The 288,358-nt window shown below is 41.8% G+C and overlaps 1 long non-coding RNA gene across 1 annotated transcript; it reads left to right on the top strand.

Moving 5' to 3' along the window:
• The first annotated feature begins 51,697 nt into the window (after window positions 1–51,697).
• On the top strand, window positions 51,698–187,369 carry LOC109282886 (uncharacterized). The gene is made up of 4 exons (XR_002089923.2): window positions 51,698–51,748; window positions 143,378–143,539; window positions 183,947–184,021; window positions 184,296–187,369. It is a non-coding gene; the product is annotated as an uncharacterized LOC109282886 (long non-coding RNA).
• Window positions 187,370–288,358: the final 100,989 nt, after the last annotated feature.

Here is a 288,358-nt window from a genome sequence, read left to right as displayed (position 1 = left end):
CCCCATCATACCAAATGCCTGCATGCACCACCTTCAGCAGGACAGTGGTGTCCTCCATGTATGAGGCAGGCAGGGAGTACTTGAGGGAGGACCTGTGCAAGGTAGGTCCACAGGAGGCCTTACACTTCACCTTGGACATCTGGAGCAGCTGGTGTGGAGATCATGCCTGCCAGTGTTCCAAGCAAGAGGGTGTTCTGCATTGTTGGTGATGTAATGACACCCCACCACGCCTCCTTGGCTCCTGGTTTGGTGGAGCAGCTGGTGTTCTTGAAAGTAAACCTTCCACTGTTGGGGTATCCCAATGTCCAGGTGCAGACGGAGTTAGTGACAACCTCCTCACTCTGTCTGCAACTATTTCCTTTTTCTGTTTTTTTTTAAACCATTTAATGCCTCTCTTTCAGAGCTGGAGGAAGCATTCACTGCATCACCAGCCAGCAGGGGAAGAACATGTCCCTGCTGAGCTCTCATGCCAGGACAAACTTAGAGGTATGAGTTGGGGCTATGGGGAAGGAGGAGGCCTCAGGTCTGGGGCATGACCACTAAAATTGCACTCTACCAGGGAAAAGAGACCTGGTGGAACTGCCAGTGTTGTGGCAACCCCAGGATATGACAGGACCAAGGATCTCTCTGGTGAAAGGTGGGTAGGAGGCAACATAACCTTCAGCTGCCACATGCATGCACACATTCCTGGATGAGGAAATCCCAGACCCATCACATCTTTGACAGGCCTGAGGCTTGCTGATTTCAGTGGAGCTGTGAGGCTCCAGGTGAGCTCAGTTTAGCTGCCTAGGATGCCAGCTTTTGGGTTGAAAAACCCTTCATCAGTCTGAGGGAGCACCTGCATTTTGCATGTGTGTGCTGTTCCTGCATAGAAGGAATAGTAAAGAAGCCAGAGGCTGGCTTAGTATACAATGCAGGCAAGAAAGCCAGTCAGTGAAAATGGAAATGGAGGCATCAGGGGGTGAGGGACAGGCAGAGGGAGGCAGGGGGGAAGGGTGATGTTACAGCACAGGTGAAAATGGAGAGGTACCTGGGGAGTCAGATGTCTGGCAGGTTGTAGTGTGTTAGAAACCACTTTCCACAGATGAGCTTATGAACTGCTTTTCATCAACCTCCTAGAAACTCATGGACTCAATATAGACATTGGAATTCTGACAAAAACTGTCTGCACATCATAAAAACTGTCTATGCACATCATAGCAAATTCTTCATAATTACAGAGCATATATTACTATGTGAATTGCCTCAGAAAACAAAAGGTACTTAGGTTATATATATTTGTTGTTTTTATTCACGTAATTACATTGGTGCTATACATTGCTTACAGCAGGCCTCCTGTAGAAAAATCAGTGAAATACTAGGAAAATGAGCATTTGGTATATGCAGCATTTGACTTTCAAATATATAGCTTCAATTATGTTTTCAAGTCCTGTATTTGGATGCTCAGATGTGAACCTGAGTGCCCAATTAAGCATCCAAATTGGAAAATGTTTGGGAGGAGGTGAAGTCCATAGCAGCCGTGAGAGTCCTGGAAAGGGGGAGTTTCTAGCTACTTCTCCACAGTAGTCCTCCTGACAGTGAAGGAAACAAGAAATTGTTTTTTAGATATATAGGGAGTAAAAGGAAGGACCAGGGAGGAATAGGACCCCTGCTAAATGGGCAGAAACAATTGGTGACAGACAGGGGGGACAAGGCTGAACTCTTTAACGAGTTCTTTGCCTCAGTGTTCCTAAGCGAGGGACACAACAAGTCTCTCACTGGGGTTGTACAGAGGCAGTAGCAAGGCGCCAGACTTCCATGCGTAGATCCTGAGATGGTGCAGAGTCACTTGGAAGAACTGGATGCCTTTAAGTCGGCAGGCCCGGATGAGCTTCATCCGAGGGTGCTGAAGGCACTGGCCGACATCATTGCAGAGCCACTGGCGGGAATATTCGAACGCTCGTGACGCACGGGCCAAGTCCCAGAGGACTGGAAAAGGGCTAACGTGGTCCACATTTTCAAAAAGGGGAGGAAGGAGGACCTGGGCAACTATAGGCCAGTCAGTCTCACCTCAATCCTTGGTAAAGTCTTTGAAAAAATTATCAAGGCTCACATTTGTGAGAGCCCAGCAGGGCAAATTATGCTGAGGGGAAACCAGCACGGGTTTGTGGCGGGCAGATCGTGCCTGACCAATCTAGTCTCTTTCTATGACCAGGTTATGAAATGCCTGGACACAGGAGGAGGGGTGGATGTCGTATACTTAGAATTCAGGAAGGCCTTCGATACGGTATCCCACCCCATACTGGTGAACAAGTTAAGAGGCTGTGACGTGGATGACTACACAGTCCAGTGGGTGGTGAATTGGCTAGAGGGCCGCACCCAGAGAGTCGTGGTGGATGGGTCGGTCTCGACCTGGAAGGGTGTGGGCAGTGGGGTCCTGCAGGGCTTGGTCCTTGGACCGATACTCTTTAATGTCTTCATCAGTGACTTGGATGAGGGAGTCAAATGTACTCTGTCCAAGTTTGCAAATGACACAAAGCTATGGGGAGAAGTGGACACGCCGGAGGGCAGGGAACAGCTGCAGGCAGACCTGGACAGGTTGGACAAGTGGGCAGAAAACAACAGGGTGCATTTCAACAAGGAGAAATGCAAAGTGCTGCACCTAGGGAGGAAAAATGTCCAGCACACCTACAGCCTAGGGAATGACCTGCTGGGTGGCACAGAGGTGGAAAGGGATCTTGGAGTCCTAGTGGACTCCAAGATGAACATGAGTCGGCAGTGTGACGAAGCCATCAAAAAAGCCAATGGCACTTTATTGTGCATCAGCAGATGCATGACGAATAGGTCCAGGGAGGTGATACTTCCCCTCTATAGGGCGCTGGTCAGACCGCAGTTGGAGTACTGCGTGCAATTCTGGGCGCCACACTTCAAGAAGAATGCGTATAACCTGGAGAGGGTCCAGAGAAGGGCCACTCGTATGGTCAAGGGCCTGCAGACCAAGCCCTACGAGGAGAGACTAGAGAAACTGGACCTTTTCAGCCTCTGCAAGAGAAGGTTGAGAGGCGACCTTGTGGCTGTCTTTAAGTTCATCACGGGGGCACAGAAGGGAATTGGTGAGTATTTATTCACCAAGGCACCCCCAGGGGTTACAAGAAACAATGGCCACAAGCTAGCAGAGAGCAGATTTAGACTGGACATTAGGAAGAACTTCTTCACTGTTCGAGTGGCCAAGGTCTGGAACGGGCTCCCAAGGGAGGTGGTGCTCTCCCCTACCCTGGGGGTCTTCAAGAGGAGGTTGGATATGCATCTAGGCTGGGGTCATCTAGACCCAGCACTCTTTCCTGCTTATGCAGGGGGTCGGACTCGATGATCTATTGAGGTCCCTTCTGACCCTAACATCTATGAATCTATGAATCTATGAAAACAATCCCCTGACAATTTTGTAAACCATTGATTTATGACAGTTCCAGGAGGCATTGTATACCATATTTCAATTCAACTGAGATCAGAAACCAGCAAAACAACTGCTCTGTATAATGATGAGCTCTTGCAATTCTTCAAACTTATTTTTTTCTCTTCATTTTCAAAGTAAAAGGGAAAGGACTGGAGTACAAATTCCATATAACCAGGGACCCTGATTTTCTCTGATGAAAAAAATCCCCAATTTTCAGATTTAAAAAAATAACCCAATGACTTTTCCATGCTTAAAATGAAAAAACCCACTAATATTTATACAGACTAATAATTTTTTCATGGTTAAAATGAAACACCACACACACACACACACACACACACATAATATATATATATATTCACCACTAATTGTCACTAGTTAGTGCATTTTAATCACGGAAAAATGTGCATTTCCTCCCATTTCTAAGGTGTTACCTACTAGGCCTGTGCAAAATTTCACCGCCCATTTTGTTTCAATACTGTTTTAAGCCATTTCGACCTCGAAACAGCAGAAGTCAAAATGGAACAGGCAGGCTTAAAACAGGGTAAAAACAAAACGGAGAAGGTGAAAATGTTTTAAAACATTTCAAACGTTTTAAGTTTCAACTGGGAAGCTGCGTTTACCTTCAATGTCTTGGCTTCCCTGCAGGGAAAGAGAAAGTAAAGTAAGGGGAGGGGGGAAGGTGCGGGGGAAGGAGCACTCTCATTAGTGACATGTGTAGCTGGCCTGTTACTGTCACCCTTCTCTGAGGTCCCTTCCAACCCCAGTGCTCTGGGGGAGGGACAGAAAAACTGCACAAAAGGTAGCATTTTGTGAACTGCCCTTGCTTTCTGCCTTGAGTGACTTACTGAGCTGTCTGTTCTAGCAGCTCACCTTCAGACCACTATGGCTAGCAGCACTGATTTTCTACAGGATTCCCTGCTGGCTACCCTAGCAAGAGGGATTTTAGAATACCTCTTTCTTGTAGGTGCTTTTATTTTATTATTATATTCATTGATTTATTTTTTTGAATTTTATACTTATATTGGATAGAGTTACTGTAGAATTTACTCTATATAGGAATTTACTATATATATTTGTTTTTATATATTCATTCTTTGCACCACACCAACACTATTAAATATATGTACACAGACAGATATATTTCTATCATGTTCATAAGTCTCTTCGCTGCACCAGACCTACAGTTTTAAGTTTATATAGGAATGCAAATACATTTATATATTTCTTGAAAAGGAAGACATGAAACACATTATGAAGCATGGTGGAAGGCAGGTAGCCACACTGGTCAGCTTTCAGGGAGGGGTGGAGGAAGGGGTAGAGGGAGAGCTGTAAGCTCCCCTCCCCACCAAACTGAAACTCAGCCTCTTTCCTCCAGCTAAAAGGGATGAGGCTGCTACAAGCAGCAAGGAGACAAAAGCAGTGCCACTGCCACTGCCTGTGCATCCCCTCCATGAACAGCAGCCATAACGCCCCCCCCCCAACCACACCATGACAACAACCACACCCAGCAGCACCAGCACCAGCACAGCAGCCTACTCCACCCGTATGTTACTTCCCATGCTGAGCCTTCTAGTGCCAGAAGAAGAGCTGGCACTGGATCTGGATCTCAGTGCCCTAGCAAGGTAAATTCTGTGGAAGGAGAGGGAATCAGCTGAGTTTGTGCTTGACACCCCTCAAGTTTCCCTTTGAGCCAGGTCTCCTTCCCCAGAAGGCACTTTGGAGGAGATTGATGTAGAGGTGGAGGCAAACAGCTCATCTGAGTCTGCTCCTCCTCTTGCCGTGCCTCTGTCTGCTGAGGAGGGGAAAAGTGAAGCAGCATTCACAGATGCACCTGCACCCCAGAAGCAAGTGGGTAGTGTGGTCTGGAATCATTTTGAGCTGGCAGATGATTCCACGTATGAAATCTGCCTGCACTGCTAAGAGAGAACCAGCTTGGACAGGGGAATGAAACATATGAGCACCACAGGGATGCTTATGCAACTCCACAGGCACCACCCTCTTCCCCTTGCTCCTCCTCAGCCTGGCACCAGTGGGAGCATGACCAAAAGGAAGGTCCCCACTCGTTCCAAAGCCTCCATCCCCTCAAAGCAGAGGCAGGCCACTCTGGAGCAGTTGGGAGAAGGCAGACAGAAAGGGAGGCACATTCCAAAGGTGAGCAAGCTCAGCAAGATAATTGGGGATATGTTAGCTATCATTCTCCCTAGTTGAGTGGCCAGTGTTCAGGCAGTTCATGGCTCTCGTGGTCCCATCATATCAAGTGCCCGCACATACCACCTTCAGTAGGATGGTAGTGCCACCCCTGTATGAAGCATGCATGGAGTACTTGAGGGAGGAGCTGCACAAGGCAAGTCTGCAAGTGGCCTTACACTTCATCTCAGACATCTAGAGCAGCCAGGTTGAAGATCATGCCTACCTCTCCCTCACAGGGCACTGCTGTGACCAGTCAGGCAATCAGTGGGCTCTCCTTCAAGCTGAGGTGATGGATGAGACCCACACAGCAGCAGAGATCATGGGGGCCATGAATCACTTGGTGCAGGGTTGGCTTGTTGGGCAGGGCAAGCTCACCCACAGGTTCATGGTCACCGACAATGGGGCCAATATGGTCAAGGCAGTCCATGATGCCAACTTGGTTGGCATCTGCTGTGTGGCACACAAGTTGCACCTTGTTGTCAGGGGCGCCTTGAAGGGGGACAGGGCTCCTGGTGATGGTACTGCCACTACCAGCAAGCTAATTTCAAAATGCAGGAAGGTGGCCAGCTATTTCCACCAGAGCATCAAGGTGACCAAGATGCCACGGGATAGACAAAAAGTGCTGAACATCTCGCAGGGCAAAATTATGCAGGATGTGGAGACTCAGTGGAACTCTACATATCTGATGATCTAGAGACTGGTGGAGCAACAGAAGGCCATCCATGAGGTGGCCTTGCTCAGGGAGATCAGGATCAGTGGCCCCTTGAACAGAGATGAGTGGGATAGTATCTCCCAGATCTTGGTGGTCCTCAATCCCTTCCTTGAGGCCACTGAGAGCCTCAGCACTGCTGATGCCTTGCTTAGCCAGGTGATCCCCATAGTAAGGGCACTTCAGAGCCAAATGGAGAGCTTCCAGAGGATCAATGTTCCTGGCTGGGGCAGGCTGTTGTCACCAGATGTGCAGTCACTGGTGAGGTGGCTGAAGGAGGGCATCAGGAAATGGCTTGATCCCTTGTGGTCCAGTAGAGTCCATGTGCTGGCTACCATGTGTGACCTAAGGGTGAAAGGCACTGTATGTGGCAGCCAAACACTGAGTCAGTGGTTGGAGGTGCTGGTAAAGAAAGTCAGGGAGGCAGAATGGCAGACGCGGGGGAACATGGAACAGGGGGATCCACTGTCTCATGCCAACATGCCATCCATGAGCCAGTCTTGTTCTCCACCACAGGCACTGTCAATATGATCTAAGGGCATGGCTTATATGGTGGAGTCCAAAGCCATCAGACCCCAGCATCAGGAAGGTAGCGCTCACACCTTGGTGGCTGCCTATCTTGCCGAGGATGTGAAGATGCTACTTGGCTACCCCTTGGCCTACTGGGAAAGCCAGTCAGGTGTGACCAGATCTTGCCTTAGTTGCCCGGGAGCACCTGTCCTGTCCAGCAACCAGTGTGCTGAGCAAGAGGGTGTTCAGCATCGCTGGGGATGTAGTGACATCCTACTGCATCTGCTTGGATGCTGGTTTGGTGGAGCAGCTGGTGTTCCTGAAGATGAACTTCCCACTGCTGGTGTTCCTCAAGCTCCAGGTGAAGATGGATTGAATGCCACCACTCCTCACTCCATCCACACCTATTTCCTTGTTTCATTTTTTAAAAAACCAGATAATGCCCTGCTCTCAGCTGGAGGAAGCACTAACTGCATCACCAGCCAGCAGGGGAAAAACAAGTCCCTGCTGAACTCATTCCCTTGCCAGGATGAACTTAGAGGTATGGGATGGAGCTATAGGGAAGGAGGAGGCCTCAAGTCCTGGGCATGACCACTAAAACTGCACCCTGCTAGGGTAGGGAGGCCTGGTGGGACTGCTGGTGGTGCAGCAGCCCCACAAATGCCAGGACCAATGATCCCCTGGTGAAAGGCAGGTAGGAGTTGCCATACCCTCCAGCTAACACATGCACACACATAGTCCTGGCTGGGGAAAGCCCAGACCTATCATGTCTTTGACAGGCCTTACACTTGCTGGTTGTAGTGCAGTTGTGAGGCTTCCGGTATGCTCGGCTTAGCTGCCTGGGATGCCAGCTTTCAGGTTGAAAAAACACTTGTCAGGCTGAGAAAGTACCTGCAGTTGGTGTTTCTTCTGGTCCTGCATGGAAGGAATAGTAAAGTAGCCAGAGGCCAGCCTGGCATGCAATGCAGGCAAGAAAGCCAGTTAGTGAAAATGGAAATAGAGGCATCAAGGGGTGAGGGACAGGCTGGAGTGGGGGGCAGGGGGCGGAAAGGGGGATGTAGCAGTGCAGGTAAAATGCCTCTGTACCTGGGGAGTCAGATGTCTGGAAGGTTGCAGTGTGTCAGAATTCCACTGTCTAATCTATATTGAGTCCATGAGTTTCTATATCTAGGAGACTGATGAAGTGAAGCTCATAGGCCTGGCTGTGAAAAGTGGTTTGTAATTTGTTCTCTCTCAGGATCAGGCTTGAGAGACTGGAGGCATAGTGATTTTTTTGGTGAGGAATGTGCCCCCACAGGTAGTTGGGTATTGTTGTCTTTGATAGATTCTGGTGTGCAGTTTGTGGGGATACTGGAGATAGTTGGCAGGTTTTGTGTTTTGAGCTGTAGGAAGTTGGCTTCAGTTCGGGTGATGAGGTTAGGTGCTTGTTTGAATGAACAAACCACTTTTCAGATCTGGGCCTATGAACTGCTCTTCATCAGCCTCCTAGGTAGTAGGTACAGAAACTCATGGACTCAATATACACAGTGGAGTTCTGGCACACTGCAACCTGCTGGACATCTGACTCCCCAGGTACCTCTCTACTTTTACCTGTGCTGCAACATCCCCCTTCCCCCCACCCAACCCAAGCCTGTCCCTCACCCCCTGATGCCTCTATTTCCATTTTCACCGATGGCTTTCTTGCCTGCATTGCATGCCAGGCCAGCCTCTGGCGTCTTTACTATTCCTTCCATCCAGGACCAACTGCAGGTACTTCCTCAGCCTGACAAAGGGGTTTTCAACCTGAAAGCTTCCTAAGATATAGTTCTCTAACTTTTCTGGGTTTTTTTTTCATAATAAACATATAAACATAAAAAGACAAGATAAGCCATCACACACACCATGAGTAACATATATCCATTCCAACACAACATCCTTATTTCTTGCTGTCAATTCCTATATAACAAGAAAGGCTCTGTGACAGTTCCATTTGGCTACCTTAGGTGCTGCTGGTGCTTCTGGTGCTATTGCTGCTGAGTCGCCTACTTTATTTTCACCTGCCATCATTTACAGTGGTGAACTGAGCCAAAGCTGTAGGACAGGGTGCCTCACTGGGGCACTCTGCCATGCTGTGCAGAGGCCCCAGTGCCAGGAAGTGTGCACTTGGACACAAATACACACACACTCACACACACACATAGAGTTTGGCTACCTTAGATGCTGCTGGTGCTATTGGTGTTGAGTCACCTACGTTATTTTCACCTGCCATTGTTTACAGTGGTGGACTGAGTTGAGGCAGTAGAGGGGGAGGAGGCCTTACAGGGGCACACTGCCATGTTGTGCAGAGGCCCCAGCACCAGGAATGGCACACCTGAACACACATACAGTGTCACCCACCCACGTAATGAGTTTTGTCTGTCAACAGCCAGAGATGCAGGGCCCCAGAACCCAAAGTCCCCCTGCACCTATCTCATTGAGAGCTGGCAGGCATTATGGCCACAGCAGGGGCTAGCAGGCCTGAAGCTTTCACCCTGCTGTGTCTTAACACAAACAGTGTCACCCATGTCACACGTTTTGATTGTCTGCCAATTGAGTTGCAGTTTCCCCAAACCCCTGCACCTATCTCCTTGAAACTTGGCAGGCTTGACTCAGCAGGGGCTAGCAAGCCTGCAGTTTTGACTCTGCTGTGCTTTAACGCATACATGACACAAGTTTTGGTTTTAATATTTTGGGGTTCAGTTTCTCTGCACTCCTTGCACCTATCTCCTTGAAACTCAGGAAATGTCATGACCTCAGAAAGGGCTACTATTCTTGCAAGTTTCATTGAAATCAGGCTCAAAATAACAAAGTTATAGCCTGTTTGGCCTTCCCCATTATATCCTATGGGCAAAATGTTGAAACAGGCTTGAAACATGAAACTGTTTTGACGGAACGATACGGAACAGCCGTTTTGACTGCCCAATGACTAGGGAGATGACAATCCAATTGCTCATGGATCCTGTTACTCATTAGCCAGAGCAAGCTGGGAGTAAACACAAGCACACATTGCTCGCAACAGCTTTATTCAAAATGAAGATAGCTTCAGGAGAGCTCCCTCACAGACACACAGCCTGTGAAACCAGGAAGCAGCCTTGAACAATAGTTCTTTTCATATTTTATACACCTTGGTTCATGCTCATTAACATTTACTCCACCTTCACTCTTCCTTGGTTCCACCCATATCTCCTATCTCAAGCTCCGGCTCTGTTTACTATTTACTTCATTAGCATGGAATGTCCTATGCATTTCATTCATTTTCCATTTTGCACAGCCCTATTACCTATACCATAATATGTCCTCATTATCTAGAAGTCTGGGTAAATAGATCGGCCTAATAATTATTCTGAAAGTCAATAAACTATGTCAGTTAAGTAAGCAGGGGAAGGATTTCTACAGTTGAGGGTCTGTTACAGGAAACATCCCTTTAATAGCTAAATGGCTTTCCTTTCTCATCCATAGGTTAATCCCCACCTCAATTTCCTCCCAAGTATAAAATGATGTTGGCCACTATTGAGTCATATTCCTTGAAGTCCCCTTGTGTTAGTGTCCTTCTACTGCTAGCATCCAAAATAGCCCTAATCTTCTGAACTTCTGGGTATGATTTAAAGCATTGCATTTTAAGATTTGGAAATTTGATTTTATAGGTTGGTTATTTAGTGTTATTGTTATGGGCAGCTAAGATTTTTTTTGTGTTAATTATATCATGGGTTACAAAAGATACAGCTTGTGCACTGAATCTGCTCCACAGAGTCCCATCATCCAGCCTCTAGTACTGCACCTGTGTCTGGAGTTGATCCACAGGCCTCCTGAGGCAGATGCCAGACTTGGGACCCAGACCACATGTGATCTGAGGGGGTGGAAGGGGGTCCCCATGTACCATGGGTCCTGGACTGGCCCCACACAGATTTCACATCAGGTTCAGTCCTGGACCAGCCTAGGCAGTCAGTGCATGCAGCACAGCTCCTAGAATGGCCAGAGTGGGTGTCATGTATGCTGGATATGGTGTGTGAAAGGGGAAATCTGTGGGCCTGATCCAGCCCATAGGGCTGGCCGCACATTATTCATCTGGCCTGTGGCCCAACACTGCAGCATTCATATGGCCCACAGGCCAGATGAGTTTCATATGCCTGAATTATACATTTTAGTGTTATCTCAGAATCACTTCTCTTCCAGGCCTTTACAATTGAACATTTTGTAGCCACTACATTTGTGATAAATTTCCTGTGACCATGTATATGTTGCAGACTTCTCAGAAAAGTTCCATAAGGTGTCATCTGATACTCCAAACTTGTTCTAAACTAATTTAATTCTGGGACATATATACCACATGTGGTAGAATCCTCCCAGTTGACCTTATTACCTCCAACATTTGCCAATACCATAGAGCCACTTAATTTAAATTGGGTGAGATACCATTGATACAGGATTTTAAAATATCTATTTTTTATTACCATACAGGTGGATGTGAAGGACCATTGTTCTAGATGGTCTCCCTTTCTTCTGCACTAATTTTTGATCCAGTGTCTACCTTGCCATAAACAGTGGCTCTTCCTCTATATGACCATGTAAAGAAACATAGTCCTTGGGGGCAGGAGTTCTTGCTACAGGTAAGAAGCAATATGTAGGCAGCCTGACTGGAGGGCTTGAACACCCACTGCTACTGATGAGGATGGAACTACAAAAGAGGATTAAACATTCTGATAGCGGAGTAAATTGGGGAGAGGATGTGCTTAGGGAAAAGCTTGTGGGTTTATTTTTTTTTTCTTACAGGAAACATCCCTTTACTAACTAAATGGCTTTCCTTTCTCAACCATAGTTTCATCTCCACCTGAATGTCCTCCCAAGTATAAAATCATGTTGGCCACTGTTGAGTCATCCTCCCAAGCCCTCCTTCCAAGGTCTGAGTAAAGACCGCATGTGGTGGGGGGCTTATTGTTTGTTTTTTGTTGGGTGTTTTTTGTGTTTGACACATTGGCTTGCTCTGTGGGGGCAAGGATGTTTCTTGCAAAATAAATTTGCTGATAACCCTTGATAACCCTCAATAAGGAAGCTGGGTAGGTGACCCACATACAGGTTATTTAAAATTGCTTTATTTAAGGCAGACAATAGTATGTATGTTACACAGGTGTGACACACAATTTATCAAATTCTATCAGATCTCTATTAACATTTACCTTTCTTTGGGAGTGTGTTGAAATGTGTCTAAATTGCAGGTGCTGGCAAACAGTGATTTTAATGTCATATGCAGTACTTTGTATTTTTGTCAAGAGATCTAAATATATTTTCTTTGAATAATTGTCCAAAATGTATGATGCCAGTATATTCCCAGATATTAAAACTTCCTAATATATTAAAATTAAATTCAACATTATAATATAGAGATACTAATGATGATAGGTATGAGCTTAAGTTCTTATATGTGATATAGTAATTAGTGGCTTAGTTTCTAGTTGCCAGCTGGTATCAAGTGAAGTACCCCAGGGTCAGTTTTGGGGCCAGTTTTGTTCAATATCTTCATCAAAGACCTGGAAGATGGGCTGGAGTTCATCCTCAGCAAGTTTGCAGATGACACCAACCTGGGGGGAATAGTATACAGCAAAAACTTTGTTATCGAGCACCCATGGGGCATGGGGGTTGCCGGATAACAAAATATGCCGGTTAATTGAAAGGCTCAAACAGGTGCCTTTGCCTGTATGGGCTGCCACTTCTCCCACCATGTCTGGGGCATTGCTACCCCTCCTGACATATCGCCGACCCTCCCATCACATTGCTGACCCTCCTGTGGGCCCCAAGGGACAGGTAGGCAGGCCCCATGCAGCCTGCTATGTACCTGGCTGTTGGGGCTTAGCAGTGCAGGCTGCTTTGCCCCAGGCTGTGGGGACTCAGTGAAACCATAAGTGCCATGGTGGGCACTTCTGGTCTTGCTTTTACCTTATAAGCCTGCATGCCGGTTAATAGATCATGCCAGCTTGTAAGGTACTGGTTAAGGCAGCTTTTACTGTATATACTGGAGGGTACTAGTATTCAGATAGACCTTGAAAAATTGGAAGATTTGATCAAAAGAAATATTATGAGGTTCAATAAGGACAATTGAAAAATCCTGCATGTAGGACAAAACAATCTTAGGCACCAGTACAGGATGGGGAACAACTGGTTAATAACCCAAAGTCTTGGGTTTGATGATCTAGCTGGGGATAATCCTTCTTTGAGCAGGGGGCTGGACTAGATGACCTCTTGAGGTCCCTTCTAACCCTAATTTTGTATGATTCATTATCCTAGGTTTTCATTGTTGTTTTCATAATGCAGCGCTCTCAAACACATTGGGCTCTGTGGTGCTGCAGGTGCCAAAGGGTCCAGCCAGTGCACTATAGGGAGTACATGTCCCATGCCAACCCCATGTGTATAGTGATCCCTAGGACTGGCAAGTGCCACATATGGTGTGAGGGGTTGAACTGGCCATGAACACTGCATGAAACATAGGGGGCTGATACAGGGCATACTGCATGTAGTGTCCTGCTAAACCAACCTTGCATGCTGGCTCCAGCATGCCTCATTATGGACTAGCTCCAATGGAGTGCCACCTGTAATATGTGCACTAGACCAACCCCCTGTGCTGTATGTAGAGTGCACATCACTAGGCCCAGCACATATTCCACATGCAGTACACAATGCTGGGGCCAGTCCATGGTGTCAGTCCAGAGACTGTCAGGCTGGATCATACTTTGAATACCTTCAATAGACATTTAGATGTTTATCTTGCTGGGATCCTACGACCCCTGCTGACTTCCTGCCCCTGGGTCAGAGGGCGTGACTCGATGATCTTCGGAGGTCCCTTTGATCCCTAATGTCTATGAAATCTAAATGGTTTCATGGGCTGAATCAAGTCCACAGACCATATATTTGAGACCCCTGTCATAAAGGAATCATTATATACAAAGTTTGACCTGAAATATTTCTTTAGCTATGGTAAGGTACTAAGATGGACTGTTCAACATTACAGTTACCCAGTGCTTGCTGTGAATTAGTGTTATCCACTTCATCAAATTTCTAATTTGGTTGGATTGTTACTAATATTTAATGTTTGGAAACATCAGTCACAGTCACCCCTTTGCTGAGATCTTTGCATGATGGTATTTTTATATCTGGGTTTTTTATTTCTCCAAATAAATGTATCTATCATAGTCTGCCACTTATCTAACAGATTTGTTGTGACTATAATAGCTTAGCACATTTAAGATACTTTTCTACCCTGTCTTAAAAGTGGTTATGCACAGACAAAAACTGTTTTGTTTTTTCTTTGTGTTTGCAGAGAAAACTTCTCTCAGAACGTAGTGTTTCTAGCTGTTTATCTCTGAGTAATAGAACTATAGTGATTCCACATAATCTAGCTTGCTTCTGATAACAAAATAATACTCCTATTATTGATGTTCCAAGGTGGCCTTTTTTATAAGTTTTTTTTTTTTTATTATTTTGTTTCAGTAATCACTGAAATGCTCTCTTTTGTAGCATTCATACTTTTAATTCTAGCATCTATCATTGTTCTATCACTGCAACTTCCAATGTGCATCTGAAATAAATCTTTAGATCATATAGTCCTGACTCATTCATATCAGCAATCATCAACAGAAAGGTATAGTACGGATACAAACCTGAAAGACATCAGCTTTGAGCAAGAATACATATATTTGTAAGAACATCATTTTTCTGTTCGTAGATTACAAAATGTATAAGGGAATTAGTAAAGTCCAGTTTATTACAAATTGATACTTAGCTGAGTGCTCTCACAGAGTTCAAGAACAACTTTTGTCTAGACAGTGGTGTAAATCAACCATTCTAATATATAAAAGCCTTTGTCTGTCTGTCCATCCATAATGCTCTGGGTCAACTGCACACGTGCCACTGAGAGGGCACACACTGATCAACTGCAAGGGCCTGGAGCATTACAAACAGAGGGGTCAAGGGAGCAAGGGAGCCGCCATGCTGTCACCTCCTCAACAACAGCTGGCATGGAGGAGGAGGCAATGGGGGAGAGGGGAGCGAGAAGGGGAAGCAGGGTTTTCACTGGCAGTGCCCCCCAACCTACCACCACCACAACCCTCCTCTGCTGCCACTGCCCAGCCCCAACAACAGCCAGCAGAGAGGGGGAGGTGGTGGGGAGGGAGGGAGAAGGGGGGACAGATTGGGGGGGGGGGTGTTGCCTGCTGCTGGGTGGCAGTGGCCACCGCCACATGCAAGCTACTTTCCCTGCCCCATCCTTGGGAGCAAGTGGCAGTGCAGGGTGGAGCAGCAGGGGGTGGGGAGGTGCATGGGGCCAGATGCAGGGGGTGGAGGGGTGCATGGGGCCAGAGGCAGGGGGTGGGGGGAATGCAGGGCATGGGGAGCACACAGGGCTGGATGCGAGGGGGTGGAGGGTAGGCAAGGCCAGAGCCAGAGCGGTGGCACTGTGGGTTCCCCTCCTGCCCCCCCACCCCCACCCCATCATCCATGACAGGCAATTTGCTAGTTTGTTAATAATGGCCTATATAGATCTTTCAGACCTACTCTCAGTCTTTCCAGTGTTTAAGCTTGTAGAGTTTTGAAGCTTTTTCTAATGAGACTTATTTTGGTCCCTGGGCTTCTACAATAATTTGTCACCTTTTTTTTTAATCTTAATTATAATATGTATTTTGCCACTACTTTCATACCTCCATATCTAAAAGTTTATAAAAAAAAAATTCTGATTTTTCAAATGAACTAAGCATCAGATTTTATCCATTTCTGAGTATCAAGGGACTTACTTAAGTGATAGAATATGGAATTGGATTCATAACTGAAAATTCTCACCATAATTTTTAATTTTTGCTGAGAATGGGCATCTTTTAGTTGCTTGCTTTCACTATAATGTGCTTCTTTTCTCATTTTATGCCCATGATACAGTAGAAAGGCACATTTTAATTACCTTATTATATAGGCATTTCCAATCTGTCTACCCTATTTAGATTTTCCCATTACCCATCTCTGGAATTTGAATGTTTACAAACCTGCAGTGACATTAACTCTGCTTGTGTACTACATGATTCCCTTTTTTTTCCTCTACTTTATGTTCAAGTTGTATATAGAAATGGGATGCATCCATTACCAATACAGATGCATAACTTTTCTGAATATAAATTCTTTAGAAAGCTTATTTTATGAAATCTGTATTTCCAATCTTCCAATACTGCTGATACTCAAATAGAACTTTTTTTTTTTTCTTTTTTTACTACAAAATCAGAGGCAGCACAAGGGAGAGCTTGAAATGGATCAGAACCATGAATATAAAGCATCTTCCTCAGCAATATATACACCATACGGAAAACTGGTATTTTAACAAGGTTAAATAAAAAACTCTCAGAAGAAATTTGCAGCAACACGGGAGGAAAGAGGAGTGCAAACTGTACTGAGGTTTCTTTCTTAATATAATTATTGAATCAAACCTGTATTAAATAAAATTGGAATGAAAATATGAATTATATTACATGAAAGGCAAAGCATTCAGAGGAACATTCATGGAAGAAAACAATATTCATTGGATAAAAGTGAAGATAGGGACATAACCATTCTAATGGTCCTTACCATCCCAGTGGGCATGACTAGATGCAAAAGTGTCAGAATGAGAAGTCTTTTGGATTTTTTAAAGTTTGCAATGGTTCACTTCGGCTGCCAGTTCTCTAAGGCATTCAGAGTATGTTATAGGTGGAATTTAAAAGCTGGATCAGGAACTGGCAAGGAGTTCATTTGGTGGCGTCAAAGCCATAGAATATTGGTTCTGGACTAATTTTATTTTACAGTAAAGCAACCCTCAATTTAAACATACTTGTGTGTTATAGATACATGTAGTTAACTGTACTTGTGGGCAGGAGCTAGTCTTCTCAGAATTGGGACACTAAAGTCTATGGTGTGTTTCTTGGGGAAGTCTTAATAGGGCTAAGAAGGAGTTAATCATGGAGTCTCAAACCAGGTTGAAATAATGAAAACACCCTTTGCTCAACTGTCTGAACTGTTGTTGGATATTTATAAAACAAGTTAAGCTAATAAAGTTGCAGTATAATTAAACTATATCCTCTAGATGTTGTCTTTCTTCCAACATGTCTATGACAATCCAGCTATTGAAGAGTAGAGGACTGCTGAATCTGCATTTGCATTATTCCCTCTGAGGCATTCTTAAGTCAATGACCTGCTATAGTGCTAGTGGACATTTTGCTGAAAGTGGCATTATTCAAATGAAACATTTTACCAAGGCTTGCTGCCAATAAAGATCGTATGTGCATTTTTGTAAAAATCATGCTGTGTCCTTATTATCCTAGCTGCATTTCAAAGTTTAGTTCTTGCATTATGTCTACTTAAATTGCTCTAGTATTGTAGGTTTCCTTGTAAACATAAATCTTCAATCCCCATCCATAGGGAAAAAACCATAACGCTGAGCTGATAACACTCCGTATTTATCAACTGAAATGTATTTTCTTTTTTGTCAGTTTGCAGTTCGTTTGCAGCCAAGATTCCATTTGCTAAACACAGTCTTGTAGTGACTTCAGTGGGTATTTTGACTAAGCCCTTGTCTATATTACAAAGTTCTGCCAACAGAGCTATGACAGCCGAAGAAAGAAAATAATCACACACCACAGCAAACATAATTTGATGGCAAAAAACTCTGGTGTGGATGAAGCTTTTCCAGAACACATCAGCTTTTCTCAGAAGATTGTCTCTCATATAGAGAAGCTGGGGTAGCTCTGGTAGCAGAAAAACTCTTCTGCCAGCAATTGCTACAACCACCATAGATTCCAGTTACCGTATCCTTGCAGGCATAGCAGAAGTGGCATCAGCTCTAGTAGTACAGGCAAAGCCTTAGTAAGATCTCATGGGGAATATAGCCACAGCTGTCACAGTTATTCAGAGGGGAAGTATTCCTGGGTAATTAGATAATAATGAATTACTATTTTCTTGTAATTAATATAACAAACACGAGGTTTTAGAATACATCTAAGGGTTCATACATTCACATGTTAAGTGTTGTAGAACCCCTCTCCGAAGAGGCTTCTTTATTTGAGCTGGCTCAGGCCATTTTCTCTTAGTTCTAGTAGGCTGCATCATAACCTAAAACTGTCAGGGTTCTAATCACTATAATTTCTTTAGAGACTATTTATATTTTTTTTTCCCCCAAATACAATTTAAGTCTTTCAATACTTTTAGTTGGTGCAGAAGATTTAGATGCCTGGAATACATTACACTTAAGACATTGTTAACTTGTTAATCCCATTTTAAATAGTAACCTGGCTACATGCTCAGACTATTAATGGAGCAATAAAACAGGAAATAAGCCACAAAATTATCCCACAAAATATATGGAATACTTTTTGGCTTGTTTTCATCATGCCTCAGATTGAAAATGTGGCAGGGTGGAATACACTAGGGTCTCCAGATGTCCCCAGTGAAGACCCCAGCAGCTGATCAAATGATTGTTAGCTAGCTCTGGGACCACACTGGGCCTCCGACTGCCCCTATATGGTCCCTGCCTTCTCACAATCAAATGATTTTTAGCCAGCCCTAGGGAAAACACCAAGGCTCCAAGCAGCCCCAATTATTTAAATGAAGTTTAAGCAATTTTTAGGAGCAAGGAGAAGAAGATAAGGCCTAGCCCCTCCCAAGGAAGTTCCTGACTTACTGAGCAACTTACTGAAATAAGCTCCCTCTTGCTTGCTTTCCATCCAGACCCATGAATATTGCACTTTTGCCTCATGGCTCAGCAGCATCAGAAGAGATGGAGGGTTTCATAAGCCTAATTTCACCAATAACTTGGCAATGAGGACACTTTCCTAGGAAAGTAGGTTCAAACTCCCTTTGGCTTTAACTGGTTGGCTGCTGACCAAAAGTGCTCTCCATTTCTGCTAAGATTTATATAGGATACTTAGAAGACTGAGACTCTCAGGAAATATTAAAACAGCAATTTATTTGTCTAAATCACATTGTAAAAAATTGGGCCTGGTTTCTTGGTCCATAAGTAAAAAAGAGAATGGATGCTCCAGAAACAATTATGTGACAGCTGAACTAGGTATTTTTGAAGCTTAGCAGCCACTCACCCACCCCACACCCATGTCCATCTTCGCTGGCCTATTTCCTTTCTCCACAGGTGACTGGGAAGTAGGCAGGACCTTGGTGCAGGGATAAGAATAATTTGCAGCAGTGTTAAACCAGAATCAAAATAGCAAATAAACACGGGAAGTTACAAAATAATAATTTCTCTCAGAGGAAACATGATTTCTATGTGCCATTCTAGGAACACAACCTCATAGCTATGAGTCTTTTACAGGTTTAAAAGCAGAAGTAAAGTATTTCTTATTTGGAATAGAATATGTAAAGCTAAATTGAGGCTCTACTCTCATTCAGTATAGTGGTAGGGTCTAATTTTCCAGACAGTAAAGTGAGGAATAACTAGGTGACACTTACTTGCCTCCACTACCCTGATACAGTCCTAGGCTAGGAAGAGACTTTTAAAAAGTCTGAGCCTGAATTGGTTCAATCTTTGCAGGTTAGTCTAACCTTGTTAGGCCCCAGCTCAAGTGTGGGATCGTGCCCGGTATGCAAAGGCCAATAAAGATACCAGGGGTGAAAGTACAAAGAAGGTTTATTGCTATCAATAAAAGGTGCGAGCGGAATAATTTCACATAACAAGCACACCAGATTACTATATCTAAGCATCTTTTATACAGGAGTTTTCAAGTTTTCACCAGCGTGCTTGTTTGCTGATTGGATGTAAGGAGTGATGCAAGGAGTTCTTTACTGAGCATGTCTCTATACCTGTGTTTTAGCCATGTATCTCATTTACATACATGTGTGTTTCATTAGCATACTTCTTCCCCACCTAGGGGCATGATTTTTAGTATTTTAATGAGCCCTTTAACCCAGTACTCTGCTTCTGCTTTTGTTTTCAAGCCCCCTTTATCTAAGACTGTCTCCTCCTTATCATTGCAGATGGGCGTTCGTCACATAACATTCTCTTCTGCTTCGTCTTTGGGTAGTGCTTTCTAGGTCACTCCTTACAACCTGGCTAAGCTAAATCAGTTTTGTAACCAGACAGACATCCCAGAAATGCAGGCACATGCCTGCAGTGGTTCAGGGTAGAGACCAGGGGAGGAGAAGTGCAGCTCTCCTTTCCCTTGTGCAGAGCTGAGGTGAGGTGGGTATGGCCAGGCCCAGGCAAGACACTGTGATGAGAGAGGGAGGACCCCCCCCCCCCCCGCCATCCCCAACAACCCAGCAGGGAATGTTTATGACCTCAAAACTCACTGTTTATCACCCCATTAAGAAAACAGAGGGACATTACCAGCTATCTGGTTTTTTTGCCTTTGTCCTGTGCATCACAGCTCAGAGGTAGCCAGCATGTAGTCTGCTAGCTAATGCTGAGAGGTTTCTGGGAGGGACAGGGAATGCCTGCTTAGCAGAGAGTTGGTGGGGGCAGAGCAGAAGCCAGGCAGATGCCTGCAGAGACTGCCAAAGCTGCTGCCAGGGAGCAGAGGGAAGGGGCCTGCCCTGCTGTGGAGCAGAGAGCCCCACGCAGCCCAGGGAGCATTCTGGGATATGGGGGGAGTCTGGTTTAATTTAAGCCAGAAAGAGTTCTGGGACAGACAGTGCATAAACCATTTTGAGCCACATCACTTAAACATGATACTATGTTCAACCAGGTTTATCTCAAACCAGTTTCAGCCACTCAAACTGGCTTATATGCACTGAACATATGTTCTGTTACAAGTTTAAACCAGTTTCTGATCACATAAACTGGTTTGTGTGTAATGTCTGTCCCTAATCCTATTGTTCAATGTGATATAATTGGCTAAACTACAGTTCCATCCTCTCCTGACTTACTGCTCTATTTTTTTTCCCCTCCCGGATTTGTTTGTTTCTTCTTTGGAATGGCAGGTAAGCTGAATCTTCTCTCCTCTCATGATCAGATCATATTTAATATTCAGGACTCCCCTACAAATCCTTGTAGGGGAAGGGTTAATGACTTCACTTACCATCTACATAGCCATATTAAGTTAAGAGTCTACATGATTTAGAAATCTGAGGCCAATTGTATTTCAGTGAGACTTAGGTTTCTGAATCCCTGAGTCACTTATAAAAATGATACATTAAGTTACATTCTGGTCCCTCAAGATAAGAATGCCAATCTAGTACATATTTATCAAGTTCAGTTTTAAGCAAACAAACCAGCACAACAGGAATAGACTGAACTGATTTGCTCTTATTCAGCGTATTAAATATCAGTGCTTGTAGCTGTGGCTTCAATACCAGTTGTATACTAAAACAGTAGTATATCTTAAATTTCTTGAGAACTAGGAACACACTAAGAAAACTTTGCATCATTATCATATATATTACAGTCTGTAATGATAAGTTGACATAAAAATAGTTTGGCAGTTTTATCAGTACAATTATGAATACTGATTAATAAAAAATACAAAAAAGTAAAGAACGTGTCAATACAGCAACGCAGGAAGGATACAATGTTAAAACATCTATTTCTCAAGATCAGTGTTTGAAAAGGTAAGTCACTCCAGAAAGAGTGCACAGCTCTGCAAAAAAACCTGAAGGCAACATTTGAATTCCAAATACCTCATTTATTAAGTGGCCCATAGAAGTAGAAGATGAAAATGTACCTTACTCACCACTGTGATGCTCCATTCTTACATTGGTATATACACACTGCTCAGCTCTTCCTGTTTGTCCTTCAGCATCTTACCCCTCTCAATGCTCTGGAGGAAGTAGCCTGCCAACTTCCTGCATTTCAAAATGAGCTTGCTGCTGGTGCGGGCACCATCACGGGCAGCCCTGTCCCCCTCAAAGGTGCTCTTGACAATGAGGTGGAACATGTGTGCCGCACAGCAGATGCCAACAAAATTAGGATCATGGACTACCTTGACCATATTGGCCCCATTGTTGGTGAACATGAACCCACGGGTGAGTTCACCCTGCCCAACAAGCCACCCCTGCACCAAGCGGTTCATGACTCCCATGATCTCAGTTGCTGTGTGGGACTCATTGATCACCTTGGCTTGAAGGAGAGCTGACTGACAGCCTGAATGGTTGCACCAGTGCCCTGTGAGGGAGAGGTAGGCATGATCTCCATCCCAGTTGCTCCAGATGTCTGATGTGAAGTGCAAGGCTACCTGAAGCCCTACCTTCCACAGCTTCTCCCTCAAGTACTCCCTTCATGCCTCATACAGGGAAGGCACCACAGTCCTGCTAAAAGGTGGTGCACACAGGTACTTGGTATGACGGGGCAACAAGCGCTACAAGCCACCTGAACCCTGGATGCAAAACAAAGGAGAAGGGCTGATCATCCATAGCAATCAATTCCCCAATGCTCTGGGTGACCTTGCTCTCCTTTGGAATGTGCCTCCTCTATGTCCATCTTTCCCCCACTGTTCCAGGGTGGCCTGCCTCTGCTTTGCAGGGACAGGGGGTTTGGAGTGAGGAGACTTTTTGGGGGGCATGCTCCCACTGGTGCCAGGCTGAGGAGGGACAAGGGAGTGCTGCCTCCTGAGATGCAGCAGTATTGCCATGGTGGCAAAGTGTTTCACTTCCTTGCCCCAGCTGATCTGCCTTTGGCAGTGCTGGCAGGTAGCATACCTGGAATCATAGATTCATAGATGTTAGGGTCAGAAGGGACCTCAATAGATCATCGAGTCCGACCCCCTGCATAAGCAGGAAGAGTGCTGGGTCTAAATGACCCCAGCTAGATACTCATCTAACCTCCTCTTGAAGACCCCCGGGGTAGGGGAGAGCACCACCTCCCTTGGGAGCCCGTTCCAGACCTTAGCCACTCGAACTGTGAAGAAGTTCTTCTTAATGTCCAATCTAAATCTGCTCTCTGCTAGCTTGTGGCCATTGTATCTTGTAACCCCCGGGGGCGCCTTGGTGAATAAATACTCACCAATTCCCTCCTGTGCCCCCGTGATGAACTTATAGGCAGCCACAAGGTCGCCTCTCAACCTTCTCTTGCGGAGGCTGAAAAGGTCCAGTTTCTCTAGTCTCTCCTCGTAGGGCTTGGTCTGCAGGCCCTTGACCATACGAGTGGCCCTTCTCTGGACCCTCTCCAGGTTATACGCATCATTCTTGAAGTGTGGCGCCCAGAATTGCACGCAGTACTCCAACTGCGGTCTGACCAGCGCCCGATAGAGGGGAAGTATCACATCCTTGGACCTATTTCTAATGCATCTGGTGATGCACGATAAAGTGCCATTGGCTTTTTTGATGGCTTCGTCACACTGCAGACTCATGTTCAATTTGGAGTCCACTAGAACTCCAAGATCCCTTTCCACCTCTGTGCCACCCAGCAGGTCATTCCGTAGGCTGTAGGTGTGCTGGACATTTTTCCTCCCTAGGTGCAGCACTTTGCATTTCTCCTTGTTGAACTGCATTCTGTTGTTTTCTGCCCACTTGTCCAACCTGTCCAGGTCTGCTTGCAGCTGTTCCCTGCCCTCCAGCATATCAACATCTCCCCATAGCTTTGTGTCATCTGCAAACTTGGACAGAGTACATTTGACTCCCTCGTCCAAGTCACTGATGAAGACATTAAAGAGTATCAGTCCAAGGACCGAGTCCTGCGGGACCCCACTGCCCACACCCTTCCAGGTCGAAACAGACCCATCTACCACGACTCTCTGGGTGCGACCCTCCAGCCAATTCGCCACCCACCGGACTGTGTAGTCATCCAAGTCGCAGCCTCTTACCTTGTTCACCAGTATGGGGTGGGATACCATATCGAAGGCCTTCCTGAATTCTAAGTATACGACATCCACCCCTCCTCCTGTGTCCAGGCGTTTCGTAACCTGGTCATAAAAAGAGACTAGATTGGTCAGGCACGATCTGCCTGCCACGAACCCGTGCTGGTTTCCCCTCAGCATAATTTGTCCTGCCGGGCTCTCACAAATGTGAGCCTTGATAATTTTTTCAAAGACTTTACCAAGGATGGAGGTGAGACTGACTGGCCTATAGTTGCCCGGGTCCTCCTTCCTCCCCTTTTTGAAAATGGGGACCACGTTGGCCCTTTTCCAGTCCTCCGGGACTTGGCCCGTGCGCAGTGAGGGTTTGAATATTCCCGCCAGTGGCTCTGCAATGATGTCGGCCAGTGCCTTCAGCACCCTCGGATGGAGCTGATCCAGGCCTGCCAACTTAAAGGCATCCAGTTCATCCAAGTGACTCTGCACCATCTCAGGGTCTACGCATGGAAGTCTGGCGCCTTGCTGCTGCCTCTCTACAACCCCAGTGAGAGAGTTGTCGTGTCCCTCGCTTAGAAACACTAAGGCAAAGAACTCATTGAGGAGTTCAGCCTTGTCCCCTCTGTCCTTCACCAATTGTTTCTGCCCATTTAGCAGGGGTCCTATTCCTCCCTGGGTCTTCCTTTTACTCCCTATATATCTAAAAAACAATTTTTTGTTGTCTTTTACTTGGGTTGCCATCCTCAGCTCCATGGTAGCTTTGGCCCATCTAACTGCCTCCCTACAAGCACAAGCAGAGGAGGTATATTCATCTTTGGTGATCTCTCCCTGTTTCCACTTTTTATGTGCTCCCCTTTTGGCCCTTAGGCTGCCCTGGATTTCTGCGGTCAGACAGGGAAGCCTCCTGGCCCCTTTCCCTCTTTTGCCTAGCTCGGGGATTGTCTTGCTTTGTGCCCGAAGGATCGTTTCCTTTAGGCACAGCCACCCTTCTTGGGCTCCCATCCCTTCAAAACTCCTACTCTGCAGTGCGTCCTTGACTAATCGCCTGAGTTCACTGAGATCAGCTTTCCTAAAGTCTAGCACTTTCACCCTACTAGTTACCTTACCCACTCGACGTCTTATGGTGAATTCTATTATTAGGTGATCACTGTCCCCCAGATGGCTACCGATCTGGAGGTCCCCTACCATGTCATCCCCCGTTGCCAATACCAGATCCAGTATGGCATTCCCCCTAGTGGGACCGTGTACCTCCTGTGTCAGGTGGAGGTCCTGTACACAGGTTAGAAACCTGCGTGAGCGGTGGGACTTTGCTGTCTGTGACTCTCAGCAGATGTCCGGGTAGTTTAGGTCCCCCATGACTACTGCCTCTTTAGCTTTTATGGTCTCCAAGAGTTGCCTCAGGAGCCCTGAATCTCTTTCTTCCCCTTGATGTGGGGGTCTGTAGCAGACCCCTACCACCAAATCCCTTTCTCCTTGCCCCCCATGTAGCCTAACCCACAATCCTTCTTGTTCCTCATCCTTGGATTCTGTCTTGATGAGGGTTGATGTATATTGCTCACTGACATAGAGCGCAACCCCTCCCCCTTTCTTCCCCAACCTGTCCTTTCTGTACAATCTATAGCCCTCAATATGTACTGCACAGTCATGGGATGAATCCCACCAGGTCTCTGTTAGCCCCACTAAGTCATAGGTGTTTAGTGCAAGCAGGAGCGCTAGTTCATCCTGCTTGTTTCCCATGCTCCTAGCATTAGTATATAGGTACTTAAGCCCTGCGACTGGTGCCTTTGCTGCCCCCCCGCTCCGAGTCCCAAGGGGCCCATTGTTTCTTACCTTCTCGTTTCTTACCTGTGCCATAGTGCTGGCCTCCCCATGGCTTTCAGGTTCCCAATGCTCTCTTTCTTCAGGCTGGGCTGTCCTTGTGGGTGCCACATTGTTTTGTGGTCCACAGCTTCCCCCGCCCTCATCTTCCCCTCCCCCCGACAAGCCTAGTTTAAAGCCCGCCAGAGGAGATCCGCCAACCTAGAAGAAAACACACGCTTACCTTTGGGGGACAGGTGAAGCCCATCCCAGCTGAGCATGTCCCTCATTGTAATGTGCGGGTCGTTGTCCAGGAAGCTGAAGCCTGCCTTGAGACACCACTGCCAAAGCCTCCAGTTGGTTTCTTGGATGCAGTTCTCATGCCGTCTTCTGTGTCCATTCACTGGTAGGATGGAAGAGAATACCACCTGTGCACCGAACTCCTTCAGTCATCTGCCAACTCAAAATGATCCCACATTACACTACCCACCCACTTCTGAGTTGAGGGTAGGGATCCTGCCTTATCCCCCTCCTCACCAGACAGAGGCACATCAAGAGGAGGAGCTGAGTACCCTGCCCCCACAACATCCTCCAAAGTGCCTTCTAGAGAAGGAGACCTGCCTCTAGGGGAACTTTGAGGGGTGTGCAGCACAAAATCAGATACCCCCTCCTTCCCCATAATTTCCTTTGCTGTGGCCCTCATCTCCTCTGCTTACAGATCCAGTTCCTCCTCTGGCACTGGAAGGCTCATGCTGGGAAATGAAATTGTGGGGGAGGAGAATGTCATGCTGCTACTGGTTAGTGGTGTTAATGGTGGTCCAGGTGTAGGAACTACTACCACCTCCTTGCTCTCACTAGCAGCAGAAGACTCATCACTGCCAGGAAAGAGAGTGTGTTTATGTTTGGGGGGGAGGGAACTTGCAGCTCTCCCTCTGCCCCCTCTCTCTCCCCTGCCAGAACATCTGGCATCTGCCTTTCCAGCACACTTCATAACATTTAGTGTGCTACAAAGTGTGTGTGTGTGTGTGTGTGTAATATGTTGCACTTTCCTGCACAGTGATGACACACCGTGTCAGGGAAAACACAGATTTCTTTTTTGTGGGGGGATTAAAACAGACTAACAAGAACAAATAAGAGGATTTTTGTGAACATACAGATTTTGAATGGTCATTTTTTTGTAAAAAGGTAGCATGGTATAGTAGTTAAAGAAAGAAACTAGGAGCAAGGATACCTAGCATTGCACATTATTTTTCTTTATAACTACTTTTTGCCTCAGTTTTCTCACCTGTAAAAAAAAGTTAATAATCCCCACCTCTTCATTCAAAAGCATCCAAATTCAGTGAATAGTGCTGAATAGTTTGAATGAATATGTAAACAATATTATTTATTAATTATTAATTCTGGAGGTGAATTCCAAATCTAGTGCTGTCAGCAAGTGCACATTGCATAGTGTGAAGTCCAGGGATCCTGATTTTCTCTGATTAAAAAAAATCCCCAATTTTTGGATTAAAAAAAGTAACCTAAATCCACATTTTTCTGTGATTAAAATGAAACACTACTAATCTATCTATCTATCTATAGTGTTCATTTTAATCATTGAAAAAATATGGATTTTAGGTTATTTTTAATAAAAAAATTGGGGATTCTTTTTTTTTTTTAAATCAGAGAAAACCAGGATCCCTGGTGATGTCACAAGCTCATCAGTCCAGGTAACTGTTTATATGAAAAAAGAAAGGAAGAAAATGAATAAGAAAAGAGCAGCACCATTCATTCCTATATTTTATTTTTTTCACAGGCAAAATCTAGCTATAAAAAGAGTAGATATGCATTTTCTATATATCTATATTTAGATTAACTATAACTGATATATTATTTGCACTGAGCTAGGATTTTTTTTACCTGCATCATTTTAAGAATATTGAAGAATTTGATATTGATGTACAAAATCATTCTGGTATGAAACAGACATTTTGATATAGTTTATGGCTATTGTGAGTTAACAGATCACTATTTATTACTGATATATAATAAAAAAAATTATATATTTGCTTTTATAAGCAAGTCAGAGTGAAATGTGATTCTAAATACATTTTGATTTTAATTATATCTTCCATTGTTCTACTGCTGAGAACACGCACAACACAGGGGAAAACAAATCAATCCTTGCTTTTTGTTTGTGTGTTGTCTACATAGGTTTAGAGCCAATCTGTATTGGGATGCCTGAAGTTCTTTTCTGAATCTCAAGGTAATCTCATCTCTAATGTTTTAATACAGTAGCTGTTTAATCTTCTCAATGGATAGGAAATAATATCCTTATTCTTTACTTTTCTTAATAAAAGTTCTATGCTTAAGAATTTCAATTACATGAAACATTAAGCTCATCCCACTAAAATAATAAAAAAGAAAGCACCCTAACATTTGGAGCACACACTTTTATAATATCAATTAAAATTTTAAAATAATTTCTCTTTAAATGATGAATCACAGTTGCTTCCAGAATTACTTGTTAAAGCTGATTATAGAGTATGTTGCACAGGAGAGCATTTACTTTTATACACTAATGAACTCAAATGTTAAAAATAGAAATATTTATAATAATGCTGCTAAATAGAAACAAATAAGTCCCCTGTTTCATTTGCACTGTAGAATTTATATTATGCTTAGAAGTTAACTGGTTACAGTTGTGCATGGCTTTGCTGTTGTTAAGGTGATAAATAATGTCTTTGGGTAAATTAGACTTATTTCTCAGGAAGGAAAGAGAGTAGTCTATCAGGGAAAATAACAACACAGGCCAGAATAACATAAAATGGTTTCTGCACCAGCTCTTGGAAAAAACATCCCCAAATCGGTACAGATTCAGCTTTACCTACAGTGACTGCAGTGGAAACAATAGTCCAGATAATGGGCCAGATGAAACCAGAATTGTAAGTAGAATATTTCTATCCTTATTCACAGACTATTTGGAACAGCAATACTTATGCATTCTTAGTTATGTCTGTTGTGTTGAGCTCCACAGTGTATGGGCCAGATCTTCAGCTGGCCAACAGTCAGTAAAAATCTGCATAACTCCACTGATACATTTGAAACTATGATGATTTAGATCAGATGGAAATGTGAGTCATGTGTCTGTGCACAAAGTGTGTCCATTTCAAAGCATATTGTCTGAGTTTGATTTAACTCATGTATCTTATATATATGTTATACACACACACACACACACACACACACACACACACACACAGGATTTTGCAAGATCATTGAGTCTAGACCACCTACGCTAGGCAGGAAAGTCAGATGACCCCAGTGAGGTGACCATCCAGTCTCCTCTTGAAGATTTCCAGGGTAGATTTCCAGGTAGTTGATTAGCTAAATAGCATTTATATTCTTTATCTCCTGTACATCTACTAGTGTTATAGTAACAATAATCATGATCTTTTTTCCCTCGTGTTCTTTTGGGAGTCCAACAAAGAGAATAAGCACTTGCTTTATCACTTGCAGTTGTTTTAAACTAAGCAAAATGTTTTGTACATAACTGGCTAGAACCTTTCAGAAATTTCCAGAGGTATTATGCAAAGCCAACCTTTTGTTTTGTTTCTTTTTTCTGATGTGTAATTTTTATATCATGTTTTCATAATTAGTTGTCCAATTTGTGACTCATTTAAGACCTCATTAAAGATCCTTCAATGAGGTGCACACCAGGGGAACTCTCATTGACTTTTGCTCAGGTATTGTGGTCTGCCTGTATGAATCTAATTGCAGAATGCTATTGCAAGCTGAAGCAAAGTCTATAGGAGTCACTGGGAATCATTCCTATTGGGTGAGGTTCAATGTGTACAACTTAAAAATACCTCTCCAGAACTTAACCCAAAGAGAAAAGGGTATAAAGTGGCTTCCATACCCCAATATCTGCCCAAGCTATTCAATCTGCCTAAATTCCCCTGCATGCCTCCAGTAAGATCTCATCCCCAATTTAAATCAAAGTTAAATTGTTATCTTATGAAAACTACCATAAAAACATAAGAGAATACATATCTCTTAGAAAGAAATCTATGCATTTTGGAAATTATCTTTTTTTTTTTTTTTAAACAAATTCTTAAGTGTCTTGGGTAATTGCTATAAATAATATTTATGCTGCAGTGTGTTAGTGGTCTTTATATACATAGTTAGGGTTATCTTTATAATAAGGCAAGGTCTGTTCCTTTGTTTTAATCCCTGGCCTTGTTCAGACATTCAGTTTCTCCTAGGAGAGTTGCTGCTGTTCCAGAAGAAACTACAAGTGTGGTTCAGGTTTTTTTTTTCTCCCAGAGTAAAAATGGCTGCTCCAAGAGAAAAAAAAATACCCTGGGAACAACCAGGGAATAAGTCACTGCCAGGAAAGTTTCTTCTGGGAGAGTGAATGTCTGCACAAGCTGTCACTTCTCTCAAAAGGGAAACAGAGGCCTCCAGCATTCCTCACTCCTCTCCCCCTGCTACCCTCACCTCCACTCACTCCCCCACCCCCGCCCCTGCCCCTGCCACAAAGAGACTGTGTCACTCACTGGAATCTGCTGTCCTGATAGGGAGTAGAATATGCTACCTTCACAACTGCCACAAAGAAACACAGGATAACCATGGGCAATATGGGTCAATGAAGAAGAGATACCCTGCCATCTGTTGCCAGGCAGACTAAGGGAGCATTCAGAGTACTCTGAGATGTGTGCACAGGCCTCCCTAGTTCTACAGTATCAGCCCTCTACTCTACAGGGCCTCAGCATTTAAATGTCTGTACACACAGGTCTGGGTAATTTTTTCTACTAGAAGTATAAACCTGGTAGAATTCTCCTTGATTATTTAAACGTGTACACAGCCACTAAATATGTAATACGTGGTCTCTCAATAATTTCTTTGCCTTTTGAATTAAAAAAAAAAAAAGTCAATTAAGTACACCAAACCACCCCGATAATTAGATTTCTGAGACAGTTAAGAGGCTGCACTGAGGGTGAATCAGGAGAACTGATCCCTGGACATAAGTTAACATTATTGAAATTTGGAGCTGAATATCAAGTGGAAAGCCTTATCTCTTTAGTTGTTATAATTAGACAGTGATAAGTAAACATTACAAGAATTTGAGATAGTGGAAAAAACAATTACAATCATGTTGTTAATGCACTTATTAAACCAGAATATCAACATGTTTGTTGATGTATTTCAGAGTAATCTTGTAAAGACTGTCTTTTCCTTCTCTATCCCTTATTTCACCAGCAACATTGTATTTACCCAAATGCAAGATGACTTCAAATTTAAGACCATCCCCCAATAATTAGTTTCTATTAATGCAAAATGTTATAATTTTCCATGTATACAAACTAATTACTGGAATGGCCTCTTAAGTCATTCCTCTCCCCCCTCCCCCACTGTGACATGGAAAGAAGTAGTGAGAAGGAGGCTAGGGGCCAGGCCCCCACCCCTTGCCCCTTTGTGCCTGCCCCTCTGCCACCTGACCCCTCCTGCCACTTCCCTGCATGATCTGATACTTGTCCCTTGCCCCTGCATGCCTTCTCCCTGGCATTTCCCCCACCCCTTAACCCTTTGCTCCTCTATATGTATGACTGATTCCATTTCCTTTTCTCCCCAGTGCTTGCTCCCAGGTGACTCACCCTCCTGCTCTTTCTCCCCTCATGTCTGTGCTTGCCCCCCTGCAACTGTCTCTCCTTTTCTTGACCATCTGCCTATCCCCTGACACTCCTCCCAGCACCTGCACCCCCAGACTCTGGCTCTAACTCCAGTTCTGCAGATGTCAGTGGCAGCAGTTCCAGCCCTGGCCCTAGAGGATATTCCAGAAATTGAGTAATGGAAAGCCTTGTGGGTAAGTGGAGAGAGGGTTGGGGTTTTGGTTTTTTTTTGGGGGGGGGGAGGTGGAGGGTTGTTTTGTGTTGTTGCTTTTTTTTTTTTTTCTCCTTGCCAAAGGACCAGGAAGGGATAAGGATTTAAGTTAGTGTTTGTTTTGTTTGTGAGGGCTTGGAGATGTAGCATTTCAGTTTTGGGGTTTTTTTTTTGGTGGGGGAGGAAGAGAGAGAGAGAGAGAGACCCCAGCAAGATAAGCATCCAACCGTTTCTTGAATAAGTCCAAAGTAGGTGCCTGCACCACATCTGCAGGGAGTCTATTGAAGGTCTTGGGGGCATGGACAGTAAAGAATTTTTTTTTCTTATGTCCAGCCTAAAATGGTTTTGTAGGAGTTTATTATCTTCAGTCCTTGTTTTTTCCTTGGGGTGCTCTGGTCAACAGATGTTCCCCCAAATCCTGATGCATACCCCTTGTGTACTAATAGGCAGCTACCAGGTCCCCCCTGAGCCTGTGCTTTTCCAGACTGAAAAATTCCATGGCTTTCAGGCTCTCTTCATAGGGCCTATTCTCCTGTCCTCTGATTATGCATGTGGCTCTCCTCTGGACTCTCTCAAGCTTCTCAACATCCTTCTTGAATTGCGGAGCCCAGAATTGGATGCAATACTCTAGCTGCAGCCTCACCAAGGCCGAGTACAGTGGGAGGATGACATCCTGAGATTTACTTGAGAAGCATCTATAGATGCAAGCCAGGGTTTTGTTTGCTTTACCACCTTTGACATCGCATTGGTGACTCATGTTCATCTTGTGGTCAATCATGACCCCCAAGTCTCTTTCAGCAGTGGTGCTAGCAAGTGTAGCACTGCCAAGCCTATAAGTATGCTGTGTTTGTTTGTTTTTTTCCCCAAAGTGGAATACCTTGAATTTATCAGTATTGAACATCATCATGTTTGTGTCTGCCCATTTACTAAGCTTATTCAAGTCAGCCTGGATCACTAGCCTTTCCTCAGGTGTGGATGCTATGCCCCAAAGTTTAGTGTCATTGGCAAACTTAGCCAGTGCACTTATGACACCAATGTCCACATCACTGATAAAGATGTTGAAGAGAACCTGTCCAAGGACAGAGCCTTGGGGGATGCCACTGCTTACAGAGTGCCATAATGACTCTCTGCCATCGACCACTATTCTCTGGGGCCGACCTCAGAGCCAGTTTCCCAGCCATTGGACTATGGTGTAGCCGAGGCTACAGTTGGCCAATTTTTCCATGAGGAGGTCATGGGACACCAGATAAGAGGCTTTTTTAAAGTTCAGGTGTATGACACCAATTGTATGACATCAATCTCTTATCCTTTGTCCAGGTGATATGTCACCTGGTTATAGAACGAGATGAAATTGGTCAAGCAAGACCAAGCCATGACAAACCCGTGCTGGCTATCCCTTAGGATGTTGCCTCAGCTGGCTTATTCAGAAGTGTCTTCCTGATAATTTTCTTGAGAATCTTACCAGGGATTGAGGTCAAGCTGATTGGCTTGTAATTCCTGGGATCTACTTTCTACCCATTTTTGAAGATGGGTATCACATTGGCCTTCTTCCAATCTTCAGGTATTTCACCTGAGCACCACGAGTTTTAAAAATTTTTTGCCAATGGTTGGGCTATGACACCTGCCAGCTCCTTGAGTTCCCTAGGGTGTAATCTGTCGGGATTTAACCCTGTTGAGGCTGGAAGGCCAGTAAGGGGGCCCAGAGCCCAGTCACACTGCTGCAAAAAAGCCAAGGATGAAATAAGTGGTCCTAAGGCTGAAGGTATCAGCTAGAGTAAGTAGGCCTGGACCAAGACAGTTAGACTGGACAAGTAGGTCTAGACAAGTACCAAAAGTAGAGCCAAGTGTCCCAAAGGAAAATGCTACTCCAAGGCTGACGGTGCTCCCTGTATAATTGGTTGTTCCATCAAGATGTGGTAGGCAAGATACTGGGAAGCAGTTCAAAAAAACTGGAGTGAAGGCAAGCCAGAGAGCCATAGGGTGGTTCTATCATTCAGAATGGCTAGTCCTGCTAATTCCCAAGACATTAACAAGTTGAAGTAATGTGATAAGAGAAACAGGAAACAATAATAGAAAAACATGAAAATGATATTTAGAAAGAATTATAGAGGGGAGAAAAATAAAATTAGTACTACATACTTATTTTTAAAGATATTTGTATCTAATATTCATCAGAACCTAATGGGGAATTGGTAAACCCAATGAATGAAGGGTAGTAGTTGACCAGGATGAGAAGAACTGTAATAAGAAATCACCCCAGAACTAGCAGGAGAAAACTTTGGGATGTCAGAGGATGGAGTATCTTTAGTGACATTGGAACATTATGTAAAAGAATTATATTGAAGAACATGAGAAAGTTAAGGTAGAGGGAGATACTAACTTTCATGCATTTGTTCATTTATTGCTAGGGACTGGGGAATGAAATTTCATTGCTTAATGCATCTGGGGGCAGATTGTACCATCATTAGTCACAGTAATTCAATTGATTTAAATCAAACCCCTGTATAATAAGGTACTACTAACTGTGAATAAGAACTGTGCAATTTAACATACAAACAAATGTGTCTTCATCAAAAGAACATTTTGAGACGCATTGAAATTGTTGTTAATAAGTACTTTGATAGATATCTAAAGACAATTACTTTATGAAATGTACTATTACAGTGACAAGTTAATTCAAAGGATTTGACAGTTTATTGCAGCATGGATCCTCATTTTTATTATCCAAACTACTGTGGATAGAAACTAGCATAATCATGAGATTTCCAGATTATTTTATAAGAGTTCCAGCACTATAATGTTTAGATTGGAAATAACATGTGAGCAACCTTAGAGGGCAGCATCTCTCCAAGGAAAATAATCTTTTAAATAATAATTCTTAATAAAAAACAATCTGTTTATCCTTGTGAGTTTGTGCATGCATATGCACACACACATTTACTGTATGTTATATAGTATTATATTAACATTATTGTTTTTTAATTCTATTTTATTTGTTCTTTATTTCTTCAGTGTCTTAAACTGTTATAAACAGTGCATTAAGTGTGGTTTGTTTGTTTGTTTGTTTGTTTATTAATACTTCAAGATGGTTAATTTCAAGTAATAGATCTTCTAGACTATCTAGTCACCAGCTGTTTAAAAAAATAATCATCAATCATACTTAAGCATTACATTATGGGTTGTTTTTTTTTTTTAATTTGGAAATCTCTTTTGAAGTAATCAAACTATAAACAATAGAAAAGAATGCTTCCCCCTCCCCCCCTATTAACCTATAACTATTGTTAACTGCTTTCAAGTTTTTCATTTTGTCTAAAGGGAAGCCAGGAGGCTGATAAATAGTAGTGTAACTAAGGCAGGGAAAATAAGACAGTAGACCTGAATGTCAACTTTAGGGGTGAAGGGCTATGGAAAAATATCAGCTGCCACTGCAACTATGCAACCATGCTAGTGACAGCTGGAAGTTGCTGCTACCTCTTTGCATTTCAGCTTCCCTAGGAGTCCAACTGCCTTGTTATACCTGTAGTGACAAATCCAGAATTACTGGAACAGATCTATAAATAGGCAAAATTCCATTTAAAAACAATGAAATGTTGAACAAACAGAATTAGGACTAGAGAGATCAGCCTCACATACCTTTCCAAATGCACCATTATGTGATGGTGTCAGCTCTAAATATACAATTATAGTGGTCAGGAACCCAAGGGTGTTGGGTTTTTCAGGGTCGGGGAAGAGGGGTTTTAATTAAAGTGGCTCTGAGAGCCACTGTAATTAAAGCACCTGCAACATCATGTGTATTCAGCATCCCATGCTTCAAAATGGTTGTGGGGGTGCTTTAACTAAAGCTCATTTAACAATTTTTAGTTAAGCATCACTGCTGACATTTTGAATCGTGGGGACACTGACTAAATGTGATGCGGAGGCTGCTGGAGTGTACTAATTAGCATGCTCCAGAAGACTTGATTAATCAAGTCTGTTCCAATATATGCTAATTAGCATGCACCACAGCAGACATCCCACAGATGTAGAAGTGCCCAAACTCTCCTGATTTCAGGGCAAATGCCTTGTGCTCTCGACTTGAGGCTAAAATACTGCTTCACCTTCTTCCCCCTCAGCATTAACACTCAGGTAGTCACTTACCTACCCATGTGGTGTGTAGTTCAATCCACCCATATATGCTTATGTATATACAGTGCAGAGATAGGTAAATATAATGTAAATTTCTAAAAGGTCATTTAAAAGGCTACAAAAATGCCATTTGGGTGCAAAAAGTGAAACAGAATTCCACCCTGATGGCAAATTTATTTCTCATTTATGTTCCTAAGTGGCACAAAGCCAAATAAGTCTAATTCTTGGCATTACGCAGAGATTAGATTTTCTTCCACCTTCATGATTATGCTCATTCTGTATTTCTTTCCAGAGCATGCTCAAAGTTTCTACTATGACCACACAGACACCAGAGTGAAATTGCCTACATATATATGTAGTAGCATTGCAGTTCCCATGTTAGTCATAACAAAACCACACTGGGGGAAGAGGTCCAAAAATTACACTTATGCATCTATATAACTGACACTTAGGCCATGTCCAGATGTGTGTGGACATTTGGTGCCCCAGGGGCAACTAGCAGTGGTGCACCTTGTGCCACTGCTAATTTTCCCTGGGAAACCCCCATGCTACCTGCAAGCAGGTGCACGGCAAATTACCCTGGTGGGGTATGGGAGGCTGAGGTCAGTACTTGGCTGGCCTCTGCAGGCTTATCTGGGGTACTGGAGGCTTCCTCAGGAGTAAAAAAACAAATAAACAAACCCTCCATGCTGCTTCCTTGCAGCACAGAGGACAATGGAATGTGTGGTACGTGGCATCACATACTGCAGTCACACTCATCTGGACATGACCTTAGGTGCATAAAAATGAAATAGGACTTTCACATCTCCGTTTCTTAGATTTATTTATATGAACATACCCAATGCTGTTGCAGGTTTGTCAGTTAGAATACAGCTGTTACAATAAAGTTAAACTGTTTAGAATAAAGCAGCTCTTCAGTCTAAATATGGAATAATATAAATAATAAACATATTATATTCCAGGTTAATTTTTAAGTGAAAAAGAAATAATGAATGTAGGTATGATATTCAAATTTAATTATTTTATATTTATCTGGTTTTATTCTTAATTTCTTTTCTCAAATTTTGGTAAATCCAGCAGTTTTTCCTTCACTGAAGTTTCCATAGAAAATCAAAAGAGAAGCTGTCTTGTATAACCAAAGTCTTGACAATACTTTCCTTATTAATTATATTGACCTCATTATATAAACAGTATAATGAACACAGTAACTGGCCTTATATGTCATATAGCATATATAGTATAGTGCTTTAATTCCAAAGCAATTGTCCTTCATTGAGTAATATCTAAATCAAGTCACATAGTACCTAAATTCAGTGCACTTCACAGAATATTCCCCCCCCCCCATCAGTAAAATCTTTTATAGCTCCATAAGTTGCATATCTTAATCCTAGCCAGAGGCCCAAATCATTTTGATGCTTCCATAAAGTTTAGCCTTTGTTAATAATTTTTCCAATATTTACATTTCAAGGAAAACGACTTTAAAACAATATTTGGAGTCTAACCAATGTACAGAGTAATACATTAATTTAACAAATGTTCTATGTAGTCAAAACTATCAAAACTTTCTCCTCTTGTAAAAATGTAAAGGAATATTAAAACAGATGTTGGGAGCTTTATGTATTTTGTGTAATATTTCCATATTCAGTATTTCATTGGGTGGGAGTATTTATATTGTGGGAGGAAGGAACAGAGGTGTTTTGAGCATGTAAAGGTTATGTTGAGAATATGCTGGGAATGTGCATGTATGTATTAATAGAGGAGGAGCCCTTGCTCTTTTCCCAAGTCATTTCAAGTATAGAAGTCTTGATTTCTGAGAAGTTACCAAAGTTTCTGACTCTTTGAAGAATATGGGTGTGTACAGATGTTACACTTAGATTGACCCAACTAGGTTTAGGTCAACCGAATTGCTGAACTGCATGTGTGTTCTGGGTAGTTTAGACCAGACTAACTTGTGCCTGATCTAACTCAAATGTATACCAGTGCAGCTCCAGCCACACAACACTCCCATAGATACCATTCCCCCATTGACGTGCTAGCCTCCACTTCAGACACACAAGATACCCACTAGATCAGTTAACACCCTGCCACCCAGGGACTTGCTAGCACCCTCCATCTACCCCTATTTACTTGGATCATATTCCTGACATGGCTTCTGATACCCATGAACACTTGCATACCAGGACCTGGTCTAAGATTACATGGCTTAAATGTGAACCATGTGACTGTAGATTGGGACACAGGATTGTGTATACACATTGCAGAGCAGTCCTGGGGCTGGTAAAGTGCAGCCTTTTGACCCAGCCCCAGAGGTTTGCATTTCTTACCCTAAATACCCAAACCCTGACTTGTCTAATATTAGCCTTCTGACCCCACCACCCCTGGATGGACAACCCCTATCCTGCAAAGCCAACAACCTCCCCATAGATCCACTAGCTTCCCCTGATCCTGTAAAACCCCTCTTAGACCCACCAACCTGCCCCCCCCACACAGACTTTCTAGTTCCCGTTGTCATGATACAGACTCCCTAGGGATGGCCATGAAGTTCCTAGGGCATCGTGACTGTGCCAGCTCCACCCAGTGGATGCCTACTAATCTGATCTGCCACATCTTGCTGGTATAAATAATGAATCAGGAGGCTGCCCTCTAGCTGCTGTTTGGTCACAGTCCTGACAGACTCCTCTAAACCTTGAGGGTTGTTGGACCCCTTACTGGATCCACACTCAAGAGGTGCCTTATGATACCTCCAAGCTTTATGGACTAGATGCATGGCTCTGAAACCTCCCATTTACCACATCCCATGCCTCGCAGGTAGCAATTAAATGTTGCCCCTTACTTTGAGAGCTGTATTTTGTTCAGCCTCTTGTCGCTGCGCCCTCACTGGCGCTGGGCTCTCCGCAGCCCTGTCACTGTGCCTTCTCTGGTGCCGGGCTCTCCACACTGTAATGTGCCCCAATGAGGCCTCCTCCTCCCCAGTACCCTCAGCCTGGTCCACCAGTTTAAATAACAACAGAAAACAAAAGCCCCTGGGCTACAACACACCAATAACATAGGGGACATACTTTATCCCTTTTAAGAAGGCCAGCTTCTCTCTCAGTTTAATGGGCCTCCTCCCCACCAGCACTTATGAGCTCCTATAACCCCTTACTCCTACCAGCATCAGAACAGGCAGTCAAGCATTGCCAAGTAGCTTCCACTATGACAGCTCCTTTCCCCGTGGCTACTGGCAGAGAACTAACTCCCTAGTCCCAGCCCTGGGGTTTATGTGCCCAGGGCCCTGCCTTCGTCCAGTCAGCTGACTGGATGCAAGTGCAGGCTAATTCCTTCATTAGCTTGCTGCCACAGTAACCTGCACCTGTGGGGTTTCTGCCTTGCTCCTGGGGCCCTCTCTCTAAGCAGTTTCTGCCCTTAAAGGAGCAGGCACATTAGTGCCCTGCAACACCCACCAAAACCTGCACAGACCCATTAGCCCAGCCAATCCACTCATCTCCCCCACATAGACCTGATTCTTCCCATTCCACCCCCATCATAACTTACTTAAATCAAGCTCCCAGAACCAGCAAAAGTCTGTAAAATTGGTAGTCTCATCACTATGGTGCAATAGTGTCTCGTGTAGATACACCTGGTCAGAATGTTAGGCAAACGAGAGAGTATATGGACTGCATATTTACTTCTTTCTGTATTTTACACAAACACCTTATTACTTCTGGTTACAATATCTGATTGAGATTATTATGTTGTCATTGAAATTATTATTCTTATCATATGTTATTTAATTAATCACACTTGCCTTTCATTTATTTTGTCTAGCAAAAAGCCTTTAAGTAAGAATATCAATATTATCTAGAAACTGAATTCTTCTATTTGGAAAGTTATGAAGTTGAGTTGTTGTCCCCCACACTTCATCATTACAATAGTGTGTGTGTGTGTGTGTGTGTGTGTGTGTGCACTCCAAACAGAAGAACCCAGTTTCTTGATAATATTGATATTCTTATTTAAAGACTTTTTGCTAGACAAAATAAATGAAAGGCAGTTGTGATTAAGTATATATATATATATATATATATATATATATATATATATATTATCATCTGTTCTCTGGTATATTCAACTGTCCACAGTTAGCAACAAGTATTACAAGTTTAAATACTAAATAAGTTCATCTGTTTGCTGACTCTGGCATTTATAGCGCTGCCTTCAGCTAAACAAAAATGCACATAATAAACTTGTTAGGTGAAATATAATTTTATAAAACCCTTATCTTTTTTAAAGTTGCAGCAACCTCAACCTTGGCAGCTTCCCCATATTGTACTGAAACATTATAAAAAGTAGATAAAACCTTTAGGTTGTCAAAACATCACTTCCAGTGATTTGTAGACTCAAGCTTGGCTGAAAAGTTTACGTTTGTGTTACAGGATCTGCCATCATAATATTGAGATACAGCAGAGGTAACCTTCAAGTATATCTTAGCAGGATCTTTTATAACTGTCCAAAGAGGAATTTCTAATATGGATGGATAGAGTCCATTGTACAAGATATAATTTCAGTTGGAAAAAAGGTACATCAAAATGACCTCTTACTTATGTCCTTTATTCTTGCAGGCACAAACAATTTATTTCCTGTCATGTTGCTACTAAATTGTGTTCCTTATCTTGAATTGCTTATCTTGTCATTAACTTTGGAGGAGACTAATATATCGGGACATTAATATTCCAATGCTTATTTTCACTAAGTTTCACTAAGTTTGATCAGGGCCTGAGAAATAGCTAACCAAAGAGAGCCAACACTGTTCAGTAATTGTGAAAAATGCTCCTGAATTCCAAGTCCTTCTGAGGAAAGGTTTTGCATAATAGCATCTACCGTATGTGATGGTCAGGATTTCTCTGAAATAGCTTTGCCCAGCCAATGTATAATCAACTGAATATGCTTAAGGTATCTTAAGAAATCACTGTGGGGGTAATAAATTCATAGGCAAGTGCCAAAAGGACCACTCACATGGCTGGAAAGCTGACAATAAAGCACACAAAGTGAATCAGAATTCTGTCCTTGGTGTTTGCACTAAGGCTTCTGCACAATCGAACTCCTGTCTAAGTTTGTTGTCCCTGGATGGTACTGAAATGCAACCTGAGACCCCAGGACAATATGCATCCTGCTCACAACTGGTAGTGCAGTCCCTGGGATCACTGCCAAACACTACTCTCTCTCAAGGAAGTGCCAAAATCACTATGGTTCACAATCAGGCTCATTTCATTCTTGCTTTCTTCCAGCACTCTTTATAAATTTTACATTAGTGTGATATTGGTTGAAAAATGGATATAAACCTGAAAGAAGAAACAGTAAGCTATAATCTCCACCCCTCACCAGCCTCCAATAGAAGTGTTATAACCACTAGACTACCAAGGCATACTACCAAGACTGTTTCTTATCAATTCTCCTTCTATCCCATTGACTTTTGTATGTCCACTGGCACATCTTCAACCAGAGATTGTGCAGAGTGCCTGCTCTCTAGATTAGTCATTAGATCAGCCTCTTGAGAGTGGGATTTGTGGGTTCATAGGGTGCTGACAAATGTGTAGGTCCCTGCTCTAACTCATGGTGCTTTGCATAAAGCACCATGAGTTAGAGTGACCTCCCACCCCAACAGATTTTCATTTGTTGGGTCAGGGGCAAGGATTGAACCTGCCTGCCTGTCCCATGATTGGGGCTGGGCTGATTCAGTCCCTTCCTCCCATCTCATCTCTGGTGCTATCTGCAGAACTGTAGGGGGGGGGGGAGGAAGGAGGGGAGGGGAGGGAAGGGGAGCTGAAGGCTGGGGTTTTCTTCACCTGCACTGAAGGAGAAAAAGTAGAGGGTGGGGGGGAGGCAGAAGGGTTCCAATCCACATGCCTCCCTCCAGATCAGGCCAGGCAAACCCCAGCCCACAGCTACCCCTCTCCCTTCCCCTTCAACTGCATTCATGCAGACTGAACCAGCAGTGGTGATGGGCTGCATCAGCCAAGCCTTGATCAACAGATTGACCCTAGGGAACACAAGTTCCCTAAGTTGTTCCACTTTGCAGTTCCTTCATCTGATCCCTCATTAAATGAGGGTTACTTTGTCACACAATTGGCCACTTTTAAAGCACTCCACAGCCATGCACATTGTTAAACCCTGACTCCATGTGGCACCTAACAAATAGGGAGATGACAATCCATATGCCCAGAATCCAGTTGTTCAGGGAGCAAACACCCATACACATTGCTCACAACAGCTTTATTCAGAATGGAGACAGCTTTGGACTAGCTCTCAAAGAAATGGGGAGCCGCATTGAACATTAGTTCTTTCCACATTTATATACCTTGGTTCATGCTCATTAACATTTACTCCACCTTTGTCCCTCCTTTCCCTGTCCCTCCTTTCCCTGTTCCACCCATATTCCCTCCTATCTTAAGCTCCACCTCTGTTTACAGTGTACTTCATTAGCATGGAATTGCCTATGCATTTAACTTATTTGCATATCTTTTTGGTATGAGTGCATGCATAAGACCGTGAAACCAGCTTCTTTTGGTCACTTGTAGTTTCTTGCTGATTTTTTCACCATCTTCAAGGTCTTGCTTCTGTTTTATCTCTTGAGGATAGCTGGTAGTCTGCATCCTGTTCTCCTTACACAATGAATCATATGTCCTACATGCTACCACATTGTTAGGACACTGCTTGCCTAAGCATCTTGAAACGTTACTTTTAATATATCATTCTGCCTTGTGGTTAGCAGCTTTGCTGAGCTACAGATTACAGCCTTGTATTCAGCTGCAAATCAAATACTTTGCAAGATCCAAATACAGTCACCCTAACACACGTGTCACAGCATGCCTATAGAGTGCTTTCAGGAGACCAATCATGAAACAACTTCTTTCTGTGCCCATAGCCTCTCATTGTGGGGGAGATTTAGTACCAAGGTCTCCCCTTCCTGGGAAAGTACTCTTGATCATAGATTCTTGTGAAAGAGGAGTGGTTAAGAAGGACACCATTAAACAAATGAAATAAGGCATTTTTTAAACATGTATCTTCAAAAATGTATTCCACAATAATCCTGAAAAATGATGGATAGTGGGTGTAAATGGAGACATCTAATGGATAGTTTGAGTCAGTCACATAAGCTGTTTACAGCCATTCAGGAAGGTTAGGGAAGGTTAGATCATGTCAAAAATAGCCACCCAATCTAAAGTAAGCCTGGATAGGGAAAGCTAGCAAAGGTTGTTGTGGGGATCAAGGCTGGGGAAGCAGGCTCTGAGGGGAAATTATGGGTTTTATGGAGGATTTGGTGGGGCAGGAGTTATCTTTGGGGAGGATTGAGGGATTGGGGAGCATGGAAGGTCTATGGGAGGATCAGGGGGGCAGGTTCTGTGGGGTGATTTCTGGGTTACAGTAGGGTTTTGGTGGGATCACGCTGGCTTGTGGGATCCATGGGAGGGCTTGGGGAATGACAGGACTCTTTCCCTCATGCCCTGGTACCAGGGGCTATTTTTAGCCCTCCACCCCTAAACAAACAAATCCCCCTACCAAACTTATCCCATCCTCCAGCCTGCTTCTCCCTCCACCCTGCCTTACTTCCTTGGCTCCTGGCATGAAAAAAAGCTGATAAAACTGCACTGGGAGAAGCTTGCAGGATGGGGGATTTGGTGGGCAATGGCATTTGTCCACCTGGGAGCAGAGCCATGGGTTGAGGGGCTAAAAATAGCCCAGTGCCAGTGGGGCGGGGCGGGTGGTTAGGAAGCATAGTCCCAGGGCTTAGGCCAACACCTGGGATTTCCTAGCCCTGGGGCTGTGGTGGGAACTCTACAGAAGTTAATTTAGATAGGTCTTTTTGGACCTGAGCTAAGTTAGACTACCTCAGAGGTACACTTAGCTTAGATTTTTAAACAGATCTAACTCTCCTGAACTTTTGCATAGTTTGCACATAAATAGTGTAAGGTCTGCACCTGGGCAAACTAAGATCATGTGGCCATTTTAAAACAATCTAACCTCCCCCTGACTTCTTCAAATGTCTGTATACAGCCTTAATCTCTTGAAAGGATGGGAATTCAATTCCTATTTTCTACCTCTAAGCATTTCCAGGTTTTCTGACTTGTCTTTTGGGAACTCTTAAGGCTTCCCATTCTCTACATAAAGAATCTTTCTAAGTAAACTCAAATCACTCTTTGGCATATATGAAACCTCTGTAGGTGCTTAACTTTATCATTTTGAATAAGACTATTTTAGGAGAGGCAATGTATAACACAAGTTGCATACTGAGAACATTTGAAAGCTGGACAAGTTTATGGGAAGTATCCTTTTGCTTATGCATTTTGAAACAGAGAAAATGTGCAGGAATGGTGCTGGATACATCTGTTGTTACCCCTTGGAATTGCAGGATTCCAAGAATAATCAATCAGTGAGTCCTATTAAACAATTTGCAGGTTAGCAATTTGAAAAAGAAAGCAAAGTTGTTAACTCCCACATCCAGCTGCTCTGACTTTATCATTGCTGCAGATGTCATAAAAGGATTGCATTCTCCAGCATGGACCAATTTTCCTGTCACATGGAAATAAATAATGTACTTTAAAATGTTGCATTTCAAAGTACAGTACTGCAAGCCTAATTTTGAGCAACTCTGCAAAATTGAGATCAAATTAATACTCTTAAATATACATCCATTTTGGAATAAATGCTGTTGAGAAGTCAAGCCAGACTTTCTTCCTAGCTTGGAATACAAATAGAGACCTGTGAATGGGAAATGAATCTATTATTTTATTATTCATGAGGAATAGTAAATTATTCTAATAGCAGAATAGTATTCTAATAGTACTCTAACAATTTCTTATTCAAGTAAGCCATAAAATAAATAATCTATAATCAAAATTTTATACTATTCTTTACTGAAGTATAAAATGACTAAAGTCAAAGAGCAGGCATTTTTTACACAGAAAAAAAGATGTAACTATTTCCATGCCATTTACTTGTATTAGAAATTAAAAAATCCAAAAAAGGTAAGGAGCAGTTTTGCATGTAGGATATGGATATAGTAAAGTGATGGGCTCTCTATCTTTCAGCATTTCCTTTATCATCCACCTGATACTGAGGGCAAGAAAGACTCCTTTTAGACAGGGGTAATAGACTGGAAAACATAGTTATTTTCAGTTATAGATGTATTTATCCTCTGTCTAGTTGGATAAGTTTTCTCCCATTTGATGGTGATGTATTCCTGAACACATACATTGCCTGCAGTAAAAACGGAGAAATTAGTGATGATTTTCAAGTAGGTCACAAAGGAAGCGTTAGGGAACTATGAAAAATTACATTTATTCTGTGTGAGAGGAGGGAATTATATTTCAATGACAAGGATAGCTGGCAGGTAGGTGAAACTAAGTAATGTGAGATTACCTTTATCCCTCTTAAAATATATTCAGAGTACAGGCTGACACCTCCCAATGTATGAACATTTTAATGTCATATAGGCACTAAGCACAATCCTGTCATGTGTGTACAGTACTTCCTTTTTTGTTCTTCCGTCTGCATTGCCAAGTTACAAGAAGCATAGCCTCTTGCTATGCTACTCCATTCCACACCAGAGATGATACTTTCCTAGAGTGATACAGTATAAAATGGACTTTTATGGAAATGAATAAAGCCAATTGACTTTAGGATGATCTTGTGACTTCATATCAAACACTACCAATACACAAATGGCTAGCACTTCCTCTAGGAAAATATATAGAAGACGACCCTTCTGCAATCATTCTATTGCATTCCCCAGCATATAGGATGGATATATTGAAGCCCCAAATCATTCCATGCACATCAGCAATGAAGAGGAACAGTTACATGGGGCTTCTTCCCTGCTTCTGATTGCTATCTGTAATACTAATAGTAAGTTCATGAGACTAGTGGGCCCTTACTGTGGGAGGGGACAACTGAGTTAATGATATCTTACACTAATGTCTCTAAACATCACATGTGTAAACAAATACATAATTAAGAATAAATATTTAACCTTCTCAGCAGGCAGAGGTAAAACAGGTGTTTTCATTGTCTAGTTCCATTTTTCCTTCCCTGAATTAACAAGTATGGAAGGCTGGGAAGCTGAAATAAAAGACATCATTAACTGAGCCTATTGTTTTATTTAAGTACTCTAAAAGCTTGAGTGATCTTTCAGGTTTAACCATTGATTTAGTCAAAGTGCTAAAAGATCTCTTGATTTCTGGTATTTAGCTTTCTCTACACAGGACAAAAGTCTCATGGATGGTAGGCAAAACAAAACTGTCATTTTCTGCCTCGTGAATAACTCTGACAGTTTTAATTGATCTTAAATTCATCAGAATCACATGGCTGAGCAGCCATATGGACAACTTACAGGTGATAAAATCAGGGTGGAAATATTACAAATAATACAGCAACATGGACTATAACAACAGATATGCCACTAACACTGGTCTTTTTTTTTTTCCTGTGGATTAATTATTTTGTTGCCCCTTTAAAAGATAGTTCTGTCATGTTTGTCCAAATCAACTTATTTATAACTTAAGCCCTCTTTCAGCCCCAAATAAGTTGACATATATAATGTATAATATATACATGAAAATAGATGAACTTACAAACCCATCAACTTATTTATATAACTGCAGCCCTCTTTCAGTTTCAAATAAGTTGAGATATATATAGATATAGATATACACACACACGCATACATCTATCTATCTATCTATCTATCTATCTATCTATCTATCTATCTATCTATCTATCTAAATCTAAATCTAAATTGAATCAGAGGACCCTTTAATCTCTCTGAATCTATTTGGAGAGATTTCAACAGATTTAAGGATTTGGATGTAGATACAGCTTTAAATATGTTTTCTACATACTCCTAGGTAGCAGGGGCTCTGGACACTGTGGTACTGGGGCAGATGCAGTGTCCCACACAAGCATGAGGGACTCCCCAGTGCACTCGGCAGCAGACACAGAAGTGGACCAAAAGCACTTCCAGTACACTTCCTGGTCCAGCGGGGAATGCATGGGCCCCCCATGCCTCCTGGCTCAGTGACTGAGTCTGGGGGTACACCCGGGGTCCCCCTGTGGCTGATCGCCAAGCTGGAGGTCATGGGGGGGGGGGCAGTGCACTCCCTGGAAGACCCAGAAATGGACTAGAAGCACTTCCGGTCCACTTCCAGGTTCACTGCTGAGCATGCTGGAGAGCCCCCCATGATCCTGTGGGATATTCCATGTGCCCCAGTACCACAGCGATCAGGAACCATGCCTGCTACCTCAGGGTATGTAGAAAAACACCTTTAAAGCTGTGCCTGTCTGAATCACTGATTCACCAAATCAGCATCAAATCTTCAAATTCTGATTCAGTCGAATTGAATCAGGGACAGTGATCTGAATCAACGGATCATATCACTGTCCCTGATTCAGGCTGAATCCGAATTGAATAGGGCCCATTTTGCACAGCCCTAATATATATATCAACTTACTTGAAGCTGAAAGAGGGCTGAAGCTATATATATATATATATATATACACACACACACATACACACACACACACATATACATATCTATCGATCTATCTATATATTTATAGATAGATATACAGATCTTTTTGTAAAAATAGCCCATATATATGGGTTTTTATCTATATCCCCCCCCCCACACACACATGCATACATATAACGTTTTACAAAAAAATGTTGACAGCCACGTTGATAAACTTAAGCATATATTCATTTTTATAATAATACAATTAACATCCAGAAATGTAATAACCAGACTAAATTGTTCACAATGCCATAAAGCCTAGTTTCTACTGCAGATTTTTAAATTGGTATTTTTATCAGGGGAGTAGAAATGCTACTCTCCTTTTCAAAAGCCTTCCTAATACCTTTCAGGGAAAGAAAATGGTGGTATATAAAGATTTTAGTAAGACAGTCCTTTTAGGGTTCATGGTTACAGTAAATTTTCCAAAGAACAATTCATCTACTGCCTCTGCTGGTACCTTGTTTCTTTGCTCAAGCATGTACTACCTGGAACTCCAATACATCTACTTCCATCAGGTGCTGCAAAAGAAACAATTGATTTTCTATGTGAACCATCTCTCTCAGAACACCTAGCAAATTATCATTCAGACAATTTCACTCTTCTGGATCAATATTCTGTGAATTACATTCCTCTCAGACAAACAAACAAGCCAAGGAAAAAAGCCTAAGATTCAGGGGTCTTTCATAGGTTCGTATCTGTTCTTTAGAACATACTAAATTCAGTTTATTGGCCAAATATAGATTAATATATAAGGCCCATAGCCTAAGAAGCAGAGTACAATATAGCAAAAATATCGTACAGAAAATTAGTACAATAAAGATGTTACAAGTTATGATTTGTGTTACAAGAAAATAAAGTTGTAACTCACATCTATTCATCGAGCTATATATTCAGCATTCCTCCTCTCTCCCACACCCTGGAAAAAAATCCATGTGTTCTCAATATTGACTAGCCTTTAAAAAGTTATGGACTGGCTTTCCCATTTTGTGTAAATCTGCATAATGTCTAGCCAGAATCCCACAAGGGAAGATTTTCTTCTGCAAGCAACTTGCTGGAAAGACAGCAGGAAGATATGGGGAAAAGGTGAATCTCATTTTCCATATATATGTCTTCACACCTGCTAACAATTTTTGCCAGCCATATCATGATGTTGGGGAAGAAAGCATGGGACACTCTTCAAATGGAAGTAGTAATTTGCTCCTTTTTGGCACAACTGTTGTGTTCTGCCAGGCACTTGTCCTGAGTAATTAAAGATTGCATTGCAGTGCATATAGGAAAGGAGCAAAGTAAAAAAAAAAGTATGGATTACTTCATCTCTATTCTTATTACCTCATTATTTCTTTTTTTTACACATTAATTCACTAAATTCAGAAGCACATTGGGATTTATGTGGGAAATACCTTTGTGCAGGGATGATATCGGGGTGGTGGTAGGGGTGAAGGAATAGAATTCCTCTCCTTTGGCCAGGGTACACTTTAGTCTGTATTACAGCTATATTGAGCTGCTATTTCTACTCAATAAATGGAATAAGAGTTAATGCTGCTTTATATCCTGTGACACAGAGGTTTTTTTGCTTTATTTTGTTTTCAAGCCTATCGTTATCAATTGCTATATTGCAAGAAAGCTCTGAAAAAACCTGCCATGTTATCTAGAGGAAGTAGGAGTTCCCGATATGCCTTCTATTCTGCCCACATACAGAGAACAAAGTCTCACTGTGTAGTTGAACTGGTGCAGTGGGTCTTGTAAACAACATCAGTATCACATTATCTACTAATTAGTTTAATTGTTCAAAGTCAAGGTTTAAATAAGTATAGGTACTATCTCATTTCTTTCACTGTAGCATGATACATTTGTCACATTGTCAGATATTAGTAATGTTGGCCTTTAGCCCACTTGTGTGATCCTTCCTATAATTGCTCCATAACACTCAGCTGTAGTACCTTTCTCTCATTCCCTTCCAAGATGGAATACAGAGTGCTACATATATCTATCACATGAAAGACATTTGCTGCAAGACAAACCATGGCCACTTTGGCTTTGTGGGCATGAAGTATTTTGCGGCACAATCCCATCTGTAGCTAAATTTACTTACTTTGGCTACTCTCCCTGATTGGCTTGGTTGCATGTTAGCAACTGGTAGATGCTGATATTTGCTAAATGGTCTTCTAGCTGGTACTACTTATAACTTGGATAATCTCCTTATTTCTCCTATGCTGTCCTTAGTATTATTGCAACCATAGGTCCAGACGTGACTAAAAAAAAATAGAGACCCCCCCCCCACCCCAAACCCTAAACCCTATACTTTTCCTCACTGAAGTTATTACTACTCTATCCCAGTACAGGCCTCTATGCCAATTCACATCTGTCATTCAACAGATTAATTTTAGTCTTCTGCTATGGAGCAATTGAAACTGCAAACTGTATGTTGGAGTGACATTATACACTACGATTGATCACGTTAAGAGAACTTAAACCTTGAATGATCATACATTAAGACTCATTAACAAGTGCCAAGTGCCCTTTAGGCATCTTTCAGTTATGCCACTTTAGGCCAGGAGATAAGACCACTAATATGTAGTCTTCCAGTATCTCAGGAGGCACTTCCACCAGGTGGGATAGCTTTCATGCAGGATTTTATGGCACTGGACTGACAGCTGGAAACAGCCATGGAACAGTTAGGTAGAGATGGAGTGATTGGGAAGGAAGGGAAAAGAGGTGCAGGTGGTAGGAGAACCAGAGGAAGAGGTCGGGGGGGGGGGAAGGGGAGGAAGGATGGTGGGAAAAGAGGGAAGGGGGAAGTGGGTTGGTGGAGAGCTGCCATCCACCTTCAAATCACCCCCTCCAGCCCCAGTTCATTGCCCTGCCATTTCAATAGCTTCCTCTGCCCCACATCAGCTCCTTCACCGTATGTTCACTGCTCTGCTTCCCCAGTCAACCCAAGCACGGTGGAGGTGCCGGTGGGGGAGTTTCCCTCCCTGGCTGCTACTGGGCTTCCTGCAGACCATGCCACCACTGTGAGCAGGACAATTTCAGGAGTGGAGGGGCAATCCAGAAAGCATAGGGAGTTCCTTCCCCTCCTTCTCCTCCTTCTCCCTGGCCTATACTGTAGTTAAAGAGTTAGTGAACAGGCCAGACATGAAGCAGACTTGCAACACCTATCCACAGTACTGCTTACAAGCCCTCTAGCAGAAGGTCTGAGTAATGCACATTAGAGAAGTTATTAAACCTGAATGTGTGACTCAGTGATCACTAGGGCTTTCTTACACCTTACTCTGATATCCATACAAATGCTAATTGGCTTAGTGTTGTTTGGCTTAATAGAGGAGTCACACATTAAGGAAAAAACCTGCTCTGACTGCCTTTCACCTGCACAGCTGTGAGTTGCCACTAAGAGACTGGTGAGCAAGGGCAGAACTGGGAACTAGAGGAAGGACAGGTTCACTGCCCCTGCTGGGCAGAGTGAGTGTTGCAGCCCCTGAGTGCCTGGCAACTATGGTGCCTCCCACCACTGCTCAGACCCACTTTGATCTTGGCTCTACTTCCACTGGGAGCAGAGTGAGGCAGTCCAACTAGAGGGAAGGGGGAACTGCCTCCCTGCCACTGCTCTCAAGGCAGGGAGGGACACCATCTTCCTGCTGTCACTCTAACTAGCTCTGCTTCTGAGAGCAGAGCTGGTTCAAGTTGCTGTGGGGTGGTGGGGATCCCTGTTTTAACAGGATCAATCAGTTCCCACTAGGTACAGAGCTGGTCCCAGTGCAGGTGTTGCAGCGTCAGACAACCTGGGCCTACAGTATTCATTCTGCTGGATGTGCCACAGGGGGTGAGGCCCTGTATCTGGCCCTGCTGTGCTCCAGTGTCCTTGGCCACCCTGACTCAGGAGGGCCCACTGCCTCCTGGGATGCTGGAGGACTTCAATTTGAGAAGAAAAGCTGTGAAGAGTGGCCACAAGTTAATGGAACAGGAGCAAAATTAGGTGGATTAGAGATAATCCTGCTGGGGACTGGTGCAACATAAAAACAAATAATGTGCTTTAAGCAAACTATAGATGTTAATGTACAACCAGTCCAGGGTTATGAGCTCCAGAAGCCACCTAAAGTAACTGTTTAACAAGACCCTAGCACTAGTTAACCTTAACATAGACTAACATTCATACAACTCTAACAAGTAATCCAACCCTTGTATACTTATATCTCCATTTACTGCTATCCTGAAACTTGCATGTATAGCATGTCCCACAGATGGTGTCTGGAAAACAGTAATTTATTTTATTTTAAGCTTGAACAAAATCCTTTTAAGACATAAGCCAGAAATTTTCCTATTGTTGTGAAAAAAGCGTTAATATGTCTACATGCATCTATTTGAATATTGTTATAAAAGCTGAAATTTGGAAATGGAATGATTACATGACTAGGAAGCCAGGTTTTTTTAAGGCATTTAGAAGGTAGGTGCTTTTGAAAATTACACTATATGTTTGGGTGGCTAATTCATATTCCAGCCACCTGAATATATTTTCACTCTTTCCCATGGGCTCTAATTTTCATGCACACTTTCAATAACTTGCACTACATCCTAGGTAGATTGGAAGATGTAGGTATGCCCTGAGAACTGAGCTGGGGAATGAATCTTGATTTTCATAATTTTGATCTTGATTGTCTATTGTTCTGGTTGGGAATCAAGCTGAAGCAGCTATTTTTTGACGTGTTTTATGTTCTCTTGTATACCAGCTGTGCTGTAAAATATTAACTGGAAGAAAGCATTCCATAACAGCCTTCCCATAAGGAGGTTGTCACCCCAGAAATGGCTGCTGTCCTCCTCTAACGTAGGTAACTTGACTATGGAAGAAATGAAACACCTTATTTACATGTACTTTCTGCATAGACATAAAACTGGGGTTGTGAATGATACCTTTCTATTCTTTGCGCTGTTTGTATTGAGCTGCAAACAATAGGGAAGTCAATGACAGTGACAGAAATGTTTTGAACAAATGCAGGAATTCTATGACTGTACTTATGACTTGTTTGCATAATAGTGTCTTACAAAAAAGTAGTTGCTTGTTTGGTGGTTTGTTTTTGTTTGTTTGGGTTTATTTTTTGGGGCGGGGGGTGTCTTCTAAAAGCCCAAATATCAAGCTTTATCAAGCAACAGAGCTAGATGTACACTACATTCCCGATTTTCACTTATTTTTTTCATTATAAATATCTAGACTTTTCACAAAAATAGGAAACAGGTTAATTTAGCTTCTGTTCTCTTTTCCTTCTCCATCTCTTACTGGAAAAAAAAGAAAACAAAATGAGGCTCAGCCCAAAGAGAAGAAATACACAGTCTTTCTTTAAGGTGACCTTAAGTTGTTCCTCAGCCTTTGGTAGCATGTTCCACAGTATGATCAGGCTGAACTTGCATCTCCTAAAATTTGCTCATGTTTTACCATTTTTTTTTTCTTTTGAAAACTTTGCAGACCTCTTCAGAACTTTCTATATATCTACAGTGCCTTTTAGGTTTCTAAACAAAAGGTACATATGGTTGAAGTAGCAGCTTATGGCACCTCCTGTGTCAGCACTTTGTTGTCATTATATCTTAATTATTCTAAGATATAATATTATTTTTCATTGTATAAATGCTATAGCACAGTTTCCTTTCTCTTGTAATTTTATCTCCAGGATTATTCATACTTTGAAAAGGAGCATTTAAAATTTTCTCCATTGTGAATATCTAATTTGTTTCTCTATGTTATGCCTTCAATTCATGTGATCTTCCTCATTCCTACCTAAAAGGTTTTCAAATGTAATCAATTTAATCACAGCAAAAAACAGCATGATCTGGTTTTTGGTGGGAATTTTATTCATCTTATTATTTTTTAACAAGGTCTTACAGCTGGGGTATTATACACCAAATAAAAGAGAGGAAATTTTGGAATAATTCAAACCGTGAATTCTGATCTCTATTCTTATATCACCTCAGGCATTTTGTTACTATTACAACATACTCAGGAGTAAATCTTTTACATTTGTAGAAGGATTGTGGGTTAGGCTACATGGGGGGCAAGGAGAAAGGGATTTGGTGGTAGGGGTCTGCTACAGACCTCCACACCAAGGGGAAGAAATAGATGCGGGGCTCCTGAGGCAACTCTTGGAGACCATAAAAGCTAAAGAGGCGGTAGTCATGGGGGACCTAAACTACCCGGACATCTGCTGGGAGACGCAGACAGCAAGGTCCCATCGCTCACGCAGGTTTCTAACCTGTATACAGGACCTCCACCTGACACAGGAGGTGCATGGTCCCACTAGGGGGAATGCCATACTGGATCTGGTATTGGCAACAGGAGATGACATGATAGGGGACCTCCAGATCGGTAGCCATTTGGGAGACAGTGATCACCTAATAATAGAATTCAACATAAGACGGCGAGTGGGTAAGGTAACTAGTAGGGTGAAAGTGCTAGACTTTAGGAAAGCTGATCTCAATGCACTCAGGCAATTAGTCAAGGAAGCACTGCAGAGTAGGAGTTTTGAAGGGATGGGAGCCCAAGAAGGGTGGCTGTGCCTAAAGGAAACGATCCTTCGGGCACAAAGCAAGATGATCCCCGAGCGAGGCAAAAGAGGGAAAGGGGCCAGGAGGCTTCCATGGCTGACCAGAGAAATCCAGGGCAGCCTAAGGGCCAAAAGGGGAGCACATAAAAAGTGGAAACAGGGTGAGATCACTAAAGATGAATATACCTCCTCTGCTCGTGCTTGTAGGGAGGCAGTTAGATGGGCCAAAGCTACCATGGAGCTGAGGATGGCAACCCAAGTAAAAGACAACAAGAAATTGTTTTTTAGATATATTGGGAGTAAAAGAAAGGCCCAGGGAGGAATAGGACCACTGCTAAATGGGCAGAAACAATTGGTGACAGATAGGGGGGACAAGGCTGAACTCCTCAACGAGTTCTTTGCCTCAGTGTTCCTAAGCGAGGGGCACAACAAGTCTCTCACTGGGGTTGTAGAGAGGCAGTAGCAAGGCGCCAGACTTCCATGCGTAGATCCTGAGGTGGTGCAGAGTCATTTGGAAGAACTGGATGCCTTTAAGTCGGCAGGCCCGGATGAGCTCCATCCGAGAGTGCTGAAGGCACTGGCCGACATCATTGCAGAGCCACTGGCGGGAATATTCGAACGCTCGTGGCGCACGGGCCAAGTCCCGGAGTACTGGAAAAGGGCTAATGTGGTCCCCATTTTCAAAAAGGGGAGGAAGGAGGACCCGGGCAACTATAGGCCAGTCAGTCTCACCTCCATCCTTGGTAAAGTCTTTGAAAAAATTATCAAGGCTCACATTTGTGAGAGCCCAGCAGGGCAAATTATGCTGAGGGGAAACCAGCACGGGTTTGTGGCGGGCAGATCATGCCTGACCAATCTAGTCTCTTTCTATGACCAGGTTATGAAACGCCTGGACACAGGAGGAGGGGTGGATGTCATATACTTAGACTTCAGGAAGGTCTTCGATACGGTATCCCACCCCATACTGGTGAACAAGCTAAGAGGCTGTGATGTGGATGACTGCACAGTCCGGTGGGTGGCGAATTGGCTAGAGGGCCACACCCAAAGAGTCGTGGTGGATGGGTCGGTCTCAACCTGGAAGGGTGTGGGCAATGGGGTCCCGCAGGGCTCGGTCCTTGGACCGATACTCTTTAATGTCTTCATCAGCGACTTGGACGAGGGAGTCAAATGTACTCTGTCCAAGTTTGCAGATGACACAAAGCTATGGAGAGAAGTGGACACGCCGGAGGGCAGGGAACAGCTGCAGGCAGACCTGGATAGGTTGGACAAGTGGGCAGAAAACAACAGGATGCAGTTCAACAAGGAGAAATGCAAAGTGCTGCACCTAGGGAGGAAAAATGTCCAGCACACTTACAGCCTAGGGAATGACCTGCTGGGTGGCACAGAGGTGGAAAGGGATCTTGGAGTCCTAGTGGACTCCAAGATGAACATTAGCCGGCAGTGTGACGAAGCCATCAGAAAAGCCAATGGCACTTTATCGTGCATCAGCAGATGCATGATGAATAGGTCCAGGGAGGTGATACTTCCCCTCTATCGGGCGCTGGTCAGACTGCAGTTGGAGTACTGCGTGCAATTCTGGGCGCCACACTTCAAGAAGGATGCGAATAACCTGGAGAGGGTCCAGAGAAGGGCAACTCGTATGGTCAAGGGCCTGCAGACCAAGCCCTACGAGGAGAGACTAGAGAAACTGGACCTTTTCAGCCTCCGCAAGAGAAGGTTGAGAGGTGACCTTGTGGCTGCCTTTAAGTTCATCACGGGGGCACAGAAGGGAATTGGTGAGTATTTATTCACCAAGGCGCCCCCGGGGGTTACAAGAAACAATGGCCACAAGCTAGCAGAGAGCAGATTTAGATTGGACATTAGGAAGAACTTCTTCACAGTTCGAGTGGCCAAGGTCTGGAACAGGCTCCCAAGGGAGGTGGTGCTCTCCCCTACCCTGGGGGTCTTCAAGAGGAGGTTAGATGAGTATCTAGCTGGGGTCATCTAGACCCAGCACTCTTTCCTGCTTATGCAGGGGGTCGGACTTGATGATCTATTGAGGTCCCTTCCGACCCTAACATCTATGAATCTATGAAACTATGCATTTCTTGAAATTATTTTTATGCATTCACTGCTTTGCATTAATTGTAACACTTATGGTTTGGATGTTTCAGCCTACAACATTTTTGTTTTCCTCTGAGGTTGGTTGTTAACTAGAACCAACACATCAGCTGCACATACTGAAAACTTCAGACAATCCAGCAGGTAGATAAGATTCCATGCTGGGAGAAATGGTTCTTTTACTTACAGATTATGGAACTCTTTAGGATATTTGGTGTGAAAGATTCCGTTGGTATGGCACTCATTATTATCGTTTGTATTATAGAACAACTATTTAATATTGCATATTAAATTATTTTGCATTGTACAGTGTAATCCCCTTTTTACAAAATAATGATGGCATTCAAAAACATTCACAATGTATTCATATAGTGATTTCTGATATTTCAATTATTTCCTGCTTAATAGTGGGGTATTGTTAAACAGTATTGATTACTTTTTCTATCTCCCGTTTTCACCCCTCTTGAGATAAAATTACTCAGTTTGAAAAGAACTAGTGTATGAGTATAAAACATCCTTCTTTTCCCCTAGTCTTGTGAATAAAATATTACTGGTAAAATTATTAATTGCATGAAACATAAAATTTAGTCCTGAAGTAGATAACTAAGTACTTTTATGCTCCTATATTTATTTAAAGGTGTTCACTGAGGTTGTCCTCAGCGAACTCAAGGTGTGTGGTGAGGGTTCATCAGGGATCCTTGAGGCAGCCAAAGGTGCACTCCACCAGGGATGGGTCTGTCCTAGGCACCTGTTAAAGTGGGCCTGGTGGGAGTTGAGGTGACTGCTGTAAGGCCACATGAGCTGGGCAGGAGCAGGTAGGCAGGGTCCCTGATGAGGAGGGGTGGGACCACCATGGCACCCAGCTACAGGTCCAGCACTCCCGGCATGAAGGGCCCACTCTCCACCAGGCCCAGCAGGCTGGAATTTTGGAAAATGTGGGCACTGCCTGTCCAGCCAGCACTCATGAGCATGAAGGCACTGCAATGGTCCATGACAGCTTGGAGCACCAAGGAGTGAAAGCCCCTCTGGCTGTAATAGAAGCAGTATCCATGAGGCAAGCAGGTGATGGGGATGTGGATCCCATCCTAGGCCCTAATGCATTGGGGGAATCCCAGGGCACAGAACCTCACCACCATCACTAAGGGGTCATGCACACAGAGCAAGGTGTCCCCTATCATGTTCTGGTGGGTGCCACACAGCTCCAGGGCAGCCTCCCCAGTAGTGGCTTTGCCCATACCAAACAGGTGGCTGATGTACCACAAGCTGGCAGGTGTGGCCAACATGAGTAGGATAAGGGCCAGCCGGGTTTCTGCGGGGAGGGGTGGCTGCATGATGATGTCCTGCTGCTCCAGGTGGGGCCAGAGCTGCCCCAGGAGGTCCCAGAAGGTGGTCTGGGTCATGCAGAAGGCCTCTAGCCACTGCCCATCATCCCAGGTGTGCTAGACAACCTGCTGCTGGTACAGCAGGCCCAGAGGCAGTGGGGCTGGAGACCCAGGAGGGCAACGGTCTCTCCAGTGGTGGCATCCTGGAGCCCATTGTTAGTGTCCCTGCCAGGGTGTGGAGAGGTGGACAGAGTCAAGCCAGCAGGTGCACTGTGGCAGCCCTGGGATGGCATGTGGTGTGTGGGCATGTGGTTTCTGCATGTGGGGAAGCTGAAAGGGGCAAGGCAGCCATGGGCCAGGCAATGACTGGTGCGGCAGGTCAGCAGGCCCATTGTGGTGGCCAGCAGGAGTGCAGGGCACTGGTTATTGCTCCAGGGGCAGGGGCAGGAGGTAGAGGCAACAAGGTGAACATTGCTACATGCTGTCCCTACACTGCAAACACAGCTCTCGGCCATGGAAATGGCTGGCCAAAGGGCAGTGAGTGGGGCTGGCTTTTGAAGAGGGCTGCCAGCTGTTGGCAGCTGGAGCTGGAGCCTGGAGCTCCCACAATTGGTGGGCCCTGGGAAGTGTCAGCAGAATGGCAGCAAATCTGCTCTTGCTTCCCTTCACATGTAGATGCCTGCCTGGCACCATTTCCTCATGATTAATTTACTCAGGAGTAAATTGGTGCTGCAGCAAATGCACATGTAGATGTACCAACAGATTCACATTTCTGGTTTACTGCATTTTATTCTCTAGTTCAGATGGAACAGCCTTCCATCATTGACTAAAAAACATTTTGTCTCTATGCTCCTTAGGAGATTGTTGGAGCCAGATAATTATAGCAGTTCATGAATGTAGCTGATCCAAAATCTCCCTCCAGACAAGAATGTCAAAAATGGGAATTATATTAGGCTGACTGAAATGCTTGACTCACTGGCTCCTAGCCATGTTCTCTCAGTGCAAGGGTCTTTTATGGTCTAATCATATCTTGATAGAATTAGCAAACTTAGGTTGGAGGCTGGAAAGGAGATGTTTTGTAGGTCTTTTTAACACTGATTGGCTCTTATAGAAAGAGTTGGTGCTATTCTTCAAGCCCATAAAATATTCCTGGCAACAAGAATTGATGTTTCATGAAAGAAGAATTCTCACAGAGAGTTTTCATAATATCAAAATGACTCCCAAACTATGATAGCTCTATAGACAGTTTGTTGTGCAGCAACAACATAATGTGAGTCCAATGAAACTGAAAGTACAAATTCCATTTGATTACTCCAGGAAAACCTCAAATGTCTATTGTCACAAACTTGTTCATGAGGGACCCAGTCCCAAATTTCTCTCTAATACACTGCCACTCACCCCAGGGAACAGATTAAAGTTGACCTGACATAGCTCTCTGTTCCAGCACCATTTCTTCCTATAAGAGCTAATCAGTGTTGAGACTTACAAAGCATCTCCTTTCCAGCCTCCAACTGAAGTTTTTCTTTCTTTATATTGAATTCAGCAGCTACAGTGAGATATTTCTGCTAGCCCCATTTGACCCCCACTTTTGGAGTTATGAAGAAAGAAATTGTAGGTCCCCATCTCCAGAGAGATGTTCAGCCAGGAATATCACCTGCCCAGAAGTCACTCCTTCCACAGGCAACCTCCCCTCAGCCTGCCTTACCCAGACTGTTTGGCTCAGCCCTTCTCTTGTACCTGAGAGGCTTAAAGTATGTTTTTAAGGCAAGATTAAGTACCTTTCAAAGCAGGTTTAAGTAAACCTAATTTTGGAGATTATCCATGCATTCCATACAGTGAGCCTCCCAGACTTTGTCTTGGGGTATATCCATGGCATCTATATTATATTCCTTGGACCTTAGGCAACAGAATATGCTTCCAAGTAACCGCTGGACATAAAAGTTCCCCAATACTGCCTGCAACTGGGGGTATTTATATTAGATACTTACTGCGCATTAGCCTAGTAACACTGTGCAGTAACACATCACAGCACAAACCATGCTAATAGTCTACTGTGCAGTGTTATTAAGCTAATACACAGTAAGTGTCACTAAATAACCATGTGCTGGTGTTACTGTGCAGTAACTCTAAGTAGTACACATTTAGTTAGTACTTTATTAAACAAGTACTAAACTAAATGTGCAGTATCTAAGATGCATTAATGAACATGCAGACATGCCCACTGAGTAATGACCTGTACATCCATAGATTATTCACAGTGTTTCATTCCACTCTACTGATAGCCAGTGGTATTATCTTAATTTCAAATTACCTACTTTATGACTGCCAAAAAGCTTGAAACGTCCATGTTGACTTGACAAACATTTCTGGTCACCGTGAAGCTTTATCCCCACCATCAGGCAGTATTTATAGCATTAGAATCCAAAAAGTACATAAAATACATGAAAAATAAAAATTATTCTGAGGAAGGAAACTTTGATCATTTGGAATCTCCTTAAGGTTATCCCACTTTGAGATGCATGAGAAAAAAACCAGTTATGAACACTTCTGCAATTCCGCTGATACTCTGCTCCTGGGGAGGTGGGAAATATGTCTCTTACTGCTTATCAATAGAACTTGTCATGTCAGGCAGTAGAGCTGAACATTAGACCATGACTACATAACATATTCACATACTTCCAGCACTTCAGTGCCTCATTTCTGTTTTTGTGCATGCTGTGAGAAAACAGCACAGCATGCTTCTTGGCAGTATGCTCAGGAGCCCTGTGGAAGCAGTGTTAAAAAACTGTGAACTGTATTCCTCAGGCTTTGGATATGTTCACTGTACATCTTATGCTACTGACATGTCTTCCTCTCAAACCAGCTATACAATGGTAATAGTAGAATCTTTTTTCTGTCTCTACTGAGCAAAAAATAATTAATATAATTACAGATAAAAGAAGTTGGTTTGTGAAAAGTCTTCTAGATAAGGCCCTTTATGGCCGGATCCAGACATCCAGACATGTGTGGCTTGTGGCACTGCAAGCCTCTTTGCAGAGCTACAAACTATACATGTTGCATGTTAAACAATGCACAGCACTGCTAATTTGCAGTGCTGGGGCAAAATTTACTACCGGGATTTCCTGGTAGCAAACCTCCTCCCTGCCCCCGAAAAAAAATGGCACAAAGCATACCAAAGCGCCATGTGCCAGGAAAAATGCACCCAAGGCTGCCTGCTCCCATATCTCCAAGTGCAGTGAAGCCCTGGTACTGAGGCATATGGCACCCAGCCACCCACTCCCCAGCTAGCTGAGGCACAGTTGGCCGTGAAATGGGGGCTCTATGTGGTTCAGCACAGGGGCTCTTCAATGTAACCCTCCTCCTGAGGCATTCAGAGACAGGGACTCAACCACCCCAGGCCTGCTTCCTCCCCCATCTTGATCCCCCAGACAGCTGGGGAGTTGCTGGCTGGGGGGCAGGGTGCACCACTGTAGGAGCTCCACAGTGCATTGAGATGGGAGTCCATCCCCCCCTCATCTCCACGTGCTGCTTCCTGGCTTACTAAGGCACAGGATGCCTCAGTGCGGGGTCTTCTTGCTGGCTAGCCCTAGCACTGAGGAACCCTGTGCCCTAGCCAGCTTCCCCCCACCAACCCCCCAGCAGAACATGGAGCAGTGAGAGAATGTGTTCTGCTGCAAACTGCACGAGCAACAACTATTTGTGCTGCTGCAAGCACACACATCTTCTCATGTAGACACAACCTAAGTGTACACTTGAAACACCCTGAACTCAAAAGATTATTTGTTAATGAGTTTTGTTGTTTGCTATGTTTTCTTTTGTATGAAGTCTTGCCATTTTCTCTCTCTCAGGAGAAAGCATGAAGTTATCCTATAATCAGGAATATTTTTCTCAACATATTCTGAGCATTAGGATTGCTCTGTTTTATATGTCATTATCATAGACACTGCACATAACAGTAATAGAGAGAATTGGTATGTTTTTTTCCTAATAGCTGTAACATACTGCAACTTAGAAATTAATTTTCTGCAAATCAAGGAAACTCAAGGCAAATGAAATAATGAATGGTTTCTGAATGTTAATAACATCATAAAAGTATTATCTCTATGGGTGTGAGTGCAAAGAATTGTCACTGTATCAGAAGCTCATCTATAAACATGACTGAGCTAGTAATGATACTGAAATAAAGGCAGAGTGACTTAGATCGAGAAATTGATACATTAAAGTGTGTTTGTTTGTTTGTTTAAGTACAATACATATTTTCTTGAAATCTGAAAACAAATAAAACCATGGCAGTAAACACAAAAATAGGAAGTTAACAGTCATGAAAAAGAAATGGCAAATTAACATTTTGCATATTTATGAGCCATAAATGAGCAGCCCTTTGAAGTAGTGAAAAACAGTTTAAAAGCTAAGAGAAGTATGTCAGGGACACCAAAGAAATGTTCCATTAAATCAATACTAATCCAATGAGATCGGTTATTCCAAGAAAAAAGAAAGCTATGTTTATACTGTGATAAAGAAAAGAAAAAAAAAGGTGACCAAACGCCAAGCATGAGAGCAAGTTGTGCTCGTGGCGTGGGGGAAGTAGTGGGTGCAGCCTGATAGCCACGAGATCGGCGGTCCCAGGCTGATTGGCAGGGGGCAGGCGGATGCAGCCCATTTAAAAGGAAAAGCGCGCGCACCAAAAAGCAGGGACCCACGCCATATCGGAGAAGCCTGATCACCCTCACTGGAGGTCCTGCGTCCACGAAATCCCTTCCCCCCGGACGCCCCCATCACGACCGAATTAGAGCTCTCGAGTTAACAGAGAGTTTATTCTTGAAACTGCTGTAAAGGAAACCCACCTATACGAAAGTGTGAGTAAAGCATTTGTTTGTTATGCTGCCTCCTTGGTGTTTTCTGTCAATGGGAAGAAAGATAAGAGAGAGAAAAACAAGATCCCGTAACCCTTCCGTCCCCGGCCTGTTCGTGCAGTACTTTTCTGGGTCCAACTACCCACCATCAGGTTGGTCATGGCATCACGAACAGGATCCTCGGGGCAAAAGGGGAACAAAGGAGACATTGACGAGCTAGTCAGGTATTGCCCGTGGGGGAACCATCATCGGCCCCCGACCACGGACACTGATACTTTATGGGCCCACGTGGCGTACCATCAAGCTGGGCAAGATGGGAAGATAGGGGGCTATGTCTCCATCCACCCGACCGAGGGCAGCGGGGAGCCGCTTAAAGAATGGGTCGTGTCTGGCCTCAGCCCCACAGCCCTAGGATGCCTCCTTTCCAGCCCCGTGGTTCTTTACCACCCGCCCAATACAAAACCAAAGGCGTTACCTAGCCGTGTGAAGCCTACAGGCACAGACGACCGCACTCTTGCGGAAGAGTACGCCAGGTGCATCCAGTACCTAAAGGAGGGGAGCAGCTGCGAAACCACCCCCCCCCCCGATAAATTCAGATGCCCCAACCTCAATCCCGGGGGTGCCGAAAATGAAATCCTAACAGCACTCCGTGAGAGTCTTGAGACCGATGGGCGGGACGCCACAGGGTGGACAGGGCAAAAGTGGAATAAGGGAAAGATGATTAATATCCTGTTTCGCTCGGTGACCACCCTACTATGACACGCGGCGAACCAAGCCAGCATGATAGATACGCTGACTAGAACGGCCGCGCAGCAGAGTGCCGCACAGCCCGAGACACCGCTTAAAGATGGCGCCACAGGGGAAGAAGAGGGAGTGGCCAAAAAGTTCCGGGCGGGAAACCCCAACGCTAGCGAAACCCCGTCGGCCCCGCCCGAGGAACTGCCCCCGTTTAACACCCTGCCGCAGCTATATTCCGCCCTTCCCACTGACATAGGCGCACTCATTCTGCATGCAAACCCCGTAGCCTTAGTGAAAACTGTCGTCGATGGCGCAGAAGCCCGCACCCTCACTACTTTCCACACGCGCACTAGAGGGGAACTCCAAGAGTTGGCAAAAGACACCCAATTAAATCCAGGTGAAACACTGGTGATATGGTTGGGACGATTAATATTAGAACACGGGTCAGATTAGTAGACCCTGAGGAGTCTACTACCCTAATGCGCCAACCCGCATGGAGTGGAGGAGCGTGTAGCGACACGACTCAAATACTACACAACCGGGTTTGGCCAATCCCTCTGTGTGCTGCCATGGTCCCAGCACTGCTAAACCGAACTCACGTTTGGCATGCGGATCCACCCGATGACTCATCGCCCGCACAGCTCCTGTATGCAATAGCAGGAGCCAGTTACTTAACCTGGGACGGCGGACGGTATCCACTGACCCTGACTCCACACCAGGCAAACAGTATTTGGCCGCATCGCTGGTGTCACGATCCTGGCAAGGTCCCTGTGTCTGCATCAGCAGTAGAGGCCTGCGTTGAAATTTACGGAGATACAAATACACCCATGTTCCGCTTGTTATTACACCCACTGGTAGGGGGGGCGTTAGGGAATGTCCTAAGTAGCCTGGGAAAGCTTACCACAGTGCGAAAAACAGAACCCAAGCTCACCCCACCAGCGGCAGTACAGGTGGTGGGAGCATGGAAAGCACCGCCTAGAAAACCCCGAACTGATCGATTGCCGCGCGGATGACCACCGGATCGCACACCTGATGAACGCACCATGTTTGGCTTTCTGCTAAGCAAAAGCGGCCTGACAAAGAATCAGCTTCGTGGGTTAGATGAGAGGCAAAGAACACTGGCGCTGAACTTAGGCTTTAAGTCTAGTGGGCAGGAGCTGGACAGAGAAAAAAACAAGTAGCGGCCGTCGACGTGGGCAGCGATGGCCGACCCCGCAATGACGAATGCCTGCACGCAACTTATAGTGTGAGCGCAACTGCAAATTCTACTCCTACCCCTATACGCTTTTTGCTAGATACGGGGGCCTAAGTAAACGTGTTGAAACCTGAAATGCCCCATGTCAAGACATCCAAAGTCATCTTTGTACAAGGGCTAAATGCCACGACATCTGCGCCCGTAGTCAAGTTTTGGATCAACAAAAGGGCCCTGTATGGAGTCTTAGGGGGCATAAACATCTTGGGCATCCCTGCAATAAAAGCATTGGCCTTAAAAAACGCCATATACCTAGCACTCCCGTTGACTGTGGCACCAGGCGAAAAACACCAGCCAATGCTAGCAAACCCTACACCCTGGCGGTATCAGCCAATCCCAATGCACACTGACCTGCAGCCCCAGATCCGAAACCTCTTGGCTGACCTGTGCAAGCGAGGGTGCATTCAGCCCGAAAAATCCTCCATCTACCTTTTGGCTGGATGGGGCATCCCCAATCTGGGAAAACCAACAAAAGCTTGTCTAGTGGTGGACTACCGACAAGCGAATCATCGCTGTAACCCACTCCAAATGCCCACCTCACAAACTGTCACAGACATCCTCGATGGCATAACTGAGATGCAGAGGGGCAGAGAGTGGTTGCCACCACACTAGACTTAAAGGACATGTTTAAGGATCCCGCATGGGATCCTTAATATGTGCATAGGTGGACAGGTGTTTTCCTGAAAGGTTTGTCCACAAGGTTACCGCAATGCACCAGCACTAGCAGCCACAGCGATGAATGGGATGATCGACAGCTTTGTTCGTCCCCGTCCAAAGACCGCAGATGTTCGCATCTGGACCTATGTCGACGACATTGTCATCATGGGGCACAATCGTGCCACGGTCTGCACCACCACTGCGGACCTAAAGGACCACCTGAGCAATCAAGGATGAACGGTAAACCCGGCCAAGTCCATGAGCGAGCCATCCTCGGACATTAAGTTTTTGGGGACACGATTCACAGGACAATGGCGATCGGGGACAGCGCACAATGCTGCTCCTGAGTTGTCCTCACTTTGGCCGACCACACAGGCAGACTTTCAAGGTCTGCTAGGCCAGCTAAATTGGTTCTGCAATTTCATAACGCCATCACATTTAAAAGTTATCCAATGGTTGCAACACCAAATTTGCAAGAAAACACGATGCAGAGTCCCATGGAGTGAGCGTGACCAAGCCGCGCTGGAAAACGTCATGACAGAGGTTAAAGAGATGCGTCTGACCGCACCCCCTGCCGGCAATCTTCTGACAGTTCACGTGGGCTACACCATGGAGCATGTCTGGTTTACAGCCAGTGATGCCAAAACAGGGAACCTCGTGTACACTGGTCACCGCACACTCAAAAGCCACCAACATTGGTATGGTTGTCTAGGGAAAGCCATGCTCGTGGCTCAACTAGGAGAACACCTCACGACGAGCCCAGGTGTACTCGATGCACCCGGCAGCACACACTGGGATTACTTAACCCCAGCAAAATCCACCCGGAGTATCAGGACATGGCAAAAACTTGGAGCTCCCTAGTCCTTCGTCACCAGTATTACTGGTTGGCGTGGCAAGTCGTTGATGGAGGAATGATTCCGTCCACCGAAGAAGATGATCCCACTGTACTACGATTGTATGGGACCACATCCCCGGCGTGGATAGCTTCAGATGGTGCATCCCATGATGGCGGAGGATATGGATATTATTGTGACCCCTGTCACGACTACGAGCTCCAAACATCCTATCCAGGAGAGTTGGTCCAAGCATCTGAACTACGAGGCTTTCAACTAGCTCTTGAACACACCTACTGTCACTACGATGGGACGCTTCTGGTACCCGTCATAGCCGTAGACTCAGAATACATATACAGAATTGTCACTGGAATGGCACAAGTTACGGAACACACACCCCTTTGGGACGATGTCAAGGTCACTTTACTACGTTTCTCTGTTCGCCCCTTAATCAAGTACACGCACTCTCACCGACCTGACACGGACCCCGTACATGCTGTCATAAATCAGCTACTGGCACACTGAGGACCCGTGAACCAAAAGGACATACCTTAGTTACACACCATTGACATCATAGACACTGACCCCTTCCTCATTTGGCTCCACGAGCATTGGGGACGCCTTGAAGCAAAAAGGGCGCAAGCTCACTGGAAGAAGCAAAGCGATGAAGGACCGAGCGTAGAACAATGGAAAAGAATAATCCAAGCCTGTTCTGCCTGTGCATGAGAAAAACTGGTGCACCACAAGTACCAAAAGGGCGCCTATCACCCGGCACACTTTGCTCCAGGTAAGGTTTGGCAAGTGGACCTGCTTGGGCCACTCCCAGGAGCAAAGCTACCAAACTAGGGGCTAGTAATCGTAGACCTGGGAACCCATCAAATCCTCATCCTCCCCACGAGGAAGACCACCGCTCCCGTAATTCAAGGATGCCTACAGCTTGCTTTCGCCCATTGGCAAGTGCCCCACATCATACTCATCCTCATCATACTCATCCTCGATGGAGGACCACCTTTTAACTCCAAAGGCTTAGAGCGGTTCGGGATAGAGCATAATGTTCAGTGGCATCACCATCTATCCTATCATCAGCAGTCCAATGGCGTCGTGGAGCGCCAGATAGGACTATACAAGGAACAGTTAAGGTTAAAGGAAAATGGATCATTCAAGAACTGGAGCAAGTACAATAATGATGTACTAATTGCCATGAATGCCACTAAAACTTTGTGGGATGAACGTACCCCGGTGCCACGTCCGCCTTGGAAGCCATGTTACTCATCCCAAGAAACAGTGTGGCTAGCCATTCCCACAGCTACCAGCAAGCGCCCAACTCCAGCTCCCGGTGTTGTACTTAAACCTGGCGAGTACCCGAATACCTATTTTGTCTCTCTTGAAGCAGTCTCACCCGCACGCACCGTCTTGGCCCACCATAATTGGCTAAGTCGACGTAGATCAGTTTAGTATACATTACTAACGAACCCCAAGTTTTGTTTTCCAGCCGAAAACAGTATGAAGTTGCCGATGCAAGCATGAGTGAACCCATTGGCGACGACCCCGGCAAAAAACTGCCGTGCTGCATTTAGACAGACGCAGTTGGATTCAGTACTGACTGACTATTTGACTTATTTACAAGTCTTGAGTGAAATTATCCTTATTACAGGGGTTTAGGTTGTAGCCGTGTTGGTCTAAGGATATAGGCAGACAAGGTTCCTTAGGTGAATTTGATATCTTCAAATTCACCCAAGGAACCTTGTCTGTCTATTATCCTTATTATGTATTTGTATTAGATGTTGCATTTTGTATGTTTCAATTTTGTATATACCCACTTACTCGCTATGTTTGAGCCTGGCATTTGGTCAAGGGGGCATGTGATAAAGAAAAGAAAAAAAAAAGGTGAACAAACGCCAAGCATGAGAGCAAGTTGTGCTCATGGCGTGGGGGAAGTAGTGTGTGCGGCCTGATAGCCACGAGATCGGCGGTCCCGGGCTGATTGGCAGGGGGCGGGCGGATGCAGCCCATTTAAAAGGAAAAGCATGTGCGCCAAAAAGCAGGGACCTACGCCATATCGGAGAGGCCTGATCACCCTCACTGGAGGTCCTGCGTCCACGAAATCCCTTCCCCCCGGACGCCCCCATCACGACCGAATTAGAGCTCTCGAGTTAACAGAGAGTTTATTCTTGAAACTGCTGTAAAGGAAACCACCTATACGAAAGTGTGAGTAAAGCATTTATTTGTTATACTGCCTCCTTGGTGTTTTCTGTCAACGGGAAGAAAGATAAGAGAGGGAAAAACAAGATCCCGTAACCCTTCTGTCCCCGGCCTGTTCGCGCAGTACTTTTCTGGGTCCAACCACCCACCGTCAGGTTGGTCATATACAACACTAGATTAAACATGTCAGCCACGTCCACATTAGCATGGATGGTTATTTCCCCCGGGACAAGAAACAGCAGCGTACCTTGTGCCACTGCTACTTGACCTAGGGGAACACCTATGCCATGCACCCTCTGGCATGTAATAGGTTACCCTAGGTGGGATGCTGAGGCCAGCAACTGTGCTGGCCCCAGCAGCCTTACTTTGAGTTCAGGGGCCTTGGAGATCTGAAGCTATGGTGATTCTGCTGCTCAGAGCCTGGCTGGCAGCTGGAGTGTGGCTCCAGCCAGCAAAGCTCTGCTTTTGGGTGGTGTGCTGCCCCTGCATGTGCCACCCTGCAATTTTTTTCTGACCCCAGGATCTCCTGGGGTGAAAAAAAATAAAAACCCAGGGCTGTTACCTTGTGGCACAGAGAACATCTAAATGTGCAGTATATGACACCACAGGTGAGTCTGCGGCACCACATACTGCACAGCCACGCTCATCTGGACATGCCCCTAGAAATTAAAAATCACATGCACACACATACACACACACACACAGACTGGAGAGATATATCTAATGGCATATGTTAAGCAGTATTATAAATAATATCACAGAGTAATAGCAGATAAGATTGCACTGCAGTAATATGCACAATGCTGCTGAATTAATTAGAGAAGTCAAATACATTTTTTTTTATTTGTTAGGAAGAGAAACAAACATTAACTTTGTGTTTGAAGAAAATTTCTTGAATCCCACAGTTAATGGCAAAAGCTCAATTTATTCTGAACATTAACATATATTAAGTTTATATTCATTGCCTGTTGTTATTATTTCAATAAACAATAACATAAATATCAGATGCTTTGTTTAAAATGCTAGAATGTTTTAATCACATTCACTAAGTTTCTTTATGTAGCTTATCAAAAAACATGCCTAATGGGAGCACAAAGATCAGGTATTTATACAAAAGTTGGCCCAGTTTTCATTCATGTGGTTAATCAGATGGTTAAAACTAAACTTGTATGTACACAAAGAGGCACATGAATGCCCATTTACAAATAAATCCATGTAGTTTTGAACATCTGGCCTTAGGATAGGTTAAATCATAATCTAACTGATAAAACTTAGTGAAATGTGTTAAATTTTGTCCATATTGACATTAAGTGATTTCTCAATTAAGTTGCAATATTGTTTAAAGTACCTTCTCCCCTGCCCTGAAGACATACACCCCAATCTAGACAAAGCCTAAATCACAGCCTAGAACATTTTAAGATGGGACAGGAAGTCTGTTTGTAATTGAAAGCATCTCCAAGGCTACAGTAAGGATAGCTAAAATGCCTTCATATGTATAAACATTAATCTTAATGAGTATTACGTGAGCTTTCTAATCCTGTTAAGCTAACTTGATTGAGTCAACATAATTGAAAAGCAAACCCATGTTGCCAATCAAGATGCCCTTGCAGTCCAGGTGATTGTCAATAAAATTAATTCTGGCAGGGTGTAGATAGCTAGATCACATGCACAAGGTCAAACTCACTAGTAATAAACTCACCTGCTGTGAATATACCAACCCTCTGATAACATGTAGATTCATTCCTGAGCTGGCAAGGAAACAACTAATCACTTTTCCCTTGGATAGACCACAGCTCTGTGTGTGTGTGTGTGTGTGTGTGTGTGTGTGTGTGTGTGTGTGTGTGTATTAGGGGTGCACCAATACATCAGTCCAATATTGGATCGGTACTGATATGAAGAAAATTGTCTATATCATATATCAGCACTATGGGTCCGATAACTTGGCTGATACAGTAAAAGCTCCATTACCTGGGACCTTACAAGCCAGCATGTTCTATAAACCAGCATGCTGGCTTGTAAGGTAGGCTCGTAAGGTAAAGCAAAACTAGAAGTGCCCACCATGCCCGGATGCCCCAGATGTGGCGGCCCAAACAGGCAAAGACACCTGTTTGGGCCTCTCAATTAACCACCACATTTTGTTATCCAGTAACCCCCATTCCCCATGGGTGCTGGATAACAAAGCTTTTACTGTAAATGCCTCTGCTCTGTGCAGCCATAGCACAGCATGGAGCAGAGCTCGCAGCATGGAGAGCTTTCTCCAGCTGATAAGTCAGAAGGTGTGCGGGGAGGGAAAGGGTGTGTGGGGGGGGGCAGATCAATGCCCCCCACGGTGAGCGAGGAGGCAGGGGCAGGTGCTACCCAGCCAAGGTGGGGAAAGCATGGGATGGAGCCATGGTTTGTGTTGGGGATGGCTCCCATTTCTGCTTGCACCCTGGAAGGGTGAGGCGGGGGCCTGGATCTGCATGGCACAGGGTGGGCTGCAGGTGTGAGGTGGAGCTGGAGCTGGAGCCGGAGCCGGAGCCAGTGCTGTACAGGGCTCTTCTCACTGGGGGCTGGGCTCAGAGCAGGCTCTGGTGGTGCTGGGAGGAGACTGCAGCCACCCCAGATTTTGCCACAGCTCTACTCCCAGGCCCACATTGACACCCAGCACAGGCCCAGATGAATGCCTCTCCTCCACCCAAGTGCCAGGAAAAGCAAGGGCTGCGTTGGGTGTCAGGCAGTGGCATGGGACTGGAAGCGGAGCAATTGCAAAATTTGGGGTGGCTGCTGCCTCCTCCCAATACCACTGGAGCCCGCTCCAAGCCCAACCCCTGGTGAGAAAAGCCCCATGCAGTGCCAGCTCCAGCTCCAGCTCCACCCCACAGCTGTAGCCCTCCCCTCACTATGCAGATCCAGGGGCACATGCTTCCCTTGCCCTCCCAGGGTGCAAGCAGTGGCAGGAGTCACCTCTTCCATGAGTTATGCCTCCATCTCAGCTGGACACCACCTACCCCTTCCCCCTCCCTCACCACAAGGCATTAGTATCCCCCCCATGGCCCTTCCCTCCCCCCTACCCTTCCACCAAAAGGGACTTAGCAGCTGATGGCAGTTATATCAGATATCAGGTAGGTATCAGTCAAAATGCCTCCTTAAATATCGGTTATCAGTATCAGCCTCCAAAATCTCTATCAGTGCACCCCTAATATGTAGAAAAAGGTTCCTTGGGTGAATTTGATATCTTTTATTAGACCAACCCAAATGGTTGGAGAATAGTTATTAAGCTATTTTTCGGGTTCAAAAACCCTTCGTCAGGCTAAGGAAGCTTCAGCAGTTGGTGTGTGCTCTTCCTGGATTCAATGAAATATGTATGTAGGTATGTATGTATATGTATATGTATGTATATGTATACATATTTTTTTTCAGAGGCAGTCAAGAGAAGAGGTAGTTACAAATAATTCCCATTTCCTATCCTCTGCATCATTATTTCTATTTTCTTTTGTTTCTTCTTCTTTTCTTCTCCCCTAGAGAGTATGAGGAGAGAATGTTTAGAAAGGTGGATAACCAATTGCTCTTTTTTTCCTATTTGAGTCTCAATATACAGAAAGTGCTGTAAAGGAATGGACTTTAGATTGTAAGTAGTGTGGTTGAGAATGGGACAAAAATGCCTATGTAGAGCAAAAGCTCTGTTAACCGGCATCCGTGGTGAATGAGGGGTGCCGGATAAGCAAATATGCTGATTACCTGAAAGGCCTGAACAGGCGTGTTTTCCTGTTCAGGCCACTGCCCCTCCTGCTGCATCCGGTGCACTGCCCTCCCCGCCCTCCCCCCCTGGCATCAGTGTGCCAGGGGACAGGGAGGGGGCTCCCGCACAGGCTGCTTTGCCCTGGGCTGTGGGGACACAGCAGTGCAGGCTGCTTTGTTTCGAGGGGGTGAGATCTTGAAGAAACCAGAAGTGCCATGGTGGGCACTTCCAGTTTTGCTTTTGCCACATCATCTGGCATGCTGGTTAATGGAGCATGCCAGTTTCTAAGGTGCCGGATAATACGACTTTTACTGTAGTATTTTTTTCTATAGCCTGTACAATACTTTGAAAAGACTAAGCTCAGAAAGTCGGGAATGGTCCTGCTTTGAGCAGGGGGTTGGACTAGATGACCTCATGAGGTCCCTTCCAACCCTAATTTTCTATGATTCTATGGAAGTTCATCCTTTTCCCTTTCTAGATTTAGCTGAGGTAAATGCTTCACTTTCCTTTTGAGGCAGAAGGGTCATTTATTTTTCCCTTAACTTCCTTCAAGTGTTTTGGGTTGCCCTATGTTGTAATACACTGACAATGCAATTAGCATACTGTAGGTTAGGTTGATGTCTCTGGGAACAAGTCTTGTTCACAAGACAGAAAAGAAGTTTGGATATGTACTACAGATTCTCTGGAAAAGTATTTTAGTGTTACTTTGGGTTTAGCATTCGGACCAGATAGACTACCCTCCTTTATAAATAGACAAAGTTCAACTCTTACAATCTAGGTAAAGCTACACACTGGGATTCGAGCCTTTTCTGTCACCAGCAACTAGATAAAGCTTTCATAAGACTTGCTATTTTTTAGTTCTTGACATCTAAGAAGAAGTTAAGAAGAAATCATTGCAAACTTAAAGTTACTGATTTATTACATTGTTAGTGAGTCTGTTTTGTTTTTTTCCCCTGATTTAACATGTGTTTTCTCTTCTTAATAAGGAAACAAAGTCCTTTGTCAGAATATTTTAATATTTGCTGAGTCTATATTTCTTAGTTTCTTATTCAGATATTGGTTATTTTATGTTGCTAGGAGCTTAGCACTCATGAAAAGCTCTACATAAAAATATATAATATCAGCTTCTTTGTATAAATGCAATATTTCCCTAGTGACAAAAGTACAAACCTATGACATTGGAAATAAATAATAGCTTAAACCAACATTAAACATACTGCTACTATATAGAAGCACTACAATCATGGCAATATGCCAGAGCAAAAAAGAATAAGAGCTTGAACAAACTGTTCTTAGTAGGTCTGCAGTGAAAAGAAGAACTGTAAATATATACCACAGTAGAAGAAACCATCTTTTTTTTTCTCAACATAGTATAGTACCACTAAGTCACATATTAAAAATAAAACTAATTCCAAGAAGCATAAAGAAAGCTGGAAGACTGAATAAAGATAAAATAAAATAAAATGGATGCTGGTGCTATCACAAAATATGGCACTAATAAATACAAGTGGAAGAAATAAAAACAAAAGAGAGAACAGAAACAGGTATATCTGGAATAAACCAAAACCATAAATAAATTAATGACTGAACGTAATGCTAATCTTTATGCCACTAATGATAGATGTTTCCTTTGGATAGATTAGTCTAATTAGATCTTCCTTTAAGATGCATTTTTATGACTTTATTGCCCCATGTGAATAGACTAGAAGAACTCAAACTAGTACTTGGATGGTCTGCATAAGTCAATGTTTGAGGATTTTAGAGATTTGCGAAATTTAGGCAGGGTCCTGGAACCAGTGGGAGCATACTTGACATTCCACCACTTCAGGAGTTTCAGAATAATACTCTTTTGCTTTGTTTTCTCTGCATGCCTGTATGAGTTAGAGCCATGCCTCTATCTCTTCCTTAGGAAGAAAGCCAGGAGTGTTTGATAGCCCTCCCCTCCTCCCCCCTCCCCTGTCATGCCTTTTGGTGCAGAAAGCTCACACCTCTTCAATACCAACTGTGGACTGGGTGACCATAAATATTTCTTAGCTCCCAGAGGGGTGTAATGTACTTTCCCTGCAAAGTCAGGGGGGAAATGATAGTATAACTTACCTACAACCAGCAGCAACATTGAACAAGCCCTTGTAATGACTGATAAAGTACCTCAGATAAAACAAGAGTTCTACAGTATTTGGTGAGTAACATGAGAGCATAACACTAGTTCAATTTCTTTAATATACATTTTTGTTGTTACTTCAGAACTCCTGTACAGGCTAGTGTCATTTTACTCTGGGTCAAATGTTAACAAGATCACCCTCTTTCTTTTCATAAAAGACATGGTCATGTGGCTATTTTTGGTGAACATTTTTTTTCTGTTAGACCCTTTAAAGAATGTCTCTGGTGTAATAAGAAAGTACTTTCCTCAAAGTTCAGGTCAGCAGATAAGGTAGAAAAGAGAATGGAGCTTAATGAAAACTAGTTTAAATTGTGAGGTTTATCAAAATCTTATTTTATCTCTTAGAGGTTTGTAAATATGTTTCTTTTAGATTTGTTTTAGACACCTTTCTCTGGGGAGAAGCAAGTTTTACATAGCCTTTGGAATTAGACTGTGTTAAAAAAAAGATTGGAAAATGAAGAAAGCTGAATCATAGGAGATAGGGTTAAGAAGGGATTACCTAGCACTCATAATAGCCCATAGCTAAAAGTGAATTAAATAAATAAGGGTTATGAAGTTGCCATAAATTTAAAATATGGCAGTTGGGACTGTTGAGGTCAGAATACAGACAATATATGCATAACAAAAAAATAAGTTTCACATCGTTTCCATATTTAATTGGGAAGCAGAGAAGCTATTCTTGCAACCAGAACATGAAGCCATGCACTACTTAGAGATAACCACTATTTTTCATGCTCTTTCACTGAAGGAAATGCATTAAGATCACCCTGCTGAGCTTGCAGTCTTTGAGACCATATTAGGTTGGTGAGTTTGCTTTGCAGGCAGGTTTTCCAAAATTCATCCATCTCTAAGATTAATATGGCCTTCCATAGCCTTTACCATGTACTAAGAACCTGTAGTTCTAGTCAGGTATTACTTTTCTGTTTTTGTATTAAAGTCTTAAACTGATCAGTCTTTCTAATAACCCCTAGGTAGGATTACCAAGATGTGTCATGTATTTATTGACTGCTTATGTGCAAGGACTTTTTTTATGCAGAACAAATGGTAGTTCTTTAGCAAACACCTGATTCTAAGTGGGGAAAAAATCTTTTTCGGTCATAAGTAAATATTGTGACATACTTGGAAAATATCATAAACTTTCTTTCCAGTAAAAATGTTTTTGTTTTCTCTTTTTAAACTATACATCAGATACTAAAAGACTGTTAACTGATGCAATCAATAAACAGCTCTTGATTGGTGCCTTAAGTTCATCTTACTAAAAACTAATTAAAAGTAATGCTAATAAAATTCAAATTGTGCAAGCCTGTGAGTGCAAAATGCTGTCTAAGAGAATAGTTATAAATAGGTAGCCTAGTCTCCTTATGCTTTTATTATATAAAAGGTTTCTGGGATATAATAAAAACTAGACAGAAAATCAGCTTATTCATGCTCCAAAGAAATTTAACTTTTTTTCTAATGAAGAACATAAGGTTTAAATTATGCTTTGAGCTGTATAAATACAGAAGATGAGGATGAGGGAATGTAAAGGAAACCAATACTCATATTATATTTGGTCCACAAGTTTTCAAACACAGTGACTCAAATATTCTGGCCTGACATGCTAGAATCCTTATAATAGGTAGAAAGAGCTAAATTAGTGGAAGGCTGTAATTCCTTTCCTCTCCATACCAGGTTTAAGAACTGTGTTAAGTTAGTGGGAAGTGCATTCTGCACTTCCCACTGTACAAAGGCATGGCAAATGTCTCTGCTTCCTGACATGTTCCTATGGAAAGTGGTGCTGGTCTCTAACATAAGGATGGTTGTAGAGCATTTGCTTCTTATACATAATACATTCTCACATGTTAAAACTATTTCTTTCATTTGTATGGTATAATATAATTTGGTTAGAGCATGATGCAAATAATGCCAAGGTCGAAGGTTGGATCGACAGGTTGGACTAGATGATCCCCTGAGGTCCCTTCCAGCCCTGTATACTGGATTAGCGAATCTCCGTGTCTGGAAGGTTGCATATATTGTCCTGGTCTTAATTAACTAAAGAAAGATGTATGTTCTAGTAATCATATACCACTGGGGAAGGGGGAGTTATACAGATAGTGTTGGCCTCCCCAAAATCCAAGAGGTGACATATATGAATAGCCAGAGAAGAAACTGAACTTAAGCCCACCTTGAGAATAGCAGTATGGTTTTGTCTAGTTTTCCAGGGTACAGAGGAAACTGGAGTCCCTCAGTCTGAGTAGAAGCATCTGAGTCATGCAAGATGGAAGGAGAAAGGGCAGGGACTCTGGGAAAGGGGTCCTCTTTCTATCTATTGAAGCTGACTACAGACTGCATCTTTGGATTTAAAGTATGTGATAAGAATTTGTTACTGTTGTAATATTTTCTTTTGTTTGGTAGTTATCTTTTTTTGTATCTTAATACATGATTAATTCTTTATGTTTGTTTTTATTTTGTTATAATAAATCTTTTTCATTATCTTTTAACTCACTGTTAGTATTAACTGTGACTTTAAAGCATTTGACAATATACACAGACCTTCTCTTTGGAGAAGTGGATCCATCTTTTCTGAGCTCATGACCAGATAGGTGTGTGATTCTCCTAGTTTGCAAAATCCCCTCTAATAAGAGTTAACAATGCATGTGTAAAACTGGTAAGGCTGAGGTACCAAAGGCCAAGGACTTGGCCTGGCCCCTGGCACATCTCAGGTAGTTCTCAATGGTCAAGCAGTAGATAGCAGAAAGGGGCTCAAAACTGTAATTTTTAAGGTCTATTTTTTCCCTCATTTTCACAGCTAGAATGTGAGCAAAGCCAATAAAGTGAAAGCAATATCAGAAAGTAACCTTTCCCTTACCTGTATATGGTATTAATGTCCTGATAGTGGTTATGTCAAGCATGCTGTGGAATTTTGAAGGGCAGATCTGTAACTTGAAGAAATGTGGCCACTTCTAAGTGACTGTGCGAATTAGCCCATTGGAAACATCATGTGGATAAGAAACATGTCTTCTGGTTTAGGGGCATTTTTGTTCACAGCTGTGCAGGAAATTTGAAGAGTTTGCTCTGGTGCACTGTAAATTTATGGTGCAAACATGGCCATATTCAGAACTGCTAGTTAGCCCACACAAATCATGGTGTGTCACTACCCCACTGTGGGCATGTTTACAAATGTGCTTTAATGAACATTATCTGATTTTAATGTGCATTAAAGTGTCATTAAAATGTGCTGTTTAGTTAATGAACATTAAAATAGGCTAATGCACATTAAGCATCGCTTTAAAACCATGCTGTTTAGTTAATGCTTATTAACACAGGCTAATGTGCATTTTCCTAGGACCTCGCAATGGAGGTGCTAGATTTAATGTGCATTAACTAAAGTGCATTAATGTATGTGTAGATGTGCACTGTTTCTAGTTTAGGATTCGGCATACCTAGAGCAAAGCAGCATGACTGAGGGTGGTAACTCTGCTGGTAAGTATGAGTTTATAAACATGCCATAGGCAGACAAGGTTCTTTCGGTGAATCTGATATTAATCTGATATCTACTTTTAAACCCAAAAGCTTGCTTGATTTTTTCCCCCAACTATTTAAGTAGGTCTAATAAAAGATATCAGGTTCACCCAAAGAACCTTGTCTGCCTATGTCCTTAGACCAACATGGCTATAACCTGCATGCCTGTAAACATGCCATATTGTCTTAAAGGCAGCAAGGCATGTCATACCCATGGATAACATTCTATTCTCAGAGCTAATGAAAAAAATGGTGTGAAATTAGCCCTTCAGTTCCAAGGTATAACCCTGATATAAATCAGTACCACTTACTTCAGTCTCTCAGACCCATTATCATAACACTAAACATCAAAAGCAACCTTTTTTAGATGTAAGCAACTCCTCAATAGGTTCAAGGGACCCCTCAGAAAATGCCTGCTTTTTGTTTTAACTCTTTTTTACTAAAAAAACAAAATACATAATAATAGAGTAATTCTTCTGTTGCAAAGGACTCAAAAAGATCACAATAGATCAGAGTATTTGTAACACTGTGGATTCCTATTTGAAAGCTCTCAATTTATCCTGTGAATCATGATTGCACACATAACAGTGCTAACAGTCTCTGTGGTACCCCAAAATACCCTTAAGGCACACCAGGGTGCTGTGGTACCCTGTTTGAAAGTGACTGATCAAAAAATTCATATAGGAAGCAAAATCAAATTTAACAACTGAAGAACAATAATTCTACTAAAAAGATAAAAATATTGGATCATACATAAAGCATGGACTCCCAGCTTTGTAATACACAGGGGTCAGGTGATCAGTTATAATGCTTCTGTTGGTGAGATACTTGCGGATCTGATAAACTCTAGCCATTCTATCATCCTCATAGTATATTAGTTCCAGTATTTCATCCAATCAGTTTTTACTAGAAATGTTACTCTTTAAAAGTATTAGTTGAAGGTGCTAGATAGGTCATAATTAACAGCTGAAATAATCTCATCAATTTGACAACTAATATAATAAGTGTTTTGATTTTACACACACACACACACACACACAGAGTAGTTAATACAAATTAGGAAGGAGGGAAGAAGGGAAGATCACCAGGTAGTGTAAGGAACTTACAGCACTCTGCACTGTACAAAAATGAATTAAACTGAGGAGCTATATGTTGTATGCATTTATTTGACACTATCTTGTGCTTTGGCTGAAGTGAATTATTCAGTACTGTAGACACTAATTATAAAACAGATAACCACACAATATCAATGAAAATTGCATTGTATAAACCAATTTCAAATGATAAAAAAAAAATGAAAGGCTCTACCAAACAGATTAATCTCATAAAGATTGTGAACGGACCAGGAGAGAGGAAATAAGTGCATATTTGGAAGAAAGAGATGAATAAAGTCTTAAGAGGGGAAAAATGTTAATTGCTTGTAGGAGAATAAATCACTAGGTTTGCAAAAGCTATAATTTCCACTGTCTAAGAATCCAGTAGTGGATTTTGGCAAATGGACACCAAAAGTTCTAGATTTGATGCATTCAGAGTGCATCTACATGAGATGCCCCACTGCACATTAGACTAATCTAACACATAGTAAAGTGTTACCATCTACATGTGCATGTCAATTACTACACATTAAATTAGTCTAATGCACTGTTTGGTAGCACCAATACATACAATTGCTAGAAAATGACACATTTACTAATACATTGAAATGCACATATAGACCCTGACTGAGAGCAAATTGCTCCCAGTCAGCCCAGGCAGAAGGGGACCACTGCTGCCTGACTAAGCCCCAATCTCCATGTGGCAGGAAGAACTGTCCCTGCTCTGGGGGCAGGTGCCTCCCAGCCATGCGGAGGTAGCAAATTAACTGTGCTGTTGATACTGTGCAGTAGTGCATGTGTAGATGCCATCCAGGAGCAAATTTGCTTCCTCCTGCCTGCAAATTTGCTCCTGGTCAGCCCCCCCCCCACACCAGGGGGGCACCCAGGGCTATAGGGCTTAGATCTTCTTCAGCCCTGGGCCTGGGGTGGCACTTTGTCTGCCCCTTAAAATGCTGTGGTGACTCCAGGACCCTGGGCCACCTGCAGCCAGCTGCTGGCCACTGAGTCCCACCCCAGTGGCCCTGGGCCAGCCACAGCAGCCTGCTTGGACCCCAGAGCTTGCCTGTGGCACAATCACACCACCTGCCTGCCTGTCCTGTGCCATGATCCTGTGCTGGATGCTACAGGTACCTCCCCAGGCCTGGCAGCACTCGGACTGTCACATGCAACCTCTGAAGGATGTCAAGGGAGCCATGCTTGCATTGTTCCTGACACCACACACCACCTCCTGGGGTTGAAACTGGTCCCAGGAGGAGACTGCAGACCTCATGGAACTGTGGGGTGAGACCGAAGTCCTTAGTGAGTTTGCTTGTAGCAGGTGCTCCAATGCCTATGTCTAAGGGCCTGTTATGCTATGTGCAGGAATGCAGGCGTGACTGGTTGGCGTGCAAGTTCTACAGAAAGTTCAAGGCCTTACAATCACAGTGGGTCAGTATCACTTACCACAACCACCAACCACAACTGTCATTCCCTTTATATGGCAGCTAGATTAGGTCCTCATGCCCTGGGACCCTGGCTGGAGCTGCACCATGGGTGGCCTTGCCAAGCCTCTGCTACAGTTTGGCAGTGGTGCCAATGTGTCCATGGGGGAGGGCCATTAGAGGCAACAGGGGTCCATCCCACTATGGGCCCTGCCCTCAACATGGTCTAGCAGCTCTGGCATCTCAGGCCAACACCTGCCCTGCCAGCTCTGGATGTGCAGGCTCACCCAGGAGACTGGCACCACCTACCCTCACCAGCTCCCATTCCTCCCTGTAGGGGCCCTGTGACAGGGAACCCTAACCCTGTCACAAGGATGAAGGTGTGCCCCTAAGGCCAGAACCTTCTGGGCACAGAGGGCTGGTGAGGAAGGGGTTAACTGTTGACCGGGGACTGCTAGTCAGCTGACCAGAAGAGGCAGGACTATAAAAACCCTGGGTTGAATGGCAGTAAGGAGGTCAGCAGCCGAAGGGGAAGCAGTGTCCCTGAGAGCTCCAGGAAGGAGTTTGGGGAGCGGTCAAGGGCAGGAAGGCGGAAGCTACCAAAGCCCCTGTGAGATGATGACTGCATCCATAACTGGGGCTGTAGCCGGCAGTGTGGAGCTGAGACTCAAAGAGAGTTCCTGTAAGCTGACCTGCTGCATTGATTGAGCATGTGCAGTTATTATTATTATTATGTTTTTGGAGATTATTGAACACACTGGAAGTTTGGGTGAGGCTATTAGGGGATGGAGGAGGCCTCAATTTTGGGGACCCACTCCAGAGTGGGAGCCCCAGCACCACTGAGGGTACAGCTTTTGGGGGGGACACAGCCCCAGCACCAGTGAGGCGCAGAGGGAGACAGGGCTGCAGAGAGCCCAAGTGCCAGTAAGGGCGTAGTTTTGGGATGATCTTAAAAAGGCCAGGGAGGCCTGGTGCACGTGGGGTTGCAGGTATATATTTTTTCTATTATTTTGGACTGGTGAGGTCACACCCTCATTTTGAACTTGCGGCCCCCTGCTTGTAGGGCCAGCACCCGTACCTCTGGGCCAGGGAGTGCCATGCTCCAGATGGGAGCAGAAAAGAGGGCCACAAGCCTCCAGGCACTGGAAGGAAAAGATAGAGCCTCGGAATCGAACCCTGTTTAGTGGGTTTGGATGGGGAGGCCTAGCTAGAGAAAAAGGGGTGAGACCATCCTAGGAGAGACCCCAACATACCCAATATAATAGGCAGTCTCCTGCTCGCATAATAATTTCCATCAAGGTATGGCAGGAGAGATTAGGGTGGGACAGAAGAATTCCAAGAGGGCTCCAAGGGCACCCCCACTTAAGGCCCAGATGACCAGGAAGATGGCACTGGGGAGGGTGACTTGTTACAGACCCCCTTCCCAGACAGCAAGGCACCATACCTCTGCACCCCAGGACATCACCAGGAGCTGCACATTATCACCAACTGCTGTTAAAAGTTACCTTAAGTCTCAATGAAAACCAAAGGAACCAAGAGAGAGAAATATTTTCAATTCTTTTAATGTTAAAAAAAAACAACCTGTTATGCCATTTAGCTGTTTGTAGAACTAGCTTACTGAAATAGTACAAACTTCCAATAAAGTATACGTGTATATCACCAATAAAGGTCTAAGTGATTTTGCTCAGGAATTTAGAACTGGGAGAAAAAGAATTTCACTATTTTTCTTTGTTTTCATTTTTGTTTTTTTAGTAGACGCACTTCACAGTCCCTAAAGTTCTAGAAGTCACAGACTAAGGATTTTTCTACATGGCAGGAGATCCTTCACAGTGAATATTTCTGGCATGCAGTTGACTAGATTCAGTAGTAGTCCCATTTTTACACAGCTGAACTTTATCTGAAGTACATCAGCTTTGTGACGAGCTGTCCTGTGTATTGCTGTTTGGTCCTATGCATGTGGATTAGCAAGAGAAAGCTAGCCAGATGTCTAGCTTCCACATCCAGAGATCAATTTTTTTAAATTTCCCCTTCTGCCACCCAGCTTCCTCTTTTTGGCTATCTGGAAACATTTTTAAAATGCTAACGGGATATTTTGAGTGTGCCACATGCCAATGTTCATAATTGAAAATATTCAGTAGCTTGTGCAGATGTAATTGATGGGATGTCAAGATGTACCTGTTCATCATCCAAACAATCAAAACCATCACAACATTTTTCTGCAATGGTTATCCCACTTGCCTGTAAGTGGGTGGCTTAGCCTACTGACTTCTGCAGGTGGGTTTTGCTCTCTGAGGAGCTCTTCAGCCAGTCCTTCCAAAAAAAAAAATGTACTTTTTACACAAACAAACAGCCAAAACAAAATCCTGCTGTCCTGTTCCAGACACTGGGAGGAAAACCTTTTTGGCTTAGCATAGCAGTCTGCCCTGTGTCTGTTTCTGCCTCAGACAGCAGCAAGTGTCCATTTCTACCTCTCCCTTAAGGTTTTAATCTCTGAGTGGGACACTCAGCCGAGCCAAAGCAGAAACCATAGTTGGGGTGGATGCAGGCTGCCCTCTGCCCGCTCTGGGCTCCCTGCCCTGATGGCCTACCCCATGGTCCTCTGCATCTCAGCAGGTGGGACCTGATGCCAGCACGTGAGAAGGCTTGGTGCTGCTACCAGGACCTCTATGCCAGCTGCACCACCATAGTGAGGCAACCCCTGCCCACCTGGCATCAGCAGCAGTTCAGAGTTGTTTCCACACCCCGCACTGCTACCAGGTAGGCAGGGGGCACCTCATCATGACAGTGTGGCTGACTGCAGTGGGGATCCTGCAAGTGGCACTGAGCCTCTCCACCTTGCACTACCATGAAGGCCACTGGAGGAAGGGCAGCAGGGCAGGGAGCCCCAAGCCTGCAGTAGGCAATCTACATCTTCCCCTGCCCAGCACACAAATATGGCCCCCTAGGCTTCCCTCCCTGGGAGTGTGTGCAGCAGTGAGGAGTCAGCCCCTCATTACCCTCTGGTTAAGCTTCCTGTGGCTCTGTCTCACTCCCCAGCTAGGCCCCATGGCTGTACATTCCTGACCAGCCCTGGGCCCCACGCACCACCCTAGCTGGGCAGTGACCCCAGCCCTTGCCCTGCTTTCCCATTCCCTGCCCTCTATTCCCTCTCCCTTTTTCCCTCCCTCACCATGGGGCCCTCAATCTGCCCCGACTCTCCCCATAGACTTACCTGGATGGAGATGGGGAAGCCTGGCTGCTATGTGTATGTGTGCACATGCACATGCACGTGCCACTCCCTGCCTCCAATCTCCCTTCTCTCACTCCCCCCAGCCCCAAGCAGCCCCTTGCAAGGGGAAACCCACCATTTCCCATGCTTTTCTCCTAAAAGGGAAAAATCCATGTTTTTCCATGGTGAATGATCTCTGACTAACAAACTGTAGGTGGCAACCTTTATTTATTTATTTTTAACAGGATGTCACATGGGCCAAAGCAGTGTGCTGATTGGGCCACATGCAGCCCATGGCCCACAGGTTGAAAACCACTGGGATAGAGTATCAAAATGAACATCTTATCTTCAGGAATTGTGTTTGGTTTAGCAGCACAACTGGCAAAGGATTTCATTCGTGTATTTTTGTCATAGCTTGCATGTGGCAACCTTGTCCATAGAGTCATTTTCAGTTTCAGGTTCTTATCTTCACCATTGCTTTATCTGTAATGGCCTGCAATTTTTGAGTTCCAAATCCTGTCCAGTTCCTCATGAGTGGACAGGTGTCTCAAGTACTGCTGGAAATCTGTTATTTGTCCTTTGGGGGGGTTTTTGTAGTCTATATTTATACCCTGTATTTTTATGTAACACTCTGTGGACTCTTCCTGTCTGTCCCTTCTGCGATGGACACACAAATACTCTATTTGATGTCTGCATTCTAGGTCTTCCTGATTTTTTTGTGTTTCCCTTAAAAGGCAAAAAGATCGAGGTTCTCAGCTTGACTACAGTTGAATACATGACAAAGCAGCATGGTGTATGTCTAGAATAAAATACATGAGTACAAGAAATATACAAGTAGAAAAGGATTAAATCAGATTGCATGGCAGCATTTAGATAAAGAAGTGAGACTCAGTCATAATGACCCCAGAGCAGGATTAACAGACTGCTAGCCTTGGTGAGATTCAAAGCAGCATGGAAGCACAGCTGGAGTTATCAAAATAGTATGCAGTACAGACACAACTATACAAATATTAATGTGCAGTAAATTACTGTAAGGAAAAACTACTGCTGCATCTAAAAAACCCCACCAAAAAACAAAAAATCAAAAAGAAAAAACCAAACCCAAAATGCAGTATATCATTAGTTACCACAAATGGGCTTTTTAGCAATCAGCATTTTTCATATGAAGCTACTTAGTTAAGTATAACGTAACATCACCTCTTTTCCCCAAGGATACTCTTTGTTCACAGCACAAATCTCTTTGTACTAGTCTATATGGAAAGTTCCCTAAATAGTAAACCTAAGCATGTATGTAAACATATGCAATTGCGTTAATTTCAGTTTTTTCTAGTGCTTTATAGTCATTCAACTCTAACAGATGTTTAAGCGTGTTGTTGTATCGGAACAAAGTTTGTATTATGAAGATGCTGAATCATTTGTATTCAAGTCTGATGGCCAGTATATTTACATGGAGAAATGACATTAAATTCATCAAGTAATAAGCAGGGATTCTGATATTGTCTGATTTTTAAAAAATCCCCAAATTTTGGATTTAAAAAAGTAACCCTAAATCCACAGTATTTCCTTTTAGAGTGTATTTCCTTACCTTACTAATGAGACTGCCATGGCTAAAGTTAACATATATCATATCCCCTGTTCTCTGCCCTGAGAGCTTGTCTTGGGTTGTTTTTGTATTGACTTATAGTTGAGTCTTGTGATTTGTAGTGACGATTAGAGAAGATGCCTTGGTTACATTATTACTTTTGATCTCAGGGGACTGGTCACAAGTCATGAGGCCCTTTCCAGTCCATTGTACACAAAGCTACTAACTTAAATGATTCTGAAAGGAATCTTCCATAAGGATCATTTAAGATTGTTGCCAATATTATCAGGTACCTTCTACTCTTGGACATTTGTTGGATTCCATATTGCTTATCGTGGGACAAAAATGTCCAGCCCTATCAAATGCAGACTTTGCCATACTTACACAGGCATTGTTCATATTTCATATCTATCATGTTTGGGTCCAGGAGCAGTGAGAAAGACATGGATGTAAGCCCATCATGCCCCCATACCCCAAAGACACCCAGCGACCCCCAACAGTTGTGGCAGATCCTGTCTGACCCCCAGCAGAGCCAGATGTGAGTGGGGCCCATGGTGGGAAGGGACTAGCCAGCTGCGGGGAGGCATTTGAATGGATCCAAGGAGGGGCTCACCGATCCCTGGGTCCCACTTGGCCTAGCCCCCCAGGGAGAGAGAGGAGTGGGGGAAGGCACTCACCAGTCCTGGGTAGGGTTCCCTCTAGCCTGGGAGCAGTGCTGTGCCAGCAGCAGACCCACTGCACATGCACTGCACAGTTTAAAACAGCTTGCCAACAGAAAAAAAGCCACAGTTCAGGTCTGGGAGTGGCAAGAGACACAACAGTGTCAGTCTGTCATGCCTCCAAAACTTGAAAACCCCCAGCAACTCCCAGCAGCCATGGTGGATCCCATCTGACCTGGAGCAGAGCTGGAGGTGAGCAGGGCCTATGGTGGGAGAGGACTAGCCAACTGTAGGGACTCCCTCCTTAGGGGGACAGAGGGAGCAATCTGTCACCCTGACCCCTTAACTCATGAGGTCTGCTGCCTGCCTGGAGCTTGTGTCCAGCATGTGTTGGACAGGACCCCCAAACTTGTCTAGCCCTCTGACCACTGTCCCATGCTACTCATCCATATGGGCACAAATGATATGGCACAGAGCAGTCCTGGCTGGGTCATGTATGACCATGATTTGGTCACCTTCTCAGTTTACTGAAGAGGAGGCAAGTCCCTCAGTAAAACAGAAACCCTTAACTTAGAGAAGGCTGACTTTTGCAAACACAGAGATTTGGTAATTAATGGGCAAGGAGGCCCCCTTGGCAGAACAAGGAACTGTTGGAACTCATTAAACTCAAAAGAGAAGCTTACACCAGTTGAAAAACAGGAAGCATCACCAAAGAAGAGTACTTGGCACTTGCCTGCACCTGTAGGGAGTGTTTCCAAAAAGCCAAGGCACAAACTGAACTCAGGCTAGCTATGGGGTTCAAGGACAACAAAAAGTCCTTCTTCAGATATGTGGGAAGTTGAAAAAAGAACAAAGATAGCATTAGGCCCTGCAAGATGAAATGGGGCAGCTGACATCTGATGCCCAAGAAAACATCAATCTCCTAAATGACTTTTTTACATCAGTTTTTTTTACCCTCCCAAGGGGCTCACACTGTCAGAAAAGACATGGATCATCCTGGGAGTGGGTGGCGGGCCCAAAACTGATGTGGATCAGGTGAGGGAACACCTTGAGAAACTGGACATTCACAAGTCCGTGGGCCCAGACAGAATGCACTTGAGGGTCTTGAAGGAGCTGGAATACATCATTGCACCCCCTTTGGCAAAGATATTTGAAAATTTGTAGTGCTTGGGCAAGGTCCCGGATGACTGGAAAAGAGACAATGTGGTCCCTATCTTAAAGAAAGCAAGGAGGGATGACCCGGGGAATTATAGACCAATCAGTCTGAGGCCCATCCCTGGAAAAATCCTGGAGAAAATTGTCAGGAAAACACCAAACTAATGGAAGGCAAGCTTTTGAAGGCCAGCCAACATGGCTTTGTGACTGGCAGATCTTGCCTGACCAACCTCATCTCCTTCTATGACTAGGTGACATGAGCCCTGGACAAGGGAGATGATGTGGATGTTGTATATCTGGATTTCAAGAAAGCCTTTGACCTAGTTCCCCATGATGTCCTCATGGCTAAGCTGGGGAACTGTGGCCTTGATCATCTTATGGTCTGATGGATAGGTAACTGGCTATGGGGATGGACCCAAAGAATACTAGTTGACAGGAGCAAATCAAAATGGCACAGGGTGACCAGTGGAGTCTCTCAGGTCACCCTGTAATGAAATTAACATTTTCATTAATTATCTGGAGTTGGGAGTCAGATGCAAATTGGCAAAGTTCACGGATTACACCAAATTATGGTGGGGGGGGGGGTCACACTGTAGGACAGGCTAGGGATATGGCCTGACTTAGACACACTTTCAAGGTGGGCTGAGCAAAACCTGATGGCCTTCAATGTAGAGAAGTGTAAGGTGCTGCACTTCAGTAGGAAGAACCCTCAACATACTTAGAAGCTCAGCAGTGATACGCTCACTAGCACCACGACTGACAGTGACTTGGGGGTCCTGATTGACCACAAGATGAATATAAGTCACTAATGCTATTCTGTGGCTGGCAAAGCAAACCAAACTCTGGTGTGCATCTACCAATGCATCCCAAGCAAACCCAGGGATGCCATTCTCCCCCTTTACTTATCCTTGGTGAGGCCGCAGCTGGAGTACTGCATCCAGTTCCCCCCCCCCCCCCGCCCCACACTTGAGGAGGGGATGTGGGAAAGCTTGAGAAAATCCAAAGGAGAGCCACTTGTATGGGCTAAGGCCTGTAGGGCAGGCCATATGAGGAGAGGTGGAGCTATTTGGGACTCTTTAGTCTGGTAGGTGATTGTACCACCTCTGGCAGGATTTTATTCCACAGTCTAGACAGCCTGACTGTGAAGAAATTTTTTCTGAAGAGTTGAGCCTGAAACGGTCTTCCAGGAGTTTGTAGCCATTACTCCTGGTTTTCTCCAAAGGTGCCCTGGTGAAGAGCTGTCCACTGAGCCCTAGATGTATTCCCCTGATGTAGTAGTAAGTTGCTACCAAGTCCATTATAAACTTAATTCTATCCCTCAGTATATTTGTTAAAGGCTTCAGCATACTGAATCCTGGAGTTTCCTGGGCCTACATTTGATGCATTTCTCTCATTTTGGCACGGAGCACTTGATGATGTTTCTTTGAGTATGGTTATCCAATCAGTTATGCACTTGCAGTAGTCTTGTCTAAATCATATTTCTTTGGCTTAATTATGAAAAAGTTCTTGGATATTTTGACAATAAAGTTGAGATATATCATATTCCTTGCTCCTCTACCATGCACAGGGCCCATCATTTTTTTTTTTTTTTTTATAAAAACAGGTTTCTTCATTATGATCTGCTGTTGATAAATCTATGTTGACTATTATCATCTATCACTTTATTATCTTGTAGGTACTCAAAAATGGATCATAAGATCCATTATTTTTCTAGGCATTGGAATTAGAACACAATGGAACAAATAAACTGATGTTATAACTGTATTAATAAAGTGGAACAACTTGAGAAGGAGAGGGTGAGACTTAATCCAGGACACAGAATATCCAGAGTCTAGTAAGATTCATGCCTAGCCAAAAAAGACACTAGCAATAATCCTTAAACACAATAGACCAAAGTCAAGTCTGTTCATCCTGTGATATCAATGCAGTCATTCTGGAATTACACCTAAGAAGGTTAAAGCCATGGGTGACTGGTGCCTCCCGAGTCTTGGGGGGGCAGCAGATTGCTGATGAGGGTCCCCCAGCAGCCGATTGCCAAGCCTGGAACCACCAGTGGTGAAACTGGAAGTGCACTACGTGTCACCAATGGTTAAAGCAGAACTGTACTTCATCTCTTTGCATAAAACTTTTGCAAGTGCCTAAATCCTATTCAATCTCAGTGGCCATATCTATATGAAATTCTGATTGTGCCATTGCCCAAGACTACTCCACAGTAGCATCACTTGGCAGAAACCGTGATGCTATGCTACTGCACAGTAGTCTTGGGCTCCTGCGCAGTCAGTGTCACAAAAAAGCCATATCTTGGAGGTACTGTGCAATAATGTAGGTTACTGTGCAGTCATTTAGGACTTGTTTATACTAGTACTGTAGACATGGCCAGTAAAATTTAAATGATTAAAATCAGTGAAGTGCTATTAAAAATTTTACTAAAATGTTACCGGCTGATTAAAAGGTTATAAAATTAAAATAATTTTGTCCATATTTTTAGTTAAACTAATAATACAGACTTTAATTTGCTTCTCACCAAGAGATGGGGTATCTTATTTCTAAGAAGGATTTTGGTGTAACACTTTCAAAATTGAACTTCTTTAATTCTCTTGTTAGCAGCATGCTCTCTGGAATGGCATAGTTGGTACTCAAATGCCGAAGTAACTTCATATTCATACGCAAGTTGCAGGTCTTTAAATATTTGGGATAAAATTTCAGTTTAATAGCAGCTACTTTATTTATCAATCAGATAAGGCCATCAGTATGGCCCTTCCAGCCCTAATGTCTATGAAATCTATAAGTATACCACTCCTGATACTACTTGTTTAAGGATAGTAATGAGAAACATGCATTAAAATAGTGGCAGTTAATTATGACAAAGACTGGATGCAGGTATAATCTCAGTATGTCTGTGGGATCATTGTAATTGGCACTGATTTTGTAACAGTCATTCTAGTCTGATTATGACAGTTGCTCAGCGATCGTCCATGATGGTAAATGGAAGGTAAGTTAGCACAACTTTCAGGTTGTCATATCTTCCCTAATCATGCTGAGAAAATTTCTTGCTTGGGGAATGGACCATTAATTTTTTTTCACCAAGGCTACCATTATTGCACTAACAGAGTATTAGTCTGTATCATGCAAGCAGTGCATTTGAATATCTACTGGAAGCACCATTACTGGCTTGGGGAGAGGGTTTGGGAAGGATTTATTTAAAGCTATTGTAAACAATCTTGTTAAAAATAGACATGAGAAAATGTGTGCTTTCCCTGAAGTAAAAGCAAGTTGCACATAGTAAAAATTCTGACTTCACTCTAGCAAAGGAAAGTTTTCTTTGAAAATCTATCACTTCCCTTTAAGATTTCATATCTTTTCATTTAATTAAGCTTCATGACATACATGAAAATTGAGTAATGACCTTTATATCTAAATGAAAGATAAACTGAGGTAGAAAAAAGAAATGACTTGTAAATATTCAGTAGCTGAAGAAAGTCTAGAACACATGCATCCTAGTTTCCAGTACTATGATGTTAGTATTAGCAATGCTTTCAATGATATTACAAAACAAATTTAAATTAAAACATTGTGACATTCAAAGCATTAAAAAACCCAGTGGATCATTCTTTTACTGCAACATTTTTGGAGTTATTGATTCTATTTTCCACTGACTAAATGAGGTTATCTGTGGCTCTCTTCACAGGGCAAATCTATTGGTCTAGACTTTTCTCATGACCACTACTCTTTATCACTACAGCATTAACTAAGATGAAGACCCCTACAGAGAGACACTGGTGGCTCTTCATTTGTTTGCAAAGCACCAATCACATTTATTTGATATAAATATATATTTAAACAACACAGAGTCAATTCCAAAAGTTGAGTACCTAAAAGTTTAAAGTTGCTAAATAAGCTGTGTGACTCTTACTTCTTAAAAATGGATTTCTTAAAACCCCATTCCAAATATTTGGATATTATTTTAACCAAAAATGGCCTTAATGCTGCAATAGCAGCTCACAGTTCATTTCCTGTCTAATATGATTAACATGGTGTCATTTTAGATCTGTATGAAACCCGAAAGTACAGAGGTAAGTAAAAATCGAATGTTCATTACAGTTATTCACTGCCATCCCCAAAATTAAATTTATTGTTTATCTTAGCTGAAGGTTAGAGTCTGTTTTTACTTTATTTTAAATGCTTTATCATTTTCTATTGATTTGTACCTCTTATATTATGGGAGCAATGATGAGTGAGCAGTTAGCATGGGCATGCCAACCTTATATGAAACAATTTTATTTTAAATGTCTCATTTTTATGAGGTGTTATTTAACTTTTTTGTGACAAAGCCAAAAGTGAACACTAGGCTTTCTTATCTGGAGGTCTGTACATTGCAGAACACAAAATTCCACTTATTTATCCTTGTATTTGATTAAAGAACAATGCCTAATCTTGATACAAAGGCCTCTATCCCTTTCATCAGTAATTTGTTCTTTCTTATAATTTTCTTTACTATCTAGTTTGAACTTGTCTGGCTCTTATCTTCCTGGTATTGGTGCTTAGTGCTTACTAAACCTATCTCTGATAGATCAAAGAACTTCTGATTCCTGATTTTTTTCCTGTGAAAATATTTCAACACAATAATCAATTTGCATCTACATTTTCTTTTGATAGGTTAAAAAGATAAAGTTCTTCTAGTATCATATTTTAAGACATTTTCTCCAATTAAGATATAATTCTATAACTCTTGCTGCCTTCTTCTTCCTCTTCTTCCTCTTCTTTTTTTTTTAGATATGAAAATAGTTTGCAGTATTCCATTATTGGTAGGACCTGCCAAAATTGCAATTTCACTTTTTCATGGCAAATACGAAATCAGATCTCTTCCATGAAAAAAACAACAGATTCCACAATTTTTATGGGATCACCTGGGGAAAAAAAATGACCAGCAATCAACAAAAAGAGCAGGAAACCCTGCAGCCTTGGAGAATGTGGGAGAGGAAGCTAATGGAAGTTTGAACCTGAGAATTAGGCTCAGTGCAGGTGCTATTCAGGGAAGCAAAAGGGTTGTAGCACCATCTGTGATGTAGCCAGAGGCATGCGGCTGCAGCATGCTGCAGCCTGAGGGGGATGCATAGTGACAAGAAATCCTCCAGGAAGGCAACATGTCTTTCAGCTTTGCACCATATAAGGCAGTAATATCGTGCAAGGGCCTTGCACACGGATAGAAGCAAATTGTTCTGTACCACCTGCAGTGTGGCTCTGGACATGTCAAGGAAAAACAATAAAGATCAACACTTTGAGTGTGAGGTGCTCATGAAGTGAAAGGCTGCTGCAGAGGCTGATGGTCAGAGCAAGAAACAAGTGGCATGTCCTTACTGTTTAAAAGGACACAGTAAACAGTTTGGCAAGGTGAGCAGAGACATTTTCTCTCATGGAGGCTTTTCTGGTGGCAAACATCCCACTAAAGAAAACTGATCAGTCTAAGTTAAGGGACTACCTGAACAAAAATGTGTCAAATGCTAGTTGTTTCCCATGTGCAAACAAACTTCATCAAGACTATCTTCATGCAGTGATTGCTCTGTATGTATTGTTAGGGTGATGATATTTGGATTTTGGGGAGCATTGGATTTGCAGTTGAATAAAGGCTTTTAATCTGTGTCTCAGCAGAGCTGCTGGCCAAGAGTCAGAATGATGTTTTAAAAAAATCTTGCAAAGGCTTAGAAAAGTAGTTTATTAACAAAGGCATAGTATGCAGGATGAATAAATCATTGGGTAAAAGGAAACAGGATGTAGCCCACTGGCTATCGTTAGGAGATAAAGTAGAAGCAAGGCCTTGGAGAGGCTGCTGAAGTCAGCAAGAAGCCAGAAGGAACTAGCAAGTGACCAGGAGAAGCCGAGTTCATGTCCTTATACATGCGCTTTTAGCAGAGAGGCATATAAATGAAGGAAATGCATAGGCAATTCCATGCTAACAAAGTAAACAGTAAACAGAGGTGAAGCTTGAGATGGGAGGAGAAATGGATGGAACAGAAGGAGGAAAAGAGGCGGAGTAAATGTTAATGAACCTGAACCAAAGTGTATAAATGTGGGGAAAACTATTGTTCATGGCAGGTCCCTGGTTTGTTGTTTTTTGGGACCTGGCCTGTAGCTCTGTCCATTCTGAATAAAGCTTTTGTGAGCAATGTGTGCTGGTGTTTGCTCCCTGCTTGCTCTGTCTAATGAGTAACAGGATCCATGAGCAATTGGATCGTTGTCTCCCTAGTTTTTGGGCACCACATGGAGTCGGGTTCTAACACGTATAGTCAACAAAGTCTTCCTTGGCAGTGTATGAATCCATCTCCATTGTGGCTGATGAAGCCACTGACCTCAAGAGAATTATGTCTTTCATGATTTATGTTAACCCAGGACTGGGACCTGCCTGTTTTTCAAACAGAGCCAGTCTACCTTATATCTGTCGGTTGTTCTACTGTGGCTCAAGCTGTCATCGACTACAGCTTAGAATTTAACAAGATCTCAGCATTTCTGTCCAAGAATACCACACATGTGTACAAGGCTTTCTCTGATATGCTCTGTGGACTGATACCCAGCACAATTCATATAATCTTCCATGTGCATATTTTGTCTTCAGTGAGTGATATCTGCTACACAAAGTGCCCTGATGTGGATAGCCTGGTTTTCTCCTTGAATAAAACCTTCAAGCACTGTTCAGATTGTCAGCTCTGGTACAGGGAGTCTGTCACCAGTCAAACTGAGGACCCATATGTGACTGTGTTACTGCCCCAGAGCCTGTGCTCACAAAGCAGAATTTGTGGTTTGATATGCTCAGCTACCACACCAAATATATGCAGTACTACTGGCAGTTTGTGTCCAAGGACTTGTAAATCACACCTGGCACACTGTGCATGCTTAAGCTACAGAACAAGAAGAAATCCAAGATCAAGTGAAGGCTGTGGCAGAAAATGCCACCTGGTTCATGGAGATTCTAATGTGGTTTGAAAGCCAGCAGGCTGTGATCAACCACCCACACAACAAGTTGATGGACTGATAAGTTGTGGCATCACAAGTTGTGGCATGAAATATGTGGCATCACAAGAACTGTCAAGTTGTCATTGTAACAACCAGTGGAGAAAGAACCTATTTCAAGGCAATGGCTGTGAAGTTGAACCAGTGCTATAAGTACAACCCATCACAACCACTGCAGTTCAAACAGTCTGCCTCCTTCCTTAGTGCTGTTCACATTTTTTTGCCCCAGTCAGGTACCTTTGCTGAGTTTTGATCCTTAACTACAAAAAACAATCCCTGGATGGCAGAAAGAGCATGACAAGGAATATGCTGCTTATATGAACTTTTTTAAAGAGTGATAGATGCCTGTGACTGTGTTTTGAGGTCTGTTTCTGATTGGTTTCCACATCTGTATGACCTAGCTAAAAGTTGCCCCATCATTCCAACCAACTCGGTGGACGCTGAACATGTCATCTCAGTGTATGGACACCCCACAGAGACAGGGTATCAGCAGCAACTGCCAGTGGATGCTGCATGCTAGCATTTAAAAGTTAACATGATTTGCCTGTCTCAAGGTTAGCAATAAATATTGCTAAGTTCTTTTTTATAACATTAATTGTAATTAAGGTGATGGTATTAGTTACAATTCATGGTGTATATAACTTTAATTTCATAAGACATTTCAGTTTAGAGCTAAATTGAATCCTTAGATTACTTAATAATACATGAATTAATGGCTTCTACCAGCTTATCAGGGTTACTATGCCATGGTTTCAGACCCTCAGCCAATGAGTGGCAATGCCTGGGACCATCAGGGCCCCTTGGCTAATCAGCACCCGGGGGGGTGGGGGGGCACCACAAAAGGCTACGAAAATGGTGGATGGCACTCTGATCTGGCTGCATATTTTTGGCTCTTCAGCCACTATGTAGGTAGGCCCCTAATTATTGGTCTCAGTTCTAAATACAAAAGCAAAACAATCTCCCCTGAAGAGAATGGATGAGGAAGAGGAGGAATATTGCAAAAGAAAGCTTGCTTTCAAGATAAAGCTCAAGTTTAGTATATTATCCATCCATTTACATACAAAAGCCATTGCATTCTTGGGAGAGCCTTCACTGTGCATGTATAGTTTTCTGCCCCCACCTTCACCCCCCACAATAAAGTATATGTTTATCAGTGGGGATCCTGGTTTTCTTTGATATATATATATAGATATATATATATATCTATATATATATGTATATAAAATAAACATACACACACACACACACACATTAAAAAGGAACCTAAAATGCTGAAATGCACATTTATATATATTTATTTATTATCATAGAAAACTAGGATACCCACTGAAATAAACATACATCTTTGTCGGGGGAAGGGGGAGGGCAGAAAGCTATATGCAAGTTTTTGGTCTAAAGTTTTACATAAGATGTTTTGGTCCCTCAGCTAATGGACTGAGTACAGACTGCTGGTTGCAGGGTAAAATCATATTAGAATTAAATACTCTGAAATTACATTTACCCTGACAATAATCAAGTAAAGGAGTAAACATAAGAAATCAGTAACCATATGCTGAGATGAACACAGAGATATATGAATAAACAAAAAGAAAAGAAAATATCAAAACAATCTGAATAATTTGAGCAATAGAGACAACATAAAAATAAAGGCAGATTTCTTTGGAAGTAGAAATCTATCATATCTGAGCACATAACGTGACAAGGGTGTGGGTTTTTTGACTGCCAAAATTCTCTTCACTAAAATCTGGCAAAACCTGGCTGAGGCAGGTAAAACTGAGGTGCTGGAAGTCAGGGAAGTGGCCTTTGGAGCATCTCAGTTTGTTCATAGTGATCACACAGCATACATCAAAGAAAGATCTGTGGAGGAAGATTTGAGAATACACTGGGAATGAGTCTCAAAGGTACTTTTACCTGTTTCCAGAGCCAGCACATGCCACGGTAACCACTATTTTATCTCTTCTTCTTTTTTTAGATGGAAATTACTTAGAAAAGGAAAAAAAAAAAAAAACCCAACCTAAAAATGTGAAGTAGATAGAGTATGGCAAACCAGGAAAGAAATGTGTGAGGGAGTGCAGACATGGAATAAGGGATGCTCAACCAACACAGGATCTGAAAAAAATCTAGTAACAAGTCCTTGCTTTGTCTGCTTCTGGAGTATCTTACTATTTGCTTTTTCTTTTAGTTGTGTGTGGGTTTTTCCCCCTCCTCATTTAGTAGTAGTATTAACTTGGCAGTTCTTCAGAGGAATAATGATGCAGCCAGCTGCCAAGGCACCTGCTATACACAGAGCATTTTCCAGTTGGTGCTACACCATGCAATTGCAATTTCATGGCTCTGCTAGCAACAATATTTTACCACCTATCCCCAAATCAGAACCCAACCATAGTTCTCTCTGTGAGTTCTTGGTTCTATTTTGTTTCAGTTTCCAGAAAAAACAAATAAATTATACCAAATTCATGGCTGTCGCAGAGCACTTAGGTGCCCTGCTCCTTTAAAAAGCTGAAACTGCAAGGGAGAGAGCCCTACCAGTGAGTGGGGAGCCCCAGATGCTGGTTACCAGGGTAGCCAGAATGAGCTAGTTGGCCTACACCTGCCAGCAGTCAGCTGACCAGAAGGGGCAGGGCCTGGCTCATATATAAATCCCAAGGCTGAGGCCAGAAAGGCAGTTCTCTGCCAACAGCCAAGGGGGAAGGAGCTCTCCCAGAGGAAGCAAAGGGGAGAGGCCTGACTGCAGGTGCAGCTTCTGGGACTGCTAAGGGACAGAGCATGCCCTGTGGGGCTCAAATTATGTTATAGCTGGGTGGCTTGTGTTATGTTATAGCCCAGGAGCTTATGTTTTGTTTGCTGTTTTATAAGACCGGTGGTTTGGGTGAGGCTATTTGGGGAAGGAGGAGGCCTCAATGGGGGCCCACTGCAGTGTGGGGAACCCAGCGCCAGTGAGGGTGTGGCATTTGGGGTGCACAGACCCCAGGTGCCAGTGAGGGCATGGAGACGAGGGCTGCAGAGATCCCAGGCGCCAGTGAGGGCATGGAGATGAGGGCTGCGGAAAGCTCAGGAGCCAGCGGGCTGCAGAAAGCCCAGGCACCAGCGGGGCGTGGATACAAGGGCTGCAGAGAGCCCAGAGAGGACAAGGGGGCCAATTCATACCAAGGCCCAGACCAAACAATGTCAATGCCATCTGCGAGGCTTGGGGCATGGTAAATGGGCTGTTGGAGCCACACAAATAGCCCATAATGCTGGGGTGTCCTGTGACATCTATTTTGAAGTGGGACCCACAAGAGGTCCGGGAACCCACGAGGTTCACAGAGAGTCCATCAGACCGTGTCTAAGAGGACTTGAAGGCAGCTTCCCTATACTATAAATCCATCAAGATGTGGCAGATGAGAACTGAGGGTGCCCAGCAAGCCAAATTGAAATGGTCGAGGGGCCTTAGGGGTAACGCAGCCATCCTTAGGGACCCCCTCCCATGACAATGATTTAATAAGTGCTGCCCTAACTTCCTTTAGTAGGGTGCATGAGTCCTAATATAGGTACTCAGAGGATGGGCCACGTTGTCAGGAAAATATGGCAACACCTTTTATTAGAAGTTTTAGGATTGAACAATTGGAAGTCAAATATGTTCTGAGATTGAAAGGCAATGGTTCCTTCCTGCTCCACCATTTGCCTTCAGATTAAATATATAGTCTTTCTGGACTTCAGGAAGGCCTTCGACATGTTCTCTCACCCCATTATCAGTAAGAAACTAGGAGACAGTGGTATTGATACCTACATGGCCAGATGGGTCACTAACTGGCTGATGGGCTGCACCCAGAGGCTGGTGGTGGACGGGTCTTATTTGACCTGGAGGGCTGTGGACAGTGGGGTTCCCCAGGGTTCAGTCCTCGGGCCCGCACTATTCAACATCTTCATCAGTGACTTGGGCGAGGGGGTAGAAAGCACGCTGTTCAAATTTGCAGATGACACTAAGATGTGGGGTGAAGTGGGTACACTAGTAGGAAGGAACAGGCTGCAAGTGGATCTAGACAGGTTACAGGGGTGGGCCGATGTGAACAGGATGGGGTTCAACACTGACAAATGCAGGGTAATGCACCTGGGGAGGAAGAACCAGTGGCACACCTACAGGCTGGGGAACTCCCTTCTCACCTGTGTCAAGACAGAAAAGGATCTTGGAGTCATCATTGATGCCACAATGAACATGGGCGTACAGTGTGGGGACGTGGTCAGGCAGGCCAACCATACCTTGTTGTGCATCCACAGATGCATCTCACGCAGGTCCAAGAAGGTGATCCTCCCCCTCTATGTGACACTGATCAGGCCACAGCTGGAGTACTGTGTCCAGTTCTGGGCGCCGCACTTCAGGAGGGATGTGGCCAATATGGGGAGGGTCCAAAGGAGGGCCACCCGCATGATCAGGGGTCAGCAGGGCAGGCCCTACGAGAAGAGGCAAAGGGACCTGAACCTGTTCAGCGTCCAAAAGAGAAGGCTGAGAGGGGTTCTAGTGGCAGCCTACAAACTAGTCAAGGGGGACCAGCAGGCATTGGGAGAGTCCCTGTTCCCCTAGGCACTCCCGGGAGTTACAAGAAACAATGGACACAAGCTAGTGGAGGGTAGTTTCAGGCTAGACATTAGGAGGTGCTATTTCACTGTCAGGGCAGCTAGGACCTGCAACCAACTTGCAAAATAAGTGGTGCTGGCTCCTACCCTGGGGGACTTTAAAAAAAGGCTGGACAAATGTCTGGCCGGGGTTGTTTGACCCTAGTGCTCTTTCCTGCCATGGCAGGGGGTTGGACTAGATGATCTCCTCAGGTCCCTTCTGACCCTACCAACTATGAAACTATAAATACCAAAAGGCATTTCTTCTCTGTCTGACCTGAAGAAGACAAGAGGTGGCCAAAGATTAGGTTGTCTTATTGCTTCTCCCTCTTAACCATTGATCTTCTGTCATGAAAAAGCTTCCTTTACTAAAGCCTTAAATCTAAAATATAACTCTTAAAGTTTTGGATAATTGGTTGTAAGATTCTAAATTTTCCCCATCCTTGCAGTATTTTATTCATTTGAAATGAATTCTTCCAAGTAGTTTTCTCCTGCAATACATAAGTCTATTTACAGTCAAGATTCTAGATGTATTTTCTTGTGATAGTAAATAACTTGAAAGCAAAGAGAGATATAGTAAAAGCAGATTGACACTTTATGGCATTCTAGCATTGATCAATGCTGTTATTTTTTTGTGGTTTAAAGACCAGCATAGATAGAAGAAACAATTTTCCAATTGCTGTTAAATGTGCACTGAACTATTTATTGTGGGATGATGAAGGATACTTATTTCCAAAAACATTAGCAAGCCCTTCTTTACATAACTTTAAAAGCTGTAACAATAGTAGCTGATGGAAGTTGCTTTCTTTATTTAAACTACAAGCCTTCCTTTTTATTTGGACAAAAAAAAAAATTACTGAAGCACAGGAAGACTTTCTAAGTATAAGGAGAAGAAAAAGTTTCATATTTTTAGGAAATCCTAGTCCCCTTCCTCTTTTTTCCATTCCAAGAAGGGGAGTGTGCCCACCTGACCTCGAACATCCGGTCATGTGCGACTCTGGCCTGGACGGCCGATGGTGTTCATCCTACCATTCCCTGCAGTCCATCGAGAAGGTGTTTACTCCCTGTGCTGTCTTCCCCAATCTCGCCTGCCATGACTTTGAATCTTCTATCAGTGGAGGGTCCAACCACTTGGGGTGTCTCAGTGGTGGAACGTCTGTCCAGAGTTCTTCTGCGAGGCTCCACCTCCCCTGTACCTCGCCTCACACCCAGCCTCAGCAGGTCACTGTCATCTTCACGGCCATGCTCCCAACCATTGAGCCCCTGATTGCCTCAGTTGAGGGTGACCCTTCTCTCTTGCCTTGAGCACCAGCTCCTTGAGGGCACCCTGCCTTGATAAAGCTAAGTAGCCTGAGATATCCCATCCGGGTTGCAAGACCACCTCCTTTTCCCTAGGGCTAATGGTCCAACCCAGGTCTTATGCAACAATGCAGCTCTAAGGAGCTCTGTCTCCCTATCCTGCCTACACCAACCTGGACCCACCCTTCAGCCCCTCTAAAAGGAGGAAACACAAAAAAAAAGTAAAGAAGACCACTATCATGTTTTGAGGGACCCAAATGGTCCCTTCCTGGGTCCCCCTACTGGGTTACCACCCACCCTTCAGCCCTTTGGCCCTGGGTTAGACCCTATACATAGCTGGGGTAGTTTGTGGACTCTAGCACGGCTCTTCTCCCCCATCGCCCAGCCTTCTGCTTCTTTGGACCCCCTGCATTCTTCTGATGGATGCCTGCCCACCTTTTGCTTGCAGGATTGGCACCCTGCCATTTGTGGTCTTGCTTAGCAGCCCCTCACACTGCCCTTGCCTCACATCTCCCACTGGGTGTGCTTCTTCAGCTTTCTCAGTGCCCTCAATGGTCACACCTGGCCCAGTGTGGGGAGCTGTTTCAGCTTCTCCTGTCCCTCTGTTGAAGCCACTGGCATCAGAGTCTTCCTGTGCCCCTTGGCTCCTGTGACCGCATTCTCCACCGTTAGGAGCTGCCTCAGGCTCTCAGCTCCTCTCACTACAGCCAGCAATCTCTGGCTTGCAGCCCTTGCTGGAGGGTTCTCACCCACTGGGGAAGAAAGCCTCCACTTCTTCTTGCTCCTGTGGGAGCTTTTGAGAGGCACCTCCTGTTGGTGCTTTCACTAGCACTCCCTCTCCTTCCCTCTGTCTTTGCCGGTGGTCCATTTTATTCCTGCTGGCTGGTGATTGCCGATGATGTCACCGGCCAGCCTCAGCTGGATAAAGGCATGACTTATGATCTGCATGGGTCTTTCCCCAGGTTCTGGCTTCGCCGCAGGTCCTGCTGTGGGTAAGTGTTTCCTTTTATCCTTGGCTTTTCCTTTTTTCTCGTCTGTGGGCTCCCGTCCCCAGGGTTCCCTCTTTGTATTTTGGGGTCCTCCCCCCTGCTTCTCCCTGTGACAGGGATGCAAGAATCCTAAAACCGGTTCAGTTGTTGAACTTGAAAAAATACCATTTTTTTTAAATAAATCAAAATATTAGCCTAAAAAACTAAATTAATAGTAGGAGCTCATGAAATTTGCAGTTCTTGTTCCAACAGTACCTGCTAGTCTTCATCATCATCTCCTCCTAATATCAGAATTCTATAAATTTGCTCGTTCATTATTTGGAGAGTGATACCTACTAAAGTTGTATTTACTCTTCCATGAAATGTTAGCCAGACTTGTGCTGGACCAATGATTGTGATTGATCACAGCCACCCACTGTGTCCTCAAGGCCTTGGCCTTTACGTGGCACTGCTCAACTGCCTGGGAGTGTCCTCAGTCCCACATCCCACCCAACAGGACCTCATAAATGTAGGCATTTGAGCATCCGCCTGCTTGAACTGGCACAGTACCTCTGCATTACCCTGTGGGGTGTGCCCCAGGACAGAAAATGGCCTCAGGCTTTAATAACCTGCACTGGGCTGCCACTGAGACAGCCCAGCCATGGAGCAGCAGAGGCTCCCAGGCACTAGTTCTGGGGCTGGCCTCAGGCTGCCCCCCACTCACCCCCCTCAATAATGTGTCTTGTGTAGATGCAGCCCATGGGTGCATCTACATGTGCAATTAGTGCACATGAATAAATTCCAGAGCTTATTGCCCTAGAGTTTTTTGCTCCCAGGCATGTCATTTGAATATACATCAGACAGCAAATAATTTCAGAACAATTAGCTCCAAACTTCATTTTTGCACAGCACATGGAGCTCAGTCAAAGCAGCCCCAGCAAACAGAGGCCCAGGGGGTCAGCCTGCCAGACTGGGGCTGCTCCAACCTGGTTCAGTGATTTATAGAAGGGATGCTAGGGCATGAAGGTGCTTCAGTGTGGAGCTAGCCAGCATTATAGTCATTATCCTAAATAGATTTTTCTCTCATTCCTTTGTACCTTGTGTATTTATAAACTTATATAGCCCTTAGCTAAACAAGCCAGACTTTTTTAGCGTCCCTCCTAAGAAAGGCAGGATCTCAGTTTCTCTGATTGCTGTGGTAATCCTTTCCAATTTGTATTCATATTTCTTGAATGTAGGGGCTTTATCCTGAATGACAACTTCCTTATGGTTGTGGTTACCATCTTTGGGTGGAGTTGGAGGCTTACATCATTGCTCTCTTTCTGCTGTAATATGTTGCATCCTCTGATTTTTGATTGTCTTTCTGACAACTGCCAGACAAGGTAATCCCATAGATCATAAACCAGTGGTCTTCACAGCTTGCCTTATCATATGCCCTAATCACCACAGTCATTTTTTGGCACTGCCAAGTAGTGCATCTTGTTGTTGTCAATTTTTACTTTGTTCTTCAGGCTGATACTCAGTATCCATCTCAATATTCTCATCTCTGTTCTTTCTAATATATTTTCTTTTCTCATGGTCCAAGATTATACCTGATATATCATCCTTGGTTTTATTATATTGCACAAATCTGATTGGCATCTTTTTATAGCATGTAATCCAGTTAGTTTATTAGTAGTTATTAGGGGTGTGCAAAACGGGCCATATCCAAATTAGATTCAGATTTGGCCTAAATTGAGGACAGTGATTTGATTCAATTTGGATCATTTGATCACTATCCCAATTTGTTTTGGCCAAATCCAAATCTGAAGATTATATGCTGATTCAGAGAATCAGTGATTCAGTCATAGACACAGCTTTACTTGTTTTTTCTACATACCTCAAGGTACCAGGCATGGCTCATGAATGCTGTGATGGTGGGGCAGATGGAATGTCCCACAGGAGTGTGGGGCCCCCACTGCATGCTTGGCAGAGAACCTGGAAGTACTTCCAGTCCCCTTCCGGGGGGGGGGGGGCGTGCTCTTCAGCAAACCAGGAAGTGGACCTGAAGTACTTCCAGAAGTACTTCCTGTTCACTTCTGGGTCCTCTGGAGAGCATGCAGGGGGGCACCCCCACACCCCTCTGGCTCAGAAATCAGCTGCAGGGGGACCCCGGGTGGCCCCCCAGGCCCAGGAGGCACCAGTCACCAAGCTGTGGGTGTGTGGGTGGGGCTCCCTGCACACTCCCCAGTGGACCCAGAAGTGGTCCAGAAGTGCTTCTGGTCTACTTCCAGGTCTGGTACTGAGCACAATGGGGAGCCCCCTGTGCTCCTGAGGGACACTCCATCCACCCCAGCATCTTAGCATTCACGAGCCACCTGCTACCTTGCAGTATGTAGAAAAAACATCGTCTATGTGCAAATCACCAAATGTTTCTGAATGTCTCTGAATCAATTCAGAGAGTTCTGATCTGATTCTGAGAGATTAAAAGGTCTCCTGATTCAATTCAGATTCAGAGATTCGGCCACCCAATTGGGCCAAATCTCCACTGAATTGAATCAGGGACCAAAGCTTTGCACAGCCCTAATAATTATCTCCATTTTTTCCATGCCTCACCTACTTGTTCTGGGACATCCATTCACAGTCTCCTTCATTGTTTACAATAGTGCCAAGTATTCACATTTTCTACCTGTATAAGGTGTTGGTTTTTACAGTGTGATGGTGCAGTAATTTTTCTTTCAATTCCTGCTAATAAGCATCACTTCTGTCTTTTTAACTGTTCACTTTCAATTCCCAATATTTAAGATTTGCCTGGTACCTGGCCCAGGCCATGATAAGCAGATTGTCAGCATACAGCAAGAGTGGTCACAAGAATGGCAGCCCCAAGGGTGCTGTAGCCCATAATAGGGGAGTCTGCACCTGGACAATAGCAGCTCATGCTGTCACTGAAGCTTGCATAAAAAGGTAGCAGTCTCCCCTACATGTTGCCCTGGATCCCAAAATTTAAAGTTCAGCCTCTGAGTGGGACTCTATTTACTTCCAATATCACCTGGATTAAAATATATATGAAATGAAAAAAAAAATTAAATAAAAATATTTATGACGTATATCATTTGAGGGAACACTCCTAATAAAAAATGTAAAATAAATAATAACTGGCTAGGCATCTATAGTACAGAAAGGAATCTGGGGGATTATTGAAATCAGAAACTAAATCAGTTAAATCTGGAACACATTAAGAGACATGTCATGTAATACACAGGAGGTAATTATTCCACTTTATGGACCAGTAGTTAGGCCTTAACCCTCTTCTGTTTCTACAGAGATTGAGAGGAACATCTGGCGGGAATGTAAAAGTTACTAAAGGTTTTTAAAGTGGGGTTTAATTTTCAGGAAAGAAGTGTAAATTGGCTTGGATCCTTATCCCTTCCTAGGGACATAAAGTCAATGAGGCTGGGTGAGAGCTTCTCCCAGATGATTTAAAAATCTGCTAGAAACCTAGTAAGTAGTTAGCAGTTTTGAAAACCTCTCTGGCTTGCATAAGGGATTTGTACAAATTCCTTGGGACAGACCCTGCCTTTATGCTAACCACAATGATAGTCTGCATTAATATGGTACTTGTGCGGGTAAACTCACAAAACTGTGTGGGTAGCAGACTTTCCAGTTTCTTTCCTATTTGTACATATATACTTTTAAAACTAATTGGGTACAGGAAGGGAGGAAGAGTTGTAAGGACTGGTGAATTCAGTATCTCACCAGTAAGTGGTGCTATATCTTTATTTTGGTGGTAAGCCATTGCAGGGCCAGCATGCCGTCTCTGATTTCTAATGGAGTTTAGAGGGTAGTGGGAACAAAAGCACATTAAATCCTGCCTGTGTTACTTGTTCTTAGAGTTGTTACTTAAAGTGTTGCAATAAATCACTTATTTTCTATAAATGAGTAATATAAAATTAACATTTCCCCAGAGGAGCAAGTGCTTGCTTATTCCTCATCAAACATAAAACTGATGCAAACTTCCCTACACTGCTGTTGTTCCTAAAACCTGCTTTATTTATTATGTTTTGAGAATCTGTTATTCAGTTCATTGATTACATTCAGTGTTTAGAAAGGAAAATGCAGACGGCTAATATATAATATTCAATATTTGTATATAAAACTTGTCAAGGTTAGCTCAGATGAATGAAGTTATAACTAACCTAAATTAAAGAGGAAATAAATAGGAACCTCTATTGCTCCTCAGGTATAGCATTGGGTGGATTCCATCTGTCTTTGGTGTTATAGAACAGAGTGAGTGTGCTGTGAGGCCTGCACCTTCTCTATCAAGAAAACAGCCTTTCATGACTAAAAATGGCAGTAGGAAGTATGCTTTGCCAGAGACCATCCTTGCTCTACAAGCAAACCTGGTAGAGAAATACCATGTTTTACTTTTTATGGATTGCCTAGGAATATTTTTAATCTATCAGGTCAAGCTACAGAAATTGTTGAGTTGGTCATCAAGTATAAGGTAGTACTTCATCTTCCATTCTATGATGGAAGGAGTCATAGGAAGACACAGATAAAAATTCACAAGGCAGAATCCTATTTAACTTTATGCACCCTTATGGCAGTTGCCCAGCCATCCAAGTGCCATTTTGGGCGCTTACACACAGTTTTGATGCTACTTCCCATGTAGTACATATGCATAAGTGTTTGTATAGTTAATGAACTTGTTCTGTAGCTATACTCTGAATGAGGAAGTATGATGCACTTTCCTATGTTCATGTGCTGGTTAAGCCTAAGGCATGAAATTGTACCTGGAAAGAACCATGACTAGCTGTTAAACAAAGTAGGAGTATCTCCTACTTCATAGCCCAATAATTCAGTTAAGTCACTTTCCAAGAAGTACAGAGACAGGTTCTAGTCCCTCCCCTCAACCCAGAAAGATATCTACCTTCATCTTTCTGACTTCCTAACATAGTATTCTAACTGCTGTATCACACTTGGAAGTCTCCAAGGTCTTCTCATGGGCTTTTTTTTTTCAACTGACTGTCTAGGCAGTAAGGAGAAAGTGATATGTTAGGCCAGGAGGAAGAGAACAGACAGAAGGTGTATGGCTCTGAGGTAGACGCTGCTTTGAAATGGTAGCAGGTCCTCAGTTCTATCCTCAGTTTTGTCCTGCTAACCATAGGACAAAAGTGTTTTACATTTCCCTGCTGTAGTCCATCCAATGAATATCAAATGCAAGGTGCTGTGCCTCAAGAGAGGATTGATTAATTCCTAAGATGCACTCTAGTAACCAGAACCTGGTGTTGGGAAGTCAGAAGTGGTGCAAATTCAAACCCTGAAGAGACCCTAGAACCTAGGTCTCCCACTTCTTGGACAATTACCCTAACTACTCAGCCATTGTACCAAAGCATGGCAGTGCCCTCCCCCTCCCTCATTCTTATAAAGCTTCAATTTCAGATCTTATCCTCAAGTCATGTGTCCACCTGGCCAAAGTGCAGCCTACTACACATGGTCACTAGCTGCCCATACTGCACATTAAGTAAGATGGCAAACAGTGCATAACTGCCAAAAATGGTGATTATGTGACTGGGAAGTAATGATATGGGGATATAAAAGTAAACTCTGTTCTGCCGACAGAGTTTTCATTCCAATACAGGGTCTATTCTTGCAAATGAAAGTGAGAAGCCATTAGGTACAAGTTATTAAAATTCTTGCAATTTTCTCATATTTGCAGGTGGGGAAAATCAGGAGAGGAAAACATTTTGGCCACTCTTTTTAGCTGCTATACCTATAATTGTTAACAATTCTCATGGGGTAAATATCCAGAAAGTTGTCTTGCTTTTTTAAAGATGTGCCTGAATTAAAATTGCCCAAGAAGTAATAAGGAGATACAACTGAGAGGGAAATTTATTGCAAGCAGTATACCAACTAAAAGGAATACATGTTCTAAACAAACAGGGGACCAAAATACTCTACCTAGTAGTATTAATTCATGCAACAAGTAAAGTGTTTGAAATCAAGCTGATACAGATTTACAGTGGAGTACCTGAGATGAAAATTTTGCTCAGAAGCCCCCTTGCTCATTCCCAAACTGGCTTGTACTGTTGGTGCTGCCAAATCCTGCAGGTACACATTTTTTTTCTTAGTAAAAGGAACACTATCATTTGAGAGTCTTAATTTTCTAACAAGGTTAAAAGTTGAACCTTACCTTTTTTATTAGATCACTTACTAAATAAACAACTACAAATTGTATTACTTAAACTGCTCTTTCAACACATCTAGTCAACCCGAGTAACAGTGTGAGTGCATTCCAGTGGAGTAGAAATCTCAGTACCAGCCAGAAGACTTATTTCTTATTTCAATAATAGTTGTGTCTCTAAAGAAAACATTACACTAAGATCTTTTTTAAAGGCATTTAGACAATCAATCTTATGGATGTAAAAGAAAAATTAAAGAAATTATTTTAAAAATATTGAACTTTGCTTCTTTTTCTAAGTAAAATAAAATGTTTTATAGCAGATCTTTTTTTTTTAAGAAAGGGAGGTTAGTGCCTAAAATGTAGACAAGGCATCTACTAGGGTTTTCAAAAATGTCTACTTTAATATTTAGTCACCTTTTATACCTTTTCAAAAATCTGTTCTTAAGCCTCCTTCAAGGCACTAGCATTCAAAGAAAACAATCTTTTAGGGTTAATGATGCTTTTATTTCCTGCCTATATCATATTTCTATTTACACTCATAACATCACAGCTGGAAAATAAACTCTATAATTTTATTTATATGGCAAAGCATTGCTTTACAGACCTAACCAAACCACCCTTAATCATCTGGGCACATACCCCGATTGAATTAAAATCCCTGGAGTACTTTGTGATTTAAAAGGTGCTATTGATCTTGCATATCTTTAAATCGACACAATAGTGAGAACACTGATTTTATTTATCAATTATGGTTATAGTAACATAATATCTACTCATAATTTTTTAATGAATTATACAACTTAGAAGACCCTTTGTCTGTGTAAATTGCTGTAGCTCTAGGGAATGTAATTACATCATTTTACAGAACATAAGGATCTAGCTCAGAGCAGGATCAAAGATAAATGACAAAACAAATGACAGCAAGACTGGGCTTGGTACTCAGGACCTCTCTAAACCATACATTCTGATGAATTGCAATTGCCAAAACTAAGCACTAACAGGAGCAAGTGAGTGGACCTGTTCCTCCTCAGCAGTGCTCAGGAAGGCAATACTGACATACTCATATTTTTCCATGCCTCAATTCCCTATTTAAATGGAGTGCATCCCTTCTTTCATCTTCTGACTGTCTGGTTGCATTATCTACTATTCATTATCTTTTGGTTCATTACCTAAAGACGTGATTCTTATTCAGGGTGTGTTGTTGGTGTGCAAACATGATTCACAAGATAAACCCAGAGATTTCAAATAGGAATCCATAGTATTAAAAACATTCTGATGTGTTGTGGTCTTTCTGAGTTCTTTACAATAGAATTTGTTTAATTCTTTTTCTGTAGTAAAAAAAGAGTGAAAAATAAGAGCTGGCATTTTCCAAGGGGTGCCTTGATTCTACCAAGGGGAGTCCTAAGTCTGAAATGGTAAAGAACCACTACCAAAAGAAATAAAAAACGTGGTTGCTGTCTCTAGGGATTACTGTAATAGCCGTAACTATGCACCTCTGGGTATAATGACAGTTTCCACCATTTTCAGGGATAACTTCTGCCTTAGAATACATGTGGCAAAGCCAATTTGGCTTAAAATTTTGAGCACCTATAATTTAGGAAATCTAAATATATTTCCTTTTCATATCAGACCAAACAATATTAAATTGAGGTCCTAGTACTACAACTAGAGCTATATAGGAGGATTCTGTGATAACCAAGGATCCTGGTTTTCTCTAATAATTAAACAAAATCCACTATATATATATATATATATATATATATATATATTAGTGGTGTTTCATTTTAATCAGGAAAAATGTGGATGGATTTTGGTTACTCCTTTCAATCTGAAATTTGGGTGTTTTGTTTTTTTCTTTATCAAAGAAAACCAGGATCCCTGGTGGTTTCTGAGTTTCATTTAAGTGATTAGAACTTCTTATAGACAAAGAACAATCACATTAATTATATTTCAATAAATTTTATATTGTCCTCATCCCTGAAGTATCTGAGGCCAGGATCTTTAAGATTCTTAGTCACGTAAGCCAACCATATAGATGACACTGGGTGCATCTACACATGCACTCTAACCCACAGTAGCCTATTTTATTGCACATTAAATCATCACATAAAAATGTGCAATTACGCTAATGGGCAGTAAAATAGGCTACTGTGCGTTAAGCATAACTTTAAAAACCTGTTCTTTCAGTACTGCACATTAGGGAAGCCTAATGAACATTTTTTTTAGTAACTCACATTGGAGGGCATGTCTACATGTGCATAATCATGCTTAAGTTGATGCTGATTAAATCTAGTACCTCCATTGTGAGGTACCAGAAAAATGTACATTAGATTGTCTTAATGTGCATTAACTAAAGAGCATAGTTTTTATGTGATGCTTAATGCACATTAGCCTATTTTAAATCTCTTTAACTAAAAAGCATGGGCATTTTTACATGTGCTCTGGGAAGTGGTCTGTACTAATTAAAAATGTCCACACCAGGTGCGGCTGATGAACTCAGACTGCTGGGGCATTTGGAGCAGCATACGGGAACGGGGTAGGGTTTGCAGCTGGCCAGAAGCGGGGGGGTTTGCAAACCCCTCCCTCCCGTCCCACTCCCAGCTGACTGCAACCCCCCTTCCTCCCTGCTCCCATGTGATTCTTTACCTGCCCCACCGGTCTGAGTTCAGGAGCCAGGCCTGGCTCACACGTCACATGTATCAGCATCCTTGTATGTCCTTGCACTGAAAAAATAATTTCATAGTTTCATAGTAAGTAGGGTCAGAAGGAACTGGAGCAGATCATCAAGTCTGACCCCCTGCCATGGGCAGAAAAGAGTACTGGGGTCAAATGACCCCAGCTACATGATTATCTAGCCTCCTTTTGAAGACCCTCGGGGAAGGAGTGAGCACCACTTCCCTTGGAAGTTGGTTCCAGATCCTAGTCACCCTGACTGTGAAGTAGTGCCTCCTGATATCTAGCCTGAATCTATTCTTGGTCAACTTATGGCCACTATTCCTCGTTACTCCTGGTAGTCCTCGGGGGAACAGCGAGGACTCTCCCATATGCCTGCTGATCCCCCTTGGCCAGCTTGAAGATGGCCACCAGATCCCCTCTCAGCCTTCTCTTGTGGAGGCTGAATAGGTTCAGGTCCCGTAGCCTCCGCTCGTAGGGCCTGCCTTGGTGCTCCCAATCATGCAAGTGGCCCTCCTGTGGACCTTCTCGATTCTGTTGACATCCCTCCTGAAGTGTGGCACCCAGAACTGGACACAGTACTCTAACTGTGGCCTGACCAGTATCGTATAGAGGGGGAGGATCACCTCCTTGGACCTGCTCATGATGCATCTGTGGATGCATGACAAGGTGTGGTTGGCCTTCCTGACCATGTCCCTACATTGGTGGCCCATCTTCATTTTGGAATCAGTAATGACACCAAGATCCTTTTCTACCTCTGTGCTGACTAGAAGGGAGTTCCTCAGCCTGTAGGTATGCCGCTGGTTCTTCCTCCCCAGTTCTTCCTTCCCTTGCACTTGTCAGTATTAAATCCCATCCTGTTCTCATCTGCCCACCCCTGTAACCTGTCTAGATCTAATTGCAGCCTGTTCCTCTCCTCCAGCATGCCCACTTCTCCCCACATTTTAGTGTCATCTGCAAATTTGAGCAAGGTGCTTTTCACCCCCTTGGCCAAGTCACTGATGAAGATGTTGAACAGTGTGGGCCCGAGGACAGAGCCCTGGGAGACCCAAATGCTCACATCCCTCCAGGTCAAAAAAGTCCTATCCATCACCACCCTCTGGATGTGGCCCTCCAGCCAATTTGCAACCCATCTGACTGTGTAGGCATCAACACCACAGTCACCTAATTTCTTAATGAGAATGGGGTGAGAGACAGTGTTAGAGGCCTTCCTAAAGTCCAGGAAGATTATGTCCACCGTGACACCTGTGTCCAAGGATTTTGTGACCTGGTCATAGAAGGCCACCAGTTTGGTCTGACAGGACCTGCCTCGAATGAACCCATGGTAGCAGGGTGCTTTAAACTAAAGCTCATTGAACATGTTTTATTTCCAAATTCCCCGTCGCCATTTTTCCAGTGTACAGACACACAGGGGTTCTGATACATGTGATGCAGAAAGCTGTAGGAGTGCATCAATTTCTGTGCTCCAGCAGACTCGATTAATAGAGTCTGCTCAGATGCATTGAATTTCCAGTATGGCAGAGAAGGCTCTCCTCACATTTGTAGGAGCCCCATGTTTTTAAGGCACTTTTACACATGCTCCGGAGGTGGGGGGATGATGCTTTAATTAGAGAGTCTCTGAGAGCCAGTCTAAATAAAGGGCTGCCATGTCTCATATATCAGTGTCCCCACGCTTAAAACTGGTGGTGTGGGCACTTGAACTAAAGCTCGTTTGATGAGTTTTAATTCAAGTATCCCTGGTGCTATTTTTAAGTGCAGAGATACTAACATATGAGATGCAGGAGGATACTGGATTAAGGCTATTACTCAAATCTACTCTGACGCATTAGAGTTCCAGCATGTTGGAGCAGCTTCTGAGCTTGTGTATAAGCTACCTTTGTGATGCTTTAATGCACATTAAAATCACACATGTAGATGTACCCAGAGGTACTAAATTTAATGTGCATGTAGACATGGCCACTTACAACTTCAGAACCATTATTCAGCTGCACTTAACTCCTTAAATGCCTAACTTTTTTCTGTTGTATGTACACAAAGACACAACACAGCTAACAGGGTACCTCACTACATAGTTCTCCAAAGCAGGGATTTAAGTTCAAGTCTGTCAAATTCAAGCAGAAAACCCTAACCACCGGTGTTTTGGATTCAAACTATTTGTCACAAAGTCAAAAAGTGTATCTTTCATTTGGAATAGAATGGCAGTGAAGTTCATGATGGTGTTATGTTCTACAGAGAGATCTCCTTACAGTCCAGGGCTGACTTTTGATAAATTTCTTTCTCCTTCTCCGAGGAGCTTTATCTGACTGGGAAAAAGTTCCACTTTGCCTGGAGAATGGAGTTGCTGCACTCATCCTTGAGTTTCAAGTAATCTTTTAGAGATTCAAGTTCCAGATTCCATTGCAGATTTGTAGATTAATTTATATCAAGATTTAGATTTATACCTTCAGAAATTCTGGACATAGCTTCACTGAAGTGTAGTTCATTTTTTATATAACTATGACGAGGAATCCGTGTTTTCTCTGATGAAAAAAAAAATGAATTTTCTGATTAAAAAAAACAAAAACCCAAATCCACATTTACTAATATTATTTTTTTTTAATCAGAAAATTTGAGATTTTTTTTTTTATCAGAGGAAACCAGGATCCCTGATTATGATGTTTGCTATTCTTGCTGTTCTTCCATAACTGTATCTTTACTGGTACCAGTGGCAATATATACTTATAAACAATTTATAAGTTTCTAAGGACTGTATCTTCCCCTTTCTTCTAAATATAACTTTAAAATTAATGGAACCTACAGAATAAAATCTATTCACAGATTCTGGAAATTTCAACAACCTCCTGGTCAGTTGCTAGGGCCTACTTAATGTGCCGTTTTGTGATTTTTGTGGAAAACACAACATTCAGAATTGTCCAAAAAAATCAACAACAACAAAAATAATAAAAATAAAATTACAGTTCCATAGTAAGAGCCAGTAGTCCTTTCTACTTGGAGGAGAAGACTGGCATGAAAGGCAGTAGATACAATGGCACCTGCCCCCTCATCCCTCCTCCCACCTGAAGCCTCTACCAATCAGTGCCAAGTAGCATGGATGTTGTAAAATGCCTGCAAAATTGTCTCTACATGCCATTAATAGGCTGTGAAAAATCATTTGTCTTCCTGTAATTTAAGTAAGTCCCTATTAATTGCATGTTAACTCAAAAATAATTCAATTTTGGCTGATTGATTTTAGATAACTTGCAGCTGCACAAAATAGGACATAAAGGGTATTCTCTTCTTATTTGTAGAAGAATCCTTTAATATTGTAGCGGGTTAAGGGCTGTGTTTAACTCACAGGCCTTAAACACAATACAGTCTATATTCCCATGACATGCTTGTTGCACAGGTGCCCTCCTGTATCAGTCAGTCCTCAAATTTTAACCCAAACAGCCCATAAAGATTTAACTCAGAGGTCTAAGTCCTCTTCACCTCCTGACAAGGTGCCTGTGGCTGTTGATGCTTATTCCTCAGTTCAGTCTTTCTTCTTAGGCTGCCTGTGATTCAGGACCCTGACATGGTGGTGCTGCTCCAAGTCTCAAAGCACCTGGGTCTGATCCTGAAAATCCATAGCTCAATATTGCAGCCACTGGCCAGGATGCTCTCACTTTCACTCTCTCTCCGCTTCTGTGTATCTCCCTGGCTTCCCCTCCCTAGGAGTCTTTTACTTTCTGTGGGCTATGTAGTTATCGCCCTCTGCTAGCCCAGTCCTCCTGAGTGGCCTGTAATTAGCATTACCATCCACAGCTGAGCTGTAGCCTCCAGTTCCAGCATCCTGTCACAAACATTTTTTTAACATTTTGATCCAAAGTCAATTGTGTATATCAAGACTGATAATTCTAGCATCTTCCAAACAACACATAAGGATTAATATAGGTATTGGGATTGCTGGGAGGAAACAAAACAAAATGAATTACCTGATATTCATTGTAATTTTCTGATTTGTGTTCAATGAGCCTCTTTACCCCTTTCTACTCCACATACAATGTATTGATTCTTTTTCAGCTTGTTTTCTTACAGACACTAAATATACCAGACTACGTGTTTTTGTTTGTTTTATTGTTACATATTTCTCAATGCTTCTGTACAAAAATGCAAATAAATATGCAGGCAGTGCCATGATCATTCCCCCCTGCATGCATGGATGTCATGACTTGAATTCATTATATTTGCACAACATAGCTGAAGCTTCTTACCAAGCATGTTTTTAAGCAGTTATGGCATTTTTTTTTTCAGTGATATCTCAGTAAACATGCTTCTTTTATTAACCTTAATATTATGGAAAAAATGTTAGAAAATAGTTATAACACTACTAAAAACAAACTAAAACATTAAGTCTTACTACTACAACATACAAGCCTTACTTACAAAAGTTTATCTTTTTGTCAAGTCAACTGTTCCATCGAAGCTCAGGCAAACTTTTTTTTGTCCCCCTGTCCTCCCTCCCCTGCCCCTACAAGAAAAGAAAAGAAAAGAAAAGAAAAGCACTTGGTGGTTTTCAACTAAATATTTCTTTCCTCTCCTGCCCATCTGAAATAAGTTTGGTAGGAAAAGTGAATTAGAAAAAATCCTCTCCTCCACAGCTCCTCCAGTATTAGAAGATGGTATAGAGTGAATAAGCAAGCTAGAGTACAGGGATAAAAGGAAATAAGTAATTTCCTGAGCAAAAATAGATTTGTTATCCGAAATACGTAGTGGCAAAGAAACAAAAGGATATACATAGAGTAAACATGCATCCAGTACCTGGAGGCTTATAAACATGGATGAGAAATAGAATACATATTTCTAAGGGTGAGGATAAATCACTGTTGGATTAATTTATATGAATCTTGTTGGTTTTCTTTAACTTGAAATCCTCAAATCAAAATGTCTTTCTAAAAGAGATGTTTCAGTTCAAATAAAAGGTATGGTCTAGACACGCAGATCACTTACTGAAAATCAGTGGTCTGTGTTATGTATGAGATCAGACTATTTTATCTTAATGTTCCTTTAGACATTGAAGTCTATGGTATAAAATTTAATTAAATTAACAAAAATCACAAATGATGTAAGAGTTCCAAAACCTTTCACATTACTGTCTATCTTTAACCTCTAAATTAGAAAAAAATTATTAGATTATTGTGTGAGGTCCTTTGTATAGGCTCTGATTCAAACTTGAATATAAAAATGAAGCTCCTAACAGGCCACAATTTAGCAAAAAAATCTCATTTCTTATGTGTTCCAGAGGATTGCCATGACAGATTCAAATCAAATTCTTGCCTGACTGTCTAATCTTATGACCAAAGATATTCGTCCCTGTCAGCTTCCCTAATATTGGAAGGATCCTAGACAGACACTATGGGTATGAACCTATATTCAGGAAGGTAAGACTGGTAAAAAATGATTGCCCAATCTGACTTAATGTACCCACCTGCAGTCTTTACCCTTGGACCCCTACTTAGTTTGATCTAAGTACCAAACTGTACAGATATTCTCAGAGGTTATATCAGTCAAAAAATGGCTGGCCTAATCTAACTTTAGTTCACCTGAGAAGTGCACTAAGTTATACCAGGCATGGTTAGACCAACCTAACCAAACATCTGAGCATGTTCAGAGCACAGCCAAGGGCTGGAAGGCCCAATTGCTTGACCCAGCCCTGAGGCTGTACTTTTCCTACTCCTCCTGCCATCAGGCTTTTAGTTGCCTGATGCTTAGTCCCACCCCCAGATAACCTCCCCCCGCCCCTGCAGACCAGCTATTCTCCCCAAATCCACCAACCCCGCCCCCCCCAACATACAAACTGCCCCCAGTGCCAGTTTTCCTGGAGTTTGCTAGTATCAGGAGCCCAACTATAGTAAGTTGGGGTGGGCAAAGGGGTAGGTGGAATTGGGGCAGCAGGGTTTGATTTACATCAGGGTGTTATTTGTCTGAGGGTGGAGGGGGTCAAACCCTCAGTCAGGGTGAGGGAAGAGAGTCTCCCTTATTATGACAACCCCCCTGGCCTGGACCCCATCAGCCCCCCATGGAGTCACGAGCTTCCTGATCTCACCAACCCCCTCCATAGAGCCTCCAGTCCCCTGATCTAACCACCCATCCCCCAACCCCAATTTACTTTGATTGGTCTCCTGGCACCAGTGAACAGCAGTAAAACCAGCACTAGGAGCAGCTTGCAGGGTCAGTGATTTACTGTGAACTCATTCTGCAAGTGCTTGCTTTCTAAATTTAATTATGACCTTGGGTAGTTGGTCAAAAACTGATAAGGCTGGAATAGACTGTCTTTTTTCTTAAAACATCCTCAACTTTCATTTTGCACACACACACACATTCACATATATTTAAACTTCAAAATTTGGCAATGTAGCACTATATTTCTAGGGAGAGGTGTAGTCATGTGAACATATCGTTATGTTTAAGGTATTGGTAGGTAATTCATCAGCATTAAGAAATGATCACTTTACTTCAAAATTCTTGTCACTATAGACTTTTATTTGCTATTTTGTACATATAGGAATAATATGCACTTAGGGTCCCCAGCTAAAAACTATAAACATTAAACAATGTAAGATCTTTATATGAAGCCTATTATCAGAAATTAACTGAAAAAGCAGACAAAACCTTTAGTTTATTTATCAACATTCTTCAAAATACAAATAAAAGGTAACAAGGGAATACATGGAGCCATACCTAATTAATGATGTAACTGATATTATCTTTGTAATTTATAGTCTCATAAATCTGTAGTTATTTCACATTCTAACATTCCTTTCTCTGATGAGAAATAATGAACAATAGTATTTCCCCACCCAACTCCCTCCCTATCTTTTTAATAGCATAGACTCTTTTTCCCAGGAAAAGGAATGGCAAGAAGGAGTTTTGCTGGTATTAGCCATAGCTCACATACAATCACACAACTGTGATCCTTGGAAAAATTATTAAGGATCCCATTTGTGGGAGTCCAGTGGGGAAAGCAATGCTAAAGAGCAACCAGCATGGATTCATAGGAGGTAGATCCTTCCTGACTAACCTTATTTCTTTTTATGACCAGGTGCCACAGAACACTAGGGTGCCTTGCTCCTAGAGGGCAGAAACTGCCAGAGAAAGAGCCCTAGCAGGGAATAGGAGCCCACCTGTGGGTTGCCAGGGCAACTGGAGGGAGCAAATGACCCACACCTGCCAGCGGTCAGCTTCCTGTAGGAGGCAGAGCCTGGCTTTTATAAAGCCCAGGGCTGAGGCCAGGCTGGCAGTTCCCTGCCAGTAACTCCTGGAGTTAGGAGAAGCCTAATGGCAAGTACAGCTTGACCAGAGTTGAGCAATGTTGTTATAGCAAGAGGGCGTGTTTTTGAGTTATAGCCAGGAGGCTTGAGTTTGTGTTGTTATGTATTACACCGGTGGTTTGGGTGAGGCTATACGGGGTTGGAGGAGGCCTCATAGAGGACCCACAGCAGCGTGGGGACCCTGGTGCCAGTAAGGGCGCAGCTTATGGGGTGCTTAGACCCTGGCACCAGTGAGGGCGCAGTATCCTCAAAGGGGCCTCATAGCGGAGTGTGAGGACCCCAGCACCCAGGAGGGCGCAGCATATGGGGTGTATAGACCTGAGCCCTAGAGCGGGGCACTTTTTGAGAAGCCCTAGCGTGGGTGTGGTGAGCCCCAGAGAGGGGAGCACCTTATTGAGAAGCCCAGTGTGGGCGTGGCAAGTCCCACAGAAGAGGCACTATTGGGAAGCCCTAGTACAGGCACATAGAGCCCCAGAGAAGGGGACAGCTTACCGGAGAGCCCCGAGAGGGAGCTGTTATACAGAGAAGGCCCCAGAGAGAGGGCAGCACCGCGGGAGGCCCCAGAGAAGAGGGCAGCACTGCGGAGAAGGCCCAGACTGGGCACAGAGCCCCAGGAGGGGGTAGTGATATCGAGACAGCCCGAGAAAAGGGTGGCAGTACAGAAGAGACCCGAGAAACGGGCGTCAGTGCAGAGAGAGAGAGAGAGAGAGAGAGACCAATGTCCATTCCAACTGCGAGACTTGGGGCGTGGTATAAGGGGCAGTTGGAGCCACGCACAGCCCATAAATCTAGGGTGCCCCAAAGCACCCATTTGCAGGACAAGACCCTCAAGGAGTCCAGGAAATCACGGGGTCCGAATAAACATAGAGACGTGTCAGAGGGCGTAAGGCAGCCTCCCAACTTTATTTAAACATCAAAGATGTGGCGGGTAAGAATCCGAGGGTGCCCTTGGGCTGACTTGGCACGGAAGAAGGGACCTTAAGGAGATCATGGCCCTCCTGCAGGACCCCGCCGTGACACCAGGTCACAAAATTGTTAGATGCAGGAATTGAGGTAGATGTCATCTACTTGGATATTAAGAAGACCTTCACTATGGTATCTCATTCTATTCTCACAGATAAACTGAGCAGCTGTGATGTAGATGATTACATGGTCAGGTCAGTGGCAAATTGGCTTAGGGATCACACCCAGAGAGTGGTGGTGGATGGGTCAGTATCTACCTGGAAAGATGTGGGCAGTGGAGTTCCACAAGGCTCGGTCTTTGGACCTGCGCTATTCAATGTCTTCATCAGTGACTTGGATGAGGACATGGAAAGCACTGTCCAAATTTGCAGATGATACCAAACTATGGGGGAAAGTTAACACACTAGAGGGTAGGGAATGTGTTCAGGCAGATCTAGTCAGGTTGGAAAAGTGGTTGGAACAGAATAGGATGCAGTTCAATAAGAATAAGTGCAAGGTGCTGCACCTAGGGAGAAGGAATCACCAACATGCTTACAGTCTTGGGGAGAACCTTCTCAGCAACACAGCAGCAGAAAGGAATCTTGGAGTCACTGTTGACTCCAAGATGGACATGAGTCATCAATGTGATGAAGCAATCAGTAAAGCTAACTACACTTTATCATGCATTAGCAGGTGCATGACAAATAGGTCCAGAGAGATGATACTTCCCCTTTATGTAGCATTGTTCAGGCCACAGTTGTAGTACTGCATCCAGTTTTGGGTGCCACACTTCAAGAGGGACATGGACAACCTTGACAGAGTTCAGAGGAGGTCTGCTCGTATGGTTAGGGGCTTGCAGGCAAAGCCCTACAAGAAGAAATTGAGGGCCCTAAATCTCTTCAGCCTCCACAAGAGAAGGCTGAGAGGTGATCTTGTGGCTGCCTACAAATTCATTGTAGGGGAGGAGGGGGGTACAGCAAGGGATAGGAGATGCTCTGTTTACCAGGGTGCCTCTTGGAGTAACTAGGAACAATGACCACAAACTGACAGAGAGCAGATTTAGGTTGGGCATCCGGAAGAGCTTCTTTACAGTAAAGGTTGCCAGAATCTGAAATGGGCTTAAAAAACAGGTGGTGCTCTCCCATACCTTGGGGGTCTTTAAAAGGAGGCTAGACATGCACCTAGCTGGGGTCATTGAAACCCAGTGCTCTTTCATGCCCAGGACAGGGGATCAGACTCGATCTGCTAAAGTCAGTTCCGTCCCAAACATCTATGAATCTATGAATCCTGAGGGGGAATTTAGATCTATTGTGTGCTCACTTACTAAAGGTATTGGTTAATAAGCTACTTCTAGATCTTTTAATTATTTGCTAATGTGCAGAGATGTCCATATAAACCAATAAGCAATAGATAGACTTTATTTGCTTTCAGGTTATATCCTCATGACAAACTTTCTCAGTGCTATGAAGATTGCAAAATAGAATAATTATTAGGGATCCTGGTTTTCTTTGATACAAAAAAAAAAAAAAAAAAAATCCCCAATTTTTGGGATAAAAAGAGTAACCCAAATTCCACATTTTTCTTTGATCAAAATGAAACACCACTAATACATAGATACGTATATAGTGGCGTTTCATTTTGATCATGGTAAAGTTGATTTTGGGTTACTTTTATTAACCCCAAATTTGGGGATTTTTTTAATCTGAGAAAACCAGGATCCCTAATAATAATAATGAAAGAAACACTGAAAATCTACTCATAATAAACATGCTTTTCCAGATTCAGCATACTGGGAGGTGGAAAAGACCCACTGGGAGCATCTACAGGTGATGCTACATCAATGTAGCAATGCGCTACAGTGACATAGCATCCATGGATATCTACACGTGACCAGCAACTACTTTGCCATAGTGACATGCAGCCACTATGGTGAAATAGCTACTAAAATAACCATCCACTGCACATATGGTGCAGTACAGCCTGTTACTGCACCATGATTTAGTATTTCCTTTTGTCAGTAACAACGTTGTCATAGCAATACATGTAGATGTACCTACTTTTACTTAGATCTCCCTTACAAAATATGCATTATAAAAATAATATTGACCCATATTAATATTGCCCCTTCCCAGCTCACTCATGCAATTGACTGGGGACTCACTTTCTTCTTCTCATTCCTTTGCTGGAATTCAAGGAGTGTCCTGGTCTCTTGCTATGACCCAAAAAGAATCAACTTAAGCAAGTTTAAGGTAATAGCAAGCCAATGCTTTTGTATCTTTCTTAAAATCTTAATATTCTGTTAATGCTTCTTCATTCATTTGAGACTAAGGGGGGAAAAAAACAAACTCTTTTTTTCCACTTACATGCAGAAGGCTAAAACTTACATTCTATTAAAACAATGGAATGCATTCATATATGAGAAAAATGAAATCATATACACACTTTCTATTTTAGTAAATCTAACACTTTTTTACAACATATAGTGTTATATTAATAATATCCTTATTCGTCATCTTGGGAAACCTAATATGAACATTAATACTAGTTTCTATAATATCAATTGTACTTTAGGGAAGGATTCTAGCACAGGGACACTCAGTCTATTCTACCCATGCCTTGACATCTGAGTCCACAGGCATGATTCATGGACAGAAGTTTGCTAGAAAAGCTGCTCCAAGTTCCTCTTTCTGTGTCTACTTTCAAACCTTTGGTCTCCAGCAGGGCTGGAATGGCCTAACTGCTGAGCATGCAGGTCCTGAGTGTGCCTGATGTTGTACATGGGTTGTGCAGTGATGGACTGCTTGCAGCTTCAGTGCCAGGACCTGCTACTACAACAGTGTAGACAAATCTTAAGTGGCACCTAACTGCCACTGATTCAGTTGACATTCTCACATTATGCTCCCTGGAATAGACCCCACAGAAAACACAGCTTGAGAAAGTTGTCTGCCATTCATCCAATAGCTCACAAGTAGTCTAATAGATGCAGTTTTGATTATCTTCTCTGAAGGAAGTTGAACCACTTGCCCCACCCACCAGGTCAATGCCGTAACTACCATGCTCTAGGGTATTTAGGGATGGGTTATTCTCAGCCTCCCCAGTTAAAACTGTTTCTTTTTACGTGTAACCATTAAATATTCATTGGGCTACACTCAGAGACAGCATGATTCCAAAGAGCATTATTTGGAATGCTTTCCTGAAAGATCTGAATTCCAGAGTTCACGTCAATGAATGCCTAAGTACACTATTTTATACTAAGTATTAATTGGATGAGAGATTAGGTTCTCTTCATAGATCAGTGCTCTAACCCTAGGTTATCTTCATTCTCCAGCCCAGAAAATATTTAATAACTCAATGCAGAAATAGCTTCAACAGGAGAGACTGAGAATGTGTCCAGCCTGTTGGTAAGAACATTTAACTGACAGATGCAGGTTCAGTTCCTCTAAGTCAAAGTAGGAAACGACCATTTTCTTCCACGTTCTAGATGAATATTTTAATCACTGAGTTATTTGATGAAAGATAAATCACAACATTATTGGCTTTTTTAATAAAAGACTGGCTTAGGCACAAAACTCCAGTTCTGTGTCCCAACTAGAGATAAGTGTCTTCCTGCAGCCTGAAGTAATCCTCAAGTTCCTAGAGGGTTAAGGATTAAGTTACTCTCTCTTTTTTTTTTTTTTTTTTATTAATTTTTTTTTTTTTTGATCAGCACTTCATGCTCACTAGATGAAGTAATTCATTTTTGTATTGTAATTTATGGAATCTACTCTTAGATGCTTAACTACCTTCCTTCCTGTCTTAAATGAAGCCTAAGTACTTAAATCAGGGGGTTCTAATTTTTGCTAGATTGTAATGTGATACCTGTCATTTAGTAGATCTAGAACTGGTCCCTCAGTTCTAGAGGGAGAAGAGGAGACAGGTTAAGAAGAGCCCTAACTCCACTTACCGACATGGGTTAATTAGCCTACGTACACACTAAAATTCTTAACGAGAAAGTTTAACTAAAATTTCCCTTGAAGAACAACTTTTGCTTCTGTCCCATGATGGGTTTCCTGTTTTTTTTTCCTTAAAGTGGTACAGTCGTTCATGAAACAAAGGCAGCAAAATTTGCAAATTGTGATTTTACTTGTACACTTGATTTTGCTTTTCAGAAATGAATGCACTCCATTGCAAAGCCTCCTCTTTACTTCCAAACACATTCAATGAGTTTTATCATAATTGAGGACAAGCTAATCTACCTTTGACAAAGACCACTTGCTTATTGTGTATCAGTTCAAAAATGTTACTTCAGACCAGTATTAATGACCTCTAACAATTATTTTTCTGACAGCATTTAAAAATGATGAATGGCAGGATGGTATTAGTGCTGTTTATCTTCAGTTAGTAACAGTAATCATGGCTGCAATTGCTTCCTTTTTGAATGATTCCTTTTAAAGGACCTTCTTCTAAGTCATCAGCGCAGAGAAGCAGAGAGAATGCTGGAGTGAGATGAAAAAATAGAAATAATAATAATACAAAAAAGAAAACTATATACACAGTCAGAATAATCATGCCAATCAGGTTGCATGAATATAAAAGCCTTGAGGTTCCCTTTATTTAGAAATAAAAGAAATCTAGTGATAGAAAGAGCTCAAATAATATATTTGGGCTATTTTCCCTCGGTAAATAAGAAAATTATTCTATCAAATACAAAAACAATTTTAATGTTGAATTTTGTGCGCAAACACAAATAGCCAAGCATCCAACTACTGTAAATGGGAATACTTCATTTAAAGGCAATGGAGCTATACAGAATAACGTTCTAATTCTCTCTCTTGTATGGGCAATACATTAAGCTTTGTCCTAAACAGATAATAGCAGCTGTCTCTCTGTCTCTCTTTTTTTTTTTTTTTTTTTATTAATTGGTTTCAAATCATGTCCATGACACACTAATAACTAGCTGGTCTCAATGTGATTTGATTAAAAAAAAAAAAAAAAAAAAAGTTGCTGTCTAACACAATATGTTCCAATAGAAGGAGCTTAACATTAAAAAAAAAAAAAAAAAAAAATCTTGCCAAAGTCTTATTAAGTGAATGCTGGTAAATAAGAATAACTGTACACCTTTTATTTTGCTTTCAAATAGAAGAAGCCCTGAGTTTTCTTGTCCTTTCTCAATCCATTCCATTTCTCAGATGAATATTCAGTGGAAAGAAAAAAACCCTAAATTACCAGGATTTTACTACAAGTATTCAACACCTCTTTCTATTAATAAAACTGTTATTGTCCTTCACATGCTGGGAACTGTAACATGAGGACATTTAAAACTGACATCATTAATAGACAGAGTATTGTCAGGAATACTTGCAAAAATTTGAAATGTAATTGTACCTTTCAGCTTAGTATGAGTTGAGAACTCAACAGTTTGAAATATTACCAAAATGTCATGCAGAGAGCTATCCACTGCATTCTCATTAAAATAAGAAATAGAAAAAAAACCAAAACAAAACAGATTTTGATTTAAAAAAAAATGAAATGTGAAGGAAATCATGATCTCTGGTAACAAAACTGTCAAATCATATCAAATGCAATAGAATTAGAAATGTGTAATTAATATATCTTCTACCTGAGACTATGTCCCTGCATTTTCCTTTCATTCAGTCAGGTATCATGTAAAGAAACAATACTTTGCAATTAAATTAGGCACAATTATAAAAAGTTAAATTTCCTCAACTTTAAGTGCATTTTGCGCATGTGCGCGCGCACGCACACACACACACACACACACACACACACACACACACACATATGTGTGTGTGTTAGCCATATAGATAGATAGATAGATCTAGATCTATCTATCTATATGGCCAACCAGTACTCAGGATAAGGGAGCATGGCTAGGTTCTTTCTCATTTTTGTTTTTTCAGACTTCCTTTTAAATTTAAAAGTTTTGAACTTGCACACTGTAAATGTGCTCATGTATTTGACAAAATAGGTTAAGTGGGATGAGTTCTGACACGGTAGGGAGCCTGGTAGGGAGCACTTTTTTTTCATGTGTTGATGTAAAGTGTGCTGTAAATAGTTTCCTGAGTATGATGTCTAAAATAAATGCCCTTATCCCAAGGGCAGATGACAGTCTGGGCCAGGCAGCAGGCAGTGTTAATGTTAGTCTTTGTGTTGACTACTATAGTTTATTTCAGGGGCGATACATAGGGGGTGCATGTGGACCCCTTGAGCATGGTGGTGCACCCCCTACAAAAAGGCACTGCCGACACTGTCAGTGGTGCCTGCGGGCGGTCACCAGTCACCACCCAGCCACCAACACTGCCAGCAGCGTCTGCGGGTGGTCTGCACCCCTCATTGGCCACTGCCAAAGTTTCTGGTGGCAGTTGCAGGTGGTTGCCAACCCTTGGTCAGTGCTAGCAACTCCCCTCACTTCTCACTCTTCCCCCCCCCCCCCCCAGCACTGCTGACAGTGCCAGCGGTATCTGCAGGAGCTTGTTGCTCACTGTCACCGTGCTCCCGCCACTCCTGCTGCCACTGTGCCCCTGCAGGTGCCGGAGGCACGAGTTGTTCATGCATTATTTAATTCTGTTTCCTCTCTTTCTACTTAATCTGTCTCATTAGCACCTACACAAATTTCTAGTAGAACAAGCAGTTAAAAAGCATGTGAACTAGGTTATTTCTTTTTCCTTTTTCTTTTTCTTCTTGGCCTTTCCTTTTCCTGTCTCTTCCCTTATTTCAGGATCATAATATACTACCAGTAATAGGATTCAATTCCATAACAGAATGTTACTATAACATTTTATAATAATGATAATTTTAGATATCTTAATAAACAAAGCAGCTAACAAATTCAAGTTTTGCACCAGTGTGTGATCATTTAATGATGCAACTTAGTTTAATTATAATCTGCAGGTTTTGTTTTCCACAGACAGATAGATGCCCCTGGAAAGTTTGGGAGCACCCACACACCCACATGCATCCTTGCAACTATAACCTCACTCATTTACAGAAACCAAGACCCCATGGGCACCACCACACATCACAGCAGATCCATGACTGCTGGGCTGTCATGGAGAGGAGGGATCTTGCTAATCACTCCTCTCAATCCTAGAAGTTATTCTGACACCAAGCAACCATAGAAACCACTGCCAAGGAAGGTATGCCTCAACTATGCACCATGTAGATGTAACAGGGACCCAGGCACCAAGGGAAATGCACCCTGCAGGACTGAGTGTTGATGACTAAGGGTGGATTATACCAATGGCAAGCTCAGCGGAGAGGCAGTGGGACAATGTTTCCCCATCGATACCAAGCCCTTGGTAAAAGTCTGTCTCCAAGTGCTTCCATGCCCGAAGCCTTCCTTCCTGGTGTGGCAGATGGATTCTAGACCATGCCTGTAGGCAGAATCGATTAACAGACTACTGCGGTGAAAACCTCAAAAGTAGGGCCCCAGTATATGGAAAGAGTTGAATGGAGTTTGGTGTAACACCCCTGCCCCATACTCATAAAGCACAGAACCCACTGTGCTAATTTATTATTCCCACACACTTCCCCTTCTCTACCCCTTCTCTCCCACAGCTTTGGGCATTTCACATTTTACACCTAATTATTCAACATGTGGGAATATAAATCTCTCTTACCCACACTGTTCTAATTATCTTGCAACTATTGAAAGTATCTAAACAATCTGCCTCCACCACCCCAGATGCTGGCACAAAACCAGACCTACCCCACCCAGCAAGCTCCAAAGTGGGAGTCATGGCATTCTGCTTACCACCTACCAACCTCAGCAAGGGTCAGAAACAATCCCAGTTGCCTTCCTCCTCTTCCCCAATTTTCCACATGTCTTAGGGCCTTGTCTTAGGTTTTGCCTTAGGGCACTGCCAAAACTGCTTCTGGAGCCAGGCATTCACTGGATCTGGCATCCCCTGATGTGACTTGTCAACATTTTTCAAAAGGTTTTATTTAACTTTTCAGGAAAAGTGTAAGAAACAGAAGTGTTGGGGTTCCATGGATGGCACCTCACCACACACTGGAGAGCCACATGGCCAGGTGGTGAATAGGACATTCAGGTTGGGAACATGTGAAAACATACAGTTCTCAGAACCACCAAAATTGCATTACATCATGGACCAGAAAGGATTTCTTATCTCCCAAGCTTCCTCCCTCCCCATGAGAGGCAGGAGTTCTGCTGGGGAAAATTACTTACAGTTTATCTGATCCAGAAGGCAATATCACTCCCAAGTCAAGCATCTGGAGACTGGCATGTGAGCAGTCTCACTCCTGATGCCAGGGAAAAGTCAATGGGAGCAAGGAAATTCTGAGTCTCACAGTGCAAGTACTCACCATACTGAATGCTCAGCTTTCCATATTCCAGTTCCTTTCCCAAACTGTGGTTTCCCATTACCAACTGATACCTTTTCCAACCTGTAGCAGAGACACACAGCATGAAATCTAATGGCAATGTGCACCAGGGCTGTACTCTATCAGTGTGGTGGCAGGGAGAACTTTATTCAAGCAGATAATCATAGGATGAGTGCCATGTCAATGGTTGCCCCAATTAAGAAGGTATCTTTGGACATTAGTTCATCATAGCAGAGCCAGATATAGACCTTGAGCTTGATTCTCACATTGAACAGTAACTTCAGCTTCTTGACTGCACCATCAAAGAACGCCCACTTCCATGACTCAAATACTTCCTGGGGGACCAATATGAGAAGGGTGTACAGGGCAATCTCCTCCCCAACATAGTGGTACATCTGTTCTCTCTAGCAAATTTCACCACAGAAACCTTGGGAACAAGGTTTTTTTCTTTGGAAGAAAGTACTTCTCCTATAAGGACAGGTGGGGGGTGTGTGTGTGTGTGCATGTGTGAGTGGGGCATGGAGGGGTTGAAAGTTTGTTCCAATAATGACAGGTCTTGTGGGGTTGAGAGCTCCACTGCCACTACCCAAGTGGAAAGTCCTTGTACAATCTTGGGAAAGCCTGATTTAGGGCAGGACCCCAGGTCTTTGGACTCACAGGCTGAGTGGAGCAAATGCCCACCTCAGTTTCTTGGAAGGTGCCCACTGTCACACTGGCCAGGTCAGAGGCCATTAAAGGAACAGGGTGTCAACCTGGGTCAGGATGAATGAATACAATCTAGTTATAGGCCAGGTCAGGTCAGGTCAGGAAGTCAGAAGGTCAGTCTGAGCAGGTGTTGGGAAGCTGGAGGGTTGGACAGAGAATGGAGTCAGAGGGAGAGCTGGATCAGGTATCTGGGAAATCAGTTCAGGAGTTGGATTAGGAAGCCAAAGAGTCAAGCACAACACAGTCCAAAAATGAACCATGATAGTAGCTAAGGAATTAGTTAGAGAGCCAGTACAGGCACAGGCCAAAGCCAAAACAGCCTGGGAAAGTGTTGATACTCATTGTCCAGGCACCGCTTCTTCTGGGTCAGGCACCATGGGACAGGTAGAGGATGGGGATATGGGTGCTGTCAGTGCCTCCCAACCAGTTGGGGAGGCCCATTTGGTAGAAGTCAAAGACAAACTCCTGCAGGTTGATAAAGTGGATGAAGTAGTTGGCTAGGATGTTCTAGATAATGCAACACATGTCCTAGATGGTCACTGCAGCTGTAGACTTCCCCATGCTGAAGTGGTTGGCAGTGAAGCAGCTATTGTTTAGGCTAGCTTTCAATTGGCAATGGAACCTTCTCCTTTGGAGTGAGAGTTTGAGTGATGCTAATGTCCTGGAGCTTGGTGGCAGGGTGAGCTGGCACTCCAGAAGTTCTGCAGCAACTGCTTGTCATCTCAGGTGCCCAGGATGATCCACTCCCACCAGTTCCCACTGGTGGTGCAGGTACAGAATTACCACTTAATGGTCTTAGGTAGTACCAGATCATTCTGGAAGCCATGGACTCCTGGATGGCCTTGTCCTCATTGGCTACCAGAAATTATTGGCCAAGTCTAAGAGCTTGGTGGCCGTAGGATGCAGTAAGTGGCCCTGTGTGGATATCTGGATTTGAGTCCTGATTGATCATGATGTAAAGCTGACTATCTGCAGGGATATGTCCAAATGGACATGTGTATTATCCCACAGCCACCAGCAAGATTTGCACAGAGCAACAAGAAGGATCCACTACCATTTTTGCGTCTATGGGCACACATGGTAAGGTTCCATGGCAGGGTGCGGGAGAGAAACTAATGTATGTGCAATTAACATGACAGGACACTCAATCCAGATCTCTTGTGGAAGCCTCTGGGCAGGGTGGGAGAGATGGTCCACTAGGAGGTGAAACTGCTCCAGGTAGGGTTTGGGGGTGTTTTCTCTAATGGCAGCCAGCCAGTCAAGATGTGGAGATACCTGGCTGAATTTAGCAATCTCTGGTAGCCTGGGGAGCCTACAGAGAATGCTTTGTGAATGCATATTCACATCCATAACAGCTGACCCAGGGTTTGATCCTACCAACAGCAGGAGCTGCTAGGCCCCTTAAAAGATTGGTTCCATCACAAGTTTAGAGCATTGGAACTTCAGGAACATCTTCATATAAATGCAGTGAATCCTGTCATTGAGAGAATAAGTTGTTATTTGTAATATAATGAGTGTAATTGCTCCATCACCGTGGTTGTTTCTGAAATTATTTCAGGACTTTCTTTGCTTTTCATACTGTTATCTTTCAATTAAAACTAATGGGAACATTTTAATATCATTCTCTTTCATTATGTCATCCTTGCCTACTCCTTTCTTTAGCCACAAAGTGTAAAGACCCACAAAGTTTGTCCCACCAAGACAGTAATGAGGCCTCTTACAGACTAACAATATTATTAAATACTTATGGTTACCACTGTAGTCTAAGTAGTCTAAAAAACCCTTGAACTTATAAGCACTCTGGAACACTTATATAAACCTGGCAAAAAATATATATCTTTACTAAAAGCATATTCATGTTATCAAAAATACATCTAACATTCAGGCAATAAAAAAATCATTATAAAACATTTTAGAATTACAAAATGGTGTCTTATAATTTCAGAAGTGGAGGAAACAGGGGTCAGTAGAAGAAACTGGAAAGGGCTGGATGCACTTGTCAGCAGTGATCCTGGTATTCTCTGATAAAAAGAATCTCCAATTTTCAGATTTAAAAAAGTATCCATGATTAAAATGAAACACCACTATATCTATCTATCTATCTATCTATCTATCTATCTATCTATCTATCTATCTATCTATCTATCTATCTATCGGCATTGCATTTGAGAAAACCAGGATCCCTGCTTCTCAGGAATCACTACTCATAAATCATAGAAAATTAAGACTGGAAGGGACCTCAGGAAGTCTTCTAGTCCAACCCCCTACTCTACACAGTACCATCTCCAACTAGATCATCCCAGACAAGGCCTTGTCTAGGTGGGTCTTAAAAAATTCCAAGGATGGAGATTCCGCAACCTCTCGGGGTAACCTGGTCAAGTGTTTTACTACACTCCTCATGAGAAAGTTTTTCCTAATATCGAACCTAAACTTCCCTTGCTGCAACTTGAGACCATTGTTCCTTGTTCTGTCATCTGCCACCACTGAGAATAGTCTAGCTCCATCCTGTTTGGAACCACTGTTCAGGTAGTTGAAGGCTGCTATTGAATCCCCTCTCAGTCTTCTCCTCTCTAAATGAAATACACCCAGTTCTCTCAGCTTCTCCTCCAAGTCATGTGCCCCAGCCTTCTAACCATTTCTATTGCTCTCTGCTGGACTCTCTCCTACGTGTCGTCATCCTTTCTGTAGTGGAGTGCCCAAAACTGGACAGAGTACTCCAGGTGTAGCCTCGCCAGTGTTGAATAAGGTGATAGTTCCCTCAGTCTTCTGGCAGTACTCCTACTAATGCATCCCAGTATGCTGTTTGCTTTCTCAGAAGCAAGAGCCCACTCAGCTCATATTTACTTATCATCCACTGTGGCCCCCCAAGGTCCTTTTTTGCAGATCTGCTGCTTAGCCAGTTAGTACTTTTCCTGTACCAATGCCTAGGACTGTTCCCTCCTAAGTGAAGGACTTTGGATTTGCTGGTATTAAACCTCATATGACTTATTTTGGTGCAGTGCTCCAATTTGTCTAGGTCTCCCTAAATCCTAGCCCTACCCTCCATTGTGTCTACTACCTGACCCCCTTCCCTCCCCCCACCAGCTTGTTGTCATCTGCCAATTTGCTGAGGGTTCACTCCATCCCATCTTCCAGGTTGTTGATGAATATATTGAACAAAACCAGCCCCAGGACTGACTCCTGGGGCACTCCACTTTATACCAGCTGCCACTGTCTAAGAAGGCCTTAAGTTTGTGCCCAAAAGTTTGCAAAGAACAATTTTTCCAATTATGGGAAAAATTCAGTCTCACAATGTTTTAAAATGAAAATGTTCTAAGTGTACTTTCATGATTTTCATAGGGCTGGTCAAATAATTTATGCCTTGTGGCTTCTATTTTACAATTGCTAGACTAAAACTTCTGACATTCATACAATTTCAGAATTTTCCTTCCAGTATTTTCAGGTGTTGAAATTCACTCATAGTTAGGAAACTACAACCAGAGACATTAATTTTTTAGGATTCAGAGGTTTCAGACCTTATGTGGTATAGCTCTCCCACTTTGGACACACAATACTTTTTTTTTTTTTGCCAGAGGGTTTTTCTCTTAAAAAAAAAAAAAAAAAAAAAAAGAGAAAGCAAGTTTGTTTTACAGAACTAACAGCATAGCTAGGAATGATGTTAGACAAGCTTTCAGGCACAAAATGCCTTAAAACTTGTCTAAGAGCTCTCCAAACTATGTATTTGATCTAAAAAAAAACCTTGCTACACAAACCTTGCTTTTCACATATTCTCTGAACCATCTCATCTCTAATGATACTATAATGCTATCAAGAAAATGGGATGTATATGAAATATATGAACTTTCTAGAAAAAAAAAAACCTAGATCACAACAGAGCTTAGGTGAAGCTAAAATATACCTAGGTTTCATTCTGGATCACTTCTGAACATGAAGAGTAGATTAAGTCTAGTCATTAGAACCTTTCCAATTAAAAATGTAGATGCATAAGGAATCTTGATATCTTTGATATTTTATGGCTGCTAAGAATGGAGGAATGAAATCATGTTTAGCAAACTAAACACTTAAAAGTTGTTTAAAGGGTTAGTTAGATACCCTAGAGACAGAGTAGAATATGGGCTGCTATTTTTAAATAACTTGAAAATAAAATTGTAAAATATAGAGAATAAACTTTTGGGATTTAATATATCCAACTGTGCACACCTTTGCAGACTTTTCACAGGTTTTCATGGAGAAAGATATAGATTTAATAATAGCCCTACACTGACAAATTCACAATTGTTGCTTTTTATCTTATAGACTTTCTGTTTGTTCAAATACCATTATTTCAATGGGAACCCTCCACTTTGCTTTAAGTCTTTGGGCTTCCATTTTGTATGATGTTAAAAATCATTTAGAAATTGTACTTTGAATTTTGGATGACACAGGTTAATGGTATAGGTAAATTATATTGCTCAGAGACATAGCATCCACGTAGGGGAGTAGGATTGTACTTATTCCTACTGAAGATCCATATTAAAAGGAATGGTACCTCCAATGTGAGTTTTTCTATTAATTTAAATAGGCTTTGGATTAGTCTCTTCAAGTGTAAGTTTTTGCCTGTCAAGTAATAATGAACAAGGTCAGACTACATTATTAATTCAAGACAGTTAGTTGTAGGTAATGAGCCCTAGACGCTGTAAAATATGGAGCATTTCAAATTTCAATTGTGCAAATTTTCATCTTGGAATAAATGGAGTTTCAATCCTATTACTGTCAAAATGATGACTTTTGCTTTTGACTTCAGTAGGATCAGGGACATTATCTGTATAGAAACCAGTACCTAGACTGGAACATAATACTCCATACATAAACCTGGGAGAGTAAGGGATTTATCTGGCAAATTTGTCATGGAACATTCACTCTGTTACAATGTGTAGACAGCTGGAGTCAGTTATCTAGGGACCATTCAAATGAGTGATATTGCTATTTTGTTTGAATTCTTCTATTCTGAAAATTGACTTTAAAGAAACAGACAACTGATATCCATGTACAGGATCTCTCAGTGATTTTCAGAGCAAATGATCTTACTTTATAAGTAGAGCTGACTGATGATTTTTCAAATGACTAGTTTTCCAATGAAAAAGTCTGTTTCTACAAAACAAAAATATTTTTGAGACTCTAACATATAAAAATGTGTACAATTGTTTGTATAGAATTCCAGCAAAATTTCAGCAACTTATTTTTCACTGGTACATTATTAACATAAAATATAAATGTTAAAATGACTGAGATAATACAAAATGGTTTGACTTTGAAAAACACGATTTTGATATTTAAAAAAAAATTAAAATGTTTGTGTAATATAGACTTTCAAAATTGCATGTTTGGGGGTTATTTTCCTTCAAAACTTTCACTGTTTGAATTGTAAAGAGGTTTTAAAATGTGAGAATTTCCTACAGGGCCATAATTCCAAGTTTCAAACACCTTAATACCTTTGTTAAGATGAGATGCTTTGTTTGTTTGTTTTTAACTTTTAATTGTTAGTCCTGCAAAAAACAAACTGGAATTTGAAAGTTAAACTTCTTACTGCTAGCCATCATGCTTAGTACTTTCACTGTAAATTAATTAATTCTTCTTCACGAATCCCTAGAGTCACATATTCTATTTATATAATTTAGAGATAGCTTTATAAATAGAAATTGACTGTTAATTGACATTTCTTAAAATTTATTCATTGTTTACTTCAACTTTTTTGAGTAGTGGCCAATAAATACTGAAGAGACAATCATTATCATCCAGGATGTATGTGAAAAATTGCACTAATCTGGGGATTATAGATTCATAAAGAAAATGTAATGCACAAATAAATATAATTAAAGCTTTACCACACAATGTACATAATGATGTGAAGCTCACCTCCATTAGCATCCGGAAGTATACAAAAAATTGTTTTCTCCTTGTAGACTCACATGTGAAGCCAGCAAATGTAAATTATGTGATGTGAAGAAATGAGGGTGTTCAAGAAGAACCCTAAAAATGACTTTTAGCATGAAACAAAGAGGTGTTGAGCAGTACCATAGAGGAGATAAAAGCAGCATCAAGTAACAGGGAAGAATCAAAGAGATCTGTTTCTATCTTGTGCACAAAGACTGACACACAGATATGATACACAGTAATATAAATGTATGTGTTTTACATTTATTAACAAACATACCCCAGACTTCTTTCCCTTGAATATAATTCTTAACCTTTTTGAATCTAAAAAGAGAGAATGTAAAAAACTAATGTAAAGAAATAAAATCTTTGCTATTTCTTACTTTTATTCACCATTATGGTTCTTCTGTAATGAGATATCTCATTTGATGTTGTCCTAACTGATTTAAGTCAAAACCCAGACCCAAAGTGGAGTGACAGCTCTGTATACACATAGTCTTTGTAAACTGCATTGCTGCTCTATGGCCAGGGAGACAATACTGCTTAACAAGCTTCTTCCTGAAATGCTTGGTAATTAACTTGACTGAACTTCTATTAAATTAGGCCCCTGGTACATGTTACACTTACGATGTGTTAATCATGTCTTAAGTGGTTACCCACCCACATGTTAATGTAATTTATGGTGTGACAAAACAAGGAATAAGCCACAACATTATTGCACAAACAATGTGTAATAACCAGGGATCCTGGTTTTCTCTGATAAAAAAAAAAAATCCTCAATTTTTGGATTAAAAAGAAGTAACCCAAAATCCACATTTCTCCATGATTAAAATGAAATGCCACTATTTCTTAAATCTGAAAATTGGGGATTTGTTTTTAACAGAGAAAACTAGGATCCTTGGCAATAACCTTGTGGCTGGTACTTATCATGCCATCGGTTGCATAACGAGTGGTTCTCAACCATGGGGGAGCACCGTTGCTGGAAGCATGGATCAGCAGATGTGGCTGTCAGCCATGGTAGCACATGGTTCACCCCTGTAGCTGGGAACCCAGATCAGCTGATGGCTCCCAGCCAGGGGAGTTTCCTACTTGCTGATGCAGGGGGAGATCAGGATTACAATCGTAGTTTCCCCCTGCACTGGCAATATGGGGTGATGGGATCTGATATTGGATCCTACAATCACACCTCCTACCATGCATGTGTGGCATGACAGGAAGTCTAATTATGGCAATCACACATCAGATGTTATTGAATTTTCACTTGCATGTCTGCCAGGGGCCTTACAGACATACACAGCATTGTCCTGGGGCTCTGGGGAGGGAAGTGTTAGCATATTTTTATCCCAAATATTTCTCAGGTACTGAAGGTAGGACAATGGATTATTGTATATCTAGGATCCCAGAATAGAATGCTTTCTCTGAAGAAATGTTGTGTCTATTTACACCCCAAAATATTACTATTTGAAAAGGTATGGTGAATAACAATGATATCATCTTCCAGAAAAATATATAAGTTAGGAGAGGAATGAAGTGGTAAGTGTATTAATATTTTTATAGTATTAAAATATTCAGATTAATAATGTTGACTCAACATTAATTTTAAATTGGGTGGAATATGAATTATCTGTTAAATCATGGTGTAAACAAAAATGGTGGTTGAAGCATCTGACTCTTCTTTGCATTAGAAATTCAGATTTTGGCAGTAGCTCATCTTTTGCTATTCTTCAAAGCAGAAATGCAGAAGTGTTACCCTTGGTGGTCAAGGTTCTTTGGGCAGATGTGATATCTTTTATTAGACCAACTAAATAGTTGGAAAAATTGTTCTTTGCAAACTTTCAGGAACAAACACTCTTCTTCAAGTGTTACCCTTGGCCTTGTCATCAACAAGAGACACAAATAGGAGTGCATGCTATTTAGTTTTTCTTTTAGTTTGTCTGTGTCCATAATTTTAACTTATCAAAATGTAAAATAATTTGTGTTCTGAAAAATAATGCATATAGAAGTTAGGTAAAGAAATGGTAATCACTTCAGGGAAAATCAAAACACATTCATTGTATTTGCTGAATATGGTGAAAAAATCATTTTTCTATAGTTAGTGACCTTCACTCCAGTGATTTTTATTATTATTATTATTATTATTATTATTATTATTATTTTAGTACATATAAGGTGAACATAACACAATATCTACTAAATATTTCATAGTAATTTCATTCTAACAACTCCTACTGTAAATATCAAATTGTAGTGGGGTAATATTATGTCTGAATACATTAACAAACTACAGAGAATTTCTTTATGCCCTAAATAAGTGGTGCCTTTGCTTTAGATGCAGAGTATAATTTCCCATTCTATATAGACAGCATGTGAAGCAAATGGTTCTGGGATGAATAGATAGTGTTAGAGTAATTATTTTGTAACAACACTATGCCATAGAATATTTTATACATTAAAATAACTGTGTCTCTTATAGAATGTTTGATTTATGATTCATATGTATGACTTATTTTAATCTATAATACAGTAGTGAATGGGCAATACAGGCTAGTCCAGTTTCCAGACATCTGTAGTTTGAAATTAAGTGGCACAAAGAATTAAAGAAATAACTTTAATAGTACTTCCTGCTGTACAGAGAATAGTTCATTGTTATTGTTTTTGCACTAAGCATAAAGAAAGTGTCAACTTTTACTAGTAAAGAAGACAAGCCCAGTGTCTGACTTCCTTTTTGCTTATATTTAGGATAGTTTGTATATCCAATTCAGTGTTGCCAACTGTCACAATTTAACTTCTGAAACACACATTAGATTTTTTTATACAATACATCTAATCCTGGACCAAGTGAGAACCTCAGGATTTTGCTATTTTTATTATTAATTTTCCAACCTGATAATTGTGACATAAGCTTAGATACATAAAACAAGTCAGTCTTCTCCCCTGAAAAAAGACATTCTGTTTTGACAGCTTTTAAAAGGTTTGAGACAGAGATACACAGAGAGACAGAAAGAGACTGTGTATAATCCCAAAAGGGACTGGACAGGTAATCTTTGCTATAACCAAAGAATGAAAATGTATTGATTTCTATTTGTGTGAGTTACAGTCATCTTTTCTTAACTAGCAGGCCATCTTCAACAATACATAGTGTTCCCTCAATGGTCCAGTGCATCACAAATTGGTCCATCTTGTCTGGCAGTCAAAAGTGCCCAAACTTAAAAGAAGAGCCACATCCTGACACGGAACTTCAAGAGGCAGAGGGCATCACAAGAGCTGGCTCTTGGAAGCAAAATCCTGCAGTGGTTTGGTACAGGACAATGAAAATGTATACAGGTTCAGGGAAGTCTAAGTGCAGTCAATAAAAATAACACTGAGCATAGAGAAAATCTGATTGAGGTGAAGACAGTCGAGAAAGTCACTGAAGAACATCTCCAGCTAACCATCACAGAAAGGGAAAGATTGAGGACACTTCAGGTTCAGGTGGGTTGACAAAGATTCTGGTGGTCAGGGTCTTGTGAAAGAGCTGCCACTGGAGTTCACAGGTCTACTTTGTGATGGACGGTTTGTACAGGGTGTGCCAGACTCCTATGCTGCCACTTCCAAATATTTTCAGGGTGGGCAGTAAGGATGCCAGTGTAGAGAACTGGAATTTTAAGAGGTGCCTTGAGGGGTACCTTGAGTCTAATGATGGGTTCCTTGTGTCTAAAAAAATGTAGGAACTGCTGCTCTGGAAAGATTAGCCAGCCTGCCTAAATAAAACTTAAAACAGTCCCACATGCAATATTTGCATAAGTTTTCCTTTAATAAATTGTCAGAACTTTTGCAGGACAGAAATAACATTTATCCAATTCACTCTTGTGCGTAAAATAATATTCCATAAATTTATACATTAGAGCCATTAGTGCAAAAATCTCATAGTTATGTATTAAAATCTATTATGAATAGTGGACAGAAAATGGTGTTTTTGAAACTGGTTATCCTGAAGCATGCTGAGTCATATTACATAAGCAGATGATGCAAATAAGCTTTAATGAAAGTTATGTTATATCCTTGGCAAATGTCTGAAGTCTAAATTTAACGTCTATAATGATCCGCATTTCTGTAATGCAATATCATTGCTTCATCTTTTAGTAAGAACTTCAGCAAACAAGATGTATTAGCATGGGATGAGAAAATCTTGATGAGTTCATGAAGTCAAAAAAATAAATCTTTTCAGGAGGATATCAAGTTGTCTAAGAAATGAAAATAGTAATGACCACGTTTGGTTCATATTTCAGATGGTTTTCAAAGGTTTCATTTATTTCAGAGCAGTATAATGTTTTCTGAAAACAGAATTAGAAATATGATTTAGGCATTGTGGAATTCACTTCAGTCCAAACTCAGATCACCCTTATTCTAATTGAGTTATACTTCAGTAGTTAAAAGGAGCATCTACAGGACATTTTGTATGCATTTTACTGTGGAGTTGACTAATTAGCTTTGCAGTAAAGTGTTACCGTCTCCACATGAGGCACTATTAGGCTGGAGTAAACTAATTAACTCTGCCATAGGACAGTACTGCCTAAATGAAAGAACTGTTTTATGGGGAAGTTATTTACTTCATCTCAACATACATGTAGATTCATAGATTCATAGATGTTAGGGTCGGAAGGGACCTCAATAGATCATCGAGTCCGACCCCCTGCATAGGCAGGAAAGAGTGCTGGGTCTAGATGACCCCAGCTAGATGGTTATCTAACCTTCTCTTGAAGACCCCCAGGGTAGGGGAGCACACCACCTCCCTTGGGAGCCCGTTCCAGACCTTGGCCAATCGAACTGTGAAGAAGTTCTTCCTAATGTCCAATCTAAGTCTGCTCTCTGCTAGCTTGTGGCCATTATTTCTTGTAACCCCCGGGGGCGCCTTGGTGAATAAATACTCACCAGTTCCCTTCTGTGCCCCCGTGATGAACTTATAGGCAGTCACAAGGTCGCCTCTCAGCCTTCTCTTGTGGAGGCTGAAAAGGTCCAGTTTCTCTAGTCTCTCCTCATAGGGCTTGGTCTGCAGGCCCTTAACCATACGAGTGGCCCTTCTCTGGACCCTCATCAGGTTATCCGCATCCCTCTTGAATTGCAGCACCCAGAATTGCACGCAGTACTCCAACTGCGATCTGACCAGCGCCCGATAGAGGGGAAGTATCACCTCCTTGGACCTATTCGTCATGCATCTGCTGATGCACGATAAAGTGCCATTGGCTTTTCTGATGGCTTCGTCACATTGCCGACTCATGTTCATCTTGGAGTCCACTAGGACTCCAAGATCCCTTTCCACTTCTGTGCAACCCAGCAGGTCATTCCCTAGGCTGTAGGTGTGCTGGACATTTTTCCTCCCTAGGTGCAGCACTTTGCATTTCTCCTTGTTGAACTCCATTCTGTTGTTTTCTGCCCACTTGTCTAACCTGTCCAGGTCTGCTTGCAGCTGTTCCCTGCCCTCCGGTGTGTCCACTTCTCCCCGTAGCTTTGTGTCATCTGCAAACTTGGACAGAGTACTTTTCACTCCCTCGTCCAAGTCGCTGATGATCCCTCGTCCAAGTCGCTGATGTAGATGATAGGACTGGCTGGGGCATGAGGATGCTGTAGTATGGGGTCTGCCTGTTGGCTGGCCCCACACTGTAGCACCCTCATGCCCCAGCCAGCCCTTCTGAGTCCTGTGCCTCAGTAGAGCCCGGCCGAGCTCTCCTTCCAGCTCAGAGCTGGCTCTCGGGAGTTTCAAGGCTCTCACCCATCGTCCTGGGCCTCCAAAAATGCCTCTCTACTCTCCATTTCTTCATGTGTTCCCTCCCTTGCCTTTTGGGGCTGCTCTATTCTTACAGAGCAGTAGCTTCATAAATGTTGCTCCCATGGAATTATTTTCCCTTCCCAGGTTGCCATCTCTTTTTCAGCTGGCTCCTTATCCCCTACAAGATTTTTTTTCTGTTTTCAAGTTCCCTTGCCTGTACCTTTCCACAATCTCTGAAAAAGTACGATGTCATGTTTGAGTAGGTTGTCCCATGTGTGATCCCTGAGAGCAAGTAGGTCACTGGTGCATACTCAGCAGGGATTCTGGTTTTCTCTGATTTAAAAAAAAAAATCCGCAATTTTTGGTTGAAAAAAAGTAAACCAAAATCTACATTTTTCCATGATAATGAAAAACGAAACACGATAATATATATATATAGGGGTGTGTGTGTGTGTGTGTGTGTGTGTGTATAATGGTGTTTCATTTTTCATAATCATGGAAAAATGTGGATTTTGGTATATATAAATGTGGATTTTGGTGTGTGTGTGTGTGTGTGTGTGTATTATTATATATATAATATAATGTTGTTTCATTTTTCATAACCGTGGAAAATATATATTTGTCATTTTAATCATGAAAAAAATGTGGATTTTAGATTTCTTTTCTCAAACCGAAAATTTTAGATTTTTTTTTATCAGAGAAAACCAGAATCCCTGATGCTCAGTGACCCTGAAAGTACCAGAATACCTTCACTTCTGACCTGTGTACAACCAGTGCACATGTGTGATAGAAGGAAGGTATGAGAGTGTGATAGCACACATACATTAGTGATGTGTAGACAAGGTTCTTTGGGTGAATCTGGTATCTCTTATTAGACCAACTTAAATAGTTGGAAAACAATTATTAAGCAAGCTTTTGGGTTCAAAAACCCTTTGTCAGGCCAAGGAAGTTTCTGCAGTTGGTGTGTGCTCTTCCTGGATGGAATGAAAAGTAAAGAAGCCAGAGGCTGGGCTGGTATGCATACAAGACAGGTAGTCAGTGAAAATGTAGACTGATGAGTCAATGGGCGAGAGACAGGCTGGGGAGGGGGGAGAAGAGAGAGAAGGGGGTTGAAAGTGGAGAGATACCTGGGGAGTCAGATGTCAGGCAGGTTATAATGTGTCATAAATCCAATGTCTATATTTAGTCCATGATTTTTAGTATCCAGGAGGTTGATGAAGTGGAGTTCATAGGCTCGTTTCTGGGAGGTATTTTGTAGGTTTCCTTTGAGGATCAGGACTGAGAGATTGGAGAGAGAGTGGTTTTCTTGTGAGAAATGTGCCCCCACAGGTAATTGGGTATTTCTGTCTTTGATAGATTTCCGGTCTGCGTTCATTCTGGTGCGCAGTTGTTGTTTGGTCTCTCCTACATATTTTCCATCAGGGCATTTGGTGCATTGGATGAGGTATATTACATTTCTGGAGGTGCGGCTGTAAGATCCAGGGATGCTGATGGCTCTGTTGTGGGGTGTAGTAATTGTGGGGGTGGTAGAGATGTGTTGGCAAGTTTTGCATTTCTTGTCATGGCACAGTTTGAATCCTTTTGGTGTGTTCTGGGCTTGGGGAAGTTTGCTTCTGGTGATGAGGTTGGCAAGGTTCGGTGCTTGTTTGAAGGCTAGGATAGGTGGCTCTGGGAAGATCTTTTTTAAGAATAGGGTCTCTTTCTAGTATGGGTTGCAGTTGTTTGAGAATTTTCCGTATAGATTCGAGGGAGGGGTGATATGTCATAACCAGTGGTGTGTGATTTGTGGGGGGTTTTCTTCTGTACTGCAGCAGTTCTTCACATGGTATCCGGGTGGCTCTTTCAAACGTGCGATCTATCTCTCTGGGGGAGTGTCCTTGTTGGGTGAAAGCCTTTTTAAGATTGGTGAGGTGGCAATCCCAGGTGTTCTCTTCAGTGCAAATTCGGTGGTATCTGAGGGCTTGGCTGTATATCACAGCTTTTTTGGTGTTTAGGGTGATTGATGGTTCTGTGCAGATATGTACGCTGGTCTGTGGGTTTCTCGTATAATATGGTCTGTATTTTATCATTCTGCACACTGATCATCGTGCCTAACCTTGACCACTACATTGACTGCTTCAGGGAAAGAATGAACAATGAAATAATCAGCAACACAGTGAGACTGAGCTATAGTGTAGCATTCTATAGCTGTGAGACTGAGGCAACCAGCCAAGTAACCATCTCCCAAATTCTCAAGCTACTGATAAGGTGCTGCAATAAGTCAGGTCTCAGACTGCCATCTAGTTTGAGAAGCTGACAGTCCTTTGGTATGTGTCGCCGAACTCTGTGGGTTATGACAGGTTGTATTTGTGTTGTCCTTGTATTGCTCGGTTGTGTCTCCATGTATATGGTTTATAGTTATTGGAATTCTTAAGTGTAGAAAGATGACACAAGTAATGTCATGAGTATATTACACGCAGTGAGGCAGGAGAGTGAGATTTCTGGAGTGAGCCAACCCTCCATTTGTGAATTGTATATATATAATAGTGTTGCTTGTTATTCATAGTTTGTGCATATAATTATTTCTTAGCTTTGATGTATGTAGTATTCAGGTCTGTTCTAGTCTGTTATTGTACTTGGGTCATTTTTTCACTAAACCGTTAATTCGCTTTAGATTTATTCACGCCTAAGCCTCAATCATTCATTTATATAAATTCTCCCTAATCACCCCAGGGTAGCACTGTGAAAGAATAGTGACTACCCTGAGGGGCATGATTGCACCTGTCTCCTTCATTGGAAGCTTTGATCTAATTAATTATCAGACTTCTCACATAAGAATGCTTGTTGTCAAAAAAAGTTTAAGAATGTATTAGTTAGAACACAGGGCTGGGAGTCAGGAGTTTTTTGTTCCAGTTGGAGTGCCTGCTACATTTTCCCCTGATCTTGTATGAGTCACTGTGTTTTTAGAGCTGTTTTTTTATGAAATAAAAGCTATGTCAATTAATGTATACTCTATACTCTGGAATATCATAGTAAGAGCATTGCTTGGGAAAGTGAACTGCTCATGTTTGTGTGTGTCTTGCATTTATATCATGGGCCAAATTAGGCTCCCAAGTAGAAGATCAAAAACATTTAGAATGTAAATCTCAATTGTCTGTGTGGACATTTTCTTTTTCTTTTTACTTCTATTTCTACCCTGGATGGTAAAAGGACCTACTATATCCAGCATTAGAATGTAATTACAATGATAATTTACTACCTGTTTGGATAACAAACTGAAATGAAATTTGAACTACATATGGGAAGAAAATTAAAACGGGTAGGAAAACTGTTTCCAATAAAGAATCTCTCTCTCTCATTTTTCATGTGAAAAGGAACAATAGTTCAGTGAACAATCATAGAAAGAGATATAACTTCTCATTTTAATCATTCTGAATCAGCTAATGGTAGCTAACGTGATCCAAACATTGACTGCCTTGATCTTTCCAAGCTAATAATGCACTCTAGAATTTAACACAGCCTGCAATATTTTTCTTACCTTTTTACATTATGTAATGCACAATTGTACTCTCATTCTCTTGGAAGAGTCCAAGGGGTTACAAATATAACACCATTTTTCAATATCTTATTATTGTATGTAGTAGGTGAGTATGTTGTACAGATCTAATGTTCTTTTATGAGCCCTGTTATTATTTGAGGAATTTGGAGAAGCATATATAAAATAACAAAAGGTGTAGCAATTGACCTCCTGTTTTCATTCATATTTTATTTGAAATGACTTGAATAAAAAAGCAATAGCTTTTTTTCTCTTTATAGGGGAAAAAAAACAAGCCAAGCACAATGATATGCATTCTTCAGTTTAAATATTATATTTTTATGATTAGGTCAGTATCTGATTTTAGGCCTCATTTTGGAAATATTTATATTGTAGCATAAATGGGTGGAGTGACTGGGCACCACCAAATAGCTATAGATGTAGTGGTAACTGGCCACAGTGCTACCGTCAACCCCATAGCAGCCACTCCTGCTCCATGTACTGCAGCTGCCCAGGGCACAGAGCAAAAAGTAAACCCAAATCCACCTTTTTTTCCATGATTAAAATGAAACACCACTAATTAATTTATATATATATATATATATATATATATATATATATATATATATATATATATATTAGTGGTGTTTCATTTTAATCACAGAAAATGTGGATTTGGGGTCACTTTCTTTTAAACCAAAAATTGGGGATTTATTTAAATCAGAGAAACTGATCTGAGGATCCCTGGTAATTTCAATGCATCAGATCAGACTCAATTAATCAAGTCTGCTGGAGCATGCTAATTAGCATTTTCCAGCCAGCCTCCATGACTCGTATATCAGTGTCTCCATGCTACAAAATGGCAGTAGGGGTGCTTTAACTAATGCTCATTCAGCAAGGTTTAGTTAAAATGCCCCTGCTAAAATTTTAAAGTGCAGGGATGCTGATAATATACAAGATGCTGTGGGTGCTTTAATAAGAGTGGCTCTTGGAACTTCTCTAATTAAAGCACCCTACACCCTACCTGTAGAGCACATATAATTATGCCCTTAGATGCCTAAATCCACTTACATAACATTGTAAGTGGAATATAATTTGATCTTTGTGTGCTTTATGATAGTGTCTTTGATTATATAACACCCTTTTATTAGCTAGAGTTAGATGTGTCTTCCTTAAGAAAAAACTATTTTTTTTTTCCTGATTCATTGGTTAGGGTTAATGAAACAAACCGAAAACACTTTATTGATACCTATAAATGCAACTTCTACAGGAAGATACCAGGATCTGGACATTTTATGGTTGGTGGAATGCCAAGGTTGCATTTATAGTACCAGAATTTTCACTTTTCTATTTCAGTTTAAGGTTGATTTTAACCCAAATTTTGTATCCATTAACTCTTCTAATTAGGAGTGTGATTTTTATATTGATATAGTTAGATACGTACAATTCCTCATATGGTAACCATTTATTCCAATTTAGAACTTACTCCTATTCATTTTAAATTTTGAACATCTATCGGTATACTGGTGTAGGCTATTTAGAATGGTTTAATTGCATTCCCACCGAATATTACACTGCTTTAGCAAGTAATTAAGATGCAAGAAACAATTTTAGTGTTATATCACACTCTTAACAAAAGTTGCCTCTAAGGTACGTGCATGCGTGGCTGTGCACAACTAAAATTCTAGCTGCACACAGCCTTTTCAAGGCTATGCACCAGGAGAGAAGCTGAAGGTAAGCTCTAAGGGGGGGTGGGGGCGGGACCCTGGTGTGGGTTCCGCTGGCTCTGGGGAACTGCTCCACTGCCCTGCTTTGCCTCAGGAAGTGAAGAGGCACGTGGCATCAGGACGGGGGGCGGGTGGAGCAGTTCCTTGGAGCCAGCAGAGCTGTGTCAGCCCCCCACCCCAGCCTCCATCTCTGACTTGCCACACCTTGTGGAGGAGCCACTGCCTGCCCTGAGTGAGGCTCTGCAGGCTCCGGGACACTGCTTCGGCCCCCAGCCTCTCGGCTCCAGCCCCCAGCTCCAGCCCCCGGCCCCCAGCCTCTGGCTTCCAGATCCCAGCCTCTCAGCTGCAGCCCCAACCTCCGGCCCCCAGCCTCTCAGCTCTAGCCTCCAGCCCCCAGGCCTCAGCCCCCTTCAGTAAGTGCCCCATGCTGAACCAAGGCGCTGCACTTACAGACCACTACTCCTTAGAGGGAACATTGCTCTTAACTGGCATAATTAAACCAGTACAAGAATTGTGTGAATCTCAATCCTTAGTCTTTGGGTTAACATTCTATTTTCCTTTTTCTTTCTTTCCTTTTTTAAGTGATATGAAGAGTTAGTTTTCTATCAGAGTTACCAACCTTCCATAAATTGATGGATGTCTATGAACAAGCAACCTGCCTGTGATACATTTAACTCCCTCTACCCTACTGTCCCAGCCAAGTTCTGCCTGCATTTCCTGGCCATCATCATCTGCCTGTGGTTGGTGAGTGGTCATCCTGATGGTACACAGGGGCATGTAGCCCCAGGCTGAGCAGAATGCAGATGGAGCTATGGGGCTGGGGTGGGAGGGGAGAGACTCTGGTTGAGGAGTCTGTGCTAGGCTATAGGAAATGGAAGTTAAGCTGGCAATTGGGATGTGTGGCAGAATGTTATGGATTGTAGTCAGGGGATGCCAGGGCATGAGCTAAGAACAGCCTTCTTGGGGGGGCAGCACAGCATAAAACGATTGCTGCAGTTATACAGGGTTGCCAGATTTTTTTGTTTTGTTTTGTTTTTCTGGCAGTATAGATGTGTCAGTAAAAAAGTCTGGCTGTCAGTAAAAAGTTTGCAGATTGTCATTAAAAATGTATTGAGTTGATAAGCTTATTTTCTATCTAGTCCTACTACTAATCCTGCCATCTGGATATTATTAATTGCTAATAGCATTTGAATAGTTGCTAATTTATTAACTTTAAGATCATTTCTGTCCACCCCTTCCAATATAGATTTAAAAAAAATGGGCCATTGGTGATGTTATCAGGAGAAGGCAGAGTCAACAATATCTCAAACAAATTTCATTACATCTCATCCTGTTTAAGGAGCTAAAGTTCCTGATGGTTCTGATTACTCTTTAGAAGTGAGATCCTCAGTTATGGTCCAGTTGCCAGCAAAACTGTCTTCTTTGAATAGTCTTAGCAAATAGGGCTTTGCATTCCAAGAAAGAGCAGGTGGCTCATGAATGCTGAGAAGGCGGGGTGGATGGAGCATTCCACAGGAGCATGGTGGGGTCCCCAGTGTGCTCAGCAGCAGACCCAGGCATGGACCAGAAGCACTTCCAGTCCACTTCTGGGTCTGCCAGGAATGTGCAGGGGGGCTCCCTCACACCCCTCTGGTTCAGTGACTGGTGCCTCATGGGTCTGGGGGGTGCACCCTGGGCCCCCCTGTGGCTGATCGCTGAGCTGGAGCGGTGCATTGGGGAGGGGTGTGTGATCAGCGGGGGACCCTGAAGGGGACTGGAAGTACTTCCAGGTTCACTGCCAAGCATGTGGGGGGGGGGGGCACTCCTGTGGGATGCTCCATCCATCCCACCATCACAACATTCACAAGCCATGCCTGGTGCCTTGAGGTATGTAGAAACAACATTTCAAGTTGTGTCTATGGATGAATTGTTGATTCTCCAAATTGGCATCAAGTATTCAGATTCAGATTCAGCCAAATCGAGTCAGGACGGTGAACTGAATCAATGAATCAAATCACTGCTTCCGATTCAGGCCAAATCCGAATACAAATTGAATACAGCCCATTTCGCACACCCCTACTAATAACATCAAATAACTGTGATGCAGAGGCATAGTTTTTACTGAATAACTCTTTTCATATAGAAAAAATATTTTGTGTTGAATTTATGAAAATGTTGTATACTGATAAGGTCATACTCATAGTAGGTCATATTATGACCCTCAGTACTGTGTTGTTAAGCACTTAATCACACATCTTTCCTCATATAAAAAGATAAGAACTTTCATCCTAGGAAATGATTGATTAAAAATATTATTAGGATATATCATTAAGAATATTTAACCTTTAATAAAAAAATCCAAATAAAATTAAGTGTTGTGGCAGATAAGAAAGAAATTCATATTCTCCCATAACATAGTATTCCCACATCACATAGTTCTGAGCTATGAGAAAGATAATTGTTTCATATGTATTTTATATTGATTTTATCTTATAATATTCATAGGAATTTAAGAAATATAATTTGCATGCAAAATATGATTTATTTTAAGTCATTTCTTTAGGGTAAAAAAATAAACAGTTACAAATAAAGTATTATACTCATGGATTTATAAGCTGATGAGGTGTACATATATTCTATAGCTCCTTTAAGAATAATTTTGTGTTTCCTAATGAAAATATGATCATAGGTCAAAATCAAGTTTATTTGAATAAAATATGCATAGTTAAAAATACATACAAATGTTTCAGTTACAGGATGAATAGGTTCACTGTTGTCCACTATTAATTAACAGTAATATTATTGCTGTTGTTTATTAAAGCTGTTTTTTTAAAAGCCACTTATTTATCTTGCTTCTGAATGTTGCTTGCTGTAGTAGTAGCAGTTTATTTTAGGCTTTTGCTGAAACAATACAATAAAATGAGCAATAAAATGAGCAATAAAATACATACAATAACATAACTTTGCAATGCACAATTTTTATTAAAAGCGCACAAGAATATTATCCATTTCACAAGTGAACACAACATTTAAAAAGAACACAGTGTATGATGATATAAAAGAAAAAAATAACATGAAGTATTAAACATAACCCCCCCCCCCCAAAAAAAAAACCCCAAACAAACATGATAATTCTTTTGATTTTGGCCCTTACTCTTTGTTCAAGGAATGCAAAAATATCAGTGCAATATAGGATAGGCTCTAAAGTTTTAGAAAGGAGCTAGATTGTTTTATTTTCTCCATTAACCCTCTTTTTAAAATTGCCCATTAATGGAAAGGTCTATATTCCTCTTATTTCTTCAAGAGAAAAACAAGATTAAATATGATTTGATTCATTTATCTCATTCTTCCCTCAAAAACATATTCTGTCCAAATATGAGGTCTGACACAACCTGCCCATGACAACTGCAGATCTCATATAAGAGTAAGTCTCAATTTAATAATGGCCTGTCATTGTTTGTAGCTTTGCACCACAGATAGGTGGGTTTCTATGCCAAAGGATCATTTTATTACTCTTAAAAAGGTGGATATTTGAGACAGTCTCACTGTCAGCATATCTGTTCGCATGGTGGTATCTTTGTTTTTTAAATTGATGTCTTCTTTAAAGTATAGATGAAGTATTAGAGAAGTGGCACTCAGTATGTTTCCTAAGCCAATTGTCTGGAGGAGAATATAGATGTTATTTAACCCTTCAAACTGGGGTTTATTTAGTAAAAGAGAGGTTTCTGAAATGCACTTCTTGGTCATCTGGTAAGCATATAAGATCTAATTTTTATTCAGTAATTTGGAGTTCTTAATTGAGCTAAAGTGCTCACATTTATCAGTCTGGTTTCAAAGCACATGAGCACCTGCCCTCTGCCCCTCATAGAATTAGAGATAAAAGCTGCCTTAAAGAAAAATGTTCCTCTGCCTGTCTTATTGTAAAAAGATCAAACTTTCCCCAGTTTGTTTCACTTTCAATCTACTAGATACAAAAAATCATGAACTAAATATAGACATTGGATTTATGGCACATTATAATATGTCTGCCATCTGATAACCCCAGGTAACCTGTCTGCATTTTACCAGGTACATTCTTCTATCACCAGCTCAACATTCCCTCTTTCCCCACTACCTGTCTCACACCTATTGTCTCCTATCCCTCTGATCCCTACTACCATGCATTTAGATTTTCCAAGATCTGTATTTTGCATATTGGCGTCTGTTCTACCCAGGAGAGCACACAATTCACCAGCAGATTCTCTCTCTGCCTGAGAAGGGTGTTTGCGCTCAAAAGCTTGAAAACGATTTTGTTGGTCTAATAAAAGATATCATATCTTTCCAAAGAACTTTTTGTCTCCCAAATACTCTAAGGTATTTAAAAGAAGACACCGCCTCTAGTTTTTTTCCTGTAAAAACAAAACTCATGTCTTCCTTTCATTTCCAAAAACCAGTGCCTTAGATTTGGCTATGTTGATTTCCAAGCTATTTGAAGTTCAATACTGCTGAAAAGCATCTAGTAATAGTAATCTTTGGAGGTTATTTGGGATGTGACATTATTAATGTGTCATCTGCATAAAGCAAGATATGGATAGGGTCGTTCAAAATCATGGGTGCATGGAATTGATTCCCTGTTAGCCTTCAAGAATAAATTAAAAATCGGTGGAGCAAGCAAACATCCTTGTTGTAACCCTGTCTTAGTTGGAAAACTATTGGACAGGGCACTGCCAATCTTGTAGCACATATTCAATGCTGTATTTGAATAGTAAGAAACAATTAATTGTAGGAAAGCATTATCCATTCATGTAACTACCAGTTTCTTTCATAATTTGACATTTGTCTATGGAATCAAATGCCCCTCTTCAGATCTATAAAGGCTACATACAAATGTTTTGGGGGTTTTTTGTTTTACATATTTAGATGCTAAATACTGCAACACCAAGCAATGGTCTTTACAGGAATAGCCTTTTTCTAAAACTACCTGCTTATGTCCCAAATATTATTTTCAGCAATCCATGTCTAAAAATAAAAAAAAAGTAAATGTTTCTCATGTATTTTGTCAGGAGTACACAGAAGACTCATGGGTTAATATGACACAGGATGTCTCTTATAACCTAAAATGGTGACTATTATATTTTCATTACACTGCTTTGGGTAACTGCCTTTTAAATAATTTTCTTAAAATTTTTGGTGAGAATTGGACATTACAGGTCAATCTATTCCTTGCAGATTGATGAGGGAAGAAAATCAAGGCCAAGGGACTTTCCCTTTCTCAGAATAGATATATAATCTAACTTGAGATTCATAGGTCAGATTGTGATATTTGTAGCTTAACAGCTGAAATTTCCTTTAGTGAGAAGTACCTATTTACTTTGCCATGTACAAGTAGGTTGTTAGACTTATTTTTTTTTAAAACAAGACCCTGCCACCACCCATGTATTGTTAGGAATATATGCATCAGGATATAAGCTATTTTTTGCCCCTTTGGGTAGAGTTTGGCAAAATTTTTGCTTTTAATTATTTACCCCATGGCTACCAGTTTTTCCTATAATCTCATTTGATGTTATTTCTTTTTCTTGTCTATTAACTATTTTGTACTGTTTTTTTAATCTTCTTGATATACAGGGATATAACACAGCCATTTTCAGACTTGTATTAATTCAAGGCATCTATTAAAACATATTTAACTTTAGAGCATTTCCTCATTAAACCAGGGGTTATAGTATTGACATCACCAATTCCCAGAAAAGATATTCTTTTTTATATGGGTATCTTCCAACTGTTGTACAACTAATTTATATTGGGTAATTGATTCTTAGGGAGCATTGCCTTGAAAATGTGTCTTTGAATAGAGCAACACTTTTATACCATAATTCATTCTTCAACTGAATTCTCCTTTCATTGACAGATTAATTCTCCTTTCATCTTATTTGGGAGCTAGTTGTAAAATTTGGGGGAAAGGTTCCCCATAATATTCTAATGGAATTTTCAGAGAAAGAGGGAAGTGGTCACTTTCTACATCATTTTCAAATGATTTATTTCAAACAACATAGAATCATAGAATTATAGAAAATTAGAGTTGAAAGGAACTTCAAGAGGTCACCCACTTCAACCCACCATCCCCAACTAGATCATCCCAGTCAAGGTTTGTCTGTCCTGGTTGTAAAACCTCCACAACCTATATGGGTAATCTGTTCCAGTTTTTTACTACTCTCCTTATGAAAAAGCTTTCATAATATCTAACCTAAACTTCCCTTGTTGCAACTTGAAAGTATTGTCCCTTGATCTGTCATCTAACACGACTGGGAGCAATCTAGCTCCATCCTTTTTGTAATCACTGTAGGTGGGCATGCCTGGTAGGCTCCAATCCCTGCCCGTGTCCTCATTTTCACTCTCCTGCCATACCGTGATGTTAAAGAAAAATAAACAAGAAGCGGGGGTGGGGTGAGTAATCAGCAAGGATCCTGGTTTTCACTGATAGGTAAAAAAAAATATCCCCAATTTTCAGATGTAAAAAAGTAAACCAAGATCCACATTTTTCTGTGATTAAAATGAAATACCACAAATATATAGGTATAGATATAGATAGAGGTGTTTCATTTTAATCATGGGAAAATGTGGATTTTGGGTTACTTTTTTTACATCTGAAAATTGGCGATTTTTTATCAGAAAAAACCCAAGATCCCTGGTTATCACCAGGAGCACTTGTACATGTGACATAAGTTGAGTCCCCTAAATTGAAATGGTGTGTTTTTAATTCTGATGATTAAAAACCCATTGTTTCAATTTAGGGGCTTCCATCATGGTTACAACAAGGGGCCTAATCCTTTATTTACTTATTTTTGCAGAGGCTTACCATAGCCAGGGGGTGAGCTGCTGGCAGGGTGAGTGGTCCTTGAACTGCAGGAGGCCCTAGTCCTTCCCTCCTCAGTGGAAGGCCCCCCCATCCCCCCAGGGCCACCTGGATAGGCTGCTAGTAGGCTGGATGCTGCCCCAGCTTGGGCTCAGGGAACAGTTGGATCAGGCCTGGTGCTGTCTCTGAGCTGGGGCAGCACCCACCCGCTAACCCACCCCTCTGGGTCACTCTGGGGGGCACTGCTGCCATGGAGGGGAGGGGAAGGGAGGGGCACACTGCAGCTCCAGGGGATGCTCAGGCTGCTAGTAGCTCATCCCCTGGCTGTGGAAGACTTGGGCAAGCCCTACCCAAAAAAAAAAAAAAAAAGGATCAGGCCTGCCTTCAGTCCACATGTCCCATGGCAGGGGGATTGAGCTGTCAAGAGGCTGAAACATTACAAATATCTGTGTTTCAAACTAAACTACATGTGGATGTGGTTTAGTTTGCAATGTAACAAATTAATTTAAATTGTAAAAAAAACCATGTATACAGTGTAACACAAACCGCAAAAAGAGACACTTTTCATCACGTGTACAAGTGTCCTAAGTATCTAACATATACATTCTTAAAAGCATGGCTCACAGTGGAGTATCTGGATGAGCCTTTCAAGGATTAAATTCTGCTACATAATATTATTTTCCAATAGTTGAAGAGAGATTACAAATCTTTTTTAATTAAAAACTATGCAACGCTCTGTTTCATATTGAAGAAGTTATCTTATGTGGATTAAAGTCACTCTCTTAGACTTTTATTTCTGTTTCTAGTAGAGCTATGTTTAGTGAAAATAGAGAAGGAAGTTTTCCATTGGTCAGATACTGAGTTTGTCACTCTGTCAAGTATAATAAAATCCTCACAGTTCAGGGTTCTGGTGTTATTAAGCTGTCCCTTGAAATGTCATTTATTATCAGTTTTCCAACAATTGTCCTAAATAAAATATCGTGCCTCTAGATGTGATTGCAAGAGCCCTCCTTTCTAAAACCTATAACCTGACCTAGGGATACCCAGGTAATATACAGGTATTGCAAGAAACAAATAAAATAGAAAATTCATGATAAAATACACAATAAAGTAAATAGAATGAACTAAATAAAACAATAAAAATAGGATAAAATAAGCTAAAAGATATGTCATTAATACTTAGACTGGAAAAAATCAAACATATCAAAGTACATACATTTCAGATTTACTGAGTGGGTACTGACCTTTAGCTGCTGCCTAGGGCAGCAGCAGTCTATGTAGGGGGAAGGATCCAGTTCACGCAGGTAAAGAAAGTTCCTCTGATGGAGTATCAGTCAAACTCCTCTTTCTGCAGAGAAACTCTGGTTCTAGAGCCCTCTGAATATTGCTAAGAAATTCAAAGCAAACATAGCCAGAGCTAGAAACCAAATGTTAGGTTCTATACCTAATGATGGTAATTCCCAATGTTTCAAGGCTAGGTCATTCACCTCACTTTGCCTTTCCATTCTAGTAAAAAGCATAGCTAATATTGCTTTGCACTTACACCATGGTTTTTTTTCATCTGTACATTTCTATGTCCTTCAGAAATTATGTTAAAACATCATTAACTTACTTTTAATTTGACATTGTAAGAAATTTGTCATAGCCATTTTGTTATCATAGGAAAAGTGTCTATCATCTTCATAAAACAGTTAAAATCTGTATCTGATCTTGAAAATTAAGCTGTGAATTTTAGGCCTGTTCCAGTGTCCACTGAAATTTAAGGAAAAATCTCATTGGCTTCAGTAGCCATTCACACAAAAAATATTTACCTTTGAAATATTAATTTCATATTTGTTTTATTTACATTCCTGCTCTGAAAATTCTCTTGCACCATTCAGTGTAATAGATCTCTCTCTCTCTCTCTCTTTCTCTGTGTATGTGTGTGTAGAAATAAAACAGCTTTTAAAAAATGAAATGTGAAGGGAATCATGATCTCTGGTAACAAAACTGTCATATCATATCAAATGCAATAGAATTAGAAATGTGTAATTAATATATGTTCTACCTGAGACTGTCCCCACATTTTCCTTTCATTCAGTCAGGTATCATGTAAAGAAACAATACTTTGGGATTAAATTAGGCACAATTATAAAAAAGTTAAATTTCCTCAATTTTTTAAAGTTCATCTTATACACACACACACACACACACACACACACACACACACACACACATGCATGTTAGCCATATAGATAGATAGATAGATAGATAGATAGATAGATAGATAGATAGATAGATCTAACTATCTATATGGCTAATCAGTACTCAGGATAAGGGAGTATGGCTAGGTACTTCTCTCTCTCTCTCTCTCGCCCTCTCTCTCTATATGTATATATATATATATATATATATCATTTAAATTATTTCATAGAAAGGGATGCTATCAACATTAAATACTTTGCAACTACTTAACAATTGTAATAATCATTTTCAGTGCTTCAAAGGTCTGATCCAGGGGGCATGAGGTCAATGGAAAGAGTCCATTATTTCAGTGAAATATTGAATTAGGTCCTAGTTATAATTATGACTAATGCAAAATGCAAAAAAATATAAATAGTATCAAGAGGCATGAGCAGAAATGAGATATCTCTTTATTGTAGGGGATTGCTTGGTGTACTAGATTATGGAATTGGACTCTTCCGCATTATCTTTGGCCATGGAAAACAGTAGTCAATCCTCTCCGCTAACAAAAAGAAAAAGAAGAATATGAAAATTTGTGTCTCACATTTGTCTCTCAAATACAAAACCTTGGAACTTTAATATAGTTTTTATTTTAGTTAGCTAAGATTTTTTTTTAAATGATGGAATATGAGTAAAAAAAATGAAGTATGTTTATCTTTCTGGGTGATAGCCATTTTGACAACAGGAATTAATAGCAGCAGAAATTACTGTTTTGACCTTAGAATATCATATTTTCATGAAACTTAAATAGAACATATATTCCTAGAAGTTAGATTTTATTTGGAGGAAAATCATCCTGATTCCTGAAAGTATTTTCCAACATTTCATTTAGTTAGTAGCATTTAAAGTCAGGAAATGTGAGAGAAAAACATATTTGTTCAATCAATTGTAAAATATAATCCTAATTAAAAATGTGATTTCAAATAAAAATACACAGGGAAAGGACTCTTATGAATGACTCTCTGTACAAAGAATATAGAAAACACACTACTGAGTATTATGTGATGATGATGGTTCAAAATTGTCCTGGAAATATAGGGTATTTATACACATGCCTTTTTCCAAGTGATACGCCAGAGATCCACTGCTTCAGAGTAGACTCAATTAATCAAGTCTGCTCTACATGTGAGCTGAGGTGAACTGTGCTGTGTCATGTGCAGTTGTATAAGGGGTGAAATGTGTGTCAGCATGAAGAAAACAGCGGCGGTAAGCTTTTGAACTAAAGCACCTCCAATGTGTTTTAGTTCAAAAGCACACTGCCACCATTTTCTCAGCATTGAAGTGCATTTTACCGCTTATACAAGTGCAAGGAGTACAGCTCTGCACTCTTTTTAAAGTGCAGGCTGCTATGGTGCTTGCATATGTAAAAATGCCCATAAAGTTTACACAGCCTAACCCAAGGTAATAAAAACCTATGTAATTCCTTGCTGAGGTTCCTAATGCATGAGGAAATACCTCATTGCTAACTTTGTGTGTTTTGGAGTATGTAAATTTAAAAAAATGCCTAGGGAATGCAATGAGTGAAGTCTGGCTCCGATTCTGCAAAATTATATTTGAAGGGTTTCTTGTATCCTGACCTCCAATTCCACGAACCTGCAGAAAAAATAGTAGAATGTGGCCCTAAATAAGGTAGGATAGGCCAGGTGGTAACTGGCATAGAAAGATATGAGCTTTTATGGACAACAGCCTATGTTATCAGCAGGGATCTTGGTTTTGTCTGATTTTAACAAATCCCCAATTTTCAGTTAAAAAAGTAACCCCAAATCCACATTTTTCCATGATTAAAATGAAACATCACTATATATATATCACTATATCTATCTATATATATCCATCTCTCTCTCTCTCTCTCTATATATATATAGTGATGTTTCATTTTAATCATGGAAAAATGTGGATTTGGGGTTACTTTTTTAACTGAAAATTGGGGATTTGTTAAAATCAGACAAAACCAGGATGCCTGGTTATTAAGTACTATGAATGGCATTCATATTCCATTCATAGCATTTGATGACGTTGGTTGTTGCCTATGAAAACTCATGCCAATCTATACCAATTAGTCTCTAATATACCCTGCTACCTCACCTTCTGCTTGACTTCAGACTAACATGTCTAAACACTTCTTTGTCATTGTAATAGCAAGGCAGAAAGTAGGGCAGGTCAAGTTATAATGGATTCTGTGTTGCTACCAGGAATATGCCATTTTGTAGCAACCTCTTTCAAGATATCGTATTTGATAACATAACTGTCTATTTCTAGCTAGTGTCAGTGGTTGAATTTCACTTTTGAAGAATTTTTATTCCTTTTTCTTTTTGCTGCAGTCTCATTAACCTAAGCTATTGTTTGTTTCAACCATGTAATGGTTTAGCTGAAGAGCACCAAAGCCACTGCCTATGGTATGAGTTATGAGGAGTGCACAGCAGGTTTAACAAAAGTGTACAAGCAGGCTTATCAAGTGCACAGCACGCTTAACAAAACAATGTTAACAGAATAATTTAACATCTATTTTTTCCCCTTCTACATCTCTATGGTTGCATCTACACGAGATGCTACTGCACAGTTGTTATTGTGCATTTATTTAGTATTTGTATACACAAGTGCTTTTATAAATAAGTACTAAATAAATGCACAGTAACCCAAGTTACTGCTCAGTAGCACTGGCATTTTTTTTTTTTTTTGTGATGATAGTGTGCAGTAGCCTAATGCTACTGAACAACAGTGTCACATCACAGTTTTTGCCGTGTGACAGTACTGAGCAGTAGTATCAGGCAACTGCATAGTCAGTGTCTAGTGTAGACATACCCTATGAGGTGTACATGAGCACTAAAAACAGAATCCCTCCACTCTAAACTAAACCAGCAGGTCATCCAGGCATGAATATGTAGCTACCTTTTTCATTCTACATGGGCCTGCTATTAAATGGAGGCAACCCTGAGGATGCTTGGCTAGTAGTGCAGTCAACATTTACTTTGCAACAGCTTAGTTTCAAATGGACACACAGACTAAAAGTACATGTAAGCTACACCTTTGGCTCCTGATCATCCTGGAAGACTAATAGTAGTTTTTCTAAAGAGGTCCCAAGGTCTGTATAATGCACAATGGAAATTCTCTTCTCCTTGGCCATATCTAGATGAGACACTGGTCGCACAGTAGGCCAAAACTACTGCACACACAGTAGGGTCATATGGAAAAAAATGTGATGTGATGTTACTGTGCATTAGTCTCAGGCTACTGTGCAGTCAGCATCACAAAAAAGGTGTTAATTGGCACTATTGTGCAGTTATCTGAGTTATTGCACAGTCATTTAGTACTTGTTACTGCTCAGTCATTAAGTACTTACAAACAACTGCACAGTCAGTGTCTTGTGTAGACACAGACCCTGAAACTAATTAATGCAAAAGGTGGATGGGCTCTCCTCCTCATCACTGCTGTTTGGAAACTGTTTTGTCTGAAGGGTAGGAAGACATTGGATAATAAAAGTAGATGCATTAATGGATTGTCATGACTCATACAGGGTGGAATAAAATTACACTTAGGCAACTACGTTTACTTAAGATGGAATAGTGTCTCGTTCTTCCAAAGTACTTCTTATGTAGTTTTCAGCCTTTCTTTGCACCAGGCAATCCTTATTCATTTTACCAAAGAGTAAATAGCTCCTTGATTAAGGATGGCAGATTCTGACACATTGATTTTTTGTATGGAATACAAATAAGTTATTTAATGTTCCATTTTGTGCAGCCTAAATGAAAAAGAACATTTAAAAATTAAAAAATATCACCTTTCACTAAGAATGCCTATAAATGTCAAAGCAGCAGTTCATATGTACTGAGTCAGAATGCACGGTGTTCCCCCTCTGAGTTCCCACTGCTTTATTTAGGTTCAGACAAGTTTTCTGGACAAGAATAAAAAACAAGTAGCAGTATTAAAACCCTCTTTGTAGTTAAATCATTTAGATAGACTATTTACTGAAATTGTAGGGCTAAAACAATTTCTGTCTAATGTACTGGATGTACTGGATGTACTGCCACATATAAATTCAGCATAATTAACCCTTTTGCAATATAATATACATGCATATGAGCTTAAAAAAAAAACAGAATGGTTTGAATTCTGATCAGCTTATCTATGTCTGATTTTTTAAAACTAGGTAAACAGGTTTTTTTGGTGCTCTAAATAAAATAAGATAAGGTGATAAGGTGTAAATTTGGATTTCAGTGAATAAATATTCAAAGAACTCATCAGTGTAATTAATACTGATGTGTTTGTTACTCACATTGACAGAAAATGCACTAATCAAGCAGACATAGAGACTAAACTGTGTACTCAAAGTCAAAGGCACTCAAAAGCAGTGTGGTCATATTATGGGTTGGATTTTAAGGGAATGTTGAACAGGATGTACATGGTACAGAAGCTCTTGTTTTGTGGATAAACTGTTTCTGCTTTAGGTGCTGTAAACCTAGAAACTTTTTATATATAATTTAGATAATACTATTAAAATCCATGTAAATTCATTTCAGAAGTGTATCTGGCCTGGATTTTATTTTTTTATTTTTTAGTCCCTTGGGTCTGTATGTTTCCATATGCAGGATCAGGGCATAAATCAATTTCACAGAACCATAACAAAACATCTAAATTAATATATAAAGCCATATAAATTAAACATGTGCTAAAAGAAACTTGAAGCACGAATTACCAATGACTACCTCTCTCTCTCTCTCTTGTTTACTTTGTTCTACTTCATTCTCTGCTCTGTGGAACAGGGTAAAGTTAGAACTGAAAACTCTAAAGACCTACTTTAAAGCCCCTGGAAGGAATTTGTTCCTGACTTTACAAACTGGTTTATAAATTACCAGTTCAATAAGATACTGAAGACTTTAGATGATAAAGTATAAATTGGAGGCTTAATATTTGTTTCTTCTTGAGTGCATCTACATGAGATGCTGTATTGTGAAGTAGCATAGTTTACTGGGCAGTAAGCATGCATGTCTACACATGGACATGCTTGTGTTACAGCAAACCTCACTAATTGTGAGTAAATTTGCTATTTGCAATGCAAATAGCAAGTTTACTTGTGATTACTAACTGTGCAATAGCGCTTATGTGGACACCTGACCAGGGGGAGGAGATTGCTTCCTGCCTCCGGGAGCTGCTGTTGGGGTGGGCTCTGCCACTGGAGTCTGGGCAAGGACTATGCCCCCCTGCTCTGGCCCTCCCAAGTCTTCCCTCTCAGAGATCACGATTTGGCAGTGGGGGCTGGGAGATTCTTATCTCTCAGACCCCACTTAGCCACCGCGATCAAGGTATGGGAGGCTGGAAGATCCTTATCTCCCAGCACTGGGTTCATGATCATGGGATCAGTGCTGGGAGCTCCTTATAAGGTAAGTAATTTCCCAGCACTGGCCCCATGATTGCAGAGCTGGCACTGTAAGATAAGGATCTCCCAGTGCTGGCCCCATGACCATGGAGCCAGTGCTGGGAGCTCCCTGCTGGTGGGGGAGATTGATTATCCCTTGATTATGGAGCTGAACAGGATACAAGCTCTCCAGCTGCCACCCCAATGATCACAGTGGGGGCTGGGAGCTGTCCCAGTCAAGGGTAGGTGCCAGCCCTGCACTCTGATTGGGCAATTGAGATGCAGGGCTTGGAAAGAACTGCAGGTGTGGGGCAGGTTCCAGTCCCCTGCCCAATACACTGTGAGTAACCTGCTTCCAGATCTAATGTACATGTAGTTACAGTCCTTGTTGCCCAAATAAATGCTTCCTATTTCTCACCTAGAAGAACTTTTTTTTCCTTTATTTTCATTACTATTCTCACTATGACATATCTCTTCCATATACCGTTCCTCTTCTGCCAAAGTCTGACATTCTGTCAGCATTACATAAGATAATTCTCTGCTGTCCAATTTCTGTAATGGTCCTGTAATATATAGTCCATCTGCGAACATTGATCTGGAATGATAGATAGGTCCATTGAAAATGTCTGCAGTTTACTACTTGCTGGGATCACCTCTTGTCTATTTATGAGTGCAGTACTTTCTGTACTTGCATAAATCCACCAAAATATATATTTATTTTTCCTTAATTGTATAATTATTTTTCTTTGGAATAGCTGTCCTTCACTTCCATCTGCTTATCAACATTTTTAATATCTCTGTCTTTGTTTTCAAGTTATTGAAATTTTTTTTTTAAAAAAAGAGAATGCACTTAGACAGAAGTATATTGCCTATTTTTCCCTATTAATGATATAAAATATCTGGTTGTTTCCCAATGTAATCTCCTATTTTCAAAGTATAAAACTGATTACAGTTACTTCCCATATGAAGGTAGGTAAGTTGTCAAAAAATAAGAAATACTTTCCAACTTACTGGACACATTTACACATGTGCTGGACTTAAACAAGCACCAAATGACTGCAGACTAACTGGTGAAACACCACTAATATATATATATGTGTGTGTGTGTGTGTGTGTGTGTGTGTGTGTGTGTGTGTGTGTGTGTGTGTGGTTTTTCATTTTAACCACAGAAAAATGTGACTGTTTGATTACTTTTTAAGTCCAAAAATTGAGGATTTATGTTTTATCATAGATCAATTAAGCAGAATCCATACCATATGCTCAATGCTGCTCTAGAGAGTGGTTGGGCCAGGAACAAGAAGTGGCATCAGAAACCTATCGTTTTTCTACTTTCATTGACACTTTCCTGAATACCCATTAGCACCCAAGAAGCTGAGTGGAAGGGGAAGCATTTTTTTTTTTTTTAATTAAAACAGAGTCAAGAGCCAGACTTAAGGCACTGTGGAGAAATGCTAGGCAAGAAATACACGCTTTTTATTGCTTCTGGTAATTAGGCTAACTCAGGTGTGATTTCTATGATTAAAATGAAACACTGCATATAGTGGCATATATATTCTGGGTTACTTTTTAAAATAAAAACCAGGATCCCTGGTAATTACTAATAGGAGCTATAAGGGCCTCAGGCATGTTCTGTGAGGAAGGAATACCTTCAGATAATTTTCCTGTTCTAGTCTAACAAATGTTGACTGTGTATTTGTGAACAGTGGGCATATCTACACATGCATTAAGCTGCTTCCCCTAATGCACATTAAATTTAGTACCTCCAATGTGAGGTATTAAACAAATGTCCCTTAATGTGCAGTAATGAATGCACAGGAGTGAATGCACATAAAACAGAAGGTTTTAGGTGATGCTTAATATGCAGTAGTCTATTTTACTGTGCTTTAGTGTAAACATACTTTTTTACATGGCACTTTAATGCTCCGTAAAATAGGTTACTGTGAAGTAAAGTGCACATGTAAACGTGCCCAGTAATTTTTAAAGGCTTATAACAGAGACAAATTGGAGCATATTTTCATAAGGCTAGCAAAAAGCACAATCCTTCATAAAATCTACTTTCATGCTCCAACTTAGAACTCCTTGCATCTAAAGGATGGAGTTGCTAGATCTTCTTGAAAAGAAGGTTTCTAGGTTTTGCTTTTCGAGATGGGGTCTATTTTGTTTGTTTATTTTTTAAACATTATATTCAGGAAAGTGGTTTTCAATCTGTGGTCTGCGGAACCTTGGCAGACCTCTGCAGACTATGTCCAAAGGGCAGCAGGGCAGGTTGAGAATGGCCCAGCAATTGGCATGAGTACAAGAATCCCAGTGAGAGGGGGGTGGTATGTGTGTGGCCAATGCAGAACAGTGTGGCCCATGTATAGCAGTGTGTGTCCAGCTCCTTTAGTCCACAGTCCTGGCTGACTGAGCCAGTGACATCGCTAGCACTCTTCTGTGTAGGGCCGACCAGGTTTCGTGGGTACACTGGGCACTATAAACACGCAGCAAGGCTGCTTCAATGTGATATAATTACAGTGCATCAGAGCAGATTTGATTAATTGAGCCTGCTGGAGCGTGGTAATTGCCATACTCCAGAAGACTCCAGCATCATATGTATTAGTGTGCCCGCACTGAAAAATGGCGGTGGGGACACTTTATCTAAAGCTCATTCAATAAGCTTTAGTTACAATGCCCCTGCTGCCATTTTTTAACACAGGGACACTGCTACATGTTAGGGTAACAATAATTTCGATTATTGGGGAGCATTGACTCTGCAGCTGAAATAAGACTTTAACCTATGGCTCAGAAAAGCTGCTGACCACAAGGCAAAATGGTGTATTAAAATAACCTTGCAGATGCTTAGGCAAGTAGTTTTAACTGTATAATAGGATTGTTGTGAAATATATATATCTTTTATATATATATATATATAAGGTTTTGTTTATGTCAGGTAACCATTGTCATTGTGTTAACCATTTTTTCTAGAAAAAGCAGAAAGTAAGATTGTGCGCTGTGAACCAGCTACAGCAAGGAACGAGATAAGATACAGGGGCCCAAAAAGGGTGGGGATGGCACAATTTAGAACAGGAAAACAGATTGGAATGTGGCAGATAACATGTAACTAAGATGAACATATGCAAAAGGGTGGACGGTGATTGGTAAAGAAACCTCCAAAGTCTGTCTGTGGACTGAAAGAAAGGGTTCATGGCCTTAGACATATGCTTATGGCAAAAGGGCATGTAAATGAATGGAATACATAGACAATTCCATGCTAATGAACCAAACAGTAAACAGAGGCGGAGGTTGAGATGGGAGGAGAAATGGTGGAACATAGGAGGGGCGAGGGTAGAGTGAATGTTAATGGGTATAATCCAAAGTGTATAAATATGGGAAAAATCTATTGTTTACTGCTGCTTCCCATATTCTGTTGGTAAGGGAGCTTGCCTGAAGCTGTCTCCATTCTGAATAAATCTGTTGCGAGCAATGTGTGCTGGTGTTTGCTCCCTGCTCTGCTTTGGCTAATGACCAACAAGGTCCATGGGCAATTGGACTACCGTCTTCCTAGTCATTGGGCACCTCATGGAGTTGAGGTGTGACAATACACATTACAGTCTAGGCACTTTAATTAGAGAGGCTCTTGGAGCTGCTGTAATTAAAGTGCCCCTGTTAGGATAGCTTGTTGTATTTCACTTTATTTGTACCTGCTTGAGTGGTGAATTACAGTATTATTCAAACTTTTCTTTTATATTCAGTTTTATTTAATGATTGCTTAAGTTTTTGTATAGCCTCATTATTATTAGAAATTTTCTTTTGATTATGTCCACGCTATCAGCTAGCCTTGAGTTCACTTTCACAGGCAGCTTATGTTTCAGTGTTATCACAGGGATCCTGGTTTTCCCTGTTTTAAAAATAACCCCCTCCCCCCCCAATTTTCAGATTAAAAAAAGTAATCTAAAATCCACATTTTTTCATGATTAAAATGAAATGCCACTAATATATATCAGTGGTGTTTAATTTTAATCACAGAAAAATATGACTTTTTTTAAATTCAAAAGTTGGGGATTTTCTTTCGTCAGAGAAAGCCAGGATTCTTGGTCATAAGATGGGACCAACTGGATAGGGTCCAATTGCAAAGCCCTTGGAATTTCCAGAATTGATAGACAGACCAAATTAGAAGTCCTAGGCATGCCCAAGTTAACAGACCAGTAAAAGACCAACACGTGTGCATGTGATGGGTTTGTTGGAACAAAGGAATATGCTGACAGGATAAAAACATGAACAGTATGGTGATCACAGGAAACAATCAACTGTACCCAGAAATGAGGAGTCATCAGAAGAAAACACATAAAAGGGGGGCAACAAGGAAGCTGGTTGTGTGCCATTGTCTAACAACATCTAGATTGAAAAAAGAGCCATTACTAACAGATGACCAACCTCTACTTTTTGGAACTGATTGGCCACCTTTTCTGTGAAGTAGAGTAATATCTGGGATTGGGTGAAACCATTGAACTAAGTGTTTTTTTCTTTCTCTCTCTATGTACAGGTTATTAAGATAACATTTAATGTATTAATGAAGTTAGATTTTAGTTAAGTTGAATTGTGTTAGGTGTATTGTGCATTAAACTCTGGGTTGATTATGCTTTGATGATCCTTTAGTACCATGGGTGAATAATACCCCTGCCTCCACTCCTGGAGCACATGCATAAATGCCCACTGTTCTCTTTCTCTTTCTCCAACCTGCTCAAGCTTCATCTTTCTTTTTCCCGTACCCCCTAGACCTTGTGGGTTTCTGGGAGTTTCAGTACAAATTAGCAGTCAGCACAATTCTGCAGACTGCCCGCTGGTTCTGCCTCCTGTTACACACATTACATTCACATTACATTATTCCCACTTTTAACTGGATTTGCCCCTACATCCAACTAAGGTTACACCATGTAGTCCCTAAACCACCTGGGAGGTTTCTGCACTTATTGTGGGTTACCTGAGGATTCATGGTTGTGGACCCTCACTGGCTCTGGTTAAATTTTGGGTACCTAGCCATGATCCTGCCCTAAGTACTTTCTCATCCTCACTATCTGCGTTTCCATCGGGCTGTGGATTCCTCCCTACATTTCTTGATCCAGAAGAATCCTCTGGCAAAACCCTAATGGACCTATAGGGGGTTGTATTGATGAGGATTCTGTTGGGAAGCCTCGACCATCATCTAGGCTTCTGATGAGCAGGCCTCCTCAGCTCCTTTTTCAGGCCAGGGTTCCTGCCCTGTGAACGCACATAGGGTTCCATCTGATTGTACTACAGGTATGTGTCCACCTGGCCTGCTTGTTAGCTAATATAACACCTCAGACACTTTTCTAATGACTGCATAAGGAGGCATTTAATTTCTTACATATCTTTTGGCCTATTGGTTTAGTTCTGTACCCACAACAACTCTCATACACCTGTCCAGTGATCTTGAAGGCAAAGTAATCATTTTGCCTTTGTGTGACTGCAGCCTGATGTTTCTTAACAGCTTGTCTAACTGAGCTTAGGTATCTTGCCATCTTTGTAACATATTTATATGGATTGCTAAATTCTTCTGATATATTTGCTCCAGAAAGAGACTAAAATCTCCTCTCCAAACAATACCATATATAGTATCTATCCCATAGATTTCATAGACATTAGGGCTGGAAGGGACCTCAGAAGATCATTGAGTCCAGCCCTCTAACCCTGGGGGCAGGAAGTCAGCAGAGATCATAGGATCCCAGCAAGATAAACATCCAGATGTCTTTTGAAGTTGTTCAGAGTAGGTGCTTGAATCACCCCTGGCAGCAATCTATTCCAAACCTTGGGGGCTCGGACAGTAAAGAAGGTCTTCCTTATGTCCAGCCTGAAATGGTCATGGAGGAGTTTGTGACCATTTGACCTTGTCATCCCTTGGGGTGCTCTGGTGAACAGATGTTCCCCCAGATCCTGGTAAGCACCCCTGATAAACTTATAGGTGGCCACTAGATCACCCCTGAGCCTGCACTTTTCCAGGCTGAAGAGTCCCATGGCTCTTAGCCTCTCTTCATAAGGTCTGCTTTCCTGTCCTCTGACCATGTGCGTGGCTCTCCTCTGCACCCCCTCAAGCTTCTCCACATCCTTTTTGAATTGTGGAGTCCAAACCTAGACGCAGTATTCCAGCTGCAGTCTCACCAAGGCCAAGTACAATGGGAGAATGACATCCTGGGATTTGCTTGAGAAGCATCTGTGGATGCAAGCAAGCGTTTTGCTTGCTTTACTAGCAGCAGTATCACACTGAAGGTTCATGTTCATCTTGTGGTCAATCGTGACCCCCAAGTCCCTTTCATCTGTAGTGCTAGACAGTGTAGCACTGCTGAGCCTATAAGGATGCTGCAGGTTTTTCTTCCCAAGGTGGAAAACCTTGCATATTTCAGTGTTAAACACCATCAGGTTCTCATCCACCCATTTCCTGAGCCTGTCAAAGTCATCCTGGATCACCCTCCAGGGTCCTCAGGTGTGCATGCTTTACCCCAGAATTTGGTGTCATTGGCGAACTTGGCCAGTCCGCTTCTGATACCAATGTCCATATCATTAATAAAGATGTTAAATAGCATAGGCCCAAGGACAGCCTTGGGGGACCCCACTGGTCACAGGGCAGTGGGTAGATGACTGCACACTGCTCTGGAACTGGGTTTAAATACTCTCCTTGAGCTGGTTCAGTTCACCTCAAATCTCTCTCAATGTGTCCATCTATGTGTCCATCCATGTGTTCATGGATGGATGGATGGATGATGACTCTGGGGTTGGAGTGTGTGCTTCTGACTTCTCCACTCTGATCTGCACATGGGCCCTTGCCTCAGCACCCTGGGTATCTAGGGACTCCTGTTTTGTCACCTATTTCATCTCAGTGGATAGCTTTATGACATCATCCAGACTAAGAGGCCTCCCTAACTGAAGCTGGACCCGCTTCCTCCCACTGAAGGCATTGCAGAGTGATCAACTGGCCATGGGCTACCAGATCCTGTATCTCAGCAGGTCCTGTAACTTGTGGGAAATCATTTGCAGCTAGTCATCTTAGGGCAATGCCAAACTCTTGCATTAATTCTTCTGAAGTCTTCTTATAATTAAAGAAAGCTGCATAATCCCAGTCAGGACCTGCACTTGGTTCCAGAGAATTCCTAAGGGCCCCTGTCAGGTGCTTGTAATCCTGTTTGGCTTCACTGCTAAGCCCATGGTAGACCTCCCTTGCCTATCATGTGAGCAACAGGCTCAGGAATTTTAGCTTAGTATCCCCATTCCAATTAAATAATCCTTATTAAAAAAAAATCCTCATTTAACTCCTCTACCATTTCAAATTGTTCATGCAAGTCACTGCATTCTTGTTGCTTTCCACTATAGAGTGCTTGATTGAATGTATGTCATGAGACACTGTATGGAGTGTGTGTGTGTGTGTGTGTGTGTGTGTTTCCCTTCCACTGGGGGGGGACCCCCTGCTCCATGGTATCATTTTCCCTGATCAAATGATCACACAACAAATAAAATCTATACACTCACTGCAGTACTTTGTCCTGTGCCTTGTGGCCTTCGACCACCAATCCCCATTTGCCTCACTTGTGGGATAGCCTCCTTCAGAATTCTACCCTGGGCACCAATTTGTACCAGCTCTGCAGCCCCAGAAACAGGTGCAAGAAGCAAGGGGAAGTTCTCACTTTTATGGGGGTTAGGATCACAACCCAATGGCCAACTGAAGGTAGCAGGTAAAAGGTAAAGAAACAGTGAAATCTCCAGCTTCACTGTGTAGGGCTCACTAGGTTCTAGGTACACTCTGGTTTCTCTTCCCCCTATTCCAGGCTCAAGATTCTTCTTCCTTTTTCCCTTACCACCCTGGGGATTTCTGGAGTTGCAGTCCAAAATAACAGTGAGAACAGCTCTGCAGAATTCCTCCTGGTTTCTCCTCCTGTTACACACATTACATTCATATTACCACTTCTTTTGTCCCTATAGCTCAGAGCTAAGGCCCTCACCTGGGAGGAAGAGCTACTAGGTTACAGCCTCCCTTCTAATTCCCATGTGGAAACAGTTTGATCCAGGGCATCTCTCACTTCCCAGCATAGCTGTCTACCATATGACACCCTGGGCCATCACAAGAGGGAGCTATGCAGAGCCAGGAAGAGGAGAGCAAGCTAAAAGATGTATGGCTCAATGAGATGAGTACTATCTTTGAAGAGAAATAATTCTTGGGTTGTAGCAGGGGCCCTTGCTCTTCATGAGGCACAAGTCTCCATCCCTCTCTCTAATTGTTCCAATAACTGTATTAGAGTCTTACTTCAAAAGGAGCCCCAGAGAAGAGATTAAATAATGACTGACTTGTGACATCATGATTCAAGTGCTATGATGGGAAGTCAGAGACCCAGATTCAAACCCCCTCTAAATCATGGCACAGGCTTTACACCAGTCTGTAAAAGTCATCCATATACTCCGAGGAATAATATTCTCTGGTGCCAAAATACCCTGTAGATGGCCAAAAATGGTTACTCAGACAGCAGGAAAGAATAGAATTCTACTCTTAATCAGTTGAGGGGGATTTTTGGTGATTGATAACTTGGACATAAATACATAAATTCTACCTAATTCTACCTGACTGCACTTCAATCATTCTATTTCTGGATCTGGTTTTCCACATCCCGCTTTTGGGGGTTTGAGTAAATGATCTCCTAAGGAGTTTCTAACATCTACCTTTTCAATTTTTGATTCAAAGAATATTGGCAAGTGAATGTTCAATGTTTTTTTTTTTTTCTTCTCTCATTCTTTCAGAACTGAGATCTTCAAGAAGATATTCTTAAAAGAAATCCATTCTGTAATGAAATGAAAAATGGCAAATTCCAATTAGAGAAAACAAAATAAATGAACGTCCTGATTTGCAAATCAAGTGAGCCATCACTATTAAGCACTATTCAGAAGTATTATGTGTTTAACACTTCTAGTATTTTCCAGTAATTAATCTTCCAATCAAAGGTCCCAGACCAGTCCTGTAAATATTTATTTATGTGAATAATTATGTATGTGAGTAATTCAGCTGAATTCACTGCCCCTCCAGAAGTGCATAAAACTCCTAATTAAGGTGACCATACATCCTGGACAAACTGGGATATTCCCAGCTTCCACAGTCTAGTTCTAGCCAGTTGGTCAAAAGTGCCAGAGTGGAGTCCAGAGGGGAAGTGCAGCAGCATGGTGCACCTGGCAGGCAGCTGGACAGGCACTGCTGCTGCAATGGTGGAGCAAGGCAGGTGGACTGGAACAGGATGGCACCTGCTTCCGTCCACCCACCTTGCTCATGCATAGCAACAGTGGTGCCTGCCTGCACCATGTTGATCCACATCCCCATCAGACTCCACTCCAGGACTTTTGACCAGCTGGCCAGGACTAGACTACAGAAGCCAGGACTGTCCTGGTCTGTCCAGGATGTATGGTCACTCTATTCCTAATACATATATGTTTTTAGGAATGGGGTTTATATTTTTTAACACATATTATCACTGGGAAACAATTTGGCACATTCTACTTTGATTTAAACCTCATTGAAATAAATCAAACTGCAAGAGGTACTTGTCAAAGCAGATCTGAAATAATATTGCAAACTATTTTAATAGAACTGTAACGATACCTGAGTTATATTCATCTCATACTTCAGAGCAATGTTAATGAAAGTTGACACAAAGTTAGAGGTTTAAATGCACTTCATCACCCAAATCTGCATAGCTGTCATTTTGAAAATCCCACTAGAGGTCTATCTGAATCTTTAAGTGCCTAAATACTTTTGCATGATCTGGTTTTACTTTCCTTTTTCCTTTTGAGTTAGATATTCCACCCATGTGGATTCCACCCATATATAGCAAGATACTGGGCAAGATGTAGAGACACTGATCATACTCGGTGGACACATCTATACCTGCATTAATGTGCTATAATTACAGTGCATTAAGTTTAGTACCTCTAATAACAGGTACAAACTAAATGTACCGTAATTGGCACTACTGCGTAGCACCAGCCCACATCTTTCACATGGTGCTAATGAACAGTAGACTAATTCCGCTCTGGATTAGCACATTAGCATGGCTTTTTCCATGACATTCCTGCACTGCTAGCACTTCATGTAGATGCACCCACCATGCCCTCTTGTTTATAATATACCTTAGATAGCCAAAGTGAGGAATGTAGAATTTCTATCTGACTTGATGGCACAACAGCATTTATTCTAAAGTCTAATGGCTTTAATTTTTATGACCTTTTCCAACATGTAAAATAACCTTTGGTTATTGTTACTAAGCTTCAAATAATTACTTATTATCCATTGTTCAGATATAATTGTTAATTTTCATACTTCATTTATGTGATGACTTTGAAAGTACCTATAGATTGTGACATGTCCTTCCTGGGTTTTTGCTCTAGGCGATAAATTTAGTCCCTCTTTCCTCAAGTAGAATACCTGATACTACAGTACCTGTACTATTTATTGCTTTTCCTTTCATGTTTTCTAGTTTCCTTTGGCTTTTCTAAATGGCAGGTTTTCTAGGATTTAACAGCTGTATGACACCTCATGCCTCTCTAGTTTTCAGTCACCTTATTGTATAAAATTCTGGATTTCACATTGAAGTTTTTTGGTTTGTTTCTATTATTATTTTTTTTTCCATGAGTTTGTCCCTTAAAGTGATCTAAGCCAGGGATGCTCCACCAGATGAGTGATGGGCTAGATCCTATCCTTGGAACCATGCTATCTAACCTGTGGGGTTTCCTATGGGTCTGTGGAGAGACCCAGGGGTCATGGGCCTGCATGCTTGATGAGAAGTGCAAAGTAGTTCAGTACCTGATCCTGGTGTGTGGGGGCCAGCTTGGGCTCCCACAGACTGATTCTGACTAGACAGAGTCAGAGTGGGGCCCCTACAGCCCAATCCTAGCAGGTGGAGGTGGCATTGGCTGTATGGAAGTGACACAGCAGCTCCATAGCTCTATCCTATTCCAGTGGAGGTGGCATGGGGCTCCAGGTCTCAGTTCCACACATAGACCCTGATTCTTGTACAATTCATCTGGCTTGTGAGTCCAAATCCCTGAGAAGAGTGAGGAGCAGGGTTCTTTTATTACAGAACACCTATATTATTATCAGATTCACATAAGTTTAGGGCTGGAAGGGACCTTCTAAGATCATCAGGTCTATCCCCTTTCTCTGGGCAGGAAAGACTGCTGGGGTCAAATAAATCCAGCAAAGTGTGCATCCAGTCTCCTTTTGAAGATCTCCAGATTCTGTTGAAGATTCTGTTGAATTCCACATGAAACAGATTATATCTGCTGACAGATGACATGAATTTTAGAGTTTGTCTACATTATGGTGGCATCATGTTCATGCCCAGGTGTTTCAGAACATGCTCTGCCCTCTTGCTCCTGTAGGCACATGCCAAACCTGGAAATACATCTGTGTCTCTCTGCAGTCACTATTTAAATATCTAGTGCCCTTATAAAGCCACAGAGCATGATCACAGAATAACTGCAATGGCATACTTTTGGGTTTGGAGTGTACTTCTGGTTGTGAGTGGGAAGGAACACTGGGTCCAGGACTGCCATGGCATAGGCAAGCACTTATAGGCTCAGTACTTTAGGAGAGGGAGGGAAAAGGAGTTTAAAAAAGAAATAGAGAAAAAAACAGCACATTTTCCACAATAAAAATTGACTTTGCACATACAGGTTTTCTGTGGAGTCCATTAGGTTATCTGTCTGCTTCAATCTTTTTATACAATTAAACATAATTCAAAACATCTCTTCCTCTGTTAAGACCATTAGGGACTTATGCTAGGCAAACTAGTTGTCCTATACTTGAAACCAAAACATAATAGCTATGGATGTTTATACATGTGCTCTGGGAGGTGGCAGGGAAGGGGTGTGCTTTAATTAGAGCATCTCCGAGAACCACTTTAATGAAAGCACCCACAGTGTCACATGTATCAGTGTCCCTACACTAAAAAATGGCAGCGGGGACATTTTAACTAAAGCTTATCAAATGGGTTTTAGTTAAAGTGCTCCCACCACCATTTTTCAGCATGGGGACACTGAAGTCTGCTGGAGCACAGTAATTACTACACTCCAGCAGACTCAATTAATCAAATCTGTTCTGATGCGCTGTAATTACAGCATGTCAGAGTAGCCTCAATGCACCTGTATAGGCACCCTATAGTAACAAATGCCTGGAGGATCGAAAAAAAAAAAAAAGTCTAAAAGAGTATAATTATCAAATAAATTACTATTTGGCAGGACTTTATTACAGTCAATTTCCAAATGGCATGATTATATATAGTTAGGCCCATATCTATATGTAACTAGCTGCTTAAGGCTACACACTTAATCATTTCTCCTAAATCCCAGTATCATCATTCTCTCCTGTCATTTGAAACTGTGTTCTCAATTTCATCTCAGTAACTCTCCTCTTCTATATAAATCTAAATCTTATTTTTCCATCCTACCTAAAAGATTTAAACTTCCTAGTCTGCTCACACAGCCAAAAATCTTATCTAAACACTGGTTATATAATGCCTTATCTACTCAATCTTCTAGTGGCCTTAATGCTTGTAAGCTTTCCACCTCAAATCCATTGAGAAGTTTGCTGCAAAAAATCCTGTTTCTAGCTAATCACTGTATTCATGTCCTTGCAAGACCATTGACTCACAACTTTTCCTTCAGAAAATGAAAACTTTTTACAAAACCTTTACTTCAGAATAAAGAGTCTGGTTGAGCTTTTAGCTTATGAAGATATTAACATCTATCTGCATTCTAATAACAAGCTCGGCCTTTATTTGTCAGCCTTTTCAACAAAAAATGTCCACATTTTCTCATACTTCATGTATCCCAGATAACGCGCACATCTTGTTTTTGAAAAAAAATGAAAAGAATCCCCCCCCTCCTGCTGACTCATGGCTCAGAGCTTGCTTTATAATGGATTTCATAGACATTAGGGCTGGAAGGGACCTTGGAAGATCATCGAGTCCAGCCCCCCGCCCAAAGGGAAGGACGTCAGCTGGGGTCATAGGATCCCAGCAAGATAAGCATCCAGTTTCATCTTGAAGGTGTTCAATGAAGGCGCTTGAACAACCTCCGGCGGCAGGCTGTTCCAGACCTTGGGGGCTCGGACAGTAAATAAATTCTTCCTTATGTCCAGCCTGAAACGATCTTGTAGTAGTTTGTGACCATTCGTCCTCGTCATCCCTTGGGGCGCTCTGGTGAACAAACGTTCCCCTAGATCACCCCTGATAAACTTGTAGGTGGCCATCAGATCACCCCTGAGCCTGCGCTTTTCCAGGCTAAAGAGTCCCAGGGCTCTCAGCCTGTCATCGTAGGGTGTGCTTCCCTGACCCCTGATCATGCGCGTGGCTCTTCTCTGGACTCTCTCAAGCTTCTCCACATCCTTTTTGAATTGTGGAGCCCAAAACTGGACGCAGTACTCCAGCTGCGGCCTCACTAAGGCCGAGTACAGGGGGAGAATGACGTCCCGGGATTTGCTTGAGAAGCATCTATGGATGCAAGCCAGCGTTTTGGTCGCTTTACTAGCCGCAGCATCGCATTGCAGGCTCATGTTCATCTTGTGGTCAATGATGACCCCCCAAGTCTCTTTCTTCCATAGTGCTAACCAACATAGCACTGCCGAGCCTATAAGGATGCTGCGGGTTTTTTTTCCCAAGGTGGAGAACCTTGCATTTATCGGCGTTGAACACCATCAGATTCTCATCCACCCACTTGCTGAGCCTGTCCAGGTCAGCCTGAATCACCCGCCTGTCTTCTGGCGTGGATGCTTTGCCCCAAAGTTTGGTGTCATCGGCGAACTTGGCCAGTCCACTTCTGACTCCAGTGTCCACATCGTTAATGAAGATGTTGAACAGTATGAGTCCAAGGAAAGAGCCCTGGGGGACCCCACTGGTCACAGGACACCACGATGAGTGACTTCCATCAATTACTACCCTCTGGGTCCAACCCCGGAGCCAATTTTCCAGCCAGTGGATCGTGGGGGACCCAAGGCGACAATTGGCCAGTTTCTCCAAGAGACGATCATGGGACACCAGATCGAAGGCTTTTTTGAAGTCAAGATATATGACATCAATCTCATCTCCCTTGTCCAGGTGATAGGTCACCTGGTCGTAGAAGGAAATGAGATTGGTCAAGCAAGACCTACCCGCAACAAACCCATGCTGGCTATCCCTTAAGATGTTGGCGTCGGCCAGTCCATTAAGGATGGCCTCCTTAATAAACTTTTCTAAGATCTTCCCCGGGATAGAAGTCAGGCTGATGGGCCTATAGTTAGCCGGATCCACTTTCCTCCCTTTCTTGAAGATAGGCACCACGTTGGCCTTCTTCCAGTCTTCGGGCACTACACCAGAGCGCCAAGAGTTTTCAAAGATCCACGCTAGAGGCTGGGCTATGATGCTCGCCAGCTCCTTGAGTACCCTGGGGTGAAGATTGTCAGGGCCGGCTGACTTGAAGGTATCCAGCTTCTCAAGATGTTCCTTCACAAAGTCAGCATTAATGGAGGACAGGGGATCACCCTCACCCGGACTTCCTGGCCCTGTAGCAGGCACGGGCGTCCCATGGGGCTGATGAAAGACCGACGCAAAGTACCTATTTAATAGGTTGGCTTTTTCCTGGGCGTCAGTTGTCAGTTGCCCCATCTGGTTCAGCAGGGGTCCAACGTTGCCCCTGCTTTTCCTCCAGCTCCCCACATATCTGAAAAAGGACTTTTTATTGTCCTTGATGCTCAAAGCTAGCTGGAGTTCAGTTGCAGCCTTGGCTTTCCTGGATTGCTCCCTACAGGACCGGACCAGTGCAGAATAATCCTCCTTGGAGGTGACTCCCATCCTCCATCCTTTGTAGGCCTTTCTTTTTAGCCTCAGGAGGTCTGCTAGGTCCCTGGAGAGCCAGGGGGGGCTGCTGTGCCCTCTTGCTGCCTTTCCTCCGAGATGGAATAGACTTAGTTTGTGCATTGAGGATCGCTCCCTTGAGGAGCAACCACTCTTCTTGAACTCCCCTCTCCCTGCGGTCACAGAGAGACAATACTGCAAGGTGCCAGATTCTTTGTGGGGCATCAAGCAAGAGGGGTGGAGTATTAACTAGTATTAACCCTTTCACAGCCAGTCTTAAATTAGTTATAGTTCTGGGCTGCATATTTGACTGCTTAGCCAAAAACTGTTGCCAACTTGACAGTGACATAAGCTGAACAAACAGCCCTTTGTTGTATCACAAGTGCTTAGGTATTGTTGAAGCAATGACCCTAGTAATAATTTGTGCCACCTTTTTGCAGCCAACATCTGTTTGCTTGTGGCAGGAGAGTGCAGGAAGCCCATGGGTGCCTGTACTCTCCAGCTACCTTTAACAGAAATTGCCTTGGCTTCAGGGGCAGAACCTATGAGACAGTGTCCCTAGGTGCCTCCATTTTACACAGAGCCTGCATCTGCAAGAAGGAAACCCCCACAGTGTTGGGGCTCAGAGGAATCCCTCTGCAGAGGATTCTGTGAGAAGACAGTCCTAGAGACATCCATAGACATCAGTAAAGTAGATCAGGTGTGCTGCAACACATAGCAGGATTGCTACTGCTGCAGCCCCAGGAGGTCCCCAGAAACCCAGGTAAGGCTTCTGGAGCCAGCCCAATGCTGGCCCCAGGCTTCTCTACCCCACCCGTGATAATCTTCCACTCACCAGAGGACACATGGCACAGGGATTCCCCGGGAACAAGTAGCAGTGACACAAAGTCATCGAGTGGGTAAGGACAGTGTTGAGTGGGTAAGCAGTGACACAAAGACGTCAAGTGGGTAAGGTAACTAGTAGGGTGAAAGTACTAGACTTTAGGAAAGCTGATTTCAATTAACTCAGGCAATTAGTCAAGGATGCACTGCAGAGTAGGAGTTTTGAAGAGATGGGAGCCCAGGAAGGGTGGCTGTGCCTTAAGGAAATGATCCTTCAGGCACAGAGGGAGATGATCCTGATGCAAGGAAAAAGAGGGAAAGGGGCCAGAAAGCTTCCCTGGCTGACCAGAGAAATCCAGAGCAGCCTATGGGCTAAAAGGGGAGCATATAAAAAGTGGAAACAGGGAAAGATTACCAAAGAGGAGTATACCTCCTCTGCTCGCGCTCGTAGAGAGGCAGTTAGACGGGCCAAAGCTACCATGGAGCTGAGGATGGCATCCCAAGTTAAGGATAACAAGAAATTGTATGTCAGCTATATAGGAATTAAAAGGAATGCCCAGGGTGAAATAGGACCCCTACTAAATGGGCAGAAACAATTGGTGACGGACAGGGGGGACGAGACTGAACTCCTCAATGAGTTCTTTGCCTCAGTGTTCCTAAGTGAGGGGCAAGACAAGTCTCTCACTGGGATTGTAGAGAGGCAGCAGCAGGGCACCAGACTACTATGCGTAGACCCTGAGATGGTGCAGAGTCACTTGGAGGAACTGGATGCGTTTAAGTCAGCAGGCCCGGATGAGGTCCATCTGAGGGTACTGAAGGCACTGGCCGACGTCATTGCACAGCCACTGGCGGGAATATTTGAAAAACTCATGGTGCATGGGCCAAGTCCCGGAGGACTGGAAAAGGGCCAATGTGGTCCCCATTTTCAAGAAGGGGAGGAAGGAGGACCCGGGCAACTATAGGCCAGTCAGTCTCACCTCCATCCTTGGCAAAGTCTTTGAAAAATTTATGAAGGCTCACATTTGCGAGAGCCCAGCAGGAAAAATTATGCTGAGGAGAAACCAGCACGGGTTCGTAGCAAGTAGATCATGCCTGACTAATCTAGTCTCTTTTAATGACCAGGTTACAAAACGCCTGGACGCAGGAGTAGGGGTTGACGTCATATACTTTTAGACTTCAGGAAGGTCAATACGGTATCCCACCCCATACTGGTGAACAAGTTAAGAGGCTGTGACCTGGATGACTACACAGTCTGGTGGGTGGCGAATTGGCTAGAGGGTCACACCCAGGGAGTCGTAGTGGATGGGTCGGTATCGAACTGGAAGGGTGTGGGCAGTGGAGTCCCACAGGGCTCGATTCTAGGACCGATGCTCTTCAATGTCTTCATCAGAGACTTGGACGAGGGAGTGAAGTGTACTCTGTCCAAGTTTGTGGATGACACAAAGCTACGGGGAGAAGTGGACACACCGGAGGGCAGGGAACAAGTACAAGCAGACCTGGACAGGTTGGATATATGGGCAGAAAACAACAGAATGCAGTTCAACAAGGAGAAATGCAAAGTGCTGCACCTAGGGAGGAAAAATGTCCAGCATACCTACAGCCCAGGGAATGACCTGCTTGGCGGAAAGGAAGTGGAAAGGGATCTTGGAGTCCTAGTGGACTCCAAGATGAACATGAGTCATCAGTGTGACGAAGCCATCAGTAAAGCTAATGGCACTTTATTGTGCATCAGCAGATGCATGATGAACAGATCCAAGGAGGTGATAATTCCCCTGTATCGGGCGCTGGTCAGACCGCAGTTGGAATACTGTGTTCAATTTTGGGCGCCACACTTCAAGAGAGATGTGGATAACCTAGAGAGGGTCCAGAGAAGGGCCACTCATATGGTTAAGGGCTTGCAGGCCAAGCCCTATGAGGAGAGACTGGGGCACCTGGACCTCTTCAGCCTCCACAAGAGAAGGTCGAGAGGCGACCTTGTGGCTGCCTATAAGTTCATCACGGGGGCACAGAAAGGAATTGGTGAGGTTTTATTCACCAAGGCACCCCCGGGGGTTACAAGAAATAATGGCCACAAGCTAGCAGAGAGCAGATTTAGACTAGACATTAGGAATAACTTCTTCACAGTTAGAGTAGCCAAGGTCTGGAACGGGCTCCCAAGGGAGGTGGTGCTCTCCCCTACCCTGGGGGTCTTCAAGAGGAGGTTAGATGAGCATGTAGCTGGGGTCATCTAGACCCAGCACTCTTTCCTGCCTATGCAGGTGGTCGGACTCGATGATCTATTGAGGTCCCTTCTGACCCTAGCATCTATGTATCTATGATAAGTGTGCCACTCCTTCTAGTCCCTGGGGAACAAATATCCATGCTCGTGTGGATGCAGCCAAAGCCAGCATGTATAACTATTACTATGGAATCCTTACTCTTTCAAAAGTCCATTTCTTGGCTTTTAAATGTTTGTGTGTGTGAGAAAGTTATATAAATATATGTTCGTATATTTAAATTCCTTTTTACCAGGGCTCCTGCTTTTCTTTGATTTAAAAAAAAAAAAACAAAAACAGCCCAGTTTTTTAATTAAAACAGTAAGCCCAAATACACATTTTTTCCATGATTAAAATGAAACAATATTAGCAGAGTTTCATTTTAATCACAGAAGAATTTGGATTTGTGGTTACTTTTTTTAACCTGAAAATTGGGAATTTTTTTTTTTATCAGAGAAAACCAGGATCCCTACTCATTACAGTAGACAATCACTTTGTTTTGTTTTAAAATATAGTGTAGTGATATCAGAACATAAAGCTGAGTTGTGTCAATTTAGGGGAAAGAAATCCCAGAGTGACTCCTCTGCATATACCATATGTTTCCTATTTTTAGGATGGTTACTTGCAATACATTTCAGTGGACATATTATAGAACATCTTTACTCTGAGGTTGACTTAAATCTGTTAAATTTATACAGTGACAGCGGTTGAAGAACTCTCCCCCCCCCCCCCCCACACACACACACATTGTACATTGTATATACAATGCCCTACATTCATTCTTCTGGAGGTTTTTTAATTAAATGCATTTTAATATTGATTATTTTAATATACATATGGGATCATTTATACAATAAATTAACAGTAATTTTTAGAGGCAATGATTTTTGTGGGCGATATACTTTTTATTGGATCAACTTCATGGTTGGGATGCACTTAGACAAGATCTCAAATCCAATGCATTCTTTTTTAGATTTCAAAAGCTTGTCTAAGATTATAATAAGCATACAGTTGATCGAATAAGATATATCACCTACAAAAATCCTTGCCCCTAACACATTTTATGGATCACTATGGCTACATCACTCCAATGCTACCATTATTTTATTACATATTTTTATAAATATTTTCTGTTATTTTTTATATGCATATAAAATCCTGATTAAGGAAAATGATATATTCAGGGTACTATTTTATTTGACCTCCAGCAATCCTGTTTTTCTCTGACTAAAAAAAAAAACTCCAATTTTTGGATAAAAAAGTAACCCAAATCCACATTTTTTCCATGATTAAAAAGAAGCACCACCTATATATATATATATATATATATATATATTCAAGTGAATTATTGAGGTAATGCTATGATGGATCATTTCATGGAGCAGTTCAACATTTAGTAATATTATATCATGTGACTATCAAGATTGGATAAAAAATATAATGGACTGTGCAAAAAACTAGAAGTGCTAGGAGAACAAGGATTCTGCTTCTGAGTCAGAAGCAAAATCTATCAGTGACTCTGGGCAATTCACTTATGTTTCCTACTTATTTTCTTCTTTTTTTTAATGAAATGCAGAAACTAATAACCTATTACTTACCTCTTTCCATGTGTTCTGAGGATTATTAAAAACTCTAATATGGAACAAGTGCTTACATAACAGTTACTTTCAGAAACAGGCATATTGAACTCAGCTACTTATTTACTTAAGTTTTCATTAATGTGGATAGCTGTTCCATTAGGGTGTCTTTTAGGATTCAACTTGTACTCACTGAAATCACTTGAAAATTTCCCATTTATTTCAGTTTGTGGAAGGATTTAGCCTTTAGTTAATAATTCATAAAATACTTTGGAGATGACTTGTCAAGAATTATTATTAAAATGATTCCTAAAAAAGGCTAATAATTACTTCGGATCTTTCCATATAATAGAAAGGGAATAATATAAGCCATTTGATAGTAGCTAAACTGGAAAATTACTCCATGGGTAATGCATGCACCTGTCCTTTGAGTTAAAGTGAATGACATCTAAATTTAAGTGGAACAAAGAAAATTACATACATGCAATTCTGAACTGAATTATCCCTATATTTAACTTATTTCCTGAGAATGCTAAAGTCCCATTTAGTTACTTTAGAGTGAAAGTCTATATGTATGTCACAAATATGGCAATCTAATGTAGTTTAATGAAATACTAAGCACTTTGTTAAGACAATCTCTTTTTTGTGCAAATTTATTATCTCAGTATTGATAAGTTTATTTTTAAAAACTGAAATAGACTGGAGGAAAAAATATGGATTTTTGGTTAATGTCAAGATGAAAGCAGTCCAGGGGCTAATGATAAATATGTAAAGAGAGAAAGAAGCAATCAGTAACATGGGTGGGATCATTTCACATAAGTTCTCATTGAACCGGTCATTTCTGTCGTAATGCAAGAGTTCAAGGCAATTTGATGGCTCCTTTGACCTAAACTTTTTTCTCCTCAGCAGTATTACACTGCTTAAGAGACAATAGAGCCCCTGGTATAGTTTTAATTAATTCAGATGATGTGTCTTCAGCTTTCAGTTGTGTGGCATTTATTTGTAGAAAGGAAAGTTTCTTTTTTATGTATAATGTCCTGGGATGCATACCAATGAATGATCAGTATCACAGTCATCACTCTGATAGGATCATGTAATGATTACATCACAGAAGTCTCATGAGCAGGTGATAATCAGGTCACGTTTATGCCAGTGACCAGATTGTGGGTGGTGCCAAGACACTTTATGTTGAGGATTCACATTGATGTAAGAATTGGTTATACATAGCTCATTGCATAAGCTTAGCTTGAGCAATTGTTGTCCATTTTCATTCATTTTGCTAATACCGTTGGTGCCCAAGCAGGCAGCATGCTCATTGACAACTCTTTCATTGAAGTCTTCATTAGATGAAATATTAGTAATTAAGGTACAAAGTTTACCTTAATCATAGAAGCAGTCCTTCGATTCAGATGAAGCGGTGAGAGTTGGGGAATATGCACATGGGAGATTGCCAGGACTAGAAGCAATAGCGAGTTGAAGCATCATTAATCTTTTGGAGCCTTTGTTTGGCGGCTTCACTGCAAACAGCAGCTTATTTTTTACTGTAAAGCCAGCACCATGCTCTCTGATTCCTTTGGGCTATTTCCCAACTCAAAAATCAAATGTTGGAAAATAGCATTATAACAATAAATATATAAGTATTTAGAATTTTATTATAATCATTGAGGAACTGGTAGGCCTCCATATTGCTTGAAAATTGTAAATATATCAATTGTGGTCAGTTGATACTGAATGTATCAATTGATATGTATCAATTGATACATGAACTGAGCACACTGTGTTCAGTTGACACAAATACATATCTAAGTCATTAAATAAAATATTGAATAGGAACTAGAGATGCATTGATACATCGGTCTGATATCAGATTTGTACCAATATAAAGAAAACTGGCTGTATCGGATGTTGGCCCAATGGAGCCAATAATTTGGCTGATAAATGCCTGTGCATGTGCACAGATGAAACACAGCACCCAGGCAGTGGGGAGCACAGCCCAGCAGCATAGAGTGCTGCCTCTAGATGGTAAGTCCAGTGTGGTGGAAGGGGATAGGGGAGGGAATGGGGGGCAGATCAATACCCCCCATGGTGAGGAAGAGGGCAGGAGCAGGGGCAGGCACTGCACAGGCAGGGCAGGGGAGAATGAAACTACAGCTCATGGGGGTCGGGAGGTGGCTCCCACCACTGCTTGCACCCCAGGAGGGCATGGGGGGGGGTGCCCCGTGGATCTGCAGAGGGCAGGATGGTTTGCAACCGGGGCTGCACAGGCCTCTTATAGTTTCATAGTAGCTAGGGTTAGGAGGAGCCTAAACAGATCATCTAGCCAGACCCCCTGCCACAGACAGGAATGAATGCTGGGTTCACAAGACCCCAGACAGGTGATCATCCAACCTCCTCTTCAATTTGCCCAAGGTAGGAGTGAGGACCACTTCCCTGGGAAGTTGGTTCCAGATTTTGGCCACCCTAACTGTAAAATATTGCCTTCTGATCTCTAACCTAAACCATCCATCAGCTTATTACCATTGTTCCTTGTCACCCCAGGTGGTGCTGGGGAGAAAAGGGATCTACCTATTTGCTGTTGATCTCCCCTGATGAGTTTGTAGGCAGCCACCAGGTCCCCCCTCAGCCTCCTCTTGCTGAGGCTGAACAGGTTCAGGTCCCTTAGTCTCCCCTCAAAGGGCCTCTTCTCAGTGGAGACTAGGCTAAGAGAGGGCGCCTGAGGCACTGGGAGGGTGCTGCATCCATCCCAAATTTTGCCACTGCTCTGCTCCCAGTGCTGCCACTGCCAGCCACCCAGCACAGCCCTGGCTCTCTCTGGCACATACACGGAAGCAGGGCATTCAGCCAGGGCTATGGCAGGAAGCTGGCAGCGGTGGCATTGGGAGCAGAGTGGTGGCAAAATTTGGTGTGGATGCAGCATCCTCCCAGCACTGCTGGCACCTGCTCTGAACCCATCTCCTGCCAATAATAGCCCCCATGAAGCCCCAACTGAAGCTCACCGCACCCCAAGCAGATCTGGGGGGCACTCCCCCATGCCCTCCTGGGGTGCATACAGTGGTGGGAGCCGCCCCACCATGAGCTACAGCCCAGACCCCCCATCCCAGCTGAGCAGTGCCTGCCTCTGCTCTTGCCCCATCCCTCACCACAGGGGGCATTGATCTGCCTCCCCTCCACACCCCTTCCCTCCTATATATATATTAGTAGCATTTCATTTTAATCACAGGGAAATGTGGAGATATATAATATATTCAGTTGATACCTACATATATACATTTTCCATCATCCAAGTCATTAAAGAAAATATGGAATGAAAACACATGCAGGGTAAATCCATACATTTTTCTATATATATCTATCTGATGGGACAGAAGGGACCCACATTCTTCAGGGATTTACCCTGCATGTGTTCAGATAGATATACAGATGAATGCATGTATTTACCCTGCAGTTGTTTACTCTGCATGTGTATATATATTTGTGGCATTTCAGTTTAAACATGGGAAAATGTGGATTTTGGGTTACTTTTTTAATCCAAAAATTGGGGAATTTTTAATTAGAGAAAGCCAGAATCCTTGCTCATAAGTCCTCCTCAATTTTGCTTACATCTTTGTTCAAGATTAATGCCCAACTGGGGCATTGATATTTCACATGAGGCCTCATCCTTGCCAACTTAAACAGTTTAGTTACCTCTCGTGTTTTATATACACCACCACTGTTAGTAAAGAGTTTTGTTTTCTTTGTAACAACATCACATCGTTGACTCTCTCTTGGTTCACTATAACTCTCACATTCTTATCTATATTACTGCTGCCTGACCAATTATTCCTTGTTTTGTAAATTTTCATTTTATTTATCTCCCCTAAGTAGAGTATCATGTACTTTCCTTTATTGAATGTCATTGTTTTCCAATTCATCATAATTTTGTTTCTATTCCTCTCTTCCAAAGTACTTGGGTCCCTTCCCAAATTATTATCATCTGAGAATGTTATACATTTTCCATCATCGAAGTCATTAATGAAAATATGAAATAGAAATACATGGAGGGTAAATCTCTGCAGAACCTGGGTCCCATGCATTCATCAGAACGTAACTAAACCATATAATAAAAGGTAGATGTTGACAGTTACCAAATGTTCAGAATGCTGGCACCAATAACAAAAATATTTATACAAAGCATGTCCATTATTAGTCATTCTTAATGGAGGAAGCTCCCAAGCAAATGACCTAGGAGGGGAAAAGAGCTACTGTGTGTGTTAATGCAACGTATTATTTAAGATACGTCAAATTAACCCTGAAAATGTCAGGAGGTGTGTCTCACAGTCTCACGATATAGAGAGAGCTTAGGAGCTGATAATGACAACTCAAGATTTTACCTAAGAATTTGTAACAACTGCATAACTATCCAAGGATGAAAAAAATGCATCATCAATATTTTTGTTTGCTTTCATGAAAATAGGGCTCTTTAACAATAAGTAAATCTATCAAATTTTGGAGTAGGTCCAAGAATGGCTTTAGCCATTTTTAATTACAATAGAATTCAATAGAAAATCTGGAAACTATGAATATTAAAAAGCAAAAAAAAAAAAAGATGTCTTAACTAGATGTGTTTAGGCATGAGTGTTTTTAATGTTGAGACAATTCTGAGAAATGGAAGATCAACTGTAAACATTTTAGCATCCTAGCTATTTCTTTGTCAACAGAAAGTGCACTCACCTATTATATAAATGTATTCACACAGATTTTTGTTTCCTGGAAGGCTCACTTGAAGCATATTTACTGGAGAAATACTACGTGGGGTAGGTCTGTTTGTGGTGGTCCACTCTAGAAAAGTTTTGCTTTTGTAACTATTTTGCTATCCTGACACATTTTTCTCATACAAACATAGCCTTTTGCTTGCTCAGGCATCATAGTTATACTGGTAAACCCTCCTAGGGTAGACATGGTGTATAGTAGCAGTTCTGTGCTTTTGTCTGTATTGTTGACTGCCTGAATTAAATACACTTTATAATAAAAAAAACCCAACAAAAAAAACAGTTGTCTTAATTTACTAGAGATTTTGCCAGTATACGATTGACAGGAAAATCACAATCATAACTGAACTGAAACCTCCATCCTTGGAGGCCGTTAAGATCTGGCTAGACAAAGCCTTGGCTGAGATTATCTTGTTGGGGATGGTCCTACTTTGAGCAAGAAGCTGGACTAGATGACCTGCAATTCTTAGGGTCCTTTCCAAGCCTACTTTTCTATGATTCAATGATCCTGTGGTCATGCTGTTAAAGTGATTTAAGCGTAGCCCTAGTGTACCTAGTGTACCATATAACAATAATTGTTACTTAATAAATATCCTTAGGTTTAAGTAAATCTTCATTAACTGTCACAATTAATTAAACCAGTGGTTTTCTAACTGTGTTCTGCAAAACCCTGGCGTTCTGTGATAGGTCATCGGGAGTTCCACAAAGAGATTTGGGGTAATGATGAAGCTGGCTGGGAGTTGTTGAACTGCTATTACATGGCCAGGACATTTAGCTCCATATCAGTTTACATGGATGCAGAGCAAGGGGTTGGAGTTTTCATTAAAAAGAAATTACATGAAAGCTTATATGAAACTACTGAATTAAATAATTAAATTAAGATCAGACCCAACTAAAACCCCTATCTCATTCAACTTAGGACTTGTTTCTTCATTACTTCAAATGGACTTCTTTAATTGTACCTGTCAAAGTTTGAGTGCTGCACTCTGGAGACGTAGACGTAGACTGTAGACATGCTGCACCACTGGAAATGAGCCTAAATGGCATTCCTTCTTATTAAAAAAATTTAAAGTGGACTAAAGTTTGTTGGCATAAGCCACTACGTCCATACACATACACCAGAATATGTTTCTTAAAATATATGTACATGCATCTTTGGTCCCACACCTGCTAAATGAAATTGAGATCCTTGTCCATTTCAACAATGCTAATAGCAGCATGAAGTTGACTAGAATATCAACATATGTCAGTAGTTTCTGGGGCTCTGCTTTGACTTGGGGACCTCAGGGTTTTGTGGGATGCCAAAGTTCATATGCCTAGGAATCACAAAATCTGGAAATCAGCGCTTGCAAATTCTGCAGTGAACTGTGTCTACTTGTGTCTCTTTGGACTTTCTAGCTATGAGGTTTTGAGACTCCTAGCTCTAAAGTAGCAAGCTAGTCTGGTCATCCTAAAACCCTTGGGTTCTATAAGCACAGTGATCCTTACCTACAGGTTAATCTATATGTCTGGGTTGCCTATGTGCTCCTAAAAGCATTGCCCAGAAGAAATGTATTAATCCAGGTTATGATTTGCCAAAAAAACCCATCATATCCAGGATGTTTTGAGTGAAATATTTGGTCTTCAATAAATTAACAGAACTGTGTTAACTTAAAAAAAAACCCAGCCCCCTCTGGTTCTGAATTACTTTTCCCAGCTTTGCTGCTATTTACAAAGTACATCTTTCCTGCTCATTTATTTGTATTTATTTTGCTAATCAGCATATTGTTGTGATGAATGCTCAAAATAAAATTTTGAGATTTTCAAATAAAAGTTTCTATAGCGTAAATATTTATTAATAGAAAGAGTTAAACATCCACAATATAACCTACTTCCCTCCCATTAATTGTACCATATCTTTTACAATTAGTATCTGAGGTGTATATGATTTTATGTCTTTATCTTATCTATACATTTTGTATATTGCATTATAGTAGCTGTTTCCCCCTCCCCATTTTTTGTCAAGATCTAAAATAGTCCTCCATAGCATCCAAAACAGCTATTCTGCAAATCATATTATCTTAGCAAGAATCTTAATTAGTACATCTTAGTTTACTAATAACTAATTGAATAGCCACAACGAAACTATGCCAACTACTTCTACTGAGTGTGAGGGGAAAAAAATACCGCTACTGAACTGTGATCAAATTACACTTTAAAAAAAAGTTTAGATTTATATATACTGGATTGTTTTCAAAAGGATTATCTATGTCTTTCTTAGTTACAGAATCTTATTGATATTTAGAGGGGAATCTGCTGTAATAGGATAAAATATATCCTGATTAGAGCACTGTTTGTTTATGTGAGACACATCTCTGGAGACAATTTAGCATACAGACCAACAACATCTGAGGTTCTGACTGGTTTAGCACTTCAGAATTATTTATCTCTCTAATAGTCTTTAAGTGCTTGGCTCATTTGGAAGCACATTGTTCTCTAACAATAACATTATCTCCTCTTCTATTTAGGATATATGCTTCTTACAGATCTTCAAGAGGCAGGAAGAAAGGAAAGAAACAAAACAAACATGGACATTCTCTTTGGTAATCTAAACTATTTGTATTAGGTAAGATAAAAATGTATTTAGAATGTTAAAATGTCAATGAGTTTACCCCATGTATGTAGGTTACTGACCAAATTATGTTATGATTATGAATTCTGGTTTTCTTTGATAAAAAAAAAAAAATCCCCATTTTTTGGTTAGAAAAGGAAACCCCAAATCCACATTTTTCCATGATTGAAATGAGACACTACTAATATATAGATACAGATATTACCAATCACTAATTTCATAATGTCTCCTATGGTACCCTTTAGATTTCGAAGGAGAGGCCCATCAACAACCTCAAAACTATCTACTTACAAAAACTCAACAATAAAAAGACCATTGCTTTTCTAAGATCACTGTTTATAATGCTGACAAATACTTCTGCATCCTTCTGCTATACTACCCCATTGGTGTGTTTGTATCCATCTATTATCTCTTGTTTTACATTTAGATTCTACATGTGATTCATGATTTGTTTCCTTCTATATTTTTATGCAGTACCTAGAACAATACGGTCCTCGTCCATGACCATGGCTTGATGTTAGACTAATTCTGAATAATGAGAATATTAAAAATTCAAAGCATTATATTTAGCTAGATCAAAATAAACATAGTTTGGTCTAAATCCATCAGTATGCAATCATTCACATCACTTAAGTTGGGCTAAAAATGGTGCACTTGATCTAAACTTAGTTTGCACCCAACATGAACTAAATTTAAATTGATAGGGGGTAGACTGGCCTATTGAACTTTTGCATGCTTACTTATTGACCCTCGTTGGTCCTCTGGCATTGCAGTGTGCATTGCAGCTCCCTTCTCAACCCTATCCACACAGGGAGGTGCTCTAGCCCTTAGGCCACACTTGATTGCTCAGGCAAGCACTGAGCAAACCCCATCCCTAGGCTTTTTCAGGGCAAAGGAAACTCACCCCTCTTCCCAGCTTCTCTTTATGCTATGGCATGCAGACAGACAAAGGGAGACAAAGGCAGCTGTGTCCCCCACGCTCATCCCAGGGCCCAGGATACCTGAAATCCTGGGCCATGGCCCCACACATGAAGACCCCATCACAAAGAACTCCATGACCTACATATAGACTCAAACATTGAGACCAAGAAAAACCCTAAGATTACTAGGTGCACCTCCCGCCCCCCACCTTCCCTACAGCCTCTACAGACAATCCCCATGGTCAGAATCCATGACCAGGTCATTATAGTGAAAATCCCAAAAGCCAGGTCCCAGTGTATGGATGGAGGTGGTCAGTGTTATGTTTCTTCCCAATTCATTAAACTATAGGGTGATAATTTACCAATTATTTGGAACTGAGTAGATCATTCACCCTCCCCTTCCCTCTTTTCCTTGGGCACAGAACAGGGGTGCTCAGTCCATGGTCTTGGATATTTCAAAGCAGATCAGTCAACATGTGGGGACATAAATCTGTGTTAGTCACAGCACCATCTGCTGCTGAGAGTAGCTGACCACTTCTCCCTCTCCTCAATCTTGAATGATGACATGACACCAGGTCCACCCCACCTCCATTAACACCTCAGCTGGATCTGTGGTGTTCTGCCAACCCCCTGCCTCACCTCAGCAAGAATCATAAGTAACCTCCCTTCCTTTGTCCCACAACCCTATGATACCAACTGACTTTCATCACAGAAATGTTGGGAACACAGTATCACTCCTGTAATGACAGGTGGTGGGGTATGGTGTCCCATGAGTAGGCAGTCCTTGACCAACCCACACAATGCCAGAATCCTGATAGGACTCTGGATTCCTAGATCCACAGAGTGAATATTTTTTAATAAACTATTTCCTATTGGCATTCTGTCCCCTTCTTTGTCTATAGAAAGGTAAAGAGTATGGATGTTTTGGGCACTTTTGTGTGAGGTATGTGAAAGTTATTTGCAAAGTTTTTAAGAATAGGTTAAACAAACAATTATCAAGAGTCATTTAGATAGGGATAATCCAGCTGTTAACAGGCTCCTGAGGTTCATTGAAGCCCTATATTCCTTGATTTTTTGATTCAATAACATCACTGAATTCTTGTAGTAGGGTTGCATGTTGCTATAAACCTGGTGGTCCAGGAGTTCAGTTCTGGACACTACAAGAGCAGCATTGGCAAACAGGTCTGATCTAATTCAGCAATTCTTGGATTTATAAGACGTTTTTCCAAAGTTTGCTTGTACTGTCACCAAACTTTCATTGAAAAAAATGGAGACAGTTGTTAAAACAGAAATAACTTATGAAAGTCTTTTGCATGGAAATGAATCTGACTTATTTAAGTGGAATCTAGAAGTAAGTCCAGGATTAGGTGTAGGACTCAGAAACACAGCATTGGTAGCATTAGTAATATTGGAATAGGTTTTAAAATAAACCTTTTCATAGTTAGTATCCTATAACACTTTATTTTTGTTTATATAACATTTGAACTCAATGGGCATGTCCACACATGCAGGCATATGCACTTGCAGCAGCTCAAATGGAAGCATCACAAATTTGATCCAAGGATTTTTGCCTCAGCGCACATGCCCAGACATGCACTTTGGTGTGGGGCAAGTTGCGCCACTGGGGGCAAACTAACTCTGCCCAGCTCCTCTTGGATCTGAAGGCACAGGAAGCTAAAGCCTGGGGCCAGCACCCATGCTGGTCCCAGCAACATAGAAACCTGCCCTGTTGAGCAGTCCAGGGGTACTTGCCCTCAGGAGCTTCTGAGGCCCCACCAGTTGGTATCTGGGGATACTACCCCTTGTGCCAGCTGGACTGCTGAAGCACCCTGACCCAGAGTGGCCCCTGTCCCCTCTATGCATTGTAGTAGTCTGGCAGTGGGGGCTGCTCCCTGGCTGTGACCTGCTGCCACCTGCAACAGCATCCACCCCCTTGGACCTGTGGCCCTATGGCTGCACAGCTGCCAGACCCAGATGGGGTGCCCCCACTCTGTCATCTAGGCAGCTATCACCCAGAACACATGCTTCTTGTGATGACCCACTCTGAACTACCCAAGTGTGTCCTCTTGGCCCCAAATGGCCAACAGGTCAGCCACCCTATCTGCCCTCCAGCTGGGTCCCCAGTGCTGGCCCTGGACAGGCTCCCCTGCCTGAGTCTCACCACTTGTCTCACCAGCAGAGATCCTGGTGTTCCTTGTTTAAAAATTGCAAACTCTATGATAAGAAACCCAAATTTTCATTAAAATACCCCAAATCATGTTCTTTCACTATTACAATGGAATGCCACTATATAGAGATCAGTTGGGCAATGTTTTATTGATATATTTACAAGTTTAAAGCAATTTGGAAGCCTACCAGTGCATCTATTATTATAATAAAATAAATTCTAAATATCTATACACTTTGGCATGTACTTTTGGCTTTTTTGTCATAGAAAAATTTGAGCTGCCCCTATCCTCTTAACTCACCATGATGTGCAATGCTGAGCAGCACTGATATGCCAGTGCCCTGCCTCTGCCCAAGCTCCTAACTCTCAACCAACAGGCAACCCCCACTCCAGCCCCCTCACTCCTGACCCACAGGACCAGGTACATGGGTGAGGGGTTTGTAGGGGTGGCTTGGGGTTATGGGGTTTGTGGGTAGATTGTGGTGGGGGGGCTATGCATCTGAGGAGCATATGGGAGGGTCTGCTCAGTAAGGATGGATCCCCTGTTCCTTGCATGGTGCAGCCCCTCCCCCCCCCAGCTCATGGACTGCCCTCCCCCACAGAAGCCACTGCTCCCCCCCACAGGGCCACAAACCCCCAATAGGGGCCATGTGTCCCCCCTGCAAGGGCTACAGGGCCCAGATTCCCCCCTGCACAGGGGCTACATCCCCTCTGCAGGGGACAAAGCCACCCCCATAGGGCCCGGAGCCCCCCCCCACAGTGGCCAAAGCCACCCCCTCAGGACCTACAGCCCCCTGCAGGGCCCAGAGGCCCCCCCCCCAGGGTCTAAAGCTATCACCACTTGTGGGGTCCATGTGTCATACCGGGTCAGGTCCTGCATGTATGACCCAAGACAGAACCCATTCACACAGGACCTGTCCCGGCATGAGAGGCAGTCCCTGTGAGCAGCACAGGGCCCTGGGTGACCACCTGGACTGCTGTCTGAAGGTGCTCAGTGCCACACCAAGCAGGGTTGGGCCCACGCAATTTGCCATAAACAGCGCCAGGTGCCAGGTGGCTGGGCCCAAGCCACAGTGTCCCACGCCATGCGGAGGCTTTGCTAGGAGGGCCCTGAATGCCCTGATAGGCTCCTGCTTTTGGGGGAGCACTGTAGGCCATGCAGGGAGCAGGCAGGGGACCCACCCCCACTGAGTAACCCCCCCACATATCCACAGTCCCCCACAGCCCCAAAGCCCCCCTCTCCAGTCCCCCCACCTCCAGTCTGTTACTTACTTCCACTTAGCTTCAGGTTCCCCCTTCATGTGGAGGCAGTGCGCTTCAGCACTGGGGCAAGTGGCAGCTATAGACATACTCTGGTCAGCTATCAGAGCATCTCTTTGGAAAACTTAAACCTCCGGTTGCCTCAGGGTATGGTCCAGGACTGTGACCTGCCCCATTTTTCATGGGTTTATTTTATTTTTTTTGATACCTGGACATCCAGGTATCAAATTTTGAGCTCCCACTGCAAATATGCAGCGCGGGGAACTTTTTTTGTTCCCAGCATGCCTAATGCCATATCTCAAACTTCTTTGAGATGCACCAAGTGGCATGTGCAGGCTCATCTGAATGCACTCAATGAGAGCTAATGCTCTAGTTCAAGAAAAACTGTAGTTTTCACTGTCATTACTGGAGAGCAAGAACTTTTATTTTAATCATCCTCTCCCTCTTTATAATGCAGACTGAAGTTTCCATTATGCTTCACAGCATATCTAGGTATCTTATTGTCCTCCTAAGCCCTGACACAAATGATAGATGTGACTTCAAAGTGCTTACAGGTCTAATGCAACTTAGTCTTGATTATCTGTAGATTCTGAGTAATTGTCTGCAGAATCAAAACATCCTGCTTAGCCTAGAACAGGATATATGGTTTGACGTGTACCGCTAAGGAAAAAAAGAAAGAAATGTGCACTGATAAATAGTAAATATTTTTTTTAAATAATGAATGATAACATACAACTTCTAAATTCATGGTTTAAAGAGAGGTGAGATCAGTGAAAAAAGGTTGTAACCAACTTTGGTGAAATGTTATGTAATTAAATATCCTTTTCTATACAAGTTAGGGGCACTCCAAGATGTCTGCCAGCAGGCTGTGTGGGTTTTCTAGGCTGTTGAAGAATGCCTTGCACAGCTGAGCAGCTAAGACACCCCTTATTGGCTGCCTGGTTCAACTAGCACCTTGTTGAGACAAAGGTTGATCCTTGGTGGTGTCACCCATATTGGAGACCTCCTGGACTATGATAGATGGGCATGGGTGGACCCAACTGCACTAGCGTGATGCACGTGTCTGCCCATGACACGTGCAAACTCCCACCTGGTTCAGTAGGTGAAATCTGCCTTACCTCCTGCCACCTTTGCTTTTGTTGATCAGGTCTTGTGCATTGGCAGTTTCTGCCACCTGCCCCCCTCCCCACCCGGGTCCTCCAGCCCACTGGAGTTGTCATGGGGTTGGCACCTTACCTGGCCTTGTGGTGCTCCCCGCTCCATCACTTGAGCTGCCTGGGGGACACCAAAGCAGTCCACTTTTCTACCATCCATCGTTGCCACACACATGCACTGCATGATCTATCATGCCACCCTCTCATCTAACGCTGACAGCAAGTGCTGGGACCTGCTCAGCAAAGGCATAGCTGAGGCACCTCAGGGGCTGAGCCTGTACTCCACTCTCTTACCATGAGCCACTGGGGACCTCATCTAGTGGCTCCTCCATGGAGCCATCACCATGGGCATGTAAGTAGAGAGCTTCTCAGACACCCTGGTCTCCTGCCCCTTCTGCAGGCAGAGGGAGAACCTGGTGCACATGACACTTGAGTGTGCCAGGCTGAAGCCCCTCCACCACCAGAACCTCCTCTTGAGGTTCTGATTGAACTTCAGCTCCCACCTGTTTATTTTTGGGCACCCCATCCATGGGCTCACCAAGTCCTGGGACCTCCTGGACAACCTCCTCCTGCCCCTGGCCAAGTGGGTCCTGTACTTGACCAGGAAGGAGGCTCTGGCTGGGAAGCTGCCTAGGGACTTTGGGATCACTTTTCTCTCCCTTGCCCAAGCATGTTTCTGGGCAGAGGACCACTGGGCAGCATCCACTGGCTCCTTGGATGCTTTTGAGGACTAATGGATGTGACCTGGGAGGCTCTGCTCGGTGTCCCCCTCAGGCATATTTATTTTCATGTTTTTACCCTTTGACCCACACAACAGTCCTATCCTTTTTTTTTTTATTTTTTTTTAACTAGTTGTCTCAAGTACTTAGTTGTTCAATTCATCCATTAGCCCACATATAAAGGGACTACTAGTTAGCCAGGTAGGCCATGACCATGATAATCAGACGGACAAACAGACAGGTTTATCTGGCAGAAACCTCCATTCCTCCCTGCCCCTCAGAAGTTCAATGCACTGGTATAACCTAAGTTGATTAAATCTGAGTACACATGTATCCAGGTCTAGCCTAGACCAGGTTTCACCATTGTTAAACCAATCTATGTCCACCAAACTTCTACTTTGTTATGGGTGTAGACTAGTTTTTGAGCACTTATACCAGTTTATGTGTAATGTCTGCACCTGGCTGCAGATTGACAAAGCAGTGTGAAGAAGCCTATATTGTCTCCATTTACCTGGTTTTCAGTGATCTAAGGAAGGTTTGTACATGAATCTCAGCATAGGGGTGTGTGTGTGGGGGGGGGGGGGGGGAAATTGAAACAAACAAACAAAAATCAAGAAAAACTGGGAAGGAAGGGAAATTAGCTGAATGCCCTTAAAGCACTACATCATTACTGAGTACTTCTATCAAACTCACCTTGGATTCAAAACACAGGAACAAGTTTGATAACTGTATAACATGGCAAAAACATGCCAGAAAGCCTGGAAATTACCAATTTCAGTAATTTGTCTCATTTCATTTTGAGAAAATGAAACTTTGCACTTCTGTTGCACTGTGTTTCTGAGAAAATTAATACATGTGGATTGGAAGAATGAGAAAAAAAAAGTCTGTGTATTTGATATGTTGTGAGAGAGTAACAGATGGACAAAGTGTAAAAGCAACCTGAGCTTACAAGAGACTGAAAAAGTGTGATTTATGTGAGGATGGCAGAATCCAGCTTGATACAGGGAAAGAGATGGATGTATTTCTCTGACAGGGATCCTTCATACTTAGGTATAACACTAGTTATTAGCCATTTCTTGAGAGGTTCTTTATTTTGTAAGAAAAACTATTTTCCCCTTTTTATTATTGTACAAACAACAACAATTCCAATATCCCTTGATATAAGTTTCATGTCAATAGTGCACAAGTTTTATTGCCCATAGCCAAACTGTGATATGGAAAATTAAATTTACCAAAGTCCCTAGAAATCTATGATGGTCGTGATAAATGTTAAGCGTCAGAGCAGAAGCTTGAAAATCATAACATTAGACAAAGTCACTCAGCAAGTCACAGTTGTCTGTGATACATCAAGAATTCCAGGCTGGAAAAATGTAAAGTTGTTAATATTAAGTTTCACATTAGCAAGTGCTTTAAATCTGTCACTGTAACTGGAAAATGTCAGTGAAAAAATGTGATGCTCTTACATTCTAACAATTTCATCAGTATGTAGAATCAGGGACTGTTGTTGAAAAGGTCATGGCTTGCAGATGGTGATCAGTAAAAATATATATATTTTATATCTGTGATTTACTAAACTTGGGAAGCAAAAATACCTTTTCTATAATTAAATTTGCTAACACGTTTTGGACAAGGTTGTGCTTAGCACTGTGAAAATCAGCATGGTCTTCTCACTAAAAATAGTGCCAGATCTTGGGATCCTGGAACAGAGGATCAAAGGGTGCTTGTACTTGTTTCAGTGCTAGGAACAGTATTGGAGAAAAGTGAAATTTGGCCAGGATAGAACAAGTAAATAGAGTACAGTATAAATTGGTGCTGAGATATTCAGTGCCTCTAAAGAACTGCAATGACCAAAGATTCATTCTGCAATGTACTATAGACTTTAATTTCAATTAGCAAGAGATCTTAAACACTCCCCATTGATCAGCAGGGATCCTGGTTTTCTCTGATTAAAAAAAATCCCCAATTTTCAGTTTTTAAAAAAGTAACATCAAAACTATATTTTCCCATGAGTAAAATGAAACATCACTATACATAGATATATATTAGTGGTATTTAATTTAAATAACCAAAAATGTGGATTTGGGGTTACTTTAAGCAAAAATTGGGCATTTAAAAAAAAAAAAAAAAAAATCAGAGAAAACCAGGATCCCTGCCGATTAGCATTCTACAAAGTAGTAAAATAAATCAACAAAAAAACTCAAAGTCATTTTACAGCAAGTGTTAAAGAAGCTGGTTCCAAGACTTTCCTGAGGAGCTTCTAATGTCAGGTGGGCAAAGTCCAGCCTGCAGGCTGGATCCAGCAGGCAGTGGACTCTATTTCCCAGCAGCCCCTCCTGACATGACTGGAGCCAGTCTCCATGGAGACCACAGCTGAAGCTGTGCTGTGATTGCACAAGACTGGGGTTGCCATGGAGGCTGTCCCGAGCAGTGCTGGCAGAGCGCATGGCAGGGCAGGGCCCAGGGCAGAATTGCAGCTTGCATTCTCTGGGCAGGGGCACACAGGCAATGGCTCACAGCTGTGCCCCTGCTCCAGACCAGATGGCATTGCTGCAAGGAGCTAGGCCAGAGCTGTGATCCTCTTCCTGCACTCCCCTGCCTGGAGCATGAAGACTGCAGATTGTGGCTCTGCCCTGTTCTGCCCAAACTAAGCTGCCCCATCACAAGATCCCAGCAGCTCCAGAGCAGATACCTGCCTTGCACCCTGCCAGTGCAGCAGGGGCCGGTCTCCATGGCAACACCAGCCTTGTGAGATCACAGTACAGCTGTGGCTGGGGTCTCCATGGAGACTTGTCACAGCCATGTAGGGAGGGGCTGCTGGAAAATGGAATCTGGCTGCCAGCCAGAATCACCATTTTGCCCACCATTATTTTAATGCCTGCATACTATAGCAACAGGATCCACTAGCTACACATTCAAGATGAGCAATACTATCAGAAATTTGCCAGGGTGAGGGTGTGGCCACTCCCCCTGTAAGGTTTCCATGGGGGATTCAATGCAGTTTAAGTATTCTTTCATTTCCCTTTTCCAACCTCCTCTGCATTGAAATCCCTGCTGCTGGAAGACTATAGCCAACACAGTGACTCAGATTATGTATATATTTTAATGCCAAGCAGTGTAATATTAAAATGCTTCATTTAAATTGGGGTCACAGTAAAAATAAAATACTTTTGTAATGATCCTTTCAAAATAAAAGGTCACTAGTTTGTTTTTTATTTGGAGAGCATTTTTCAATTAACATGACACTAGCATGTGAATTATGGTGTGATATTTCATATACTGTTAGCTATGAGGCCACAAGCAGACTCCATTGAATGCACTACATATGAATTATTTATTATTTACATCCTCCCACATCAAATTCCAATCATACACAACTATATCAACGTAGTATTTTAAAGAAAAAAGTATGGTAAGATTAGAAAGCAGCTAATTAAGAAAAACCTTTAAGACTTAAATAGTAAATTTACACATTAAACTTAGACCATCATAAATCTGTGCAAAGTTAAGTGGTTAGTTAACATGCAACTGCTCATAGCACATTCTAAGGGGTAATATGGTTTCTTGGCTGCACAGCTCTGATTTGCCAATAGACAGTGTGTGAGCAGAAGTGTAGTTAGAAACTACAATATCGGAGCTCTATCCCAAGACAGACAGGAAACAGTGCAACCTGGAACGCTGGAGGAATGCAAATTGTTCATTTTATTTTCCTGGAGAATGCTGAAGTTACTTAACACTTCCAGTAGCATAGCACAGAGTTAACCCTTGTTGGAAATGGTGTAACTTTGAAATGCTCATAAAGCACTTAGCATGGGTTAATGAGATTTAACATACAAATGCTTGCATTTAAAATGCCTTTAGTATGGTCTAAGCGTAAGTGCGAAGTTGCACATTACATACTCCTACTCACCAGTCCTCAAGTGGGAGTTCAGACCTGTTCAGGCAAAAATAGGCGATTAATTCTTAATGCATGATTGCTCGCAGCCCATTTTCACTTGCACAATGCTTAACATTTCACAGACTTAATACCGTCTAAGTGTAATATGTAACTTCATCCTAGCCTGAAACTTCACTTTAAAACTTTCCCTACTCGATTCATCACAGTATCCTATCCCAGACAACTGCCCTAACTATTGAATTAGTATGCTGCTACATGTTACCTTTTAAACATGTTAAATGTTCCTAAGACAGGAGTGTCTACATATAAAGGCAGAACAAAACATGAGCCAAGTACCCTCTGAGCAGCTCAGAGATACTCCTATTCAGGTGAGATTATCCTTAACTGGTGTTAGGGCCTCATTACATAGTAATTTTGGGCAGCTCCTGGAGCTATTAACCCTTGGATTATCCACACATTAACACCTTATAGTAGTGTAACAAAGCACTTGTTATTTGCCTCAAAATTATGCCACTCTAGGGTAGGATTATCTCTTGATCTGTGCAACCCAGCTCCTGTTCCATTTAAATATGGCCACTCTCAACAGCTCCTGTTTCAGTAAGGTATGGCCACTCTCATTCAAGTTAAAGGTGTCATGGATCCAAACTCCAAGCTAGCACTAAGCTGATGGTTTGTGTTTTGCAATGAGCAAGTTGTAACGAGGCCCTTAGACAGTTTATGTTGCACTAAGTTCTGTTTGCTCTATGAGGCTAATACCAGCAATTTGTGGTCCTCCAAGATCCCAACTTTTCCTAGTCCCATGTAGAATGGCTATCATCCCAACCCTGTCGCCTTGGACTGACATCTGGGAAAACCAATGAATGAGAGAGAGTGACTGAGAAGGAAGAATGACAAGGCAAATCAGTAGGAGGAAGGGGAGGAGCAGGAAGGAAGACATGGAGGGGAGATGAAGGGAGAGAGAAGTGGGGCAAGAGCAGACAGGGGAGCAGGGGGAAGGAGGGTAGGAAAGAAGGGGGCAAGTGGGCAGGAAGCTGCTGGACAACTGTTGGGGAGAGGTCCTGGCAGTTCCCTACTTGAACTGATCAGGCCTACACTGTCCCTGATGGTAAGTAGATAGATGTAGTAGCTTCAGTAGTCCAACTTTGATGTTACCTGGTTGCTTTATATCAGGTGTCTAGAAAAAAAAACCAAAATGAGAAACAGGGAAGAAGGTTCAGAAATTAATTCTGTTGAAAGCATCATTCCTATAGATATTTTTTCCTCTATAGATCCCCTGGGCAGAGTATAGTCTTAGAATATTTTAAGGTGTTCTCTAGCATATAGAATACAGTCTTATTTTTTTCATATTCAGAAAGATTCCACAGCATTCTAATCACTTCCATAAATTTCTAAGCATAGCAACTTAAACTTATTTTTTAAAACAGTAATAGCCAAAATGATTCATAGATGTTAGGGTCGGAAGGGACCTCAATAGATCATCGAGTCCGACCCCCTGCATAAGCAGGAAAGAGTGCTGGGTCTAGATGACCCCAGCTAGATGCTCATCTAACCTCCTCTTGAAGACCCCCAGGGTAGGGGAGAGCACCACCTCCCTTAGGAGCCCATTCCAGACCTTGGCCACTCGAACTGTGAAGAAGTTCTTCCTAATGTCCAATCTAAATCTGCTCTCTGCTAGCTTGTGGCCATTATTTCTTGTAACCCCCGGGGGCGCCTTGGTGATGATTTGAGGTGGTGGAGAACAAACACCTATTTTAGAATCATTGCTTTGGAAGCTGTGGTGAATAATAGTTTTGATTTTGTTTAAATTATTCACGTTCCATGCAAGAATGGTAATACCATTTTAATGGGTTCCCATCCTGCTATACATGCATAAAAAAAAAAAAAGCACTATTTGAACTATTGTATGTAGTTGTGTAATTGAAGTCTGTAGCATACAACATACACATGCAATCTCAGTTCTGAGATTTCCCAAGAACTGAACTGTGCAAATTTAACCATCTTTTAGAATGCCCTTCAGATAGAACTTCAGTTCTGTAAGACTTCCTATAGAGGTATAATTGCTGTGTTAGTAAAGATCTAGTATCATGTTAACTCATAAAATAGTTCTGTACATACAGCAGTCAGAGACAAGTTACGTCTGTACTTGTGAATAAAACTTTTTCCTTTTTTCTCTCTTTTCTTTTTATCAAATCATTCGGAAATTCACTCATGACAATATAAAGTCTATGTCTGTATAGTGATGTTCTGATGAGAAAGCTTGGCCTGTGAACCAGAGTCATAAGAATATAGTGTCTGCTCCAGGTCCCACTGAGTTCAATAAGACTATTTCAGTTGTCTTTATCTGAAGTTGAATCAAAATTGTAATAGGTAAAAGCAGTAGTCTGGTGTTTTAGCATGGTAACTTCCCTGGTGTGACTGTTTTCTTTCCTTTTGTTTCTTTCTTTTTTTTTTTTTTTTGTTCCAGGCTATCCCTGAAGTTCTCTTCTTCCTGCTAGCTACTCCTTTTTCCTATTTCAAAGACTAAAGTAAAATTCTTGAATGTTTGCTTCTTTCATATCTGTTTTTAAACTGAACTTTAAGAAAGTCTTTGTGAACAAAGAAACATAACTATATATACGTATATACATATGCATGTATGTCTGTTCCCAAAGACTCTCTCAAAGTTCACAGTGTGTGTGTGTGTGTGTGTGTGTGTGTGTGTGTGTGTGTGTGTGTGTGTGTGTATCACACACACACACACGTTGTCACGGGCAGGGTCCTCCAGGAGGGCTGTGATCTCCTTAAGGCCCCTTCCTCCATGCCAAGTCAGCCCAAGGGCACCCTCTGATTCTTGCCCGCCATGTCTTTGATGTTCTAATATATATTAGGGAGGCTGCCTCACATCCTCTTGGACACGGTCCATTGTAACCTCTGGTCCTGTAAACTCCCAGACCCCTCGTGGGTCTTGTCCTGCAAACGGGTGCTTCGAGGCATCCTAGCCTTATGGGCTATGCGTGGCTCCAACCACTCCTTATACCACGCCCCAAGCCTCACAGTTGGAATGGACGTTGGTCTGTCAAATGCACTCGCCCTCTCTCAGGGGCCTTCTGTGTACTGTTTCCCACTCTCAGAGGACTTCTCAAGTGCTGCCCCCTTCTCTAGGACCTTCTCAGCACTGCTGCCCCCTCCTGGGGCTCTCCGTGGCCACGCTGGGCCTTCTCAGGAATGCCGCCCATCTCTCGGGCCTTTTTGGTAAAGCCGCCCTGCCTCTGGGGCCTACCGCACTGCTACCCTCCTTCCCCGGGGTTCACCACACTACTGTCCCCTTCCCCGGAGTTCACCACACTACTGTCCCCTTCCTCACAGGGGCCTTCCGCAGTGCTACACCCTTCATCAGGGGCTCACCACGCCCGCACTGGCGCTTCTCAATAGTGCCCCCTCTCTGGGGCTCACCACACCTGCACTGGGGCTTCTCAACCGCCCCTCTCTGGGGCTGGGGTCTATGCACCACATACGCCATGCCCTTACTGGTGCTGGGGTCCCCATGCTGCTGTGGGTCCCCTATGAGGCCTCCTCCAACCCCTAACAGCCTCACCCAAACCACCGGTGTAATAACAACAAAGCAAAACACAAGCCCCTAGGCTGTAACATAAATATAAGCCACCTGGCTATAACACCATTACTCAAACGTCCCCAAGCTGCCATCCTTTACTCAGCTTGAGTAGTACCTGCAGTTCTCGCATCTTAGCTCCAGGAGCTCCTCTCTGTCTGGCTACTGGCAGGTAACTGCCTCTGGCCTCAGCTCCTGGGCTTTATAAGGGCCAGGCCCTGCCCCTTGCAATCAGCTGACTTCCTGGTTGCCCTGGCAACCCACAGCTGGGCTCCTTATGCCCTGCTAGGGCTCTTTCCCTGGCAGTTTCCCCTCTTTAGGAACAGGGCACCTCAGTGCCCTGTGACACATGCATACATACATATATACGTACATATATACATATGCATATATGCATATATATTGAAAAGATCAATCAGTCAATGAAAAGTATAACATTCAAGTGCTCCCAGATAATATCCATACTATTCACATTATGCAAATTCCACTTAGAAGTATAGAAGTAGAACTGTTGGTCATTTTCTGATTAAATTTTTTTTCATCAGAAAATGCCAGCCTATCAAAATAAATTGCTAAAATGCAATGTATCTGTTTTGGTGAAAGTTCCATAGAAACAGTTTCTCAGGTCCAAGATTAAATTTCTAATCAAAACCAGGATAGCAACTCATCACCCAGTAGCTAAGGTACTAACTGGGGTGACAGATATTCTAGCCTTTGCTATGAATTAAGCTAGGTGGAATGTGGAATAGTTCCAGTAGGATGAAATGAATAAAGCTGACTCTGCACTTCAATGTTTAGGTCCCTCACCTTGGAGACTTAACATTTGGATATCAGTACCTTCTCCAAATCAGACAGAGTAGGGACTGAACCTGGGTTGTCATTGCTGGTGAACTATTATTAGTTCACTTGGATTTAAAAACTAAAATTCTGCCTGAAGTACAAAGTACCTATGTTCATTCATTCTTTCTTTCTTTTTAATTATTTTATCTGACTCTAAATTTTGCCCATGGAAAACATTTCTGAATTCTCTTAACACAAAGAATTCATGAACAGTTCTTCTTCCTTTGGAAGAATCAACATAGATGGCTCTTAGGGACACAAAACTGTTGCCCATGCACTGTTCTGATTGAAAAACAAGGAATAGAAAGCTAAGAGATCTATAATACCTGTAGCAACAAAGAGACATAGGGCGCATCTACATGTGCTTTTATGCATGCCTAAATTTAATGCACATTTGCCTAATATGCATTAAGGTGATTTAGGTGTGCACCTACACATGCACACACTAAAGCTCATTAACACATTGTGCAGACTGACTTGTGACTAAAGTTAGTTTAGTTTATTCAAATTTAGGTGCAAATAGCCTAAAATTCCCATTTTTAAGGTGCATTAAGGATGCACACGTGTAGACCTGTGCCCTTAATGCACCTTAAAAATGGCTAATACACCTTAAATCATGTGTAGATGTGCATGTGTAGATGTGCCCATAGGTTATGTGCAGATGTTACATTTAGATTGACCTAGCCAGAGTTAGGATGATCTAAATGCCCAAATCATGGAGGTGTTCAGAGGGCTTAAATCACCCAAAAATAGTGTGCCCAATTTAAATTAGTGCAGCTGAGGAGGTGACCTAACTTAGATTGAGATTCCATTGACCCAATCTAGGAAAAAAATTAGTCCGATCTCATGAATACCTGCCATCCATTCTGGGAACAACTTTTCATAGAAATATACATGCCTCTCGCAGTCTAGATTTAGGAAGCTTGAAGCAAGCTGTGTGAACATAGATCAGGTGTGGGAAACAACTATATGCAACCATAAACATTATCTACACAATAAACTTACCATAACCAGTGGTAGATATGCAAAACTTACTATGAAAGCAGAGTAGCCATGACCTTGTGGCATCAATTAACAGGAGATTGGGCAAATTGGCATTGTACCTCACTGAAACACAAGAAAAATGTGTATCTCTTTATTGCCCTCCATGTTTATTCTCTTCTGAGCTCTATCAGTTGAGGGAAAAGAAAACCCTCAGGGTTTGCTATTTTTTTATTTATTACCAAACATTATTACATACACAGGTACACCTACACAACTAAGCACAGATGAAAGTGAAATCATACCTAAAGGCTCCATATAACTATAAAGAGGTGGTAAGAAACCATTATAGTACTCCATTTCTCATTCCATAAATATGCAGTACAATTTCCTTGAAGATGTATGACATGTAAATAAACATAAAGTGCAGAGGAGTAAAGGATTGCTTTAAATATTATTTATCCAATGTAGAATTTCTTAACAAATGTACACATCAAATAGTATAGCATCCAGGTAACCACAGTTTGACAAACATTAAGATAAAGCACCAGAATGCTAAAAAAAAATCTGTATTTTATGTATGAGATGAAAGGGCCTATGTAAGTTATGCAGGTAGTAACTTAAGTTTTTCATCATATGAATGAGTTGTGATTTTTAATATCATATTCAAACCACACTAGAGCCATTGTGTGATTAGAATGTAATTTAGCTGTGTCAGGAAATGCACTGTAAATCACGTTAGGTGCTTGGGGGATTATAGTGGTCCTGAGTTACATGTCACAACACTCTAACAAAAAGAAGTAATATTTTTATACATGCACACTAGTCATAAATGTGTGTGTGTGTGTTTGTATGTGTGTGCGCGTTGCATATACATATGCATACACGCCTTTGTTAAAATACAACTAAGATTAATGTGAGGGGATGTTCAAAGACACGTATGTCAAGTAATATCCAAACTTCAATCACACTGAACATTGGTGGGAAATAGGCATGTAAATGGTGTTTTTTGTTTGTTTTCTTAATCTTGGAATGTCCCCAGTTTGTGTTTTAAATAAAAATGCCACCTCCTCACTGTTTCTGAGTTTTGTTTTATTTCCTCATAAAACTTACAGTGTCAATCTTGGATTAAGAGAAATCAGGTTTGGTGCTACAGATAAAGTTACTTTACTGGATCAGAAAATGTTAGAGCCTACAATAAATGACAGAATCATAACTGCTGAAATAAATGTCCTTCCTTTGTCCTACACACATTATCAACCATGTGTGCAGAAGTAAGAAAGTCAAGTTTCAGTTAATGGTGTTCTGATACCGAGCATGCTAGTATCTTACAAGTTGCTTCACAGATTTAGGAAGAAAAAAAGACTGATTAGAAACCATCAGACAATGTAAAATCTATGTAGCTGTAGGCCTCATTTATCATAGCAGACATCCTGGTTACCAGATAAACAGGGGAGACTCTGGCAAATGTTAACTCTCTAACATTACAAAACAGCTCAGGTCTCACTTATACAGATAAGAGTATTCCATGAATCTTATTTTGAATGCAAGGCAATTAATAGGACAAAGTCTTGCTTTGTTAAATTATAGCAATTGAAAACCCATTGATCTTAAAACTTGCAGTGGTTTCTGTAAGTGGGTAATGTTCCATTCAACCAGTATTTTACAATAATCAGAACTTAACCACTGAATTAGGTTTGAATATTTTGTACTATTTGTCCTTTCACATCACCTCTGGGGAAAAAAAAAAGCAAGGAATCTTAAACAATTAAAAAAGAATAATATACTAATATGCCAAAGAAGCTGTGAGTAAAAAAAAAAATCATTTTTATAAATATAAGATATGAGAGTTTTATATTGTCCTGTATCTGTATTTGATTCAATATCTATTGATAACAGAAACAGTGTGGTATACTTTTTAAAGTGAGACCTTTTATTGAAATATACTTTATGTACTTATTTCTTCTGCACCCACTATTGACTTCCCTGCAAGCTGAATCTACCACAGGAAAGAGTTCCAAAGACACCTTTTGTCTGTCGGGTCATTTGCAAAAGTGCATTTAGAAAAATTGTCACATGCCCTGATTACATCACTTAGTCAATAAAACAAGATCCTAGCAGGTATTTTTCTGAGCAACAGCTAATAACAGCCTGCTGCATGGGTGACTGGTGCCTCCTGAGTCAGGGGAAGGGCACCAGCATCCGATTGCCAACCAGGAGGGGAGGGGGTCGATTGCTAATCCCAGAAGCACCAGTGGCAAATGGAAATGCTAGCAACAAAACCAGAAAAGCCACCGGCAATTCCTCCGGTGCGACCACTCTCCAGACAGTGTTGATCTCAGGGGAGGGCACTGGCTGGTGCTTCTCTTGGCACCCCAACTCCCCAGGCAGTGAGCCCTCCCCCCCCCCACCCCTATTCTTCCCCTATTCCATCCCTATGCATCACCTATGGCCTGCTGTCTCTTACCATCTGGAATGTAGACAGATATGCTGTTTCTACTAGCTGTTTCTGAAAACAACCTATTTTGCCCACCCCTTCCCCCCAAAACAGAAAAAGTCCCCCTGGGCTGCATCCAGATGAGCACAGATGCTTGGTTCCCCAGGGACAAGTAGTTTTGGTGCACCTTGCACTGCTGCTACTTGTCCCTGGGAAATGCCTGTGACATGCACACTTTGGAGAGCGGCAAGTTACCGAAGGGATGCTAGGGGATGCTGGGGCCACCATGGGGTTGGTCCCAGCAGTCTTACCTGGGGTCCTGGGAGCCTCCCAGGGCTTCAACAGTGGCAATTCTCCAATGCAGAGCCTGGCTGGCAGCATCAGTGTGGCTCTGTGTGGCCTGGCTCCAATTTTCAGCAGCATGCACTGCCTGTCCATGTGCTGCTCTATTTTTTATTCTGTGTTTTTGGTTTTTTTTTTACCCCTAGATATCCAGGGGTCAAAAACCCCCACAAAAAACACATGTAGTAGTGCACTCACAGGTAATGTGCCCTTGCAGTATGGAAAACACCAGACTGTGCCATATGTGGAGATGCAGATGTGTTTGCAGTGCCACATACTACACAGCCATGTTCATCTGGATGCGCCCCTGGTGTGCAAATGATCCCACATGAGAGATGCAAAATAGCTGTACAAAAAATTGTTTAATGACCAAGCTCACTTCTCCATAATATACAGAGCAGTTTTGGATTCAGGATTTTCAAAGCAAAGAGCTAAGCACAGGGATAAACAGGATTTTTGGCTGTAAATTTCTAGAGGAAACAAGGAATGGCGGCCCAAGAAAGCTGCCTTAAAGTGAACAGGCAGTGATGTTCCAGCCAAAGTTTCTCCAGGGTGAAATGTTCTATTTAGAACTTATACAGACAAGGTTTTTTGGGTAAATCTGATATCTTTTATTAGACCAACTATATAGTTGGAAAGCATTTTCTTAGCAAGCTTTCAGGTTTAAAAACCCTTTGTCAGGCTGAGGAAGCCTCTTAGCCTGATGAAGGATTTTTAAACCTGAAAGCTTGCTAAGAAAGAACCTTGTTAGCCTATGTCCTTAGACCAACATGGCTACAACCTGCACCCCTATTTAGAGCTTGTATTTGCTTCCCTTCAAAGAAAGAGAATGTAAGGACATGTTTGTAAATATTTAAGTCTTTTAGTTTCAATCTATTAGGGGCTGTACGCAACTAAACCAAATGAAAGGGAAAGTAAAACAAAACTAAACTAAACAAAAAACCCCAAAACCCTAAGGACCAAATTTGAATGTATAGGAGTAAAGTTTCATCCCCATTTTCCTATGTGGCATATTGGCTGTAGCTCTGCACTGGGTGAGAATGGGGTCTGCATTCCCAACATGTTCTTCCCTCACAGCATACAAACCCTGATGTATAGACAGTTTTGGAGAAAGGGAAGTATAAATGTAAGTGCTCTTTTGCTGGCTCATGTTTGGTGTGGTGGGAAGCCAGAGAAAGCATTAAGGGTGCTGGCAGACATGTACATCCCCACTGTAAATCATGGCACTGCAGGATATGCCATGAGTTATAGCACACCCCACAACCCGACAGATGTTTGCTGTTGGGTCTAGCAGGGTGGGGGGATTGAGCTCCTGTTTGAAGTGGCTGCATGTTTGCAGCCACTTTCCCCTAGGCTGCCCATAGGTGGAAGGAGAATATATTGGGGGGGGGGGGGGGGATGAGTAAAATTTAAACTTAAAAAATACTCCATGTACAAAGTGTGGCAGAAGGCCACCTCTGTTTCTCCTCAAAAATTCTGCTATATGACAATTTGGTTAGGGTGGGTGCAGCAGAGGAGACACACCTTTACCCTTTCTCTTTAGGTAACCTGAGCTGGATACATTCCTGAGGGAGGGGGGGAAACCTGCTCCCTCTGCCTACATGACTAGTATCACATACCTGGGTGAGGGGCTTCCTCCCTGGTGGGCTAGAGACTGCCAGTCTGCCCGGCAACTAGTGATGTATTTCAAATTGGTTGGCTGACAGCCAACAGGTGCTGGCCTCCATTGGGCCAGGTAAATGGGGTCACAAGGGCTATATAAGTTAAGGACTGCCTAGGAGGTGGGGGCAGCAGCCATGAGGGAGACTTAGAGACAGAGAAGAGCTGAACCATCTGAAACTTGCTCTCTCTCTCAAAACTCACGATCAAGGAACTGCCTGCCTCCGGAGGGAATCTCCAACTGCCTCTGGATGATACTTGTGAGTAAGCTACCTGAAATCTAATTAGATATATAGCTTGCAGTAATTCAGATGTGTGATCAAAGGCTATCCATCCAGGGGAGTTTGCTCTATGGGATTTCTCTGATATTGCTCTACCCTGTACCCTATTCTAACCCTACCCTCTGTAACCAATAAAGTTCTCTTTTGTACCTAGTGTGGGAGACTTATTGGGAGTGGGTCTAGATTATGCCTTGGGGTCCCCTTGGTTCGGCTGACTAAGGGAGACCACTACTTGTGCTTATGACTGAGGGAAGCTTTCCAACTTCTTGAAGTGAATCAAGTACCCTTGAGGGCTACTAGGCCTGTGTTTCCCAGGGTGCACAGAGCCAGAATCAGTCCAGAGCCCTGGGTGGTGGCAGTGGAACCCCCAGACTAGCGGGTGTACTCCAGAAAAGGGGTCGGCCAGACATGAGGTGCCCCCAGGGAGTCACTCGGAGGCTGGAAGGTGGTCGGACACAGTGAGGTGGGTGACTCAATGCAGGAGTGCCCCCTACTGGCCCTCCACACAGACACATGCACACATAGACGGGCACACACTGCACAGAGAGACAGACATACACACACACACAGACATGCACACAGTCAGACATGCACACAGACTGATACTGCTCAGCAGGTAAGTATGTAGTGGGGAAGGGGAATGGGGGAGCAGATTGAGTCCCCCGTGGCGAGGGAGACAGTGGGGCACGGGCAGGGGCTGGGGTGAATGGGGTCTTAGGGTATGTCATGGGAGGATCGGAGCCCAGGCAGCTCATCCAGGGGCATGGGGAGGATTCCCACTGGATCTGTGCACAGTGGATCATGGAGGCCAGCTACCCATTGAGCACTGGGCTCTCTGCCACCCTGCTGCTGATGCCGCAGGAGCTGCCTTGCAATGCCATGTGACTCCCATCACCAGGCAGGCAGATATAGATATAGATATAGATCTATGCCCACCTGGTGATGGGAGTCATGTGTCATTGCACCATATATGTATAGTGGTGTTTCATTTTAATCACAGACAAATGTGGATTTTGGGGGTCTTTTCTAAATCCAAAAATTGGGGATTTTTTTTATCAGAGAAAACCAGGATCCCTGGTGATCAATCACATTTTTTGGAGTTAATACCTTTTCTAATGTGCATTGCTGAAACCTGCTGTTAGAAGGATGGCAAGTATGGGAGTGTCTAGGAGATGCAAGTCTGCTCCATGCCTGTCCTGCTCACTGGTTCTCTAGCCACAGTATAGACCAGGTTGGAGGAAGGAAAAGGGGGAAGAGGGTCCCCTGCTCTATGTGAATAATCTCCTCTCCCCACAAATTGCCCCCTATTGGCCCCAAATTCCCCTCAACCGCCCCCCTTTCCTAAGGGTTCTTGCTTTTGGGTTCCCTGCAGTCTGTGCCAACCATTTGCACACAGATCCAGCCTCTACTGGGCCCAGCATTTGCCTAGCAGCTCCTTTCTCGCCACCCCCTCCCCTTTGCCTCTCCTTCAATTATGGGGACCAATGAGGGCTGGATTTAGGTACACAGGTGTGGTCTGTAGGGAACTCAGAAACAGACAAGGAGGGCGAACCTCCTACTTGCACCTCTGCTACTCTTGGGCTGATTGGGGCAGCATGGCAGTAATCCAGGGTGGAGTGGCCGGTGGGGGACAGCAGCCTTGGAGCTTTCTGCCCACCAGCTCCTGCTTCCCCCTCTCTCTTTCCATTATCCCCTCCTTCTCCACTCCAATCCTTCTCTGCCACACTTTTCCTATGGCCCCCTCCCCTTGGCCACCCTGCCCTTCTTCTTCACCCTTTCTCCCTCTTTCCCCACTTACCCTATCTTCATCCACTTATTTCCAGCTCTCAGTCCACAATAAACTCCTGTATGCTAGCTAGTCTACCTGGGAGAAGTGCCTCCTGGGATACTGGAGGTCCACAAATTGGTGATTTTATTTCAGGTGAACATCCAGAAGGCAGCTTAACTTGGGATAGCTCAAAGATTATTCACACTTTAAGTGGCATAACTCCAAGATGCCAAAAGGGCACTTATCATAAGGACCTGGTTTAAATTGCAGGCCAAGCTCATGGTGAGGTGGCTTCTTTAATCTTGGAGTTTTCTCCATGCACCTGCTCCCCCTCTCCACGGATTGGTGGAAGGGCCCAGGCAGCCCCACTGTTTACTGCTCACCACTTGCTACTGATGGTGGGGAGGAGAAAACTGCAGTTTTAAATATGCCATAGCTTTTGCCTCCCATTGCTTGACTGGACAGGAAACAAAAAACACAACATATTTAAATCTGTGGTTTTTGCCTCCCAACCACCAGAAGCAAGTGGTGAGTGGCAAGGCCAACGGGGCCCCCCCATCAATCAAATTAAAGGTGCTGCTGTGCTGTAAGATGGGCCCATGATTTAAACCAGGCTTTATGACCAGGGATCCTGGTTTTCTCTGATAAAAAAAATCCCCAATTTTTGGATTAGAAAAAGTAATCCAAAATCCACATTTTCCCATGATTAAAATAAAATGCTGATAATATATATATTACATCACTTAATAACATCACTAATATTTTATATATATATATATATATTGTGGTAATCACTATATATATAGTGGTGTTTTATTTTAATGCCCAGGAGTAGGAGTAACAGTAGCCAACACAACCAACACAGTAAATGGGAAACCACATCAACTAGCTAATCAGTTATTTTTCAAAAACTTACAAATAAGTAATAAGTAAGTTAGGCTGTAGTGTTTTTGCTTTCCTTAGTTATATCTATAGCCTCTGCTATAAAAGACAAAAGCTCAAATTCTCACTGTACTTGATTCAGAGGTGTGACACATCTATATATCTCCAGCACTTCAAGAGAATGACTAACTATAGGGTTATTGAGTATTTCAGGGTTGCATTTCATTCTCTTCCATTATTGTATACAATAATGTTGCTCTCGGACTGAGAGCACATTCATTGGCTAGGGCAATGCTGAGACTAACTTGATAGCTCGGTGGTAGCACACTAATCTGGAGACCAAGGCTCTAATCTCTGCTCCAAAATAGAGCAGCTTTAATAGAAAAGAATGAAAAAGCCATGTCACTATATACTAACAGCTTGAGGCTAGGGTGTCTTGGATTTAATCCCTTCTCCAGTTTGACTAGATTGGGGTTTCCCAAAGCCTAGTTAAGAACTGTAGCTGCTGGGCATAAGAGATTCACTATGCTTTTGGAAAGTTGAAGAATCTAAAGCATGTACTGGAAAAAATGTTGGCGTAGATCCCATATACAGTCTATATAGGGAAACTCCTAGCTTGAGAAACACATAAGGGTTTAGACATTGAGCTGCTTGGTAGAGTAGTCACATTGTATTAGTAGTCTGTACTGTGCAACTGTACATGTACTGGCCCATAGCAGCAATACAGGTGCCTAGAGGACTTGAATGTCTAATATTTTTACAAAAGTCTGATACTTAGGTATCTGTACAATTCATTTGTGAATCTGGCCGTAGGCACCTAAATGCCTTTAAAGATCTGCCATTAGGTCTTTTGAAAATCCATCAGGATCAATATCAGTATTTCAGTCCAGGAGTTTTTGTTTTCTTTTGTTTTATGATAAGCATACAATAGTATTATATTCTGTACTTAGTTTCATGGGTGTGCTGAAGTTGGACCCATTGTTTCAACTGGAGAAGAAACCCAGCCAGCTTTCTTTTTTTGCATGTGAAATTCAACTCTACAAAATTTGCACCTGCAGTTTTGTACCCATAACAATTTGTTGTCAGTTACACAGCTTTTAGTCTATTGATTTCTATGCATTTCTAAGAGATTTACACCCATGCAGCTATAAGCAGATGGCCATGATGCATGGTTAATGTATTATGTATGTGTCTAATGAATTCATAATGAAGTTTATTGCTTTTCTGTTCACGACATTTTCAGTTAGCAAGCAGTTTTTACCATGTGTAAATTTCTCACTGTACATATTTATCAAAATAAATGGATTCCCATAGCCTGTTCTTTGGAAACAATATTAATTATTACTAATTATTTATAATAATTGGGTTTATCAGCCAAAATGATATATGAATAGAAGTGTCTCCACTAGGGGCCGCACTGAGACTGCTTAATTTTTCCCCCTTTATTTTAGCAATAAGCTAGAAAGAAGCCCATGTTTGAACATAAAAAGGTAGTGCATAGTTCCAAAGTGTAGTAAATATAAGTATGCATTGAAGAGTATTTTTCTTGTTTTCTTTATTGTAAGTATTTGTAATATTTTCTCAAATTGTAGCTAATTTTATTTGTGTAAAGTTGAACCCATTTTGGAATTTATGTTTCCTTCTTAATATAACATTATTAATTGCATAGTCAGCATTACTTAAGAAACACAGTAGCCATTCTTGTATTAAGATAAAATGTGATAAACAGAAGCCTAAGTTTGGTTCACCTGATGTATATGGCAAGGTTTGTTTTTTTTTTTTCCATTACAGTAGGAAATGTATAAACCCTCAGATTTTCATGATGGGATAATCCTGCAGGGGTAGGGGTTGTTTTTTTAGTTCATTTGGTTCTTTTGAGGGTTGTGGGTGGGGGGGCAGGTTGTATTTTGTTTCCCCAATATTCAAGTAAATCTGTTCAATGCCAGTATTACCTGAAAACAAAATGAGACTGCCAGATTGAGGTCATCTTTATTTCTAAGCAAAAAAAAAAAAAAAAAATGGTAGGTTGACAGTGTAAAATAATAATTCAAAAAATCCCTCTTTGAGAGAAGGCGAGAGGGCATGTATATTCTTCTACAGTGTGATTGATGGATCATTTGAACATATATTAACTAGGGTTGTCCAAATGGCAACCAATGGACTTCATTAACTTGTGGTTCCTAGACTTCAGGTCTGGGTGTTGTTCCCACCATTGCTCTGTTGCTGCTGCCACCAGCGTCTCTGGGCTTCCCTTCCCTCTAGCTTTTGCTTCCTGGCCCTGCCAATGGGGGCTTAGGGTAAGGCAGGGCAGCATGGCCCACAGTGCCCAGGGAACCTGCAGTCTGAGGGGCCTCGGGGCCCCATGTTGTACTGGGCAGGGGGTGGAAAGTGTAGCTGGACATGTGAGGGAGGTGATGGGACCATACTATATGGTGTGCAACCCAGGAGACAAGGAGACATGTGGCCTTCAGTCAGTCACAAATTGGGCAGTCCTATATTACCTGAAAAAAAAACCTCTTTCCCATTCAAGTGCCAGATCATACGTGGTGCCTTCTCTCCCCAGCTACCTATGGCACATTGTTACATAATTGTTGAAGGGTTTTTTGTAATTAACTTTGCGGTTGTGGCATGTAGTGGGTTGGAGTGGTGGTCTTTTTGACTCTTTCGATGAATGGCTGCCTGCAAATGCTGGGGACTGCCTCACTGGCCTGAGACCTTGCAGTCCTATGTTCCCATATATGGAAATATGTATATATTATGCATATTGCATATATGTAGACATTATGCATTATGTATGCATTGTAAAAAGTAAATAAACTTTGTAATTTCTTTTGTGGTGATTTTTCAGATTTTTCTATTTTTTTCCTAAAAGCAATTAAAGAAATTACAAAACTTAATTTCTAGGGAATATCACCCTCCTCTCAGCCCCCCCCCCCCCCCCCGAAAAAAAAAATGAAAAGGAAAGAAAAAAAAGAAATTGTGACTGTCAGAATTAATGATCCAGATCAGAATCTAACTGGTTCTTTAGTTATTTTAGCAGTAGTTATATTAACAAATAATACGTGGTTTTCCATGATGTGAAAGAATTAGACCTATAATTATGTGATTGGCAATAGCATCTACAATATCACAGTGTTATTGTCGGTGGCAGCCACTGATAAGTTTAAGGATTATCAGCTGATAATTGATGAGCTCTGTAGTACAACTGTGTACCCAGGGTAGAAAAAAATATCCCTGCTCTTATCTGTTTCGATTTGAGAATATTTGCTCCACAAAGAGGAAGAGACTTGGTTGCCAGACAGTAATTATTAATTCTTTAGCCATTAATGAACTTTCTTCCACCTAATTTACTTGGTTTATTAATAATTTACAAAAATTGGCCAACCATTTAAAACATTACATGCAGCTGTCTGATAAAGATAGAGGTGATTTTCATTGGCTCTGAAAGTGCTTAATAATTTAAAAGCAAATGGTGTAGGAATTCTCCATACTTCAGTAATATATTGCTAGTAACTGAAGAATCCTAGAAATATATGCTCATTTTACTGTGTTTTTGCAGTTCGTAACAGACACTGTGACAATGAAAATGAGTTTCAGGAGATAAAAAATGTCAAAGGAAAAAAGTAGAAAAACATATGACTCTATGTGTCCTCAAGCAAATGACACTCTGGATTTAAAAGAATTAATATTCAGCTCTCTCATATGGGTACAGAGAACTAAACAATATTTCTTGCCTTGTTTCCAGAATCTTAATGTCATGATTTTTACACAAAGTCCAGAAGAGGGAGATGTTTACTCTCAAATAAGGAGAGAATTTTTCCTTTCAGCTAAATCAATTATTTTTACTGAAACAAAATAAGACTAAGATCTCCCCTTTACCTCTTAAATATGTGAAAATTGGGGCTATTAAGGATTTTAAAAAATGCAATAGTATATTTCAGCTGCTGTTTCCATTTCCATATGGTTCCTCTTAAAGGGAATTTTATTTTGTGAAAATAAATTTTTGGAAAACTCCCATTAGTATATCCATCTACTAGTGTAATGATTTAGTCACATTAATTACTACTGCTTTTTGGGGTTTTTTTTTAGTTTTTAAAGAGGCATAACCACTCATCATTATAATAATTCAGGAAAGAGTGATATGTTCAATGAATATATCTATATCATTTAAGTAAATAAAAAAATTGCCAGGAAGATGTTTAAGAGCAGGTACTATAGTTAGACAAGGTTCTTTGGGTAGATGTGATATCTTCTATTAGACCAAATAAAATGGTTGGAAAAATTGTGCTTTGCAAGGGTATAGACACCCTTCTTCAGGCATATGAAAATATCAAGTCATCATAAACCCATCATTGATAATGCTTGCAAATGATGTAATGGTTTTGGGAATGGTAAGCAGTGAAATAGTTCAGAAGTCTGCGTATGAACAAACAATATGCATCTCTGTACAGACAATGTGAAGCATGCATTTAGGAAATAAGACACATCTATTAAAGAAGTCAGGATATGTTTATACCTTTTCCATGGTGATACCCAAAAATAAGAACCTTTAACTCATTTCTACTGTCTAGCCATGTGTACACAATACACTGACTGCCCAGTTGTTACTCATTACTTTCTTCGAGACTTGTTACTGTGAGGAACATTCCCTTTTGGTTAACTCTAGACAGCTACATGATGACTTAAGGTCTTCCTGCTCTGCATGATAGTTGTTTCTGAGGAAAACTAATTCTCACCATGAATTTTGGAGGAAGCCTAGGATTAGGTACTGAGCTGCATAGGTTTCTGTTTGTCTGCCTGTATGTTTGTTTGTTTATTTATTTTGATACAAGGTGGAATGGAGTGGGAAAGTAATATTTTCTCACCCTTAGTAGCTACATTTGCTGCTCAGATGATACTGTGAAATGCACTACAGCCATCCAGCCATTAACAATGGTGAAATACAATGGAATGACCTCTTTTATTGCATTATGTTGCAGCACACATTGGAGGACAATGAAAATATGTGAAACAGCTGTGCTGATAACTTAAGTATCAGCAGGAGATTCACTTTTCTGTACAATTTTCAAACAAGATATAGTTTCCAATAACACAACTATGACAAAATACTCTATCTCATGGAATGCTCAATAGTTTCCCCCGCCTAAGGCTATGTAAGCTGGGATTCCTTCCAATATATGTGGGTATGTGTGATGGGAGAATACTTCTAATTATAGTGTCTAAATCACCTTGGCATCAGTCATGTAATGATGATTTAGGTGTTACATGGAGAATGAGGAATGAAAGGAGACAAGAAAGTTTATCTTTCTTCTTCTGGAGGGCAATAATCTGTTTTCTTCTGGGGCCTCAAAATATTCTAAAGACCACAAATAGATATTGAGAAATCCGTTTAGTTCAAACATCCACCAGAGGCTAGAATATTAGATATATGTGTGTCACAATGCAATGTCATATGGAGATAACTAAGCTATTTCTACCTACACTGGCTTATAAATCAGAAGTAGTATAGCCACTTTAGTATTGTGCTGATATGTCCATGCTGCTTGCAGTATCCGAATAAGTTTGTTTAAAGGTAGCTCAGGAACCTTGGCATAGTACTACATTGTGCTATATGGGAACCTTTGCTCCCACACATATGTTTGCTACACAACAAATTATGTGTGAAATCTCCTGCTTATCTGTTGACTTCCTAATAGTGTTCATCAAGAAAGAGAAATCTATAGGGCAAAGAGTGACTTTCCTTGTTACAAGCCAAATAGCAATCTGGATGAGCACCCCACTTCCATGGTTTGGAAAGTTTCCCCCAAAAAGCTCTTTCCTTATCCCTTCCAATTTGTGTAAAGCGAGTAAAGGAATTCCCTACACTGGTTCCTAAGTAAGGTCCTTGTACTCCTCTTCTCATAGCTGTGCAGAGGGATATTTCTGTCCTGCCTAAAAAAATTGACAGTTCATGGTGCTCCTGATGAGTGGGATAAAATCCAAGAAAGTGAGCTGCAAAGGGTAGGAATTGGGAAGCTTATTGGCATGTGATATTTACCCTGCAGCTGTTCTACAACATAAGTGTGTTGGGGTATGAGGGAAGTGAGGGAAGCATTAGGCCACAGCTCTTTTCCCCATACCTAGTCATGTCCTTGAGCTACTAAGATTTGTACTGCTTCAGCATTTTCTACTGTTTCTTAGTTGCTGTGTATATTTTACAAACTTCAAAGAGGTATTGAAAACCTCAACTGGCCTTAGAATAATCTGGTATTTATTACATCTTTTGCTTCTTAGATTGTCCTGTCCCATCAAATCTTTTTTTCATTAGTCAGCCACAACAAAATGGTGTTGTATAGTTTATTGGTAAACAGAAATAGGCTTCCTCTGTGGTTTATTCAACACTTCTAAATTATTACATTTATTCCTAACCCTGTGGAAAAGCAAGGTTTTATTTACAGATGGTCATATCATTTGATCCCAGTGGTTTTCCTTGTCCAGTGGTATCTTAAAAGAGGAATTATGCACTATAGCTAACTTTTCCTTTTTTCATTTAGTGTACGTCCTGCTATTTTCTTTCTTCCCTGTGTGCTTTCATCTAGTTCTTCTTAGCACTATGTGATTCTATTTCCCACTAGCAGCTGCGCTTCAGGACCACTACAAGCTTCCTCACAGCAGTAACTTGTCATCCTTAGCAGAGCCAGTCATCATTGGAAGCAAGGCAAATTAGATTGTACTGGTAGGCTCAGTCTTTGCTGGAACTTCTCTCCTCATTGAGGGTGTATGAAGTTATTTTAATAAGTTTGACTCCTAAAGAGATCTCAACAATACTACAATGAGTGTGGTTTCAGAAATAAAAAAGCAGCCCTAGCATTTGCATTTTGGGACATTATTCCCTGTGTATGTAACTCTATAGCAGGCAGCTTAATCTCCTGCTAAGTCTAATAAAACTTATGGGAGAAAAAAACTCATTCACCTCAGATTTTAAATCTGATCTATTTTTTAACAGCAAATATGCTGATTTGTTTCCACCAGTCTTGGAAACTGTTTCCCCCTGTGCCTTTTTCTTTTGCTGTGCTAATTGCATCCTAAAGCAACCTCACTGCTTGCCATAGTGAAATTTGAGCATATTTGAAGTTTCATAACTTCCGAGTTTGACCTGATTTCTGCAACTGGCGTATGAACAGAGTAACTGCAGTAAAAACAAAACAGCAACTAACCAATTTACATTGACATGTTTTTGTACTTTTAATAGTCAAGACATCTGTTTAGCTGTTTCCTGCACTTAGCATTTCCTGATCATGTGCAGATACACATTATTCACTAGAATATTAGTCAGCTGTCCATTAATATTCAGGAGTCCCTCAACAAGCTGTTTATGAACCTGTTAATCAGCTATTATATTTCTTTGTTGTTCAATCCACCTTACGCAACATAGAATATCATAAACCTTACTGAAGACAAAGAAACATGTACCATTATATGTAGCATAAACTTCACTATGCTGTGATTTCTGTGCTAGCTCTTTTCCTTCTATTTAGGTTTACACAGCTTTTCAGCAGTTAAATAATTTGAAAAGGGAAGTAAGGCAAGTTTTATATCTAATTTGCACAAGAGTCTGACTATTTAAATACTGTGATTCCTCACAGCCTCAGCTGAGGACAGGTATGTATACTGAAGAGCATGCTGAGAAGCCAAAGGAGTCGGGATTAGAAAAAAAAGATGGGTGGTCAAAAGGGATCCTATTTTTTTTTTCTGATTAAAAAACAATCTCCAATTTTCAGTTAAAAAGAAGGAACCCCAAATCAACATTTTCTCATGATTTAAATGAAACACCACTAATGTGTATGCATGTATGTATATATATTTACATGTATACACACACACACACACATACACATATATATTCATTTTAATGATGAAAAAATGTGGATTTGGGGTTCCTTTTTTTTAACCGAAAGTTGGGGATTTTATTAAATCAGAGGAAACCAGGATTCCTGGTGGTCAATTACAAGATGAATAATAAGAGATAGTGCTTCACAGTTAATTATGAGGGTTAATCAAAAAATAAGAGGGCAATGAGTTCATTACAGCCTGTTAGTCATTGAGTCATTCTTTTGTATAGTCTCCTTTTTTCTGTCAAAACACTTCTGCCAATGTCCTAGTAAGATTCTTATTCCAGTTTAAAAGAAAATTTGGGCTCTTTCATGCTTGTATCTCTTCTTGCACTGAGAGGTTTTACTTGAATCTTTGTCTACAAAGGGCGTTCTTTATAGTACTGAACAGGTGAAACAAGATTGCAGCTATAAGCAGGATGAGGAAAGACATCAAATTCAAGATTTTCCACAGGTAAGCAAGAAGCATGTTCTGAAAAAAAAACACTATTGTGAAAATGTTGTTTTCACAAAACACTGTTGGGACTGCTTCAGGGCAATTCTTGATGAGCAATTTACAATTGTATTTTTTTGTTCACAGTAGACTTCTTGGTTAAGACTCTTGCAAGAATGGCAAAGGCATTAGGTATATTTCATTGCCATTCATACCATTCATGCCTTCAGTCACTAAACATGGATTACAGAGCACAACTATTCCTTGGTACAATCAGGTCCTGGAACTGCCATTTTTTTGTAAGTGTACGGGCACATGAGACGGAAGTAAAGGCCACCATTGCTATCTCCCCTGTCTTAACATTAAAATAAATGTAGATTGTGTTGCCAGGTATATTTCCTTTGTTACAATCACAGATACTGTCTTAATTTTTATTAACACTCATATGGTCATAAGAAGTCATGTCAGTACTGGATGCTTGATGTGCCAATCAAGTTGAAAAAAGATACTATGTGATGGAAACTATGGAATACATGAACATATATCAGTGGTTCCCAAACTGTGGGTCACGGAGGTGGGGAGCTGTGGGTTGGGAATGTGGCCATAAATGCAGTCATGGTGAGGAAAAGTTTGGGAAGCACTGATATACATCATTGTATACATGAAAGTAAAAGTATTTACTTGCACTGTCTGTAACCCAGGCAAATAACTTAAACCCCAAGACAGAATAGGCTCCTTAGCACTCAGGATGAATATTTAATAATTCTACAAAAAGTAGAACATCTACATTAGTTATATCAGACCTCGTGGCTGTAGCTACTTTGGCAGGTTGTGGAAGGAATTTCAAAAGAGACTATGGGCCCTGTAAGGACTTTTTTGTTATAATAGAATCTTCAACAGGATCTGGTACTTAATAAAGAAAGCTAATAGAAGTTTCATCTTGCCTTAGGCAAGTCTATTCTGCAGCAATTGTAATTTGCTGCACAAGATCCTTGAAGTGATGAACATGTGCAAGGTCTTTGTCCCAGAGGAAAGTAATCAGTTATTTTGCTAGCCAAAAAGGAAATACATATCAAACCATTTTAGAAGAGCTATTATTTTTAAGTGTGAAGGATTAATGATAGGCCAATGGTGTTCATTTATTTCACATTATCCCAACCATTGATAAAAATGTTCTTGATTCATAAGGATTTTTGTGGATGGGCTAGCAGCTTGGTTGGCAACATCAAGGTTGGTATATACTTAGATAAGTTTTTGGAGAAATTGCAGTGCATTGAGACCTGAAGAAAAATGTCCTACATTCAAAAATGTATACATCTCTATCCCAAATATTTCATTAGTTCAATAAAATATATCACTCACAAAAATCCTGGAATCTTGCTTGTTTCCTGGAACAGCATAGCTACAACACTAGCCTAACACATCCGTGATTGATGAAATTCCTATACATGTTTCTTCTGGTTAGAATAACTTCCTTCTGAGTTTAGCTTTGATCAGCAGTTCTTCATTCAGGCTTATTTCCTCCAGGAACTAAGATTATGTTGTGTGTGCTGGTTGTGTAGGACAAAGAGCAAAATGCATTGTTTCCTGGTATTGCTGTCTCTATTATGATTTTCCCCAAAGATGATAAGCAGATGTTTAAATAAGAGTGGTGGCGGAATTGTATCCATTGGGATTCTGTGGGTCATATCCTATTCCATCCATATTAGGCCCCTGAATGGACTTAGGTTGTTAGATGCTATTGAATTCCACCTTGAGTCCCTGAAAATTATTAATATAAGAAGGTGGCTGGGTCTTTCTCCTCCTTGTTGCTTTTTTGTGACTTAGTCTTAAAACTAAGATGAGAGTGTTAAACTTGTTAATGGATTTTCAGGGACATAAGTAGAATAGGACAGAGTGTAATAGAATCACACTTAAATCCATAAATTAACCCAGGTGCCTAATACTTGGAATAGAATTTTCTCCCAAATGCCAAAGTTTTTGAAGAGCAGCAGCTCATCATAATCCTTTTGGACCCGTTGTAAAAAATATAGCACAGACAGGTTAGCTCACTTACATTGGCTTCTACTATAGCATATCTAGGAGTGAACAGTCCCTTCTTAACCAGTATATCAAAAAAATCAGAAACAAGCAATGCCTCTTGCTCCAAAACAAGGCAGATTATATAGTATTAGCAATTTGTTAATGAATTGCAAGAAAATTTATCTGAGGCAAAAAGGCTTGTGGAACTCAGAGCCAGAGTCCACAAAAAACCCAGCACCCAGCCCACAAAAGACTTCACCTGCTATTTGGAAAAAGATGCAAGGACTGTAATGAATTATTTTGTTGACGTACATAGGCTGGCCACACATGCCATTTCAGGTGTGATGGGAGCCAGCCACAGAGTTATTACACATTATTACACATTTTGGTGTAACAATTTTGTGTCTTATTTCTTGTTTATCTTTATCACCATTAATTGCATTAACATGTGTCCACATTACTACTTAAAACATGATTAACTGATTAAGTGCGTCTTAAGGGTAACTTCTGATAGGGGCCTTATATACATATATGTATAGTGCCAGTACCAATGATAGAATCAGTACTGTAGGAATGAAGATATGTCAAACCCTTGGTCTAATTAACAAGGCACACTCATTGGATGGACATAGGACTGAAAAGTTTAAAGGTATCTTTAAGGGGATAGAACAACTCTCAGTCAAGTACAGAATAGAACTAAAAGAACCTACCCGTCACATAACTCTTGCCTTTTCTTTAATGGGCACACCGTTGCACTTCCACTTTTATTTACTGCAAGATGGGAACAGGCTATAACTGGGGATCTTAGTTTTCTCTGATTAAAAAAAACAACCTAATTTTGGAGTTAAAAAAGTAACTCCAAATCCACATTTTTCCATGGTTAAAATGAAACAAAACTATATTTGTATCTCTATATTAGTGGTGTTTCATTTTAATCATGGGAAAATGTAGATTTGGGGTTACTTTTTTAAATCCGAAAATTGGAGATTTTTTTTATCAAAGAAAACCAAGATCCCTGGTTATCAAAAGTCTGGGGTAGACAGCAGGGTGGAGAGGGGATGTCCTGCTGTAGAATCTAGGCTCCCCAGCTCAGGTGAACATAGTCATTGACAACAGGAGGGCAAGGGAGGGTTGTGCTGACACAATGTCATTCACCTTGCAGCTGTTGGCCTCATCATTGCTTATTCTACTGCTGTCTTTCCCACTACAACAAATTCGATCTCCACCACCAATTCTGTTCTATCTGTCACAGTTGCTGCCACCACCATCGCCTCTACCCAGACTAAGGTATTCTGTATCTCTTATCTCAACTTCTGGGCTTCACTAGCATCTCTGCATCTTAGGCATTTATTATGAACAAACAACAGTGTGCCTCCCAGGCACCCCATGTCCTCTGACCACTACCATTGCCACTACCCAAGTCTGGTTAAAAACAAAAGTCCACAAAACACCAACCAACCCATTTCCAACTCAAACACACACCTCCAACTTAGGTCTCTAACTGCGGTGAAAACCCTATCCGCAATCTGCTGGCACCCTCCCAGTCTTCAGGGTACCTTCCTGGTTCTGCAGCTTTCTGTTTTACTGATTAGACTGAAAATATCTCTTTTTATTCCAGAAGTTGGGGCCAGACTGCCTGCTATGGTCCCAGAACTGGGCTTATCTACTGCTTACTCCACTCTGATTACACTCAGCTCCTGTCTTTGTACTCCTGTTACTGCTGGCTAATCTGGTGTTGCCTCTCTGAGTTACAGAAGTCTAGTTCTTAAAAGGACCCTACTTTACTCTCTTTTTCTTCTTCCCTCTGGAGGTTGGGCTTCCACATTACAGTGCCTCTGCCCTGAGACAGGCACAGGTCTAGTTCTGGATTCTGTGTGTCTATTTCCTTCCATCTCAGATTTTCTCACTCAGGCATTTTGGTGCTCAACGCTTATTGTTGAATAAATTAAATCACCCCCATCTACTAATTAATAGAACAAAAAGTCTCTCACACCCACAACCAGAAGTAAAGGTTGCTTTCAATATGCCCTGGGTTTAGTTGAGAATAATTCCTATGAACATTTTCCAGCACAACATGGAAGAGACTATATTTTGAGAATAACAATATTTTTTGGCCTTATAGCTAAAGTGGACTATAAATTCTCACATCTGGCCTAGACATAATTTCCAACATGTGGTAGAACTAAGATTTAACTGCCAAGTGGCTACAAAAATATAAATGTGTGAATATATCTTATTGTGGCAATATGGTTTCTGTCTTCTAACAGTTGGTTCTGTAGAGTTATTACTATATCTAAGGGTCTTACTAGCATTTGATCTTATCTAAAAACTATTCTCATAAAGTGTTCACCTTTGCAGTTTGGTAGTTGTCTGAAGATATGTCTAAACAATGCAATTTTAATTGTTTTTAGGGTGGTTGTTCTCTTTGTTATCTGTGATCATGATTGCTCTTCGTAATTGCATTCATTACAGTACCTTTCACATGCAAATTAAACAGTCTTTTTGCAACAGTTAATCTTATTAAAAATTATTATTCCCCCAGTGGGCTGAGGCAGCATGGAGGAGACATATGTGTTCTCTAGGGGTAGGAACAATACATTTGAATGTGTGACAAATCCCAGTTTCAAGAAAATAAATGCTTCTTTCTGACTAAAGTAAAACTAAACAAATTTTATTTTTTTCTTTCTAAGTGGTGCTTTAAAGTGTATTCATGAACACAATATAAAGATACAGTATTAATCTTCTGGCACTACGCCTCTGACTCATTACATTACACTATGGGTATTCTACTTCAGGATTACAGGCTTGACATTTTTACCCATAAAATGGTAAGGAATCTATTTTTCTCATTATATGCACATATACCTCTTATAAATAACAATGAGAGTTTAAGACACACATTAAAGTACAGCTACTATCCTAAATACTTGCTTTAATTAGCTAAGTCAAACCATTTATCCTGCACAAATCAGAGAATTCTAGTCTGCCTCTTTGGGCCTTTTTTTCTTTGTATAGTAGCTTTTTCTCTGCTGCAAGGAGACACTAGAACTCGTCTTTGCAAATCAGGGCATGCATCAGTTCACAATACCAAACTTTCACATTTGCCATGTACTTATGTATACGTCAGGTGTAGAGTAATTGGTCATCTACATCTAGATTCACTCTTGGCATTGGATCTGTCATGCCAAATACACTTTGATGTCAAGACTCTTCTTGCTGGGAATCCAGAATTTCATTGATTCATTCCTTCATTCCAGTGCTCCACATTTCCTCCCAAGTGCTGGTATCCTTAGTGTAGCAGTAACTGAATTCTCATTCAAGTTTTAAGCCAATTTCCTCAAGCTTGGATGTTCTAACATTACTATAGTATGGTAGGAAGATGTATTTAAAAAGTGTGTCAAGTGCAGAAACAGACTATTTTTTTTTATTCTTCAGAATTCAGCTCATTTAGGGTACATACAAGGCATTACATTTAGATTGACCTAAGCAAAGTTTATCTAAATGCCCTGGTGTACAAATGTTCACTGGGCTTAAATCATCCAAAAATAGCACACCTCAGGAGGTAAGCTAATTTAGGATTGACCTTGGTTAACCCAACCTAAAATGGGTTAACTCAGTCCAGTGAACACCTGCATGTATTCACAACACAGCCCTGGGGCTAGAAAAGCTCAACCACTTACTCCAGGCTCAGGGTTGTACTATTCCTATCCCTTCCCCAACCCTTACTGGGCTATTTTTAACTCTATAAGGACTCCCCCTGGACTGGGCAAAACCTCCACTGTGGACCCACCAGTACCCCATCACGTAACACCCCTCTCCTCTGTAGACCTGTCAGCTCCTTCTGTGGACCTGCCATATCCTCTCTCTCCTCCTGCCCTTCCCCACCCTGAGTTACTTTGGGCTGCTCATGCTGCTTCTGGCTGCTGCAAATGCACATGTTGCTTCTGGTTTATGTTTGGGCAAGTTAAATCAGGCCACCTGCACCTAACCAGGTCATTATAAATGCTTGCTTGCACCCTTAGCCTAAAATGCTAAGGAGATGGTAAAGCTGCAGTGCTTCAGGAAGGCATCTGACAAATTCAGAGCTGAATGAATCTTTGTCTTACCTAGTTCTATCTCCTGAAATCATGGTATGTGATTTTGACACCAGCTGTTACATTACTGCACATTATTCCTCTGGATGACTTCACTCTGAGATGGTAAAAAGCATGAGAATGGCCATAATAGTTCTTTTTATTCTTTCTGTTTGGGCTGCATTTCTTCCCCAGAGATAAAGGATGAAATACAGAGGGAAAACAAACTATTATCATGTGCTCCTCTGAGACAACTGTCCAAGGTAAGAGAGGTTTCTGAACCACCTACCTATCTTGCACAAATGAGACTAAGTATCACACAGCCTACTCTACAATGAATGTTACATCTTAAAAAAAATCAGGAACAAATTCATACATCTCCAGATATTCCATACAAAAAGCACTATTTGACTGAGTCAACCCCCTCCTCCCCCCCTTGTGCTGAAAGGTAGCAGCACAGGGCATGCCTGCATGTGCAGCGAGAGACAACACAGACAAGTCTGCAGCACCACATACTGCACATCTGTGCTCATCTGGATGTAGCCATAGAGAGCAAGAAGAGTTAAAATTCTGTATTTACCCAAATAGAAGGGAACTTTGAATTTGTCAGTTAAATCATCAGATTGTATACATAGAAGCTAATTATATTTTACAATTAGAATTAGAATTTTCAATGTGTAGTATGTAGTTATTGGAGAGTCATCTTAAATTTGTCCTTGCCCCCTACACTGCTGTGGCAAGGAAAGCAGTTATCAGTAGGGCAAGCAGGGGGAAAGCAGAAGCAGGGGGGGACAAGTGGCATGCACCCCACCTATTTTTTACCCGCTCTGTTCTTTGCCTCTGCAGCTGCCCCCAGGCTACTTGCCTCCCCCCTGCAGAAGTTGCCATTGTCTGCCCCACACATTTTATGTCTGTGTTTCATGTGAAGTCAAGTAAAGTCTAATGGCAAAAATCATGCCACAAAGATGGCCCATCTCCAGGACTAATTATACCCATTATTTTCCACAGTGGATATAGAGGAAAAAAATATTTCCTTTCTCTTTGCTGTATACTTTCATCCTATACCTGCAAATGAATAGCACTGGCATGGGCACACTCTTGCACCCCCTTCCTCAGTATGCCAAAATATTTCTGACAGACCTTGAGGTCAACTTCATCTGCAGTTACCTCTCACCCCCTCAGTGCATCATCAAAAGATGCGTGACAAGGAATGTCTAGAGCAGTGATCCCTGAGGTGCCTTGAAATTATTTCAAGGGTGCTGTGGGATGCCACCTAAAGTTAGCAGTGTTAGCTGTAAAAACATAATGCACAAGGTAAACAAGGAGATTTCAAATAGAAATGCATAGTTATGGTCTTTCCGCCCATGTCCACATGTGGTGTGGACATTTGGTTTCCTGGGGATGCCCATGCTACACATGCTCTTGTAGGGACCCCAGGGAGAGTAGGGGAAGCTGGGGCTATCACTGAGCTGGCCACAGCACCCCTGGATAACCAGAAGTCAAAAAAAAAAACAACCCTCTGCACTGCTCCCTTGTGTGTGTGTGGTATATGGCAACACAGACACACTACACGTTCAGTTGTTCTCTGTGTTGCAAGGGAGCAGTGTGGAAAACAACTGAATGAGCGGTGTGTGGTGCTACATACCACACAACCATGCTCACATGGATGTGGCTTCTGAGTTCTTTGCAACAGAAAAAAACTACTCTATTATTTTACTGTTGTCAAAAAAAACATAGGAACTAAGAGCTGGCATTTTCCAAGACATGCCTTAGGTCTTTCCAGGGGTGCCTCGAGTCTCAAAAGGTTGATAAACACTGATCTAGAGAAATTTCACCAGGACTTTAACACCTTCCACCCCTTATTATACTGAGCCTGGAAAATTCCACCCAGCATATTCATGTCTTGGACACCAATGTGAAACTTTACAATGATTAGCATCACTACCATTTGGTGTCAGAAACAATTTGACAATTACAGAAACTTTCACACCACCAGCATTCACCCTAAGCACACTACTAGATCCACTGCCTATAGCCAAACTCTCCATTACAGCTGTGTCAGCTCTAACCACCACAACCAGGATGCACACCTTAGAGATCTGGACCAGGGATATTTGCACCTAAAATAATATCCCAGAGCCACAGGCACTCAAATCAACAAAGCCAGGCTCAGACTAATCTGACCTGCTACAGTACCTGTGACAAGGACAACAGAATCCTCTTCTCACCTACTGCTCCCTGTTTGAAAACCTTACCTGGAAAAAGGTAATCATAGTTTCATAGTTTCATAGTAGCTAGGGTCAGGAGGGACCTGAACAGATCATGTAACCTGACCCCCTGACACAGGCAGAAATGAATGCTGGGTTCACAAGACCCCAGACAGGTGATCATCCAACCTCCTCTTGAATTTGCCCAAGGTACGGGTGAGGACCACTTCCCTGGGAAGTTGGTTCCAGATTTTGGCCACCCTAACTGTAAAATATTGCCTTCTGATCTCTAACCTAAACCTATTCTCCATCAGCTTATTACCATGGTTCCTTGTCACCCCAGGTGGTGCTGGGGAGAAAAGGGCTCTAACTATTTGCTGTTGATCTCCCCTGATGAGCTTGTAGACAGCCACCAGGTCCCCCCTCAGCCTCCTCTTGCTGAGGCTGAACAGGTTCAGGTCCCTCAGTCTCTCCTCATAGGACCTGTCTTTCTGCCCTCTCACCAAGTGGGTGGCCCTCCTCTGAACCCTCTCCATGCTGGCCACATCCCTTTTGAAGTGCAGCACCCAGTACTGAATGCAGTACTCCAACTGCGGCCTGACCAAAGTCGCATAGAGGGGGAGTATCACTTTTCTGGACCGGCTTGAGATGCACCTTTGGGTGCATGACAAGGTATGGCTGGCCTTGCTGGCTGCGGTCTGGCAATGGCGGCTTATGTTCATCTTGGAGTCAATAATCACTCCAAGATCCCTTTCCACCTCTGTGTTTTCAAGAAGGGAACTCCTCACCTTGTATGTATGCTGTGGATTCCTTCTCCCAAGGTGCAGCACCCTGCATTTGTCTACATTGAACCCCATCCTATTCTCATCTGCCCACTTGTGTAGTCTGTCTAAATCTATTTGCAGCCTCTCTCTCCCTTCAAGTGTGTCCACCTTGCCCCACATCTTAGTGTCATCAGCAAACTTGGACAGCGTGCTTTCCACCCCCTCGTCCAAGTCGCTGATGAAGAAGTTAAACAGTGCGGGCCTGAGGACCGAGCCCTGGGGTACCCCACTGTTCACATCTCACCAGGTTGAGTACCACTCGTCCACCACTACTCTCTGGGTGCGCCCCATCAGCCAGTTTTTTACCCATTCAACTGTGCAGGCATCAATGCCACAGTCACTTAATTTATTGATGAGGATGGGGTGAGAGACATTATCAAAGGCCTTCTTAAAGTCTAGAAAGACTATGTCCATGATGACAGCATCATCCAAGGATTTCGTTACTTGGTTGTAAAAGGCAATCAGGTTGGTCTGGCAGGACCTGCCTTTGATGAACCCATGGCGATTTCCCCTGAGCATGATCTCCCCTGCTGGCTCCCCACAGATGTGCTCCTTGATGATTCTCTCCAGGATCTTCCTGAGCATCGAGGTGAGGCTTACAGGCCTATAGTTACTTGGGTCCTCCTTCCTCCTCTTCTTGAAAATAGGGACCACAATAGCCAGTTTCCAATCCCCCAGCACCTGGCCAGACGACCACGAATGCTCATACAGCTGGGCTGAGAGTTCTGCGATGACCCGTGTCAGCTCCCTCAACACCCTTGGGTGGAGGGCATCTGGACCTGCAGATTTAAAAATGTCTAGCCCTTCCAGAACATCTGAAGGAAGTTGTGGGGGACAAGCCTATCTTGCCTTACAAACAGCCCCTCCAACCTCAGATAACATCTCTCCAGCCACAGAGTACCTAAACCTGTAATCACTAGCAGGCCTTGCAGGAGCCCCAGATTCCATTAACACAGACCCACAGACCAAACACTATGGATTATTATATCTGGGGTTTATTTACCTGACTTTCAACCAACATCATACATGCCATAACCTCCTTCCAGTGTTTTCTACATTGGACATATTGGATGAAAGAATGAATGCATCTTTTCTCAATAATCTTCCTTCTTGGAAGGCTACCCTTCCTAATTGTCTAAGAAAGTCAATTCAGTCAAAAAAGACCATTTGTGCAGCCATAAATTTGCTTCCAGGAAGTGTTTGTTTTTGTCTGAGCCTTTACCTTTGACTGAGATCATTAAAAAGAGCAACATATGGACCTCCAACTACCCTATTCTGCCCTTTAGTCTTTTCTTTTGTCTAGTATACAAATATACCTTCATCACAACAATAAATTCTGAACCATATGGTCTACATTCTGTTTTCTGAATCTGAACATAATAATTTTTTTTCTGATCTGCTCAAATTTTCACCTAGAAGCATTATCAGTGGCAAGGCAGGCAAACAACTCGTAAGGGTTTAATTTGGGCCTCTGCAGTCTTTCCATATCATATCAGATTTAGGTTTCTGACAGGCACCATACCTCCTAATATGTTAAGTTAGGTTGACAGAAATCTCTTTCCCTTTTAAAAGGAACCATTTTTTTTCTCTTCAGGACAATGGCATGATTTCCCAGTCTTTCAAGCTTGTAGCTTCTTTGCCTGCAAAAGTGAGATTAGTTCTTCATTTATTGACAGGTCAGTAATCCAATTGTCCATCTGCATGGACAGTTGATTGGGATGAAGTACCATGTGTGGTTAAAAGGAGATGGAAATAGGTTTCTGTTCCTAAAAAGGTAGAGGCATGTGCACCTTGTAGCAGAACTGGAAAAAAAAGAAAATGAACTTTGAAATATACATGAAGCATCAAATATTTTATATCTGATTTTGATTCCTTTTACCCCCTGATAATACCAAGGAAGCATTCTGGTTTGAATTATATGGAGAAGTATTTATTCACTTCTGCACAAGAAGTCCACTGGGTACTATGATGAAAGACTTTCAGGGTATTGATTATCAGGGATCCTGGTTTTCTATGATAAAAAATAATCCCCAATATTAGTGGTGTTTCATTTTAATCATGGAAAATTGTGGATTCTGGTTTACTTTTTTAAATCCAAAACTGTTTTGTTTTTTTAAATGAGAAAACCAGGATCCCCATTGATTACATCTCCCTGGTTTTGTCTTTTAATCTGTGTCAGCCTTCCTTTTGACTCTGGTAGCATGAGTAAGGTCTATTTCTGTTGCTGTATGTTAGCTGATAATCAGCAGAGAGAACTTATAACACCTTCCTGTACAGCTTAATATACCCATAACTAGATCTCTCCCCCAGCATGTCTCTTATATTGGAGTCCTCAGTTAGTTGGTATAAGAGTAAGTGCTGCTACCTATATAAAGAATGTTCCTATACTCCTTCACTGGTAGAATTTTCAGCTGGTTACTTATGGCCAGAAATTGGATGATCTCCCTGAATAGTACTAAGGATGAGATTCAGAAAGGACAACTTAGCCCATATGGTTCCAAATTAATTACTATGATGAATTTTTATTTGTAAACTAGTTAATTGTAAAACTGTAAGTCTTTGAAATAGGGACTCTCTATTATTACATATATGTTCAGTATTTAGCCCAAGGACCTTAATCCTTAATGAGTGTAGATAATATGAAGTAATATTCTTTGAAGTGCTGTACAAAGCAAGTTATAGTATAGTTGTCTCATTTTTATGAGTTTTTTGGTGAGTAGCACTACATTAGTATTTTATTTGCATGCTACTGCTTACCTCAAAAATAAATTATATTTCTCTTTGCAGTTTCCTCTGATTCTAAAGCTTTTCCTACATGTAAAACTCTGTACCTCTTAAGTCCTACTACTCTAACTACTCTTATATAAAGCGTTTATTAAGACTACGCTGTGATGTTAGAGTTTTGCACTTCAAGGGAATGTCTACTTTAGAATTGCTTTCGTGTTTTTCAAAGGGCTGAACATATTTGTTGTCAGAAACAAATTTTTTTCCTTTTCTTTCCTTTTCTTCTTTTGTTTTTTTTTTTGGGGGGGGGGGCGAGGGTTGTGCATATGTCTGCTTTTTAGTTATTTATTCTTGATTCTTGCTGTTATTGCTACTTGTCATTTTTAGATTTCTTTTACTTTGTTTTAAAAGGCTCAGGAGAACAATGAATAACATTTTGTGCAGGTGGCCATGATGGATTTCTGAAGAGACTACTATTTTGCCCTTCTCCCTATTTTATTCTTACTACTTTCATTTAGTGTTTTCACAGTTTGGAAAATTTTAAACTGCATTCAGCAAGCCCTTTCTTTTCCTACAATCTACAAGTTTTCAAAAAGGCCTTTTTTAAATTCAATTGTTCAACTACACAAACTTATTTACAGTTATTCTCTTGTCAATGTATACATATAACTGGAGCTGAAACCACTGATAAACACTGGTGATAACAATGTTACTTCCTTTTTTATTACAGAAAGATACATTTTGTGCATAAGAGTGAAAACAGTAAGACACCTACAAAAATAAAAGCTCTGTAAAGAGCACCAGGCAGTCAGAAACTCATAGAATCATAGAAAATTAGGGTTGGAAGGGATAGCTGTCAGGCCTTCAGTCAGTGCAGATGTAGTTAGGGATCTTCTGGAAGGGTTAGACATTTTTAAATCTGCAGGTCCAGATGAGATCCACCCAAGGGTGTTGAGGGAGCTGGCATGGGTCATCGCAAAGCCCTTGGCCCAGCTGTATGAGCATTTGTGGTAATCTGGCCAGGTTCTGGGGGATTAGAAACTGGCTAATGTGGTCCCTATTTTCAAGAAAGGGAGGAAGGAGGACCCAAGTAACTATAGACCTGTAAGCCTCACCTCGGTGCTCAGGAAGATCGTGGAGAGAATCATCAAGGAGCACATCTGTGGGGGGCCAGCAGGGGAGATCATGCTCAGGGGCAATCAGCATGGGTTTATCAAAGGCAGGTCCTGCCAGAGCAACCTGATTGCCTTTTATGACCAAGCAATGAAATCCTTGGATGATGGTGTCATCATGGACATAGTCTTTCTAGACTTTAAGAAGGCCTTTGATAATGTCTCTCACCCATCCTCATCAATAAATTAAGCAACTGTTGTATTGATGCCTACACAGTTGGATGGGTAAAAAACTGGCTGATGGGGAGCTCCCAGAGACTAGTGGTAGAAGGGTTGTACTCAACCTGGCAAGATGTGAGCAGTGGGGTACCCCAGGGCTTAGGCCCACACTGTTTAACATCTTCATCAGCGACTTGGATGAGGGGGTGGAAAGCACGCTGTCCAAGTTTGCTGATGACACTAAGATGTGGGGCAAGGTGGACACACTTGAAGGGAGAGAGAGGCTGCAAATAGATTTAGACAGACTACACAAGTGGGCAGATGAGAATAGGATGGGGTTCAATGTAGACAAATGCAGGGTGCTGCACCTTGGGAGAAGGAATCCACAGCATACATACAAGGTGAGGAGTTCCCTTCTTGAAAACACACAGGTGGAAAGGGATCTTGGAGTGATTATTGACTCCAAGATGAACATAAGCCGCCATTGCCAGACCGCAGCCAGCAAGGCCAGCCATACCTTGTCATGCACCCAAAGGTGCATCTCAAGCTGGTCCAGAGAAGTGATACTCCCCCTCTATGCGACTTTGGTCAGGCCGCAGTTGGAGTACTGCATTCAGTACTGGGCGCCGCACTTCAAAAGGGATGTGGCCAGCATGGAGAGGGTTCAGAGGAGGGCCACCCACTTGGGGAGAGGGCAGAAGGACAGGTCCTATGAGGAGAGACTGAGGGACCTGAACCTGTTCAGCCTCAGCAAGAGGAGGCTGAGGGGGGACCTGGTGGCTGTCTACAAGCTCATCAGGGGAGATCAACAGCAAATAGTTAGAGCCCTTTTCTCCCCAGCACCACCTGGGGTGACAAGGAACCATGGTAATAAGCTGATGGAGAATAGGTTTAGGTTAGAGATCAGAAGGCAATATTTTACAGTTAGGGTGGCCAAAATCTGGAACTAGCTTCCCAGGGAAGTGGTCCTCGCCCCTACCTTGGGCAAATTCAAGAGGAGGTTGGATGATCACCTGTCTGGGGTCTTGTGAACCCAGCATTCATTCCTGTCTGTGGCAGGGGGTCAGGCTAGATGATCTGTTCAGGTCCCTCCTGACCCTAGCTACTATGAAACTATGAAACTATGGACCTCAGGACATCATCTAGTCCAACCATCTGCCTAAAGCAGGACCATCCCCAACTAGATCATCCCAGCTAAGGCTTTGTCTAGCTAGGTTTGAAAAAACCTACACGGATGTAAGTCACAGCTGGAAAAAAAACCAAAATAAAATAAAAACTTTAAAACAAAAACTTCTGCATGGAATATTTCAAACAGTTCTGTCTGTGTATGTTTTTAAAAAGAGGAAGTAAACAAAATACATCTCTAGAAAAAGAGTTAGAGCTAAGTCAGTAAGTCTAAGTCTCAGTAGAGCAGTGTTTGAAATACCTGGAGAAGTAGCATGTAGATGACTATCACAATTTCCATCTCTTCAGCATCTCCACTCAATTCCTATGGTTTTCCATTGCTTCAGATTCACCCAGTTGCATACAACTCTGGCCCATCACAGTGGGTGGTGAGGCAGAACTATTTTAATTTCTTTTTGCTATTCTCTGGATTGAAGATGTGGCTATATCTCTACTTGCACATGTGTGGGAGGAGGAATGAATACACGATTAGGTTTTTTTTAAATAAAATTATGCCTTTCATCTGTTTAATATGCTAATCCATAAAAGCATAAGGACATAAGTACTGTCATTTAGCAGGTCAGATGATAGATCTGTCTTGCCTAATATCCTGTGTCACACAGGACACATTTACATTATGTGCCCTGTGTGCCCTACATGTTTACTGTGGAGCTGCTTAATTAGCTCTGCAGTAAAGTCTCAGTGTTTACACATAGAGCCCTATTAGGCCACAGGAAACTCATTAACTCTGCTGAAGGTTAGTACTTGTAAATACAAGTACTATCCTACAGCAGAGGTCTTTAGAGCACAGCAACACACATACAGATGCTGACAGGACTGGCTGGGGTATGAGCAGGTATCTTTGTTTTCTCTGATAAAAAAAAGTAACCCAAAATCTATATTTTTCCATTATATATATAATGGAAAAATATTGATTGATTTTATATATATATATATATATATATATATATATATATATATATATATATATAAATGGAATATATATATATATAACGGAATATATAAAAATATATATAATGGAAAAATATGGATTTTTGGTTACTTTTTTATCAGAGAAAACTAAGATCCCTGCTCATGTCCCAGTCAGTATATAGTGGTGTTTCATTTTTCACTATATATATAGTGGTGTTTCATTTTTATCATGGAAAAAAAGTGGATTTTGGTTTCCTTTTCTTAAACAAAAAATCAAGGATTTTTTTTTTTAAACAGAGAAAAACAATATCCCTGGGCATCAGGGTGCTTCAGTGCAGAGTTGCCTGCTGGCTAGTCCCACACTGGAGCACCCTCATGCCCCAGCCATCCCCTCCACAGCATATTGAGTTGTCTTGGAGCAGCCCTGAGCTGGCAGGTTGACCCCCTTGGTCTCTGCCAGCTGGGGATGCTCCGACCCAGCTCAATGTGCTGCGATCCCGGGTGCATGTTCAGACACAGTGCGTAGAGGTAATAAACTCCTGTGCAATATGAGCTGGAGTTTATTTCTCTGTGCTAATAGATACTACAGATCTAAAGATGCTATAGATGCAGTCTCAGTGCCACATAGTGGATGTTGAAAGGAAAAGTGAACACAGTATGACCAGAGTTTTCTCTGTGTTCCTCTCTGTAACAGGGAACCCCTACCTATTACGGAACAGAGAAATGGGCCTTTTAAGGGAAGAGTTTTTTTGAGCCAGACAAAGGCAACCAGAAGGACTGGGGTTAAAAAACAGTCCTGCTGTCAGGTCAGCTGATAGGTCACCTGACCAAAAGTGGGAAGGGTTGAGTGCAAGCCACTGGAGAAAGAACTCTTGACCAGGAAGACTATAGGGGGATACTGGTCTGACTTTAGGGCTGCTTTAGGTAAGCTCTAAGAACTACCAGCAGCATACTGGTGCCCTATGAAAAAACACAACATCAGGTCAGCGGAAGTCTTGCTGTAAGTCAGCCAACTATTTGCTATACCTGGAGCAGATTTAGTTTATGTTACAGCCAGTGTTCTTTTTCTTTTTGAGTTTTTGACAGGTGGTTGGTTTGGGACTAGCGGGGTGACATGGAGGTCCCAGTCATACTTGAAGGCATGAGAATGTCTGGAGCCTCATCAGAGGCACATTGATCTATATAGGATCCAGAGCCCAGCAATTTTTTATGCTTGCAAAAATTGCTTGCATGAAAGTATTAGAAAATGGGTCAAGAGGTGCTGGAACCCACCTTTTATATAATTGCTTAATTATTGAAGCAATTACCCAAAAATCTGAAGATTCAGATGGCATGCCCTATTCAACCATATTGCTTGTCTTTGAGGAGAATTTCCTAAACACCAAGTTATAGAGTAGTATGGGGCTGACTACTGAAGTTGTTTCAACAATCAGAAAAGAAGATAAGATTCATGGGCCCAGAGAGAGAAAAAAGATATAGAAGGCAAAAGGGACCATAAGTCTGTGACCTAATAGGGTTCACACAAGGGAGATGGGTAGGAATCCTAGCTACTGGTCTGCATCCAGCACACTTTATTCATTTTACATTAAACATTGGATAAACCATTAAAATACTCATGGGACTAGAAACCATAACTCAGGTCTGTTCCTTCCACAGTGAATTGCAATGTTATCAGGTCATGGTACCCTATCTGATTTTTTTCTGGGCCTGTGAAACTTGCATTCTTGCTACAGCTTCAACAGGAAAGTAGTCCTAAAATAGGCCTGCTTCTAGTCTAGAGATTAAAACAATCTCTAGGAAGATGTGGATTTGAACCTCTTCAGGCTAAGGAGGACAGAGAATCCAGATCTCCCACTTTCTGGCTGAGCTCTAACTCCTATAATATAAAAAGGTCAGTGTTACCAACACCAGAAATTTCTTAAAAGGAAAATTATCTCAGCCAAGGATGCCATTCCTGTTGGTGTGTTTTAGGTGAGCTCTGAGCATGCCCACCAAGTTCATCTGTTAGGTAGAACAGCTCATGGATGCCTAATTGCTTATACTGTGGCAGTTCTGAGAATGGTAGGCAACTAACCTGTAGCAGGTGTTACTTCTGTCAAGAAACAGGCAATGTCACTCAATAGAAACTGTCACACCATTAGGAACCATGCAAGTCAGGGAGAAAAATACCAAGTTAATTTATGTCTTTTCAGGATGAGGCAGCAGCTGAGCAGATGTTTTGTAGTTTTGTAGTTTTGGTTTGGTTCTGATTTTTTGGCTCTCAATCTTGAATTTGTTTCAAGAAAGGTGACAAACATACATCCTGCAGTCTGGATCCAGCCCACAAGGCCATTTCACCTGGCTCATGAATTAGGGAGAAGGATGAGTGGGGATGGGGATGACTACCAAATTTGTACTAAATTGGCAGTTAGCCATTTTTTACATTTTTATTCACATTACATGCATGCACATGAGACCATTACACAGTGTACATTATGTTATACGCTCTTTATGTGGCCTAAATTATTTAGGGTATTTCCATTTATTTTCTTAGCTTATACAGAGCATGGTTTGGGAATGACAGGGAGTGGTTTGGGAATGATGGAAGTTGTCTTTCTCACATTCATCTCTTCTCTCCCAGTATTGTTCCTTTCAGTCTGGTATTACCTCTTGAGCAGGCTCAGATGATTGCACTTAATATTGTGCAGCAATCCGACTTCTTACTTTTAGCATACGTATGACAGCTGTTGTCTTTGTAGTGAGCTGGGGATCTCTGTAGCTGAAATTATGAGCCTCTACAGCTTGAGCTAAAGAACTAAATCCATAGCTGGAAGCTATAGCCGACTCATATTCTCCATAGATTGGACTCAGGGGGAGATGCATAATACGCACTAACAACTAGGTTACACATGCACTATCAGATTCCTCAAAATTAAGTTTGTCTCAGGAGCACTTTGGTACTACGTTCTAATTTGCTCATATGAATTAACAGCTGACATAACCCTTCCTAACCCATTTCAGATAATAAAAAAATAGCAATCTGGTATGTTGTTTTCTACCCATCTGCCTTGTTTTATTTTTTTATAAACTTGTATTTCCCTTTAATTGCTTTGAGAAGGGATCCTCCAAATAAAACTTCAAAATCTTGGTAATTTAATGACATTGACTCCATTTATTTCCAAATACTTTTCTTTTACCTTAATATGACCTTATTACAAAATTGGGGGGAAAAAAAAAGTTTTCTACAGAGGTCCATAGAATACATTTGCCACTTGTTAATTTCTGTGCTACCTTTGCAGGTAGCATAGAATATATATATTCCTTTGGATATACAAAGGTATACTATATATATATATATATGTATGTGTGTGTGTGTGTGTGAGTTTAATGTTTCCTTATTTAACCTACTTACACTTTATCCTAAATGAAAGGTAATAAGAACACCTTCCCTTAATTTTCAGGGATTTAATACAATTTTTTGATTATATAATAAGATTACCACACAAGTCATATAATCAAACATACACACATATGTATATATGTGCATACCAGTTTGTATATATTATTCATAGATTTTAAGGGTCTGGAAGGGACCTCACAAGATTATCAGGTCTATCACCCTGCACTAGGGAGGAATGACAACTGAGGTCAGGTGACCTTAGTGAGGTGGCCGTCCAGTCTCCTCTTGAAGATTTCTGGGGTAAGTGATTATACCACCTCTAGAGGGAATTCATTCCACAGTCTGGACACACTGACTGTGAAGAAGTTTTTCCTAGTGTTAAGCCTGAAATGGTGTTCCAGGAGTTTGTGGCCATTACTCCTAGTTTTCCTCAAGGTTGCCATGGTAAACAGTTGTTCATCAAGCCCTTGATGTATCACCCTGGTATAGTGGTAAGCTGCTACCAAGTCCCCTCTCAGCCTTTTCTTTTTTAGACTGAAGAGATCCAAGTCCCTCAGCCTTTCCTCGTATGGCTTGCCTTGCAAGTCTCTGATCATAGGGGCTGCTCTTTCCTGGACACTCTCAAGCTTTTCCATGTTCTTCATAGTTTCATAGTTGGTAGGGTCAGAAGGGACCTGAGCAGATCATCAAGACTGACCTCCTGCCATGGCAGGAAAGAGTACTGGGGTAAAAAGACCCCAGCAAGGTGTTCATCCAGCCTTCTCTTAAAGACCCTCAGGGTATGAGCCAGCACCGCTTTGCTTGGAAGTTGGTTCCAGATCCTAGCCACCCTGACAGTGAAGTAGTGCCTCCTGATACCTAGCCTGAATCTACCCTCTGCCACTCTGCCAGCTTGTGACCGTTATTTCTTGTCACTCCAGGTAGTGCTTGGGGGAACAGGGACTCCCCCAATGCCTGCTGGTCCCCCCTGACTAGTTTGTAAATGGCCACTAGTTTACAACTTCAACTTTTTGTTGAAGTGCAGCGCCCAAAACTGGATGCAGTACTCCAGCTGTGGTCACACCAACACTGAGTAAAGCAAAAGAATCACTTCCTTGGTTTTGCTTGAGAAGCATCGGTTGATGCATGACAGAGTGTCCACGGGAACTTGAGAGTCCCATTTCTTGGGTGAGTTTGCCCTGCTGGCTAAAGCATCACACTGATGGTTTATGTTCATACTATGGTCTATTATTACCTCTAGGTACCTTTCAGTCATGGTGCTAGTCAGTTTGGTACCACTGAGCCTGTAAGTATGTTGGGGAGTTTTCATCCCCAGATGGAGCACTTTACACTTCTCAATGTTGAACTTCATCTGGTTCCAATCTGCCCAACATGCCAGCCTGTCTAGGTCCATTTGTATCTGCAGCCTATTTTCAAGCATGAGCATGCTTCCTCATAGCTTAGTGTTGTCCATGAACTTGACCAGTGAGCTCTTCATCCCCACATCCAAATAATTGATAAAGATGTTGAAAAGCACTGGACCAAGCACGGACCCCTGAGGGACACCACTTCTCATCAGGATGACACAGATTAAGTCATTAGAACTCTCTGGGCCTTACCCCACAGCTAGTTTACTACCCAACTAACTGTTGAGCAGTTAAGTGCGCAACACTGCAATTTTCCCATGACAATATCACAGGATACCAGATCAAAGGCCTTTTGGAAGTCTATGTATACAATGTTGACCTTCTCTCTCTTATCTAGGTGGTAAGTTTCCTGGTCATAGAAGGAGATGAGATTGGTAAAACAAGACCTGCCCATGATGAAGCCATGCTGACTGTCATTCAGAACGTGACTTTCTACAAGCATATCACACATAGACTCCTTGATGATTTTTTCCAGGGTTTTCCCTGGGATAGAAGTTAGGCTAATTGGCCTATAGTTGCCCGGGTCCTCTCTCCTCCCCTTCTTGAAGATGGGCACAACATTGGCCCTCTTCTAGTCTTCAGGGTCTCCCCCTTGAGCACCATGAGTTTTGGAAGAGTTTTGCCAGAGGTCCTGCAATGACCTCAGCCAGCTCCTTCATCACTTTTGGATGAAGTACATCCAGTCCTGCTGACTTATAAATGTCTACCTTTTCTAACTGATCATGCACAAGCTCAATGTCAACAGTAGGAAGGCGGTCATTCCCACCATGCCCATTCTGAACCTTATCTAGCATGATTTTAGTGACATACCAAAGCAAAGTAGTCATTCAGGAGTTCATTTTTTTCCTGGTGTCAGTAACCAGCTGTCTCGAGTTGTTAAGCAATGGCCCCATGCTTCCATGTGTTTTCCTCCTGTTCCCTACATACCTAAAGAAAGACTTCTTATTGTCTTTGATTTCTGTTGCTAGCTTAAATTCAGTTGCCACCTTAGCCTTTCTAATCTGCCCCCTACAAGTGTGGTCCATTGTTATATAGTCCTTCTTGGGGACTGTCCCAAGTTTCCATTGTTTGTCTACCTCTTTCTTCTTTTTCAAGAGGATCATGATATGCCTATTAAGCTAATAGGGCTTACCAGCCCTTCTGCTACCTTTCCTCCATGTGGAAATGGACTTACTGTGTGCTTCAAGGATTGTGTCCTTGAGGAATGACCACTATTCATGCGCTTCTTTCACCTTCAGTCCTTGGACCCACAGCACTTCTCCTACTATTGCCCTAAGCCTGTTGATATTATATTATATTATATTATATATTTTGATAGAGAGAGATAATGACCTGTGTTATATCTCTTTGAAATTTAAGGGAGGTATACTTACTCTTCTTCATGTAGGATGGTGGTAAGGAACCATTAAATTCCTTTATGTAACCAGAACATTCTAAACAAATCCATGTGGCATGGTCTGAGTAGAAGCTGAGCTATTTAGTCATAGGGATTTCCCTAGGAACTGATACAGCAAGGACAGGATCTAAAGCATTGGTTCTCAACCTTTTTAGACCCAAGGTGCACCTCCATAACTTTTGTGAATTGAGTGGCACCCCATTTCATAGCTGGGGCTGCACGCAGCAGAGCTTGCCTAAGTGGTGCAGGTGTGATCTGCTCCCACGGTGCTTCACATGGGCCCAAGCCTCAATCCCTGGCACCCAGGGCAGCCCATGCTGTGCTCCCACCTAAACCTGCTCTGGCCCCAGCCAGCATGCACAGCTGACTAGTGGGGGTGACTCCCACCCATTCAGTCACCCACAGGTAGCTTCTCATTTTACTGGGTTGGCAGAGTGGGTTGAAGGTGCCCATGATCTAAAGCTGGAGCCCCATATGTGAGGTTTGACCTAGAAACTACTATGCAAAGCCCAAGTAAAAGTGAATGTTATGTGACAAATGCCCATCTGCAATGATAAGGAGGAGACAGTCTTAGATAAAGGAGGCTTGAAAACAAAAGCAGAATCTGAGTACTGGGTCAAAGAGCTCATTAAAATACTAAAAATCACACCCCTAGGTGGGGAAGAGGTATGCTAATGAAACATACATGTATGTTAATGAGATACATAGCTAAAACACAGGTATAGAGACATGCTCAGTAAAGAACTCCTTGCGTCACTCCTTTATAGCCGATTAGCAAACAAGGATGCTTATGAAGGTCTAAAATCCCTGTATAAAAGGGGCTTAGAATTAGAAATCTGGTGTGCTTGTTCTGTGAAATTATTCCGCTTGCACCTTTTATTGCTAGCAATAAATCTTCTTTATACTTTCACCCCTGGTATCTTTATTGGCCTTTGCATACCGGGCACGAACCCAGACTTGAGCTGGGGCTCAACACATACACTGGGTCCAGAGCCTCCCAGCTGCAGCTTCCCCCCTGCCAACTGCTGCTTCCCTTTCCTACCTGTTTACCCCACTATCAAAGGATCCAGGCAGTGGTAAATTTAAACCCTCTCTGGCTTTGAGAGGTCTAGAACTTGAGTGTCCCACTTCTTGGGTGATTACTTGGCTATTAAGTTAAAACATGGTAAGCCCCTCCTCCTCTTCTGACATTTAAAACTCATCCAGCACTTGTGTTCCCCTACAATTTTAGGAGTTTCATACAAAACTAATACATTTTCCCAGACAGAGGTCAGCATAGTGTGCATACTGACCAGTGATGTTCAGGGATCCTGGTTTTCTCTGATTAAAAAAAAAAAATCCCCAATTTTTGGATATACAAAGGTAACAAAAGTAATATATATACAAAAGTATGTTTATTAGTGGTATTTCAGTTTAATCAGAAAAAATGTGGATTCGGGGTTATTTTTTATATTAAAAAATTGTGGATTTTTTTTAACGAAGAAAAACAGGATCCCTGGTGATGTGCTTCTGTGCTGTATGTGGAATAGAGCTATGCATAAATGCCAGAAATGACATTTTAGCATTTTTATAACTAGATATTACACAGATAGATAGACAATATTTAATCTTACATATTGGGTGAATCTACACATTAATTAATGTGACTCAAACTGGAGCAGTTTGAGAATCAGCTGTTCCCAGGCACAGCTTCTATATGTGAACCCAGGACAGCAGCAGTTTGAGCTGGGGAAGAGCAGTCCCAGGTTGGCAGTAGTCTCAGGGGGTCAGCCCTGGACTCTGGGTGGCACCTTTGGGTGGCATCAGGAATGGCTGAGCAGGGCATGGCAGTATGGTAGGCAGCCTCTGTATTTTTTGCTTAACCATATTATTTTTATTGTCCAGCATTAGCAGATTTGAGTAATACAGGTTGAATATTTTAATTTCCATGAGATAAAGATTTTTGTGACATATTTTATTGGGCCAGTAGTGTATCTGGGAGAGATATTGGACAACATCGCTGACACCAAATGTCCTTTCTCAGGAAAAACATCCACTGATGCTCATGCATATGTATGAACAGTCACATACACACATATGGAGGCCTGGGATAGTTCTACATATTAACATGGAAAGCTAAATTTAGTGTCCAGCTGTTTCTGTGTTACTGCAGTTTAAATTCACATTTGATTCTTATGGTACTATATACAAAACCAATGCAACTTCTAATTAATTATGACACTATCATGCCAAAACAGTTCTTTTCTCTGAGGAAAACATTATATTTGAAGAATAATGACTGTTCGCACTTCAAGCATCCATTACATATCCTTTTTCATGGGCCTAATTAATTAACAGTTGTAGCAAACCTGATGAAGTAGTTTTCATAATCCTTATTAATAAGCAGTCACAATGAATCCTAATGATTCTCTCCCTTCTGATGAATCTTAAGATGTATTTCATACTGTCATAGTTGGATTACATTGAAATTCATAAGAGCAAATTTCCTGAAAGAGAAGATGACACAAGTGCTTTTACAGAAAATTTAATAATATCACAATATGTTGGGAACAAACACAAATACTTTGCTACTTCTGAATTTTACCTATTACCAGAGGCAGAATGGCACGGCTTGGCACCCAGGGCCGAGGTCTCACACTGGGGCAATAGTGTCTTCAATAATCGTGTGGCCATGCCAGCAGCTGGTTTTTTTCTGCAGCTACCCAAGTCAGCACCTGAGGAGGCTGCCTTGAACCCCACACCCAAGTAATACTATTGCCTATTACCATGGTCCTGTAATGAGCGCATACTGGGACCAAAATTCAGAATGTATGATTTATTAAAGAGGCTTTACTAGTCATGCAACGTTCACAAAGGCTAGAAATTGCCTCTATAAGATATATACTTATCCAGATTTTTGCACTGAGAGCAGATGCAAAGAGCAGATTTATTTTTACCTATTAGGTGCCCAAATGGATTTAGGTGCCTAAGTACAAATCTATTTTACCCTACACAAATCTCTTACAAACTGCTCAGGCAAAAGGCATGTAGGCCCTTTTCCTTCTTGCTGTTTTTTGTGATTCAATCTTAACTTCTTAAGTGTATGATGGCAGTCATTATAAAAGTAAAGGTATTAATGAATTTTAAGGGACTTGAGCAGGATAGAATAGAAACACAGGATGTCTTTATACATAATCCAAGGCGTAGGCAGGGTACTTTAGTTAGAGCGTCTGGGAGACCTGTTCTAATTAAAGTGCCTATAGCATCACATGTATTTAGCGTCCTGTGCTTCAAAAGGGCTCTGTGGGTGCTTTAACTGAAGCTCATCGAATGAGCTTTAGTTAAACACTTCCACTGTCATTTTGAAATGCCAGGACGCTGAATATATGTGATGTGGAGGCTGCTGGAGTGTGTTAATTAGCTCTCTTTGGAGCAGATGATGTCTATAGGAGCCCACATTTAGGCACTTGAGTCTACTCCCGTACCTGAGAGCTGGAATGGAATTTGGCCCATAGTGTTCAAAGCCCATTTTTTTACACTTTTTTTCACTGTTGGAATACCAGAAGCCAAGTGGTCATAAGCAGGGATCCTGGTTTTCTCTATTAGAAAAAAAAAAATCTCAATTTTTGGTTTAAAAAAATAACCCAAAATCCACATTTTTTCATGATAAAAAAAACCAGAAAATATCTATCTTTCTATCGTTGTATTTCATTTTAATCATGGACAAATTTGGCTTTGGGGTTGATTTTTTAAATCCAAAAATCGGGGTTTTTTATCTGATCCTTGGTCATAAGGTTCTTTTGGCAGGTTTACTATTTTAAATGGGCTCTCTCTCAGTTGTTTTTAATGTAGGGTTTTTTAATCTTTTTCTTTTCTTTCTTTCTTCTTTTTTTTTAGTTTTCTTCTTTAACTTCTATCATTATTATGATTTGTCTATTTTTTTACAGAACAAAGAACATCAAGGTAAGCACAGATCCTATACAGAGATTTTATAGTAAAAGATCCTGTTCCAGAACACCTAATTGACAGCAGTGTTTCCACTAACCTCACTGAGCTTTCATTAATCCCTCTCTTGATTAGTCCATCTGAACTTGATCTGGGAAAGTAGACATGTATCTCACAGTTTTGTTCAGGACAAAATACTTTCTCTTGGGAGATAGGTGATATCTGTTTCTGGCCTTGGGCTGCAGTCATTCAAGGAGTTTTATGCAGGAACAGACCCCAAAGCATCATACTTGATACTCCTTAAACAATTATGTCCTAAGTGAATTAAAGATAATAGTATTTAAGCACAGAAATAGAAGTGCTCGTTCTCTATTATACTGTTGGTATTATTTTCTTTCTTTATGGTACCAGGTATGATAATAAATTTAATCTTCTAGTGCCAAATCTTCCCCCCCCCAAGTTCCTTTCTAGTTTTCAAAACAAAAAAAATCAATTTTCAAGTGGATTTACTCCTTTGTAAAATATTTTTTCTTATGTTTTTGTATGTTGTTTGCTTTTGTTTACTTATAACTTAGTAAAATTATTTCTGTAATGACTTCCCATGTGCTTACTGCTCATAAACAAGGTAGCTGACATCCCTGTGCCTAACTTCTAGTAGAATACCAATATTATCCATGTCTATTTTTTTCTTGACTTCTTTTGTTGAGGACTAGTATAAGAGCTAAAAAGTGTGGCCATTGTCACTTCCTATTCCAAGACTGAGCAGAAAGAGTAATTGTTTTTGCAGTTTATGTATTTGAGCTGGAAAGTGACAACAGTAGGTTTTTGCAGCCCCAAACTTCCAATAATAGTGGTATTTCTCAGGTGGAGTTTACATCTAGTCAATTTGTGAAGAATATTCCCATGCTTCATACTGTTTTAGATTAAATGTTTGAAACAGAAAAAAAGATGATACTCATTGATTTTGTGCTTTACTTTAACTGACATGTTTTATTAAAATCATATACTTGGAAGAATCTTTTTCCAAGAAATTAATACTGTCACAGAGTGTTAAGCTTTTTGTATAACTTGGTTGAGTGTATCTCAAATATATGAGACAATTTATTACTTGGAGGATTATTAAATACTCAGCATATGTTTAGGTTAACATGAAAAATAGTTTCAGTAGACTTTTTATTAAAAATGCCGCACATAGCACCTCCTTATTCATTGATGACTGTACAAAATCAGACCTTTGCTTTTGTCAGTAGGTTTTATTTATTGTTTTTCAGAATTTACTGTATTTGAAGGAAAATTGGCTGCTTCTGTGCTTAGCTGCTTAATGAATCATTTGCATTCTGTTGCCTCAACAGCACAGATTCTGAAGTCCATGCTTTCTATCTACTATAAAGCTTAGTGGCTTAGCTAAAAGTGAGTGGTTGCAGCAAAATATATGGACTATTTATTTTATTTAATACTGAAATATCCCAAGTACATTTTTCTGTTACTTATTAATTTGTTATAGTTACTACATGTGTACCCAGAAGACGATATATCCAATACTATCAGCTTACATCTTAAAGGCTAGATTATGACACTCTCAACAGTGGGCGCACTACAAGTGCACTTTACTGTGGAGCTGACTTATTAGCTCTGCAGTAAAGCACTACAATTTAGACATGTACCACTATTGGGGCACAGTAAATTAATTAACCTGCTGTAGGACAGTACTATTGAGGACAGTAGTGCCCTATGGCAAAGTAACTTACTCGGCTGAAATGCATGTATAGACGGTGTCAGGGGCTGGCTAGAGCACAAGAGTGCTAAAGTGCAGGGGCTGCTTGCCACCTCACCCTGCACTTTAGCACCCTCATGCCCCAGCCAGCCCCTCTGCTACCCAATACTTCCACCCAGAACCCAAGGCTGACCCCTGGACACCCTGCCAGCCCAAGGATTCTCCACCCCAGCTCAAAGTGCTGTGGTCCCAGCTGGACATGTAAACACTGCTTCCTGGTGCAAACTGTGGCGGAGTTTATCACATTTGCCTTAATACCACATGTAGATGTGCCTGTAATTCTGTCTAGGCTAGGAAATAAAGGCAAGTTTAAAAGAATGCTAATGCTAGTTTTTGAAACATTGCTAGCCACCAGTGCTTCAAACACTTATGTAAAGAAGGATTTAACATTAAAAATATAATAGCTGATTAAAGTTATCCCCAGCCACGTCTAAATGAGTGGCAGACAGCACAGTTGTTACTGTGCAGTAATTTAGTACTTAGAAAACCAAGTACTAAATGACTGCACTATAACTGATGTTACTGCACAGTAGTGTTGCATCATGGTTAGTGAACCCTAGCTTGGCCGCACATTAAATTAATGGCATGATAGGAGTCAGCTACAAAGTTATTACCCATATTTTGTATAATCAATTTGCGGCTTATTTCTTGTTTTATCATGCCATTAATTGCATTAACATGTGGCTAGGTAACTATTTAACATGCGATTACCTGATTAACCACATTGTAAGTGTAACATGTATTAGGGACTTTAGTCACTTAAATTAATTTGTGTGTCCAATAGGTGGCATATAATTTGGCTAATTTTTTGGAAAGCAGTTAACAGTCATTCTTTAAATATTAATAACATTTATTAGAACAATCTTTCAATCTCATTCAGTACATTTATCTTTGTATACAAATATAATTAAAATGAGGCAGTGAAGGAAAAAATAAAACTGACTCTGAGAGGGTTAAAAAGAAATACATTCCTAGGTTTGGGAAGTCACCATATCCATATTATGATGGCCCTTGTAATAAGTTTAATAAGAAACAATAGTATAGTGTGCATGCAATTTTTAAACTCATGTAAAGATACAAAAGGGAAAATACTTAAATACACTTCTCTACTCCATTGCTATCTAAAAATATTTAGAACTAAATAAAAAAAATATTAAAGTTTTTTTTTCCTTAAAATCACCTACAAATAAATCTCCCCCCTCCTTTCCCCAGCCCCCCCCCCCCCCAGAAGAGTTAAAACTTGAGATGACATTTCCTAACCTCATATTTCTACTAGGGTCAGGGGAACCTTAAGTTTGCCTTTATGTTGCTTGGCTGATGATGGCAATATATTGTTACAATCCAACCCATTAAGTTCTTAGAAATAGAACATTTCATCCATAATCTTATGCATCAACCTATCTACTTAACTTTTCCTTTTTTTTTAGCCACGACATACATATCAAACAAAATAGACTCTGATCTGATTTTTATCACTGAGCTCCAAAGATAAACAGATAAGGGTTCATTCCAATCTGCAGTAGGGTTTTCCATAAAGTGAACTAGGATTGAAAATGTGATGCCTTAGACTCCAAGGACATTTACTTGGAGCATATATCGCTTTCAAGTCCTGATAATAACCTAGCAGAGCACTAGAGAACTCCACATTTTGTATAAATGACCCTACATTCATAACAATCACAGTTTCATTCACACTAGTCATGTATTTATAAAACTGTAAGGTTATATTACTAAAATTAATAGCATTTTGTGACTGCCTTACCCAAATACAATTTTATCATTCTGCTATTTATCACTTTCTTTTTTTCATGCCATTTTCATGTACAAATTAGACAGGATTTTTTCATTTTATCACTCATCAGACTGACACGAATGTTGCAAGCTGTCTTCCTATCTGCTCTCTCTCCTCACATTTTTTTTTTTTTTTTGCAACTTTCCCTCAGTTTTTATCTCCTAAGGGGCATGTCTACATGTTCATTGATGAGCTGTAATTATGGCACATAAAGTTTAGTACCTGTAATAACAGGTACTAACCTAATGCGCTGTAATTGGCACTACTGTGCAGTAGCACTGGCACATGCTTTTTTGTGATGTTAATTCACAGATTTATTCTACTGCACATTAACGCATTCACATGGCTTTTGCTTGCCATGCTAATGTGTAGTACAATTAGTCACACGCAGGAAGATCTTATGACAATTAATATTGTCTTGAGGAAAGGTTTGGAAATTCAGAGGGCTTTCTACTTCCCCATCCACTTTTAGATCACTGCATCCAAAATACTGAAGTTGCAAGGTTTGAATTCAAGCTGGTGGCCTGGGCCAATTTTGCCTCTGGGGTTGTCTTATTTTCTTTTTATAGATGAAACAATGTACTAGAGTTGTAAGTCTGAGTGAGAAAGCTCTAGAACAAAGACAATATAGTCTCATTAGCACGGTGCTGACCCAGGTTAATTCTTAGAGTTTATTAATCCAAACATAGCTCCATACTAATGTGGCTGCCATGTTTCCACTTCCAGTGCCTATAAAGTTAGTTCAGAGTATCTCTGCCCAGCTCTGCCTTGTGTTTTAAAGACATACTGTCAAAGCTGAACTTTAAGTTTTCACTTTTTTATTTTGTAATTTAGGGACCACAATTCTGTCCTACCTATTGATCATCTAATTGGACTTAGGTACTTTAGTACAATTCAGTTCCACAAAGTTCAAGTATCTAAAAATCCATTAAAACATCTACTTTTGTAACATAACATCATTTTACCCTTAATCCTGAGCCACCAAAAAAAAAAAAAAAAAGTTGTGAGAAGGAGGAGGATCCACCCATTAACAGTTTTTCAGGGCCTGGAGCAAGATGCAATAGGATGGCATACAGAATTTTTTTCACTTAGATGCTCAATAGCCAGACTAGGATCTAGCCCTAACTATGTTTATTTGGGATGGTAATACTAACTTATGTAGTCATAGAGGTGCTGTGAGGTTTAACTAATTAACAGCTAGATGAAAATGTAGAGCAATTTAAAGTAATTTTTGAGTGCTACATTTTATTCCTAATGTTTTTTATTTTGTTTTCAGTTTTGAGTGTGTTGTAAATAGTTCTGTCTTATAAGAATAACAGCTAAAGTGTTCTGTGTTTCTTCCAGTTCTATATTTAATTGAAAACATAGCACTTGATTCCTCTCAATTATGTAAACACAATATAACATGTATAGGAGCATTGAAATTGTCACAATGAAGAAGATCAATGGCTCATTTAGTCCAATACATTATCTCTGACTGGGGTCAATGTTGGATGCTTCAGCAGAAGCCATAAAAAAAAATCATAATCTACCTAACTGTAATACAACATCATGGAGGGAAATTGCTTGAGGATCCCAGCTGGTGGTCAGTTTATGCCCTGAAGCATGAAGATTGATTGCCCTTGAAATTGTATCCTAGCTAGTATAACCACAGATATTATTTGCTATAATTTATTACTATAGTTATTTATGGCCAATGCTTCCAGCACCAAGTCTACAGTACCTGAGACAGAATCTTAAATATTTCATCATACCTAGTTTACTTTGAGCTGTTATGAAATCCACTCCCCTTTTTAAAAAAATCATCACTCTTGATTTTCCAAATTGTAAATAAAAATTGAAAACCCATGCTGTAGGTCAAAGTATATTTTAACTGAGTGAGGCACTTTTTTCCTGACCAAATACCTCTCAAGGGCTTTAAGCTCCTGCACCACAAAGCATGCAAAATCCTTTTTGTGACACTCTAGGTTCCTCTTCATCCATCAGTTTATTCAGTTTATTTAAATTTGCAGTGTGCTGTATAGTTCACACGTCAGGAAGTAGATAAAACAATAAAGATCAATGGCCTGCCCATTTAGATTGCATTTCCATCAATGGTAACAAAATGATACCCTCTTCTCATGTCTAGAATATTTTTGCAAATACTGAAATGTGCCCAGATATTAAATGACTGATGGACTGTGGGGCTTCATTAAACATAAGAAATTGTAATCATTCCTGGACCCTTCATGAGAAATTCCTTGCTATGTATCACATAAGTAAGCATCAGTCCCAAAGCAAAACATACATGTTGAATTTATTTTCAGAGTGCCTTATTTTTGTGTCTTTATTAGTATTATATATAAATGTATAATACTGATGATGATATGATATGATGCAAGTGTATTTCCAGCAAATGTTTACTAAAACATATATTGTGATTGCACATTTGCTTTATACATAAGACTATTTCCTGAATAACTATTTATACTGGCTTTCTTCAACTGTAGGCTGTCAGAAGGCTTAAAGCTAAAAGATATTTCAGGTTGTAATCCACAATCAAATACGTCACACTGGGCATGTCTACACATGAGCTTTAATGCACAGTAGCCTATTTTACTGTGAATTAAAGCATCAGGCAAAAAAATGTGATTATGCTAATGCACAGTAAAATAGGTTACTGATCATTAAGCATCACTTAAAAACCATGTGCATTTATTACTGCACATTAAGCTGGCTTAATGTGCATTTCTTTAGTACCTCACATTGGAGGTACTAAATTTAATGCACATTAGAAAAAGTGCCATAATGCACATGTAGACACACCCACGGTTGATCAATTTAAGCTCATTTCATTTGTTCTCACAGGTTCGCCTTTTCTTCCTTCCATTAGGTTGCAGTTTTAACTTTTTTTCATTTAGCTTTTTCGTGATGTTGCTGTTGATCTTTAGCCAAATGTTGTGTCAAATATGTATGTAGATTGTCTCAAAAACATTTAAATCATTAGTTAAAGTGGAACATACTGGTTTTGTCTTAAAAAATTGGCTCAGTTTGTAGCAGCTTTTGAACTCTTTCCAACATTAGCATATAGATGATGGAGAGATTTAAGTCACTTCTTTAAAAATATTTCTGCAATGTCTTAGGACCCTTGGAAAAACTTTGGTTAAAAATATAACAAAACAGTCCATTTATCTTTTGACATCACTTGTTGAACTCGGAGTAGCTTCAGAGTGTTCATACTTACATTATTTAAACAAACATAAGCAGGTTCAATTATCTGGCAAGTTATTAAGGGGAGAAAAAGAACATTTGATCTTGAAGAGGTTTCTCATTAACTGTAGTATGTTCTAGGAGTCCATAGCTTGTCATGAATATTTTCTTAAGTTTGTTTGATTTGATATGCCACCTGTATGTAGAGACTACACACAAATCAAGCTGTATTTAGCCTTATTGTCCTTATGTTTATATGCATTGAAGAACTTAACATAAAATCTTTTCTGATATGCTATAATAGGACCAGGATGACAATATGCTAACGACTATGAAGTGATAAGCAATACATTTCTTTAATACCTAAGAGAGGCTTAAAACCTAACTGGCTGATAATCACTGGGCGCATCTACACGTGTACCCCAATGAGCAGTTGGTACTGTGCAGTCATTTAGTGTTTGCTTTAGCATGCTTTAGCAAGCAATAAATGACTGTGCAGTACCTGCCAGTACTGTGCAGTCCCGGTGGTACACGGGTCATTTCTGATGCTACTGATTAGTAGCATACCGATGCTATGTTGCCATAGCAATAAACTATGTTACTGTAGCTCATCACTATGGCAATGTAGCATCTTGTGTAGATGAACCCACTGAGAATTAGTATTTGACATGAACTGTGTACTTTTCTTCTATGCAGACATGCTCTGAGGCACAAGAAGCAGGCCCTTCCACTATGAAAAATTAACATTTTAAAAGAAGGCACCATAAGAATAATACCTGGCTATTCAGACTATTGTGGAAGTGCATTCCTCAAAGTCGTGAAACTAAGTGTGGGACAATACTATTAGGATATTAGATTAGCAGTCCTTCATGTCTTAAAGGATTTACATATTCTCCTGGTCTTCATTCATTCAGTAAAAATAATTTTAATCTGGTAAACACTTGCATCCCTTATGGAAGCAGGAAGTTATATGTATAAAGTAGTCTCCCTGAAAATCCAATTGGTGTTCTGTGCAAATGACCAGAAAATAAATTATACTTAAGATTATCTTGAGAACAGAGTATTATCTCTAGTCTTCCTGGGTACAGGGAAGGCTGATGAACATCAAACAGAGGTTGAGCAAAACAAGTCAGTAAAAGAAATTGCAGGAGACCCTGATGAAAAGGTCAGTGCCAGAGGCAACTTGTTGAGCTGAATAGGAAGTATATCCTTGGATTTAAGATGCAGGTAAACAACAGGTTATTTTTCTGATACTTCCTTTTGTGTGTTTATTCTTATATCTCCCCCTATATTTCAACATATGGTTACTGATTTCCAGGGATCCTGGTTTTCTCTGATTTAAAAAATCCCTAATTTTTTGGATTAAAAAAGTAACTCATAATCTACATTTTTCTGAGATCAAAATGAAACACCACTATATATACATCTATGTATTAGTGGAGTTTCATTTTAATCATTGAAAAATGTGGATTTTGGGTTACTTTCTTAAATCCAAAAATTGGGGATTTTTTTTAAAATCAGAGAAAACCAGGATCCCTGTTGGTATCTCATGCTTGTTCCTGTTGATTTGGTTGGATTTTTTTTATAGTAAACTTCCTGGGTTTTTTTATAATAAACTTTCATGCCCTTACTGCATAGTAAAAATGGCTAATTATGCCTAATTTTGATACCTACCCACAAAGGCAGGTATCAAACTTAGGTGCAATTAGCTAAAACACATTAATGCACATGTAGATGAAACCCAGCACTAACTTTAGTGCTGGGTCTTCCTAGCCACTGAGGGCTGCCCTGAGCCCAGCTGCAGGGCTCCTGGATGGGTGCCTCTTCTGTTCCAGGGCTGGGCTGCTCTGTGGCTGGGGCAGAGGCAGGCACAGCCAGAAGAGCCATGGGAGAAGCCCCCATGGCTGCCCCGCTCAGCCCCAGCCTCCCAGCACTTAATAAAAAAAAAAGGCCCCACAATCACTAGCTGCAGCAGCAAGGACCAGAGCCTCTGGGGGCTTGTGGCAGAGCCCCCCCACCATGCAGCATGGGACAGTGCGGGGCAGCGGGGATTGCCCCCCCCACTTGGCACCCGGGCAGCAGTTGACACATTGCATGGGTGCAGCATGTCTCAGCAGGGCACTGTGCGCTGTCTGGGAGCTAAGACAGCTCCAGCAGTCAGCCGGAGCCCAGCACTGCTCAGTGTCAGCAGCCCTAGCTCCCAGATAGTGCACGGCGTCCTGCCGAGCCGCGCTGTACCCACGCCATGGGGCATCTGCCATGCACGTGCCAGGTAGGGGGGCAATCACTGATGCACCCCACTGCCCTGTACTGCATCGGGGGCTCTGTCACATGCCCTCAGAGGCTGTGATTTCTGCTGCTGCAGCTGGTAACTGCAGTGCTTTTTATTTATTTATTTATTTTTAAGTGCCAGGAGGCTGGGGCTGGGCAGGAGATGGGGCCAGGCAGGGAAGCCATGGTGGGGCTTCTCATATGGCTCCCCCCACTTGGGGAGAGGCAGGCGCAGCTGGAGGAGCTGCTAGAGAACCTGCAGCTACCTGGCTGTGCCTGCCTCTCGCCAGCTGATCTGAATCTCCAAATTTCTCTGAACCTTTTCTGACTCGATTTGGAGGCTTCAGATTCGATTAGGACCTTTTAATAGGTCTCTCAGTTTGATTCAGATTTGGAAATTTGGCCACTGAATTGAGCTGAATCTCCTCTGAATTGAATTGGTGACCGAAGCTTCGCACAGCCCTACTGCTGCCCCTGTGGCAGGTACGTGGCTTCTGGGTAGGGAAAGGGCTGGCCAGGGATCAAAAGGTGTATTTCCAAGAAGGCTGCCAAGTACTGGCAGCTGGCTCTGGCTTCAAATGACTTACAAGTGCTGGCATCCATGTAGCCAGAGGCTAGAGCTCCTCCGGTGGCCATAGAGGCATATGGCAGGGCTGGAGGGACTTGGCACTACTTAACGCACAGTACATGTAGTCACACTTAAATGTATATGTAGATGCATCCACAGGGTTTATTTTGGGGGCAAAGAATTGCAGAATTTGACTTGCAGTAAATGGCCAAGATTTTTTAAGGTAATATCTTTTATTAGGCCACAGGTGGAACTTGGATAGTCTAACTTGAACATAGTTGGTCCAATAAAAGATATCACCATAATTATTCCCTTTGCATAATTTCTGGGCCATCATGACAACAACATTCTTAGGGCCTCTCAACGTATGCAGGTAAATGTGCAATGAGATCTAATGCACTATCCATGCAATCACACCTACTGCCATGCCAAATGTGCATGGCAGGAGGCATGATTGTGGGATGACACATTAGCTACCATCATACCTTTTTACTAGTGCAGGGGGATCATGATCCCAGGCTTCCCCTGCACTGGGTCCCATGGCTGCAAGCCCCACAGCTGACAGGCTCGCAGTAGGGACAGCATTTCCTTTGGTGCCCCTGCTGTGTTCCCCACAGCTGAGTTGGGCTCTGAGTCTTATAGCAGGGACAGCACCAGGAATAGTGCCACCACTGCAAGGCTCATTGACTACAGGGCTGGAAGTGGGTGGTGCACCTTTGTGGCTGGGAGTGTCTCAGCTGATGGGGCTCTCAGCCACAAGGGAGGGCTTAGCCACATGTTCAATTAATGGCACATTAGAACAAGCTACAAACTTATTACCAGGGATCCTGGCTTTCTCCGATTTAAAAAAAATCCTCAATTTTCAGGTAACAAAAAGTAACCCCAAATTCATATTTTTATGTGATTTAATGAAACACCACTAATATATATGTATATATGTGTATATATTAGTGGCGTTTCATTTTAATCATGGAAAAAAGTGCATTTGAGGTAGGTTTTTTTTTTTTTTAACTGAAAATTGGGGATTTTTTTAAATTGGAGAAAACCAGGATCTCTGAGGTTATTACACATCTTTTGTGGAATAACTTTGTAGCTTTAAGATTGTTTTATCATGCCATTAGTTGGTTGAATGTGTAGCTGGTTCACAACTTAAGTCATGATTAATTGGTTAATCACTCCTCAAGGGTAATATGTAGCGGTTGCTTTAAACTGCCAGTTCCAGCATATGGTATCCTCTGAAAAGTCAGTACCATAGACCCACTTGAAGCCTTCTTTTAAAATGCATTTTTCTGGTACTTTGATAAGAACAGAGTAATCATCATATATATGCTTCACCCCTTCTCCGATCCTCTTGAAAGAAGCAGAACATAAATCTGCTTGGTATGTTATGGTGAAGTTTCAAAGTGTCTCTAACATGATGATGTCTTAAGACCATTCTCAATTATATGTGTGTAGGACCCATAAGGAACAAGACACAATGCCTGCCTGAAATCCCCTTCTGACTTTCCCTCAGAATGGACTTTCAGTGTTCATTATTCTGTGCAGGAGTCAGTCAATGCATTGTAATGTCAAAGCAAGACCCATTGGAACCTTTCCCAGAGGATCAATTTACATTGACAAATAAAGTTCACCTCTTGTGCTTTGGACTGTTTGATATTTGAAGTGGAAGTTTCAGTTACATTCAAAGGAACTGAAGCCCTGCACTGCCCAGCAGTTTGTTTAAGATTTCATAGGTCACATGCATGTGTGAACTGTATTGTATAATGTTTTTTCTATGGTTGCTTTGTTTATTCATTTCTCAAATTTTTTTTTCAGACTTTTTACATGATTTTTTCAATTTTGTAAAAATCTACACTCTCTGGACTTTAGCTATATTGTACTAGTTGTTCCCTATAATAAACAACATCAGAGAAAAAAATTATCCATGGCTTTCTTGTGGTGTTGTAGTTAGAGTACTGTGCTATGTAGTCAGATGCCCAGTTTTAAGCACTCTCTAGGTGAGTTGGAAGAATATAACCCAAGTCCTTAGGATTCTGTTGTCCTGTGGGGTCAGGCCAATTCTCAGGATCTTAAAATTGCTCTGTTAGATGGGAAAGTGTGACACAATTGCGCATGCACACACTCAAAAATCAATTAGATGCATACACACACACAGACTACCAACTCAGGCACATACACATCCAAGATTACCAGCCTAGGCACATGCATACCTATCACCAATTCAAGCACATATACACTACACACATCAAAAATTAGACAACAATCAATTGTCAATACCCACACACTCAATATACATACATGGATTACTAATTCCTATATCACACACACGATGGCACACACACACACACATATATATACACACACATGTGTGTGTGTGTGTGTCATCATGTGTGTGAAATACAAATTAGTAATCCATGTATGTATACTGAGTGTGTGGGTATGTGTGTGAACTGATGGATATATATATATCCATCAGTTCACACACATACCACCCACCTACACATAGACACAGGTGAATTCCTAACTTGGAGGGTATGATGTATGTATGTATGTGCTTGGGGTACTTGCGGGGAAGGTTAAGGTGAGAGAGAGAATGTGTAGGGAGCAAAAGTTGCTGGGACTCGGATTAGAACCAGTAGACTAGAGAGAAGCTGGGTTAAGGAACTGAGGCTTGGGGTTACTTAAGGTCAAGTGGCCACAGGGTTACTTGAGGTCACTGGTTCTGGGATGGAAGCTAGGGAAAAATCCCAATGGCAAGGAGGAGACAGCCAGGAAAGAGAGAGGCAGAAGGATGGGAAATCGGGGATGGGAAACTGAGGCTGAAAGCTGGGAGATCAGGGGGCAGATAAGTGGTGGTAAGGAGGAAACAGTCAGGAAACAGACAAAAACCCAACTCGGGGTTTCACAATACCAGGTTTATTAAACAGAAAACACACCACACTGCCCCATAAAGTTATTGGTTCCTACACACACACACACACACACACACACACTCACAATGATAGCAGGAGAAAGGGACTCAGTGGAAGGTTGGAGTCCAGGTAGGGAAGAGAAACAGAGTCCAAGTCGTTTGCTTGGGGAAGGAAGGTGGGTGATAGCTACTTATCCTGGGCTGTGAGTTGGTCCTCAATGGCCAGTCAGAATCTTTTCCAGCAAGGTGTTGTCCAGAGGGGGTTCACTGGCAGGGCCTCTGGGTGGATAGGTGGTGTGGCATGGTGCTGGTCCAGATGGAGAGGACATCCCACTGGATCTGTCTTCACTACCCCTTTTTATGGGGCAGACTACCTATGAACCTAATGGCAGGGACATGTCCAGGCAAGAGTTAGCCCCTGGTGTACTGAGCATGTGCACTCCTAGGTAAAGACATGCAGTTTCAGGTGTCTGTGATGGTGGGATGACTGATTTCTTCAGCAGTCTTTATCTTCCAAATCTTAAGCAGGGTGATGGTTGGGTTGTCGAGTTGATGGTTAGGTCATTCAGAGGGAGCTATTTTTAGACTTACTGCCATTGTCCCTCAATCACCTTCATTCATCTCCATTCAGGAACCAAGTTACCTAGGAGGGGTGGGTATGAGTCACACAGATACAACAGAGCTACAATAGAGTATAAACAGGCAGGAGACACAAGATGGAGACTTGACAAACAAGATGGAAACTTGACATGACTTACACTAACTTACATACGTAGGCCTAAATCATATAGCATCAGTAAAACAGTAATACACAACAGTAAAAATCAATATAAACATAATAATTATACAATATAAAACAGTGGATATCCATAACAGGGCACTTCTTGGAAAAGAAGGAGAAAAAATAAATAAAATAAAGAACAACTTGCTACCAAAATAAAATGCTGAAGCTTATCCTATGTCTTAGCTCACTTATACTTATCTATAGGGAATAGAGAGGGAGAGGAAAAGTCAGAAATGGTTAGGGGAATGGGAGGGAATGTATTTTTAAATTAAAAAAAAAAAAGGACAACTGGAAATTTTGCTACAATTCCATGTGAGTGCTCTAATCACTCAACTATTGAAGGGGAGGAATCAGAAGCTTTGAAGTCCTTCTCTTTTTCTTATATGTTCATATTTTATTGCTAGTGTGTATGCCCAGTTTGTGTACCTATATAGCCATCCATGTGCACAGGGTTATGAATCCAAGACTAGAAAGTAAGTTAAAAAGACCATGTATATGACCCAACTTAGATGAGCTGGAAGGGAATGGAATGGCACACTTAGCATGCCTGGTCACAAAAATTATGATTGCTGGAACACATCACATGCTTTCTGGTTCCTTCTTATCTTAACTTTTGAAATGTTTTTTTTTAGCTTTCTCAGAACCATGCCAGACCATATTTTGCTACTTACACATTTTCTAGTGCAAAGCAAAACTTCAAAAACAAAACATAATCCCCAAATACCCACCTAGGCTGGAACCCCATTGTTGTTTAATAAAGAACAAGCAACATCAACAATTAAGTTACCTTTCTTTCATTCACCCCTCACCTTCTTAGCTTTGTATTATAGCTTGTTCTCTGCTGTATTCAATCACAGCTCATCATATTTTATCAAGTTGTTCAAATGTGTATATGATTTAGGTAACATTTCATAGTTATATTTCTGAATGTCAGCCAGTAACTCATCTTCATTAATTACTAATGTTAATAATTGTGTCATATAAGTTGTATAAAACTAAGGTCAAGAGGCCAGAGGAAAGAAATCTAAGAAATCTAAGAAATGTAAGAATGTAATAAATCTTTGAGTACCCCTATGGTTGAATACTGGTTGACAAGTCAACACTGACATCAAATGGAAATGTTTAAATTTGCTCCATTTGATTGTATATTCGTATGTGAATATCCCTGCTTCTCTATGCTTTTAGTGCTTATCCTGAAAAGGGCAAAAGAGACATTAGATCATGATGAAATATTTAACTGTTGAATGCTAGGCCCCTTAAGTGCTACTGACCTTGAAAGAATCCATCCAAACTGAATTGTGTTCTCATATAAAGGGCAGAGCTGTTACCAAGAATATCTATTACTTGCAGAATTTCATTTGCATACTTCTTTCAGCAATAAAGAGAGCTATATATTAATGTTTAATCATAAACTCAAAGAACAAAGTAAATAAAAGATGGAGCCTCAGCAATTCTAGTGCATCTTTACATCATATGATAAAGAGATATTGGCACTACTTGTATGATGACATTCAATATGAGGAAGAGAACCTGGACAAGAGAAATATGTATCAAAAAGAAATGTATACCTTCATTCAGTCCCATAAGCAAACAAACAACAGTATGTATGTGAAACCCTCTCCCTACTAAAATCATTGGCAAAACTGCATTACACTGTCCATCCAGAGCATGGATTTATAGAGGAACATAATTTGTGCTCCTAGCCAAAACACTCCATTGTAGAGAGCCAGGATGGGAGAAAAACTGATAAAATAGGTGTTGTTAATTATATTAATATAAATGTACTTGAGACATAACTTTAAATACCACATTAAATAAAATCATGTGAAAAAACCTAGAAGAGACCTCTGAAGGAATTAGACTCCATGGACTTAAGAAAGCTTTGCTATAGGTGCTTTTTATATTTGTTGATTCTGCTGCTTTTATGTTCCCTGGTGTCACTTAGGGTGTTATTGCAGAGATTTATTTCATGGAATTTCTGCAGACTGTAATTCAAAAATCTCTTTTGCTGAGGTTTAATTATCCTTTATATAAAAGGTAGGCCAAAAGAAAGTAGAGTCTACAGCACCTCGCTTTTACAGATATAAAATTTCAGAATACTCGGAACCCTATAATCTCTCCACTCTATCCACATGATGACTGAAAATTTGATTGCACAATCAAAATAACACAGTCCTTGTCAAACATTTTCCTTATTTGAAGTTATGAAAGCTGTTCCATTAAAAGAAAATAGGTTGACTTTTGCTGAAATAGATTACTGTTTGATATACCGTGCAAATATTAGCCATAATGTTTGCTTTCTGATTCACCTTCCTCTATCCAGTCAGCATGGATTCAACAAGGGCAAGTCATGCCTGACAAACTTGACTGCCTTCTATGATGAGATGACTGGCTCTGTGGATGTAGGGAGAGCAGTGGACATGCTGTACCTCGACTTTAACAAAGCTTTTGATATGGTCTTCCACAACATTCCTGCAGGCCAGCTAAGAAAGTATTGGTTGGACTGTAAGGTGGATACAAAACTCTCTGAATCATCAGGCTTGGAGGACAGTAATTAATGGCTCAATGTCTAGTTGGTAGCTTGTATCAAGTGGAGTGCTCCAGGAGTTGGTTTTGAGGATGGTTTTGTTTAATATCTTTATCAATGACCTGGAAACTAGGATGGAGTGCACCCTCAGCAAGTATATTCCATATAATCACTGCACCTTAATTATATTATGCAAGCACATGAAATAGAAGAGAAGTAAAATATAAAGTCTAAACTGACATTATAAATGTTCACTACATACCAGCTTCCAGATCTGCAAGAAGCTGACCTTAAAGCTTTTTATTTAACTTGAGTGGAAAATAATAATAATAATAATAATTTGAAATTGGAACTATCATGTAATGTGTTTGTACATTGCTTAGCACCAGGAGGCCTAACCAGGTTTAAGAATAATAAAATACAAAACACAATAAGAGAAAAATAAATTAGGATAATAAGAAAGTAGACCTGGAAAGGACCTTAGAAAGTCATGTAGCCTAGCCCCTACTCACAGCAGGGACTGTACTTGAGTAGTTTAGTCATTTTCCCTGACTAAACTATCCCAACCAAGTATCTATCTAACCTGCTCTTGAAAACTTTCAAGGATGAAAATCCCATAGTTTCTCTAGGTAGCCTGTTCCAATGCTTGACCCTCAAAGTCAAAAGTTTCTTCTAACATCCAACCTTGAGGCCATAGGTCCTAGTCTTGTCCACTATGGCCACAAAAAAAAAGACCATTCCTATGTTCTTTAAAATTGCCCTTCAGGTATTTGGAGACTGTTATCAAACCTGCCTTTGTCTTCTCTTCTCTAAACTAAATAATCCCAATTCTTTCAGCCTTTCGTCCTGAGTCTTGCCTCCCAGGACTCTAATCATTTTTGTTCCTCTGTACTGCAATCTTTCCTATGTGTCCACATCTTTTTCGAAGTGTGGGGCATAAAACTGGACACAGTTTTCCAGCTAAGACCTCACCAGTACTGAATAGAATGGAAGAATCACTTTGTTTGATTTGCAAATGACACTCTGCTTAATACAACTCAGGATGCTTTCAGCTTCTCCCACAAGAACCATGCTGTGGAACCAAGCTGTGAAACAGCTTCTGTTTCTGGTCTGCCATAACCCCAAGTTCTTCTCTGCATTACTACAGCCTAACCACTCATTCTCCACTTTTTATTTGTGCATGCAGTATTTCATCCCAAACATGGGACTTTGTATGTGTCCTTGCTGAATCTCATCTGATTGCTTCTGGACTATTTCTCATGCATATTCAGATCATTCTGGACCCTGTCCTACTCTCCGGAGAATCTGCAACTTCACTCAACTTGGTGTTGTCTACAAATTTGCTAAATCTGCACTCAATCCCATCATCTAAATCATGAATGTTGAACAATTCCAGACCCAGGACAGATTCCTGGAGAGCTCCACTTGATGCTTTCTCTGAACTAGAAACAGAGACATTGATGACTACTAACTAACCATGATGATTAAACCAGTTATGGATCCACTTTACAATACTTTATGCTGCATTTCCTTAGCTTGTTAATAAAGCATATCTTAATTAACTCATTAATTAGCGCCTATTTTCATGGATTACTTATTGCATTATTTTTACTTTTAGTTCAGAAACTTAATGTTGAATTTACCTGTATAAACAGTGTCACTTACATGCATAGAGTGGGGTTTGTGAGGTGATGTGGTACATAAAAATGCCCCAAAGGTTCTCTAATATCTCACCCAAATATAAAGGGGAGCCAATAAAAAATATTATCCTTCTCAAATTCCCTGTACTGTCAAAGTTATGACACAACAGGATACTTCCTTGGACTGCCACAGGCTATGCAGAGAACACCTTTCAGGGTAGGAATGTGGAGACTCACATGTCAGTAAATAAAACAGTTACTTGTTCTCTTTTTAATATTTATGCACTGAGAAGCAGGGATCCTAGTGTTCTCAGATTTAAAAAAAATCTCCAATTAAAAAAAAAAAGTAACCCCAAATCCATACTTTTTTGTTATTTAAATGAAACACCACATGTGTATATATATATTTGAGAAGGATAATGTTTTTATTGGCTCAACTTTATATTTGGGTGAGATATTAGAGAACCTTTGGGGCAGTTTTATGTACCACATCATCTCACAGACCCTACTGTATGGAGACAAAAAATCCAAATTTTTTGTTATTTAAATGAAACACCACACGTGTGTGTGTGTGTGTGTGTGTAGATAGATAGATAGATATATCTACACACACACACACACACACACGGTGTTTCATTTAAATAATGAAAATGTGGATTTGGGGTTACTTGTTTTCATTTGAAAAATGGGGATTTTTGTTTTTAATCAGAGAAAACCAGGATCCCTGCTGAGAAGGCATTTGGGGGGAGGGGGGTGGCCCCCAGGAAGTTACCTAGCTAAGGGAAAGGTGGCAGATCTTTGGGAAAATAGGGTTAGGTGGCATGGGAAAATTTCAATGAACTGCTGGTAACCACACTTCACTGAACTTTCCTGTGGCATATGCATAGGCCCAGGGGAAAGAAGCAACCCTCTCTGTGGAAGACTGAAGGTGTTGGGATCAGGTGAGGGGCACTGGGAATGGGTCAGCAGCCCTCTGGTGTTGGCCTAACTGGCTGAGTTCAGCTTGGGGACTCTGCTTGGCACAGTTCTCTCCCACCCCACCCCCTGGCCCAGGTTGGGAATACAGGAATCTCCAGAAAAAAAGCTACAGCTCTTGTGAATCTGTCTCACCAGGAGAGAACCAACAACATTTTAGACAAACAGGGCCAGGCAGTGTGGAAAAGTGTCAGTTAACTGCAGGTTAATTGAACTTTTCCCTGGTTTTCACCCAGTTATGAGGGAAAAGGACATCCATCTCTGGGGAAGGCAGGGAGGGCTAGGATTGAGTCAAAGAGGCTGGTATTGGGTCAGCAGGGCTCAGTGAAGTCACCTGGCATGGGGCCAGCTAGCTTGGTAGGGATGGGGCTGTATGTGGCCATTACTAGAGTGGTGGGCAATTGGTAGGAGGTGGTAGGCAGGGTGGGTAGATGGAGTTTCACATGAACTGATTAACCATTGAATAGACTATTCAGTGTCCTGACCTGCCATCGATCCATACACAATTCCTGTGGCCAAAGCGTAAGTGTGCTACCGGTTCATACCTCCCCTATATTGTGTGGAACACAATACCCACATGCTCCTGATAAATCACAGGGGAGCAGACTGGTGCCTGTATTCTACACTGACCATAAAACCTATGCCTAACCACCTTGCTACACTTAGAGCCCAGAAGCACCATGAGATACCCCAGATCTGAGTTGCCTCTAAGCCATGAGACATCCACATATCTCAGGCCTCTGAACACCCCACCAGTCACCTTTCCCCCAGAGTTGCTGAAACTTAACAGCAGTTGGTACTGGGTTGTCAGTATCCATCTGCTTGGTGAGGGTGTAATGTGAGCTACTCACATCATCTTTGTTGTCCTGGGTCTGAGTTTGGGTCAGGGTTTGAGTCACTGGAGTTAGGGTCAGAGCCTAGCTGTGACGGCATAGTCCTCCTCAAGGATCTAGGACAGCTCCTCACAGTAGGGGACCAGTTCTTGCTGTTTCCAAAACCTTGTTCACATCACTGCTCTCAATGTACTAGGATTTCAGGTACTTCATTTTAGTGTGGATCTTCAGCTAGTCCCACTGATGCTCCTGAGCCAACACCTGAGTCATCATCAGGGATTCTGGTAAAAATGTGGATTTTGGGTTACTTCTTTTAATCTGAAAATTGGGGATTTTTTTTGGTTGTGATAGGCCCAAAGTCCACCTGGTTCTGTTGGGTGCTCTTTGTCCCCTAAGTGGTGATGGTGTTGGTTCGCTCCTTACCCCAAATCATGATGAAGCTTAGCCCCTCACCACATACTCAGTTTGACGTCTGTCTGACAGGGTCCAAGGAGAATATTCTTCAGTTGGTTTGGTTCATGAAGACGGGTAATGGCTCTTCACATAGAAGCATTCGAGCAACATCCATGGCGATGTCAAAGGGTGCTTGGGGTGGTGCCATGTGGGCTGTTATGCTTCCTGGGGACAGATGGGAATGTTGCCTTGGGGCTAGTAAGAACACCTAGGCATTAAAAGCTCATCAGGGTGGAAAGTTCATCCACAAAGTAGGAGGAGTAAGGGGACTGTGACAGGTGCATTCTAGGATATGTAAGGCTGAAAATTGCTTGTTTTATCTCCATAGAGCAGCTAAAATTACCGAATATGAGCTGGGGATATTCCTTGCTTGAGATGGCATAACTTTTAGGTACTTAATGAAGAATTAGCATGAGTTTTCCCTCTTTAATGAGTGATGCTCATATTCAAATTGTCTTTAACATGTCAAAATGTAACTAAGCCCCAAATCCCAGGAATATTGCAGTTTGCTTGCCCTGTGGACCAGTTTCAATAACAAGCCCTCCATAGAGTCTATTGTGTAAGCTGGTAGCTTGGGTTCTCCCTAGGACATGGGAGATGTAGGAGTAAATTTCTATAGGCTTTAACAGGTGTATAACCTAAATCTGACACTTTATGGGAAGTGCTGTAACCACTAGACTATTTGGAAAAAATGTGTGCTCTTTCCCAACTATGATCAAGAATGAAAGTTATTGTTAATCCTCAAATTGTGCTGAACTCTATTTTGCTTTCAGTATGAATTAGTCACCTCCCTCAGGAGCCTAAGTTAAGGGAAGCATCTTCCTTGCAGGCCTGGTTATGATACCCAAGAGTGGGAGGCCACACATATGCATGTACCTCATATTTCCTATTGGCTCAATCTAGACATCTCCCTGATTAGTGCCTCTGGGTGACCATTTAGAGGGGCTAATTCTTGCTGTTGACTGTATAGGGATCTTTGATTCTATAAGCTTGTTAATTTGTATAGGCTTTTTGGAGATCCTTAGGCACTGCAACATCTAAACAGAGATGCTTACAAGAAAAAAATTGAATCTGGTCCTGGGTATAACTCCTCTATTTGGGTCTGCTCAGAATGTACCACTTACAATAGGAGGGAGAAAAGGGGTTGTTCATGTAATGGATAAATCCTAAAAATGCATTCAGAGAGCAGGTGAAGAGGGCTCTTGAGTGGGAACAGTTCTGGCTTTGCTTTCCTACTTACTTAACAGGGTGATAGGATGGGCACATGAAATAGATGGATGGTGAGCTGTTCCACAAGGACTTAAATGATTTACACATCCCAAAAGAACCTGGACAACAACAACAGAGGAGTGGGACCCAGAAACACAGTTCAATTATTTGCTTGCATTGAGATGGAATGGCTGAATGTTGCCCCTTACCTGGAGTAACTAGAAAAGTTAATTCAATCCAAATAAAGAAGCTCTGAGTTTCCATCACACTAATATTCCATTGTCATAGCTCAGAAAATTAGACTTCAGTGGAGTTAGTCAAACAAGGGAACTGTTAATGAGACAAAGTGAGGAGCACAGTGACTCCATATGCGTTGTAACAAGCCGAGTTATAATATACTTCAAATATGTAACATTGGCAAATATATTTTGCAGAACATCCCTACTATTGTGTTTCATTAAAGTGACTACTGCAACCATTCAGACTGAAAAAAACTGAGTTGGAACTATTCCATGGCACATTTTTTCTATATATAATATCACAACATCAAGACTTTGCTTGCTTTTTCATTTTAATTTTTTACAGTTTTAGGCTCTGCTTCCACTTTGCGCACATGGACACAAACATAATTATTGCATATTGTTTATAAAAAAGTATTTACATACATTGCATTCTTATTTTCAGCTTAATTTTAATTGCATCTTTTTGCAAAGGGTGTAGAAAACCCCTTTAAGAAGCATTGCCGGTCATCAAATGTTTTAATAGACTATTGGAAAAACATGTATAGGCTATATAGTGAACAAATACAAGATATATTTACCAATTAAATAGTGGCTCAAATATTGTATTGAATGATAGTTAATATTTTATATACAAGTACATAATATATGTAATATAATTTAATATGATATTGATATGATATATATATATATATATATATATATATATATATATATATATGTATGTTATAAATATATAATAGGTGGATTGAGCCTGGTTGAATTAATAATACAGTAACACATTTACATCAAAGTAAAAAAAAAATCTATTTGTTCACAAGGTAACTTATAGGCTTAGCCATTTAAAGGAAAGAAAGATTTGGGTGTCAACAACAGAACAATAATATAAATTCTTTTTATTAAAAAGTTTATGAAGTCTAGGTACAGAATTCTATTTCATTTAGCAGATGACCAAAATGCTGTTTGACTAACTCTGAGGGTATTGTTACACATTACCATGGATCCTAGTTTTCTCTGATTAAAAAAAAAATCCTCAGTTTTTTATTTAAAACAAAGTGCTATGATCATAGTGGCCATGTTTACATGAGATGCTTACTGTGCAATAGCTTGTTACTACTGCATGGTAGTGTCTATGGGCACAAATTGTCAGTTACTGCACATTAAATGGGAATAGGGTGGTTTTGGTGTGTTATATAGGTTACCTGTCTAATGCCATAATGTTACTCAACATCTTTCCGTGAACTGACCAATTTGTAAGAGTAGAAGCAGGCTTAAGATATTTCTCCCATTATTTGATAATAGAATAAATACTTTTATTCATCAACACAGATTTTTGAAGTGTCATGCGCATTACATACAAATAAGACAAAAAGAACAGCACATGCCATTTATACCTGGATTTCCTTCTGGTTACTTTGCTTCTCTTGTTAGTTTATCTGATTATTTACAGTAACTTTGGCATATCAAATTAATTATTCTCATAGGGATAATTTTGGTTTCTAATAGCTTTTTCTGACTGTTTCTTTTAAAATACAATTATTGATGCTATAGTGGACAATTTAAAAAAAATGGTTACTGACGTATGAATTTAAAATGTGTGAATTAAAAAAAATAAAAGCAATATTTCTTAGAGAAAATGCATGTTATATAGACCTTGGTTTGAAAGTAACCAGCTGTCATCACCAGGAGGCATATATACATTGCAAAAATTATATCATAATTGAGTTACAGAAGAGCTGTTATTTTATACAATGGAACTTACACTTAAGTGAATTTCACAATTGAAGGCAAATGTTTCACTGCCTCTTGACCAAAATCAACAGTCAGAATATGTTACTTTCCATTAGCTAAAGGAACTTGACAGTGGCATATGGGTTACCTCTCTCTAATATACGAGTCACCTTTGGCTCTGGACAGGTGTTAAATTTCAAGCTGGCAAAATGCCACTCTACTACTAGAAAGTGCAAGCAAAGAGACCTTCATATAGGGTATTTTGTTTGTTTGTTTGTTGTGTGTGTTTTTGTGTAGAAAATCTAGCACATATGAGAAAAATCTTTCACTTTTGATTAAGCATATTTGATAGAATTCTACTGGGGACCAGGAGTCAAGCAGCACCTGTTCCTCAAGTTTCCCCAACTGGGGTTACCCCAATCTGAGGAAGTGTAACAGAATTGGGCCCCAGAGCCAGCCCTGATGCCCTCTGGTGGCCACATAGGTCCTGCTCTGTTTTGGCTCCCTGGGTACCCTCCCTTATTTGCATGCTTGCCATGCCTTGATGTAAATAGTTGCCAAGTAATAAGGGAGACTGCCCTCAGGTGCCAGATTGAGCCCGTGTCCATCTCTTGACCATTAAATCTCTTCCAGACCCCACTGGTACCAATCCTGTTCCTTGAACATTAAGTGAACCCTACTGGCCAATCATGACCCCAGGGCACCTGTAACCTTACGGCTATTTGTGGTCTCTAACCTCCCCTACAGCCATGCCCATGCCTCACAGGTATTACCAGTTAATACTTAGGTGTATTACAAGCCAATATTCAGCCAGTTCAGGCTTCTATGCCTTTTTGGGGCTTCAACTTTCTCTCACTGATTCCCTTTGCCTAGGCCCACTGTACTGGACCTGGCTTTGTGGCTCCAGCTTCTGTCTTACCCTACTGAGTTCTAGGCCCCTGTCCTTGTCTCTTCCCCTTCTCAGACCCTGGGCCCATGTCTCAGGCACTGACTCTTCCTCTTTTTGGGTGCCAGGCCCTAGACCCTGTCTCTTCCCCTTCTTGGGCACTGAGTCTCCGACCCTAATCACCAGGATCCTGGTTTTCTCTGATTAAAAAAAAAAAATTCCCTAATTTTCAGACTTAAAAAAATAACACAAAATCCACATTTTTCCATGATTAAAATGAAACTACTACATAATCACAAAAAAAAATGGGGATTATGGGTTACTTTTTTAATCTGAAAATTGGGGATTTTTTTTTTTTTTTAAATCAGAGAAAATCAGGATCCCTGCTAATCACTGACTCCTTGGGTTCTGGCTCTTCTCTCTCACACACACATTTAGTTTTTGGCCTTTGCCTGCTTTTCTATCCGTAGGCATTGATCTGTGGTCTCCATCCTTCTTGGGCATTGGCCCCAGCTCTGGTTTCTTCCCTTCTTGGGCACAGGGCCAGTAACACACTGGTTATGTTCGAACATTTTAATTCCTGGGTTATGATTTCCTAGAAGTAACTTTATTTTTAGAGTAGCTGTCACAGGAGGATGGCTAGGAGCAAGAGAAGTGGGTAAAGTGACATAGTAACAATGAATGCTTGTACTTTCTTTTCCTCTACAGTGCTTAGCATAATGTCCATTATAATTGTGACAGGGGGCCTCCCGGGGCCGAACTCTGTGGCCCGCCCACCTGTCACCGTGACAGCAGGCCTACTCAGGGCCGAGCTCTTCATGGCCCGCCCACCTGTCTCTGGGCAACCGCCCGCTCATCTCGCCCGCCACGCCTTTGATGATAATCAGTTCAATTATGATGATAATTGAGCGGGAGGCTGCCCTTCGACTGCCCCGATGCCCAGGGGCGCTCTGTGGCTCCGACCTCCCCTAATACCGCAGCCCAAGCCTCGTAGATGGCATCATGGTGTTCAACATCTCACCGGCCCCACACTGGGCCCCAGAATCTTCCGTGCAAGACCCCACTATGGTCTTCTCTCCTCAGGCGGCCACTCCACCACCAACTGGGCTACCTCACCCACCCGAAGCCTTGTTCCCCCCTCGGGTGTGGTTCCTCTGGAACCTTTGGCTACCTAGCCCTGGCCCACCTCAAGGCCAGTCGGGACCCCAGGCCCCCGGCTCTTGGGAGTCCCTTGCGGTGGGCCCCCGGCCCTTTTGACCCTCACTGGTCCTGGCCCCAGCATGGGCCAGTCGAGGGGACTCTCCCCTTTGGGCTGGGTCTTCCTAGCCACTCACTCTACTCCTCGGGCCTCACCATGCCACTACTCCCTTCCTCCTAAGAGCAACCGCGGCACCTCGCCCACATCACTCCCACTCTCGGGGTCTGCCCTCTCTGGGCCCCTCACACACACGGGTCCTCTCGGCCCTCATCACACGGGCCCTCTTGGCCCTCCTCCAACTCAGGGGTCATCCACCCGGTGGTGGTGGGAGCTAGGGGTTAAGGCGCCCCGACCCGCCTTTCACTGGGGTGGTAACTGGCCTGGCATTTCCTGGGGGCTCCCGCGCCACTGAGAGCCCCACCAGACCACCCACTCCCGGCAGGGTGCAGTTTCAGGTCATACCCAGGACCAGGAGCCTCCTACCATCCTCTTGCAGCTCCCCCTTACCTCCAGGTCATTCACAGCAGCCCTAAGGCCAGGCGATGTTGCTGCCTGACCTCCTGCAGCCAAACTGCCTGGTTTATATAGGCCTCCAAAATGGCTGCCGCAATCAGGCACCTGGAGGCTGCCAGCTCCAGGCCCTTAAAGTGGCAGGAGCACCCTGTGCTCCGCCACACTAATCTATAAGGTCAGCTGAAAGCAACCTCATGCAAACAGCATCATTTTACCAAATCTGCTTGGCAAAAATGCATAGGAATCATTCTCAGCACTTGTTCCCTAACTCTGGAATTCCTTTCTGTCATAACCCAATGATTTTTAGTGCCTCGGCACATTGGAATTTTCCTGCCACATGGAGCTTTCTTTGCACAGTGGATTTTTCAGCTGCAGAGAGAAAACCCCGGTGAAAAGAGTTCCTGCCACACATATGCAAATTAGTGTCCCACTATTGGTCAATTCTAAATTATTCCTACGTGGCGGCTAGCAATTGGCTCGCTAGCCGTATAAAAGGTTAGAGCAGTTTCCGCCCAAGTTGGAGGACTCCACGACCATCTCGTGGGGAACTCTGAGCGCGCTGTGGAGCCTAGCAAATTCCACATGTGTCTTGGAGGAGTACATAGGGGCCTGATCAGCTTCTAGCCACTCCCCGTCATAGTGGAAAATTTGACGTATACCCCGTGTGAAGCGCTAGTGGAGTCGTGCATCGACGACTCATCTCGGTTCGGTTCGGTTCGGAAGAGATCTCACTTGTGTTTGTCTGTGTGCAACTGCAACTCAAACAAGTTTCCTTCCTGCACTGTGACCATCGGCAGTGTAAGTAAAGCTTTCTTTGTAAAACCAATATGCTTCCGTGCCTAACTTTACTCCATCATGGAAAAACCCCACTTGAAGGTCCGGGCTACTGGCCATAACCTTAGACCACCCTTGGTCCCCGACACTTTCCTTTTGGGGTCCTCAAGTGCCTGAAGCTAGTTATCTTTTGGTAGCTCTGTAAGGCCTTCCTAGTTGAGCAGGCATTTAGTAAAAAAGGCAAGGCTGAGATATTGTGTAGGGGTACCTGTCTTATGTCACTATTCTAGTTGCCTTTTAAAACGTTTTGCTCTTTTGTTTATAAGTTGTTCCGGGCTTATGAATTGCTCTGTCCTCTAATTGTAAGCCATCCTGAGCTTGTTAGGAAGGACAGCATATAACCTGAATAAATAAGAAAATCAGGTCAAACCTACAGCACTATTTTAGTTTCCTTATCTATCATTAAAAAAGGAAGATATAATTTCTTGCTAATTGCTGTAGTTAAATTCACTTTTTCTCCTTTGCTTTATAACAGTGAATAATACTCAAAATAATGAATTCAGAGGGAAATGCATTACATCTTTATGCACTTTTGCCCACTATGTCTTAGTTTTAAAGTCAAAGAGATACATTTTGGTGTGTAGCATGTAAAGAAAATGGTAGGCTTCAAATAATAAGACATGGATTCCTCTTCCATTCTTTACTTGTAGATTTGCCCGATTGTCTTCTATGATGCGATGACTGACTGTGGATATGGGGATACCAGTGGATGTGGTATACCTTGACTTTAGAAAGGCTTTTGCAAGTTCTCCCACAACATTCTTGCAGGAAAGATAAGATACTACAGGCTGGATGAATGGACTGCAAGGTGGATAGAAAGCTGCCTGGATCATAGGGGACAGTTCAATGTCTTAGTGTCTGGTTGGCAGCCAGTATCAAGTGGAGTGCCCTGGAGGGTCAGTCCTGGGGCCAGTTTTGTTTAATGTATTCATCAACAACTGGGAAGATGGCATAGAGTGCAAACTCAGCAAGTTTGCAGATGACACCAAGCTCAGGGGAGTAGTAGGTATACTGGAGTGCAGGTCTAGGATTCAGAGTGACCTGACAAATTTGAGGATTGGATCAAAAGAAGTCTCATGAGATTCAATAAGGACAAGTGCAAAATCCTGCACATATGGACTTATCCTATGCACTGGTACAGGCTCTGCATAAAGGACCTTTGGATTACAGTGAACTAGCTGAATATGAGCCAACAGTGTGCTCTTGTTGCCAAGAAAATGAAACAGCATACTGGGCTGGCTGCATTGAAAGGAGTGTTGTCAGCAGATCAAGTAAAGTAATTATTCCTTTCTATTCAGCACTGGTGAGGCCACATCTGGAGTCTTGTGTCCAGTATTGAGTCCCCCCACTACAGAAAGGATGTGGACAAATTGGAGAGTGTCCAGCAGAGGGCAATGTAAATGGTTAGATGTCTGGGGCACATGACTTCTGAGGAGATGCTGAGGGAACTGGGCTTACTTAAGCTACAGAAGAGAAAACTGAGAGATGATTTAATAGCAGCTTTCAACTATCTGAAAGGTGATTCCAAAGAGGCTGGAGCTAGACAGTTCACAGTGGTGGCAGAAGACAGAACAAGGAGCAATGGCCTCAAGTTGCAGCAAAGGAAGTTTAGGTTATATTAGGGAAAAAAAAAAACCATCCTCACTAGGAGAGTAGTAGAACACTGAACCAGGTTATCCAGAGAGGTTGTGGAATCTCCATCCTTTGAGGTTTTTAAGACCTGGCTAGACAAGGCCTTGGCTGGGATGATCTCGTTGCGGGTGGTCCTGCTTTGAGCACGGGTTGGACTAGATGACCTCCTGAAGTTCCTTCCAACCCTAATTTTCTATGATGCTATGATTTATCCCAAACTATTTTAGGTGTACTGAAACTCATCCTAAACTTACGTAAAATTGGTTATATATATATATATATATATATATATATATATATATATATATATATATATATATATATATATATATAAAAAAAAACAATTTTACGTAAGTTTAGGATGAGTTTCAGTATGCCTAATATGTATCTATCTATCTCCAGTATTTGTTTTGTATAGAACAGTCAAGGGGGAAAAAGAGTGTTTTTATTTTCATAGACCTTTTGACAAGCCTCTTAATTTATGCCTGACATAATATTTTCTGTTTACGATACTCCTACCTTTGAATAGAGGCACACATATTCACTAATTAGGCATGACAAGCCATGCCTAATGATTTTCAGGATCAAAAATATAATGTAGAACAAAATAAGGACATGTCTACTTGTGCTTTGTGCATGGAAACGGTACTGCTGCTAATTTTATTCCTCTGTTAAATCATTGCATCCATGGGATATATCCTAGATAAATACAAAAGAGAGATCTTGGAATGAAATTTTTGAAGAGAAGAGAGAGATGTTTGGTGACAGAAAAAGAAGAAGATACAAATGTATGCATACATTTAAAGTTATTTAAGGAAATCATAAAGAAAAAATGGAAAAAAAAAAAAACTGTGAATGTAGTGAATCGTATTTCACAATAAAATTATGCATCAGAAACTTTTTTGGGTGGGTTTTTTTTTGTTTGTTTGTTTTTGTGAATTTGAATTAAATGTCACAGTTCAAAATTTCATTTGGGTCAATTGAGGTGTACATTCTAATAGAATCAAAGTGTCTCATTTAAATTTTGATTTTTTATAATATAAAATAAATCTTATAATCATCTTGTTTTCCCAACTAAATATCTGCTATCTTGATACCCAACAGCCTTATGAAATGAAAAGCAACGGATAAAGTAAAGGGATGGTTATTGGACAACCTCTGTTCTATGCTCCACTATGCCACAGCTTCCATTTCAGCAAGTCATTCATTACACTTCTAAGCCTTGTAATTCACTTTTCTAATCTGTGAAATGGGTCTGTTAATATTCATTTCAACACAGGACTTTGCCCATGCCCCTATGCTTCCTCTCCTCAACATCTTGTTTCAACCCTCCACAAAGCTGAATTCTACACTCAAAATTAAAACATTTTATTCAGAGGAAAAGAAGTTCCTAATGTTTTTCATGTAACATATTTTATGATGCTTGCTAAAATTTCAAGAACAATTCCTTTCATTGGAAAGATTTATATTTAAAATGTTATTTATTTTATTTAAAATGTTTAATATATATTATATATAAAATCTAAGTCCCATGGGATGCATTTAGACTAGGGGTAGCCTATTACTAGGGCCAATGGGACCAGACTCCATCTACCAGACCACTGCATGCTGCTGGGTGGGGCTGCTTCCACCCAGCATCCCCTGCAGCACCATCAGGTACCAGAGCCAGAGCTGCTGCTGATGTCACATTCCAGGAAAGGGTGAAGCAAAAGCATTGCTTGCCCAGGGTCTGCTATGTGGAGCTGCCACCTGCACCACCCACCTGTGGGCCAGATAAAAATCAATTGGTGGGATGGACTGGCTGATGGGCCATATTTTGCCCACTTGTGATTTAGACTAATAATAGTATAGAAAAAGCACATCAGGCAAATGATAAGTTTGTGATTTGGAGGGTTTCTTTCTAGAAACCCACACAAATCATGGACACAAACTAGCTACAATTTCATTGTTTCTGTGATGTACAGGAGTAAAAATAAAATACATTGCACCATGATTTCCTCAATTAGCAATTATATGTCATTGTACAGTCATAAAATAATATAATGTTTTCAATAGATGTAGCAGCAGCAAATGTAGATTTACAGAACATAAATGAAAGAACTACAATATAACCAGACGTGTATTCAAATAACACAGCAATGGGTTGTTCAATTTGTAACCTGCATTTTGCTAGATTTTCTTAAATGGCTAGAGCCAAATGTAGCCTTCCTTAGGGATAGCATCTGGGCAATACTCTTAAATGGCATGCTGTCACATATGTCAAGCTCTCCTGTGGCTTAAATCTACCTCAAGCTCAACCGTAGTTATCACTCCTACTGCTGTTGACATAATAATCATTTGGCAAAGCACCGAGTTATTTCCTTGCTGCAATCCATTTGTAGTTATTACTTTACTGAGATTTTATGTAGTCTCTCTCTTTAATCATAGTAAAAATATCTTTTTGTGTGAAAACATTTTCCTTCTAATTTGCTAGAAATGGCAGCGTGAACACTTTCAGGAAAGACTAATAATAAAATAAGTCTTCTGCATTTCCTTATTTATAAGGACATGCTTTTTTAAACGCATCAATATTCATAAATATTTTGAATACTACTCCCCTCACTGTTGAGGTACAGTACTTAATATATGCTCATCCCTTATCCTCCAAATGTAACAGACCCACATCATAGCAACATAGCTTTCAGTAGTATGACTCCTAATATCAGATGAAATGTGATTCTGAGGTATGTCACCGAGGTCATATTCATTAATTTGTTCATATTCTGTCTTTTCTCTAGTCTTCTGTAGTTGACGTTACTATGTATATGTTTCCGAATAGAACTTCCTGTTTCTAGCTCCTGAAAGTAGCAATGTAAAATAGGTTATATTTCAGACATACACATTTAAAATGAATGGAGCATAAAAACAGGGCATTGAAATACCTAGGTAACTGATAGGGGACAGATAGTGCAGCAAACAGGCAAAAGCTATTATCACACAGGGATAGAAACCAGATCCCACTATCATATTTTTTTCAGTCAGTGTCCTAAGTCTGACTTCCCCCTTTCTGTACAAATCATGATCTTGATTGTATAATCAGTCTGAAATTATTTTTCATATACAGTGAAATAGGCAATAATTTAATTCTGATAGTGTCTAATTTGGAAAGATAGTAACATTAATTTGCCCTCAAATGCCTTAAGAAAAGCTTTAAGTTACTAACAGTCAGTGAGATTTTGAATAAGAGAGTGCTGACTGCATGTTAGTATGAGAGCTCAACGAGGAAAAATCTGTCAACAGTAGTGAAATGAAATAAATGATGCTGTCATGTGTTGGAAAAGTGGAATCTTATTAAAAACATGCTCTTGAGGTTGTCAGCTTTACTTGGTCACAAATGAAAAAAAAAAAAAGTTTTGATCTCAGGTGAGTAATTTAATAGCACTTCTTTATTCCAATACTGTGCTATAACTGCAGGAAAAAAAACAAAAACAAAAAAACCCGAACAATTTAAGTAGTGCATCCAATATGCTTTAATTGCCCTTAAAGCAAAGAGGGAGACATGTTGAAACTGTCTTTATAAAATATAGTCCTGGTTCATTAAAATATAAAAATTGAAAAAAAAAAAAATGGTTTGGTAAATTAACACTAAGAAGACAGAAAAGCTTTGGAAGAGGAGGAAAATAAACAGTTGCTCCTGTAGAGAACTGGGGCTGGGACCAAAAATTAGCTGATATCAGTCTGACCTTCAACTAAGTGCAAAAAATTCTTTGTTTGCACTAATCGAGGTCAGGCTTTGTTTTAAAAACTCTAATGACTATATATGATTATTATACAATGATTCAAATGCATACATTTGACTCCTAGCAAACTCTGAGTCAAACTTATATTTAGAAATAAACTGTAATATGCATGTAATCATTTACTCGGATAATAATAAATGCTTAGCACTTTTCATTTATACAGCTCAAAATTGCCCCTTGATTATGTTATATATATATATATATATATATATATATATATATATATATATATATATATATAAAAAAAATCTTAATATAACCAATAATATTTGTAATTAGAGTACTTCTAATTAAGATTTCACAGTTACATTTTTGGGAGCAACAGAATACATCTACTTCATAGGTTGTTGTGGCATCATTCCAGGTACAAATAATCTTTCTATAAACATCAAATTTTGGAAGCCAAAATTTAAAAATAGTCTCATGGGGAAAAGATAAAACTAAAATCAGACAGAAAAGCTGTAAAGTATCAGTTGAGTTTATAGATACACAGGACTTCTAAGAGGTACATAGAAGCCTTTCATCTGTTGACTGCATGGGTGATTCTAAGTTTAAAATAAGAAACATGCTCCAGACCCGTTAGCCTATGAATAATAAAATAATTCTGTATGTGTATATAAATAATCAAATTACCTGTAAAAAAAAAAAAAAAAAAAAATATATATATATATATATATATATATATATATATTAGAAACTGCAGAATCAATATGTATTGATGAATGGCTCTCTGGGGGAAAGGAGTGAGTGCAATATACCTTGACTTTATCAAGGCTTTTGATATAGTCTCCCATAACATTCTAACAAGCAAGCTAAGGAAGTATGGGATCCTGTAAGGAATTGTAAAGTGGATATAAAACTGGCTGGATCTTCAGAATAGTTACCTATGGCTCAATGTCCAGTTTGCAGCCAATATTAAGTGGAGTGCCCCAGAGGTTGGTTTGGGGGCCAGTTTTGTTTAATATCTTCATCAATGATCTAGAACATGAGATAAAGTCCACTCTCAGCAAGTTTGCAGATGACACCAAGATGGGGTAGAAGTAGATATATTAAAGGGTAGGGCTAGGATTCAGTGAGACCTCAGCAATTTGGAGGATTGAACCAAAAGAAATCTCATGAAGTTCAATAAGGACAAGTGCAAATTCCTACGCTTAGAATAGAACTATTCCATGCACCAGAACAGACCAGGGACAGAGTGGCTAAGCATCAGCTCTGCAGAAAAGGACCTGGGGGTTACAATGGACAAAAAGCTGAATGAGCCAACAGCGTGCCCTTGTTGTGAAGAAGGTCAACAGCATACTGAGATGCATTAGTAGGGCATTGCCAGCAGATTGAGGGAAGTGATCCTTCCCCTCTATTCAACACTGGTGAGGCTGGAGTACTGTGCCCAGTTGTGGGCCCTGCACTATAGAAAGGATAAATTGCAGGAAGTCCAGTGCAAAGCACTGGAAATGGTTAAGTGGCTGGGGCACATGGCTTCTGAGGACAGGCTAAGGGAACTGGGCTTATTTAGTCTGGAGAAGAGAAGACCGAGGGGAGGATTTAGTAGCAGCCTTCAGCTACTTTGGCTTCAGGTACTTGAAAGAGATTCAAAAGAGGATGGAGCTAAACTTTCTCAGTGGTGGCAGATAACAGCACAAGGAGCAACGGTTTCAAGTTGCAGCAAGGAAGTTTAGGTTATATATTGGAGAAAAAATAAATATATAAAACTCTCTCACTAGGAGGGTAGTAAAACACTGAAATAGGTTACCCAGAGAGGTTGTGGAGTCTCCATCCTTGAAAGTTTTTAAAACCTGGCTTGAAAAAAAAAAAAAAAAAAAAAAGAAATCATTGGCTGAGAAACTCTAGCTGGGCATGGTCCTGCTTTGAGCAGGTAGTTGGACTAGATGACCTTCAGAGGTCCCTTCCAACCTTAATTTTCTATTTTTCTGATTAGAAATTGGATTCCAGATGACTGAGAATGCAATTATGCAACCATATCTTTTTGGGGGGTGGGAGGCAATGTTCCATCTAAGGAGTAGATTCATAGATGTTAGGGTCAGAAGGGACCTCAATAGATCATCGAGTCCGACCACCTGCATAGGCAGGAAAGTGTGCTGGGTCTAGATGACCCCAGCTAGATGGTTATCTAACCTCTTCTTGAAGACCCCCAGGGTAGGGAAGAGCACCACCTCCCTTGGGAGCCCGTTCCAGACTTTGGCCACTCGAACTGTGAAGAAGTTCTTCCTAATCTCCAGTCTAAATCTGCTCTCTGCTAGCTTGTGGCCATTATTTCTTGTAACCCCCAGGGCACCTTGGTGAATAAATACTCACCAATTCCCTTCTGTGCCCCCGTGATGAACTTATAGGCAGCCACAAGGTCGCCTCTCAACCTTCTCTTGCAGAGGCTGTAAAGGTCTAGGTTCTCTAGTCTCTCCTCGCAGGGCTTGGTCTGCAGGCCCTTAACCATACGAGTGGCCCTTCTCTGGACCCTCTCCAGGTTATCCGCATCCCTCTTGAATTGCGATGCCCAGAATTGTATGCAGTACTCCAACTGCGGTCTGACCAGCGCCCGATAGAGGGGAAGTATTACCTCCTTGGACCTATTCGTCATGCATCTGCTGATGCACGATAAAGTGCCATTGGCTTTTCTGATGGCTTCATCACACTGCTGACTCATGTTCATCTTGGAGTCCACTAGGACTCCAAGATCCCTTTCCACTTCCGTGCCACCCAGCAGGTCATTTCCTAGGCAGTAGGTGTGCTGGACATTTTTCCTCCCTAGGTGCAGCACTTTGCATTTCTCCTTCTTGAACTGCATTCTGTTGTTTTCTGCCCACTTGTCTAACCTGTCCAGGTCTGCTTGCAGCTGTTCCCTGCCCTCCGGGAAGTGTCCACTTCCCCCCATAGCTTTGTGTCATCTGCAAACTTGGACAGAGTACATTTGACTCCCTCATCCAAGTCACTGATGAAGACATTAAAGAGTATCGGTCCAAGGACCGAGCCCTGTGGAACCCCACTACCCACAACCTTCCAGGTCGAAGCCGACCCATCCACCACGACTCTCTGGGTGCGACCCTGCAGCCAATTTGCCACCCACCGGACTGTGTAGTCATCCAAGTCACAGCCTCTTAACTTGTTCACCAGTATGGGGTAGGATACTGTATCGAAGGCCTTCCTGAAGTTTAAGTATACGACAGCCACCCCTCCTCCTGTGTCCAGGTGTTTCGTAACCTGGTCATAAAAAGAGACTAGATTGGTCAGGCATGATCTGCCTGCCACGAACCCGTGCTGGTTTCCCCTCAGCATAATTTGTCCTGTCGGGCTCTCGCATATGTGAGACTTGATAATTTTTTCAAAGACTTTGCCGATGATAGAGGTGAGACTGACTGGCCTATAGTTGCACGGGTCCTCCTTCCTCCCCTTTTTGAAAATAGGGACCACATTGGCCCTTTTCCAGTCCTCCGGGACTTGGCCCGTGCGCCACGAGCGTTCAAATATTCCCGCCAGTGTCTCTGCAATGATGTCGGCCAGTGCCTTCAGTACCCTCAGATGGAGCTCATCCAGGCCTGCTGACTTAAAGGCATCCAGTTCTTCCAAGTGACTCTGCACCATCTCAGGGGGTACGCATGGAAGTCTGGCACCTTGCTGCTGCCTCTCTACAACCCCAGTGAGAGATTTGTCATGCCCCTTGCTTAGGAACAAGGAGGCAAAGAACTTGTTGAGTAGTTCAGCCTTATCCCCCCTGTCCGTCACCAATTGTTTCTGCCCATTTAGCAGGGGTCCTATTCCTCCCTGGGCCTTCCTTTTACTCCCTATATATCTAAAAAACAATTTCTTGTTGTCCTTTACTTGGGATGCCATCCTCAGGTCCATGGTAGCTTTGGCCCGTCTAACTGCCTCCCTACAAGCACGAGCAGAGGAGGTATATTTGTCTTTGGTGATCCCTCCCTGTTTCCACTTTTTATGTGCTCCCCTTTTGGCCCTTAGGCTGCCCTGGGTTTCTGCGGTCAGCCAGGGAAGCCTCCTGGCCCCTTTCCCTCTTTTACCCCGCATGGGGATCGTCTTGCTTTGTGCCCGAAGGATCGTTTCCTTAAGGCACAGCCACCCTTCTTGGGCTCCCATCATTTCAAAACTCCTACTCTGCAGTGTGACTAATCGCCTGCAGTGTGTCCTTGACTGATCGCCTGAGTAGTGATCCATGAGCGTGCTGCCTCGGTCCATGAGCACGCTGCCTCGGTCTGTGGGCATGTCACCTTGGTCTAGCATGGGACACTTGCAAAAGGGGGCTGAAGGCTAGGGGTTGGAGGCTGGGGGCTGGGGCCTGAAGCCAAGAGGTTGGGGGCTGGAGTCTGCAGCTGGAATCGAGAGACTGGGGGACGGAGGCTGGGGCCAGGGGCTGGAGCCAAGAGGCTGGGGGCTGGAGGCTGCAGCTGGGGGCCAGAACCAGGGGCTGGAGCCAGGAGCTTGGGGCCAGGGTCTGGAGCCGGTGGCTGGCGTGGACTCTGCTAGAGCACTTCCCCACACCAGGGCTGGGGAGTGGAGCACTTCCCCAGAGCAGGCAGAGCCCAGGCCAGCCCACTGCCCCAGCCTCCATCCCTGCCTTGCTTCACCTCAGGGAGGAGCTGCTGCCTGCCCCAGTGAGGCTCCACCAGCTCTGGGACATTGCTCTGCTCCCCAGCCCTGATGCCATGTACCTCCTCGCACCCTGAGGTCATGCAGGGAAGTGGGACAGTGTCCCAGAGCCAGCAGAACCTCACTGTACCTGGTCACCTAGGAGCTGACCTTCAGCTCCTCTCCTGGTGCACAGCCTTGAAAAGGCTGTGTGCAACCACACTTTTAGTTGTGTACAGCCACACATGCACCTTAGAGGGGACCGTGGTGGGAGGAGGTCAGAGGGACTAAAACTAGCCTAGTTATGGTTGGGGGAGGGGTGTAAGAATAGGGCAGCTCCAGACTGGGGTAAGTAGCTGGGCTCTCTCAGATCTGGGGATGTGCTCTGAATTTGTGCAGACATTTGACAGATTGGGCTAACGCAGGGGCAGGCAAAATATGGCCCACAGGGCTGTATCTGGTCCACCAGATGATTTCATCTGCCCCGTAGCTGCCCACCATTTAATTTTACTCCACCCCGACCACTTGCTTCGCTCCCACCGTAGTGCACAGGAGGGTAACAGCCCCAGCCAGCATGCACAGTTTTTGCGTGGGATTGCTGGTGACACTGCTGCAGCCTCCAGGGAACGTGCTCAACTTCCCTAGCCTCCAGCAGCTCCTTCTCATGTCCTTGTTTCAGTGCTTGCTCTGGACAGCAGGTAGGGAAGCTACAGCTGGGTGGAAGTGTGGACCATGGGGATGTGGCTGGTGGAAGCATGCAGCATGGAGCTCAGGTGGGCAGGCTGTGGGTGTATGCAGTATGACCAGGCAGTGGGTCCTTGGGGCATTCATGGCCCACACAGGTGCAGCTACCTGATGGCACATGGCTTCAGCCAGTTCCAGGAGCTGCATGTGATGGCAAGAAGCAGAGCTAGGCCCACCTACCTGTATCATATGGGGCTCCCTGTGGTTCATGTGGAGCTCCTGGCACTTATGTGATGGAGCCAGTAGCCTAGCCCTATTCCCTGCTTCCACATGCAGCTCCTGGGACTCCACCAGAAGTGACAGGGAACCCCAACCCCTGCTTCCCAGAAGAGTCCCAGGAGCTGAAGATTGTGGCAGGGAGTGAGGAAGGCAGCTGGGGCTTCCCCCAAGTGGTGCACAAGTCCCAAGAGCCACACATGAGCCCCACACAGTAGAGAAGCCCTGGCCTGGCTCTGCTCCTTTCTGCCATCTGCAGCTCCTGGAACTGGCTGGAGCTGCACACTGCTAGGCAGCTGTCCCTGCACAGGCTGTGAGCACCCCAAGGACCTGCCACTTGCTGCTGCTGCCACCAGTGGCAGGGGCTGTCTCTCATGAGGTGGGCCTATGCGAGGGTCCCTGTACCCCCTCATACTCCCTCACACCACACAAACCTCACAAAACCACACCCACACCCTGCCCACACACCATCCAAAGCTCCCCCATGTATATACACACCTGTACCCCCCAACATACTGTATGCCCCCCCTACAGCCATACTTCCTCACAAACCCCAAACATCCTACATCCCACCATACACACATACACCCTCAATCCCCTCCCCCACATACAATATATAAGAGTAAGACTTAACAATTTAAGTAACAACTTAAAATCAGCAAGGCATTAGGACCAATATTTTACATGCGAGATCATTAACAACTGCAATTGATGGGGAGGCTTTGTGTTTATGACTTTTCTAGAAAAGAGTATGTTCAACAGCTTTTAGAGTATGATCTAGTACTACATTAGGGCACAACGCATGTGGAAACTAACTACAGAAATCTCTACATGGAGGAGACTCCAAAAGCTAAAGAGTTGTGTCACGGTGCAGGGTCCTCGAGGATGGCCGTGATGTCCCCCAGGCCCCCTTTCCATGCCAAGTTGGCCCAATGGGCACCCTTGATCCTCACCCATGTCTTTGATGATTATATATATATATTTATTTAGGAGACTGCCTTTGATGCCCTCTTGGTCACGGTTAGCTGTACACTCTGACCCCATGCCTTCCCGGACCCCTGGTAGGTCCTGCTCCCAGATAGTTGGTACCACCATTGTTTCGGGGCACCCTAGCCTTATGGGCTATGCGTGGCTCCAGCCACCCCTGTACCACACCCCAAGCCTTGCAGATGGAACAGACATTGTTAGGTCTGGGACTTGTTTATAATCTGGCCCCCTTGTTCTCTCCAGGCCCTGCCTCTTTCGATCTGCACCCTCTATGGTGCTAGGGATCTCCACGGTTGTGTCTCACTCTGTGCCCCCACTCCTGGGGCTTCTCAAGTGCTGCCCCCCTCTCCTGGGACATACCCACACTGGGGTTTCTTACCAATGCCCCATCTCTGGGGCTTCTCAACTGCCCTTTTTCTGGGGCTGGGGTCAGTATACCCCAAATGCTGTGCCCTTGCTGGTGCTGGGGTCCCCACACTGCTGTGAGTCCCCTATGAGGCCTCCTACAACCCCTACTAGCTTCACCCAAACCACCAGTCTTAAACAATAAACAAAACCCAAGCCCTTTGGCTATAAGTTAAATGGAAGCCGCCCAGCCATAACAACATTCCAGCCTACCGGGAAATACTCCATGCTTCAGCCATGTCAGATGCTGCTCCTTCAGTTAGGCTTTCCCCTCTCTTCCCTGAGGGAGCTCCTTCCCCCTTGGCCACTGATAGGTAACTGCTATCCTGGCCTCAGCCCCTGGGCTTTATATGGGAGCCAGGCCCTGCCCCTTCTGGTCAGCTGACCTCCTCTGGTTGCCCTGACAACTGGCAGCTGGGCTCGTCACTTACTGCTAGGGCTCTTTCCCTAGCAGTTTCCCCTCTTTAGGAGCAGGGCACCTAAGTGCTCTGTGACAAGGTGGCAGAGCTTCATTCTATACTAACCACCATAGGAAATAAGCAGGGGGAGCTGAGAAGAAGATACAATCCAAGACTGCACAGAGAATTAGGGATCTAGTTCTGATGCATTTATTGGAAACATTTTTTCCTACATCTGTTGCACCTTTGGATATAGACCACTATATTCTAAAGCTCATCAGTATCATCCCTTACAATTAATTTTCTAGGGGGAAAAAATCTTGAAAAAATTTCTTTAAGAAGCTTTATTTAATATTTCAAGCCTTTGATATTTAAAAAGTGTACTGATTTAGCTATTTTTAGCTATTTCTGTTTAAGAGTACTTAATTTGTTTTGTTTTGTTACATAGAAATAGTTCACTTGGTACCTAAAGATGTGTGGATGAATGGGAGTGTTTCAGAAAGTAACAAACAGTTCAAAATAAAACCATTTTTGTGCCATGATCATTTACTGGACCATATCACTTATCTACATAGTCATAAATGGGTACCTTTACAGTGTTCCCTGCAGCTGTGTAGTTTCCTGCTCTGTCAAGACATACAATGTGAGCAGGCATTTTACCATTAGTTTCTGAAACATCTTCATAGTTATACTAGTATAAAAGTGCCATGCATCAGTAGATTCTCCTACATTTACAGGAACAATACAGGTGCTATACAGGTGCTTATGCTGGCATGAGTATCTCCATACCATTGTACCATCATACATACTGGAAGTAGCAGAATGTAATTATACTGTTTTGATTTTTGGGGGGCGGGATTTACATCCAGACAAGATACTCGTATTACACTGATATTTTCCTTAAATACATAAAGAATTAAATATCTCCTTTTCTGTTCTCTCACTTGTGATGCTCGGATAATTCATTCAAGTTTGTCAAGAGCTTTCTGACATACTTCTTACTTATTGTGATATGCAGCCTTTCACTATTTATTCAACATTTATTTTGTTGTGAAGACTGAGGCAGAGCAGTCATTAATCATCTTTATCTTTAACTGGGCCTACGGTTTCCTTCATCTTTCCTTTCTGACATATTTCTAAAACCTGTTCTTATTGTCTTTAATGCCCTGTGCATCTGCATTTCACCTTTTCCCTTTGCTTTCCTGATTTTGTCTCCACATTTTTACTATTCATTCATATAATTCCTTAGTTGTTTAACCTTTTTTCCCTTACCTCTATGTTTCTCTTTTGTAGGAGATAACTAATCTCCTCCTTGTGTAGCCATGTCAGTCTCCTGAGGTGGTTCTTATCCACAACATTGATAAAAAAATCTTGTTGAGCCTCCAATACTATGCATTTTTAGGAGCTACCACCTCTCCTGGACTCCTTTATCCTTTGATCTGTTTACCCATGGGACCTTGCATAATATTTGTCTGAGCTGGCTGAATGTTATCCTTTTGAAGTCCACTATCCTTTATTTGCTAATCTCACACCTTCTCTTTTTAGGAATAAAATGCTTTTCTACTATGAGTACTTTGTCCTAAGTTTCCTATCACCTTCATGTGTACAACCAATTCTTCTTTATCAGTCAGAAAAAGATGCAAGATAGCTGACCCTCTGGTTGTATCCTCAGCTTGCTGGAAGAGAAAGTTGTCCTCTACATGTTAAGAATTTATGATGACACTCTATTTGTTCCTAGTTATCTAACTGGCCATTTTCTATGTTTCTGCATGGCATTTTTAGCACTTACAGGTGGGAATTCTATTCCTGGTTGTATAGCCTTCATACAGAGATTATTTTGTACATGCATAGACAAGCATGTGCATTGACCACAAAAGATAATATATAGAGAGACTTCTCATCATTTTTCTTTACACCTGAGTATCTAAGGCAAGAGTTGTCAACCAGGGAGACATTTATCCTCGCGGTACTAGGAAAGGTCATAGGGGGTACGCACAGGTTGGAGGGGAGGGATGGAGTGAGCTACAAAGAGTGGCGGTGGCATCTCCCCTGGCACATTCACCTCTTACCCAGGGGAGCAGGAGGGGCACACTGGGCGCCGCAGGCCCCACATGGCACATTGCAACAATTCCCCACTCCCTACCCCAGCTCACTCTCCAGATTGTGTCCTCAGCTAATAGCTGGCGATGGGTGGTGGCAGTGGCAGCAGCCTCTGCATGCAACCTCTCCCCCATTCAGCCCCACCACCAGTGCTGCTGCTACATACACCCTGAGCATGCGGGGGTGGCATGGGACTGGCTGGGACCAGGGCTGCACTGGGCTGTTCCCAGCAGGGGGACTGGGCTGCATAGTGGCATAGTGGGAGCGGAATTGGAGGGGCTACGGTGAATTCTGGAGTGTCTGCAGTCCCTCCTGTATCCCCCCTGCCAGCACTGCCACAGCCTGGCCCAATCCCCCATCAGGAAGACCCGGTGCTACCCCTAGCATGCCCCAGCCCACCCCATATGTAGATCCCCCCTCCTAGCAGCACTGCCACCCGCCCCAAGTGTATCCTGGCTCATCCCCCACTGGGAAGAGACGAGTGCCACCCTGGTCACAGGCCACCACCCACTCTGCCCCTTGCAGATCCGGAGACACACACCCCCATACCCTCCCAGGGGTTCATTTAATGGCAGGAGCCATTCCCTCCCATGCCCCCTGGATGAGCTTCTCATAGCTCCACCCTGCACCCCCACATACACCCTGGCTATGAAGCGCCTGTCCCAGCCCAACTCCCTCCTGCACCACAGGGGCGTCAATCTGCCCCCCACTGTGCCTTAAAAACAAGGAAAAAATATGAGGGAGTCCAGGAGCTGAAACTTTGAGTCAGAAGGGGTACACTTATTAAAAAAGGTTGAGAACCCATGATCTAGGGCACTCACCAAGTAATCCAAATGTTCTTTAAACCTACATCTTACACTTCTAATTCTCAGCAAAAAAACCCCTCTCCTCATCATGCCACAGGGCAGCCATTATCTAGGGCCTTCTCCAGTACTTGTTTTAAAGCTGAGCCATTCAGATAGCCATTCCAACAAAAAAAAAGGTGTGTGTGTGGGGGGGGGGGGGAATCAAAGGCAGCATAATGAGAAAAGCATTTACCTCATTAAAACCAAAGACCAACCATATGTATATATATATATATATATATAAAAAAAAAACCCTCCTCTTCCACTATATGTTCAAATGTGTGTACCTGAATTTTATGTGTTTGGTATCTGTACCACCTGGAAAAAATATTTCTCTTTTTTACAAGTAAAACAGAGCTTTTAAAATGAAGTACAACATCTTGGGCCATGTTGCTTTCCACAGGTGTACACATTTACTTATTTGTTCTTTCTCCCTTAGTGTTTTCCCTATCAATAGAAAATTCCACTTTGTGAAGTGGCTTCTTACCAATGAAAAGTTCTGCCCTATGAGATTGTTTTTTTCTGGGGAAATGTTTTCATGCATATGGCATGAATCACCACTTTTGGTGCTTTCAGTTCCATAGCCTAGGCCTTCACAGTTTCTACTGCCTTGAACATTTATATAATCTTTTCTAGGGACAAGTCTCCTTCATGCAACAGCCTTTCTTGTAATGCATTATCTTCTATACCATAAATAATCTTATTTCTAATCAGAGATTCTGCTAAAATGACAGTTCTTATTCAATTTCTTTAGTTCAGTAACATACTAATTTATACTTTCTTTTGTTTTTGTTTGAACATAAAATACTTGCATCCTTTAAGAGTCTCTTTCTTTTTTGGCATGAAGTACTCCTCAGATTTGGACAGTATTTTACTTACTATCATATTTTGACCTTTTTCAAAGGTAAAGGTATCACAGACTGCAGGGTCCGTGCCTCCCTCCTCCCCACCCCAATATGCAAGAACAGAAATCATTTGACTTGGCAATTTTTCACTTCTGTTCCTCTGACTGGTAGGTACTACTCAGACCTTCCTCTGAACACCCTCCAGTTCTCTGCTATATTGCCCAACAAAAGAAGGGCACGTGCAGGTTGCATCATTTCAATGACTAACTGTCATTTTACCTAGGCTATAACTGTGCAGGAAGCTCTTGTCTTTCCACATGACTGTGTTGTTCCACTTACTTTCTATTTCCTACTTCTTTTTCAGTTTGGATCTCAAACTCTTTCAAGTTCTTTCCCATTAACCACTTCTGATGCCATGTAGTGATCACCGGGTTCAATAAAGACAAGCATACTTGAATGACACAACACACTTTACTTTGTGGAGCAGTGGGCAACATCTACAGTCCTTTTGTCTGTCTCTCTGATTAATTCATTAATTAGCATCTTAATAGAGGGGCCAACTTTCAATTGCCAACTTTCTCAGTCTCCTTAGGGAACATCTTTAAATTACAACTTCTCTTACTACATGCACCTAAAATAATTTCTTAATAGGAAATTTTAAACATAATCCACTTTCAGAAAAAGGATTAACAGTACATTTTTTGTTATACCTCTGTTATTTCTCTGCACTCTGGTATTCCTTTTTATACTTCTGCACTGAACAATTGAACAGGCAGTGAAGAACACTGCACTCAGATAAGAACAATTCATCCCTGAAAAGCTATACCAAAGAGCGTACTACATTTTTATTAAATTTATTCTGACATTATTAGTACAGACACACACATTCTCTCTCTCTGGAGAATTTTGAAACAAAATAATTGTATAGCCTTGTATGAGCACTAACCTTTATATGAAATATAATCTCTCCTAAATAAATAAAAAAGACTGATCCACAATATAATTTGTCTAGGATTTGCTTAGTATGATATGATCATAAAGTCTGTTTAGAGAGCCTGAACCTTTCAAAACAGTGAAGATTTAAAAAGGCTGGATACAACATAATATAAATTACACACTAACCAAATATTTCTAGGAGTAGTCTGCATCTTTACTATTATAGTAATTCTGGAGTATTGTGAAGAATCAGTGTAGTTGAATCAGTGACAGCATGAGGGCATCACAAGATCATGGATACATAGTTAGCTTTCCACATGGACTGCTCTTTGGAAGCAGTTTGCAAGCTTATGTTCCTATATTAATATAAACATATCTTTTCAAACACATTTCTCTATTATATAATGGCTGCCATAGAGATCATTAGAAAAAATTAATTTGTAGGAAAAAACACTATTGCTGATACATTCCTCATAAAGTAATTTATATGCTGCCAAAATTAACACACAAACAGTAGAAGTAGAGTGCATGCAGTTCATAATTCATAACTTTAGAATAACTTCATAATTATTTATGGTATATTTAAAATAATTCTGTGTGTGCATGAATGTGTATGTGCATATATACCTTTAGCTTTTGAGTTACTTTTCAATAAAGTACTTTTAATTTCTTTAATGGTGTACATTTATCATTACTGAAAAGACCTTGATTTCAATAAATATCAATAATTTACCTATTACAACTAGACCATAATTCATAGCCATGTGATAAAAAAGGGAGGAATATATATATACAAAACCTCCAAACATTTTGTGGACATTGTTTGGGTATGGACGAGGAAGAATTTCAGAGAAGGAAGAAAAGTCTAAAGATCTAGACTGTGTGGTGTGCAGCCATGATTTCCTACTACCATTTCAAGTACAGACCTTGGTTTTCCTGAGTATGCTCGCCACTTATAAATAAGAAATAATATTTTCACTGTTTATATGCAGGAAAAGAAATGAACTCCTACTGCAATACTAATCAACCAACCCCAAATCCTAAAACAATCATGAGAATAGTTTATAAATAATTAAATTTTAAAAGGACAATCTTTTTAGTTCCACTGTCCTCTGAGGTTTGCATCTTTTGCAACAAGTCACCTGTTCCTTGATTTATGAGAGATGGTTCTTCAAAATTCAACTTTCTGATTATCACCCATTATCCTGCCCATTGATGCTGAAGGACAATTGGCAATTGTGTTTTCCTGGGGCTGGAGGGGACCAGTCCTGCACACCCTGGGAATTAGCAGGATGGGTCAGGCCCTCCACCTTGGGAGTGCCTGCCAAGCTTTCCTCGCTTACAAGACATTACCTGTGTTTTTTATGGCAGCACAAAAACTGTGAAGGGCAGCAACTTTCTAACTTTCTAAACTTTCTAACTTTAGGCTCCAAATTGATTTTGCAATTTTTCCTGGGGATAAACAATTTTATCCCAGTACAGAATGCAGCAATTCAGATCTCCATATTTGGTGTCCCATGATAAATCCTTAAAAAGTTTATGGGAGAGGAATGCTCACAGTTTATGCAAGGACCTCACAAAGTGTATCTGAATGATTATCCCAGAATTACATCATTGAAACAGTGACAGAAAAGTCACAGTGGTTTCTGCTGCTCACTAACCCTTCATTGAAATGACAATATATGAAAATGCCAATCCCAGGGTATTTCTTTTCTGGGAAAAGCACAAGAATATGTTGCTCAGGAATGCACTGCATGTTCCTAGCCCTGAAGGCATATTTCTACTGCCCCTACAGCCCAATTATGACACCTCGGTGTTCATATCTTCTTAATATGACCCTGTCACAGTGACACAGGATTGCATCTAGGTTGTTATAAGGAAAGATTATGTTCCTATCAGACAATATGGGCACCTATACACATGCCTGATGACTGCTCAAATGCGTGCTAACTTGCACACATAAAAGCAGATTTGATTAATTGAGTTCTAGTTAGCACACTCCAGAAACCTCTATTTTACATTTATTCAGCATCCCTGTACTTTAAAATGACTTCAGTTAAAGTACCCCCTCAATGAGCTTTAGTTAAAGCACCCCCTCTACCTTTTGAAGTGCAGGACACTGAATACAAAAGATGATATGGGCACTTTAATTTGAGTGTCTCGCTAAAGCTGCTCTAATTAAAGTGCCCACCCGAGAATGCATGTAAAGATTCCCTTTAAGAGTATGTGAGCAGTCTGAATGTCACCTGTACAAGTTTAATGCTCACAGCAGCCATCTTACTGAAGGTAGTATACATTTTAGACTCATGGATAGCAATAGAAGATGGCACTTATTTTGATAAGTGCATATTTTCATGATAGTGAAAAGGAGAGTAATTCAGGTGAATCCTTATATACGTTCACCCACTCACCTCAGCATAGTGAAACTCATGATAAATACATAAGTTAGCAATTAGGCAGCTACCTTCTACTTTAACATGAAAAGCCCTTTCTCACATACTCTTATATCCCCACACACATCTAGAGCTTTTTGTCCCCTTACACATTACATCTCTAAACAAGCAGGCAGTGCTTCACTTTTTCCACAGCATTAATGAAGCGTAGAAGTATTCTCTCGCTTTTCTCTGAGTTACCATTCTATTTTGCCACTTGGATTTAAATGCCTAGATAGATACTAGGATCCATAATACCTTTTTTGAATCTGGGCCAAGGTGTTTTAGGATTATTAAAATATACCCTTAAAAGTAATACAGCTGAATAGATTAGGGTTCGATTGAAAAGCATTAACTAAGGACTTCGGAGTTTTTTATGTTTTTCATGTATCTCATGTACTTCAATATATACACAAGCCTTTTTGACCAACTGCTGAAGTACTCCTGTCTCTTGGGAAGGATTGTGACAATTACCTTGCAAAAAACAATCCAGCTTCTTTCCTTGTCTCTGGAAGAGATTTGTAAATGCCCAGGTCTCAACTTTTTCCTTACTGCAAGTATTTTATCATGCATATCTGCTTTTCCACAAAGTAACATCTACATACATATCTTAAGGGTTTTGACATTATGAGCATATCTGTATGGCTTACAGTATTAAAAGCTCACAACACCTTGATGAAGTAAGGAAGCACTATTATTCTTACACTAAAGAAAGAAAACTGAGGCACATTAAAAAAAATGCATCAGATTAGAAAAGGTATCTAGATTTCAAGAGGAACACAGTATCAAAATACATTAGAGCATCTGGGCCAAAGTGGGACACCTATGGTCCATTGGAAATACCTATGTCAAGAGGAAAAACTTATATTTGAGGCTACCACCATAATTACTTGTCCATCATTCCTTCTTAAATAGTAATAGGAAACTGTTGATCCTTCTGGATCATGGTGTATGTGTGAGAGGTTGCCCAGACCTTTGATGTGTATGCCTTTCCATCCCTCATTTTGAGACCATTGAGACAGAATCTAAAGGCCAGACTGAGTCCAGATGTTTGGTGTCTCGATGGCTGCAGTTATGTGTATGTCCAGGAATCCAACCAGGGTCGATTGTTGGGCAGATCTGGATTCTACCACTGAACCACAACAGAAAGAGACCCTTCTTAAATATTCTGCTAATTAAGTGATAATGAGGGACAAAAATTGAAGATTTTTTTTTTTTAAATCAGAGAAAACCAGGATCCTTGGGGATAATGCTCAAGGGAGGTCTGTTCTTAATAGCGTCATTAAAAAAGCAGAAGAATGCCCATGATTGACACCTCACAAATCTCAAAAGGGCCTTCAACCAACAAGGACACACCTCCAGAGAGCTAGATTGGGCTTTTGAAAGAGCCACCCTGATACCATATGAAGATTTGCTGCAATACAAAAAGAAAATCCCCACAAATCACACACCATTAGTTATGACATATCACCCTTCCCTAGAATCTGC

This window comes from Alligator mississippiensis, chromosome 1, assembly GCF_030867095.1.
Source record: "Alligator mississippiensis isolate rAllMis1 chromosome 1, rAllMis1, whole genome shotgun sequence".
In the NCBI taxonomy this organism is placed as follows: Eukaryota; Metazoa; Chordata; order Crocodylia; family Alligatoridae; genus Alligator; species Alligator mississippiensis.
The sequence above is the reverse complement of the archived record's forward strand: the minus strand, read 5'-3'. Positions and strand labels throughout refer to the sequence as shown.